The following is a 288,358-nucleotide window of genomic DNA, read 5'->3' as shown; positions in this document are numbered from 1 at the left end:
ATCGTAATACATACGAGTATAACTCTATAAGTTTATGCGGCGCATGTCAGTGAAGCTCCCAATCGGCATAATTTTGTTCATCTACTTATATCGCATGATATAAGGCCTATGGCTAATGACCTAATGGTTTGACGTAAGGCCGCAGACCCGGAGATCCTGGTTTCTATTCTCAGGTCGGGCCAATAAAAAGTTACTGGGTTTTTCTGTCAGAAAATTCTCAGTAGCAGCCTGGAGTCTGGAAGTTGAAAGTGTGAACACTCCCGTGCCTCGAAAAGCACGTAAAGCAGTTGGTGAGGTGCCTGAACTCTTTCCGGTCGTGTCGGATTGCCGTCCCATCGGATTATGAGAGTCAGGGAATAGAGAGTGCATCTGTGCTTGCGCACACACTTGTGCACTATAATATCTCCTGCGTAGTTGGCTAATCTCTCTTGGGATTGGCTGCCGTGGCCGAAATCGGTCTGGAGGACATTATTATTATTATATCGCATGATATATCTTCAACAATGAAAGTTATATTTTAGCCAACTTACTCAAATTCTAAATGAAATCTTATTTATGAATCAGTCAGTCTATTGGTGAAAACCTTATAAAATCGGTTCGGTAGCTTTTGAGTTTATCGCGTTTAGACAGACAGACGTGGTGGGGGGCACTTTGTTTTATACTGTATAGTATCCGTGTATCACTTCTAACGCATAAAACATAACCTAAATTGTATTTGTTATCAATAAAATTATTTGCTTTATGGTTATTGCAAAGTGATTAAGATAGCAGAATTATTAATTAATAATTTATTACAATTCTTATCAAAACGCTTTTTAACTAACGTTATTTTTTATAACACATATTCTATACTCATAAAATGTTGTGTTCCGAGTGAATAACAAAGCGAAGCCAAAACTACTGGGTCCGGAAAGTTAGTAGTATTGACATTGAGATTTGAAAAACAACTAGATTTGCATATTAGATTTACTTTACGGGTAGATAAAGTAAGTTCATTAGAATAATATATAAGTACCTTCCACATTGAATTAGGTTCTGAAAGAATGTTGCTAGGTGCTATCAATTATTCAATGACAGCTAAAAGTGAATATATATGTACAATTATGGATTCAACATTTTCTTAGACATGTAGCAATCTATTATATTTTTACTCAGCGTCCCCAGTGCCTCTTACAAGTTATATTTTAATTTCAAAAGATCATATTTGAATAAATTATATATATATATCTATTTATATTATAATTTATTTTTACTGTTAAATTTTTACTTTTTCAAATTAATTAGCCCTGCACGAACTATTTCATTAGTTTGCTTCTTATGTTACTTAAATTTTTTTTTAATTTCTTTGCTAATAGGTACTACGGAGCAGCGCTATATGTATCTTTTTCTAATTCGACCTATGTGTGTTTCAGTTTTGTTATTTCAAATGAATACCGTCGGGTGTTTGTTAAATTATTATAATACTGTATTTGTAGAAGAAAGTATTGAATATTGACATTGAACAAATTCAACGTCGCTAAGAGATTTCACTTTTATTTTCACAGCTATTTCAACACTGTCATATAAACATGAGGTTACATGACAATGTATGTTTTCTTTAAGTGTATCCTTATCCCAATTTAATTTTTATATGAAATGAATTCGAAATGGTGTGCGTGTATTATTTTGCTGAATAAAATTAAAATATGGACTTTGTTGTGAATATCTATATATATATATATATATATATAACTATCGTGTGAATGTCTCACTGCTGGGCTAAAGGCCTCCTCTCCCTTTTTGAGGAGATGGTTACGGAGCTTATTCCACTACGCTGCTCCAGTGCGGGTTGGTGGAATACAAATAGGGCTGAATTTCAGCGAAATTAGACACATGCAGGTTTCCTCACGATGTTTTCCTTCACCGTAAAGCACGAGATAAATTTTAATCACAAATTAAGCACATGAAAATTCAGTGGTGCTTGCCCGGGTTTGAACGCACGATCATCGGTTAAGATTCACGCGTTCTTACCACTGGGCAATCTCGGCTTTGTCATTATTATATTTTATAGTAAAGATTATATTTTATTAAAATTTATAATGGTATCATATTTGTTTTAGTACTTTATAAAAAGTTTACTTGGCTTTCATTACCATTGAGCCTTGGTGCAGTGCCTTGCGATATTCTCTAAAACTCAGTGTGTCCATAAACACAAGTTGTGAATCGAATGAAACCATACTGGTATAATTAACAATAATCTGTAGAGTCGGCTCGAGTTAACTATCAAGTCGAACTATTTTAGTACAAACTAAGAGCGAACTTATTAAGTTAGTTACTAATTTTAGTAAAACGAATTTATGTGGTGAAATTATTCGACTAGAATTATTCATAAATGCGCATCGGAAGTATCAGCCACATAATATCTTAAATCCATGGTTGGCAGCGCATTGGCGTCGTAAATGATGGCTTACAGATCTAGCAGTGAATTTGTCTATTTAGATAATATCAGATAGCATCGCTTGTTACGTCTTTGCTATAATAGAGATAATAAACATATCTGTTAAGAATTGATTGATCTCATTATACTCATATGAAATATGTAAAATGTAAAAAGTAAAAATGCAAAATCGTTTCTGAAATATTAAAAATTTCAATAAAATATTTAATTAAAATGCATCTGAAATCTCCGTTTAAAGTGTGTTAAGCATTCTTGATGTATTTCAAATGCTTTAATACTTTTGATATGAAATTAATTTCGCTATTTTATTAATCACAGTTGAATGTGAGCGTGTTTTATACCGCCCATAAACATTGACACTGTATATTTTTTTTTTTTTTATAGAATAGGAAGGCGGACGAGCATATGGGCCACCTGATGGTAAGTGGTCACCAACGCTCTTAGACATTGGCATTGTAAGAAATGTCAACCATCGCTTACATATCCAATGCGCCACCAACCTTGGGAACTAAGATTTTATGTCCCTTGTGCCTGTAATTACACTGGCTCACTCACCCTTCAAACCGGAACACAACAATATCAAGTATTGCTGTTTTGCGGTAGAATATCTGATGAGTGGGTGGTACCTACCCAGACGAGCTTGCACAAAGCTCTACCACCAGTATATTAACTTACATTGCCAATGTGCCACTAACCCTGGGAACCGTATAGTGTCCCTTGTGTCTATAATAGTCATTTAAATTTATTGTGTGTAACTTTATTTCTACATGAATTTTGTCATCAAGTGTGTAGTTACGAGATTGTACATCGTGAAGGCATTGTCTCGAACAACCGTGACATAGTTTTGCATCGTGATTGCGACTCATCTACCATATCTAGTAAATGATCGTAATTTGTCGTAATTGCCTATGTCTACGCCCTATTGACCTTGAAAAGTATGGAACGAGGGGTCAATAAATCCGATTCTAAGTCAAAGTACTTGTAAAAACCTAATTGTATAAATTATGTTAATTGGGCTTACAAACCGTTCACGTCGTAATACTAATTGTTTGTTTGTATGTCATCATTAATTAAACATTTATTTATGGACGGATTGGATGGAACTTTCACTTTTTGTAAGCAGCTAAAGAGTTGTTTTATTATGCTTATAATCGGATGTTCTTTGAAGATCGAATCAACGTCTCGTATTATTATGATATTAATCAAATCAAACCAAATCAAAGTATTCGTAATTAAACTAAACTTACACTTTTGAATCTTTAACATTTAATATATACTAAATATATTATCATTAATATTACCGAGAAGAACCGACAAGAAAATTTCTAGTTACTTTTTTCCACCAATTTAAATGGGTATGTAAATTAAATACAATTGAATTATTATTTTTCTTGCATAAAAATCAACGAAACATTTTTTTTCATACGATTTGTTTTTTATTTTTTTTATATATTATTTTTTATTAATATATAAAAAAAAGGTTTGACAAAGGTTATACATATTGTAGGTATGCAATGTCGCATATATTTTTAGTTATAGCTTAATATGCCGTAGTCGGAGAGTAAATAATGACGATGCTGTCGAAACAAACTCTTCCAAAACTATAACACACAGAAAAGACGTTTTAAAAAATATATCTAATAAGTATGTCTTTATATTGTCTCTATATCTTTTAACTTTTATAAATAACGACAATTTTAATTTAACTGTCGCAGAGTATGGATCCTTACCAACACTTTTTTATGTAAATAAATATTGTTTTTTACTATTTATAATTCGAACCAGATTAAGAAATATTACGAGTAAATAAAGATACGAGTAAATAAATTAGTTAATAATACGTGAGATATTATATATATTAATATTTATTTGTACGATGTGTTAGCAATTTAGCACAGTACCGGTGAGTAGATTGGATGACGAATGTTTGTATCTCATTGGTTGAAAAATAGCCCAGGTAACTATAGGTATACTATTTTTTTATATTTGCTAGGAAGGCAAATGACTACTCCACCTGATGCGACGATGACGACGGTCATTACAGTTGGGAAGAATGTTCTGCACTAGCCGCCCCCGTATTTGCCGGCTCGTAAGATGCCTCGTTTGGAGGTTAAATACAAACATTGTTTGCATTCGTACAATATATACAAACAATGTGACTATGATAGTTATTACAAAATGTTTAGTTACATATTGTTGAAAACTAACATTAAAGATCAAAGACAAATTAACCTATTTACTTTTGCACGAATCGTAAAGTCTGTAAGATGTCATTTATATGTGTCTGATGTAAACACATTGAAACATAAAACAAATAAAAACTTTGAACTTTACGTTCTCCCGTTGACATTCTAGGCCAAATTATATACCTTATATGTGCTTAAGACGTAACAACTTACGTCTTATGCAACAAAAGCTTTATTTACGTCAATATGTTGCACAAAAGTATTTACGAATGGGCTAACTAGTAACAGTCTATGCTAATTACTTAAATTTAACAGCTTACTAACCAAAGCCCACGCAATCTCACTCCGTCAATGCCAATATTATTGTTAAGTTTGTACGCGCAAAAGCTACTACTCATACGTAGGTACATCCTAGTTTCGCAATCAAATTGGTAGGCTCCATTCTTCTCGGCTAAACCATTCGGCACTCCCAATTTTTAATAATAACATATAAAATATTCGAAAATACTCGAAAATTTCTCTAGTCTTCATTGTGATTTATAAAACGTAGATCTTTATTGCGTTTTTTCATACGATTTATAAATTGATGTCTGCGATAAAACAAAATAGAACACGTCCATGTCATGATCATTTGTTATTGAATGAAAAGGCAGATGCCAAAGCTTCAAAACAATCAAAATGAATGAAATGAAATAAAAAAGAACAATATAAATGGATTGAATAAATGAATATAAACAAGGTTTAGAACATGCGTCATGTATAAAATATTTATTTATCTATATTATTATTTTATTATTATTTATAAATACAATGCATGTAAAGAGAATAAAGTCATATCGATAAAAAAATGTAGAATGTATTTTAAATCAAATATTGTTTGTTTCTTTCTTTTCGATAAAACATGCCATTGGTATAACGACAAAAACTTATAATGTTTAAAATTATTTAAATATATTTAAAAAATCAAAATTAAACAACAAATTATCGTTTCACAAATTTTAATTCTTCTAAGAAATATCAAGAAAATAAATAACAAACTTTTTGGAAACAAAGATAATTATATTAGTTAATTATCTAAACCTTTTTCGGCTTTACTTATATAAACGTTGCTTAGCGGCTGTTTAGTTATACATTGATTTCGCTCTTTCTGTCATTATTGATTTGACATTCGAAAGAAGAAGACATAGCATTGCTTAACTATTCACCTCTAAAGAATATATAGATGATTTTTTACCTTTTACATTATTCTAACGTTTTAAGCAAAATGATACATTGGTCAAGTTAAGAACTAATCGATAAAAATAAATATTTACTTATTTAAAATGAAAATATAAAAATTTAACTGAAGCCGAGATGGCCCAGTGGTAAGAACGCGTGAATCTTAACCGATGATCGTGGGTCCGGGCAAGCACCACTGAATTTTCATGTGCTTAATTTGCGATTATAATTCATCTCGTGCTTTATGGTGAAGGAAAACAAAGTGAGGAAAACCTGCATGTGTCTAATTTCACTAAAATTCTGCCAAATTTTTATTCTACCAACCCGCATTGGAGCAGCGTGGTGGAATAAGTTCCAAACCTTCTCCTCAAAATGGGAGGGCTTAGCCCAGCAGTGGGACATTCACAGGCTGTTACTTATTAAATTTTTTTTCAAAATTGAATTGAATTATATAAAAAATAAATAAAATCCACTTGTAACAATCATTGTGTCAATCGAAATTATAAAAATAATTTTATAAACGCATTATGAATATTATAACATATTTTTAATTAATATTGAAAAACGAAATTTGTACTATTTTTTTTGTTTTTTTTTTTTTTTTTAAATATCTATCTACTAAGTTTTTATTTATTTTAATAACAAATTTTCTACTAAACTAAAATAAATACAAGACATTTGTGAGAGATTATTTGACTGTATACACTTGCTTAGACGCATTTTTGCGGTAGTAGATGTTTACTAATAATATTTTATATTAAATATTTACGTCGCGTAACAATTTTTAATATATATCAAAATGATAAAGGGTCATAGCGTTTGATCTTTTTCATATTGTTTTACAGATGACTAGTTTGAAAAAAAAAGTTACTTAAATAAAAGTTAATACATAATTTAATAAATAAAACTTAAAATAAATTTTTATTGAATCTGGAATTGTTGTTTCAGTATTATATTAAATTTAATCATTTACAATGTAGATTCCATTTATTTATTTCATGATTTGAATCGTACGATTTAAATTAAACGAAGTTAAAAATCCTTTTGACAATCGTTATCGGTTATATTATGTGTAAGTTTAAGAACTAAGAAAGATATTTACACTAAGAATTGCAAGTTAATGTTGTTTTAACATTATTCGTTGAAATAATTTAATGGAGAAGTATAATTTTCGCCGACTGCTTTCTGTAAAGTAACCGACATAAAGGTTTCGGCAAGTGTACATACATCATTAAAAAGATAACATTGAAAATTTACAAAACATATCACATTCTCACTTTATATAGTTGTGCTAATTACATTAAATGGCAAAGCAGTCTTATAACTAAAATTAATAACAATATAAAATTATATATTTATATATAACGCTAAAATATAACAGGTTATTGAGATAGTAAATGTCGACAGTCATCAACGAATGGAGCCGCTCGATCATGTTGTTTACACTCGTGTTACAGAAAAACACAAAAACTGAACACATGTAAAACATAGGGAACCTCATAATAACCTAAGAATGGTCTATAATAGAGAACGGTCCCCTCATTGACAGGCTGACAGAACACCATTCTGACCAGCCTAGGAATGCAGAATCTCAAAAAGATAAAAAAAAGTTCATTCAAACATTTTTTGCTGAGATGCCACCTGGAATTGAAAATATGCACACAAAAACCAAACTATAAACCGATAGGAATATACATTAAAGACACAGACAATCTATGAAAATTATAAGACAACATAAAATAAATGAAGACGTGGTTAACAAGCCGGGAAGTGCCAGTCACGTTGCCAGTCAATGCCTCAATATAAATCTGCTTCATGAAATTAAATCTTTCTTGCCATAATTAAGAAATGTTTGTAGATTTTTTATATGCCATATGTTTAGATTATTTATTTGTGAGAGAATATTTTTTTATTCTGTGTAATAAATATAAACACACTAGTCAGCATTAAAATTTCAGATAGCTCATTTAAACGTATCTATTAAAAAATTAAGTTAAAATTAATTAATATATATAAATCAATGTGCGCTGCCGTTTACTTATTTACTAATAAAATTTAGTAATGACGTAATACTATACACTATGATACAAACTATCACAATTCATTAAAGCTGAGTGATATTGCAGAACTAACTTACCGATACACTTCAAAGAGATTTTAATTCCTGGATTATTTGGAACGAATTAATATTTCTGGACTAACATTTAGGTGATTCGTCAATTTACAAATGTACATAAAAAAAACCTTTTTCACAGAAATGAAACGTATATACGTCAAATAAATATACTTAAAAACTATTATAGATAATACAAATATAATTTGTATTGTCAAATGATAAAATATAATTAATCAAATATATTTAAATACACGGTTTTTCGGTTTTCGATAAATATGATATGTTAGCAACTATCTACTGATTTAAAAATAATTGATTAGTTTTTTTTTTGTCAATGTGTTGTGAGAATATCGAATATCCATTACGATATTAACTTTCACGAAATATTTTTTTTTTTATAAAAATATGATAAAAAGATAAATTCCAGTCACAACAAAAGTCATTCACAAAAAAAAAAAAACTACTAAATAATAAGCGTTTTACTTACGAATTCATAACATCGTATAAGTAATACGACGTAATAAAACTAATGGCTTTTTTAAAAGAAAAAGATTCATCGTGTAATGTATTTCTACTTAGTTGCAATTAAAACGATTGAATTCTTAAAGCGTTCAAGAAGCATTTAAAGCAAATAACGTACTTCTTTGTCGTTAATCACTTCGAATTCCTCATTTATACTAGTATATATATATATTTAACACGTCTATAAAATATATATCAAAAGCGAAATTTTTGTCACGTATTCCGTATATATAATATTTTTAAATCTAAAATTTTCTAAATAAAATAAGGCATGAAAGTGGACCTTATTATTTTAACGATAAAAGCTCTATTGGTTAAAGCTAATCTGGAAAAACATACTTGGAACTCACCGCGACACACGCTCGTGATACGTCAGAAAATGACATGTATCATTGATTATAATAATTATGTCATTTAAAGGATACACGTATTAAAATAGCGCACCATAAGACGGTTGTCAATACTTCATGAGTGAAATACGAAGTAAGTTTTTACAGAATAGAACTGGTGACATTTTTATTAATTCACTATTTCTTTACAAATGATATAAAAGCGTATCACACAGGTTTAATGGAATATTATAATCTAATTTATAAAACAGTAATGTCATTTTGACATTTTATCTATGTATAATATTGTCAATATAGACGATAAAATATTATCCGTTTATTTGTGCTTGAATCACAAAGTAACCAGAGAGAGGCTTTCATCGCTATAGCGATGGTGGCGAATTGAATGATTCTCAAGGACACAAGTACACATTTTGGAAATGTTGCCTCATTGGGCAATCGCTGAGGATTGACTGAGGGATAAGTGGCTTAATGTTTGAAAGGATCATTATCATAAGCTGGTTACGTGTCTCAGTCAGTCGAGTATTTTGTTACTTTGGTTTTGTCATATTCATGACAAATGTAATATAATCGAAATGGATTTACACACTACGCTTACGAGTGTCCGATTCAATAGCATTTATGCTTAACCTTTGGATTCATAGAGTAATTTGTAGAATACTTTATTGTCTTCTTTTATACCCTAATTATATAAATACATTATCTTCAGTATATTGTATAACAATTCTTGGGGTGTTCAATTTCAATTGCTATCAAATCCGCTTTATCCACCATTTTTATTTTTATCATTATTTGTATGAACTTATTTATGTTTGTTATATATTATGGATATATTATTTTATATAAATGAATCTATTTTATTTTATACATCGTAAGCTATTATGTATAATTTTTGGTCAAATTGATATCACCGAAGCCGGCAATATAATAAATCAGTTTGGAGAACTTATTTCCTCGGAGATGACTTGTAGTATATCATTTAAACGACATCGTGTGTATTGTAGCTATTTTAAATATATATAATTAAATATATTTAGCTTTATTATTATACAAGCATTAGGTTTGTAACTTAATTCACTAATGTAAGCCACACTGTAATACTCGCGTCATATCAGTGTTATAATTTTTTGTCCTATTTTTTTTATAATAAACGTATTTGAAGTCATTTTTTTGATAATAATATTTTCCAAATATCAATTTTTCAGATATCGAAATTTGTTATATTTAACTTCATTTTGTACGTTCGTAGGTATTATACGAGGGTGGGTTAAAAATGTCACAGCCTAATATGGAGATAATGATCAATTTGATCCGAATTTGATATATACATTATTATTTTATATCACATCTTGAAATATGATTGGAATCTATTATCGTTCCATTTTCTACCCAAATTCAATTGAAGAAACTTTTACAAATTTTCGACCCACGCTCGTATTTTATGTTATCATAATCATGTTTTATGTTAACCTCAGAATAGAAGGTACTGTAGAAATAGATTTACGCAAACCGTTTTACTTCGCTTATACTACACTAAATTTCCCTTTCTATTACATAATTTTATCTATACAATAAATTTATAGTTTCAAAAATACTCCCTATTCTAAGGCAACTTATATAAAAGGAAATATTTGGTTAATGTACTCTTATACTCCATGAAATTATAATCCAACTAAATTTGAAGTAGGACCAGTCCTTTATTAACTGTTTGCGAATGATCTCTAGTCTCATCGAGGCAATTGTTATTCACTCTCTGAAACTCTAATGGAAATCTCACTTGTAACTACTACATCAACACAACATATAAGTTTGCTATAACAGCGTTAGTCGGTCGGCATTACATGAAATCATCATTATTAATGTGTCTATTGTTTACTATACATATTAAGGTTATTTTAAGTTTCATACGAAGCACCATTTTGATCTATTTAGGAGTTTCCAACAGATTCTCGTCAGAATTTACAATTTCAACATCTGGTAGCTTCACTTTCAATTGAATCCCGTAATATGACAATTCAAAAGTGAATATGAGTGCCTATTTAAATTTGTCATATTTAAATTTTCATTGTTTTTTTAACGTGGAACTACTGCAATGACTATTAAATGTTAAGAGTTTTATTATTTTAATGTGTTGCAGAATTTATTCAATGTTTCAAATAATAGGAAAGAAGATCTTTGTCTGTCTGTAGAATATTTACTAGCTTTATATTATGGCCTATTCTATGAACCATTTCTATTTTGCACTATTTTTCTAAATATTCTTTTCAACAATAGAGCACGTTATTTATTCATGCCACCATCTAACGCCCTTATAAACAGGTATATAATGTTATGATGAAGCTTTAGTTTTTAGCAGAAGAACCGGCCAGTACATTGTGACGAAGAGAAGGAATAGCGCTGGAAATACAACCCTGGATAACTTGTCGATTTCTCGCCACAGTACTCTTTCTTGTCCTGTATCAGCGTCTACCCAGGCAACCTGAAATGAGAATTATTTTAAAATAAGCCAAGATTAGAAGTTATTACTTATAAATAAACATGTGTATCCTAATTAAATTTTATGATTATATTTCATCTTAATCAACGATAACCTACTTCGCGATTCACGAACTCGCACACAAGTTCGAAAATTTACTAATTTTTATAAATTTAATTAAAACTTTGTTAATGTTTTAAAATAAGGATGAAGATTTAATTGGTTCTGATTGGACGATTTGTTATTAATTCTGCTGTTACATGTTTACAAATGTTTGTTTTTGTGTGTGTCTTTGCTCATTGTTATTGTTTTTACTTGGTTTCTTTATTTTTATATTATGCACAATATTTTCTCTGATTAACTTAAGGTTGAATGAGAGATAATCTTTGCATTGTTGTACCTCTTACCCATTTTATATATAATTATATTCGAAATCTATGCAGTCAGCTGGTGCATACGAAAACTGCAAAATGGTATTATGCCAGTTGGTTTTTTTTTTATAGTATAGATAGGCGGACGAGCATATGAGTCACCTGATGGTAAGTCGTTACCAACGCCCATAGACATTGGCATTGTAAGAAATGTTAACCATCTCTTACCTCGCCAATGCGCTACCAAACTTAGGAACAAAGATGTTAGTTTATCGTACCTGTTATTACTCACTCACCCTTCAAACCGGAACGCAACAACCAAGTACTGCTGTTTTGTGGTTGAATATCTGATGAGTGGGTGGTACCTACCCAGACGGGCTTGCACAAATCCCTACCATCCGTATATAATAAAAAAAATATCCTTAGTGTTTAAAAACTTGTGCACGATTTCGCTGGAGATTGAAATTTTCGTTTCCCCTGTGAATTCTTTTGTAGATTAATCTTTAAGTTTGTTATTAAAATTCTATTATTATTTATATATTATAAAATATTTCGGCTTAAGCTAAAAAGGTTAGGTTATATGCAAATAACTGTATCCATAAATGTGCATAATTTGAGTGCTTTATGGAATGATTCTATCATTTTAATTATAAACATTCTCAAAGTAGAAATTTCCTTCGAGGTTCATGTAGTTCGCTTCAGAATAAAACCAACAACAAGAAAGAAAAGTGATGTAATAAGAATTTGTTAAACTTCCATTAATATAACACCGCAGTAAGCGTATACGTTTTAGATTTATTGTGTTCTCTGCTTTATGAAGTTTTTTAGGTATGATATTTCGTATAGATATTGAGGCAAGAAGGCGGGGCTTGGTTTGCTTTGCTCGTCTAGTAGCTAATTAGCTTATACACTTATTAGGTTTTGCCCGCGGCTACACCTGCATATTGGTATGTTTGAGGTTCAAGATTGCTTCTTACCAAATTTTAACAAAATTATTTGGAAAGACATACAAAGTTACTTTCACATTTATAATATTAGTATAGATAAAGGTCTATTCCGAAAAACTGAATTCAAATCCCGCGTCGGTGTTAAAAAATAGTTTTTGGATTTATTGTCATGAATGACACTCCTGTTCTTTAGAAGCCACTTTATCCTGCACCGGAACTTCTTCGGTCCATTTCATATCACCACCCCATTGTATAATAAGAGTAAGAGAATACAGAAGAAGAAGACAACGCCAATTTATTATGATGATTTCTAATTGCTATCATTATCATCATCAACGTAAACAATGCTCACAAGAGAAGCACACGTACATATATGCGTAGTAGAAATACATATTTTTTGTATATTTATCTTAAGAACGGTTATGAAAATATTTTTCATACGTTTTTCATCATGTTTTATAAATATTTCATTGAAACGAGTACGTGATAAAATCACTAATCTAAAATAAAGTACATACTTTTTATATCTTTTAAATTTCTAAGTATCAGCAAACACGCTCAATATAAACAGCCGTATGAAAAAATAATGGAAACGTTCCTAAATTAAAATTATTATTTATTTACCCTGAAACACGATACAGATTTGTTTATTGAAATGGATTTTAGAAAATATTTTCTCTATGATTGAACAATAAAAATATCAAAAAGTACAATTATCATATACTAGGTTCCGCCCGCGGCTTCACCCGCGTGTGAGAGTGGGTGTGTTACGTATCCTACTTTCTGTACTCGTGACAACGTGTATTCAAAATTTCGTATGATGATGATTTTCTTATGATGATTAAATAAGGCTCATTTTCGCATTTATAATATAGTAACGATTAAAGTAAAATAAATCCGTAATTGTCGCCCTGCTTTGCAAACTCATTCCACGCTGCTCCAATGCGGGTTATTTGGGATACATATTTGACATATAACACATGCAGATTTTCTCGTGATGTATTTTTAAGGTCCAGCCAAGCATGGAATTAATTATATACAAAAATTGACATCGATACATTAATACCGCTTGCTGGCGATTCAAACTCACAATCTTCAGCCAATACACACGTATGCTATACTAAAAAATAAAATATAGCAATATTTTATTTATAATATACTGTGGCATTGTAACCTTTTGCAAATTGTTTAGTATGTATACATCTTAATAATGTAGGTAATATATTCAAATAATATATATATTAATTGTTCGTTCGTCTTTTTAGCGTTCTAAAGCCTTTCATTCGATTAGGAGGAAACGTTGAGTTACGGTGACAGAAATATTTGGAAACGATACAGCCAATATAGTAGGTAAGTGGCGCACGAATCAATTCAATTAAGTTGAAGATTATATGTACAAGTCTCGGGCCTGCCCTGACAGCCTATTAGGTATATTGTAAACTATGTTGCTATTTTCTAAAAAAATTGCTCCATATATATACATGAACTTTTAGTGTGTTGAAGTTTGGAATATAGTAACAGTCTGTGAATGTCACACTGCTGAACTAAGGCCTCCTCTCCCTTTTTGAGGAGAAGGTTTGGAGCTTATTCCACCAATGCGGGTGCCTGGAATACACATGTGGCAGAATTTCAGTGAAATTCGACACATACAGGTTTCCTTACGATGTCTTCCTTCACCGTCAAGCACGAGATGAATTATAATAAGAAATTAAGCACTTGAAAATTCAATGGTGCTTGCCCGGGTTTGAAAACACAATCATCGGTTAATATTCACGCGTTCTTACATCTGGGCCATTTCGGCTTTTTTTTGGAATATTTTCTTATAACATTGTACAATATTATAAGAAAATATTATATAGTACTTTTAGTTTTTCAGATTGTGATAAAACTTTTGTGATTTATATTGCGTACCTTCACCAAACTTCCTGGGATGTTATTTTCACATCCTAATGTTTTTATTTATGTATTTTTTAAATGCCTTACAATAAATAAATAAATTTATTACAGCAATAATGAAACTCACATAAGGGTCTGCTCTTAGGGTAAAAATAACTGTGCTAGGAGGTTACGATATTCATAACAAGTGCAACAAAATCTAAGAGGTATATATATATACATATTCTACATATACATATTCTACTTTTTAAATTAATTAATAATACTTTATATAATTTAATTACTTTTTAAATAACTTGTTCTTGTTAGGTTCTCCATGTTTCAATACAATAGTTGAATTTTGTTAATGTTTATATATTATATTATGCGGTATGTTTCCCAAAATAAATAAATTAAAAAATAATTATAAACGTAAGCAGCTTGGACTTAAATGTAAAAAATATATAAGTTTTGATGCGTGTGTGAATGTTTGTGTATGTGTATAAATATGTGTGAATTATGGCCCGAGGTTAGGTTAGGTTAGGTTAGGTTTGATTAAAAAAATATATTATTATTATTAAATATATAGAAATTATCAATTGTGAATCTAAGTTATTTAAGGTTTTTACATTTGATAAGAGAACGTTGGATTCAAATAGTGATACAGTAACTGCACTGATTGCATCTTAGCAATATAATCTCATTTAAGATATTGCTGGGGCTGCCAGAGCTACTCATAGTTTATAAGCTAATAAACTATTACTTACTAATAATAAACTATTAAATCTACTAACAGCTTTAGCTGGCTCTAACTAGCAGCGAGCTAATATTCGTTTTGGGAATGTCAAATCTATGAAACATATAACTTAATTTTCTGACTCTGTTCGCAACTTTATCAACACGACGGTACCAAGATAACTTCAGGTCTATAATAATACCTTAATACTTTCTATATAGAGCCTTATTAATGGTTAAGTAGCTACTAGTTTTTTTCTATAACATCTAAGTTTACTTTATATATTCGTGTGAACATTGCCTAATATAAATACCAATTGTACTTAATAGTGCTAATAGCTTAGATAACGCGCTAGGTCAAATGACCTCCGACTGTCCTTGGGGGCTAGTTTACCTCGGTTAGAGACTATTAATATCCCAGACTACTAGCCTATATTACAAAAGTTTTTACGACTGATAATCAACCGTTATTTTACTGGTTAATACTAATTCGATGAAATATAAAACATCATTTCATGATTTAACAATTAAAATTTAAATAAAGAACTTATCATGTGTTATTTTTACACGAAGTTTGACGCTTTCTGAGTCCAGAGGGTGGATCTAACAGTTATCTGTCCGATAGCTGGTTGGAATCACTACGGGTACGCGACCCCGGACTGCTCTAGCTACTAGTGTCACATTCCTGTATCTTCCGTGATCACAGTATCCTCACCCCTCTCCTTGATACGCTGTTTCCCAAAATTATCCCAGCGTCACGCCAAAGAAGAAGGAAAACTAATATTAAACCCGGAGCGGTGCCTCCGTTTAGGCGTAAGCCAGTCACCTGCGGCCAAACCAGCACCACACGTATTGACTCGTCATTCCTGCGGATCCTGCTGGGGAGGAGGAGAGGATGGCATGGGTACTGGGCAAGCCCGTGTTGCCATAAAGTCGCCAGGCCCAGGCGTAGCAGCATCCACGGAGAGGACACTTCGCTCACCTGTCTTGCAGGTGGAAAACAACACGGAGAGTGGCAGTCACCGGTTATAAGTCAGCACGAATAGGCGTAAGTGCGGACGCCAGGGGCCACTCTTGACAGTAGGAGGATCCATCGTAGATCCATTGATCAGTTACCGCCTGCTTTAAGTCGGGCAGCCCCCGATCAATAAGGTACTGATCCGCCTCAGCGTTAACTTGTTCCGCCTGGGTGAACGGAACACAAGCCTTACAGCTAGACGTTGACGCTGTGACATTAACCACCTGCTCAAAGGAACATAAATCCCAAAACCCACACCAACGCTGCTTACATGCGCTTTGCGACATGGAATGTCCGAACGATGAGGACAGGCTTCCCGAACACCTACGGAAGCTCCGATTGCGCCCAAGAACTGCGCAAAACTTACAGTATCGACGTGGAGCTTACAAGGCTCAATATTGATATTGTAGCCTTACAAGAGACCAGAACTGAAGACGAAGGGTCTTTGCGTGAAGCTAACTACACTTTTTACTGGAAGGGCAAGAGTTCCTTGGAAACACGAGAGCATGGTGTAGGTTTTGCGGTTCGAAACCATCTCATCAACGCCATAGAAACACCTGTAGGCGTTTCCGAGCGAATTATGGTCTTGCGTCTAAACACAAAAAGCGGCTTTGTCACGCTAATTTCCGCTTACGCACCGACGCTTAGTTCAAAACCCGAGACCAAGGATCAATTCTACGGCCAGCTCGATGAGACAGTGCGCAGGGTAAATCCAACTGACAGACTGCATATTTTGGGTGACTTTAATGCCCGCGTCGGTCAGGGCACATCAGCCTGGCCTGAATGCCTCGGTGCACACGGCATAGGGAAGCTTAACGACAACGGACAACGACTGTTGGAGTTTTGCTCAAGGCACCAGCTGTGTGTTACCAACACCTTTTTTAAAGGCAAAATGATGCGGAAAGTCTCGTGGATGCACCCTCGATCTAAACACTGGCACCAATTAGACCTTGCTCTTACAAGAAGGAGGGATCTACGGGAAACGCTCCACACGCGGGCGTTTCACAGTGCCGATTGTGACACCGATCACAGCCTCGTTGCTACTAAAGTCCGACTTGTCCCTAGAAGAGTCCATTCTTCCAAGCCACCCGGTCGTAAAAAGATAAATCTTTTCAAGACTCGTGACATGGAAGTAGTGGAGTCATTTGGGGAAGTCGTCCGCGAAGAAGTTGCAACTTGGGATAGTACGGCATCAGCGCGAGTCGAATGGGAAAAAGTCAAGTCTCTTCTCACTGACACTGCAGGCAAGATTTTTGGCTATCAAAAGGCAAAATCTTACGACTGGTTTCAAGAAAACGAGGAGCACTTACTTCCCTTGATTGACTCGAAACGCCAAGCCGCTTTAAATTTTCGCCTTAACCCTTGCGATGCGACGCGTAAAGATCTCACGAAGGCAAAAGCCTCACTCCAGCGTAGCACGCGCTTCTTTGTAAATGCGTATTGGACAGAGCTTTGCCAAAGCATCCAAGCGTGCGCAAACGCGGGGGATATTGGCGGGGTGTACGCGGGCATCAAAAGAGCTCTTGGACCTACTCCAAAAAAGACGGCACCTCTCAAGGAAACCGACGGTTCTGTTATAACAGACAGCACCCGTCAGATGGCAAGATGGGTAGAATACTACAAGGGGCTCTACTCGTGCCCAGTGGATATTCAGCCAGAAGCAATGGAGCTTGTCCCGAATCTGGCAACTTGGCACGAGCTAGACGTTGCACCCACAGTAGAGGAACTTTATCTGGCCGTCAAGAAGCTCAAATGCGGAAAGAGCCCCGGAAAAGACGATGTTGTCACCGAAGTCGTCAAGCTTGAGTGCCTCTTGCCCATCCTTAATAACCACCTGGCTAAGTGCTGGGAAGAAAACTACGTCCCTCAGGATATGCGAGATGCTAACATCGTCACTCTTTATAAAGGCAAAGGCGATCGTGGCGACTGCAACTGTTACCGCGGTATATCTCTTCTTAGCATCGTCGGTAAAGCCTTTGCCAGGGCCATTTTAGGCAAACTACAAAGGCTCGCCGACCGCGTATACCCTGAAGCACAATGTGGTTTTAGGTCCCAACGGTCAACTGTCGACATGATATTTTCACTCAGACAGCTACAAGAAAAGTGTAGGGAGCAACATACCCCCCTAGTCATTGCATTTGTAGACCTAAATAAGGCTTTTGACTCCGTGAGCAGAGAGGGGTTGTACTCGGTTCTTGTCAGAATTGGATGCCCCCCAAAACTCCTAAGGATAGTGCAATCGTTCCACGAAGGTATGGAAGTCACCGTCCTGTACAATGGCAACGCATCCACGCCATTCGACGTACGCCGTGGTGTTCGTCAAGGTTGTGCACTGGCCCCCACCTTGTTCGGAATATTCTTCTCGGTGCTTCTGAAGGTTGCTTTTGGAGATGAACAGCAAGGCGTCCACTTACACACGCGAACCGATGGTAGGCTGTACAACATCTCAATGCTCAAGTCCAAACGCTACAGGGAGGACCTATTTGTAGATAGTCTCCTCTTCGCTGACGACGCTGCCTTCGTTGCTCATGACCAAGCTCAACTCCAGAGTCTAATGGACAAATTTGCCAGAGCGTGCGACCTCTTCTCAATGTCCATAAACTGCAAGAAGACCGTTATTTTAGCGCAAGGATGTTTAGAGCAACCAGTCATCTTGCTTAACGGCGCACCTTTACAGGTGGTTAACAAATTTTGCTACCTTGGGTCGCATTTGTCAAGCAATCTCTCGCTTGATGCAGAGATCGACTTCCGCATCGGCAAAGCAGCCTCTATGTTCGGGAGGCTCTGTTCAAGGGCTTGGGATAACAGACACCTTACGGTAAAAACGAAAATGCTTGTTTACCAATCATGTGTCCTAAGCACACTCTTGTATGGAGCAGAAACGTGGACAACGTACGCAAAACAAGAACGCCGACTAAACACATTTCACTTGCGCTGTCTTCGGAACATTCTGGGCATCACATGGCAGGATCGCGTGACAAACGAGTCTGTTCTAGGCAAGGCACAGCTGCCTAGCATCATGGCCATTCTAAAAAAAAAACGGTTACGGTGGCTGGGACACGTGCATCGAATGGAGCAGACCCGTCTTCCAAGGCAAATACTACTGGGAGAGGTTGTGGATGCAAAGAGGTCTGTTGGGCGGCCTATGCTCCGTTACAAAGATAGCGCTAAGCGTGATATGGTTGCGTTTAACATCCCTAGCAATCGATGGGAGGAACTGGCAGAGGACCGTGCCAAGTGGCGACGCCTTATTCACGAAGGTCAATCAAAGCATGACAATGACTGGTTTAAACTACTAAAAGAAAAACGCACTAGGCGTTATGAGCGGGCTTCAAACCCCCGCCCATCTGGGGGCGCATACACTTGTCGGAAGTGCGGCCGGAGGATCCTCTCTCGCATTGGTCTTTTCAGTCATGAACGCAAGTGCCTTCGCGATGCCGCTTAAATCATCTGTCAAAGATGCAGAGGCCTATATATATATATTGACGCTTTCTTGTAAGTTTCTTCCTCCGATCATCAATTAAAACAGGTAGCATAAGGATTGCTTACGAAAATAGTTTTAAGAAGTCGTAATAATTAATTAAATTATTTCTTAAAGTCCTGCTACGCAGCTGCAAGCCCTCCAGTGTTGTATGTCCATGGGCGGTGGTAGTCGCTTTCCATCTGATAAGCCGTTATCCGCCGTTTCCCATATTTACATTAAAAACAACAGAAACGCATATTGGCCATTATGTAGTTTTAACTATAAAAATCAAACTTTTTTCAATAGAATTGGCACATGGAAGTATATTTTTTAAAAAAAATATTGTATATAAATACTGTATATAAGCATTCATTTATCGATTTATTGTTGTTGTTGCATTAGCTATAGGCGAACTACAGCTAATGCAACAAAATCGTCGTACAATATCGTCTGTGTGTTTTTGCAAGCGTTTATGAAATTATATCGTAATATTTCGAAAGCGATCGAAATGATTTACATAGTATAATAGTTGAATATTTATCGACATAAGACATTTATGTTTGAGTATGTGAATAATGTTTCTTGTCATTATTGAAATATTTTCGATATTTTATTGTTGGTTATGACATTACATTAGTTTTTATAGTTTTTAAAGCCAGTGTAACTAGGGGAACAAGAGATATTTATCTAACATTTTAGTCCCTAAGGTGGTGATGCATTGGCGTTGCGAGTAACGTTTAATATTTCTTACAGCGCCAGTATCTGTGGGTTATCGTGACTACTCAACATTACGTGACCCATTTGCTCGTCCGCCTACCTATATTATAAAAAAAAAGTTATCTGGCAAAGCTAAGAAATGAAATGATCTTTTATTACTCTTCTATAACAACAGTGAATGAACTTATTAGTTAATTCATTGTTGTTGTTCAAAATATATTAAAAATGTTAATTTAAGTTAATCTTAAATCTTCCGTTTAGGAAGATAATGAAAACTGACATCCCAATAAAAATGTCACAATAAATATGAATGATATAATGGCATTAACAAAGGAATAATTTAATTTTCAGGATAGAGGCTTTATATACAATATAAGAAGGAATTATCATTAACATGAATAATTAATCGAAAGAAAGCGAGGATGAGGATGAATACGAAACGTCTGTAGTTGAAGAAATTTATGATTCGGTGGTAGCGCTTTATGATTCATAAGTACTTGTAAAAGTCTGTTCGAATAAAAATAATTTGTTTTTAAAAGTTTATTATAAAATTTATAATATTAAGTACCTAGTTATGAAAAATTATATTTGTTTATTTATTTATCTGCTGACCGTCCACTACTACAAACGCAAAAACGTCTCCAAGCTGATTTAACTGTACTTAGAAGTCACAATGCAATTTAAGCTCCCGTGGAATTCTCATTATTATGTCTAATTATATCACTCGCTTTCGCAAGATGTCCTGTTAGAAAAGTTAAACAATTAACTAAATTTGAACCGCCCGACTAGTATAAGTAATTGTAACTCATCTTTAAATGTCATCTACGAGAACATTGTCAGAAACATATATTTTGTATCCTAATATATTTTTTAGTAAGTACTACGAAATATAATTTATTTAATTTTTGTATCAGATATTTCGTTTTTAAATATAAATTATATTGTTTAATCTAAAAATAAAGGTTAGGTGTGTTACTATTCTTAATATTGTCATGAAATAAGTACAAGCACAAGGGACATATCATCTTAGTTTCCAAGGTTGGTGGCGCATTGGTGACACGAGGGATGATTAATATTAATTACAGCGTCAATGTCTATAGGTAGTGATTACTTAGTATCAGGTGGCCCATTGGCCTATCTGCTTACATTTAGTAATATTACTAGAAGCCATTGTATCTAAATGAAATGAAATTTCGTTAAAAATGTTCTTTTTCAATAAAATTAAATTGGTATAAAAATAATATAATGTATGCCACGTTAGTCAATTGGCTAGGTTATGAGGACAAGATACGGAGCTAGTAAACCTAATATAAGTGAAATAGAAGTGTAAAAAAAAAGGTAACAGCCTGTTAATATCTAAGGCCCCTCTTCTCTCATCTCTTTTTGAGAAGGTTTGGAGCTCAATGTCATAATGCTGTTCGAATGCGGGTTGGTGAATTCTCATGTAGCAGCTCACAAAGCTTTCCTAATTACCGAGCACTTGATAAATTATAAATTAAATTAAGCGCATGAAATCAGTGACGCTTGCGGGGGTTTGAACTCTAAATCATCTATTAAAAACCACTGAGCTATCTCGGATATTAATAATACTTTGTAAGTCTATTGTCATTTTCGGAAGAATATAAAATTATATTCCTATACTATCTTATTATATGTTCTCTACAAAGCTATTCAAAGCGCTTAAACATTATTTCATCCCACCTGTAATATGCTTTGTCTTCTCTCAACGCCAACTAAGTGTGTGGGAGCGCCTGGGACGGGATGCACTGCGGGTGTTGACGCGGGGGGAGATGTGGGTGATGTGAGATCCACCTTCCTACATCGAACCGCACTCCCCTCCCACGCGGCGACGGTGCCGCAAGATCCTTTCTCGCCATTAAGACGCTTATTGAAATAACGAAACATTTTAAAGTCATAGCTATAATAACATACTCGTACTCTTATCTCTTATCTCTCTCTTATCTTTTGATAAATGTGAGATTTTTATGCCGTCCGATATGACGTATGTACAGTACTAAATGAAATACATTATTTCATTTAGTACTGTACCGACGTCGTAATAAAAATAATATATAAAGATAAAATATTTCATTAGTACTGTACTGGGAATGAAATACATTTATAATATATATATAATATTACGTTATGAATATAATGTGTGAAATTTAAAAAAAAAAAACAAATTTAATTTAAAAATAACTTACAAAATCATATCTTTGAAAATACGGGCAAATAATTTTAAAAAAGTACGCAAATATAAAATAAAATATTTAATATGGAGTTTTTCATTGACCTTACCACTGGTATTATTCTTGGCATCGATTCCTGTGTTTTCGATTTATTCATCTGATATTGTTTATCCAACACCTTAACAACTACAAATTCTCCGAGGGCGGCGAAAACAAACATCATACAGCCTGCCATCCAAAGGTCAAGAGCCTGCAAAATATATAACACTTATTGAATTTTTTATTTCAACCAAATTAAATGGGTTAATTGATTTTGTTTCATTTAAGTTTTCTTTTATCGTTTCACTTCAGATCACATTATATCATATCACATTTAAAATCTCGCGAATTTTTAAAACCAAGAGCAGTCAGGACAAAAATGTTTTATGAACGGCTATTTATATATAATTAATTAAATAAAGAAATTATTATTATTAAGTTGTAAGTTTAAGTTGGAGACTAATTTCTAAAGTTAGTTGTTATTGCTATTATTAAAATTATTGCTATCTGATTTTGTTTATTGTAATAAACTATATATTTCTTTTAGTAATAGTTAGTATTTTGGTCGTAAATTATTTTCGTATATACCTTTACGTAAGCAACTGGTGGTATATCGGCTCTAAGCCCTGTGAACATAGTCACAAGTGTCAACATGCATGTGACCAGTAAGGTGACTCGACCAGGAATAGCATCCAAGTCCAGCCAGAAACTGAACCAGGATAACATGACAACAAGTGAAGATGGTGCGAAGGTTTGGATCAGGTGGTGACCAATTTGTCGTTCGAATCTGAAGTATACTACTAATCTTGAATAGTTTCCTGTTTATTAGAAAATATTTAACATTAATTATTATCGAGAGGGATAAAAATATTTTACAGCATTTTGAGTAAAATATTTTGAGCAATATCTTACATTCTATGGACAAAATAAAACACTTACTATAAAATGGCAAACTGCCTATTAAATTAAATGAAATTTAAACTATCTCAATTTTTAATCAAAAATAATAATACAGAGGAAAATTTCAATTATATTCATCACAAGATCTAAACTGAAATTGCAAAAAAAAATATCATTTAATATAATAAAAATAACATCTCATTTATATAAATAGCTTTTTGTGATGCATATGAAAAATAAACTGTATAATGAGAAAAATGACAACTTTTTTAAGACTAGGAATACCAGGTAGTATAAACAAATTAAACGAACCATCTTTATCTATCATGTATCCATTAGTTTCTTCCAATCGTAAAGGTTCGCCAATGTGATATTGCAGCAACTTTAGTTCAGGATTAATAGTAACACCTGCGTCGCTCCATTTAAACCTCACCTTCTGGTTGCTATACGAAACTGTGAAACAATAATTTATTATAATAATTTTACGTATCTTTGTGTATATTGGTTGTTAACCAATTAATATAGGTTAAAATAAATACGGTATTCTTATATAAAGTAGTTATAGAACATTCTCCGCAAAAAGTGGAGAGGAGGCCTTTAGCTCAGCAGTGGGACATTCACAGGCTGTTACGGATATTAATTGATTTTTCCTAGTTTACTATGACAGTGTGACTCTTACATTTGGTAGGGACCATATCAGATCAGACATTCTACCGCCAAACGGTAATGAGTATAGTGTTCCGGTATGAAGGGTGAGTGAGATATACTGACTTAAAGGACATAACATCTTAGTTCACAAGGTGGTGACCACTTACTATCAGATAGTCAAAAATATTTATAACAATGATATTGGCTTTTCAAAGTAGATTTGCTACTGTTTTTATTAAAAAAATAAGGTTAAAACAAATACAGTATTTTGAATACACGTGACTAAAAACTATTAAGTGGGTTCGACGACTCAGCATACTTTACTTAATTAGTCAAACAAAAACTACTAACAACTTTCGATGTAAATTGGACAGGACTGTATGTCCATGGGATAGAGTTGAAATTCCATTTGACAGGCGATGATTGCGTGCATTCTGGCCGCGTATCTCACCGTCTGATTTCTGTATAAGGTTACCGACGAGAATTTGTGCGTCAATTCGGCTATTTCTGAAAACGTAAGTCAAAAGAATCGGTTAATTTAAATAATTTCGAATGAAAAAGCAATATTCCATATATACTTTTGCATTTTGTGACTTAACATAAGCCAATAATTGTTCAAAAACAGGAATTTTGTTAAAATACCATAAAAACTGTACTTTTGCATAGTGAATCAATACGTGTTTAAGTTTTGCGAGTACTTTGACTTTAAAACAAATCAAGTGCTTATGAAAAATGAAATTTCTTGGAAACATATTCAATACCATTGAAATTAGTGATAAAGGTCGTTCATCCAAACTGAGTGTATTTAAAACATAAGTGGACTAGTTCAGGTTGATAAATATAGTGCTAATATAATTATAATTTTATCTCACTGACGTAATAAAGTATCAAAATGGGTTTTTGCATGATATGATTGTAAAATATATAAATGATAACTTTATAAACAGTCGATAAAAAGTTGTTAAAAATGAAATATTTAAACATAGTGAACGTGGAATGTTAGCTTAAGTGCTCCTCCATTTATGTGAGTTATCAAAAATAAAAATGGAGCAAATATCGTACCAGCTGATTGGTGACAAAAGTGGCAAGCTCCTCCTAAAATAAAATATTTGCTGAAATTATTAGCTTTCGGAAGAATGCTAAATAGAACGTTTACTCAGCTTAGTTGAACAGATTAGCACAGACAGCCTATTTATTGCCTGTTTTATGCAGAGTTCGGTAAAATATCAATGGAGTTATTAAAAATACGAATTCTGATATTGGAGCTTATAATGGAGCGAAAATAAAAAAAATGAGCTTTGGGATAGGAACAACATATCATTATATATTAAAGGTTTGAAAGATGCGAAGGTACATGTTTTAAATTGCATAGTTTTAAAGATATTTTTATAAAAGAAATCTTTCTATTCTTAGTTTCTATTGAAATCCTCTTAATGCAAGCATAACTCGCATTTGATCGGCTTTAAACCTATATAAATAAACCTTTTTCGAATTAAACTGAAAGATATAAAACCTTTAAAAATACCGACGATAAAAGTTCGAATTTGTTTGTACTTAAAATATAATACAAATACTATACCGAATTTTTTTACGACCTAATTTTTCAAATATAATAATCTAACCTTGGGTGGGTAATTTTATTACTTAATATTCAAACAGTTATGTAATGTAAATTTTCTTGATAGTTTTTCAGCATTCTGCAATAGAAATAAAATTATGGTGATATACAAATAAATAAATCTTAGTTTACCTGTTACTTTGGAATTTAGAAAATAAGGGTCAGGATGCCAGAGATTGTCGAAGAATTCTGGAGGCAACGTCACATGGTCATCTCCTTCTTCGAATATATCTTCTGGTAGCTGCAATCTAGTTTCTCGCCAAGTTTGTCTTATAAACATATCGACTCTAAAATCAAATAATAAAATAGCTATGATGTTTCACCAATTTCTGGTAGTAGGGCTTTGCGCAGGCCCGTCTGGGTAGGAACCACCCATTCATCAAATATTTTGCCGCAAAACAGTAATACTTAATATTGTTGTGTTCCGGTTTAAAGGGTGAGTGAGCCAGTGTAACTACAGGCACGAGAAACATTTCAGTTCCCAAGGTTGGTGGTGCCTATGAGCGGTGGTGACCACTTAACATCAGGTGGCCCATTTGCTCGTCCGCCAACTATAACATAAAATAAAAAATAAAAAAACTTTTTACTAAATTCAAAACTTTTTTTATATTAGTATTAGTAAGCAAAGAAGCCAAGTTTTGCTTATCACAAAAATATATTCATTTGCTGAACTTGAACAGGAGATTTTTTTACCGGTACTCAATAGTTATTCTAAGACAACAGCACAACTTTATATTTCTGTGTTCCGGCTTGAATATTGAGTCCGTGTTTTTACAACGAGTAACATTGTTATGTCACTCGTTGTGTAACATCTTAGGTTCTATGCTTGGCGGTGCATTAGTGGTGTAAGAAGTTGTGTGTATGTGTTCTTAGTGTTAGTATATATGGCGAAAATGATCGCCAATCATCAAAACTGATCTCCTTCATAAAAAAAGCAATACCTGAAGTCCATGTCTTCAACATTAATAGAATTGACATCCACGACATATATGCTGAATTCAACGACGACTGGTTGACCTTTCCGAGAAGGTGGCCGGATTTCTGAAAGAAAGTATATAATTTGAGCTTTCGATTAAAACCAAATTTGATATGGAACCAAAAATAAAATTTTAAAATGAAGGTGAGGTAAAGAAGATATTCTTGGAGTGCTTTTATTAATTGTTATTGACGTTTGCAATTATGAAAACCGACATTCAGTTAAGGAGAGTACTTACGACGAATAACAAAAGGATGAGGAAAAGGGTTATAAAGACTATTTCATTTATAATTTTATGGAGTGATTTTTTTCATACTTTGCCCATAGCCAGCCACCAAGTTACGGCTTACTTAAGTTAGATATTTATTTATATATTTATAAGACATAATAACTCAGAGGACTTAAATATGTATATCAAAATTAAAAATATATATTTATTGGCAATCTTATATGTATGTTTTTATAAGCTATTTAAGCTTTAGGTGTGTCTCTAACTTACTTTGATATTCAAAAGCCTGATTATTGAGTTTTGTATTTTATAAGATCTTATTAACTTCCCTTTCGGAAGTTAATACTTTGACTTTGGCGTATATTATATATACACATAATATTAATGAAATAAATAAGATATTTGGAAACGGTCTCTTTCTACAGAATACATTACAAATGTGTTTTATTACACTAAAGATTAAAAATATATAGATAAAGTTTCATTTTTTTTTAAATTATATTAATCACTTGATAGTAAGTGGTCACCACTGCCTATAGGCATAATGGAAAATAAGATGTTTTGTACTGTCGTTACACAGACTAACTCAATCTTAAAGCTAAGTTAATACTTACGTATTGCTCGAATATGTTATGATAAGTAAGATGCCTAGTTAGACGGGCTTGCTTATGACAATTTTACAACGCTATTTGCGTTAAATTTTCAGACAACCTATGAGTTGAGTTTGAAGTTGAATATATCGGTTAGAAGGTGTGCAAAATATTTTTTATATGTTAACGCATGAAATAGCTTTAAATACATCTATTAGCTCAAACGCCCAAAGTACTGTAAGGTATAACTGTAAATTTTAATTTCCTTTATTTTCGTTACTGAGTTTATTTACAGAAGTGAATTTGAAATTTGAAATGCATCTGCGCGACTTTAGGGATTAAAGGTATGCGATGTAATTGACGGTTTAAAACTTTTGCGATATATAATATGCATTTCATGTTATACTAGCTACTCGTAGTTCGATAACATTTCTGGGCTTTAAATATATCATCACAATTATCGACAACATTCATATTTTACAGGTATACGTTGCGGGCATTAACATTGGAATTTCAAAGACCTTTTTATTTTTAAAGTTTAATTCTAGTATTGTCTTTATTAATGGTGTACTTTAAAGATATCCATCAACAAATATCAATCAAAAATAATGTTTTGTTGTTGTATAATCAATTAAAAAAATATATTTTTAATATATTATTATGAAGAGTCATTTTAAGTATTTAAACAAAATGTGTGTTCAGTTAATATATTATATAGTAATATATTTTAAGCTTAGTATTACATGATCGTGCTTTTCAACTTGAAATATCCATACTGAAAAATTAAAGTGGTTATAGGTTAAAATGAAAAATGCAATTTCATGCAAAAATGTCAGATCCGAATTTTTTATGGCAGAACGGGGAACTGCACTACACTTTAATAACAAAAAAAGGTGTAGAGAGAATCTTAATAGGATCAAAAATTTTTCGAGTTTATGAAATTAGCAATACCATACATATTTTGAAATTTGATAATATAAAGCCGTACGTCAGAACTTCGATAATTATCTGTGTTAGCACTAATGATTGATTATGTTTACCTTTAACATAGTTCTCGGGCAAAACAACTCGTGGTTTCAGCGTATGATTCCGCTTCGATGTTACGTCATTACACAACCTGGAAGAACAAGTTTTATATTTAGTGAACCAACTGACAATCAGACTCGCTAACTCGCTTGCTTCTAATCATGTATAACTCGGCGGTAGTGAGTAAAAATGCCAAGTGCAAAAATGGTGCCCTTACCAGAAAACTCATTTATAATGTCTATTTCGTAAATATTAAGAACTCTAGCGTAAGAAAAGGACTATTCCTAAGGTCTAGTAATTGTGTCTTCTTCTTTCGAATGTCTAATTCATGATGACAGAAAGAGAGAAATCAGTGTTTACGTAAACATACGCTAAACAATCTTTCTAAACATTTGTACTGTTAGTAATAATTACCAATTAAAATTATGATAGCCATATTTTCATTTTTAACAAAAAAAACAGAATATCCCAAACAACTGTGTTATATTGAGGAAAAAAATATACAATAACATATTTTAATATAGTTTATTTAGTTTGTATAAAAGCAAATAAAATGAAGGAATTTCTCGTCTGATCCTAATATATTATTTCTGAATTCTTAGAAATCCCCTTTCCTTTATTTTATTTATAAATTTAATAACAAAGTTGCCTCGCATCCTTTATACTATTTACCAAAATTTGATAGATATCAAAAATTATCCCGTTTAGCGGTTACAATTTCATAATATAAAAATTACCGATTCGACTCGTATTTATAATGCTTACATATTGTATTCTTTTTAATATGGAATATTATATAGAATGAAATGAATTGACAATTTATCTTCGATCTTCAATTTTGTTAATCAAAGAAACGGCTCTTATAAAGGTGATTATTAGATCCTTACATATGAAATTAGCGTTTTGTCGTACTGACCACTTTGATCTAAAATATCTCCTCTTTGGTTAAGAATTCCAAATTCAAATTTATAAATTTATTTAACTGGTACATTAATCCTGCAGCTATCTCTGAAGTGCTTTGTGATGGATCCGCTTCCACAATAGCCTTTAATTCTTCATTTTCCATTTTGGTCTCCGGCCGTCCACGGGGTTGGTTCTGAAGGTCGAAATTTCCAGAACGAAAACGTTGAAACAAAAAACGTACCATGATTTCATTTGCGACACCAGCGCCGTACACATCATTAATCCTTCAAGCTGTTTCTGCAGCACTGGTGCCACGGTATAACTCGTACTCGTAAATAAACCGATATTTCATGTTTTCCATTGTGAGGTAATAAGCGACGCCAAAGAAAAAAATAATGAGGAAAAAACAAATGATTGACTGTTTTCAAAACTTAAACGTACCAGCTAAATGAATTTATAAATTTGAATCTGAAATTCTTAACCAAAGAGGAGATATTTCAGATCAAAGTGGTCAGTACGACAAAACGCTAATTTCATATGTAAGGACCTAATATATTGGCTTACTATAATAATTATTATTATTTCAGTTAAGTTAAAAAAATTATATTATAACTGTAAGAAATATTAAGCATAACCTACATCGTCAACGCACCGCCAGCCTTGAAAATTAAGATGGTATGCACCTTGTACCTGTTTTAAACTGGAATACTATAATACTGATTAAATTAAAGGTCTAATAAAGCAAATTTCCTTTATAAGACCCAACGGGCTTAAATTTTATTTAATATGAAATACGGGACCGCGTGCTTGACCAACCTTGCAATCGTTAGCAAATGTTCATATATAATACAGGATTAAATATATATTTTAATATTTTGTTTTATATATGCTTTATATAATTTTGTATACATTTTGCAGATATTGACTTTATATAATATTATGATAGCTTGAACCTTCCCACTTGGCAGCTTAAGCGTATGACGTCAATGAATTTGTTATTTCGCCAACATAGCGTGAGTTTTTAATACAGTGCCCATGAATATATTTATTTTATAAACTAATTATTCAAATAGAAACACATTTTGAAACATATTTCATCAAATTTCAAAATCAAATAACATTTGCAGGTCGCCTTGGTGGATATCATTCACTCATTTGTTATTCTACTGCCTTAAAATAATTGTTAGTATTAATTTTTTATATGGTAAATAATGAGTGTTATTATTGTCACAAGGGATTACATTTTATAACTCATTATTGAAGGCAAATTAAGTTTGAGAGGAGAGGTATGTACTTCTCACCTGCGGCGAAAGGAGGACACGAGGCGGTGCAACAAAAGGCACCGTCCTCGCAAGCGAGGACAGCGCCCGCACCTAAGCGGGCGAAAACAACGGCGGCAGTACACGTATCACGTATCACGTTCGTATCACGAAAGGGAAAGTGGTCCCTGACTCCCGGACCACTCCCACGTCGGACGAAGGAGGCCGTCAGGCATTTGAGGAAGCTAATACTCAATAAAAAAGAGTACACAGAGTATTAGCTTTCTACAGTCGAACTTGAATCACTCCGCTGGGGCGCAAGACCTACTGCTGTAGGCCATGGCGGAGTGGTAGATAGACCTGGCGGTGGTCTGCGAGCCCTACTTCGTTCCTCCCCTAGCTCATTGGGTAGGAGACTTGGACGGAACGGTGGCGGTCCTCTCGAGAAGCGAAACGGGTCCTCTTCTCTCACTCATCGAGAGGGGCTTGGGCTACGTTGTGGCAGGATGGGGGGAGTACGCAGTCGTCGGAAAGTACTTCTCCCACAACCGCAGCCTCGCTGAGTTCGATCTCGGCTCGGTCGGAGCTGCGGTAGCCCGGCAGTTCTCGGCGACTTAAACGCGAGGTCGCGTCCAAGTGTGGGTGCTAATCTCCGGCCTGTCCCTATGGCCGAGCCTCATTCGGGATCCATGGGGGTGACCATACCGTGGGGTTCGTGGAAAATTCCGCACCCAAGTCGCCCCGTGACGGAGATGCTGCCGCCGGAGCTCCTCCTGCGCCTTTCCCCACCCTGGCGAGCTTGTCCCTCCGCCTATGGCACCTCACTTCGTGATAGAGGACGCAGTGGCTTGACCACTGATCACGGAGTGAGAAATGGAGATGTCTGTCGGCCGCTTGAGGGCCAAAAATACGGCGCTGGATCCGGACGGTGTTCGGTGAAGCCTTGGATTTCCAAGGCTTCGGAAAATGCCCGTTGCTCAGGGGAAATTGATGCTGTTTGGTGTCGAAGAAGGGTAGACCACCGGGCTCCTCCTTAGCATACTGGCCGATAGTGCTGCTGAACGAGACGGGCAAATTGTTTGTGAAGAATCTCGTCTCGTTCGACACCTCGACGAGTTCGGTCTGGGTCTCGCAGAAGATCAGTTTGGGTTCAGAGCAGGTCGTTCGACGATTGACGACCCGAACGCCCGGAAGACTCGGACCACGGCGGTGGCCCAGGGGAAAGTGGTCCTGGCGGTGTCGCTAGACGTGGCAAACGCCTTTAACAGTCTCCCGTTCGAGACGATCAGGGAGGCACTCCTATACCATGGGATGCCGAACTATCTGAGGAGACTGTTGGAGGCGTACCTCCAGGACTGAGAGGTCGACAAGTTGGTCCAGCGTCGGGTAGGCTGCGTAGATCCACAGGAGTCAGTTCTCGGCCCAATTATGTGGAACGTCGGCTTCAAAAGGTCTGGACGACTCTCACCGTGGACCGAATGGAAATGGACGGTGATCGAGGTACAGGCCCAGATTAAATACCTGTGCCTCATTCTGGACGGGCGATGGAGCTTTGAGCAGCATTTCGTGCAACTCGGGCCGATGCTCGTCTATGCCGCCGCCACAATTGGCCACCTCCTACCCAACGTGGGAGGACCGGGATCGCTATGCCGGCGCCTCTATGCCGGTGTAGTGAGGGCGATGGCACTATAGGGTGCCCCGATATGGGTGGACGCACTCACTGCACAAAACCGGGCCCTCTTGCGGAAGCCGCAGAGGATCATAGTGGTGAGGGCGATCAGTGGGTATCGTACGGTATCCTGGACAGCGGTGACCCTCCTCGCGGATGATCCACCCTGGGAACTCCAGGCGGAGATGTACCAATTCCGGGCCGAGGCGAGGGAACACGGCAACCGTCTAGGGTCGGCGGAGTTCGGGCGCATCAGGGCTCTGGCCTAGCAGGCCCTGATCATCCGATGGGAGGAGGGCCTGAGGTCCCCCAGGACCTCAGGTCCTGGACCTGAGACCCGCTCCGCCGGAAAAGACCGGGTAGAAGATAAAGACGTTATGCGCACCTTCTCCCCCCGCCACAATAGGCGCCGCCGGGATTAGGGGGGTTCACAGTACCTTGGGGAGTGTCCCCAATCCCCTAGAGAATGGAGGCCCGCATAGGCGGACCGGCCGTCAGAGCGTCATGGTAGCATGCGAAAGCGATCCCGTGGCGCTCCTCGTTAAGAGAGCAAGGGTATCGCTGGTTTTTTAGTGTGTATTCCGATGTTCGGTTCGCACTTGGCGCCTTGGACACCGGGGAGCCCCACATACACCCCCCCCCCACTGTTCCCGTGGAGGAAACGTGTAACACGTTTTTCCAGCGTTAAAAAAAAAAAATTATGTACTTCTTGCAGTAGCTGTATATGGTATGTGTGAAGGTGTGCCAAAAATAGCATATTTCCTCGTTTACCTTTCTAAAATAAAAAAGAACGATTAATCAATATAATTATGATCGACTTGTAGTTAATATCCGCCATTTAAAATATTGAACAGAAATTCGCAATTGTGGTTATTTTTTAAAGTCAATTTTACACGGGCTTTTTTTACATTCGATTCAATTAAATTTTCAGTTTATTGAATTAATATATTACTACAAATTTTGGAGGAGTGAAGTTATAAGAATACAATATTATAAGTAGAATATATATTTGGTCTCTTTAGCAACTATCACCGTCATTTTGACATCGTTTCTGTTTTTAAGTTTAAAATTCACTCTTAATGAGCCTAAAGTAGTGTAAATTCAAAAATCCTAAACAATATAAAAATGTGGTTGCCAACGTATTAGTATTACTTTTAACTAGCGTGTTTTAAATGCACTAGTTTCCCTTGTCATAGGCTGTCTACTTTCATTGTTGGCATTAAATATTTTATAAACACTATATAAAATATTTAATATACGAATGAATTACTTTCTTTGTTTATTAAAATAACTCTTATAATAAAATAAGTTTAATTTTTTTAATAATTTAAAGTTATTTGTATATATTATTTGAGAAGTACAAAAATGCTGGAGCTGAAATAATATGCTTATTATGAAGAGTATGAATATTTTACTGGTGGTAGGGCTTTGTGCAAGCTCGTCTGGGTAGGTACCACCAACTCATCAGATATTCTACCGCATAACAGCAGTACTTGGTGTTGTGTTCCGGTTTGAAAGATGATTGAGCCAGTGTAATTACAGGCACAAGGGACATAACATCTTAGTTCCCATGGTCTTTGGCGCATAAGCGATGTAAGCGATGGTTAACATTTCTTACAATGCCAATGTCTATAGGCGTTTGGTGACCACTTACCATCAGGTGGCCCATATGCTCGTCCGCCTACCTATACTATAAAAAAATGCTGTTAATCGGCCAAAAGATTCGTATTCTTGTTCCTGATTGGCGAACCCAATAACAACTTTTTTATAATTATACAAGTTTTATTTTTAAAATTGCTTGTGAATAGCAAACGCAGATAAGAATCGTCATATAAGGGCTCAGGTTTTTCAATGCACGAAAAGGTTGCAGTCAAACGTAAATCTGACCGTTACCGATTATATATAATTAAAAAGTTATTTAATTTAATAACAAATAATTAAAATGTTTAAATTGATTTTGGACTCCAGTATATTCACAATATATATCTTATTTTTTTTTTTAACCAATTCAATTAAATTTAATATACGTTATATTTAAACATATTATATATTTTCAGTCACTGATTACCTGAAATTAAATTTAAAGCGGAATTAATTGATTATAACAAAGGCATTCATTGTATTTTTACGGGCTTTTCGAACGCAAGATCATCACGACTATCTCTTTCTAAAAGAATTTAGAATAAATTTAAAACGGTTCGGCGTCATTTTGATTTTGATGCTTTTCAAAAGCCCTGTTCTATTTCAAAGTGAAACTTAGTTCAGTTTGTATTTATTTTACATTGCATATCACAAATGACGGTTGAATTATCCAGGCCAAGGCAGCGTCATCGATTGCTATATTAAATACACGCAACCGCTATATTTAGAAATAAGGTTTTTTTTTTTTATTTTTTAATGTTTTTATTACTTGTGAGGATTTTCGGAATGCGATTCACGAGCGATACTTTTGAATTGTGCATGTTGTTATTAAACTCAATAATGGCTATTTGCGATCACTACCTAAAGTTTTGCTGGTCATATCTATCCACTCACTGAAATAGTATGATAGAATAAATTCAAGGATTACGGATTACAAGAATATTTGTAGTAATATTACTCTTATTTATAATATCCTAATAATAATATCCTGGGACTTTATTCACACACGGCCATCTGATCCCAAATTAAGCAGAGCTTGTGCCATGGAAACCAGACAACTGATATATTACATATACTACTTTTCTTTTGTAAATACTTACTTATATAGATAATTACACCCAGACTCAGGACAAACAGATATGTTCATGCACACAAATGTCTGTCCTGGGTGGGAATCGAACCCACAACCTTCGGCGTGAAAGGCAGGTACCTACCAACCACGCCAAACGGCTCGTCTAATATTTATTCCTTCCTAATGAGAAATAAAAATAATATGGTACGAAAATCTAAGCCACTCCACCCAAATATAACCTTATAACAGCTGCATTTGAATTACCTTATCTGGACCCCATGAGTAACTTAATGTTTTTTTATTTTTTATTTAATCTCATAAGTATCCAAACGTGTTATCTAACTGTTTGTGCCTATGGTTCTTTCTATTTAGAATAAGCCTAGAATTTTGGTTCTAAAAGTGCTCAACTTAAAATTAAACATATAGAAAATTATGAAACTGTTGTACATTTTTACAGGGATATATTACATTCGGTTTGTGACCGCAATCATACATTTTTTATTCTTTTGACGTTTCTGCAAAGTTGCACCTGTCATGACCGAAACCGAAATTTAAATTGTAAAATACAGTTTTTGTAAAAATATAGCGTCTCCGTGATATTTCATCCTGAATTATTAATTAACAGCAGAAGTTTAAAATAATTAGGACATTTCCTTAAAATGCAGAAAAGTTATTTTCTTGAAAGCGGATTATTTATGAAGCTATTTGTATGAAGAATATAGTTAATTTTTCTTGAGATTCATTTTGAATTATTTATACAAGATAACGATATAAGATTTTTTTTTAATATAACCGTACCTTTAATGTTTATGAGTATTTAATTCACTGTATTTAGTATGCAGTGGGTGGTATCTACCTAGATGAGCTCGCGCAAAGCTCTAACACCAGTGACAAAGCTCCACCATTAGTGACAAAGCCGTACCACCAGTATTGCACCAGTTTTCACGTCTTAACTAATCATCACGATTTTTTTATACACGTTATCAAGGGTACAGAAAATTGGTGGTAGAGCTTTGTCACTGGTGGTAGAGCTTTGTCATTGATGGTAGAGCTTTGTCACTGGTGGTAAAGATTTGTACAAGCTCATCTGAGTAGGAACCACCCACTCATCAGATATTATACCGCAAAACAGCAGTACTTGGTACAAGGGACATAACATATTAGTTCCCAAGGTTGGTGGCGCATTGGTGATGTAAGCGATGGTTAACATTTCTTACAATGCCAATATCTATGGTCGTTGGTGACCACTTACCATCAGGTGGCCCATATACTTGTCCGCCTTCCTATTCTATAAAAAAAATTACATAAGTCCTTTCCGATACCAGGAAATTAAAATATTACAATCTCGCAGACTGAGGCGAACAAACTTTATCGACACAAAAATTCGATAACTTTTTTTCTAGCCCGATCAAAGGTTATGGCTGTAATGGCTAGCTATACAGTATAGCCACTATTCTGAAGATTGCGGATAAACATTTTTAAATAAAAATAACATTAAGAAGGGACTAAGCTGTATACATTTTTTTATTTTATTTAAATAAATGTAAATATTTAATCTTGTCTCCAGAACCATTATTTAATCTAACCACATAAAGATACAAAATCCATTCATGAATAATGTTTTTAACTAAAATAGAAAAAACTATTCAGTTCAAGGGCTGTTATCTTATCTCTGGCTTATCATAGTGATTTATTGGCATTATTTCACCTTCACCCTAACTTGTCGCTCTTTCAAAGTTGAAACTAATTTACTTAAATGCTAATTGTTACTACTACTAAGAGGCTTAAAATTTCAAAGACATTTAAAATTAAAGTAATTTGGTTACATTTAAGTTATAATTCAAGAAATAAGATTCTGATTAAATATTATGTATGTCATGGGACAATAATGTTTCATATGAATCCGGACAACTTTACTACAGAAATTATTAAGAAAGATTAAAGGTCTGACTTTCTTGGATATAGCAAAAAATATATAATTAGAAACATGCTTCATTCGTATTGGAGGCAGAGCCTTGCGGAAGCCCGTTAGGATACGTAACGACATACCGCCATATAGCGATGGTGCATACCACGTTTTTTACTACATACAATTTGATTTGCTGTATTCCGGCTTAATGGGTAAGTGAGCCAGTGCATATACTATATGCAATTCGAGTCGAGTGCAATTTATATATATATATATATATATATATATATATATATATATATATATATATGTATATATTTGTATATGTATTTATATTATCTACTAGGGCATAAGAGCCGGGATGGCCCAGTGGTAAGAACGCGTGAATCTTAACCGATGATCGTGGGTTCAAACCCGGGAAAGCGCCACTGAATTTTTATGTGTTTCTTCAAATTCTTCAAATTTGTAATTATAATTCATCTCGTGCTTGCTTCGGTGAAGGAAAAGATCGTGAGGAAACCTGCATGTGTCTAATTTTACTGAAAATCTGCCACATGTGTATTCCACCAACCCGCATTGGAGCAGCGTGGTGGAATAAGCTCCAAATCTTCTCCTCAAAAAGAGGAGAGGAGGCCTTTAGCCCAGCAGTGGGACATTCACAGGCTGTTACGGTGCTAGGGCATAATGTACCTTATTCACAGGGGGCGACTTTACGACAAGACTTTGAAGTTATAGTTGGCTGTTTAAGTAGTTGGAAGTTTCAATCAATCAATAAACAGCCAATCGTTGTCCACTGCTGAACATAGGCCTCTCCCAAGGTGCGCCAAAGCTCCCTGTCCTCCAGGTTGCCAAATGCTGCCCATCCCAAGCAAATTCTTCGATCGGCTTTCTTCTCGAAGTTGTTCCTACCGACTTGTATTATCTGTCCTAGGTAGGTATATTCACACTAACAACTTCGAGAGGTTTCCCCTCGACGTATATCGGTCCCGGCACGACATGCCTATTAAACATGACCTTGGTTTTGTCCAAGTTTATACTGAGACTGACACACCGGGAAGACTCGCCTAGGCTACGCAGCATTTCGGTGAGTTGTTCCAGCGACTCTGCTATGATGACGATATCGTCGGCAAATCGAAGGTGTGAGATGTACTCGCCATTTACATTGACTCCATACCCAGTCCAATCCAGCGTCTTGAAAACGTCTACCAACGCGTTGGTAAACAGTTTCGGGGATATTACATCCCCCTGTCTCACCCCTCTGCGCGTTGGATCACCTTCATCTTACCGTCCTGGATGTGGACAGTCATTGTAGCGGCGTTGTACAGACATCTCAGTACCTCGATATATCTCCAATCGATATGACATCTCTGCAATGAGTCGAGCACTGCCCAGGTTTCGATGGTGTCGAAGGCTTTCTCGTAGTCCACAAATGCCATACACAGCGGCTTCGGGTCTTGCCATGTTGGATGACGGAATTAAAGAGGCTTGCTAGCTCTTTCAGGACCGGAGTCCCGCCTGCCTTAAGCAACTCTGTTGTGATTCCGTCATCTCCCGGAGCTTTGTTGTTTTTAAGCTGTTCTAGAGCCGCCCTAATCTCACCTTGGTCAACGACCGGGAGCTCCTCGGAGTAATGGCGCATAAGAGGGGCGCGCTGGTCATCAATACTGATTTCCACGGGTTTATCCGATCTTGAAGAGAACAACTGCCCAGAAAAACCTCTCTACTTCTCCGACAATCGCAGGCCTAGAGGTAACGACCCCACCATTTTCAGTTTTAAGTTTTGTCAGACGCGGCCTCCCAAACTTGCGAGCGAACACTTTCGATCCCCGATTTTGCTCAATCGCAGCCTTGATGGCACGGGTATTGGAGCGTCGGAGATCACGTCGCGGCAGCGTTTTTATTGTTCGATTTAAGGCCTTATCTGACAAAAACGATGGTAGTTCTCGTCGTTTTCTCATGAGCTCGAGTGTCTCAGCAGAGAGTTTTGGTGCGTTGTCTCTTCTCTGTGGCGGAAAACACTTGCGGGATGTGTTTTGCAGTATTTTGACCAGCGTGTCGGTTTTTTCATCAATGCTGCTTACGGTTTCCAACGCGGTGAATTGATTTTGAAGTTCCATTTGGAACTTTTCGGAGCCTTGAGCAGCTTGGAGCATGGTAGGTCGGAGAGTAGACCTCATCATTCTCGATCTTTCGGCTTTGAAGTCGATAATTAGAGTAATATGTTTGTATGTAATTAGATAAATATGTGCTTTTTATTCGAAATGATAAAATCTATCTCGTTCCTTGTCACGTTATCTGGGCTTCGTCATGTCCACCTCCTCTGAGGCTTCTTTTGAAAGAAAGAATTCATCAAAAAGAGCCCCTGCGCTTCGAGAAAGTTTACCAGCATTTGCCCCCTGTGATTTCTGCAGCCCAAGCCGTAAGGTCCGACTTTCGATTCACCGCTATCTTGTACTCCCACTTTAGCATTAAAGTCTCCCATAACAACATTGTAGTGGGCCTTCGAGGTGTCGTTGAGGGCCTTTGCGATGTCCTCGTACATCGCTTCGACCACATCATCAGAGTATGTCGAAGTTGGCGCATATACCTGTACGACCTTCAGGGAGTTCCTGTCGGAAAGTTTTAGGACAAGGTACGCTACCCGGTTCGACACACTACTGATTTCCACAATGCTGCTAATGAGATCCTTTTTGACTAGAAAACCGACACCTCCCTGGGAGAGGTTATCACCTTCGCGGAAGTTGAGTAAGTTACCGGACTCTACAGTTATCGTGTCCTTCCCCTGTCTTCGGACTTCAGATAACCCCAGTATATGCCAGTTTATATGACTTAACTCTACTTCTAATTCGGCGAGGTGATGGTCCAGCCTCATCGAGCGTCCATTGTACGTTGCCATGTGAAGTCGTTTTATACGGTAGCCTGCCGTGAACCGGTGATTCTTAGCTTCCCCTGCCCTGCTGATACCGCGGCCGCAACCTTGGTCGGGCCTAGCGGGCTTGCCGGTAACTGGGGGCCTTTTTTGGGCGCATCTGCCATTAAGGAGGGTTTGACCATACTCGCCGCGCTGGGCAGGCGTGTTGGTGAGCGCAGTAGGGGGGTAAGATGTTTATGGGGGGGACGCTGCTGCCCATCCCCCCTTTTCCCCGTCCCTCAGTCTCTTACGACACCCACGGGATGAGATTGGGGGAGTACTATTCTAAGCCGGTACTCCACGGCATCGACATGTGTCGATTTACAAACAAATTATAATTTGAGCCAACGATTTTGGAAGGCAGATGCCCCTTAAGATGAGGCAGGACCCTGCTCTTCCTCAAGCTCAAGCTTTTAAACTACACTTTTTACTGAAATACTGTTCCGGGATTTTCAATATAATAAATATTTTTCAATTTTGATACATAAGTTCATGGATAGTTTTCAACTGCGTCAGACGACAAATTGTCTATTTGTAATTTACTTGTATATTTCATATTTCTTTAAGGAAATGAAATGATAACATTTGTGATTAAGATTGTATCTTCTTTATTCTTTTGACAACAAACATCTGTTTCAAACAATTTGAGAAATGGTTCGCTTTCATTTCAATTTGTCCCTTTTATGTTAGATTCTTTTGACTACGAGGAAAATAATAACAAAACTGACTTCTATTGATATACAATTACGGTCAATACAATACAATATTAGAAGATTTGAATTGAATATTGAGAGCTAGATAGTCTCGGTTGTAAACATCATTATGTATTTTGATTACTTTCTGCAAACCAATTTATTTATATTTCAATACATAATATTTCAGTAACAAATAAATAATATACATGAATATGTTCTAATTTTTTAGTTTCTCTAATCATCATTAACAAGGCCTTACGAGGCCAAATCTTTTGATAGTAATGGTATATTTATCTCACAAATCAATTCACCTCATGCTCTATGGTGAAAGAAAAATCGTGAGGAAACTGAACATGTCAGATGCTAATCTTCCGCATTTGTATTCCACCAAACGGCATTGGAGCAGCGTGGTGGAATAAACTTCAAAATTTCTCCTTAAAAAGGAATAGACCTTAGCCCAGCAGTGGGACATTAAAAGCGGTTACATTTTTACTTTTTTAATTATCTCACACAAGTAATCAAAAGGTCATAATTATGTATTTGAACGAAGATGGTCGAATACATTGATTCCGTGGATCTAAACAAAATACCGCAATTAGTAACCCACGATCACAGTTATTATAAATACGTTTTACCCCATATACAACATGGATGAAGAAAAACAAAGCTCAACGTACTATATTTTCCCAGTGGTGGGATATTTACTGGACTGTTACTTCTTTATTGTTACTTGTTAATGGAGTAGCAGCCTTGTATTTTCAAAGTTCAGGGTCAACTTATCGTTCCATCTTATAAAGGCGATTATAGTAGCGTTAGCGCTTGTACCTTAATAAATGACCGCTGATTGCTATCTAATGCATGTACGCCGACCTCCAGACAGATAGACAAACGAACTGTATTGTTTTATATATTTGTACCAATAATCGTATTTTATTTAGGAAATTAATATAAACATTTTTTGAACGAAATAATTGTTATTGTATAAATGTAAAAATATATTCCCAATAATTTCAGAGAAAAAAAGTTAAAATTAAAATTAAAATGGAAGCTTTTTGATTAAAGTATAATTAATTATTATTTATACACATAATATCATTAAACACTTATACAGAAAATCGTATAGATAAATATATTTTTAGATATGATGTCGGTGGGACATAGTGCTGTGTTCCTTTTACTAATCTTCCCTTTAATTACCAATCCTAATGGAAAATCGAAAATGAATTGTCACATTGCCTAAATAATCTCAAGCTTTTAGGCCCAAAGCACGTAACTTCGTAGTTTCCAAGGTCGGTGTCGCATTGGTGAGTGATTACTATTTCTAACCGCACCCACGTCCATGGGCAGTGGGTACCACTTACTATCAGACGTTCCATTTGTCATTCCTCCAACCTACAATAACTAAAATAATATTTGAACTGGCAAGTGGCTACTGGCGGTAGGGCTTTGTGCAAACTCGTCTGGGTAGGTAACACCCACTCATCTACCGCAAAACAGCAGTAATTGGTATTGTTGTGTTTCGGTTTGAAGGGTGAGTGAGCCAGTGTAAATACAGGCGCAAGGGACATAACATCTTAGTTTCCAAGGTTGGTGGCGCATTGGTGATGTAAGCGATGGTTGACATTTCTTACAATGCCAATGTCTAACGGCGTTAGTGACCACTTACCACCAGATGGCCCATATGCTCGTCCACCTTCCTATTCTATAAAAAAAAGTTGACATTACAATTAGTTTTCTGTTGTAGTAAGGTAACTATGTAGTTAGGTATGTATCATCAAATCATAGAACGACACCAGCAATCGCATTACAAATCAGTTTCGTATTAGAGAGCGGAACAAGCATTGTAACTTTGGTTAAAATTATAATACTTGATAACGTAGCCAGTCATGTTCCTTAGCGCTAACTGTTGGCGAAAGTACGTCACTTACATTAAAAATATTTAGAACATATACATTTGAAACTAACCATATTAAGAAGAAAAACGTTGTCGGCCAGATGCAAGGAAACATTTTCTATGGCGGCAGGCTGTGAAACGAAGCGTAGCAGGTCATTCCAACGCCTATGGTATATCTGAAAATAATGTCTTTGATCATTATTGCACACAAGATTTGCTCGCGATTTGCGTCTCATATATGAATATTAAGGATTATTCAGCATCATCCTTAGGAATGCACTTTATCAATATTAAATTAACATAATTATTCAATATCTATAATCTATTAAATATGTTTTTGTTTTAAAATATAACATATATAAGGCGGACGAGCATATGGGCCACCTGATGGTAAGTGGTCACTAACGCCTATAGACATTGGCATTGTAAGAAATGTTAACCATCGCTTACATCACCAATGCGCCACCAACATTGGGAACTAAGATGTTATGCCTCTTGTGCCTGTAATTACACTGGCTCACTCACCCTTTAAACCGGAACACAACAATACCAAGTACAGCTGTTTTGCGGTAGAATATCTGATGAGTCGGTGGTACCCAGACGAGCTTGCACAAAGCTCTACCACCAGTAAAAAAAATTATGTATTATACTGTAATATCTTTTTATTTTCACACAGTAAAATCTTACTATAATATTATCTAAATGAAAAAGCATATATTGCTTGCTTGCATGCTTGTGACTGAAATACGTTAAAAATTTGTCACATAAGTAATTTATGCCTTGAAATAGTGCCTATATGTACTTATTATTTATCTGTCTCGTTCTTCTAGTGGCTATAAAGCTGGACATCCCGAGGTCGTGGGTTCAAAACCCAAGTCGGGTCGATAAAAAAGTGATTGAGTTCTTTGATTGAGACCGAAATTGGTCAGGAGGTCATCATCGAGGTCATAATAAGTGATTATTATTTGTTATTAACGAGGGATTTAGTTTCCAGTAATAAATATATAAACATACCATATTAATTCAAATTGTCGACTATTTCATGAACTTTGTTTAGGATGTAGAGAAATAAACGATCAAGCAGACGGTAGTCTTTGTGTTTCTTTACAGTTTTATTATTATAGTTAATATCGCATATTATATTATCATCTTTCTAACATTTCATCTTCTGCGGTGAGTTTTGAATTTCGACTTACAAAATTGTTTCACATATCTCTCCATTTCAAACCAAACCATTTCCGTTCTATGTATGAACATAAACAATTTTAATACTGACAATCGTTTTCACCGCATTGCCGATAAAAACGTATTCGATTCACATACGAAAATAGCTTTTGTTAAAGCCATACAGAACCATAAGCTATTTGTAATTTAAAAAAATGTTATCATCATTGCGTTTTCGGTTCCGTTTTCAATTTAGAAAATAATTTCGTACCAATAAATGTCTTTGAGGATTGATGAGGTTAAGCTGATTGAATGAGTGAAAGTGTCATAAAGGAGTGAACAGGTGAATACATCAGTAGCCAAAATTATAGGATGAATAGGAATATATATTAAGTATTGAGTTATAGTGTGAGAGAGGGCATTAGGTACCTTATGTCCTTTTCTATACTTCCGACAATGTATATGTAAAATTTAATGATGATCGATTGAGTAGTTAAGATGTAACAATAAAATAAAAAAACAAACAAACTCACGTTCGCATTTATGATATAGAAATATTGATTAATCAAGATTATCATATTTATCTAAAAAAATATTTTATCTTTGAAATAAACAGCAAAATAAAAATAACAGGTCTATCTATAAAAATATTATGAACTATACATTTTTAATCACGTATATTGAAGCATAGGGGATTTTATAGGACCCTAGATTTTACTTTACGTTTTAATGTCGCATGTGTGTCAGAACGTAATGTCGTTATCGTATCGTACAGTCGTTACTTTCATTCGTCTCGCATATCTTGAGAACAAAATATACGTAACAAAATAAAAACAACACATAACATAACAACTAATGGTTTTAAATAGGATTGAAAAAAATGAAGGAATTCTGGGTAGTCCATAGCACAGCCTGACCACAAATCTAATTCATACATTTTTTGAATTCTATACTCAAAAAAGTGAACAAAAGAATGAATAAAATAAAGTAACTCCTGTTTATTGTTATCCAATGGCTGAATTTCTTGTCTCTTTCACATGACACGTTTAGTTATAGGCCATGAAATGTCCATCGATTTGAAGAAATCGATCGTAGCATAAAATATTCACAACTCGTTTCATACCGCTTCTACCTAGAAAATTTTGCATCACATGATATATGTATTGTGAACTGTTTGAATATAAGTGCTTATTAATTATTTTTTTAATTAACAGATAAAAATATATCTAAATTATTATTGTTTTTCGAAAGCTAAAACAAACATTGTTCAGAATAATACAGGTAGAAAATATATTTATACATATATTATATAGGATATGCGAATAAATGAAAAAATTTTTGGAATTCTCGGCATAACACCGTTATAGCATTCTCGCCATAGAAGCGGTTTTGGTTAAAATATTTTAATTATTTTTAGCTTTTTAGCCAACTTCAAAATTAATGAGGCAATAAACTGCCTTTTTATTTGGTCCATTATAGCTGCGCTAACGTAAAATAGATTTTGACGACTAATTTTTGTAATTGAAAAGGATTAATGCACTATCCGTGACGGATAATTTAGTCTAAAGATATATATGTTAAGCCAGTGAACGTCACTATGTGAGCGTTGAAATTAGTAATTGTATAAATCATTTCCAATATTAAGGCTCAATACTCAAATAGAGTTAATTCATTACACTTCTATGGCTTAGTTCGTCCAAAATGAAGATGTGCATAAATGTAAGATGACGAGTCAATTAGACGCGATCAAGCGCGCCACGTCCCCTAAGGACGTCGTTTGGTGATAACGTATCATGTTGACTGTTATGTAAGTTAGTTTATCACGTTACTTGCGTTTGGAGGAATTCGTATTAGATCCTACATATTTAAGGGTATACGTTATAAGCATGACTTACTCTAGGGATATATATTTATGTGTTTCTTTTTTTTTTTTTTTATAGAATAGGAAGGCGGACGAGCATATGGGCCACCTGATGGTAAGTGGTCACCAACGCTCTTAGACATTGGCATTGTAAGAAATGTCAACCATCGCTTACATATCCAATGCGCCACCAACCTTGGGAACTAAGATTTTATGTCCCTTGTGCCTGTAATTACACTGGCTCACTCACCCTTCAAACCGGAACACAACAATATCAAGTATTGCTGTTTTGCGGTAGAATATCTGATGAGTGGGTGGTACCTACCCAGACGAGCTTGCACAAAGCCCTACCACCAGTAAATTAAGTAAGTTAAATTAAGTAAGTAAGTTTCTACTGAACAAAGGTCTCTGTATACTCTTAAATGACTTAAAGCTCATACATATATATCACGGCCACGGCGGCCAATCTCAAGAGAGATTAGCCAACTGCGCAGGAGATATTAAAGTGCACAAGTGTGTGCGCAAACACAGGTGCACTCTCTATTCCCTAACTTTTATAATCCGACGGGGGACGGCAGTTCAACACGACCGGAAAGAGTTCAGGCGTAGGACCAACGGCTTTACGTGCTTTCTGAGGCACGGAAGTGTATACACTTCCAACATCCAGGCTCCGGACTGCCACTGGGGATTTTTTAAGAGAAAAGACCCAATAACTTTTTTATTGGGCCGACCTGCGAATTTAGCCCAGGACCTTCGGGTGTGCGGCCTTACATCTATTCACTAGACAGTAGACGAGGCAGTCAAGCTTATATACACTGTTATAGTGTAGGTTAATAGATACACGTGACAGAATGATATCTTCTACTTAGATTTTGTATAATTTGCAGGTGCAGGTTACGAGTCATTAAAAGTAATCCCGCATTTCCCTGTGATGCGTTTATAATAACGTCTCCCACATATAGCTATTTGAGAGATTGACGTCCCTCACAGCATACTATAAGCTGACAGTTATAAAACATATAAATAAAAGATAATTGATGGTATATTTAATAAAAGGAAATTAACCAAATTAAATATTAATTACTCAGCTTTGTTATATTTTGGATCTAATGACTATTTTTTAAGCACACATATATATAGAATCGGATCAATTACAATTATTTCTCAAATTAGTTCCCGCAAGGGTTAAGGATGAGAAAATGTGACAAATTTTATTATATTTGGTTGTGTAGTTAAGACATTACAGCGTAACAAACCGACAAACTCACTTGCCCATTTATAATGTTAAGTCAGGAGAAGAAGCTTAAAATATATTAAATTTACACATATATATTATACACGGCTAAGTTACGCTTATTTTATTTTATTACAAATGTAAATTTGTACAAATCGCTCGTTTGTCTTATCGTTTCACGCCTCAGCCATATCAATCCACATCCTAGAGCGTGATCAAGCATCTCACACCCACGTACAAGGAAGTACGACCGAAAGAATAACGCTCAATTATGCAATAAGTCTATTGTACCACTTTACGTGCCTCGTCATTAGGACGTCCGGAATTTATCCCTGCGTGACTACATACATTATATTGATTATCTTAACGCTACCGATATCATTTGCGATGTAAATAAATTAAATATATACATGATGCTATACGTTTGCTTTCTAAACGGAGCAGTTTTATTTTATAATATTATTAATAATTCGCTAAGAATTCCTAAGTAGTTTTATTATGCAGATTAAATTTTTTTATTTTTATTTATTACGAATTTTTATTTTTATCGATATATTATATTTTCATTAAGTGTTTGAATTTAAAAAATATATTACTGCGCTTAACACGTCATTATGGACGTTATTATAAAGATATTAATTCGTTTTTAATTTAACAAATACATTAATTATGTTCAAACATAAAAGTGACGCTAAGCGAAGCAAGCTAAAAGCCTTTAAATAAGACCATCTTGCTAATATTAGGTATATTGTTCATAAGAAGATGAATACATGTACGTTATTAATACCGCACGAACAAATTCTCAACTTAACATAGAACTTGATCGTGAATGTTAGAAAGTCGTATGATACTACAGCCGAGATGGCCTAGTGGTTAGAACGCGTGAATCTTAACCGATGATCGTGGGTTCAAACCCGGGCAAGCAACACTGAATTTTCATGTGCTTAATTTGTGTTTATAATTCATCTCGTGCTTGACGGTGAAGGAAAACATCGTGAGGAAACCTGCATTTCACTGAAATTCTGCCACATGTGTATTCCACCAACCCGCATTGGAGCAGCGTGGTTTAATAAGCTCCAAACATTTTCCTCAAAAAAAGGAGAGGCCAGCACATTAGCCCAGCAGTGGGACATTCACAGGCTGTTACTGATACTGCAGTACAATATTATTATTAATAATATTATTAATTATGATGACTGTAGTATCACATGACTTTCTTTATTCAAAGTATCAATAATAGCGTAGCGTAACACCGTAAGTTGAAATTTATCATGAGCATGAGAGATAGTTTCTTGTCGGTTCTTCTCGGTAGAATTCACAATCCGAAACGGTGCTAGTTTTTGACGATTCATAAGGACTCCTAAAAGTCTGTTGGAAGAAGTATATTTTGATTTGATTTGAATGAGTTAAGTTTGACGATTTATTCTCAATGCAACTGTTAAATGTGTGTGATTACTATGGTTAAGTAGAACAGCAGAGTGAATTTTTTAACAATAAGTACGAAAGAGATGAATATATGATATTCATCTCTTTCGAATTATTATAACAAGAATAATGCACATTTTATATACGTGGCTTTTATGTATGGTTTCATATAAATTACTCTTTAATAATTATCTTTTCAGGAAGATAATCTTAAAGATAATCGTGACAGAGACCTACTAATAATTACTGAGTACCCCAAATATAACAACATTCATTTAAGGATTTGACTAACAAAATTACACCTTATTCTTAATTAATTTGACAAAGTGTTTTACAGATCTAGTAGCTTGTAACTTTGTTAGTAAAATTATTAAATAAGTTCTTCTGACCCAATTCGGAAATGGCGGCAATTCTCAACGAAGAATAGTCGACTGCGTCGGGGATATTATAGTTGTCAGGGGTCGCGATAACAAAAGCGCAATCTGTATTCTCAAAATCATAATAAAAAAATAGTAACTATTTCAGCTAACAAAAAATACGGACAGCGTATCAGCTCTTACATGATTACTCGCTTAATAAATTATTTATATAACGGAACAAGACGAGAAATTAAAGAATATTAAATATAAGTTAAAAAAAAAAAGAAATGAAAAAACGTTAACCTTGTATTATTTAGAATAATTATTGCATATACATTTATATGGTATGTAAATCCTGAGACTTAAAGCCACTCAAGATAAACTTTCAATGTGTTTATTAGTAAAAAAAACTCCTCATGGATTCTGATAATTTATCGAATTTTACTATATATTGAATTGTCTTTTGCGAATCATGTATTTAAAATAATAGAAGCCGTTTGTTTCCCGACGATTCGTTAAATGGAAAAATAGGAACGCTTAACACAAAAAAAAAACCGTAATCGGTATTTACTACACCAAGAATAATCTAAATACACATGACACTAAATATGTTAAGTATATAATACTTTAACATAAAATTTCATTTAACATAAGTATTTCAATGAAGAACCTTTATCATAATTCGATATTGTGAATTTTTCATTTCATCGTGGATTTGAAGTATTTATTAATTCGATTATTTCATAATATTTACAATATTATAAAATATATCAGTGATATGAATAATATATAAATAAAATAAATTTAAATAATTAATTAGCTTAGGATTGCAATTTAAATTATTAAACAACACCAAAGTTTTTTTTTAATATTTTCACAGAAGAACGCACGCAATTAATTTTAAATGCAAGCAGTGACATATTCAATATTATAACTACAAACAAAGTTTTATTTACCAAACAATTAAATGGTCAACATTCAAATATCGAACTCACCATCAAATCATGTCTGTAATCCTAGAACACAACACTGCACTGCCACTCACTGATTATTTAAAGTTTTTTTACAAAAAAACATTAGAGTAAAAAGCGGCCAGGACGGATCCCGCGGTAGTTTTAACTGTAAAGCCGTTGCAGAAGTCGGTTTGCGTGCTAGCCCGTAGACACCCACCGCCTTTCCAGCTGCGCCAAACCATTAATTAAACATGATATTAAATACAATCGATAGCCCATTTACATTTCAATATATATTTTTTAAATTCGTTAATATTTAACTTTTCTTTAAATTTAACCATGGTAACGAGTCAATGTTAATTAACTACAAAAATATTGAAATAAGTAAACTGTCGCTCATCAATTATTAACACAAATGAAAGTCTGTTAGTCTCACGAGAAATGATAAAGTTTTCCTACGTTAGATCTGTTATCTTCTCTGAGTATTTAATTTATTTTACAACGTCTTAATAAATGTTTTTATTATATTATTATTCGTGTGAGTTACTTTATACTCATTGATATTGGACATTGGGAAAGGTTTTTTCAATTCTCTGACAATGTCATTTATTTAAGTTTTATATATATAAAAAAAGATTCTTATATTTCCATATGACTCTTATATCCTTGTTACATCTTTTATTTTTTAATTTTAATTCCTATTTTTTATTTCATGGAACTGTTTGTGTGTTATCTTGGGTCATAAGAATTAAATAAAACAAAAAATGCATAAAGTTTACTACTTTCATATGAAATAGGTTATATAACTGAAAAAAACTTTGCATTTTCGAAGTCAGTACAAAAGCTTAATAAATATAAATATATCAACGACAAATCGTTAACGATACAAAATGTTGACGAACAGCGCATAACGTTTTGATACCGATGTGACATACGCTGCGGCACTCGTGGCGCTGTTACGTGACGTTACGGTGACGACATTGACCGCCGACCTTGGGACATGGGCATGGGGTATGGTGTTTACTTATTTTAATTATAATTCTAATTTTGACAGTTTTCAGGTGAAATTTCATTTTAACCATGAAATTTCAAATAGTTTTGGGGTGGCAAAGCAAACTTTTAGTTTTAATAACGTAATAATCAATTTCAAAAGCTTATCGGGGAGTGGCTGGTGCCTCCAGAGATCGTATTCGATCCCTTGAGTTATTATGACTATTAGTTAAAACTCTACCATTTGTCAGCGGAAACAATGATGGTAATACAATAAAACAAAGAAAATGAAAAGGAACTAAAAAAAACAATGTCAATACAAATATTTCTGTTTTGTTTTGGAGGTCCACTTTAGTTTGCATACTAACCATTTTTTATTAAATTTTTACTACACACACATAGGTATTCTGAAAATATTATAGCTACAGTCAATTACGTTCATATTTTGTTCGTATCATGAATTAATTATTTATTTCAAGCCATCATCTGTATATCAACAGCATTGAGATAATTTATCAATTCATCTTAATACAGTTCACTTTCAGAATTTCCTTTGCAAGAACAATTTTTGAAATTATTTCTGATAACCAACGTGTTTTATTATTTCTTTCCTGAAATTACTTTTCCACTATTCTCCATTGCAAGAATATTCTCCATTAATCGTCAACCAGACAACCTCATCGCATACAATTTATAAAAGTCATGAAATTTCTTTTAACTTATCTGAAAAAAGTATAACATTACAAAATCTTAGCGGATAGTGGCCATTTTTAAAAGTAAAGTAACTCACCCAAGTTAACCGAAATTTTCCTTTGTAGACAACAACTTAAAATTATCTAAGATTTATATTTTTTTATGATGCGAAAGTTTCTTGTCAATCGGATCAGTAAATTTGGGTGAATTTTCAAAACAGATTACTTATTAAAGAAAAGATTACTCGGTGTTAGGTGCGAGCCCGTCTTGGTTGGTACTTAGTATTGTTGTGGCACATTGGCGATGTAAGTAATATTTCTTACAATGCTAATGTTTATGGGCGGTAGTGACCACTTACCATCAAGTGGCCCGTTTGTCCGACCACCTGCCTGTAACATAAAAAAAATTACAGATATAAAATTATAAATATTCTGTGAACCAATATGGATGTACATGTATGTATGTATATGTACATGTATGTATATATATAGATGAGATGGCCCAGTGGTAAGAACGCGTAAATCTTAACCGATGATCGTGGGTTCAAAACCGGGCAAGCACCACTGAATTTTCATGTACTTAATTTGTGATTATAATTCATCTCATGCTTGACGGTGAAGGAAAACATCGTGAGGAAACCTGCATGTATACAATTTCACTAAAATTCTGTCACATGTGTATTCCACCAACCCGCACTGGAGCAGCGTAGTGGAATAAGCTCCAAACCATCTCCTCAAAAAGGGAGAGGAGGCCATTAGCCCAGCTGTGGGACATTCACAGGCTGTTACGGTAATATCGATGTCCTTATGAATGACTTTATTACATAAAACAACCTTTATTATATCTCCATAATACTTCAAAGCTTTAACTAAACAAGTTAGTTGAGTTAGTTTTATTTTGTATTAAATTATAATGGCATAATATTGGTTTTAACTCATCGATTAGATTTTATCTATATCATTGTCCATAGTTTACCAAATGTTAACATGTCATATAATATTGGATAAGTGATCATTGATTAAGCAAAAAATAGGTATAAGGTCACAGAACTATATATAATATCAAATTCGAGAAAATGTGTGTTTAAATATATGCTCATTTTCGTACATACTATGGTGAGGTAAATATAGGTGGAGTGGAAGTAAATATATTTATTTCCAATGAATCAGCACTTCCAATGTTGGTCTTTTCTATGAGTATTTTTCATTTATTTATTTAAAATTTAACGTTACTTGGTCTCCTTAAGTCTTAGTAAAAGGCGGTTTGAAAATATGGAAATAATAGTTAAAGCCAATATATATTTCCCACTTCAAAATAATAAATATGTTTATATTAAATAGTGATAAGTGATTCTTGAATTAAGGATGTCCAAGTTAGATTTATGGAAGTCTTTATATTTATTTTTATATTAAATATATGCGCTTTTACGATGATACTACTCGAAGCAGTGGCAAAGGACCTTAGAAAAAAAAGAAAAAAAATCCTTAAGAGACTTCGTTAAATATCAGCTAATTAGGTTATCAAAATATATTCAGCTAATAAATATTAAGTTTTCCGTTAGTCACGATTAAGAGCATCGACCTTTCGTTTCATGTTTTAGTCGTATAACAAAACTATTTACAATCAATAAAACTTACTGAAACGCAATCCCAAGTCGTACTTATAAGCGATACTTGGTTTAGGTGATTGTTAAACTACCAAAATTTTGCAAGTAAAATTTGTATTGTATAAATGAGACGTAGCGTTTTAGCATTTAAAGCACAAAATTGAATAAAATTGAATCTCGTCAAAATATTTACTTTAGGAATTCTCGTTCGTAAGGTGAGAACCGATGAAAATGTGTAGTTAAAATAACCATTGTGAAAATATTGCGGTATTTATATTGTATACATATAGCCACCACAATTCAGTTTGAAAGGTTTTTTAAAAACATAATACGTGCCTTTTAAAGAAATTCACCTTGAACTTACAAAGATATGGAAAATAATTTTATTTTCAATCTATTTTACAAGCCAATGCCAATCTTTTAAAAGCCTTGTTTAATACGAAGGTAGAAATATTCTAAAACAAAAAATCCAGATGCAATCAACTTTTTATTACTTCTTTAGATAACATAAGTCGTCAAAAAAAAGTCGTCAAATAAAATTTTTATTTGACGACTTTTTTGTTATCAGATTTCAAAACAGGAATATTTTTATACTCAATTCCCATCGCATTGGAAGGCAAGATCGTATATAGGGATTTTATGAAAACCTAAGAAGTGATTTAAAATATATTTTTCTTTCTTTCTGTTTTCAAGCATTACTTAAAATCGTAGAGATTCTGATGTACTTTTATGGGTAATTTGCTTCCATCAGCTTCTTTCGCCATTCATTCTCGCACGTAGTAATAATTAGGGTATTATTTTTCACATTATAAATAATATTTCTGTTGTTTTAAGGTACGAATCTTATGCTGCCTGTCTGCTGGTAACAGTGCTGCCTCTTTGGAACAGTAATAGTTGTACCTAATTATGGCGACCATAGTTCCACGTAATCTGTCAACCAGGTCACTGTTACGATAGTCATGACAAATAATAATAATAACAATCTTAGTCCAAAGATTATAGAGCCCTTAGTGCGCGAGTTCAACTAGAACATGGCCTGTTTTTTAATTATATATTGTTAACAGAAGAATGAAAATAAACACGTGTCAATTCTTCAATACTTTTATCATTTAGACTTTGTGGTCACCAACGCCCATAGACATTGGCATTGTAAGAAATGTTAACCATCGCCAATGCGCCACCAACCTTGGGAACGAAGATATTATGCACCTTGTGCCTGTAATTACACTGGCTTACTCACCCTTCAAACCGGAACAAAACAATAACAAGTACTGCTGTTTTGCGGTACAATATCGGATGAGTGGGTGGTACCAACCCAGACGTTTGCACAAAGCCTACTACCAGTGAAAGTAATACGTATAACCCTATTGGTTTATGTGGCATACGTCAGTAAAGCACCCAGTCCAACATCTTCAACATTTATTATCATATTTCGGCTAATTTTTAAAATCTTAATAATCTATACACCCACACACCTTTGCTTTATATAAATCCTTAGGAAACACTGCATTAATTGGTTAAAACTGTATAAAAATTAGTTTGGTAGTTGTCAAGTATATCGCACTTATGGGAACTTTGTTTTATAATAATTATGTAGGTGAGAACACATTACATTTTAATTTTAATTAAAATTGGCTGGAACTCGAATGACACATAAAAAGAAAATAAAATAACGTGGATTGACACGATCCACAAAACGTTCAAGTCTGATAGCTTATAAGGACTGTGAAAATGTCGTCTCAAGTGGCACAACCACATTGCCAGCATGTGGTTATGTACACGGAAATGATTATACTTAAGTAATGAAGAGTTATCTTTAGTAAAAATGGCTTGAATGTTTATCACAAAAACACTGATAAAACTGACTTATACCCGAATATCGAGAGGACTAACAAAACGAAAATGCTTGTGTGGGTAGGGTACCATCCAATTATAAGTTATACTACTACAAAATCAATAATTTATCACGCTAATCCCACTCTTTCATTCTTTTATCTAATTCACTCTAACTATTGGATACTTATGAGTGATTTTTTTCTATTGTTCTTAAAATATTAAGATTAAGATGTAAACATGTATTACACAAGATGAGTTAGCCTGTAAGTGATAGTATACAGTTATAAATAATTAGTCATATCGTGTTTATTATGCTTTTTTTAAGTTTTTTGTATCATTGGCTTGTAATTTAAAAAAAAATGTAGAATCTTAATGAATGTAAGTTGATTGGCTGATACTAATTATAATGACAACCCATGAGAGCAATTGGTTTGTCTGTCAGCTCAAAATAAACGAAAAGACTGTCGTTTAAGAAAAATGTAGCATAGTTTCTTTTGAAATATTTACATGTCTTAGATACTGGTGATTTTTTTTCAATTTTTTCCTCTTCGTATTTTTATAGATAGTTGTTAAATTCCAAATAATACTGTTCTTATGAATGCTAAAATAAAACATATTTTCATTATCAGCTTAATATTATTCGATTCATGACAAATTATAAAGTCTGTTATAAAAGGCTGACACATCTGTTTTAAATTATTAATTCTAATAACTCCAATGCGGTTCGACCTTGGTGTGGATCGATAGTCACCACCATCTCGAAAACAGTGACCTTGTTTATATAACGTTCAGTTATTTCATTGCTTTTAAATTTCCGTTTATCATGAAATGTTTCAAATAGCCTATACAAATTGATAGCTTAAATTAAATAACTTTGAGGTATTTGATCATTTTAGACGAACATTAATAATGTAACGCTTTAATATACTCGTAATATATACTTGTTGTATAGATTTAATTCATTTAATATTATGAATAAATAAACAACTCCTTTCTTTGTCGCACTACCAAAAAATGGAATTCCTTACCAGCTCACGTGTTCCCCTCCTCTTACAACCCTTTCCTTTCAACGAGTTCCTTCAAACGAGGCGTGAAGAGGCATCTTGCGGGCCGGCAAGGCGGGGACGGCTAGTACAGAACATTCTTCCCGAATGTACTGGCCGTCGTCGCGTTTGGACTCTACTACCACTTACCATCAGGTGGAGTAGAGTTATTTGCCATCCCGGGGCATATAAAAAAAATATATAAAAAAAAATGTTACGTATGTGAAATAGCCGAGATGGCTTCGTGGTGAAAACGCGTGAATCTTAACCGATGATCGTGGGTTCAAACCCGGGCAAGCACTACTGAATTTTCATGTGCTTAATTTGTGTTTATAATTCATCTCATACTTGACGGTGATGGAAAATAATAACATCCTCCAGACCGACTTCGGCCACGGTGGCCAATAACTGGTGGTCGTCTTTGTGATTTAGATTTAATTTATTTTTTACAATTCTCACTGTTTTTTATCAGAATATGAATTTCTATTATATAAATTTCCTCTGCGATCTTTAAGAGACTATAATGTGACTTAGAATCAGGGTATAAATATATTTTATCAAAATATAAAGTTTTATTAAAACTGATGCATAATAGATAAACAAAAACTTAACATCATTTTTGTGGATTAATTTAACTTTTCCTATAATATTCAAGTTTTTTTTTTAAACTTTCTTACAAGTACGTCATTTGATTACATCACAATCAAGTAGCTAAACAAAGAAGTGTTTAAGTCAGCGTAAATCGCTTGACAATGCAATGTCCCTGAACTTGCGCTACCTTTGTCCGTTGCATTTTGTGCTGGAATTGTAGCGACGGGAAGCGTTAGATTGGTCAAACGTCTTTGAAAAGGCGACACGCTTATTATGCTTGCTACCTTAGGGCTGCGAGACCGTTCCTTTAACTATATCATAAATAAATGTCAGATATGGAAATAATCTTTTTTTTTATAGAATAGGAAGGTGGAAGAGCATATGGGCCACCTGGGCAAGGGCGTTTGGTGACCACTTACCATCAGGTGGCCATTGGCCACAAGGAGACATTGGCATTGTAAGAAATGTCAACCATCGCTTATAGCCAATGCGCCACCAACCTTGGGAACTAAGATTTTATGTCCCTTGTGCCTGTAATTACACTGGCTCACTCACCCTTCAAACCGGAACACAACAATATCAAGTATTGCTGTTTTGCGGTAGAATATCTGATGAGTGGGTGGTACCTACCCAGACGAGCTTGCACAAAGCCCTACCACCAGTAAAATCTACGAAAAAAATATATTTAGTCGTGACTCGCATTATTTAACAAGGATTCATTAATTTTCCACATAATTAAAGATGTATCATAGAATGAAACATATAGATAAAATTTATTAAAGGATTTACCACAAATATAGATCATTATATGAAACTAATAACTTTGTCATTTAAAACCTCTTTTTTTCTCGTTGGAAAAACGCATTTACGCGTTTCCCCGGTTTTCAGTACGAAATTGAACAAACTCAAGATAACAGGGAATTTTTTATGGGAAAACGGAGACCTTCTTAAAGTTGTTTTTGAATATACTCGTCAAGGCGTAAAGTGAGGGGGTATGTGGACCACGGTAGCATGCGAAAGCGATCCCGTGGCGCTCCTCGTTAAGACGGAAAGGGTAGCGATGGTTTTTTAGTGGGTATTCCGATGTTCGGGGCGCACTCAGAGCCTTGGACACCGGCGAGCCCCACATACCCCCCACTGTTCTCGTGGGAGAAACGTGTAACGCGTTTTTCCAGCGTTAAAAAAATAAAAAGGGGTATGTGGAGCTTGCATAATATTTCCAAAAAAAACATTGGGTACGTGGCGCCGGAATATTTCCAAAAAAAACAGCGCTTAAACCCTGTTGTTTTTGTTATTTTTAGTTTTTGCCATTTAAAACCCCGTATTTATGTTATAATTTAGAACAGAGAAAATAAATGTAAACAAAAGTGGAATATAAATGTAGGTACTTCAATAAACAGTGTTAAGCTTAAAGCTCCAAGTTTCCGACTTCGCAAAGTTAATAAATCATTCCCGGAGCAGGTACAAGATATTCGTTTCTATAATATTAAGTTTAAATCATTTGTTAATAAACATTAATAAATAATACATAATACTCAACACAGGATTATATAAATGACAAAAAAGCGTGTTAGTGGACTTTCAGGCGTTCGTTCGAGTCGTCTTTTTTTATTACTTACATCTAATTGAATACTTTTATTTCTAAAGAGGAACACAATATAATAAATAATATTGTAATTTTCTTAAAAAACTTAATGATACTAAGTGACAACCCTATCTGTCATAGATTAAGATTTATTAGATAGGGTAGTTCATGATTTGCGTTATAATGTATGGCGATTGACTATCGTTTCGAAGTAATATGTACGTATATAAAATATCTCACACTTAGCACAAAATGCCGCATAACCTCAACGAGTTCTGTCTTATTGGTTTCAGTACGAAATTAGACAAACTCAAGATAACAGGAAACTTTTTTATGGGAAAACGAAGACTTTCTAAAAGTTGTTTTTGAATATACTCGTCAAGGCGTGGCGTGACATTAAGCAAAACGAATAGTGGACTTAATTAATGTAACTAGTACACAATTACAAAGTATATTGGAGCGTTTTTAAGGATGAAATTAGATATAAGAGTTTTTGGAAAGGAACCGGAGTTGCAGACAAATCTTGTGAAATTTGTTGACAGAAGTGTCAGTATCCTGATTTCAATATTGTTCGAAATATAATGGCAGTTAAATCAGTCTTTGAGAGAGTCTTTGGAGACGGATGAGTTGAAAAAAATGGCAGGAAGATAGTGCTGTGGGGTTACGTAATGAATTAGGAGCTCTGAGGGCTAATTTTGGGAGATGCCTAAGTCTAGCGGAGGATCGCGGCAAACAAATTGTATTCTAATTTTATGAATATTAATATATCATCTTTCTTTAATTTTACCCGTACGGTTCATAAAAAATATTGTATTTATTAATATCATTACAATACCCCTACGGTCATATCAATCTTTGTCATTATCATACATTTAAGTATTTACCTATGTAAACTGAAGTTCCCGTAGTGGTCGAATTTAACCATAATCATTTTTAAAAATTTGAAGACAACAAATATGGAATTGAATGTTGCGTATATTATTTTTCTACTTTTATTTCCAATATAAAAAAAATAATAGCCCTAGATCTAGTTATTGACCAGATCTAAACTAAAATAAAAACCAACCAATAAAAAATAAAAATTATAATCGATTGACAAACACAATAAAAAAGGTACGTAACTGGCTTGCCTTACCTATTAAATAAATATTAAATGTGTTTATATACCATATACGATGATATTCCCAAACGTCTTTGGGATTAGTCAAACGTGGCTCTAATAAGGATACGCCGTTGTACTCAGGCTATTAGCCTACAATTACTTTAACTGTTAATTGGCTTGACTGCAAGACTGTGCGTCATTCTTACTATTGTTGTTTGATTTATTGATCTTAAGAGATGAACCGAAAAAGAAAGCTTAAAAGTTAAAGTATAAAAATGTAATGAGTTTTTATTTATATGTTCTTAAACATTGTCAAATATTTCTTTTTTTATAGTGATTTAAAAAACTATACAATCTACTTGTATTGTTACATCACTGGGTTTTCGCTAGCCCAATTTGTTTTTATAAATCTTAAGCTAAGCGTCGAAATAAATACCGGGGATAACCATCGGATAAAATTCTAACATACGTATAATCACCAACCCACATTAGAGCAGAGTGGTGAAGTGAAATCTAAACCACGTTTTTAATATGAGGATACGTTTATCCAGAAGTAAGACACTTCTGTTACTTGGCACATATATTTATACAGACATTAATTGATGAATGGTAATATTGTTTGTATTTAAATCAGGAAAAATATTTATATTTCGAATATTTCGAATATTTTATATTTCGAATATTATATTCCGACTAATATATAATGTTGTTTACGCTTCAAGTGAAATATCTCGATAACAAAGTCTCGTACAATTACTAGTTATAACACATCGTACAAATCCGTTCAGTCTATCAATAGAATTAAAGTAATTTGATTAGGACAATGTGAAGAGAAACCTTTCAGTATTTTACTGGGGTTTGTTCAATCAACATGGCCGACGGTAAGTCATTTTTTTATTAACTGTAGCAGTTTTATTAATTTGAGAGAAACTGACTTTAGCTTGACAAAAAAAATCCTTCATTAAATCAAAGTTTAACGATTTAGACACAAGATATTATTGAATTAAAATATACATTTGTGTCCGAAATACTACATGAACATGCAGTAGCATATTAATTAGGTTAGCGATTTGAGGTTTGTAGGCTAATTAATTTGAAATACTGGAAATGGTTGAAATACATTTATTAACAAAAAAAGATAAAAGAGCTTTAATTTTTGTTAATAATGTAGGTAGGCGGGCAAACAAATGGGCCACCTGATGGTAAGTGGTCACCAACGCCCATAGACATTGGCTTTTTAAGAAATGTTAACCATCGCTTATATCGCCAATGCGCCACCAACCTTGTGAACTAAGATGTTATGTCCCTTGTGCCTGTAATTACACCGGCTCACTCACCCTTCAAATTAGAACACAACAATACCAAGTACTGCTACTTTGCGATAGAATATCTGATGCTGCCTGAACAAAGCCCTACCACCAGTAGGTAATTTGTATTTAAAAATAAAAACTGAAAAATAAGGTATTTTAGGGTTTTTTGCAGGTTCCTTAATGAATCATTTATTAAGAAAATAAATGCTATATACAATAATTATACATATAAATTGTACTTCGAATGTATATCAGTTATAAAAAAAACGACAAGTCATTATGAAGATATTTGAGGATTTGAAAGAATTAAAATATTTCTCAATAAGAAATTGATATGGGTGATATGGGAAAACATAAGGGTTATTATTACACTTAGTCTTAACAAATAAGGGCTTTAAGCGTTATGTGTATTTGTTTAGAATAAAGAATCACTCATACACATTTAATATATCCACAGGGAATTTAACTAATAATCTATGAATGGATAACAAGACAGTAATTAAATATTCTTACAAGAGTTATGAAACTTTTTCCAAAAACGTGTCTTTGTAATATTATTTTATACTTTCAAATTAAAAAGCAGAATATCTTAATTTAGAAATAATTGATTGAGTAAAAGAAATTAAATCTGTGATGATAATTAACTCTTTCATTTATGTCATTGACAGAATTATTTACAACATTGTCTTCAATCTGCTTATAATTCAAAATGAGAATTTGGTTTGTGTTAACAGAGACAGTTTTATTTCCCTAATTCGTTATGGTAACAAGACTATAAAATTGACTTACCAGCACATCTAAAATTTCAAATCGCAGCTTCAGAAACATATTAACAACCAAACTTTTGGAACGTGATTATTTGCGAATAAGTAAAAGCTTTTTTGGGGTAAATTAGGGAATGAAAGTTTGTAGGGATGTAGTTCTTATTTAAAGAACTTTTTAGCATAGTGGTAAAGTTTATTTTTATTAATAAATATCAACTGTATGGGAGTTTTTTTAGATATTAATACCCCAATAGAATGGCTGTTCCTAATTTCCTAATTGATGTCAAACATGCTTAGCTTTTTGTTTATCAATTAAATTCAGTTGTATACGGGAAAAAAAAAATATTCTTATACAATGGTTAAATGTACCCCCAATTACCGGAGAACACAGTATGCAAAAATAGAAATAGATTAATATTAATGAAATCGAATAGAAGGTACAACATTTCGTTTTAGGAAAAAAATGTGTCTTAGTCCATGTCCACTGTTGGTATTGCGTTAAATAATCATGTCATTCGAGCTATTGTTGAATGTTTTCCGAGATTCATTCTACTCTTACTATATTTAAAAATTCGACCTTTCGAGGTGGAGTTTTCAATGTGATGGTTTAAAGTAGATTACCCAAAAACTAACAATTTAGAAAAGTCGTATGTTTCCTAGGATATGATAAATAACATCAGCCACACGACTAGTTAATTAAGAAAGTTAAATTTGATCGATAGTATTGTATTGTTATATCCATAGCAGAATCCAAAACATTTGTGGACATCATGCTCTGGAAATCATTATGGGGTTTAATAAAATTTGCATTTTGCGTCGTGCTCTATCATAAAGGAAAACGTTACCAAAGACATTAATATTTTTGGAACGTTATTTTACATGCGTGTATGTTTTAACTATTAGCTGTGAAGTTGTACCCTTTCATCGAAATTAAATTAATGCAAATATAGATTGTTTAATATAATAAATCGTCTTTTCGTTTAAAAAATCATTTAAAAAACCGTCAAATATCTAAACCGTCAAACCGTCTAATATATATGCAGCCGTTCCAGGGTGAATGTGCATCAAAAATAATTTCGGTTAAATTGACGTCATCCTCACAATAGATATTATTAATCTTTGTCCTGCTAAATAGATTAACCAACATGAAAATTTACCAAATTTTCATGATATGCATAAATTGACTTCATGTTTAATATATATTGTACATACATGTTAAAACAGATGTGTCAATGATGCCATTTATTTTCGGCATTTTCTTTTCAGTTATCGATGCTGGGATCGCAAAAACAGGCGCGTACAAGTATGAAGATGGTACGCGGTATGTTGGGGAGTGGAGTTCTAAGGGTCAAAAACATGGCATGGGCCACCTCGTGTTACCTGACGGGACGAGATTTGATGGTGCCATGGTTAGTGGTCTCTGCTCGGGTCTTGGAGTAATGGCTTTTCCAGATGGGGCCAAGTAAGTTATTTAATTTATTTATTTTGACAGTAGAGTTTGTATAACATATACTCCTCAGCTATATTTTGTAATCGGATTTAGTGACCTTTTTTAAAAATTGAACGTATATCCTGTGAATATTCCACTGCTGGGTCCAGACCTCCTCTCCTTTTTTGAGGAGAAGGTTTGGAGCTTATTCCACCACGCTGCTCCAATGAGGGTTGGTGGAATACACATGTGACAGAATTTCAGTGAAGTTTGACACATGCAGGTTTCCTCACGATGTTTTCCTTCACCGTCAAGCACGAGACGAATTATAAACAAAAATTAAGCACATGAAAATTCAGTCATGCTTGCCAGGGTTTGAACCCAGATAAATTCATATTCATACTTTTTGAGCTAAACGCCTGCATAATTAAGGTATGCAATATCGCGTCAAAACAAATTAATTACAAAAATCTTTTACTTCGGAATCAATTTTTCTTATAAATATAATTAAAATACAAGTTCAAAAGGTTTATAAAATAAAATTAAACTTATATTTATTGTTTGTAATAAAGTAAAAATTAATCTCTCGTGCTACTTGTGATTGTTGCTTTACGGAGGGTTTATTACTAGGGGATTAATTGCAATATTACATCCCAGGATGTAACTTAGGTACATATTCTAAGCTGTAAATAAGTTTTCGAACTATTAATAGATCAAGTTATATTACACTTCCTAAGCCACGCACAGCCTAGCGTCGCGTCGCTTGATCTATATAATGTAGCTTATATCACGGGATATTATATTATTTCCTTAGTGAAATACCGGTTAAGTCCAAATAATGATCTAAAAATTAATAAATGAATGGCTCATAAGCTTATAATACATGGGGTCACCCAGGGACCTACTTTTTTTCTTTTTTTTTAACGCTGGAAAAACACATTATTCCCCCACGGGAACAGTAGGGGGGTATGTGGGACTCGCCGTTGTCCAAGGCGCCGAGTGCGCCCCGTACATCTGGATACCCACTAAAAAACCAGCGGTACCCTTTCCGTCTTAACGAGGAGCGCCACGGGATCGCTTTCGCATGCTACCGTGGTGCTCTGACGGCTGGCCCGCCTATGCGGGCCTCCATTCTCTAGGGAGGGTTCATAGTACCCTGGGAACCCCCCCTAGTCCCGGCGGCGCCTATTGTGGCGGGGGGAGAAGGTACGCATAGCGCCTTTTTCTTCTCCCCGGTCTTTTCCGGCGGATCGGGTCTGCTGCGGCATCTTCTACCCGCGCCCGCTCCGCAGCCTCCTTCTGTGACATCACACTATCGCAGAAGGAGATCATCTCCGACCAGAACCCCTCGCTTCCGAGCATCGCGTCGATGATGCTCGGCAAGGAGAGATCTCCTCCAACGACCGCCGCCAGGGAATGCCTTTGGGGCCCCCACGCGGCACACTCCGTCAGGGTGTGATGCGTCGTGTCGAATGGCACACCACACTCGTGGCAGGAGGGTGACACTTCCCGCCGCGCTATCTCGTGCAGATTACTTACCGAAACAGCCATGTCCGGTAAGCACCTGCGTCAGCCTGAGCCGAGAGCGTGCCTCGTTTCCTTTTGACCCAGTGACTCAAGTGGGGACGTACCGCCTCCACTGTCGCCAGGCCCGCCGTGGGGGACCCCAGGTCCTCCTCCCATCGGGTGATCAGGGCCTGCTGGGCGAGAGCCCTGATCCGCCCGACCTCTGCCGACCCTGGACGGTCGCCGCGTTCCCTCGCCTCGGCCCGGAAACGGTACACCTCCGCGAGCACCTCCGCCTGGAGTTCCCAGGGCGGGTCGCCCGCGAGGAGGGTCGCCGCTGTCCAGGACACCGTCCGATATCCCGTGATTGCCCTCACCGCTATGACCTTCTGCGGCTTCCGCAGGAGAGCCCGGTTTTGTGCGGTGAGTGCGTCCACCCATATCGGGGCACCGTACAGTGCCATGGACCTCACTACACCGGCATAGAGGCGCCGGCATAGCGATCCCGGTCCTCCCACGTTGGGTAAGAGGCGGCCTAAGGCGGCGGCGGTATTGACGAGCTTCGAGCCGAGTTATGCTGCCCGAATCTCCATCGCCCGTCCAGGATCAGGCCCAGGTATTTCATCTGGGCCTGCACCATGATCACCGTCCCGTGGACGGTGATATTCGCCCCGCGTGGGGGGCCTCTCCGTGGACCGTGGAAGAGGAGAGCCTCCGTTTTGGAGATGAAGACCCTCAGGCCCAGCATTTCCACTCGGTCCACGGTGAGAGTCGTCCCGACCTCGGCCAGGCGGGCCGCCTCCCGAAAGTCCCGCCCCGTCGCGGTGATGAGGGTGTCGTCTGCGTAACACAACACCCCCATACCGGGAAGGACGGGGGCTCTCAAGAGACCCAGGGACCTACTGGAATGTTATATTGGAATAGAGTTTAAATCCTCCAAATTGTCCGATTTCGAGATAAAAAAAAACGCACCAAACTATTAAATTTTCTTTTGCTTCTTTTTTTAATTGGTTAAAAATTAAAAAAATTTGAGTAAAAATATAATTTAAAAAAACGTAGAATTATAAGATATAGTTAGATTTACAGCATTTATAGGCTGTAATTCAAACAATTTAAGCTTATTAAATGCGACACATTTACACGTTAAAACTCATGTTACAAATTTTCTATATAAAACTTTTCCCAAATTAAAAAATAAAATAAAAAAAACTTTAACCCAGGTCCAACTCTACGATATAAAAAAAGTAAAAACCTTAAATTTTAATTTGTATACGTGTAAAAAATATAATAACGAATTTATGACGAGAAGTCTTACGGTTTGTTATTGCTGAAAATAGAAGAATATTAGTGATTGTAGCAACAACTAAATTTATATTATTATAAACGTGCGCTGAATTGTTTTGCTATTTTAGTTAAGAAAGTAAATGAATGATAAATTTATATTATAAACCGAGTCTTACCGTCCATTCGCCGACATATATGTATATACATCAATGTAGAAGCATTACACGAACTTGATTACTGTCAACAAAAATAAATACCCGAGAACTATCGGCGAAAATAACGGCAGTTAAATAAGCTATTTTATTTGTCTAATTTTGGATTGAAATTATTAAGATGTCCCTGGCTGTAATTGGCTTACTAACCAACACAGCAATATAATAATCCTGATATCTCGAAACGGTTAAGTGAAATTATCTTTAAAACTGTATTTTTTGGCCTTACCGGGTCTGATTTGCGATTTATATTAATATTACCCTCATTATATAAATATAATGAGGATAACACTAAAAAATAATAAAGATTAAGTAGGTATTTTTATTAAAAGCAAGATAAATTTAAGTAAATGTTTTGATTAAGCGTTTCGTTAAAATGTTATCTCACTTAAATCTTCGTAAGAGACAATTTGTTTTTTATTAATTTTCAACGAAAACATTCAACATATTTTATACAAGCTGACCCTGAAACTTCTTATCGAATTAGTATTTATTTATTTTACATAAATATATATACATATATTACATATATATATTTACATAAATATATATATTAAAAAAAAAAGCCGAGATGGCCCAGTGGTTCAAACGCGTGAATCTTAACCGATGATCGTGGGTTCAAACCCGGGCAAGCACCACTGAATTTTCATGTGCTTAATTTGTGTTTATAATTCATCTCGTGCTTGACGGTGAAGGAAAACATCGTGAAGAATCCTGCATGTGTCTAATTTCATTGAAATCCTGCCACATGTGTATTCTACCGACCCGCATTGGAGCAGCGTGGTGGAATAAGCTCCAAACCTTCTCCTCAAAAGGGAGAGGAGGCCTTAGCCCAGTAGTGGGACATTAACAGGCTGTTACTGTTACTGTACATAAATAATGATAACAATATACTATATAATTCAATGTTGTTCCGTTTGTGTAATGTTTTATTTTCAAATGTGGTGTAAATAAAGAGTAGGTATTTGACTTTAAAATTCAGCAAAAATATAAATATTGCTCAACAGTAATTCGAAACCAACATAGTCAAAATCTTGTTACATATAAATATAATTAATATAGATAATAAATGCTCTCGCACGAGCATGTTATGGTTATATGTAACGAAGGTCTAAACTACAAATTTATTGTTAATACTTTTGTATTATTGTGGATCATTTACGTTTGAGTGTATATAAGGTTGCCAATTAAAGTTCAAAAATAAGCCGCTTGTAGCTAAAATTAATTCGAAATATGATTTTTTTGGTTAAGAAAATTTAGTTTGATTTTATTATTTTACTTCATATATATAAAGCATTTTATCATATGATTTATAAATAGCACATTAGTTATTTGTGTTTGGTTAATTCCACGGGCGTATTGGCTCTTGATTCCTAATTGGCAAAAGCTAATCTGGATTTGAGGCTTTAACCGCTTTGAGGCTTGCTTCAATATACGATGTGTATTTCCCATCCGGTAATTGCAATTATAATGTACTTGTTTATGGCCTATCAGACCAAGAATTGAGTCTTTTTGATTGTGTAAGTAACCAGTAAATAAAGAATTATTTAATTTATTTGGTTACTTAAACCATTCAATAACTATGATCTATCAATTCACGACTTAACTCTTTATATTTTTACAGAATAATAAAAAAATGTCATGCTTTATTACTCAGAACAAATTAGTGATTTAATACACTGAAGTTGCAAGGCATTGGATTTACTTTCCATTAACAAAAGTAAAGCAGTTGCTAAAGAGTCACTTCAATACAAATTTATAAGACTTTTTCTCGAGCTACTTACTTAAGTAGTGCATAATTTCTATTCTCGTTAATTTTTCCCCGTGAGCTAACACCATTCGTTGTTTTTTTTTACAACAAAATAACAAGTTTGATTACCTTTGTTGTTGTTTTAAGTCAGTCTATTATTCCTTTTTTTAAATGTAGCAGTCAATACCATTCACACTCTTATCAAGGTTGTCTGGATATGAATGAAGGAATGTTTTGGATATTGTATTTTCTTTTACATAATTTGTGCATATAAATCCGTAAACAGCTATAAGATAGCTCTCTTTGTGGTAGGGCCTTATATCAATGGATGAAGCTTTTGGTAAAGCGATGGGTTAAGCTTGCCCTAATGTTGCTTGAAAGCGATAAGATCACCTTATATTTTAGTATATCTTATTTTGTTTTATTAGGTTTCACAGTTTTAACCTGACGTACAAAAATACTACGTTATTCTACGAAACAGAAATAATTTATATTGTGTACATATTTTATTGAGCCACTTTATTCACAAGCACCTGGATTGGCCGCACTTTGGTGAAATACAAAGCGTGGTCAACTTTAACTTCATGGTCTAAACCCGCCTCGAAATTATTTAAGTCGATATATTTAATCTTTTTTTTTTTTTGTTTTCTGACTCAATATTTTTTTACCAAAAGTTTAATGGCTTTTGCTATTTATTATTACAGATACGAAGGTGAGTTTATGCAGGGCTGGTTCCATGGCCATGGCGTGTTCTGGCGAGCAGATGGTATGAAATTTGAAGGGGAATTCCGAGGAGGACGTGTATGGGGTCTAGGTTGGTTTTTGGTGTATTTAAATAAATCTTCAAGATCGAAATATACTCATTCTATTAAAGAGATTTGATGTATATAGCCGTTATAACTAACAAAAAGTCGTTAATCTAGTGGCTAGTTTATAATTCTGCAGATCACGAGTTTCTAGGTTCAACCCACCCGAGCCATATTATTATGGCACGGGTGGGTTGAACGTCACGACTTCTCAATAGCAGATCGATGTTTAACAGTTAGCAGTGTTAACACTCTCGAAATGTACTTAAAACTGTTGGGTCCTACGCTTGAATTCTTTCCTTGTACGAGATTGTTCTCCCATTGGATTTTAAGTATCTCCAGTTAGCTATTCTCCGTTGAGAATTGCTGAAATCAAGAGGACGATAAAAAGGAACATTTAATATTTATTTTTTAACATTTGGGAATTATTTAGTCCTATGAAACCGTATCGGTTATATGAATTCTTAATGTTATTCTTTATGGTTATTAAATATTTCTTATATGAGCACTATAATGTTTATAATATAGGTTTAATTATTTGCATAGCATTAAATCATAATATTTAAATTAAGTATTATAAGTACCGCTGGAAAATATTGACAATTTCATCGAATTTTATACTTGTAATAAAACACATTTAATAATAATAATTATTTATTTATTCAAGTAACAAGACTCATATACAAAATTACAAATAAAATAAAATAAACATTACTATCTACTACTTATATAATTTACTGGTCCAACTGAAACTTTACAACAGCGGTTTATAAATATACAGTCTAATCTGTTAGCAATCATATTTAGAATTTAAGTAATTTAAATTTAAGCTTTCAAAATAAAAATAGAAAATGTTTAACATTCACAAAAAATAAACATGAAATATTTTACTGCCTAGTTATTAATAATCTACAAAGTAATTATATTGAAAATGTTAATTTTAGATAAAATTTATTAACTATTTTATGAGATTTGACTTATGAGATCATTCATATGGATAATTAAAATAAACTCATTTTTGGAATACAAGAATAGAATATACATGAAGTATATTTAAAACCTTTGAAATAATATGTAACTGCCTCTTTGATCTAGTGATTGACAAGTATGTAGACCCCAAGGTACTAGTTTCAAACCCCGAGTAGAGCCAATGATGAGAGTAAAAAAAAAGAAAAATTTACCTAAAAAAGGGTCTGTGCTTAGTAATTTATTAGTAGTAAGGTTTTGTGCAAGCTCGTCTGGGTAATTACCTACCACTCATAACATATTGTTGTTAGTATTATTGAAAGGTTGAGTGAGCCAGTTTAACTATAGGGACAACGGACATCTTAGTTCCCAAGGTTGGTGGCGCATATGCGATGTAAGGGACGGTTAATATTACAGCGCCAATGTCTATGGGTGGTGCTGAATCCTTACAATTAGGTGGTCCATTTGCCTTTCCGTATACCTATATTATAAAAAAAAATCGCTTGACACTATTAAATATTTATTACTAACATATGTTTAGTATTTTAAAGTGGGAAATAAATAGGCAATTTTTTTATTTCTATATCCGTGGGGGAAATTATTAGGCTTTTTTACCTTTACTGTTACAAGAGAGTTATATTTTATAACGCTTTTATTTCCGAATTTATTGTCAAAAATCAACTGAACTCAAATTTTAAAATACTCTCGTGAAACGGAAGCTAATAATAACTAGTCCGTTATATCCAATATATTTATTTTTTAAAAAAAAATTATGCTACTTTCCTTACCTTTTGTTGCTACTTTCGTTATTCGGGTTGCCGTGGACAACTGTCTCTCCTGATTAAACTAGCGAATGCCGTTTAAAACTTACTTCCTGTTTGACAGTCGTCACTAATAGTGACACAGGCTTGGCGGATTAACTGTCGTTACATGACCTTAACTTTGGCTTGGTTTGCTTTGGCTTGGCTCAACACGTGGCGTGTCGTTACACTTGATTGTTTTTCTTTTTAACTAATGCTTAAGAAAAAGTCTGTACTCTTTTATTTGGGGTATATTTAAGAAAAAGTTTGATTAATAGTAATATCAGTAATATTTATATTTTCACTTGAGACGTCTTCATTGAGAGTAAGGGTAATGAGACGTTAATTTCAAAGTGCATGGAACTTATATCTGAGATAAAATAACGAAATACAAAGTGCCTGATTCACATCAGACGAGTGAAAATAATTTTTACTGTGAAATAAATTAGGACTCGAGAGAAATAGAGTTTTTAAATTTTCTGAGATGACTAAGGCGGGAGATGAGACGTCTGTATAGAGTGGCGGTGATTCACTGGATATATTATAATTCTAATGATCTTGGTGAATGACATTATTTATCTTCATTCTTTTAAAACTAATTTTTAATATTATATTCAAGTACATAGTATAATATTATGATGTTTTGATCACGAACAGACTAATATATTACATCGCATGTTAAATAAAAATATGTTTAAATAAACGAAGTTTCATTTTCATATAAAATTAATTTAAATAAAAAAATACAGATTAGGACTATCTCGTAGTAGTACTTTATATTTCGACAAAAAATTTTTGACATTGTGAAAATAATTACATTTCAAACAAGCAAGAAGTTATCTTAAGCAATTTTAAACACGATGGAGTCAATGTCTTGGACCGCTAACCATTACATACGTACCTACATGAGCATTGACAATATACAAAATCATATTTTATAAAATTAACAAAATATTAAACTGTAACTTCTTTATTGGAGAAAAAGGCTTGAAGCAGTTTTATTAAGGTTTTTTTTTATAGTGTAAGTAGGCGAACGAGCAAATGGGGCACCTGATGGTAAGTGGTCACCAATATCCATAGACATTGGAATTGTATGAAATGTTAACCATCACATACATCGCCAATGCGCTATCAACCTTAAGAACTAAGATGTAATATCCCTTGTGCCTGTAATTACACTGGCTAACTCACCCTTCAAACCGGAACACAAAAATACCAAGTACTGAATTGTTTTTCTGTAGAATATCTGATGAGTGGGTGGTCCCAGTGGTGGATCTACCCAGACGAGCTTGCACAAAGCCTACCAGTAAAAAAGAAGATAGTTTTGTCGATTAAGGTAAAGGTCACGTCTCTTTGATGATACTATAGTATGATAATGTGCGTCTAAGGATTATGTAATTTGATAAAAAATTAAAAATCTTAAATTTATACAATACCATATGACACATATATTACATTATACATAAATTAAACTTATCATTTGGCAAGTTTTAATAGTAAAACAATTGCGAATCGAGCTATTGTCAAATATTTTTTTATAAAACGCTATATTTGCAGAATAAGATGTCTGTCACCTGAATTATTTCTGAATTTTTTATGTTATTTTTACATTTTTTTGTCTTCTTTTTGATAATTTGTCGTACGTTTTTCGTAAAACATAAGAGAATTGTGAAATTTATACAATTAAAATTCAACTTTATATTTAGAATAATAATAATAATGTTCTTTAGACCGACTTCGGTCACGGTAATTCGGTCAAGAGAGATTAGCCAACTACGCAGGAGATATTATAGTGCACAAGTGTTTGTAAACACAGGTGCACTCTCTATTCCCTAACTCTCATAATCCGATGGCAAACCGACACGACCGGAAAGAGTTCAGGCGCAGGACCAACGGCTTTTTATTTTATTTTATAGGAAGCCAACACAATGTACAATGTTTTTACATATCTGTCCCAGAAAATAACAATTCAAAATAATGACACTTAATAACACTATACATCGCAATTATAGGCTAACTCATCATGCAATTTCACATTTTCAGCTTCGTTCACTCCAACGTAACATTTTTAAAGATATCGCGTAAACAACACGTATACAAATAAATTAAAGAAGAATAAAGAAATTATATTATATATATATATATATATATATATATATATATATATATATACACATATATACAAACACACACACAATTAATGAATCATTCGTGGCAGTACTTTGACATTTACATTTAAATATCAACAACAATAAATCTAAATCCGCCTCTTTATAAACATTATTATACGTTTTAAGGGCCCTGCTTAAAGGCGCTGTTATGCCTATGTTTATTCTTGAAAACCGATATTTAAAAGTCGGTATGTTCACAAATCTTGAACTCTGTCTCGGTATAACTAATTTTATTTCACTGACAAGATCGGGGCAGTCTATTCTGCCTGATATGATTTTATGTAGAAAACACAAATCCATCACATCTCTGCGACTTGCAAGTGTACTCATGTTGTAATGTTTTAACATATCAGAGTATTTTTTCAAATAATTTTTATTCTTGTCCTTATAAGACAATAATTTTAAAAACTTTTTCTGTACTCTTTCCAACCTGTCTTTATGAATTTGATAAAACGGATTTCATGCAACAGAGCAGTATTCTAACTTACTTCTTACGAATGATTTATACAAAGTAACCATTGAATTTGATTTCTTAAAACTTTTTGTGTTTCTTTTAATAAACCCTAGCGCAATCAATGACTTACTTATAATGTGATCAATATGCGGAATAAAATTCATTTTTGAATCAATTATTATTCCTAAATCTTTTTTTTTTTTTATATTTGCCGGGAGGGCAAATGACTCTACTCCACCTGATGGTAAGTGGTAGTAGAGTCCAAACGCGACGACGGCCAGTACAGATGGGAAAAACGTTCTGCTCTAGCCGCCTTCGCCTTGCCTCGTTTGAAGGAACCCGGGTTGTAAGAGGAGGGGAATACGTGAGCTGGTAAGGAATTCCATTTTTTGGAAGTGCAACAAAGAAAGGAGTTGCCAAATTTCTTTGTTCGCGATGGAATTGATGTCAGAGTTAGGCGGTGACATCGAGAACCAGCTCGCGTGGACTTAAGAAGGAAGGGGGAAGCAGGAATTTGGTTTACTTTCTTTAGAATGCAATTATTTATGTTATAATTAATTTCTGACATTTTTTTACTAAACGTAATACTGTGACGGGTCTGCGGCTTTACATCAAGCCACTAGACCAACAAGTCAGTCACTTTAAATAATATGGTATAATAAAAAAAAACAGTCCTGATTTTATTATTATTATGTGTTACAGGTTTAGTTACATTTAGTGATGGGAGTAACGGGTTCCCAAGAAACGAAGGTTACTTCCAAGACTGTAAGATGGTGCGTCGCAAACGTTGTCCAGAAGTTGTTCAGAGAGCCCAGAAGGTCGCTTACATGGCTCGGGCTCAGTGTCAACAAATGTAACCTTATTATATCAATACATCTGCTGTATGTGCGTTTTTTAATCATTTGTAATCAACGTTGATAATAAAATAATAATATTATATTATTTCATTTTTTAGATTGATTGAAATGTAAATTGTACAAAAATATTATAATATTATATTAAATAAAAAATACTGTTACAAGCCGGGTGAGTTAAAGTTACTTTTATATTTTGATGTTTATGTATGTAACACCTAAGTAATTGAATCCAGTTTTGCGAACGAAAAAAATAAATAAAAATAATTACAAACTTATAAAAACCTCAACTAATTTAGAACGAGACAAGGAGTTGAGACTTTAGTCCCAGTGGATACATAATCATTAGTGAAATAAGTGGGAAAAAAATGCTATCTCTTTCTTATGTGTTGAATGAAAAAGTACACATTAAGAAACGGACATATATTTATTTAACAAATACAATATAATATGATCTTAAATCGAATGTTATACTAATTGAATAAATTATGAAGACATTAATTATAATTATGTATTTAATTGCATTTTAATTTCCTCGCACGAATCGTTTCCTCGTCGTCCAAACATTGGCCGTATCTCACTTCCATACATTTACTTCCCTGAAATCAAATTAAGAAATATAAGAAATCGTTAACAAAATATTGACTTAGTATTACATTTTACTTGTTGTTTTTAAGCCGACAAAATATTTGATATAAAGTTTCTTGAATTGTTATGATCTGAATTACTCCACTTAGAAATAATAAGATGAGAATTTATCGGAAAATTACCATAATAAATATATTCAATGGACTATAAAATTTCTAAAACGAATTTCACGTCAAAGTAACGTTACTTTGAAAAAACTCAACAAACTAAACCTACGGCTTCTTATTGTTATCATAAAATATGAAGAAACATTTTGGTATTTTAATAATAACTTGTTTTTAGATTATTTATTAGTTGTAGTAGAGTAGTAGGTAGACTGGTAAACCTATAATTGTAAGTAGACATCACCGCACAAATACATTAGCACTGTAAAAAATCTATCCCTTACATCGTCAATGCGCTACCAACCTTTGGGACTAAGGTGTTATGTCTCTTGTGCATTTCGTTAAACTGGCTCGTTCATCATTTAACCCGGAACACTACAACTAAGTATTGCTGTTTGGCAGTAGATTATGTGATGAGAGGGTAGTGCCTAATAAGACAGGTATGCACAAATATAGTTAATTAGTTATAAGCCGACAAATTTAATTGGTCACATAAAAATCTCTTACGGTACTGTGATTATAATTGAACAGGTAATATGTGCAGCATTAAAGAGACGCTAGCGATAAAACGCAGCCGTCGGTACTCGTTCCATAAATGCAGCTTAGTGACCGTGTCAAGTCAAGATGGGTATTTTATTACGAACCACTGCGGATGTTTGAAAGTAAAACTCAATGATGTAACGGAACTTGCTGTACCAGTTACATATACACTTTCACTCGGAACTTGAGTTACGTAAAATGACCACATAGTTATTACAAGTCTCATGTTTCTGATTACTGTATCTCCGATACGGCAGTGATTAATGATAATGAAAATAAATACTATTGAATTTCTTTCTTTATTATAATTAACTTAAGATAAATAATAACAACTTTATTGAAATATATTATTGCTTTTCGTTAAGCTTAGTAGGTATTTTATATCAAATAAATATTTTTCATGGATATAGTTTTATGTACCTTATATTCTTTCCTGTACCCCAGATAACGTGTATGTAAAAAACAAACAAATAAACGAAGTCACTTTCGCGTTTTGTCCCATAATATTAGTTGTAATTGACAGAATAGAAATTGAAGACTGCAATTTATCACAAATGGAATATCATTTTTAATAGTATCGTTATTCATATCTAAGTTACGAGTAACAAAATAAATACAGTTGACAAAGGTTTGGTGAAAGTTTGCTTCGACTTTGTTCCTTAACGGACAGTTTTCGTTTACTCCTCCGAAGTGAGTTGTTCGAGGTGAAAAGACTTCCGCTTGGGTTCAAAGACGTCTGTGCCTGATTAAACTTTAAATATTGGAAGTCTTAATTTTACTTCACTGCTATGAAATAAGTTTCTTTGACTACAGCAACAAATTTCATAGACGATTTTTGATTTTATAATAAGAATAGTTGCAGCCCGTAACTTCACGCGCCTGTGGACCCTGTGACTTTTCTGTAGCCCTGAGAACACGTATGCAAATTTAGTGTCTTAGGCCAATTCTATCAATTAAAAGCAACAATTGTCCGAAAATATCTCGCCAAGTTTTACCTGTTCCTACCAGCCTTGAGATATTCACTTATTTGTTGTCAGAATATTGTTTGAAAACAATAATTTTTACCTTAGCAAGATAAGCTTTCATATAGAAGTTTCCAAAGAGCACAATAAAGGAGATCATGTAGATTATGAGAACGTAGTGCATCCACAGTGGGAATTCGCATCCGGTCCTAATACCATTGATACCAAGAATCAATGCGCAGGTAAACTGGATCTGGAAAATGAAATGGATAGATATTAAAATATGTACATACGACCATTTACAAGTAACAGATTGTATATGTCCCACAGCTGGCCTCTATTCCTTTCGAGGAGAGGGTTTGGAACTAATTGTCCCAGGCAGTTTGGATGCGAGATGAGTCACTCCTCAGTTAAGATTCACGTGTTCTTGTCCCTAGGCTATCTCAGCTCTTATACATAATAATAAATTTATAATTACAAAATGTGTATGCAGACTCAGACAAAATATATGAAACATCATGGTATGAATTTATGCCTACTCCAGAACTATGGGTTTAAACTTTTTTAAAACTGGAAATATTATGATTGCGGTTTGCTAAATTGTTTCTTTTTGCTATAGGTCTGGCTGGGTTTATAAATAGATTCCACTGAAGGAAACATTATAACACAATACGAGCCGAGACGACCATTGGATAGAACACCGATCTTTCGAATCCGAGAACTATTTATAATTCTTCTATAACTCACACAAAAGCAAGGTGGTAAAGTAATAAAAATACAAAACCGACTCCTTTGAAAGAGAAAGAGAAGAAGGTTTTTGAGTTCAGTTGACAATAATGAGCTTTTAATTTTTAATAACGCTAACAAACAAAGTATCATACCAATTGCAATATGGTCAAGTATTTCTTCCACCACAGGAACTGGCTAACGGATGGACCAAAGACCGAAAGCCCGTAGTAGGTGTACATAAGCACGTGAATGCCACTATTTACCATTGCTGGGAGGAAAGCTGAAATAAATTATATTCATTTAGCTTTTTCACGTAATATTTTCCAGAGCCGATACGCCGATTCATAACAACTGCTAACACATATACAAATACACACACATTTAAGAAAAACATATTTGCATTGCTGTTATTGAAAAGGAAATTATAACTGTATTTAAAGTTCATGATTGGTACACCATGAACTTTAAATAAATCGTGATGAACATGACTTTTTAAAAATAAAATCTTCAAAGTAAGCAATGAAAATAGTTATCTGTGCAAATATAAGATCATTTGAAATTTGCCAATTAGGCTGACAAAGTTTAAAAAAAGAATTTAGTAAAGGTAACAGAGCTTACTAGATCCACTGGGCACCCATTTGATTCCAATCCACCAAAACCCGAACATGGTTGAGTGGTGATAAACATGTAAGAAGGTAAGCTGTTCTTCTTTTTTCCTTAATATAAAGAAGAATGTGTCACAGAACTCCAGCAGCTTCGAGAAATAATACCACCATACTGCGTTTGCTATCTGCAAATAAAAAAAACAAAAATATATTTCTGAAACAACTGTAAAAATAAGTTGCTTATTTAAATAAAATCAATCATGTATGAACTAACTGTATAAAATAAAAAATGCGAATAATTTGTAAAGGTAGTTTAATTGTTTATTCATTTATGACTGACATCCCTTAAAACATTACAACTCTGGTAACATTTTCACTTCGTATGTTATATTTGTAATAAATCAACATAATTTTGTTTTATTTTAGTAGACTCTTACAAGTAACTCCAAATATTCGGTTTAAGTTAAAATGTGAAGCCACTGATTTGGAATGTGAAAATCAAGAAGAACAAATAAAAACCTCTGCACAATATACTATAATTATTAACTATTTCTCCGTTACTTTTTTTGCCTTAAGTTACCTTTATAACAAAAAATGTCCATAACAAATCTTTATCCAGACATAGTTGCTTTCGTAATTTTAATATTAGTTTATAAAACTTGCATCGACTTCAAAAATGTTTCTACTAAAGATAAAAAAAAATCTTTGCGTGATTTACAATTCATACACAATTTATCGCTTCAATATTTTACTCGTATCTTATAAGTGTATTATTATTATATTATATTATATTATTTTATATTATATAAGTGTGCAACTGGATGCGGAAGGCGGAGAACAGGGAGCTTTGGCGCACCTTGGGAGATGCCTATGTTCAGCAGTGAACAACGATTGGCTGTTGATTGATATAAGTGTATTATTATTATTATATTATACATTATACACCATTATATACATACATTCTACAATTAATCTTTCATAGATAAATGAATTAGAACGCTAGTCGGATATTTTCAAGTTGTAGGCTTTAAACAGACTTGATTAATAACCATGAGGTCTTAATATAATATTGATATTATCAATAATGAATGATTGGCCGGCTCTTTTGTATTGAATCTCACAATTCATATATTAAATTATAAATCAGCGGACATGGATTTTATCTTAATAATTGTTTCATAATGGTTCCGTATTTACTTTACTTATTCAATTAATTAAGCTTATATTTTGATTTATTTATTACTATTAGATGTTGTATAAAATATAATATTTTTTCAAGCAAACATATTTTTTCAAATCGGATTGTTAGTTAGATCGGATGTTGAGATTAGCGCGTTCAAACAAACAAAGAAGAGAATTACCCATTTTTCGATAGTAAAAGTTAAATTTGCTAAAACCAATAATGGAATAGCAAGTTATATTTATAATTTACTTGTAATGAGAATGAAATAGAAAGAAAAGAAAAAAACGAATGAATTTATTTTGTAAGTAAATCTTTTTTGTTTTTATTTTAAGAAAGTAAGAAAATTTGCCTTCATTAATTCTTTTAAGCTACGCTTCTAAGTTGACGTAAAGCAGCCATTCATTGCAGATAATTCCTCTGCAACATTGACTTCAGTGATAGGAGCTTAGTCCATTAATCTACAATGTTGGAATACTTTATTTCAAGTTCAATCTAAATCTTTGAATTTCTCTAACCTGTTTTCCGTTTTAGCAATTCATCTATAAGACGTTTACTGTTTTTCATTGGTTTATTTGGATTAAATCTTAAAGTTGCACGTGAGAAGTGAAATATTACACAGATAACTATTTTACTTTTTATTTTATTTTGTATGGATATTTTTTAACGTGATATACTTGTCATGCAATCATTTTATCAATTGTTCTCCTTTGTTATTAGAAATTGTTAGTAAATTTGGAAAAAAATTATTATTTCATATTTTTCTTTAATGGTACTCATCAAAATGCAACCCTTAGTGGCATGTATTTCACACTCGAGATTGTATAGATGCTAAATTAAATTAATATTCATTGAATTTTATACAAGATACATAAGTTATAACCCATTTTCCCTATTACTATATAAAATAAATGTACATTTGACTTACTTGCAATTCATCAGGATCGTTTTTCTGTCGGCACGGCTCACATATGTAACTGTATCTCAGCCTAAATGAAGCTGTAAGCAGTCTAACAGCAATATACGCATTCAGCGCTGCCATCGCTAAGTTGTAAGGTACTAATAACCATGTGAGTTTGAACGGTCGTCTGTTTTTCATGATCTTTGGTCCTATCCATACTATGAATAGATATATTAACGTGTATATAACAGTGGGTATGGGTGAATCCACTAGCGGCCATCCTTCTGTTCTTTTATCTATAAATATATATATATATATATAAATTAAAATCGATTTTTGACTTCATGTTTGAATTATTAGCAAGTTATATTTATAAAATATTTGATTTAGTCAATATTATAATTTATATTCAATGTCAATAATACAGAGAGGACAATAGTGTCAACGTCTTGGTACAATGCCACAGGACAATTTAGACGGCGTGTTTTTTCTATAAATTTGTTATGCTTATTTTGTTTTTTTATTTTAATTTTAGTTAAAGAATATATTAATAAAAAATATTGTACATTGAATAAAGCTGCTGAATGTACAACTGAATGTACAAATTGCTGGAACTAAATTTTCGAAATGTCAAAATAAATAGTCGTGTTTTAGTCGCTTTGTTTGTAAATTTTTATATTTTCTCTAAGTAAATTTGATTAATGTATCTGTTACACAAACGCAGCTCATAACAAAGTGCATCTTACCGGAAAGCGACAGTGTCCATAAATAATAGTCGTACGTGTCTTTTAGGACACTTTGCGTGGAATTCACTATTGTGGCCATTCTAAATTGTCGTCACACGATCTGAAACAACGCAGGAAATTATTTCACAACGTAAACATAATTATACTGATGTTTGTATTTTGGAGTTCCATCCGAAACTTTGTGTACGTGGAACTTGTACTTGAAAACACAGTCTTTCGTCCATCCCTCGAGACAACCGTAATGGTAGTTGAGTCTAAACTTAAGTTATATGATTTTACAAACTTCCATGAAATGAAATTTTATTGGTAGCGATGGGAATTAAATTTTATGGGCAAATGCGTTTCAAATGCAGTTTATAAAAATGTATTTTATTATATGTAACGTTTCTGACGCAAATATATGGAAAATAGTTTGCAATTTTTTTGTACGGACATGTAGTCTTTTTTTTCAAAGATTGTTGTGAAGAATATTAAAATACATTTTTATATTGATTAATATATAATAAATAATATATATTTCTAGTTATTAATTAATGTAAAATAATTTATATTCTTTTGTCAAAGTTAAACACATGTGGCAGAATTTCAAATTGTCCATCAACCTTTCTTGAAACAGCATGGTGGAATAAGCTTCAGACCTCAAAAAGGAGTTTTTTGATTTCTGAAGCTTATAATCACCTTAGCCCAGTAGTGGGACATTCGCAAGCTGGTACTGGTATTGGTTACAAAGTTAACGTCAAAGCGTTTAATTATTGTCACAGTTAGGACATAATAACTTGTATTATCTAGGATTGAACATGTTATAACGTGTTTATTCATAAGAAACCCTTATTGCACTGTACAAGGAATATACTTTTTTGAAATTGTCATTTAAATAACCTAACTTTGATAAATCACTATATAAGTTTTAATCATTTATTTTAATATAATTTATTTTAAATCTAAAACGGTGAGAAACAGACGCCATGTTTGTTTTCTTGGCACGTTAGATAAACTATATTACTGCTACAATTCAGACGAATCTAATATTAGCTTACAATTCAAAGCTATCGAGCCGATTTAGTTACTAGAATGTGACAAATAAATAGACTGTGTATTTATATAATATGTATGTAAATTACCACAACGTGTGAAACAAGTAAAGATAACAACATAATATGTACATATACATTCAAAAAATATAATCCTTCAAAATAAAAGTATGTTTTGAAGAATCACTACCTAATAATAAACGTCAACTGGATTAAGACATTTATATACATGGAGCAAATTCTTTATCTAAACGAGATCAAGTCGAATTTAAAAACACATATTGTATTTGGCATAATATGGGTATAAAAAATTCATTAAGCTACGTTCATACAATATGTGAAAATCGTCGAAATGGTCATATTTATTGTATATGTATCTAATAGCTAAATTAAAGGCTACATATTCCATTTTATTAGGCGCAAAACCGGATAAAAAAACAGTAACAGTTTAGACTTTATGAACGCATAGGTTGACGAAATACGTTGGTTTTGCACCTGATATTTTCAGTCGCATTTGCCAACTCATTGAATTGTTAGCGTAATGAAAGAGAGTGCATTTGTGTTGTACTGGGCAAGCTTCCCTTGAAAATGGCTTCCGTAAGACATCATGAAGACGAAAGTCTTCAACCAATGCGTCTTACCTGCCATGACATACGGTGTCGAAACGTGGACACTAACTGCGGGACTAGTCCGCAAATTCAAAGTCGCTCAGCGTGCTATGGAGCGAGCTAGGCTCGGAGTATCTTTGAAGGATAAGATCAGAAATGAGATTATCCGGAAAAGAACCGGAGTCACCGACATAGCTTGCAAAATTAGCAGGCTGAAGTGGCAGTGGGCTGATCACGTATGTCGTAGGACCGATGACCGTTGGAGCAGACGAGTCCTAGAGTGAAGACCGCGAATCGGCAAGCGCAGCGTAGGGCGCCCTCCAGCCAAGTGGACCGACGACCTTAAGAAGGTGGCGGGCACCAACTGGATGCGGAAGGCAGAGGACAGGGAGCTTTGGCGCACCTTGGGAGAGGCTTATGTTCAGCAGTGGACAACGATTGGCTGTTGATTGATTGATTGAAGACATTATTTTACTACGTGTTATTTACATATTATCACTGACTGCCTCGTTGGTTTGATAGTGGTTAGATATTTAGGATTTACACCCCAGGTTAGGCTAATAAAAAGTTGTTAGATGCTCGAAGTCTGAAAGTGTGTACGCTCCCGTGCCTTGGACGCACGTTAAGCTGTTGAAACACGTTTTATCGGATTGCCGTCCCATCGGATAATGAGAGTGCATCAGTGTTTGCACACATACTTTTGCACTGTAATATGTCCTGCGCAAATGGCTAGTCTCCCTTGAGATTGGCCACCGTGGCGGAAACGGTTCAGGAAGACATAATTATATCAACTCAAGTTGTAAGTGTTTAGGTTGTACATTTTATTTAATTTAAGCTGTACAAACAATAAGCTTATATAAGTATAGGCGCAAAGGACGTTCAATCGAATTATTCAATACGAGACACATCGTGGGATTGGTGGTGATGGACAGCATAAATAATGAACATCAAATCAACCTCAACTTCTCTCAAAATCAATATCAACTTAATTCAAAAAGGCTTCGTCGAGCACTTACTCGTCGTTATTTTACAAAATTAAATTAATTTTCAAGTTACCAATGGTTTTAAATATAGATTCGCCTTAAAATTAACTAACCGTCAATAAAACTCTTTTAATTATCAAATAATTTTCAGTATAATAAATCTAAATTAAATTCAAGGACACCATTAGTCTTAAGCGTAAAAGCGTATTCACGATGTTTTGCTTTTCACATTTAAAAGCTTCTTTTAATTACAGATATGAATAGATCTGACTACGTCACATTATTGTATATTAAGATTAAGTTATATTCACTTTTCAATGTATAAAATTCATACATTAAATATAAATAAGTTAGATGACGTGGTATATAGAATACATAAATGTAAAGCCGATAGTCGCCATATACAGGTAAATACGTTCTTAAAATGTGTTTACAATTCATTTCTTGTTCAATGATGATTGAGGCATGCAAAGCAGCATCGCGCGTCTCACAGAAAGCAGCAAAAATTATAAAATAAATTGCTATAATAATATTTGAAATATGTTAATCATTTAAAAATGTGATCAATTCGTTGATACATATATATATATATATATATATATATATATATATATATATATATATATATTCAGGCATGTCAAGGTTTAAATGAGATATCAAAAAGGAAATTACTTCATAAATATTAAGAACATCACGTGAATAATTTATATCAAGATAATGTTTTATGTAATCGATTTTTTCTAGTCATTCTATGTTACATTAAAATACGACCGACATTATTTTACGATACAGCGAACGAAGCGACGAACTTATCTAGACAGCGTTTGACCTGATTCGCAAACAGCCTTATTGAGTCCACATTGAGTTTGTTAAATTGATGTGTCAGAGATAAAACATTATAAACGGCCTTACTTATAAACGTTGCCTATCGGTCGGTTAGTTAAACAATGTTGTGTCTTCTTCTTTCGAATGTCAATACAATAATGACAGAAAGAGCGAAATTAGCGATGAGCGGTGTTTAGTTAAATACTGATTTCTCTCTTTCTATCATCACTCATTATTGATTTGATATATATTTTTTAATATTTACTGGAAAAGCTAATGTAAAACAAGCGTGACGAGGGGCAGTACAATCGAAAGGAATGATCTATATTAGCCGCCCAGCCTTGCCGACCCGCAAGATGCCTCTTCACGCCTCGCTTGAAGGAACCCAAGTTATACGAGCTGGTAAAGAATTACATTTTTTTTTTCATTACACCCTAAGCAAAGTAAGCAAGTAAAGTCCTAATTGATATCACGGTATATTTTAAGGTTACGTTACACAAGCAGTAAAATACATTTTAGTTCATAGATACTAAGGTTTGACAAGGTGCTACGAAAACCAGCTATGAAGCTTAGTATAATAATTGTATTTGCATATGCGCGAGGATTAACTACAACATTTGAAATTTAAATACAGGATATTAAGGGACAGTAACATTGATGAAATAGTCTGTAGTGCTGGCACAGATAAAAAAATAAAAATGTGAACGGTCACGATCATGACGAGCAATGATGGGAAGTGGTCATCATCACCCATAGAAATTGGCGTCGTTAGAAATATTAACCATTTCTTAAATCACCAATGCACCAATAAATTTGGGAACTAAGATATAATATATTTGTCTCTTGTTCTGTAGTTACACTGGCTCACTCACCCTTTCGGAACACAACAATACCAATATTATACGAACGGTAACACCATTATATATTATTGGTAGAATATGTTATGAGTAGTTAGTATCTACACGAGCTTGCACAAAGCCCTACTACGGAGTAAAATCGGATATTGTTTACAAAAAAAAGCTTTCAACTGCGTATGCTGGGCATTGAACCAGTACAGCATAGAATTCAATAGTCAACATTAGCATGTCTTTAAAATAATTAACCTTCGAACTAACCTACAAACTGGAAAACTTTCTCCGTCCATTTTAAGTAAATTACTTAAAATATCGTTAATTGTTCACTCGAATAATTAGGCTCAAGTACTTTCATTTTAATAGTCTGGAAAGGTATTACCCACTCATTAGATATTTTGCCGCTAAACAGCAATACTTAGTATTGTTGCATTCCGGCTTAAAGGGTGAGTTAGCCAGTGTAGCTATAGGCATAAGGGACATAACATCTTCGTTCCCAAGGTTGGTGGCAATGCGCTGATGTAAAGGAAAGAGTTTAGGCGTAGGATCAACAGCTTTACCTACTTTCCGAGGGTATACTACACTTCCAACTTCAAATAAAAAATAAGAAAACTTGAAATTTCATACTGTACATACCCAGTTTAAAAAAGGAACATTTTTAAAAACAACATTTAATTTATTCCATCACTTAATTAAAACACATAGTTTTACATACTAATTCAAATTTACATGTAAAAAAAATGACGTAAAATTACTCGATTGTTAAATATTTGTAAGAGACTACTCGAATAAAAGACATATATATATACATATATATATATATATATATATATATATATATATATATATATATATATGTAGTTGTTGTAGTTATAGTGTCCGAATAAAATTTTGATATATTAGAGATCGTAATTAGAAAGTAGCAGATTATGCTGTGCATTTGAGATCTAGAAATGTTATATTTAATGCTGAATCACGGAGAAAACCTTTCAGCAAATGACAAAGCGCAAAGTCAATTTAAACTGCATGAAGGACTTATAATATTACGAAAGTATAACTTGAATGGTATTTTGAACACTATATTTAAAAAAAAATGTTAAAACTTGTTATGTATTATGTAATGTTAAGAGGATGGCTCTTAATCCTTTGAGAGCTCTGATTTTCAAATCTAAAATCTGCCTTTATTGGAATAATCAAGCGTATGAATATTACCTACCGAGCTGAGATTTACAAGCAAATGGAATAGTTTTTGCATCTATATAGGAAAAATTAAGTCTTTGATCACAATTGATAAAAAAATAAAAATAACAGAAAATAAAAATAAAATTATCCGTATATATAATTTTCTATTCTTGTAAAATAATATAAGCAACTTTGAATCATAATTAAAGAGTATAAAATTTCAATTTATAACCGGTCCCAAATATAGTCGTAACAAACTCGGTAGTTACTGAGTGATAAAACTATATGTGCTTGTCATTACCTCAACAAAGGCCTTTATTTTCTATGTATAATTTATTTTCCTAAATTTAGTATAATATATAAGTTCATAATCATTAAATGCAAATGACATATTGAGATATTCCGGGCTTTGTACAAGCTCGTCTGGGTAAGTACCACCCACTCATCAGATATTCTACCGCAAAACAGCAGTACTTGGTATTGTTATGTCCCTGTTGGAAGGGTGAGTGTGCCAGTGTAATTGCAGGCACAAGGGACATAACATCTTATTTCCCAAGGTTGGTGGCGCATTGGCGATGTTAGCGATGGTTTACATTTCTTACAATGCCAATGTATGTGGGCGTTGGTGACCACTTACCATCAGGTGACACATATGCTCGTCCGCCTACCTATAAAAAAAATATGAAGAAACACCAATTTTAATTTGTATACTGCTTTCTTACATATATTTTAAGCCTTTTATTGTAAAATGGGATGAAATGAATGAATTGAAATGAACGATGTTTGATGTGAAAAGTATCCATTACATTGATGTATTCGTAAAGTGCGCAAAGGAAAACGAAAAGTACGTATTTTCATTTTAACAATGGAATGTTTTATAAGATCGCAAAAACCTTTTTAATATTATTATAAACGTTGATTTAGTATATATTTTAGCTCTATTCTTGTAATTTTTTAATATTAGAATTAATAAATGATTGAAGGAATGATCAATATATAGGTTACTTTTGACGAAAATAACATAGGTTAGAATCCCAGCCGCGATAATAATGTAAGTACCAAATTATACATTGTATGAATCGGTCTCGGTCTTGTGTTTATTGGTATGAAAACATATACATGCATATATACACATATTATGTATTTCTATAAATATAGATAATTTAATCAATAACTTTACGTGCTTTCCAAGGTATGGGAGTGTTAACAATATCTACTTCAACATCATGCTGTTTGGTTTAGCATTTTTTTACGGTAAAACACAATGACTATTTATTGAATCGACCAGAGGTTTCAACCCAGGACCAAGGGATCAGCAGTTTTATAAAGAAACCACTAGACCAACGATAATAATAAAAGTTTGCGTAAATATTCATAGAAAGTAACTTGAGTCTTCCGTATCTATACAATTCGATCAATGTCTGTCATCCTTATAAGAATAACAAAACAAGTACCATTTGACCATTGTTAGATATTCAATGGTCATTCAAAATGTGAAAGTATAGAAACAAAAATATAGTATACAATGTGTTGGAAAGAGAAAGCTAAATGTAAAGTGGATCTTAGAGTAAATGTAATTGTTATTATAACTACGGACGACGTTTAGACTCTATTGCTTAAAGATTATATACTTGAATTATGTATGGTGAGAGGCTTAAAGAATTCATCAGATACTATTCTACCGTTGTTACATAGGCCTGTTTGCTTGTGATGGATGGGGATTGAGAGCTTTATCTGTGGCCAGCTGACTCACTAGTTGATGAATGTACTTGAATCGCTTGATGCGGATTTGTAGTTACATTTTGCTGTGATCCAGTTGGTACGGTGACTCGTATAATTACAACGCACAAGAGATATTGTATATCAGTTTGCACGGCAGTGCATATTAAATATTATGTTTAACACTTCTCACAATTCCAATGTTTATAGGTGAATTTATTTTTATAGGTAATACAAATAGTATAAGAAAGTAAATGAAAAAGATAAGTGAAATAAAAAAAATTAAGAAAGAGAGAGAGAGAGAAAGACTATAAAATTATAATAAATAAATAATAAAAAGATATTTTAATTTTTTTTTTATTTAGAAGAGTGTTTCTTGAATATAAGTAATATTTTAATTGAAAAGTGTTGTATTATTAGAATGCACAAAATAATCTTTAAGTTAAGTTAAGTTCACTTTGTCATCAATTTGTTACTTAAGCTTTAACTAAACAAAGTCGTAACTTTTGTAATGTTTTCTATATATTTAGAAAGCCTTAAGTGTGCCTTTTAGTTAAAACACATTTTATTGACTATTTAAGTTCAACAATGTTATGTTCGAATAAATTTATGTTGTTGTTAGTTTTTTTATTTGTGAGCAGTAGTAAATGCTGTAAAATAAATTTTCTAATGCATAACTTGTTATGTCTATTATCATCACGATTCGATTAGGTGGCATGATTTTTACAAAGTCTTTCGTGAGCATATTAAGACAATTGAATGCTGCTATGTAGCATCTCGTAATAAACGTTATTTTGAACTGCTATTTATTTCTATTACACGATTAAAAGTCAAAAGTTTCTTTAAATTGATTTGAATATAAGTCACGCTCCTTTTATTACTCCTTAATGTATTTAAATATGCTTCATTACCCGTTGAAAGCAAAGAAAATTGAATTTCGTTTATAATACAAATATATAATATTTTCACCTGATTTGCTAATGAATAATACATTCTATTTTGTTTTTAAGATGTCATTTATGATTGAATGATAAAAATAAAATGAAATGTAACGTTATTCGACATTCTATTTTATGATTCAATCCGAGTGTTGACATGTCGTAATTGTTTTCATGGTTTTGTAAAGGTAATTTTTAGAATGAATCGAATTATCTAGTCCATTATGTTTCAACAGAAGAGGAAATAAGCCGAATTAAAATTAATTACATTCTTTAGACTTTTTTTATATACATGTAATCAGATATTGATTAAAATATTTGGATGTTTTTACCCGATGCAATAATTTATATTTTACATACGATCGAAATATTGTACACGCGATTGCTCAAATCAACGCTGACCAAGTTTCGTTTTGATAAAATGCCTTTTGTATTGATGATGAATCTTGATTGGAGTTGATTCAATTCAATCAGACATACGTTGGTCAGTATTTTTAATACCAATAAATGATGATTGATTTCTCTTAATATATTTTACAAGTAATTTTAATTTAGTATTGAAAAATAATTAAACTATCTTATATGAAATGAACACGGATTAAATACTTCGTGCATATGAAAATACATTTTATTGTGATCTGAATTTAAAGGTAATCATGGGCACTCATTACTACTGACATATCGTTATAAGCATATCTAGTTAAATTAAACTCAATGTAGTGAATATTAAAAAGTTTTTTTTTGGTTACCTTTATTAGGAACGATTTCTAACAAGACCATACTTTTATACATTAAAATAAAACTTAAGTTACAGCATGCTATTTTCCAAATGCTGGGTCTGCTCTCCATTTGACGAAAACCTTAAGAACGAATTCAACCACACTACTCCGATACAAATTGGTGTCATCCTACATGTGGCAGATTTTTATCCAACAAACGTAAGTTTCCTCACTCTCAAATTAGGCAAATAACATTCAGTGTTGCTTGCCCGAGTTGTAACTAAACAATTAACAATCTTGGTTTAAGATTAAAGGGTTAAAGCGAGTTGCGAGAGAATTAAGAAAAACCTGCAATGTCAATAAATGTGTATTATTGATAATGTATAAATAAGGCCGAGTGGCCTAGTGGTAAGAACGCGTGAATCTTAACGGATAATCGTGGGTTCAAACCCGGACAAGGCCCACTAAATTTTCATGTGCTAAATTCGTGTTTATAATTCATCTCGTGCTTGACGGTGAAGGAAAACATCGTGAGGAAACCTGCATGTGTACAATTTCACTAAAATTGTGTCACATGTGTATTCCACCAACCCGCACTGGAGCAGCATGGTGGAATAAGCTCCAAACCTTCTCCTCAAAAAGGGAGAGGAGGCTGTAGCCCAGCAATGGGACATTCACAGGCTGTTACTGACTACTGAGTATAACTAAATTATATCAATATATCGAAGTTCCTTTCGACAACCAACAAGATACCGTTTTCCAACAAATTATTTATTATTTCTTGAAATGTTTTGCATTCTATTTTCCGACACACAATATATCTTACATGACAGTTTTATAATATTATTATCTTACCGCATAAAGAGGGTATAAACGAATAGCGTGGCAAACTCTTCCTATTTATTATGACAGTACTCGTTACACTTAAAAGGAAACGTTGTGTGATTGATGAAAAATTTAACCTTTATCTTTAGAAATATGGCTAGCAATTAGTTCGACGAGATAAGTGTCACTCTTATAATGTGACAGGTGACAAAGGACCATGTCCTTTTTTCGGATTATTTTGTATTATCAGAATCTATTCAATTGTAATAATTCTTGTTCATTTATTTCGAAAGACAAGATCAATGTGCTAAAGAAGAATCATACCTATCAGCAGCACATAAAAGAAAACTATATAAAGCGTATATTAGCGTCAAACTCATTCTGAGTTTGACGCTAAATTATATTTTCAATCGAAAAAATAACAATATGAGGATTTATACACAAAAAAGACGAGATGACCAAATGGATATAACATGTGAATCTAATCTGACGTTGACATCGAAAGCCAGGGTTCATTTTTCAGATTGAGTTTCAGTATATAATTTGTACTAATAATTCATAGCATGCTTGGTGGTGAAGGAAAGCACCGAAAGATGTCAAAGACGTTTTTGAGCAGTAAGGTTGAATAAACCCCAAGTCTCAAAAGAAGAGGAGCAGTCATCATCATCATCCAGCTGTTTGTGTGACAAATATGCTTTTTATGAAATATAATTTTTATTTTCTTAGTAATACTATCATATGTAATATACAGAATATTACTTTAAAAATATATTTGAATGACAATTTTTCAAGTATTTCAAATACCAATCACCTTATTAATTTAAAATTTAGACTTGGTGTGATTTGAATATGTTTAGCCACTTTTTTATTTTTCTACCCATATATTTTGATACCCAATACAGACTTCTAAATACCGTAACCGTAATACCGTAACAGCCTGTGAATGTCCCACTGCTGGGCTAAAGGCCTCCTCTCCTCTTTTTGAGGAGAAGGTTTGGAGCTTATTCCACCACGCTGCTCCAATGCGGGTTGGTAGAATTCACATGTGGCAGAACTTCAGTGAAATTAGACACATGCAGGTTTCCTCACGATGTTTTCCTTCACCGTAAAGCACGAGATGAATTATAATCACAAATTAAGCACATGAAAATTCAGTGGTGCTTGCCCGGGTTTGAACCAACGATCATCGGTTAAGATTCACGCGTTCTTACCACAGGGCCATCTCGGCTTTTTTTTTTTTTTTTTTTTTTTTTTTTTTTTTTTTTTTTTTTTTTTTTTTTTTTTTTTTTTTTTTTTTTTTCTAAATGTGAAGTAAAAATTATCTCGATTTTATTCTAAAATGTTTAAAAATCTTACCTATATAATCTGTTCCTGTCATACACGTAGCACTACACGCACACAGTCATAAACACACACAGGCGCGGCGACCGACGCGCGCGAGCTTTGCCCGTTAACTGTAACTTAACGTGCTCACGCGCAGCCTCATCGCTTACCACGACTTTTCACACTTATTACGTCACGCTTAGAATTGCTTTCTCATTGTTACGCGCTAATAACAAATCAAAAAGCATTTCAATATTTATTAATATTTTTATTTTTATTTATTTTTTTCACTATTTACTTAATATTTTTAAGGACATATTTTTTGCTGTAATTTAAGGAGATTTTCTTTCGTTTTATTGAGGTAATATTTCGTGTCAGTCATTTAGACATAATATAATAATAATGTCCTCCAGACCGATTTCGGCCACGGCGGCCAATCTCAAGAGAGATTAGCCAACTACGCAGGAGATATTATAGTGCACAAGTGTGTGCGCAAACACAGGTGCACTCTCTATTCCCTAACTCTCACAATCCGATGGGACGGCAATCCGACACGACCGGAAAGAGTTCAGGCGCAGGACCACTTCCTACACCAAGGAGTGTACACACTTCCAACTTCCAGACTCCGGGCTGCTACTGAGAATTTTTCTGACAGAAAAACCCGATAACTTTTTATTGGCCCGACCTGGGAATTAAACCCAGGACCTCCGGGTCTGCGGCCTTATATCAAGCCACTAGACCAACGAGGCAGTAGACATAACATAATATGATTAACACTACAGACAATGCCAGTCCTGTAATTAAAATTATGCAAATTGTATATAGGTTGTTTGTTGTACGTTATTACCATCGTCATTGTAATGTACAAATATTTAATATTATATCTATGCAATATATAATAATAATACCGGCTCGTCCATAATATATTTATTTATTTATTTATTTATTTATTTATTAGGGAAACATACAGCATATCGTATATTACAACTTAATATAATAATCATATTTTAACACTTATGCCAGTTAAGTTTCCACTACTGTTTTAACAGGGAAGTGGACTAATTATGATGTTACATAAAATATAACTATTTATGACAAAGTAAAATTTTAACGTAAATATGGTTATGGTTAATTACTAATAAGTATTTTTCACAAGATTATAAAATTTACTTAAACTATTTTTAAACAGATCAATGTGGTTGTATTTTCTATTATGACTATTACAAGATCTTAGAATAAAAGAATTTTTGAAATAATTAGTTTTATAAATGGGTATTGAAAAAGTATCCTGAGAGCGAGCGTTAAAACGAGGACACTTAAATAAAATCTCACTGAGCAGATATGGAGAATCAATTAAATTATTTAATATTTTGTAAAGAAACATTTGGTCTCTTTGTTCTCTACGTTCTTCAGGTGGCATAAAAACAGAGTCAGGAAAAGTAAATTTGTATCGCAACCTCCTGATAAATTTGTTTTGTATATTTTCAATTAAGTTGACATATTTTGCATATTGTGGATTCCAAACAGTTGACGCATACTCTAAATGTGATCTAACGAAAGCATTGTACAAAATTACAAAGGTATGAATATTTTTAAAGTCTGCCCCTTGCCGAAAGATAAATCCAAGCATTTTATACGACTTCATCACTATTTCCTCAATATGCTTATCGAATATAAGTTTGTTGTCTAGTTGTACCCCAAGGTCTCTCACCTCGGTTACCCTTTTTAATTTAGTATTAAATATGGAATAGTCAAAAATTATTTGTTCTTTTTTTTCTCGAAAATGTAATTACACAGCACTTGTCAACATTAAGCTGCAAATTATTAGCAATGCAATATTGTCCTAATTTATTTAAATCCTCTTGTAAATGAAAACAGTCTTGATTATTTTTTATTATCTTAAAAATTTTAGTGTCATCAGCGTATAATAAAACTTGAGAATTTTTGAAACAATTAGTTACGTCATTAATAAAAATGTTAAAAAGTAAAGGGCCAAGGTGAGAACCTTGTGGTACACCCGATGTTACAAGAATAAAACTAGACGTATATCCTTTAATAGCAACGGCTTGAGATCTTTCGCGGAGATAAGATGTAAGCCAACGTAGAAGGTCACCATGTATACCGATGTTGTTAAGTTTTTGTAATAACAAATTGTGCGATATCTTATCAAATGCTTTCGAGTAATCAGTGTATACGACATCTACCTGGAAACCAACTTCCATAGCACTTAATACTGTATGCAAGAACTCACACAGATTGGACTCAGTGGATCGCTTATTAATAAAACCATGTTGGTTACAGGTAAGTAGAGGTCTTAATAATGGAAATATCGTATCATAGACAATCTTTTCAAAAAGTTTTGGAATAACTGACAATTTAGAAATACCGCGATAGTTTTTTATATCGTTTTTATTTCCAGACTTATAAATCGGCGTAATTAAAGATTTTTTCCAAATAGTTGGTAATAATCCGTTGTCCAATGATTTTTTGAAAAGCATTGTTAAAGGCACACATAACACTTTACTGCAGTTTTTTAAGAAAATGGGATGTATTCCATCTGGACCATAACCCTTGGATGTATCTATGTTCGATAAATATCGTTCTACTTTTTTGTCAACAATCTCGATAGAACTGATGATAGTCTGATTTGCGCTAGTAGAATAGTGATCCATTGTTTGATTTCCACTATTATCCTCAAAAACTGAATGAAAATAAGAATTAAACATATTTGCTATATCGTGTCCATTGTATCCAACTTGAGAGTTAAAATACATTACATTAGGTACAGATGTATGACCTTTTTTAGTCTTTATATAGGACCAAAACTGTTTTGAGCTAAAACGAATATTATTCTCTGCTCGTTCCAGAAACTCATTATAACACGTTCCTTCTAAGTTTTTTGATTGTAGACGTAATTCAGAGAACTTGTTATAATCGTTTTGTTGGCCATAAATTTTCCATTTTTTGTGGAATTTTAATTTTTTATTAATTAATTTTATCAAGGGTCGCGTACACCAGCGTGGATATTTATTGATCTCATTTATACACTTAGACGGGACAAATGTCTCTATAATGTGATTTACGATAAGATAGAACGTATCAACTGCCTGACTAATATCTTTGTTTTTAAATTCGTGTTGCCAGTTAACTTTAGCTAATTCAAAATTAATTTTATCATAATCAGCGCTGTGAAAGCGACGTACAACACGAATAGCTGGATTTAAATTTCGCTCAATGTATAAATAAATAATATGTATAAGTACATAGTAACTGATGTAAATTATTGATTGCTCGTTTGTCTGAAATAATAGCATAGAATAGCTTTTAAGGCCGTTCTGAGGTTCTGTGTTCATGCTTTAGGTCAGGCCAACAAAAAGTTATTATCCAGTCGAAAAATTTTCAGTTGAAGTCTCGAGTCCAACAGCTTACAGTGACTACACTCCCGTGCCTCAAAAAACACCTACGAAAACGCCTACCATTGACTTGTGTCTGAACCCTCCCGTCCCGAGATTGTGTGCTTGTGTTTGCTCATATATTTGTGCACTATTAAATGTCCCACGCATCTGGCAAGCCTCGCTTGAAATCGGTAACGAGGGCATATATTGATTATAAATATAATGTATGATACGAACATTTGTAATTGATCTTTGACTTTTTGGAAACGTTACAAACGACTATTTATGTTGATGTAACAAATATACTTTTTTTATTATTTATGGCCGAATTAAAAATTATGTGTTCGTCTTCCATTTTTAATGTCGAATTTCAAGTTCAACAGTAAACTCGTGATGTAATTTCGAGTTTAAATTAATTCACGTTTTATAAAAAAGAAAAAAAATTACCAATGAAATATATTATAGTTGTGACTGATCAAATTAGTCTATTTTAATTATTCTAATAAAATAGGAAACATATTTCATTTGATAGTAATATGTAAATCAACGTTAATCGCTTCGTAATTAGCGAATAATAAATCACAGAACCGCGATATATACTAAATTGCAAATTAATAGGCATATCAGATAATCCTACTTAACACATAACGCTCTGTTAAAAACGATTGTTATGTTATATATTACGTCGATTTTTGTATATATATTACTATTATATGCACTTATAAAAAAAAAAATCAAATACTGTACATTAAGAATTTTATTATTTGTTCGTATAATTTTATGTTATCAAGCTAATATAATGTTGTAATGTATGTTTTATATTATAATATGACGTAATTAATTAGTTTCTTATGTTTTAAATTACTATTAAAATAATAATTTCTCGGAGTAATTTAATGGTACATGCACAGCCTTTTTTCGAATGATAGTGAAAGTTTAAAACGGGTATACCATTTGAAGCTAAGCATTTGAAAATCAATAAAATTTAATTTTATAATTTCTTTGAGTTAAATCTATTGGTTGAAACTTTACCCTACCCTAAACCTCTAACCTTCACCCTTTGTGGACACAATATATTTTATGAATGTTTAAGTAATATGAAGATGCTTATTATTTTACATCTACTAAACAAGCTGATTTATTTATTAAAGATCTCCAACAAAGGATACACACTTAAAAGTACATTAAATCGTGGATTAATGTTTTAAAATATGTATGCTCCTTCAATTATAGGAGACCATATCAAGCAAACAAAATAATTAACGCATAGTGGTACTCCATAAATTAATATAAGAACTACAAAAAGGTAAGCAATGGTATTTAAGACTATGTTATGCACTATATTTGAACATTAACTAAGTTTCGTCACATACGATACGCTTCGGATCCAATACTCCTTTTCAGTTGATAAGAAGAACCAGCAGATATCTTGCGTTTGGTTTCTAAGCGAATAGTGTTTGCCGCATGCGATGGCGAAGATGCAATAGGTTTGTCACGGTAGTATGAGCAAGCGATCCCGTGACGCTCCTCGTTAAGACGGAAGCGGTAATGTGGTTTTTTAGTGGGTATTCCGATGTTCGGGGCGCACTCGGCGAATTGGACATCGGCGAGCTCCTCATACTCCCTAATTGTTCCCGCGAGGGAAACGCGTAGCGCGTTATTCCAGCGTTAAAAAAGGTGCAATAGGTTTTGGTGCTTATACCACCACACTGAATCAATATTGAATATACTCGTGGGAGAATTTCATCTGACATGTTATGTAGATTTCCGCATGATGTTTTGTTTCACCACCTAGCACGAGATGTAATTTACATACAAATTAAGCAGAAAAAGTTGATTCTTTGCCAGGTTTTTACCTAAAATCTTCAATTATGATTCACGTTTTCTAGACACTAGAGCATCTTTTTTTTTAGTTCATGAAGAAAATGTATGGCAATATTACAGTTTTTGTACGGGTGTAGCTCACCAACGTTATGTACGGTAATGAGCCTTTGATGTATCTACATAGAACAAGTAACGGCATCAGTGAATCGGACACCAAGCGTGTGCTGCAAGGTGTTATGATTTTGTTTTACTATATCAATATTGTTATTTCCATTTGCATTAAGTAACTACCAAGTTAATAGATGCTGCTTATAATGGCGCCTAATAGGCAATGATCGTCAGATGCATAATGACTGCACTCACATTGGCTCACTCAACGTTCAAACTGGACACAACAACACGATGTATTATTGGTTAGCGGTGATATGATAGTAACTACCCAGACGGCCTTGCATAAATGAAATTAAGCTCCTCACATTTCCCAAACTCCTCCTCCTCCCATTTAAGTATGCCGGTATGATATAATACCTTTATTATTATTTAATACCATGTAGACCTAAGGACCTAAGGTCCTCCAGACCGATTTCGGCCACGGCGGCCAATCTCAAGAGAGATTATCCAGATCTATAATATTATAGTGCACAAGTGTGTGCGCAAACACAGGTGCACTCTTTCATAATCCCTATCTTTCATAATCCGATGGAACGGCAATCCGACACAACCGGAATGAGTTCAGCCGCACGACCAACGACTTTACGTGCTTTTCAAGGCACGGGAGTGTTCACACTTCCAACTTTCAGACCCCGGGCTGCTACTGAGAATTTTCTGACAAAAAAACTGGACCTCCGGGTCAGCGGCCTTATATCTAGGCACTAAACCAACAAGGCCGTCAAATGTAAACCTATTTACATGCTTAAAATGGTCGTATTTGATTTACAAAGTTCTAGTAAGGCTTCAATCATCCTGTCAATATTGAATTTTCGTAATTTGAAACATCCGACGAAAAATACTTATTGATCTTTGCCTTTTGGCAAATATTTAGTTTCTTCAAGGTGTATTTTATTGGAAAAATGTGTTACTAAATTGCGTTTTGAACTCGATTATGCCTTTAAAGAATTCATTAATAAGAAAATGAAATGAATGAAAATCATTGAACTGATTTTGTGTAAATACCTTTTTTTATATAGACGCGAACACTATGAGAAGCAGTGTCTACTTCCATCTACTTCAATTATTGTAATGTATATTTAGTAGGTAAATTATTCACTTCAATACTTCTATAAATTTTTCATTGTAAATATTTAAAGTGAATTTAGCAAATATTAGGGATATATAATATTTAGAACTTAAGCCATTAGTACGATGGTAATAAATTTAAAAAATACTTCCGATGAATACTAAAAAAATGTCTAGGTTTTTAAGGAATTGGAGAGGTAAATAGGATTATATCAGATTCCTATTTACCTCTCCAATAAAACGTACAGATTGTGTCCGATTTGGACGACAATAGCCCAAAAGGTCAAGATCGAACGTGCGCCTTTTATATCGCTAGGCAGCCCGTATGCGCTATTGTCGCTTCATATTCAATACTGGTAACTTCACGACAATCATTTCTATATCTTTCCAAAAACATTTTCACATACTTGATTCCATAAATCAAATAATAGCTCGTTGATATTTTATTTACATGAAATCCTTCTCACGTTGATTTCCATGTGTTTCCTTATAAAATGTTGTTATATATATTATAGATGTTTTCTTATACTACTAAGTATCAGGAATCTTTCAATCAAAATTCAAGTATTATGTGCCATAACGAAATTTGAACTGTACTGTCAGTGGCCATTGTTTTGACCATATGAAGATAATAATAGACGTATTAATTTTGGAAGTCTGTTACTTCCAAAATTAATACATCTATTATTATCTTATGTTGCTCGCATTTCTTGTATATAAACATTTAATAATTAACTTTGGACTTACTACGATTGAAATATTATTATAGTAGGTAATAATTATTAAAAACTATTGTGCATTTAAATTAATGTTAAGTAGTATATCAGTTGTCTGATTTCCATAGCACAAGCTTTGTACAATCTTAATTTGGGATCAGATGACCGTGTGAAATATGTGAAAAATGTCCCAGGATATTATTATTATTATTATAGTCAATGAAGCAAAATATACTTTATTGGATGGTTGGCGTGGTAGGTAGATACTTGCCTTTCACGCCGAAGGTTGTGGGTTCAATTCCCACCCAAACAGACATTTGTGTGCATGAACATGTCTGTTTGTCCCGAATCTGGGTGTAATTATCTAAATAAGTATGTATTTACAACCAGAACGTAATTTCATTATAGGAACAAATGCTAAAATACAAGAATAAAACAATATAGAAAGAACTTTAAAAATTTAAAAAAAAAAACAGGAAATTCTTATGCTCGTTGTATTTTATGTTTGTTGTATATTTTATTTTATCAATTAGGAAGACAACGATATACATTCAGAAAAAGCATTTTTTATTGCATATATAAAAATATTTTAATAAAATTGATATATAATTTTTCTATATTTATAGGCTAACTTAAGAATCAAAAAATAAAAAATAAGCCTAATTGACGAAAAAAAAAGTAACAAAAATATTTTAATTTAAATATAAACTAATGCATATATATATATCTAGTAAAATCAATATATCGTACGCCAGATGCGAAAATTTAAAAATTGTGCACATTGTAAAATTTCCCAAGACTCACTTGTCAACACATCACTCGTACGGCTATTCTGTAAAAACAAACTCAAAACTCACTGTCAGTAGAACATGATCGCACAATGTCAGAAAGTGATATGCGACATTGACTTTAATGGTTATAGCATTTAAGGATATATGCATCAAAATAGCGTATCACCGTGAGTCGGCTTTCAACACCAGCGAGATACGAACTGAATTCTTACAGAATAGGCCTTAGGCATGACTTGTTAAACGCTTGTTCCGATTTTGTAACCAGTCGAGAGTCGAAAGCAAGTGCCATTTGACTTTCACTATCTGCTTGGTTAGGTACTAAGAATCACACTTTTATATATATTTTTCAATTTTCACTATTATCGTCTATATCATTGAGGCGAAAATGGCGTATAGGCTTGAAATGGTATGAACACTTTGGCTTGGACACGAGAAGGTCGTCTGAGCGATGACGCCATGCTCATTAATAAGAAATTTGGAACCGGAAACTTATGTTATGTTCCGACAACGATTAGGCTTATTACAGGCAAGCATATAATTATATTTCGTCTAATGCAATTCTTTGTTTTCAATTTATATTCAATTTCTTTGTCGTTAACAACTTTTATCCTATTGTTATATAGTTAACCCTATAAACCAGGCCTTAGAGTTGATTTACACACAATTCTTTTTTATTTTATTATTTTCAACATCTTCCTGGAGATCCATATCAAACAGATACAAGTCAAATACCATTGATTTTCTGAATCCTTTTGCATTTCATTTAATAACATATATAATACATGAAAAAATACCGAGAAAATTACAGTGCAAATATCTAAAACAATAGATTATATAAGGCAAATGTATAAAGTAGAAGGTTTATCGGCTTAATTGAATAATTCAAAGATTCCTTTTAATGGAATATACGTTTGTTACAATCCTGGACAGTCTGTATGGTTGATCGCGCTAATCTCAGTTTTATAGCCTATATGACTTATAGCATGAAGTAGAAGACTATAAGGTGGGTTGCAGGAACCATAACAGTCTACCAGTATGATAATTGGTATGAAACAGATATGTATGGTTCATATTTAAAGAGTATGAAACCGAAGCAAACTTGTTTTGTAGAATGCCTGTTTACAACTATTTATAAAAAGTATCTTATATTTATATAAATGAAATCTTCCTTAAATCATTTTTATTGACATTTTATGAATTATTATTATTTTGTTATATAAATATAACTTTGTAATTGTTATACTATTACGAATGTATATTTCTTTTATCTTAATTTTAAATGTGAAAGGCAGCCTAGTGACATTATTAATTTATAGTTTTGGTTCTTGAGATCTAGGAGTAGAAATCGTCATCCATTACCTAATAGTTTTCACCGATAAAAACGTAAAATTTCGCATTATAATAGAATGTATAAAATATGTAAATCACGTTTAAGGAACTCCTGTCACAATGAAAAGGTTACTGCAATTGGCATCATAGCCTATTTTAACTTTACGCTGGCTCACTCACCCTTCAAACCAGACAACAACAATACTAAGTGTTGCTGTTAGGCGGTAGAAGCTCTAGAAATTGTATGTGTAGGTGGTATTGACCCAGGCTTGCGCTAGAAGAGTTAGAGAATATATGATTTAAGACTGTTAAAGAAATAAAAAAAGCGTTTCATTTTATAAATTCACAAATTGTTAAGATTATTTCCATGATAAGCTCAATCATTATTAAAATAATAATAACCACAGAATAAAAAAACGTCATTAAAACAAAATTAAATTTATCATTAATTCAATGAATACTTTCTAGTAATCATTTAATTACAACTTAATCTTATATTTTTGTAAATCTACAGTACATTAAGCAGTCACGTAAAATTGAATTTTAATGCGTAACGTAACAAAGGCTGATATCGCTTAAACATATCCAACTTTTTAAAAAAAATGAGCGATGGTAATCACAAAGACGTTGATTTATTTTTGCCGTAAAATTCACTTTCGATGATTTTTGGATATTAAGGAACAGCACTAATGTCATCAAAACAATTTGATTAATATGGAACTTTTGACATTATGATTGAATAATAATATAAATATAATAAAAATAATATTATTCTGAGACACATTCACACACGGCCATCTGATCCCAAACTAAGTATTGCTTGTACTATGGAAACCAGACAACTGATATACTACATATGCTACTTTTCTTTTGTAAGTATATACTTATATAGATAATTACACCCAGACTCATTACTCCCATGTTCATACACACAAATGTCTGTCCTGGGTGGGAATCGAACTCACAACCTTCGGAGTGAAAGGCAAGTATCTACCTACCACGCCAACCATCCAATAAAGTATATTTTGCTTCATTGACTATAATAATAATAATATCCTGGGACATTTTTCACACATTTCACACGGTCATCTGATCCCAAATTAAGATTGTACAAAGCTTGTGCTATGGAAACCAGACAACTGATATACTACTTAACATTAATTTAACGGCCCGTCAGATATAAGATATTAAATTATTCATTGATTTATCAAGCGTGCCAATAAAGAAAGGCTTGTAAATCCATTCTATTTCTGATTTAGCACAGTATTAAAATTTTGTTGAATAAACAAATTATATCAGCTACAGTCGTTGCGTAATGCGCCAGTAAAATATTATTATGTTATGCAAGTATCTAAACAAAAAAAAAACAAGTATTAATTATATAATATATGGACAGTTTTTTTTAGTATGCGTGATTTTAAAAAATTGTATTTTTTTAGCACATATGTTTTATGCAACATTATTAACATTAATTAAATCAGTGGTCTAAATTTTCATAGAAACACAGAAATCACGCAAAAAATTGTGTGTTTATCGTATATTACGAATTAAATGCGTCCGATCCTGATATTTTCTTCCACTGAGATACGTACTATTATGCCTTGATTTTAGGGTAAAATAAAAATATAATATTGAAAACGCATATATTTATGAATAAGATAAAGTATTAATCACAAATGTTCTCGTAATTTTTCATTATAAGCACTTATCAAAATGTGATCAATAATTGAACATCCTCCGAGTTACAAAACGACAAAAACGGACTTATATTTCATCATTTTTGGCATTAATTTGAGATCCAAATAATATTATAAGTAAATGATAAAAAAACTGCATAACAACAAATATGATACTATGAGCTTTGTCCATCATTATTTGGAAATATTTAACAGTCAATTGTGTCTTCTTTGGTGGACGGTCACTCAACGGAACGGGGTGGAAAATGTAAAGTCGTACACATTTTTATAAAAGCATTGAATTTTATTCCAAGCTACCTAACTAAAATTCTATTTACTAATTTTTCAAAACTTCTCTGGCTTTCATTATATCCATATTTTCTTTTAGATTTTGGATTTTATTATGTTACTATTTTGTAACAATACAATTGCTTTTTTGCTTGTCTGAAGTGCTGTTTTTAACACCAGTTTTTATTAGGGCAGTATCGTAGTTTCGAACTAATCTTTTCCTATTTGTTTTTTTCTTGTAGATTCATTTTTTTGTAGATAGTGTAGTATTTTGATTACTTAAAACTTGTTTTTCTTTCTGTTTTCACCACTTCTTTCGCTTCTTTTCTATTTCATCTTCCGTTAGCTCATTTATTTTCTTACTCTCGCAGTAAGTACTATTTCAATATCTACAACAATAATATGTTAGTATGTGTCTTAATAAACATTAATTAAGGTTTTATTTTATAAAGTTTAAATTGATTTATAAAATTTCTAATTTAATTAAATTAAATAATTAATTTAATACGGCTCCACTTTTAATATCCAACTGAATATATCTTTAATGACCAATATTATTATTTATTACTATTATTAAATTTAAATTATTAATTTTTATTATTATTAGTCAAATTTAAAATAGTCCCTCCTGATTCCCACCCGATGCAAAGCTGCCCATAATGCTGGCCGCATTTCCGCGCTGTATGGCAATGGACAACCTTTGTGCCAAGTGGGACCCGGAGCGACTGTCAAATCCCCTCTCTCTAAGGCGACATTCTCGACTTGCACATACCCCCCCCCACACTGTTCCCGTGGGGGAAACGTGTAACGCGTTTGTCTAGCGTTAAAAAAAGGGTTGTTAGTCTTAAAATATAAACCGGAATCACAGTAATATTTTGGTATATTTATTGAAAAAATGATGTAGCTCAGTTGAATTTTCCAGTGGGTGGTTTCTTATAATAATAATTAAACTTTTCAATTAATTAACACAATACTCGTATAGATACTACAAATTTACGTAATCTTTTATTTAAAACACCCAAAAGCACAATAGTGCAAACTTTAAAAAATGCCCATATACAATATTATTTTTGTTAAGAATAAATGTTTAATTTATTTATTTAAATTTATCATACACTGCCTAATGTAATTTACTGGTGGTAAGGCTTTGGTAAGGTTTGCGTAGGTACCACCCACTCATCAGATTTTCTACTTAGTATTGTTGTTTTCCAGTTTGAAGGGTGAGTGAGCCAGTACAATTACAGACACAGGGGACATAATATATTTTATACTAGCTGTTGCCCGCGGCTTCGCTCGCGCTTAAGTATAAGGTAAAAAAAATTGTTTGGAAGTCTATGATTTTAAAGTAAAAAGTATGAAATGTAATTTTGGTTAGAAAAAAGTAAGTTTAAGGGTTTTTTTATTTAATTTTTAGATTGATGATTATTCATTTATTATTATCAGTGAACTTACTGTGAATCCCTGTAGTTACACTTAATATATTTTATAGTGACTTAAATGGCTTGAAGAAAAAAATATTTTATACAAATCTTCCGATCTACGATATTATATGATTATGTTGCTTAAATACCCCGGCATCTATCCATTTAGGCCGTTGGATATAGTTAATACCTACTGTAATTGAGCCCGCGTAACAATATATATATATTTGAGTTTGATATATATATATATATATATATATATATATATATATATATATATATATATATCAAACTCAGGTTAAACAAAACTATTTAACTCAGTGTAAACTTTATTTATAATTAATAATCGAAGCATCTCTTTGCAAATGGTGGTAGGGCTATGTGCAAGCCCGTCTGGGTAGATACCACCCATTCATCAGATATTCTACAGCTAAACAGCAATACATTTTCGTTCCCCTTTGAAGGATGAATAAGCCAGTGTAACTACAAGCACAAAGGACGTGACATCTTCGTGCCCATTCATTGGTGGCGCATTCGCGACGTAAGGAATGGTTAATATTTCGTACATCGTCAATGTCTAAGGACGGTGGTCATCTTAACATCAGCTAGCCCATATTATGCTCGTCCGCCTACATTTTAAGTACGTATGCATTTATTTTTTCTCAGAACCTTTAATATTAAATATGATTCTTCTTACTGTAAAAGCATAATTCTTAACTATTTATTGCAAACTTTATTAAATTCTGCAACTAACCTAACTAAAAATAAAGTAAAAAGTAATAATAATGTATATCTGAACAAGCAGATAGACAGACAAAAAAATAAAAAAAAGATTGTTTAGGTTTTGGTAATTCGCAAATAGCCAACCTACCTTTTAAAGAGGCAGTTATTTTGAAATCACAGACAGACACTTAAATTGTATTTATATGTATTGATAAAGAAATATATATTTATTATTTTGAATACAAAACCGCATGGCATTCAAAATGTACAACGCCGCTCCGGACTGACTTCAAATTTGTATAAACAGATCATAAATTCATAAGAAAATTTAAATATTGCAAATAAAAATCGCTCAGTCACGTAATAGCTTTCAACAAAAACGACCGTTAGACTTTTACTATGTTCTATTTTTACCACTTTCCTTATATTGCAAAAAACGTAATTACTTTAAGCGCTTATTATTTTAAGTTGTTACTTGTATGAGCCAAGACGGATCCGAGGTTAGAAGACGAGAATAATAACCCATGATTCCGAGTTCAAACCCAGGCAAGCACCATTGAATTTCTTCTCCAAAGATTTTTCACAAAAAGAAGGCCTTTGTCCAGCAGTGGGACATTTACAGGCTGTTACTTTACTTATATGCAATGTGTATGTGTAACGACGATAATGACGAAATATATTTATTTTGATCACGCCATTATCAATGAATATTAGGTAACTGCTCTGGAAATATTACAGTACACAAATATGTGCGTATGATGGTCACAGTAGTATTTTAATTCGTATACTCAAAAGTGGAATCGGACGGGCTTTGACACCCGTGTTTACGATCTAAAAAGAAATGAGGGGCCAAATTTTTTAGTCATGTGCTTAATCTTGACTTACTATCAATCTTCATTATATTTCTCTTTCTGCCATCATTAATTTCACGTTTGAAAGAAGAAGACAAAACAATGTTTATCCATTACGAAAAGATTTATAGGTAAAGCATATTTGCAGCACGCGATGACATTTGGTTTATAATGGAATTTAATATTAAAAAGAAAAAAATAATATTCAATAATATTATAATGATCGAAAAATAGCACCTTAAAATAGAGAATACAAAAGATTATTTTATTATTTTTGACCAGAGTTCTCCACACTAGAGAATCTGTATTATTTTTTATCCACAGGTTTGCCCGCTTGATAATCAATTGTTTTAATAAAGCATTCTTGGTGCTTTTTATAAGGCAAGATGTGATTGTATAACTTTAAAATTAGAATTTTTGGAATTTCAAACAAATGAACGAAATTTTCAAGTCCATATAATCCTTTGTTATTATTTATATATGTAAAAACTGCTGTTGTTTAAGTTTTATTACATGTACATGTATCGATTTGTATTCTTGTACTTTATATTAAATTCTTTATAATTTTCAATGTTCTCAGATCAATAAATATATTTCAATGAGTAAGTAAAGTTGACTGTTAATGTTAAATTCCCACTTCTGGGAAAAGGTCTACACGACTCTTCAGAAGATTCAAAACTTATTTCACATAGATACTTCAATGGAAGTTGATACATACTCCTGATGATGGATATTCCTCCAACGCCAAGTACTAGATTAATTATTTATGTTAGGCTCAAAGAACGAACAATGCGTTGTGGTCACTGTAAAATATTCACATCTCAAAATTCGTGTTGTTTCTCTTATATAACCGTCCATGACGTGTTTTTGCAAATATAGAAACACCACATAACAAAATTGCTATCGTGATTATCACATTCGACGACATCGCATTGTGGTGATGAAGAAAATCCAAGCCCGACTTGAACACACAATCTTCAGTTTAAATTCACACGTTCAAATCAATAAAGGATCTCGGTACTCATTGTTAGTAGATTTTTTTCTAAAATTCATTTATCAATCATTCAACATATTTAGGATTGGCGGTAAACATCAAACTTTCACGTTTATAACATGAACAAAAAAAAAATCTACTTACATTCTCAGCTTCTATTTGATCTAGAAAGTGATCAAAGTCTTTTGAATTATTATTATATTAGAAAAAAATAGCACTAAAACAAATTACAATTCGTAAAAAAGTATGTTTGTAACATAAAATATATTCAAAATTATGTATAATTACTGTTCATTTTAAATGAGATTGAAATGATATTTGTAATTATTAACACTTTACTCAGTAAATATATCAATGAGCAATGATGACCACTTACCGTGAGGTGGTACATTAATATTCATATTTTGTGAATAAAGCAAATAACATTAGAAAGCGAAATGAAAATGAAAATACATAGTAACATGGTACATTGTCGTTTATGTCATAGTGTGCATAAATACTATGTAAATACTGTGTAAACAATAGTTTTACATAATGCGCTAAAGCCTCTTAAGTATCTACACAACACTTACTAATGAAACTTATTTACAATACGTACACTACAAATATCAAAAGCATTCAACTCAACATCCTATACTGTAATTGTTTATATTACATAACGCCAATGTGAACAAAACATTTGAACATCAAGTATCAAACTTGTTTTATTTTGGTAGGAGTAGCATGGTTTATTTAATCTGTAAATAAACTATGTAACTATCGACTAATAAATATATAATAGTATATAAATATAGGCAACTCTACTATTTTAATAGTACGATACATTTCTGATTCTATTCCGATCGATTTCGACCGAGCCACAGCTGGATTGTGTTAGTAGAATATGAAAAGGGGTTAAGCGTTACCGATTACGTTTCGATTCGATTGCGATAAATTGTCAATTTGCTAATTTATTAAATGATTATGAATGAATTGAAATTTAAAGAATGCCCGATTGATCATCAGGGGAAAAGCATGTTCGAGTTTTCTGTAGAAAAAATCGATATTTAACAAATGGCGACCGCTATCAATAATGTTTCTAATACTGTAAATTATCTCTATACTCTGATTTACTGTTAGAAGTGGGATCTCATTTGCTTTGAAGAATTATGGTGAGATGTGTTTTTTAAATATAAGCTACGTAGAAAAAGGTTTTTTTTTTGTTTTTGTGTGGAGCATCTAGTGGCGCGTCAATTGACCGTCTCGTAAGCAATGCCGTCAAACACCTTTCCGCCAAAGCCGACTCCCAGTAAGTTCGTAGTGCGTATGTTATTAACAAAAGTTTATGTTTTATTTTATTCCATATTTATCTATTACATTTATTTAATTATCAATTTCGATGTTTCAAATCTACCGGGCGTCCCTTGACTACCACATTTTTTTAAAGTATTTGTTTATAAAAGATGCCACTTTACGTGAGGCCTCTGAACCGTTAATACCTATTACGAGCATAAAACGATGAACGATAGTAACTATATTTTTTCTGATACACCGTTAGTTATATAAATTCGTAAGATTGTTATGTAATTTTTCCGCTGCTAATAAATTGCTTGCCAGTAGATATGATTAAATCTTTAACTTTCACTTTGTATAAAGGTGTATTTGAATGACAGTTACCGGTTGATACGGTGAAATCTTTTGAATAAAATACATTTGCCTACTGAAGACGTGTAGACTTAATAAATTACTAAAATTTTTTTTATATAAAATTTAAGTTCTAGTTTTAGATGTCGGTACTTAAACCGTACCGTAACAGCCTGTAAATGTCCCACTGCTGGGCTAAAGGCCTCCTCTCCTCTTTTTGAGGAGAAGGTTTGGAGCTTATTCCACCACGCTGCTCCAATGCGGGTTGGTAGAATTCACATGTGGCAGAATTTCAGTGAAATTAGACACATGCAGGTTTCCTCACGATGTTTTCCTTCACCGTAAAGCACGAGATGAATTATAATCACAAATTAAGCACATGAAAATTCAGTGGTGCTTGCCCGGGTTTGAACCCACGATCATCGGTTAAGATTCACGCGTTCTTACCACAGGGCCAACTCGGCTTTTTTTTACTGTCGGTACTTACTACAAAATTTATGTATGAAGCCTAGATGTTTTCATAAAGAAAAACGTTAAACATACATATTAAAATATATATGCGTCAAACATCCTTAATTTCATTCTCATCTCATCATTCTCAACCTTAATTTAAAGTCGGTTAATACACACGTAATATATTACACAAAATAACAACTTTCAAATAGGAAGTTATTTAACAAAGCATCGAAAGTATCCTATTTTATCGTTAAACTATTAAAATATTAAGAATATAAAAAAAAAATGTTTTTGAATATTTACTTATAAACATAATTGAATTGAAATATGTAGTCACGTAGCAGACATTTATTGAATGTAGTCATTACACTGATTGCCCAGACTTGAAGCAAAAGGGAACCATTTAATCATCGGCTTTAATAAAGTTCGCCAAATAAATGAACGATTTGACAAAATCAAAGGGACCTTTACCTTTTTTACTTTTCTCTCAATTTAGCTTATTACAAGAAAAACATATTGGATTTATAATTGGTCTTTCGTCGAATGAAGATTATGGCGACAAATCAAAAAGACGAGCCGGTTGGCGTGGTTGGTATATACTTGTCTTCCACGCCGAAGGTTGTGGGTTCGATTCCCACCAAGGACAGAAATTTGTGTCTGTTTGTCTTGAGTCTGGGTGTAATTATCTATATACACATAGCTAACTATATAGAAAAAAGTTAATAAGTAAAAATACCCTAGTTTTATACAATATTTATTGATGGTAGGGCTTTGTGCAAGCTCATCTGGGTAGGTAACACCCACTCATTAGATATTCTACTGCAAAACAGTGAGTGAGCCAGTGTAATTACAGGCACAATGGACATAACATCTGAGTTCCCAAGGTTGGTGGCGCATTGGTGATGTAAGTGATGGTTAACATTTCTAACAATGCCAATATCTATGAGCGTTGGTGACCACTTACCATCAGGTGGTCCATATTATGCTCGTCCGCCTAAAAATAGAAAGTAGAAAATAAAAATATTTAAATAAAGAACAAAAAACAAAAACAGAAACAAAAGGTAGTAAATAATTAGATTTTTACACAAATTAACATTGAATAATATACGAAAGTGTTTAACTAAAAAAAAAACATCAACTATTAAAATAAGCCACAGAAAAAAATATTTAAAAAATAACATTTTGTTATAGTTATTTTAACGTGTTTGTATTTATCATAACAAACTTCTTCTCCTTCCTTTACTTACGTTATTCATATTGTATTGGAAAACCAAATTCTATACAATTGTTCTGTTCTGAACGACTGAGATAAGACCGTAATAGTTTGCGTAAAATTAGCGCCTGCCACAAAATGTGTGCAATAAAACGCAACTAAATAATTGCTTTTATGGTACGTGATTATAACAACTATAGCCTAATTCCAATCCATGAAAGAGTAAGGACCTTAAATTTACAAATTCTATACGTTTTTCTAATAACTTTGCCTTATTATGCACTACAAACTGTTCTTGATTAAAATATCTTTTACTTTTAATACTTTATTGTACATCATAACACAAAGAGAAAAATACAAAACATGTATACTGCATAAATAAATGTACAATTATGGCGACCTTATACCTTCATAGCGATCTCTTCCAGGCAACCAACGGTGTAAGTAATTACAGATAGGATATGAGGTAGGTGGTGGTATGAATAAAATAATATTAATATTTAATTAAAACAAAACCAATTAACAAATGTAAATATAAAATACACATATTATACATACATATATAACATAAAACATTTTATATATATAATATAAAATACTTACATTATATCTTTATTTATAATTCAACATTATTACACTTAACCACTTATATCCCCTTTTAATTTGACTTCCAACGTCCCGATAACAACTTTATTTTCCAATTAAAACGCCATTTTTTACTAAACGCGAATCCACAATGAATATTATAAATGTCGAAGTTGTTTATTTACCTTCTCTTGTTTTTATAAGTCTATTCCATTTAATATATATTTATTTATTTTTTATGACTATATAAATTACCGTAATGCTTCTATACTAAATTAATTAATTGAAATTGGAATTATTCAGATAATCGCAGTCCACTTCTGGACATTCCAAGGCGACAAATCTCCCATTTCTTCGTTTTATAGTCGCATACTGCCTCGTCCTACCACCTTTTTCAAGACATCAGTCCACCTATCTGGGCGTCTATAGTCGCGGTCACCACTCTATGAGACTCATGCTGAGAGAATTTGACCAGTTCACCAGTTAGTGTACGTTGCGCCATCGTATGCCATAAATCAGTTTTTTATATAAACTTTATATTATACCGCAAAGGTAGCCAAATTCTATTATCTATTCTATCTCGGTCTACTAGAAATAACGTAGTGAATAATATTCGGTATAAATAATAAAAAAGTCAACGACACTTGCTAATTTCAAATGAATAAAATTACAATAAACGTGATATTCAAAACGATATGTCAATACTGAATGTAACAATTTACATTATTCCAACTAGGCTTAAAGTCTTATTGAGCAGCCGGCTGTTACTTCGGCCAATGTTTGAGGAAATACCGCCAATACTTTAGCCACTCAATCTGATGTAGTAGTATTGTTCTTTTGTAAATATTGTATTTGTTTTCTACGGAAACAAAGACAATATTTACATATATATAATATAAACCATATTATGAATAATATTAGATTATCAAATTTGTCAATCGTTGTATAGCGAGTGAAGTTATATAAAATTTCTCTCTTTATCTCATTAAAATTTGGAATTCAATAGAAAAAGACAAATTATTTTAAAATTATAAAACAATTTCGAACACGATTTTTAAAAATATTCTCAATTTACTTTTTACTAAGGGAACGTAATCATTTATTTTTAACACAACTTAAAAAAGGTAGCGAGAAGTCGGACTTTGATTTTTTGAGAAGACTTTGAACAATTTTAAACTGACAGCTGGTTACGACTATTGTCATTTGACTATTCACATGTACATTTTTACTATTCATATGTCACAAGTACATTGTAAGACTTAAAAAACTCGAATAATATATGTGCATAATACTAATATATTATGTGTTAAAATGACAGATTTTGAAGAATTAACATCACAAACTAAATTTTACACCAGGGAAGCCGTGTGTTTGCTAGTTAGTTATAAAAATTTGTTAGCGATTATCTGTGGACAATAGCACTGGCAGCATACACATCGTAGCCGTCACGGGTTTCTTTTCCTTTTTTTTAAATTCCTTTACGCGCGGTTACCGTGGTAATTGTTATCTGTCAATGTGAGATGTGATCTGTAAATGATTTTTATCGCATAATTAGCTAATTTGTATTGTTCTTTGTCTTGATAAAATATATATCAGTGATAATGTGATTAATTGCTTATTTTTAATTGATATTTTACTTCTGCCCTGAATAAATAATAATAGGACCAGCACCTGGAATTACTTATAATCGTAATCTTAATCTCGTAGTAGTGTAATTGTGTCATATATAATATATTAATTCAGTTTTAAGATTTATTAAAACATATAATATTTCTCAAAATGCTTTCTCGTATAATTATATATTTAATGAAATACTTATTTAAACATTTTTATTCTGTACCATTGAACATAATACATAACATATAGTTTGTTCCGGTTTCTGTAAACCGCGACTATAACCAGTAACAGCCTGTTAATGTCCCATTACTGGGCTAAGGCCTCCTTTCCCTTTTTGAGGAGAAGGTTTAGAGCTTATTCCACCACGCTGCTCCAATGCGGTTTCATATGCGGACATAATTTCAATGAAATTAGACACATGCAGATTTCCTCACGATGTTTTGTTTCACCAAGCTCGAGATGAATTATAATCACAAATTAAGCACATGAAAATTCAGTGGTCATCGGTTAAAATTCTAAACACTAGGCCATCTCGGTGACTATAGCCACATAAAACATATTTTTAAGAGTCGTTTGCATAATTATTATTTATCAATATAACTATAGCATGTTTATAACTGTAGCATATCACAATCTGTATGGTTATTTATTTCTTATATAAGTTCATATGTATAAATATAAGAATATGTATGTTGGTATATCACATATTTGTATTAAGTTTATAAGCTTTCAATAAATTTTAAGTATAAGTTGTTCGCACACTATGCCCGATTAATGATTCTGGCTAAAAAAAAACAAACATTTCTCTTTACAAAGGTTGCCTGGATCACTATGTGTGATAAGGCCGCCTTTGCATACTATTGTAGTCCTTGTTATTATATGTTTGTAAATTGAGTGCAATAAAGAATTAATAAATTAATTAATTAATAAAACTTATAGCCTATATAAGTGAAGTGTGTGATAAACGTTATTGGGTAATAATTATATACACAAAAAAAAAACCGTTCCCTACATCGCCAATACGCTACCAACCTTTGAAACTAAGATGTAATGTCCCTTGTATTTTAATTACAATGTCTCACGCATTCTTCAAAACGGAATACAAAAATAGTAAGTTTAGCTGGTTGGCTGAATATGTGATGATTGCGTATAATATAAATAATAATATTATAATTATACTATAATTACTGGTGGTACTATAATAATATTATAATTACTGGTGGTAGGGCTTTGTGCAAGCTCGTCTGGGTAGGTACCACCCACTCATCAGATATTCTACCGCAAAACAGCAATACTTGATATTGTTGTGTTCCGGTTTGAAGGGTGAGTGAGCCAGTGTAATTACAGGCACAAGGGACATAAAATCTTAGTTCCCAAGGTTGGTGGCGCATTGGATATGTAAGCGATGGTTGACATTTCTTACAATGCTAATGTCTAAGAGCGTTGGTGACCACTTACCATCAGGTGGCCCATATGCTCGTCCGCCTTCCTATTCTATAAAAAATAATATCCTGGGACATTTTGCACACACGGCCGTCTGATCCCAAATTAAGCTTGTACAGAGCTTGTAATATGGAAACCAGACAACTGATATACTTCTTCTTCTTCTTCTTCGTCGTGAAACTCTTATCAGAACGGTCATGGTCGCCATGAAGTATTATGAATTATTTGGCGCAGATGTTACTCGCCTCACGAGCCTTCGCCATAAGTCCCTGTTAGTGGTGAGCCTGGTACATTCATGCAAAGGACCGCCAACAGTTGTTTTTATTTGGTCGGTCCATCGCATGGGCGTCCTTCCACGTGGTCTGATACCATCCACCTTGCCTTGAATAACAAGGCGCTCAATGGAGTCATTTCCTTGCCGGGAGACGTCCAAAAAATGTTAGTATGCGCTTTCGAACCAGCGCCGAAAGACGCTGTTTGATGCCGAGTTCTTGAAGAATGGAGATATTGGTGCGAAATTCGGTCCACGAAACTCTTAGCATTCGTCTCCAGCACCACATCTCCAGAGCATCGATCTTCTTTTTTTCGACCTGCCGCAAAGTCCACGTCTCCGCAGCGTATACAAATGTGGGGAAAACAAGCGTTTGTACGAGCCGGATCTTGGTTGCTTTGGTAATGTTTCTGTTCCTCCATATTTTCTTCAGCCTATTATTCTTATTTCGATATTAAAGCTCCCAGATATATTTAGGATTGGACGACCTCACAGTTCGCAATCTGAGTGATCTCGGGCGAGTTGTTTTCCTCCGGTCTATAATCATCATCTTCGTTTTACTGTGGTTAAGCTTTAATACGAATTCTTGGCATACGCGCTCCATTTTAAGAAGCAATTCTTCCATATGAACTGCGTCAGACGCAAACAGGGCCGTGTCGTCTGCATAGCGCAAATTCGTAATCTTGCGCCCACCAACTGCAACACCGTCACTCCAGTCCTCAAGCGCAATGCGCATTACCAGTTCTGTGTAAGCACTGAACAAGAGCGGTGATATTATGCATCCCTGGCGGACTCCAGCGCTGGGATGAAAGTGTTCAGATAAAACATCATCCATCCGCACGGATGCAGTCCCATCATCGTAAAGACGTCTAAGAAGATGAACTAAGTGTTTCGGTGTACCCATGTCCAGCAACACCCTCCACAGTTTGGGCCATTTTACTGAGTCAAATGCCTTTGAGAAGTCAACAAAGCAAATATAAGTAGGCTTATTAAACTCTCGTGCCTTCTCTATTATCTGGCGAACAATGAGGATCTGTTCACGTGTAGCCCTTCCTTTTACAAAACCGGCTTGTTCTGGTGCAATTTCCTTGGACAGAAAGTTCTTCAGTCGTTCATTGAGTATGTGTAGTAAAATTTTACTAGCATTAGATATGAGGGCTATAAGGCGGTAGTTGCCACACTTCTTAGTTGAACCCTTCTTGTGCAAAGGAATGCAAACCGTGTGAGACCATTCTGTAGGCCATGTTCCTGAATGCCATATCTTGTTGCATATGTTGTGGAAGATATTGACACCTATGTCACCTAAGGCTCTTATTGTTTCGATCGGTATAGCATCTTTTCCTGTGGCTCTCCCCTTCTTTAGATGCATAATGGCGGCTTTTACTTCCGATCGAAGAATGTCTGGCTTTTGGTTTTCATTTCCGGGCTTTGTGTCAGGAAAGTTTTTCGACTGGTTGTCCTGGAATAAGGACTGGCAGTATCTCTTCCAAACGTCAGTTATATGGTTTAGCTCATTGACCACTCTACCATCACTATCTTCAATGGCCCAGGTCTTGGAAGGAAGTGTCTTTGTGATGGATCGAATTTTATGATAGAGATCTCCGGACTCATGTCTATTTGCATGAGCATCGATTTCCTCACATATTTAGCAGAGATAGGCATTATAATCCTTCCTGCAACCTGCCTGAATTTGTGCTGACAGTTTGTTTAAGTCACCACTGCACCTGTTGACTTTAGTGTGCGTCTCCGTTCGACTAGTTCTAAGGTATTATCTGACATCCAGTGTTGGCGCTTGCATGTTGCAGCTGATGATCCCGAGACCGAAGAAGACTCTATTATTAGTTTTTTGGTTCGGTCCCACAACCTCTCAGGCGTCTCCTCTGTAAAGTCTGCATTCGCCCATTCTACCCAGTTCTGTTTTGCAGCAGCGTAAAATTTTGAGTTGTCCTGAGCTTCAATTCTTCTCTGTTTTTGGTGACTTCGAGCCGCTTTTAACTTTAATTTAAATTTTGAAATTAGAAGTTGGTGGTCAGATCCACAATCTGCCCCGGGTAATGTGTTTCTAATTGATGTTTTCCATCGCGATCTAATTAGGATATAATCTATTTGATTGCGATATTTACCATCTGGTGATGTCCAAGTGTTGTCCAAATGCCTGCGAGGATGATGCTGGAAAAGGCTATTGGCTATCACCAGGTCATTTTCATTTGCAAACTGTATGAGACGTTCTCTCTTTTGTTGCGTGTTCCAAGTCCAAATTTGCCCACGCAATGTCCAGGCTGGTGAAAATTTTCTCCAATTTTGGCATTGAAGTCGCCCAGTATTATTAGAGTTTCTCTATTAGGTACTTTAGCGATGGAAGTTTCTATTTCAGAATAGAATCTCTTAATGTCCTCTTCACTTGCAGTGCTAGTGGGGGCATATATCTGCATGATGTTCAGATTCACTGGTGATGCTTTAAGTTTGACGCTTAATATTCTGTCATTCACTGCTTCAAAGCCAATCACACAGTTCCTCTTGTGGACAGGTACTAATAGAGCTACTCCATTCTGGCTGCTGGTGTCATTTCCAGAAAAGTATACGGCATGGGAATCAGTGACGAAATAGCCGTTGCCTTTCCAGTGGGTTTCACTGAGTCCACAGATGTTAAGACTGCATCTGACTATCTCCTTTTCCAAGATAGTAAATTTCTCAGGGCTGAATAGTCCGCGCACATTCCATGTCCCTATTGTATGGATTTGGCGTAGTTTGTAATACGTTCCAGTCGCTGAATTTCCATGGGGAGCCTGGTTCCCTGCTGCCCCGTGGCCGGTAACATATTTCACACCGCCTGCCCCGGACGCAGAACGGCGCCGGTTCCTACGCGGGTTGCATAGCAATCGTATTCTCTCTGTTCGTAGTTTCATGTTGACTTTCTTGGGTAGGATAGTTGCAGTAGTTTCCCCTTGCCTTCTGCACCAATCCTTTTGAAGATTATTTGTATCCCCAGGCTGTTGAAGCCTCTTCTGTCAGGTTACCCTGCCAGGTCTTAGTGGTTATACCGCCACAGCTCGGTCGCCAGAGCCTCGTCAGTTATCTAGCAGGGGGCACCACGGGCAGGCGAGGTTGGCGTTTGGGGTCGATTAGATTGTATTATCGTTCTCCCCCTTACCCCCTTTAACTTTAACTGATATACTACATATACTATTTTTTCTTTTGTAAATACATACTTATATAGATAATTACATCAGGACAAACAGACATGTTCATACACTCAGATATTTGTCCTTTTTTTTTTTATATGACCCGGTATGGCAAATGACTCTACTCCACCTGATGGTAAGTGGTAGTAGAGTCCAAACGCGACGACGGCCAGTACAGTCGGGAAGAATGTTCTGTACTAGCCGTCCCCGCCTTGCCGGCCCGCAAGATGCCTCTTCACGCCTCGTTTGAAGGAACCCGGGTTGTAAGAGGAGGGGAATACGTGAGCTGGTAAGGAATTCCATTTTTTGGTAGTGCGACAAAGAAAGGAGTTGCCAAATTTCTTTGTGCGCGATGGAATTGATGTCACAGTTAGGCGGTGACATCGAGAACCAGCTCGCGTGGACTTAAGAAAGAAGAGGGAAGCAGGAATTAGAGAGAATAATTCCTCAGAGCACTCGCCGTGATACAGACGATAGAAAGCGCTCAGTGCTGCTATCTCGCGACGCAATTGTAAAGGTTCAAGGGTGTTTGTGCACTTTACGTTGCCAATAATGCGTACTGCACGTCGCTGCAACCGGTCCAAGGCCTCCATTAGGTACTTAGCGGAGCCATCCCAAAGGTGCGAGCAATATTCAACGCAAGACCGTACCTTTTTTTTTTTTTTGTTTTTTTTTTTTTATAGAATAGGAAGGCGGACGAGCATATGGGCCACCTGATGGTAAGTGGTCACCAACGCTCTTAGACATTGGCATTGTAAGAAATGTCAACCATCGCTTACATATCCAATGCGCCACCAACCTTGGGAACTAAGATTTTATGTCCCTTGTGCCTGTAATTACACTGGCTCACTCACCCTTCAAACCGGAACACAACAATATCAGTTTTGCGGTAGAATATCTGATGAGTGGGTGGTACCTACCCAGACGAGCTTGCACAAAGCCCTACCACCAGTAAAAAACCCTGTGTTTTGTATAACAGGCACAGTTGTTGTGGCGTGAAAAAACGCCGCACGTGTTCAGAACTCCGAGTTTTCGTGAAGCTGTTTTTATAATAGCCTCGATGTAATCCCTTGGACTAAGGTCGCAGCGAACGTCCATCCCCAGCATGGCGATTTTGCTTTGTATCATCAGCGGTGTGCCACAGAGGGAGGGATGAGGGTAAAATGGTGACTTTTTCGCTGTGAGAGCGCACACCTGTGTTTTCTTGGCATTAAACTCAACAAGATTATCAGAACCCCATTTGGCGATGAGCTCTAATGTCCTATCGAGTTCAATAACAAAATTCTCCCGCCTCTCCTCAGTTTCCGCCCACCCAGCCACTGCGCGTCCGTGGTATCCACCATGCACTGTACTATCATCTGCATAGCAATGTATGTTCCCAAGAGAGAGCATATCATTGATATGCAAAAGAAAGAGTGTGGGAGATAGCACAGATCCCTGGGGGACGCCAGCATTCACTACATAGAATTGTGAAGCGCAACCATCTACTAAAACACGAAGGCTACGCTTGTGTAGGAAGCTGGCAATCCAGGTGCATAGCTGAGCAGGCAGACCATATGCCGGTAGCTTGGAGAGAAGACTTCTGTGCCAGACCCTGTCGAAAGCCTTGGAGATATCGAGGCTGACAGCCAACGATTCTCCATGCTTGTCGATAGCTTCACCCCAGAGGTGCGTTACGTACGCTAGAAGATCACCTGTGGACCGTTTTGGTCGAAACCCGTACTGACGATCATTAATTAGACAGTGATCTTCTAGGTAATGGATCAGTTGGTTGTTTAAAATCCGTTCCATCACCTTACAAAGTACTGAGGTGATAGCTATTGGCCGATAATTTGCCGGGTCAGACCGATCCCCTTTTTTGGGAACCGCTTGCACATAAGCTCTTCTCCAAGCCTCCGGCACACATCCCGAAGAGAGAGAAAGTTGGAACAGGCGCGTTAACACAGGAGACAGCTCCGCCGCGCACTTCTTCAGCACAATGGCTGGTATTCCATCGGGACCGCTAGCTTTCCGTATATCGAGTGATTGCAGCTCCGCACGCACATCACGTTGCCTGATTTTGATGTCAGGCATCGTGTGGCCACATGAAGGTATTGTTGGTGACTGCGCACTACAATCATCGATCACAGAATTGTCGGCAAAGAGTTTAGCCAGGAGGTCGGCTTTCTCCTGCGGACTGTGAGCTAGCGATCCGTCCGGATTTATGAGCGGTGGCAGCGAAGGTTGGCAGAAATTGTTTTGCACAGACTTGGTCAGACGCCAGAAGCTACGGGAGCCCCTAGGATGCGAAATAAGGTCATGACCAATCTGTACAATGCGCTGTGCATCCGCTCTCGTGTATGCCTTCCTACAGGACTTGGAATTTTTATTGTAGTTTGCTTTCAGTGAGTCAATGTTAGATGCCCCGCTAATGCAGCCGTTGATCCACGCGCGATATGCCGCCTGCTTAGATGATACAGCGTCGGCACATTCACGCGTGAACCAACGGTTACGCGTACCCCTATTGATGAGATCTGAGCTAGGAATGTAGTATTCCATTCCTAACATGATCTCATCAGCAACAGCAGCGGCACTAGCTGTCGGGTCATTCCCACTGAAGCAACGTTCCTTCCAAGGGACTGACGCATAGTAATCGCGCATATCGTCCCAATCTGCCGACTTATAGTGCCAAACGCGACGTTTGCATACCGCTGATGGCGGCAGCTTGGCCTGTGGCACTTTGGTAGATATAAGGCCGTGATCTGAAGATCCAAGAGGAGCCTGAACCACAACCTGATATTCCACCGGGTGAGAAGTCAGCAGAAGATCCAGTAGAGAAGGCGCTTGCCCATCAATGTTTGTGATCCTGGTGGGCTGATCAACCAGTTGGGTCAAGTCGTGTGTGAGAGCAAAAGCATGAGCAGTTCTTCCAGCATGGTCAGTTTTGAGGGATTTCAACCATGATTCATGGTGAGCATTAAAATCCCCCAAAAACACCAATTCCGCGTTAGGAAACTGCTCTTGCGCAGCATCTGCCACCCGACTAAGATGGTCGAATAATCGGCTTGTCTCCAAGTCACCATTGTGGGATCTGTAGAGGCACACGTAGACTCGACTCTGACGAACCAGGTCCACACGTACCACCAACATGGAGAAGGAGGGGTCCTCCAAGCAGCGCAATCGGTGACAACAAACATCCGCCCTGACGAACAAGCATAGTCCTGGGTGGGAATCGAACCCACAACCTTCGACGTGAAAGGCAAGCATCCACCAACCACGCCAACCGGCTCGTCAGGTAAATGTATAACTACTTATGTTAATAGAGTTGCTTGAAAATAAAACATGTACGAATAAATAGATATCAAAAACAGTATACTTTATTAAAAACGAAATACTCGTAAAAACTCGTATGTGTGACAGTGTGTGTTATCAATGTGTTTGTATATGTGTAAAAAATTGATAACATTATAACATTACGTTTAGGTGGTAAAATATGCCATGAATTTATTTATTTATGCTTATATCACGAATTTGTCACATCTAAGTTAGCACGTGTCAAACGGTAATTTCGTATCGGTATTTTCTTTAGTTTTAACAGTTTATTGAAACATTCAGCGGTGAACGAATACATCTTAAGAAACCTGCATGATTCGGATCTTTATATATATATAAAGATTTTCTTATATATTATAGTAATTTAAATAACATATGAACGTTAATATTATATATAATCGTTTTATTAACATATTATTGTTTTATTAATGAAATTTCCATTTAAGGAAATTTCCAATCCAAATTTACATCTTATTCGTGATGCCTTGTTTTTACGCTAATGACGCAATTAGTTCTATTTTAAATACAGTTATTTCAACGTGCGTGAAGCCACAAGAAACATATAGTAATGAAAACACAAACTACGTTCCAAAACAGCGTACCCGCTTTATATAATACTTATATACAACTATTATTATACATATATATTTGTTGATATCCTGTCGGCTAGCCTAGCTAACTAGTTAGCTTATGCTACAGATCTCGAGGTTCCGGGTTCGGATTCTCCTTTGTCCCATCCGACTACGAGACTGAGGGAATAGGGAGTGCTATGTTTTGTATTATAATATATCCTGCGCGGATAGCTAGCCTATATAGTAGCCGCACAGACCGCAATTTGTTCCGGTCAGGAGGACATTATTATCTATTTGTTAATGCTACTTACAATGTTATATCTTAGTAGCTTACCACTTGTTACTAATCGTTCTGGTATGTAGGGCAACATCTTTTTAAGGATTTTCCGTCAAATTTGAAACAATTATAAATAATTTTAGTAATTAAAAACGTTATAATTTCTTCGATCGCCCTTGAGTATAATTTAATGTCATCGAACTGAGTTATTTCAATCTCTATCTAGATTTTGTAACATTTTGATGTATCAAGGTAAACTTCGATAAAAGTGACGAACAAACAAATATATCAGATTTCGCAATCTACGTCCGCAGACTAATCTGTCGTACTTGTTTCGTACCTTGAAATCTGTAACAATACGAGATTAGATTTTCAAATTAAGTTGCCATGGAAACAGTGTATGTAAATTTTAATACAAAAAGACCTGCTAGACAATATTCTAGAAAAGACTGAGTGTCTAAACTTAGTATTATTACTTAGAATTCAGTTATCCCTACTAACGACTCTTCACAAAAGTAAACTTATTAAAACTTTGTACATTTATAAAAGTCAAGTCATCACAAAAAAAGTCACTAAAGCATGCAATGTAGTTATATTACTACAACTTATAATAAGATATTATAACTTATAAAGTACTTATTTGTAAATAAAATAAAATGTAAATAATATATATAAATTAATTGTTATATTGTACCACAAGTTTCACTAGCTCTCACTTATTTTACCAAATACCACAATAGTACTGAGTATTTGCAGAAAAATGTTTGGTGACTGGGTGGTACCTACCCAGACGGATTTGCATAAAGCCCTACAACTGTCGTTATTGGTATTATATATTTTTTTGTAAAGTTGAAACCGTTTTTTTGTAATTTTGTATATGAGTCTTATTACTTGGATAAATAAATTATTATTAATATTATTATTATAAATGTTTATATGTTGAATATCTGAAAACATTAACTAAAAATAACATGGTCGTTGCGATGTTAACAAAACTCTGATTGAACATTTACAATGTATATCCACTTCTACATTACCAATTCCAATTACTAGCTCATTAACTGGTTTTAATTTAAACAGTATTTTTTGTAGCCATTTTACGAATGACATGTATTTATAAATATTGTCAGTGTATTTATTAATGAACGTATACCTCCTGGATACTTATTTTTTTTTAATATGTGATCTACCTAGACAATGTCTGGGAACGTAAAATGCTTTAGAAATAAGTTTTTTGTTTACATTTTTTTCGTTTCTTGGAGCACAGAAATTTATACTTGTATTAAAATATTATTAAAAAATAACTTCATTACATCCTAATGAAACTTGTCACCCAAGGCTTTGTTAACGCAATAGCTATGCAACAAAAAATAACAATAAAAAAACCTATACCTTTTGTAATTATTTAGTGTTTTAATATATTTTACTGATTAGCAAACAATAGAAAATACTTTCTCTGTTACGCAGTTAGGTGCTTAGGGTTAATAATTCTCTTCTAAACGATGTACATAAAGACGGTCGAAAATTCTAAAAGATTTAAAAATGTGCGAATTTCTTAATATATAGTTTGTGTAGCTTAAAACGACTAAATTACTCTCCTTGGGTGTGAAATAATCGCCTATGGTAATAGAAATGAATAAGAAAATGATTTCATCGCATTTCTTTCGCCATTTTCATTTCAGATCCGACGTATTTCTTTTTTTCTATACATACCTATTTCAAAAAGTTATTATTCCATACCGCAGTACTTTCTCGTACCTCAATTAAATGCTGTATGTTTAACTAAATCAAAGCGCTACTTATCAATAAAGCAATTGTGTACGAATAAACTCGCTTATCTCGGAAAACTATTACCGTAGTACAATACGAGATAGTTACATGCGTCATTAGATGAATATAAGAATCATAAAATTTAAAGGATACAAGCATTAAAATAGCGTATCACCATCGTATTAGTTTACAATATTTTCACTAAAGCGATTCGAAGTGAATTCTTACAAAATAGCAATGTGACCCACATCCACACACCCCAACGTTTTTTTATTTTTGGTAATCATGGTACTTATATTTTCTCTACTTGCCTTTCAAAGTCATAAATATATACTTGTTAATTACTTACTCCTATTCTATACCCCTGAAAATGTGAATGAAAATTTCACGATCGTCAATTTAGTACGTTAAATCGTAACAAGCAAGTAAACAAATTCACTTTCGGATTAATAATATTAGATAGGATTTTAATTAACTATTTTTATATTTATTTAATCTTTATTGCAAACAATTTACAAACGTATAATAACAAGTACTCAATTAGTATGCAAAGGCGGCCTTATCACTTACAGTGATCTCTTCCAGGCATCCTCTGTAAAAAAAATATTTATATATTTTTTTGCCAGGAGCATTAATCGGGCATAGTGTGCGAACAACTTATATTCAAAATTTATTGAAATACATATACATACATATAAACTTATAAAAGAAATAAATAACCATATACATATAATACTACAACGTGCTATAGTTATATTGATAAATAATAATTATACAAACGACTCTTAAAGATATGTACGGATTCAGCTTGACGAATTTCTGGAGGCAGGGAATTCCATAGTTTGACTGCTTTTACCGTAAAGGAATTGCTGTATATTTTAGTACAACTCAGAGGGGATCAGTAATTTATTGTCTTGCTCAGAGCGCAAATTGATTGCCAGGGAAGGTAAACAGCTCTTTTAGGTAGGTTGGAGTTTGAGGATGGTAGAGTATGGTATAAAGCAAAGAAAGCACATGCATATTTCGACGCAACCGTATTAGCAGTCACTTTTGTGTTTTACGATGCTGGGTAATATGATCATATTTACGTAATCCAAATATGAAGCGAATACACATGTTCTGTAAGCGCTCTAGTTTATTTAGCAGTTCCTCAGAAATATCTAAATAGACCGAGTCGGCATAGTCCAATAGGGATAATAGCAAAGAGTGGCTAAGGCGAGTTTGGTTTTATACGGCAAAAACTTTTGCCAACGCCTGAGAGAGCCAATGGCGGCGAAAATTTTCCGACTCACCTCTGCTACTTGAGGAACCCAAAAGAGCGACTATATTATTATTTTTTATTTTTTATAGAATAGGAAGGCGGACGAGCATATGGACCACCTGATGGTAAGTAGTCACCAACGCCCATAGACATTGGCATTGTAAGAAATGTCAACCATCGCTTACATATCCAATGCACCACCAACCTTGGGAACTAAGATTTTATGTCCCTTGTGCCTGTAATTACACTGGCTCACTCACCCTTCAAACCGGAACACAACAATACCAAGTACTGCTGTTTTGCGGTAGAATATCTGATGAGTGCGTGGTACCTACCCAGACGAGCTTGCACAAAGCCCTACCACCAGTAAATTATATATTAGCCCCAAATTTTTAATCGTTGAGAGTAGTGGAAGCGCAGTGCCTTTAAGAAAGATGGGAGGGATTCAGGACTGGTTTATTTTGTCCCATTGCTGGGAGCTGCCGATAATAGCCGCCTGCGATTTGCTCGAATTTTTTAAAAGTCCATATGAACGACACTATACTGCAATTTTTTCGACTTCGGAATTTAATGTTTGGATAGCATTAGCGAGGTTTTTAATTGATGTAGTTACCTATAACTGTAGATCATCGGCATAAAGAGGATAATAACAGGAAAGAAGTGATGAGACAGAATTAATAAAAATAGCAAATAGCAACGGTGACAGAACGCTACCTTGCGGTACCCCAGATTGAAGAAAACAAGAAGAAGATAAAATATTGATAAGAAGATATTTTTAAGAACTATATTTTTTTATAAATATATTTTATCGAAAATTAATTTATCCAGAATGTCTTTGAAATAATCCAACGTCAGAGCCACTAACAACCTACATACTTGATTTCTTAGTAATGTATTAAAGATAATTGAGTATTAAAAGTTTTAATGTAAAACGTGGGGCTTGACGGTAACAGAGGATATAGAACTGAAAATCTAAATTAGGAAGATTACAATAATTACTTCTATATTTTCTTAACTTTAAATATATTTAAACGGAACAATAAAATGTCCTAGAGGTTACGTGAAATCAACTAGTCATTATAATACTAAGTACTAATCTTCGTTCTTCTATTCAATGATTACCTTTGCTTTAGATTTACTGGTGGTAGAGCTTTGTGCAAGCTCGTCTGGGTAGGTACCACCCACTCATCAGATATTCTACCGCAAAACAGGAGTACTTGTTATTGTTGTGTTCTGGTTTGAAGGGTGAGTGAGCCAGTGTAATTACAGGCACAAGAGACATAAAATCTTAGTTCCCAAGGTTGGTGGCGCATTGCCTGTATAAGCGATGGTTGACATTTCTTACAATGCCAATGTCTAAGGGCGTGTGGTGACGTGGCGTGGAATTCCCATCAGGTGGCCCATATGCTCGTCCGCCTTCCTATTCTATATATATAAAAAAGATGCTTATAAACATACTACGAACCAGCAATATACTAAGTTCTGAAAATTTCTTCGCAAGAGAGGAAATGGCCTTCAATGTGATTATTTTACTTTATCCTGTATAATAAAACGTCTCAATTACGGTAATCCCATCAGGTTCTCAAGTCTTGGTGTAAGAATAAAAATATGTTATAATAGTGGAATTTTAATTGATAAATTATGTTACTACAAAATTAGTAGCAAGAATGATAGCTTGAATGCTAGCTATATGATAAGTCACAGACGATTTGCAAGGGTTGATACCAATGTCTTTACTTGCTTTCAGTATAAGCTCCGATGTTTGCAAGCCTAGTTATAAGATCAAAGGCTCCTTTTGTTTCAGTTGTATTTTTTATGTTATAGGCAAGCGGGCGATCAACTGGACACCTGATGGTAAGTGGTCACCACCGCCCATAGACATTGGCGATGTAAGAAATAATAATCATTCCTTACATCGCCAAATCACCACCTACCTTGGGAACCCACCCAGACTGGCCTGCACAAAGACCTACCACCACGTCTTATTTACCTTAAATATGTAGAGATGGCCTAGTTCACACTCAAATATGTGGAACGATTTGTTTTATATTCATAATTTATTTTTTAATTAATATGTTTAAAATTATAATTAAGAAATCAACATTGTGTCCAATATTGAACATTCAATACAATTATAACTTCAAACACAATTTATTCGATTACTACAAAACCAATATCGTTATGTCAGCAAGCAATTATTAAATGAATTAATATTGTCATTTCTTGCATTGACACTTTATAATGATAGCTTGCTAATGCGTTTAATTTAATTCACAGTCGTAATTAATATTATATCTGCAATCCACGATTACAATTGCCCTGGACAATGCTCGCAAGTACCATTCGCTGGATGGATTGATCGGCATTTCAATAAGTGAATTAAACTGTTACTCTATGTTTAAGCTAAAATAATCTGTCAATGAAAATTTTTAAATCCAGCAGTTTTGACTTTATTGTGAAATTAGTAATATTTTTTATAACACGCTGTTCAAAATTAATATACTGTAATAAGATTTGTATTTTTATAAAGTAAATAAAAAAAGGTTTTTTTTAATATTTGAAGGGTAGATGCCACCTGATGGTAAATAGTCACCACTGTCCACATTGGCGCTTTATTTTTTTTATTTTATTAAATAGGAAGCCAACGCTGTATACAATTTTGTTTCTTATTCTAGACTACAATCGTAAATAACTTAAATATAAAAATTGCATACCTCGCTTATAGGCTAACTTAACATGCGTTCCTACGCATAAAAAAAGTACATTCTTTGTTATAAAATTTAAAAAAAGAACTAAATTACGTAAGCACAAAAAAAGAGCTTTATAAAAACAAAACATGCAAAAATTATAACAAAAAAAAGAAGTAAACGTCGTTATAAAAAATTGACAATAAAATTAATTCATTATATATTTATATTGCCATAGCGCCACTAACCTTAGAAATTAAGATGTTATGTCTCCCAAGACAATTTTAATAATTAAAAATCCAAGAAATATATTACGTTTTGTAAATACAAATAAATCAGTCTGTACAGTTTGCATAGTTTAGATTTTTCGGTAGAAACTGCAAAATCAATGTAAGCAGAAGACTACGATTTTTTTTATATAAATTGGAATTATGTCGTCACGTTGATCTGCTATAAGAGTGACTAAATAAAATGAGCTCGCTCTGAATTCTATGGCAATAAATAATGATCCCGGCAAGAACCATTAACTTTCGTGATACCTGCACGTGTTAGACAAAATTCTGACACGTGAGTATTCGCTATACTATATTAAAGCAGCGTAGTGGAATACGATCCAAGCATTCTTTTCAAGAGTAGAGGAATCGTTTGCCCAGCAGTAGGCTGTTCATATGCTTTTTACTTTTAACTCATTCATTTTGTGCTGCATTTCCTGATCAATTGATTTTAATCAATTGATGTCACACATTTGTTTTAAGTGGATAAAGTCCGATTTAATTAATTTGTACCTATTGCAAAATTTACAGTGGGAAGCTAGCAAAACTCCTGTCAGTTCTATCATTGTTGACCTACACAATGGAATTTGTTGAACATGCATACAAATATAACCCGTATTGCAATAACGTAAAGATTACAATTGTAGAATTCATCTTGAAACTTTTGAACTGTTAGTTTGGAATATTAAAGGGATGTCCCTTTATATTTGAATCTAATTGCTTAACTTCGTGGTTCACTCAACTGAAATATACATTTTAACCGCAGAGTTGTGTCAAATTGAATTAGATTGGTTAAAATAATTTTAATTATTAAAATCGAAGTCAAGCGAATATAAATTTAACACTTTCTACTTCTACTATAATATTTTTATAATAACAAGTATAAATCTGTCGGTTATCCGATTACACAGTATTTAAACTCATTTAAAATAACTCTTTTGTGAGACACTGTATACGCTTTTAAATCAGGATCCCGAAAAAGTTCTAAAACTTTCCTTTATAAAATGTAAGTTTTTAAAAATCGTTAATTAATGTTTATTTTTTATGCGATATTTTAAAATGTAGGACCTTTTTAGACGGTAACAAGTGAGTATCAAAAAGATTACTCCTACGCCGTGAAATGAAGTAAAATGATTTTTAGTTTGATAAACCGTTTACATTTTTCTACAACCAATATGTAAGGCATCTGATTTGAATAATTTTTTTTACTTTGATTTTATATTCTGTTATAAATCTATTCTTTCAAACATTGACTCATTCAAACATGTTATTTAAAATTAAATTGTACTAAGTGTTAGAAATGCAGAACAGAATAAAAATGAGGCTACTCTCGGAAAAAAACTACAATTAACTGAGGTTACCAAGATATAATGAAAATGAACTACGAGGGTAATTGGAAAACACGTTCGAAGCAAACGGTGTACTAAAATGAATCATAATTTACTCGACTCGGGTCAAGGTAACATATTGACGTAAATAGCTTTTTAACTAGAAAATAACTAATCTTCAGGTATCATGGAGCCAAGATAGTGCAGTAGTTAGTTTCCTACCGGGGGTCTCAGTTTCAGATCTGGGCAAGTAACTGAGTTTTCATTTGTTTAGTTAGTGTTTATTATTTATGCAGTGGTCGATAACATCATGAGTTAATCCTATTCGTGTTGGATGATTTTCTGCTACGTTTGCATCCAATACGCATTAGAGCAGCTTTTGACATGAAATTGCAGAGCAGTCCGACATTTATAATTTGTTAATTGACTTGGAAAATACGTTTAATTATATAACAGATTATCATTATTTAATATAATTTGAATATGGATTCTGTATAAATATGAATACTTTTTTTCAATCTTAGTATACGGTTATACATTATAAATCAATGTTATTTTCAATTCTTAAAATAGGTGAGCTAATTGGGTCATTTCATCGTAAGTGCACCACCTATAAATATTGGCACTATATGAAATACTAACCATCTAATTGATGGTCGCCATTGCCAATGTGCCACCAACTTTGGCAACTTAGACATTACTTTCATTGTGTATGTACGCTGGCTATTCACCGTTCAAGCTGGGACACCACAACACAGGTACTGCTGTTTGGCGGTTGAATATATGATAAATGGATTGATTAGTGGAAGTGATTAGTGGATAGTGGATAGTAGCGGGCTTGCATCAAGCGAAGTAAAAGGTCTACTTGACCGTTATATATACAGATTAGTATGAAGAAATTTGAGCGTACTTATAAGATGATATGGTTGTGTCTTTGCCGATAAAGATATGTTCTTGCATTCTGTATTTAACTTATATATTTAATATAAAATCCATCATGTTAAAATAAATAAGGTAATTTAAGTTTATGTAGGTGAAGAAATTAATACAGGTGGACATTAGCCCATTACATACGATTTCTAATAAGCTATTTTTTTTTTCAGAAAAGCTATGTCGGCGCGGACATTTACGAAAACCGCTGTTCTACTAATTAAATAACATATTTATTTACCACCTTCGTGCTTTATTATAGTTTAGATAATATAGTATGATATATTTATTATACTATAGATATACGCCGAAATGGCCCAGTGGTAAGAACGCGTGAATCTTAACCGATGATCATGGGTTCAAACCCGGGCAAGCACCACTAAATTTTCATGTGCTTAATTTGTGATTATAATTAATTTAGTGCTATACGGTGAAGGAAAATATCATGAGGAAACCTGCATGTGTCCAATTTTCACTGAAATTCTGCGACATGTATATTTCACCAACCCGCATTGGAGCAGCGTGGTGGAATAAGCTTCATACCTTCTCCTCAAAAAGTGAGAGGAGGCCTTAGCCCAGCAGTGGGACATTCACAGGCTGTTACTGTAATATAGTATGTTATATTTAGAAGTTACAAGCAGAGAGATATCCGATATCCGTAAAGTGATTGCTTATATTATGATTTTATTTCTCCAGGGGAAACTTTTATCTTACTCGTGCCAGGTCATGGCAAAGTGCTAGGACCATTATTTTAATACTTAAAGCACACACTTCTCAGTTTATGTATCTATAAAATAAACCCTTGTGACTTGTTGTATTTCAAGAAACTTTCAACAACTAGGATTACTTCTTCCATTGAAATTGCGACTTTCCACAAGACAGAATAATATATTACACAAATATTTTTTGGTTTGTATTTTATGTAATTTCTTAACTTGATCATATGTATAATTCCTTAAATATTATGAATACATAATTAACAAGTGTAAGAACCTTATATTAATATGTATGTTAGTATTCAACAGGTATCATATCCTACTGATATAAAGATTTGTTTTTTTCAGGACTCAATGAAGTTATTAAAATTTGTTTTTCCATAACTAGCTTATAATGTTGTTCAAGAAAAAACTCGTTGCCAAAGCTGTAGATTAATACTGCGCGTAAAGTTTGTAAATGACGAAATTATACTATACACAGAAAAGACTGCTACAGAATGACACTAATGAGTATTGAAGGTTTGGTTACCTTATGTCGAATTGACCAGCCGTGGAGAGACCGAGTTTAAATAATTTTTCGTATTAATCTAGAACGAAGATTATTTCATATGAAACATACCTCATATTGGCACCGGTAAGACCGACTCGTATGCCGTGACGGCAAACGGCATGATGATCTCTTATCTTATGCTTTAATGCTCCCTACTTGGCGGCGTTCTTTACTGTCTTGTGTGACACGAAACTATAATGTGATTTATTCCACTCCATATTGATATGTTAACATCTTAACGCTATATACACGGTAGGGGCCAACAGAGTTCGAGCGTCAGGTGATATCAGCGTAAGATTTGTTATTGTAAATACGTTGATGTGTGTGTGAGATCAGTACGTTAGCGCACATACTTACACATCAATTCTCGTGAGTACATTGGCACTAACACCATTTTTTATTGGTTTTCGTTATGAATAAATTATTTCAAATTTCAATAACCATCAACTTCATGTCTGCCTGACGTTTCTTGAATCTTACTTTCTTAATAATGAGGGTGATAAAAAGAATCTGCCACGCTTTGACGTTTACAAAATGTAGACACATTGTTTCTTTTACAAATAAATTACCGTCTTTCAGCCATTCTATTTTTGTAACAATGTACTTTGTGACAGGCGAATAAAAAGACAGTAATATAGAAATAATCTACTATTGTTATAAATATGGAATTATATTTGATTGTATTATTGTATTTTAATGTCTATCATTAAATTCAAGTATCTTTTGAATACAATTTTTTTTAACAAAATATATGTATAACCTGGTAATATATTTAAATAAGTGAAGAATAATAAATATTATATTTTGACGGTAAAAAATATTTTACAACACGAGGGACATGTTAGTTTCCCATTGATGGCGCATTGGGGATGTAAGACCACTCCTATTAATATTTCTTACAGTGCCAATATCTAGGGGTGGCGGTGAACACTTACCATCAGGCGGCCCAATTGCCCGTCCGCCTAGCAATGTCATAAAAACTATACGTTGTTTATATATTTTTATACTTATACAATTAAAACAACAACCTTAATAATAATAAAAAATAATAAATTTTATTTTATTTCTTCATAGAAAGTTTACAATTTGACATATAACATTTATTTATCAAATTTTTAAACACCAATTCATTTATAAACGTCACTTAGCAACTGTTTAGTTAAACATAGATTTGTCTCATTCTGTCATTATTGATTTGACATTCGAAAGAAGAAGACACAGTATTGTTTAATTAATTAAACAACGCTATCATCAGCATCAGCTACACAACGTTTATAAGTATGGTGTTGTAAAATATACAGTAAGGTACTTGTAAAGTATACGGGGTCTAGCAGCTCGACTTGATCACGCGTCGGCCATCGTTGTGGGGATGAGCCTTGCCGATCTTATTGGCTGGCCAGGCTGGTGTTACCTTACTTCTGCTTGGACTCACGGTTGTAGCGGATATCTCATAAATAATATTTTAGTTGCTCAGTTTGGATTCCTTTGTTCTATTTTTGCGTGTAAATTATACATTCTGAAATACGTTAACTTTATTGTTGTATAGTTGTTTTTATTTATCTTTTTAAAAAACCTATACCAATAAATATATCCTTCCGTTTTAAAGTCGGATAAGAATATATCTCTAAAAACATCCAATGAGGAAAAATTCGTACAAAGTATTATAAGTACAGCTTAAAACGTCATATTTTTTTGTAATTTTCTTTGATAAAACTTAATATGACCAAAACGTGATGTTTGCAACAAGAGCGTAATTATGAAACATGCAACGTGTTTAATTTTGATAATATTCAAAGCATTTCATTGTAAAGAATACTATCTACACGTTTCCACGTTGTGTTAAGGTTTTATTCTGATTTATATTTTGAGTCATTTTTTTAATATAAAACGATTTTAGCCGCGGCGGCTATTCTCAACTGAGCGGGAGATATCTTAGAGCATAAGTACACCACATCCCCTTACTCCCATAGTGGGATGAGACAGCAATCCAACACAGAGAGAGATCGGTGTACGACTGTATTATGTACTTCCATTGCGATGGAATATTGCAAAGATTTCAACTCGGAGCTGTGAAATATTCTTGATATAAATTCAATAACTTTTAGTGTTATAGGTTGGGATTCGATCCCTCAATCGCAACCAACTAGCCACTATAAAGAAGTGATTTGAATTTTATGGTCTCTTTAATTAATATAGTCACTAACTTCCAAACCAGACTTGGCCTATACAACGTTAGTAGTTATGGACAGCGAAGGTCTTTTGAACTTAGTAGGTCGTCTTATTAGTTATTCTTACATTAACACTGTATTTTGGAATCTAGTTATAAGTCGTTGCACTATAAATTGTTTATAGCTTTACTTAATGCATAATCTGTTTTGTTTAAGCATATTTGTACAATTGTTTTAACTAATTTGCATATTTCTACAAATATATAGTTATTTTTTGTTTGTCTGAAAACGGTTAAATTCAAAGATAATGACATCCTGTCATAAAGCCAAATGCCAATAATCTCATTTTTGAGATATAATACGATAAAATAAAAATTTAGCATACATAGAAACATTGAGTGAAATCAGCGTGATGATCTCAATTTTGTAATATTTAGATCATATATTATAGAATATATTGGCATATTTTTTAGAATTATGTTATCGTACATGACATAACTGTCATAATTTTGCCATCACAGAAAAGGGCATATATGATTAATATAATGAATTATATACCTTCCTTAACTAGATGTTAATATTATGTGCAAACCCGAAAAAATAGGGTTTATTTGATCTATAAAGAAAATTTAATGTAATCTTTTCATAGAGCATATATATATATATATATATATATATATATATATATATATATATATATATATATATATATATATATATATATATATGCTATATATATATATATATATATATATATATATATATATATATATATATAAATTACGTCATTCATATTGAATTATCATTTTAATTCCATATTAATAATATTAATAAAAATAAATAATAAAAAATAACCTCCACCTACAATTTGATCAAATAAATGCTTAAAACTTTGTGTCATAAGTATTATCTTATTAATTGTAAGAAGACAATGAGTAGGTTTTTTAAGATAATAGCTTTAAGTAGGTTATATTGTAATGTTATTTTGAATTAAAATAACTATTTTGTGACATTTATGTCTATAGAAATAAGAATGATTTTCGTGCTAAACAAAAGTACAAGACTCGATTGATCATACTGCACTTATTTGTGTCCTTTAAAAAAATGTTAACAGATTAACTTAATATTTTAGACTTTAAGTCGTAGTGATTAGGTACAAAATTATTTGCAAGGTTGAGTTTTGATACAACTCAAGCGCATGTCAGTATTTCGTTTGTCAAGTCAGTCAGCTCTCAAATGTAGTGACATTCGCACTGTTTATATTTTTTAATAATTCCCGCGCATAAATAACAAGTGTTTTTTTTTCGAAGGTACGTAATTTTTTTTAAGTTTCTGTTCATTTAAATATATATTGTTTTTTTTTTTTGTGATAACACGATACAATGAAAACTGTTCGAACGTGTTTTATTGATATTTTATTTAAATAACACGATTATTTTTCATATAATTTTAAATACTTATTAAAAGGTTTGTTGAGCCCCGTTACTGGGTACTTTACTTTTATACATTTAATATCAAGAGTATCATCCACGTGCTGTCGAAATTTATTGCTTTGGAACGAAGTAATTTTAAGTGTTAAACTCCGTTACCGAAGAACTTTCGTTTCAAATATTTTTATCATTGGAATGAATTAATTAAATCTTCAACTTAAAGATTATTTGAGACGTTGCTCAGTAAACATTATATTTGAATATTTCAATTTATTCGTTGTTATATAGCTAAAATAACGTAATTACGGACAATCGATAAAAGAAAATTCTTTATATAATAAATTATTAATTTAGCTTCATAAAATCTTTCCTTATTCTATTCATAAATTATTCAATTATCTAGAAGTGATATGTACACTGGAAATTGACATGCATATTAAATATACCTACTATTATTGTTTTATAAGTTAATTTTTTCAATGCTTTATATGTATGTTGTAAGTATGTTTTAACAAATAAATAAATAAATCTTGAGTTTTTTTATTGTTATTGTTTAATTATAGCCGACTTTAAAAAGGGAAGAGGATGTCAGCGCTTAACTGTATTTCGTGTGTATATTACGTGATATTTTCACTGATTTAGATGATTTTTTATTGCATTAGCCAACATATTTTATTCATAAAGAGGCACTGCGATTGCGACCTAGCCCTTGAAAATAAAACTTATAAGACTATCGAGCGGATTCAATGGATTTTTATAAATATATAAATTGAATATAAAATCAATTTAAAGTATGGTCACAAATATTTTGTAATGCCATTAATTTAAAAAATAAAGCTGTATAAATAAATAAAGTAAGTATATATTGATAACGCGAACAATAAAAAAATAATCTCCTTTATAAATCTCCTAAATAGGGTCAAATGTGGAAATCGTTACTTATGAAGCTAGGAATATTGAAAATGCTTTCTAATTTTCTTTTTGTAAATTTAAGTAAGTGTTTGATTTATAAAGAATAAAAGTTTGCATGAAAGTTATTTGTTTTTTAAGTTATAAATATGGATATTGGTGACTGTGTTCTGTTTATAAATAAAAAACCGTAGCATGAGTATTTTAATCTTTTTTATCATACTCTTCGTTATTAATAAAATTTGAAAGATTATATGGAATTTATGTCACTTTTTCTCGTGAAGAACATGAAAGTTCCGTGATATCTTTAACCTTTGTGTGAATTCTTTGCCTTGACCAAAGGGTAAAACATACATCCCATCACGGTTTATTGTTATATAAATTCTTAAACAAAAGGTAATCATATCCAATCAAATCTATATGTATTTAAAATCTACTTTATTCCAGTAGGCTCTTGCACTTTTGGATCGTCATTTTGTAAGATTAAATGAAATTTAAAGCTACCACCAGTTTGAAATGTAGATTCTACGTAAAGAACCGGAAAGATACTCATTACTTACTCATTGACAATACAACACGATTGAAATATTATTTATCCATTATGGAAATCAGCGAATACTATCTAGACACTTTTTTATTATGAATGTAATTTTATCGAGTACGACGACTTATAAATCAAAGTTTTCTTGATATGTGATTTAATTTTTTTTTAATTGGCAAAGGTAAAAGTATTTTAGGAATTCTATTATAGAAGCGAACACCATGCCCAATGAATTATGAATTGATTTTGCGTAAACAAAACCATGGTGCTATAAGTTTTTCTTTATTTCTCTTGTTTATACAATGTTTGCCATTGTTTCTAACAAAATATTAAATATTTTTTTGAATATATATATAGAAAACATAAAATTTACAATGTATATTATGTAAGAACACATTTGCTAAATTACTGTAAGTATTATCTTTAACTATCCTGTTAGTTTTTCTTAGCTTCACCATCTCAGTTTTCATATGTGGCTTATGAATAGCATGTGCCTTGTCTTTGGTATAAATAACTCTATATTAAGTTCTAAATTGAAAAATTTGACATACACAATGTTATATGTATTTTTAAACTGTTAGGATAACTTTTATTTTCAAACATTTAATTTAAAATGTCAATTTTCTTTATAAACTTTTGGTATAAGCAAATATTCTATGAGAAAACTCCTATTATATCACACACACACACACACGCACAAACCCCACTTACAGTGTTAATTGTTTTGATGCGTATTAACTATAAATCCTTTAATTACTATCAAAGCCAATATCGCATATCTATCGCACTTTCTGTCATCTTACAATCGTGTTTGGTTGTAAGTTTCAAATTTGATAATCTTATGTTGCGTTACAAAATGAACTATATAACTTTTCTTTAATACAGTCAGGTCAGATCAGAACAATTTAATACTTGCCTTGAAAAAGATTAAGGTTTGTTTTGAGTTCCGGTTTATAATGCACGAGAACAGTGTGTGGTTAAGCTTGCTTAATAATAAACCACTACAAGACCACCACACGGAAGCTTACAATACGAAAATGATGTGAAAATTTTATTCAGACGTGAGTATAATATTAAAGACGAAAATCGTGTTTTATAACATTTATAGAAAGAACGAATCGAGAAAAAAACAACGAGCATTCCATTCGATTTTATACAATTGTACACATCAACTTAATAATTAAAAGTCTATTTGGAAAGATATGAAATGACTTAAAAAAGAATGAATGATTTTGTCGCGTAAATTTTTTTTTCTTAAAAAATTTTCATTACCAATTTACAATAAGTTAGTTTCAATGACGATACCATTTAAGGCAAGGAAAATAAGATTTATCAATATCATAATTACTTTATTACTTTTCATCAAAATGTACTCCATTTTGCTGTAACTGGTCTAACCTTGCTGTAACTGGTCGACTCTATACGTATATATTAATATTACAAAGAAGTAAGTTTTGTTCATAAGTCGGAGAGAAAATTTTCGCTCCAGATGCTTTGGAAGCAAACGTTGCCAAAACTATAACGTATAAAAACTTTGTATAAGCGATTTATAGGTAACAAACAGAAAATTGGCGAGGAATATGCCTATATTTTATAGATAACTTATAGTGATTATTTTTATGTTAAAAAAAGGAAAAACTAATAACTGTAGTAGTAGTACTAATCCTTATCTAAAACATAGCACAGGATAAATTCACCGTTCAAAGTCGAGACCGGCTATTATTTTGAATTTTATTTTAAATGAAACTTCATAGAGATTTCTACTGAGCAGCTAAATATTACCATTATATCATAAATTTTATTATTTTTTAAGCGAAATTGTTTTCATTGGACTATTGAAATGAAATAAAGGAAGGTTATTATTTATTTAGGGAGAAGAGAGATCTTTCAGTTGTGAATTTTTTTTTATATTTGTGTTATAAAAAAATAATAAAGTTTGCTTCTTAACTTTAGATAATTGACTTTTTAAGATGTTTTTAACTGCTATCTATTTTGCTCCAAAACAAATATAAAGGTTTTACTAATTGAATTATTAATTCCAGTTCCTTGCTTAATATTAATCAATCATTACAATTTGTACTCTCTGCCAGTAGTATTAAAGTTCTATTTAATAATATTCATTATTATCTCAGGTAACATCAGGCTTAGGATTTTAAACGTCATTTACCTAAGACTCTATCGATAACATTGGTACCAGATGCTGGCAACAGAGATATCTGGCTGCTCCAAGTAATACGCAGATACAATGTTTTCAGAAAACGCTCGTATTGATTACAACGTGAAATTGTATGGCTATATATAATCATGGCCCAGTGACTAGATTACGTGATTCTCAATCGAAGACTGCGAGTTCAAATGAGCATTAATAGGGAAGCCTACAAGTGCCGGATGATAATTTGCCATATGTGTGTCCACCAAACCGCTAAGGAACGTATGAAACCGTACGCAACGTTATGAAATAAGCTCCAAGCCTTCTCCTCAAAAGGAAAAGGGTCTCAGTCTAGCAGTGTGACATTTACAGGCTGTTATTGACGTATACTTTTTTATTATTTATAAATATATATCATTGTAAAGTATATATAAATCCAAATTTTACAGCTTCATACTGTTAAACTTCTCCCTATTCCCGAGGCAACATATGTCAGTAAATCAATGCTATCACCACAATGAATACATGTGAGCTCCTCAATAACAACACAAAAACAATTGAAAACAAAAACCCTTTTGAGTTCTTCTCGCGTTTAGGGTTTAGTGTTCCGAACAAGTGTTCAAGAAATTTGACCTTGTTCGACCTCATTTAATTTTACTTTACCTTGGTGAGAACGATAAGTTTTATTGGTTCTTGTTGCAATTACAAACGACAATCATTAGGCCTTGAACAGAAGATCTCGCAGACTTGATTATATTGTTTTTTATTTAAGGACATTTTATACCAAAAATATTAATCTTTTAGTTTTAAATAATAAACAAACCCACTGTGAAATAAATTCAACGAAATGATTCACAAGCAAAGTCAGTAACAAAAGTCTAAGTTGAATAACGTAATACTAAATATTTTTTTTCCTTATATAAAATAATATTTTCTTACTTAATTTTCAAATTCAATCCCAATAAATTCAAATTAGTAATAAAATTCGTAAGGAACTTGTTATTTCGGAATCGTTCACGAAAATTGACTTGTCCAAAAGCATTGTATAAAATGCAATCAAGTTTTCAGGGCGTTGACCCCATGCATATGTGTAGCAAAAATATTTAAAAGATGCTGTACTTTAATAATAATTATTAATTGTATTATCATGCAATTATAACTGGCATTCCTTGTGTAGATGGTTGATATTATGAATGGATATATAAGGTAAATTTTAACCAAATATCGCGGATTCAAACTCGAGCAAGCACTAAAGAATTTTCACGTAATTTATAATATAACAAGAAACTCACTCGTAATACGAGGTAATCAGCACGAGTGTCCAAGCTCTACTAAATATTTAAAACGTATACACATTACGGATAAAAATGATGTTATTTAAAATTTAAATACCTACCAAAATTAGTAGTATTATAATTAGTTTTGAAAATTAAAATGATTCAGGGTATAAAATTATTAAAATGCTTATTGGTATGTAAATAAAATAAATAACTAACGTGAGGAAATTATTCGTTACTAATTAGCCAACATTTAAATAATGTACAAAAACTTCACAAGTTCATCGTTTTTCCTCATAAATATTTCGTACGTGTAACTTGTTTCAATAAACTTAACTTATTATCAAAGTAAGATTACATTTCGAATGCATGTAATATTTCCTTCGTATTCTTATTTGCTCTTTAACTCGAGATATCGACAAGATAGTGAAGTATTCACCGTTTCTGATCTCAGATTCAATTGATTCAAGATAACTCCCAAGGCTATTTGAATAGTACTTGTATAAACTATTTCAATGTAACTTCCGATGGTGTTTTAACCGATTTAATAGAAATCTTCCCTATATAACTTAAAATAATTATTTGTATGTAATATGCTCGAGCTTAAAACCTTATAAATTAGCACTTTAGATCGATATATATTAAATTATTAAAATAATTACAAGGAGAACAATAAATAAAATTCCTCGTAAAAAAATCTCAAACTATCGAATTGCTGTAAAATGTAACGAAATGTCCACTATTGTCACGAACTTCTATTAAACAATATGAACTTTTATATAAAAGTTTTTAAAACAAAATAAACAAGTTTTTAATTAGCTAAAGTTTTATGCTGAATGCGATGTACATATACTACTCCTGTTTATTTCCATCGAAAATAAAACTTAATAAAAACTTCTAGCAGATACATGACTTTTATTAACAAAAGATAATATAAAATACTTTTAATTTCAAAGTATTCCCGTTAACATTTTAAAGATAATATATAAATTGAGAATTTGTTTTTTTTTAGTTAATTTAACATTCGTATTTCAGATATTTCGGCAAAATGGCGGCAAAAGAAAAACAGCCGATGGATAACTTCAATTCAACGTAAGTATTGAGAATGTATGCGCATGGAGTAAATAATATTTGGAAATGGCACTAATAAAGTTTATATATAAGCATATAATTGACGCCTTGTTGGTCAAGTGACAAATCAAAACCGATTGAACAACCAAATATGCTTATAAAGAGGACCATCCCTCAGTCTAGCCTCAGACACAAGTCTAATATCAAGTATCGGTTCGAGCCAATTAAAAATTGCTACATTTTTCTGTCAAGTTCCGTAACAGCCCAGAGATAAGAAAAATGACTTCTTTCACTATATATCAATTTCATTTAATTTATTCACTTCATAAAAAACAAGATGTTACATTTTTTACACATAAGTATTTAAAAATAAACTCATTTGAATTTTACCGTATATACGTGTCAATGATTGGGTGGATAAAATTACATTAAATACTAAACTTATATACAAACAACGTAACATACAGTTTAAGCTGAGAGCGGGTAGTTTAACAAATAAATGGGTTAATCGAACGCAAACTGAAGTATAAGTAATAAGCTACACAATTTTTGGCATACTCACAGTTTTTAGTACTTTCGTTAGTAAATTCGGTGCAATTTCTAAGAACAGATGGTGGACTTAAAGCAGCTGCCTTACAAAGTTACGCTCTTAGCATGATTGTGTTTGTAAAAAAAAAACAATAATATGATTAACACGTTGCCTGTCCGTGCATTATATATAATGCATTTTGGCTACTGCTGTGACGCCCGTGCTTTAATTTCGATAATGCACGAGCCTATTCTTTTTGAATGGGGTTTTGTAGACTGGACGTGAGAGCTACGTCTATAATATTTTGCAGACGTATGAGCAGTGAATTGGGAATAATAAAACACCAATGTCCCGCCAATTTTTTTTTATTGGTTGGTAGCATGAACTGGTTTATTGAAAAGCATTATTATTTGAATAAAGTCCACTGGCAATTAGTGAGATTCGTTATAACATTGTAAGCAAAATGGTTTTTTACATGGAATGCACTAAGTTGTAACTTGTGAAGTCTTCTTCCTTGCATCAGTAGCTGTGAATCCCGATTCTTTCAGCTTTTTGTAGCAACTGGCACAACGTTTTTGCCAAATTTTTCCATTAGCTTTCTTGGGTATTTTCGTTAACTTGTGACTTGTAGGACGCAAAGAACTCGCAGAACTGGAACTTGAACAGTTCTCAGTTTTAACCTTAAGTAATTTCTTTACATCATTTGCATTTCGTGGTTGTGACACGTCGACAACATAAGCACATCCCGTTTATCATGCCATTTTAGGATGGTCGCAAAGTTGTTCTGCTGCACAGAAATTTGACCTTTTTCTAAACGTTGCTGAACCACTTCTTGGGGCAGTTCTCGACGGTTTTTGCGTATTGTTCCACACAAATCAGTACCTTGTTCTTTTAGGTACCTTGCCAAAGGTATGCTAGTGTAGTAATTGTCCGTTATCATGATTCTTCCTTCTTTAAGCAAATCTGTGCACAAACTAACAACAACTGACCCCGGTTTATCTAATCCAGTTATTTGGTCGTCTTGACCAGAATAAACGCGGTAACTCCAGGTATAACCACTATCAGTACATAATTTATAAATTTTTATGCCGTACTTATGAGATTTCTGTGGGTTGTAAGTTCGAAATTTAATTCTTCCCCTAAAACCAACCATCGACTCGTCGACTACTATACGTTCTCCGGGGGTAAATATTTTTCGCCAGTTTTTTGTTAGTTTGTCGATGAGTGGCTGTATTTTATATAAACGGTCGCCTTCATTACGTGGGGCTTCGTTATCTACAAAATGCCAGCATTTTAATATCAGCGCGAATTTATTGTAGGACATATTTATCTCGTGAAGAAGTGGATGATAGTATAATTTGTCCTTTTTCCAGTAGTTTTCGAGCATTGGAAAATTGATGATTCCCGTCAGTAAATAAACACCTAAAAACTTTCTCATTTCATCTCCTGTTATTGGTTTCCATCTCCTTAGACGACTGTTGGGCCTCAAATCATTCACTGTGGTTTGCAAAGCATATCTATTGGTTTCGACTACCATAAATTCAATTATGTCTTCATCGAAAATGTGGGTGAAAATCGTCCATAAGTCAGATTGATCAGAAAATAACCGTTCCTGGCGTTTGCCTTCATCATAACCAGTAAAAACTTGCCGTGGCAAACTCCTTATCTCACTCTGCCATTCAGTACTAAGTTGGGGGATATGTGGAGTAGAAAAAATGGAATCAGCAGGAGACATATGCAAATCATCAGCAGCAGACATTTGTAAAGCATCAGCAGGCAAACCAGAACTACCAGCATTTACTTCATTCGGCTGAGAAAGAGACCTAGCAGGGTGGCATTCAAGCTCGTCATTATCAGAAGCAGAAGCGGTTATGTTACCCGATTGTGCAATAGCGGCGTTTACATTCGGTGTATTAGTAATATCAATAAATTGTTGAATACTAATCAGATCCTCGTCCACCGAAAGCATAGGGATATCTTGTGCATTATATACGTATGTACCTGATTCTAAATCGTCTTCATCGTGTGAGTCCAAATCTTCTAGTTGGCGCGAGAATTCGTCTTCGCCATCACTATCTTCCAAAATACGTCGCATTTGTTCATCAGATAGAAGTTTTAGAGGCATTTTCACTTCAAAACAATAACAAGAACCAACGAAAAATTCGAATGATGTTTACTAACGAAAAGATACGTTTAAGCGGTAAAACTGACATTTATGACATATAACAATGAAAAGTTTGAATGACATTGACAATGATATGAACGAAAAGCAATAATAAGTTCATAAAAATGTATTAATTTAAATTCGTAACGTCCGTGCATTTTATGTAATCCATAATGTTCTTGCTACTACGTCTGTGCATTATTTGTAATGCACGGTATTCTAGCTGTCACGTCCGTGCATTAAAAATAATGCAATGCTGAAATTCAGTAAATTCGAAAGTTTTATTGATAATAATTTGTAAATTCTTTGTAAGTACATAAAGTACATAAAATGAAACAGTTTGGCCGAAAACAAAAATTGGACGTCACGACAACCGTGCCCAAAGTACTCTGGACAGGCAACGTGTTAATATAAAAAATGCAAAGCAAATAAAAGGTAACTGTTCAAATTAATACAAATAATTGATCATCAAGCTTATAAGACAATCATACTACGTTTTCATGTGCGATGCGTGTGTGTAATTATATCGCTCTCTCTCTCTCTCTCTCTTTGCGCGCGCATGTTTGTGTGAATGTGTTGTCTGTGTTCTCTCATATCTGAAATATAAAGAACAAAATCGACTTTAAAACAACGCCAAAGCATAACTATTTAATTATGATGGTTCAATTAAATTCAATCTATTGGAAGAACATTTCTATAAGATTCATAATGATTTATGAAATACTTGTTGACTATTGTCTATTTAATAGTCTCTTCATTAAATGGATCGTCGAAAATGATAAAAATAAAATACACAAGGGAGATAACTTCATAGTTCCCAAGTTTGGATGCGTATCCGAGATGGCACAGTGATAAGAACGCGTGAATCTTAACCGATGATCGTGGGTTCAAACCGGGGCAAGCACCACTGAATTTTCATGTGCTTAATATGTATAATTCATCTCGTGCTTTACGGTGAAGTAAAACATCGTGAGGAAACTTGAATGTGTCTAATTTCACTGAAATTCTGCCACATGTGTATTCCACCAACCCGCATTGGAGCAGCGTGGTGGAATAAGCTCCAAACCTTCTCCTCAAAAAGAGGAGAGGAGGCCTTTAGCCCAGTAGTGGGACACAGGCTGTTACGGTATTGACAATGTAAGGAATTATTAATAGTTCATACAGTGGAAATGTCGGTGGTACCATTGCCAGTCTGCCTACCAATTTTAAATTAAAAAATAACTTATGTCACCTCTTGTAGGTATGTATGAAACATAAAATATTCGATATTCAATATAAAACCTTTATAAGCGGTTTTTTATCATCATGTTACAGGATTAGGTTAGAGAGTTACCATTATTTAAACTCAGCAGTTACTCATTTTATCAAATAAAATTGATAATCATACATACATATATATATGTAATCGGATTTAATAATGTACTCTTTGTGTTTAGGAAGTTTGTGTTTTTCAAGCGTTTTTTGACAACAAATACCGACCTCATACGCTGCAGTAATTATTCGCAACATGAATTTTTCTACCCTGTCCGTCTTCCTTTTTTATATAAAGAAAAAACTTGTTATCAATGTACTTTTATAACAGCATGTAGCTCACAAGCATTTAATTTTTTTTATGTAAAAACTTTTGAACTTTATCTAGGAACCTTTTGTAAACGCGTATAGTGTCAATGAAAGCTTCAATAGCTCTACTATATATTGTCGACCCCAATTGTGCCACAAGTTTTACGCTTGATTGGAAGAGAAAATAGGTCGCGTAGGTTTGAATAAGGTTACTAGTTTTAAAATGATAAAAAGGAATGAACATATGGAAAAAATGTAGTATGTTCAAGTCTCAAGAATTAAGCCCTATCCATTATGCTATTATTATTGTTGTCAAAGAAGCTCTGCCTGTTTGTCTGTTATTCTTTCACGGCTAAACCACTGAACCGATTTGATATTGATAAGATTTGGTGTAAAGCAAGCCAAGGAGAAATAAAGGCTTCTATACCTTACCCCCTAAGGCTAAGCAGTAGTCGAAAACTAGTAGGTATTTAATGTTGTTCTTTTCCTATGAACTTATTTTTATTATATACTCTGTTTAGTACTATTTTATACTAAGCATATCATATAATTGACCGCTATGGGTATTTGGTCGATATGTGATTTTTTTATAATTTCGCCTTCCAGACAAGCTAAGGCTCACATTATCAAATATATAACTACGCAAATATTAGATGCAAAAGCGTGTGATCATAAATACAACATTTTCTAGTCCCTCACTCTCATCATACGATGGGATAGTAATCCTACACGTCCGGAAAGATATCTGGCGCAGAATTATACATTTTAAGATCTCAATGTTACCGATTGTGTATATTTCGATGGAGAAAACTCATACACATTTATTAACCTAACGTGTGATCGGTTCCTGGCCTTTATAACCTGCAGCCGTACAAACTCGTCAATAGAAATGTTTTAGGTTTAAAAAAATAACAAAAAAGGGGTTTTAATTTCTAACTATACTTATACTTTCAAGGTGACTGCGTATTTATGATTGATAGATTTGTGATAGATCAAAATTAAAATCATAGATCGTATAATATGCAAATCTCTAGTGATTATAATAACCTCGTGCTTGTTAATAGAACCTAGATTGTTGTTAAATAATTTGAGGTCAGTAATTAATATATTCAGTATCTTTATCAAAAGTTACCAGTCTTGGTATTTTGCATAATTAAAATTTATAACCGTCTTAGTCATACTTTAACTTTAAATTTTAGCAAATGATAAATATATATATGAACAACGTTTATCTTGAATAGTAATGTCATAATTGGTAGAGATCTAATATTCATTATGCATTCGTGAAAAAATGGCGTTTTGGAAGTTAGTGAAGTTGTTATTCAAGCTTTGGAAGTAAAATTTAAGTGGTTTATAAGTATAGTATATATAACAACGCGCTACGACCTTAAAAAAGAGTCGTAACTATAAACGTCAACCATCACGAACTAAACGGATGCACTCATCATTTGTATATAATATAAAAAAAAAATATTTTCTTATATTTCAAATAATTAGGCAGACTAGCAAATGGGCCACCTGATGCTATAGGGGTCACCACCTGCCATAGACAGTGGTACTGCTATCCCTTCCATCGTTAATGACCACGTCACCAACCTTGAGAACCAAGATGTTAAGTCCTTCATGTCTGTACTAAGTGAGCATAATAGGCTAGATTGAACACTTTCTGGTCGTGTCGGATTTACCATCGCATTGAATTATAATTGAATAGAAAGTGCTTACATATACTTCTCCGCAATAATAATATTTCCTGCGCAATTGCCATATGGCCGAGATCAGTCAGAAGGACATCATAATTGTATTACTAAATATTACTCGACCTAGAGTAAATAGTATTTTTTTAAAGAATAGGTAGGCAGACGAGCATAGGGCCACCTGATGGTAAATGTTCATCAACGCCCAAAAACATTGGCATTTTAAGAAATGTTAACCATCGCATACATCGCCAATGCATCACTAGCCTTGGAAACTAAGATTTTATATCCCTAACGCCCGTAATTACACTGGCTCACTCACCCTCTCTTTAAACCGGAATACAATGATACCAAGTACGGCTGTTTTGCGGTAGAATATGTAGGTATGAGTGGGTGGTACCTACCCAGGCGAATTTGCACAAAGCCCTAACACCAGTAAATTTATTAATGTATTAATTACTTTAATTAAAATTGTGAAACTCAACACAAACTATAACTGATCCTTAATTATATTAAAATAAGACAATGAGACACAATTGTTAGTTGAATTTCATTGAATAAAACTTATAATAATATTATAAGGAAAATGAGAAGGTTATTTAAAGTTGCAATATATATTCAGGAAGTAAAATCAGAAGAGCATAATTTTAAAAATCCTGGAAGGAATATAATTGCATTTGATTCGTGTAACCTACGCCAAAATCATCGAATTAGCTGTATGTCGGAAACATTCTTTATCAATCAACAGCCAATCGTTGTCCACTGCTGAACATAGGCCTCTCCCAAGGTGCGCCAAAGCTCCCTGTCCTCCACCTTCCGCATCCAGTTGGTGCCCGCCACCTTCTTAAGGTCGTCGGTCCACCTGGCTGGAGGGCGCCCTACGCTGCGCTTGCCGATTCGCGGTCTCCACTCTAGGACTCGTCTGCTCCAACGGCCATCGGTCCTACGACATACGTGACCAGCCCACTGCCACTTCAGCCTGCTAATTTTGCAAGCTATGTCGGTGACTCCGGTTCTTTTCCGGATAATCTCATTTCTGATCTTATCCTTCAAAGATACTCCGAGCATAGCTCGCTCCATAGCACGCTGAGCGACTTTGAATTTGTGGACTAGTCCCGCAGTTAGTGTCCACGTTTCGGCACCGTATGTCATGGCAGATAAGACGCATTGGTTGAAGACTTTCGTCTTCAAACATTGCGGTATAGACGACTTGAGGACTTGACGAAGGTTGCCAAATGCTGCCCATCCCAAGCGAATTCTTCGATCGGCTTCCTTCTCAAAGTTGTTCCTACCGACTTGTATTATCTGTCCTAGGTAGGTATATTCACTAACAACTTCGAGAGGTTTCCCCTCGACGTATATCGGTCCCGGCACGACATGCCTATTGAACATGACCTTGGTCTTGTCCAAGTTCATACCGAGACCGACACGCCGGGAAGACTCGCCTAGGCTACGCAGCATTTCGGTGAGTTGTTCCAGCGACTCTGCTATGATGACGATATCGTCGGCAAATCGAAGGTGTGAGATGTACTCGCCGTTTACATTGACTCCATACCTAGTCCAATCCAGCGTTTTGAAAACGTCTTCCAACGCGTTGGTGAACAGTTTCGGGGATATTACATCCCCCTGTCTCACCCCTCTGCGCAGTTGGATCGCCTTCGTCTTACAGTCCTGGATGTGGACAGTCATTGTAGCGGCGTTGTACAGACATCTCAGTACCTCAATATATCTCCAAGGCTCTAGCCTGATCGAAAGCCGGCTTGCTCTGGGGGCTGGAACTCGTCAAGTCGTCTGGCGAGACGGTTCGTGACGACTCTTGAGAACAGCTTATACACGTGACTCAGGAGGGAGATTGGTCTGTAGTTTTTCAAGAGGGTTTTATCACCTTTCTTGAAAAACAGTACCACCTCACTCCCGCTCCACGTTTCCGGGGTCTTGCCATGTTGGATGACGGAATTAAAGAGGCGTGCTAGCTCTTTTAGGACCGGAGTCCCGCCTGCCTTAAGCAACTCTGTTGTGATTCCGTCATCTCCCGGAGCTTTGTTGTTTTTAAGCTGTTCTAGAGCCGCCCTAATCTCTCCTTGGTCAACGACCGGGAGCTCCTCGGAGTAATGGCGCATAAGAGGGGCGCGCTGGTCATCAATACTGATTCCCACGGGTTTATCCGATCTTGAAGAGAACAACTGCCCATAAAACCTCTCTACTTCTCCGACAATCTCAGGCCTAGAGGTAACGACCCCACCATTTTCAGTTTTAAGTTTTGTCAGACGCGGCCTCCCAAACTTGCGAGCGAACACTTTCGATCCCCGATTTTGCTCAATCGCAGCCTTGATGGCACGGGTATTGGAGCGTCGGAGATCGCGTCGCGTCAGCGTTTTTATTGTTCGGTTTAAGGCCTTATCTGACAAAAACGATGGTAGTTCTCGTCGTTTTCTCATGAGCTCGAGTGTCTCAGCAGAGAGTTTTGGTGCGTTGTCTCTTATCTGTGGCGGAAAACACTTGCGGGATGTGTTTTGCAGTATTTTGACCAGCGTGTCGGTTCTCTCATCAATGCTGCTTATGGTTTCCAACGCGGTGAATTGATTTTGAAGTTCCATTTGGAACTTTTCGGAGCCTTGAGCAGCTTGGAGCATGGTAGGTCGGAGAGTAGACCTCATCATTCTCGATCTTTCGGCTTTTAAGTTGATATTTAGAGTGCCTCGAACCAAGCGGTGATCACTTCCGGTATTAAACCTGTTGATCACTGAAACATCTCTAAATATGTGCCTTTTATTCGAAATGATAAAGTCTATCTCGTTCCTTGTCACGTTATCGGGGCTTCGCCAGGTCCACCTCCTCTGAGGCTTCTTTTGAAAGAAAGAATTCATCAAAAAAAGCCCCTGCGCTTCGAGAAAGTTTACCAGCATTTGCCCCCTGTGATTTCTGCAGCCCAAGCCGTAAGGTCCGACTTTCGATTCACCGCTATCTTGTACTCCCACTTTAGCATTAAAGTCTCCCATAACAACATTGTAGTGGGCCTTCGAGGTGTCGTTGAGGGCCTTTGCGATGTCCTCGTACATCGCTTCGACCACATCATCAGAGTATGTCGAAGTTGGCGCATATACCTGTACGACCTTCAGGGAGTACCTGTCGGAAAGTTTTAGGACAAGGTACGCTACCCGGTTCGACACACTACTGATTTCCACAATGCTGCTAATGAGATCCTTTTTGACTAAAAAACCGACACCACCCTGGGAGAGGTTATCACCTTCGCGGAAGTAGAGTAAGTTACCGGACTCTAGAGTTATCGTGTCCTCCCCCTGTCTTCGGACTTCAGATAACCCCAGTATATGCCAGTTTATATGACTTAACTCTACTTCTAATTCGGCGAGGTGATGGTCCAGCCTCATCGAGCGTCCATTATATGTTGCCATGTTCAGTCGTTTTATACGGTAGCCTGCCGTGAACCGGTGATTCTTAGCACCCCCTGCCCTGCCGATACCGCGACCGCTACCTTGGTCGGGCCTAGCGGGCTTGCCGGTAACTGGGGGCCTTTTTTTGGGCGCATCTGCCATTAAGGGAGGGGTTTGCCCATACTCGCCGCGCTGGGCAGGCGTGTTGGCGAGCGCAGTAGGGGGGTAAGATGTTTATGGGAGGGGGGACGCTGCTGCCCATCCCCCCTTTTCCCCGTCCCTTAGTCGCCTCTTACGACACCCACGGGATGAGATTGGGGGAGTACTATTCTAAGCCGGTACTCCACGGCAATTCTTTATATTAAGTGTGAATGTATTGTTTTTAACGGGCCGGTTGGCGTGGTTGGTAGATACTTGCCTTTCGACGAAGGTTGTAGGGTCGATTCCCACCCATGACAGACATTTTTGTGCATAAGCATGTTTGTTCTGTATTAATATTTACAAAAGAAAAGTAGTATATGTAGTATAATAGTTGTCTAGTTTTATAGTACAAGCTCTGCTTAATTTGGGATCAGATGGCCGAGTGTGAAGAATGTCCCAGGACATTATATTATATTATATATTGTTACATGTATGGTGACGTGTGGTGACTTCTGATAGTCCTTAATAAATAAATAAATAATTTTACGCGGTCATGATTTGTACATTATAATATAACACATTATATTCATTATAGTTTTTTACAAGCTTTTATTTAACTTAATCTAATAGTAAGTATAAAAAAATAACTTGTACATCTCACGGCTTCTCTCGTTTTGAAAGGATCACAGCTTATTTTATCACGCAGTCGGTGGGTGGACACATACTCATCCATCACGGCCATCAGCCGGACACGAATTATAAACATAATAAGCATGAAAATTCAGTGGTTTGTCCGGGTTTGAACCCACTATATTCGATTAAGAGGTAACAGATAGTGAACTTGTTAGTAAATTTAATTTCAATTGAATTTGAAACCAAATGCAGACAACCGATTGACTCAAAAATTTCCAAACACTATTTGTGCTAATAGTATGTAGTAAACATATGAAAAAAATATAACATTACTCTCAATAAAAACATTTTTCACTTCCATTTAACTTGTTTATATTGTAGGAGATAGCCTACATTTTATAACTAAGAAAGGTTGTAAATCTAATTTGAACTTCTTATACTGGTATTAAACGAAAATGGCGTGCTTAATTTTGTAAATAAAAAGGTGTGTTAACTTGCTCGCGCGTAGGTACTTGTCTGTCTTATCGCACATTAACGAAATGTCCTCAATGTTATATAATGTAAGAATAGTAAATTGAACCTTAGACATACAGTTACAATATACACTTGTTCGTTAGTTTTCGTCGACGCTTAGGCGTATGACCGCGTTTAAATTACATACATCCTCTTACAACCCGGGTTCCTTCAAACGAGGCGTGAAGAGGCATCTTGCGGGCCGGCAAGGCGGGGACGGCTAGTACAGAACATTCTTCCCGACTGTACTGGCCGTCGTCGCGTTTCGACTCTACTACCACTTACCATCAGGTGGAGTAGAGTCATTTGCCATACCGGAGAATATAAAAAAAAAAAGAAAAAAACGTCTTTCATCTCCCCGACTTCAACAGCGTCCTAAGCCGAGGTCCGGCCTCACAGGAGGTACCCTTAGAACGTCCGTTCCCCCTGAGCTTCTTTTGTGGGCTTCCAAGATCCGGTTTGAGTGCAACACGCCCTTTCCGCCCGGTGACGCTGTAGAGGCCACGTCTAGGGCCAACAGCAATGCACATTCCGAACAAAAACGAAAATGACTAACTTTACTTACGACCGATTGAGTATATGAGTATTCGATTTTAACATTACCTTTTATAATAATTTTTATAAAAATCTGAAAACGTAGATGAGAGAAATATTATCGAATCGTATTATAGACAAATTTAGTTATAACGTGGGTTTTAATTAAAAACAAGACATTAAAATATACTAAGGAAGCGAAGCCACGAATTCGCGGAATTAAGAAATAATTAAATACTCGGAACTTGAATATAACATAATTCTTCTATAATAAAAATGATGAAAATAAAATCAATACGTTATTTATATATTATAAAATAATAAAATTTTCAAAATAACAAATCTTCAGCAATAATTATATTTGCAGTGTCGGTCACTGACAATTTTTCTAATTTCCTTTTGCTGACCGCTTATATATACATTTATACATTTTTTTTAATTTATATTTTATTTTTAATTATGTAAAAACATTTTTATAAAATACAAAATAAAAAATAATAAGAAATATTTATTAAAATAACGATTTGCGTTTTATCTTAATCAAAATATTTATCAGGGGCTTATATATATATATATAATTTTGTATTTTATAAAACCATACATATATGGTTTTTTTTTTAATTTATATTTTATTTTTGAGGAGAAGGTTTGGAGCTTCTTTCACCATGCTGCTCCAATGCGGGTTGGAGCAGCGGAGAAACCTTCTCCTCAAAAAGAGGTGCGGAGGCCTTTAGCCCAGCAGTGGGACACTCACAGGCTGTTACGGTACGGTATTTTATTTTTAATTATGTACAAACATTCTTATAAAATACAAAATTAAAATATCATTTCTTAACTTATTAATATTACAGATTATATTTTTTCTAACCTAACCTTAAGTTAGGTTTGGAGATTGTTGAATATATTAAAAATTAATAAGAAATATTTATTAAAATAACGATTTGCGTTCTTAATCAAAATATTTATCAGGGGCTTAAAATAGTTTTCGTTATTAGCAGATAAAAGACCATTCGAAAGTGTAGCAATATCAGATCTCAAGGGCTTCATCGCAAGCTGACTAGTTTGTTTGTGTTTTTCATCTCACTTCACAAACTATTGCAGAAGTATTGCGGTTCTTTCCTTTATAACGATTAAGTTAAGCAAACTAAGATACTTGGTTTATATTAAAGCGAAAAAAAACTACGTTCTCTTTAATAAACATAGCATATACATTGTGTCAGTAATGATGTATGTAAGTATATCATAAATGATTATTTTCTATTTACTTCTCGATATTTTTTTATGCAGTTATGTTAGTATTCTATTTTTTTATGTTTGTTTGTATTCATATCAGATAGCTTTTTTTTGTAAGAAATTTATTGTTAGAAACTTTTCAATTTCCACAATATGATTTTGCACTTGATATATTATATATTTGAGCAAAGCTTTATTGATATTCGCAATTGATAAAAATGACATACAAATTCAATGTTTTTATTATGTAACTAACAACATTTTATCTATTGATTTCACATATTCGCAGTGATATTATTAATATGGCTCTTGAAATTTTGACAATTGACGAAAGATATCTTCTTGTATTTCTTGTAACATTAGTCATTTGTTTTGTTAAATAATATGATTGCTTAGTTCCATTTAAAAATAAATCCTGAATATAAAGAAATAATGTTTGTTTTGTGTATTATTTATGCAATTTGAAAGTTTCTTGCATTATTATAATTGTATTATAGAAATGCAATACGTACCGTGTCGTGTCGCCCGAATCGTATCGCTGGCGATATAAAACTGTATGAAAAATATTTTAAAATTATTGTTTTTAAATTTTTATATGTTTCGAAATGTAATATCATAATAAACAATAAAAGTAACATATATTTGTACAATTTAAGTAAATTTTGTAAATCGTTGAGATTAATATTTTGATATTCATTTGATTCATCAATAGTACTGGTGTGTGGTGGTGAGCGAAATCATTGTGTGGTCATTTGTACAAGCCCGTCTGTGTAAGTACCCCCATCACATATTCTACCGCCATACAGCAATACCTACTTTGAAGTGAGAATGAAACGACATACACAAATAACATAACATTTTAGTTCTCAAGATTGTGGCGTATTGACGATGCAAGGAATGGTTAACATTTCTTACAATGCCAATGTCAATGCACGTTGGAAACCACATACTATCTGGTGGCCCATTTGCCCGTCCAGTTATGTATTTTATATAAAAAAGGAAATGTGTACATAAGTGTGCACATCGATATGAAACTTACGGGCAGTTATTTACTACATATACCTCACTTAATTTATTATTTACTGTTTTATAATTGACTATAATGAGAATATATGGAGTAAAGCGATGTTTTAAGTTTATCTATTCTTAAATATTATAGTTTGACAGTTTGTAGCCTACATTAAGCCTAATTTTATTTTATAACAATGATGTTTCTAGCATATTATGTACTTCATAATATAATAATCAAAAAAAATTAATTATATATATTTTTTTTATATTTGGAAATAAGTTTTTAAATTATAATATGAACGGCATTGCAAGAAACTTATAAGTCACAGCTCTCATATGGAACAAACCCATTTTAAAGTGGATTTAAAAAAAGTCGATGAAACTTATACATCGGGCGCTTATTTTTTATGCTTTCTTAAGTATATTCCAAATTGTATTACGGTTATTTAATTAATATATAATTTGTTATTAATTAAAGACCATTAAATGATATTAAACACCAACGTGCATGTTTTTCGAACAATAATTTGTACTTTTTATGGTAAAATATATTAATCGTAAACAGTATTGATTTGGTCAAAAGCCGGGATGGCCTAGTGGTTAGAACGCTTGAATCTTATCCGATGATCGTGGGTTCAAACCCGGGCAAGCACTACTGAATTTTCATGTGCTTAGTTTGTGTTTTATTCATCTCGTGCTTGACGGAGAAGGAAAAAACCTGCATGTGTCTGATTTCATTGAAATTCTGCCACATGTGTATTCTACCAACCCGCATTGGAGAAGCATGGTGGAATAAGCTCCAAACTTTCTCCTCAAAAGGGAGAGGAAGCCTTAGCCCAGCAGTGGGACATTAACAAGCTGTTACTACTTACTACTACTAAACAGTATTACCTCGTATCTTAGCGCTCTAAGAATTATTAACAATCCCTTACATCGCCACCAACGTTGAACTAAGAAGTTTTTTGCCCTTCTGTCTGGAATAACATTGGCTCATTTACTCTTCAAACACAACAATACGTAGTAAATGAGTGGGTGGTAGCGACTGTGTCCGGCTTACAAAAGCTCTCCTATCAGCATCATGCTTATTCATGAAATGAATTAACAACATTATTCCTATTTTGATGCTGACTCTGATCTCCATAATTAGTTCAGTAACAGCTATGACCTTACCACTCGATATCGGACAATCTCAGGCGATAGGCATATCCAGGAAATTGTTTTTTTAAATGATGTAAGTTATTTTTATTATTATTTTTTAACATTATAGTTAAATTTTTGCCACGAAAGTTGCCTGGAAAGGCCTGAAAAGTAAATAATTGATTATCTGTGTAGTAAATTTATGTACATAAAATAACTATTTGTACTTAACAGCTATAATTTATAATACAAAAAAAATTGTAACGATAAAATAGTTTTTTATTATAATTTTTAATATATAATAAAGTTTAAATTTTATAAATTAAAATGCTCACAATTGGCGACAACGTGTAATATACATGCAATAAGTGAAAGGAATAATAATTTCTTGTCTTTATTTTATCTTGAATTTTAAAAGGTTTCTGTCAATTATAAAACATTTATTAAATTAGGTTTACAATCGTGGGAATATCAAAGAAAACTCACATAAAATACTGTCGAAATAATGAGAGAAATTAATTAATAAATATTTATAGACTTTTAAAGAAAATGTAGCTTAACTTGATTAATATAATTTATTGAATGTAAATTTTATTCAAATGAACAATAGCAATGAAAGTCGAAGTTAGTCTTAAGTTAGGTCAATATAAGTAAAACCGTAAGATCTGTTTCAAGAAACAATGCTACAAATTCCAATTAATTCCTCAACTAAACATTAAGTGCGTAAACATGTTTCAACAATTTAAATTTGGAACGTAACCGAACAATTGGAACTATTTCTTTGGTCCAAATTGACATAGTTTTTGTTACAATATTTATTATGATCAAAATGGGTTATAAAATAAATTTTATCGAAGTATACAACGAAGATGTAAGGGAGCACAACTACATGTAACTGCTTTCAGCCAACCTCACCCGCACGTGGTGTATCCTGCCGACCAACAAACAATTCTCTGGCGACCGACTAATGGCGGTATAACCATTCGATAAAGGCGTAGCTAAATTCCGCAGACCGGTGACGGGCAGCAGCGTCACCTGTACGACGAGCTATATTCTGCGATCACCAACCTGCCTGCCCAGCAAAACGATTGAAAAGTTTTTCTTACACTTGAATATATACTGTATATGATTATAATTTGACTCAATTTCCATTAAACATGGTCGCATTTATGATTGAAATATAAGTTCCAAAAGTAAAGCCTACTTGAATGGAGATTAAAGTAGGCGCCACCAAGCACTTTTAATAGACATTTTTGTCAAGCCATTTTTACGTACAATCAATTTTTCGAATAGGGATCGGAAAATAACTGTGGATCGTGTGATTATTATAACAGGTTTTACCTTTTTAAATTCTGAAAATTCTCATAGTTTTAATTCCTAAATATTTAGCTTTCATCAAGTAAACTATTTGTTACTTTTTAATCCAATACAACGAACGTAATCAACGTCGACCTTAATCCAGTTTTCTATTGACCTTGACTAATTCTATAGTATGTTCTGATTGACATCGCTGGACCGGAACTGTGTTTTATGGATACATTTGTCAATGTGAAAATCCACTTATTTTCTATTGACGTTCCGCTTGACTTAACATTGATCAAACTTACCATTGGAGTTGTTAGGAAATTAATTTAAACGATATTAATCAATTATTATCGCTTTTATAACCTTGGGAATGAGGAAAGAATACGTAAATAAAATTTATATTTAGAATTGTTTTCTCCTCTAGATAAATAGTCGTTAGATTTTGTAATATCAGATTATTTAATATAATAATACTTCATTCTCACATCATTCATTTTGATAAGGATTATTTTTGATCTTATTATTACTATGTGACAAATAAGTTGAAATAAAGTTATAGTATTTTTTTTTCTGAAAGGAAATGTTATCTTGCCCATTCATGAGATATGATATATTATGATGAAGTGGACTTTAGTCTATATATTATCCCATCAAAAACATAGATGTGAAATGAGAGCCAAGTTCAATATTATTATATATGCCTTGGTTGTTGAATTTAACGACAAAGGAGTGATATCTAAATTGGTGCCAAGTTCAATGGTCAGTCCTGAAATTTATTTGTAACAACATAAAATATTTTATGACAACTTAAAATATCATTTCTTCTTATAACTTAAGATAATATATTGAAGCTTAAGGTCTAACTTGGCTAGTTCTCGTATACGAATAATAAAAAAATAAATATAAATATTATTTTATTTTAGTAGTAAGTATATTACGATATAAAAATGTTAAGAATAAAAAAAGCAACTACTAAAAAAATAAATAAAAAACAATATTCAATATTTTCTTATTCGAGCCTTCATATTTCGATTAAGAATTAATATTTTTATATCACAAATCGTTCCCACATAAAAAGAAAAATTCATTTATTCATACGATACATACGTTTATTAGGTGAATGACCTTTATATGAGTTGATTTTCAACTGTTATTTAGCAAAATAAGTTGCGATGGGCAGATGGGTTAAGCACGAAAGTTATTCTGCAAGGGTTTTACTTTTTCATCATAATATTATGTCATATTTTATACTATATTTAATATATACTATACTTTTACATAAAGCTTACATTCATTTATAACATAAATTATTAATTCCCAAGTCTGTTGGCGTATTTGCGATGTTATAGTTAGTATTACTTTAAGCGTCAATGTCTACCTATAAATAAGAAATAATATATGTTTTTAAAAAATATAAAAAAATATATAAAACGTTATTTAATTTCAGATCAAACTTGACGAGCAACACTGGCTTTCAATCGACTTTGAGCATAGATTCAAAAGATATAATCAATAATGAGAAGGCATACAACCCTTTTGAGCACAGACAAGTGGAACATCCAAATTCGTAAGTATTTTTATATTATACACACGCGGGCCGTTTCGCCGAACTAATATCGGGGATCAAACATTTCCCGAGTAGCAACACATGCCATTATACACAAACACATTATACAAAACTGTAAAAGGAATGTGTTATAAATGCATAATTATTTACACACACATAGAAATACTTTAATAATAATACTCGTAAATATATATTCGAGATGTTCAAAATTTGCTTTATTTATTAAAATGCAAAATAAAATAAATCGAAAGAGAAAAATTAACAATTTTGTGGTTGCTAAAGTATTTTTATCGATCTTACAAAAGTTTTAATATAATTTGCGATATACATATGCGAAATAGTAATATCGATTCAATGATTTCCTTAATAGCTTTAAGTTGTGCCAACCAGGGGACATATTATTTCGACAATGTCAGTATTGGAAACAGAAATGAGATTTTCGAAATGAATAAGGTTGAAAGAACAAAATCAATTTTAAAGAAAACCATAATAATTGGAATTTTATAATTTGTAATGAAAAAGGACTATTATTTGAACTTTTTACAGCTTCATGTTATTACATTTGAATAATTTACAAACATAATTTATATAGCACAAACGTAAACAAATATTTTACATTTATAGAACGAGGCTTAGGAGATATATGGTCGTAAATGGGGTTAAAGAGCTTAGGATAGTTGAAAAGGATAATATTGAGATTTTATAACGATATTATCGATTCTTTCTTGACGTAGAAATTGGTGGAAATTATGACTTAATAAGAAATACGTAGTAATACACTAATTCACAGTGTTTTTATTATATATATTTTTTAATTAATTTATTTCTTTCTCCATAGACGTCATATGAGTAGCCTTTCTTTATATATCGTTTATGGCTCAGTTACATACTCATGACTAATTAAATTATTTATTATATGTTAAAAACTTTTGAATAATACTGTTTATTATAATAAATTGTCTGACATATACCAATTTAGGTTACATCAACATATGAAATCGTTTCATTTTGCTCCTTTACACGTATCACTTTAAAAACCATAATAGAATAATATCAAACCTGATCATTATAATCTATAATTCAGTAGAGCCTTCTGTCACAACAAACCCGACACTCACCGCAGTCCAGGATCCTGAAATGTCAGAGTATTACTGAAGTCAGTTATCAAAATTTCACATAAGAAATTCGAAAAGAGCATATTGTTATGGAATAGGGGGTAGCTCAGGTTCTTCTTATTCATTCAAATCCACCTACTCACGACATAGAAAATAAGAGCTCACATTTTGAACTTTGGAAGGCCTGTACGAAGAGAAAAATAATGAAAAAGCGCTCCAACCATAATCAACACTATTTACTAAATCACATCACAACAATCGCACACTATTTATTGAATAAATACTTTTTAATTATCAGATCAACATTTTGATGGCTTTATTTACAAAAGCAATTCGTGTTCATTTTAATAGCGAACGTTTTATGAAAATAATCACGAATTTTATATAACTCGTCGATACTACTGTAAAACAATAGCGCCTGAGCTTAATAATTAGCAATTTGATTATTGCGAATAATAGCATTTTCATATATTTTTGTAGTTATTAACTTAAACGTTAATTAGATGCCTAAAATATGATATTATAAAGAAATTTATATTTTTAATAACTTCCTAACCTAGTAGTTAACTTAATGAAGAATAACTACTAATAATGCAAAGCAACTTATGCTTTGTTGTAATAGAAAATGGCTAATCGCAGTATTATCTTCACATATTACAACTTAGGCTCCGTTAACACGGTTTCATTGTGAACAAGGCAATACAAATAAAAAATACATATCATTGTGTACAACTAAGTAACAAATATAAAGCTTGGATAATTCTAGTTTATTTCACTTTTTAGTGTAACAATATCAAACAAATTATATAAGATTAATGTTAAAAAATATTATATCCTAGGACCGTCATTCGCATAAAAATTTACGTAAAACAACACGATAGATAAGATACACAAATGACATGAGCAACACGTCTGTTGGGATGATTTGATAAAATTTATTTACTACGCTAATAATGTTATTTTATTAATTTAAACTACAGAAAACATAACAATAATAAAATCTATTTAGAGAATACACTACTACTACGCTTGATATTTAGAGAATACCTCAATAATGGAGGAGGAACTAAGAAACAATAAAATGCATATATAGTATATATGTATATATCCACAGATAAATGCAACTATTACTTTCAGCAGCTTTTATCTTCCTTTCCCTAATCTCTGTTCCCTATCAAGCCTCAAAAAATAAATAAGTATATCTCATACCGTAACCGTAACAGCCTGTGAATGTCCCACTGCTGGGCTAAAGGCCTCCTCTCCTTTTTTTGAGGAGAAGGTTTGGAGCTTATTCCACCACGCTGCTCCAATGCGGGTTGGTTGAATACACATGTGGCAGAATTTTAGAGAAATTAGACACATGCATGTTTCCTCATACCAAGGACGCTCCAATACCCGTGCCATCAAGGCTGCGATTGAGCAAAATCGGGGATCGAAAGTGTTCGCTCGCAAGTTTGGGAGGCCGCGTCTGACAAAACTTAAAACTGAAAATGGTCGGGTCGTTACCTCTAGGCCTGAGATTGTCGGAGAAGTAGAGAGGTTTTATGGGCAGTTGTTCTCTTCAAGATCGGATAAACCCGTGGGAATCAGTATTGATGACCAGCGCGCCCCTCTTATGCGCCATTACTCCGAGGAGCTCCCGGTCGTTGACCAAGGAGAGATTAGGGCGGCTCTAAAACAACAAAGCTTAAAAACAACAAAGCTCCGGGAGATGACGGAATCACAACAGAGTTGCTTAAGGCAGGCGGGACTCCGGTCCTGAAAGAGCTAGCAAGCCTATTTAATTCATACTGTTCGGCAGATTGTGCAGAAGACCAAAGAGTACAATCAGCCGCTGTGTATGACATTTGTGGACTACGAGAAAGCCTTCGACTCCATCGAAACCTGGGCAGTGCTCGACTCATTGCAGAGATGTCATATCGATTGGAGATATATCGAGGTACTGAGATGTCTGTACAACGCCGCTACAATGACTGTCCACATCCAGGACTGTAAGACGAAGGCGATCCAACTGCGCAGAGGGGTGAGACAGGGGGATGTAATATCCCCGAAACTGTTCACCAACGCGTTGGAAGACGTTTTCAAAACGCTGGATTGGACTAGGTATGGAGTCAATGTAAACGGCGAGTACATCTCACACCTTCGATTTGCCGACGATATCGTCATCATAGCAGAGTCGCTGGAACAACTCACCGAAATGCTGCGTAGCCTAGGCGAGTCTTCCCGGTGTGTCGGTCTCGGTTCTAAACTTGGACAAGACCAAGGTCATGTTCAATAGGCATGTCGCGCCGGGACCGATATACGTCGAGGGGAAACCTCTCGAAGTTGTTAGTGAATATACCTACCTAGGACAGATAATACAAGTCGGTAGGAACAACTTCGAGAAGGAAGCCGATCGAAGAATTCGCTTGGGATGGGCAGCATTTGGCAACCTTCGTCAAGTCCTCAAGTCGTCTATACCGCAATGTTTGAAGACGAAAGTCTTCAACCAATGCGTCTTATCTGCCATGACATACGGTGCCGAAACGTGGACACTAACTGCGGGACTAGTCCACAAATTCAAAGTCGCTCAGCGTGCTATGGAGCGAGCTATGCTCGGAGTATCTTTGAAGGATAAGATCAGAAATGAGATTATCCGGAAAAGAACCGGAGTCACCGACATAGCTTGCAAAATTAGCAGGCTGAAGTGGCAGTGGGCTGGTCACGTATGTCGTAGGACCGATGGCCGTTGGAGCAGACGTGTCCTAGAGTGGAGACCGCGAATCGGCAAGCGCAGCGTAGGACGCCCTCCAGCCAGGTGGACCGACGACCTTAAGAAGGTGGCGGGCACCAACTGGATGCGGAAGGCGGAGGACAGGGAGCTTTGGCGCACCTTGGGAGAGGCCTATGTTTAGCAGTGGACAACGATTGGCTGTTGATTGATTGATTGATGTTTCCTCATGATGTTTTCCTTCACCGTAAAATCACGAGATGAATTATAATCACAAATTAAGCACATGAAAATTCAGTGATGCTTGCCCGGGTTTGAACCCATGATCATCGGTTAAGATTCACGCGTTCTTACCACTGGGCCATCTCGGTACTTATGGCCACTGGTATATCTCATAAATAAAATAAATTATAGCGATTCGCCTTATATACCAATTGGTCATATTCGATATAAAGTATTCGTTACCACACAGTTGCAATAATAATTAAACATAAAGTACGTAGATATTTTTATAACTACTATTATTCAAACGGCACGTTTTACAAATAAGACTCGTGAAAACACGTGCACTTGTTTGCGTCTTAAGATAATAAGAATTTTAACTTAATGTAATATTGCAACGTTTATGCAACATTAAAACATCTAAAATGTATTTGAGCGTTTGTATAATATATATTTATTTTAACATGTACGTCAAATACATTTTATTTATTATTATTATTAATCTATGTACAGTATTTTTATCCATATATACTATAACTAAAATTAAAATAAAAAACTATTATATTTGACAATTATAAATTATAACAATTGTATTTCATATCTCTTCGATCATCATTTGAGCGTTCAATTTATGGAATTTATTTTTATTTTCATACATATTATATTTCCTATACGAGTATATTAAGCTATAAGTAATGTCCGACAAAACCTTCGGCTTCGACATCGTACGAAATGGGCCAAAGTTTCGGCCAAACCGCAGGATTCTAGTAAATGCCAAAATTCAAGATACTGTTACGATTGCACGCCAGCGCTATCTAAGAGGCGATGCGGCGAATATTAGCGAAAATTATTTAGTGATATTATTTTTGACAAGTTTCAAGATGATTTTAATCAGTTAAGGTGCTTATATACCGTATCCCTAAACTTATTTATTAAAAAAATATTATTTTATTCACCTATTAAACCTTGGGCCTCGGCTTCGGCCAGAAATCGAACTTCGGTCGGACACTAGCTCTAAGTCATATTGAGATAGACAAGGAATGTAATGGCATTTTTATCGCCTGCAGAAGACATGACCAACCCGTTGTTGTTTTAATTTAATACTAGCTGCTATTTAGTATTCTATTCTAGAATTTTCAACATGTTTATAAGAAATAACTTTAACCAATTCAAAGAAAAGATTCAATCAACAGCTTGATAAACAATGCTTGGATTCAATAATGAACGACTGACCATATGAGTTAAGGAAAAGAAAAAATATATTTCGGTTCATTGAAGAAAATACATATTTATAATATAGTTTCTTGTTTAATTTACAATTTTTTATCTCACAGAACAATTGGATCAATGCTACATCTTCTGAAGGCTTGTTTGGGTTCTGGAATTCTGGCTATGCCATCAGCTTTTAAAAATGCCGGTCTCGCTGTTGGAGTTCTGGGAACGTTAATCGCTGGTCTAATTTGCACACACGCGGTTCATTTGGTAGTAAGTATTCATGATATGTATGGTATTGTTATTAATTAATTCAAATGAGCAGTCAAAGAATACTATCATAATTGTATTCTGTTCCGCTTGAATTTTCAACCATTTAATGCAATCAACTTTAAATAATAATATAAAGAGAATTAAAGTAATATAACCGGTACTAATCACATTATCTGGACGAATTTGAAAAATTTTGCAATGGATCAGCAAAGGCAAGGTCATTCAGCTCGTCAATGTGTTAGTATCAATCTATCTATATATAAATAAATATAAAATGTATGTTCGTTTTTGTAAAACTCGAAAATTAGTCGATCGATTGACTTTGAATTTTGACACAACATTATACTTCCGTTATAATGCCGTGGAGTACCGGCTTAGAATAGTACTCCCCAATCTCATCCCGTGGGTGTCGTAAGAGGCGACTGAGGGACGGGGAAAAGGGGGGATGGGCAGCAGCGTCCCCCCTCCCATAAACATCTTACCCCCTACTGCGCTCGCCAACACGCCTGCCCAGCGCGGCGAGTATGGGCAAACCCCTCCCTAAATGGCAGATGCGCCCAAAAAAAAGGCCCCCAGTTACCGGCAAGCCCGCTAGGCCCGACCAAGGTAGCGGTCGCGGTATCGGCAGGGCAGGGGGTGCTAAGAATCACCGGTTCACGGCAGGCTACCGTATAAAACGACTGAAAATGGCAACGTATAATGGACGCTCGATGAGGCTGGACCATCACCTCGCCGAATTAGAAGTAGAGTTAAGTCATATAAACTGGCATATACTGGGGTTATCTGAAGTCCGAAGACAGGGGGAGGACACGATAACTCTAGAGTCCGGTAACTTACTCTACTTCCGCGAAGGTGATAACCTCTCCCAGGGTGGTGTCGGTTTTCTAGTCAAAAAGGATCTCATTAGCAGCATTGTGGAAATCAGTAGTGTGTCGAACCGGGTAGCGTACCTTGTCCTAAAACTTTCCGACAGGTACTCCCTGAAGGTTGTACAGGTATATGCGCCAACTTCGACATACTCTGATGATGTGGTCGAAGCGATGTACGAGGACATCGCAAAGGCCCTCAACGACACCTCGAGGGCCCACTACAATGTTGTTATGGGAGACTTTAATGCTAAAGTGGGAGTACAAGATAGCGGTGAATCGAAAGTCGGACCTTACGGCTTGGGCTGCAGAAATCACAGGGGGCAAATGCTGGTAAACTTTCTCGAAGCGCAGGGGCTTTTTTTGATGAATTCTTTCTTTCAAAAGAAGCCTCAGAGGAGGTGGACCTGGCGAAGCCCCGATAACGTGACAAGGAACGAGATAGACTTTATCATCTCGAATAAAAGGCACATATTTAGAGATGTTTCAGTGATCAACAGGTTTAATACCGGAAGTGATCACCGCTTGGTTCGAGGCACTCTAAATATCAACTTAAAAGCCGAAAGATCGAGAATGATGAGGTCTACTCTCCGACCTACCATGCTCCAAGCTGCTCAAGGCTCCGAAAAGTTCCAAATGGAACTTCAAAATCAATTCACCGCGTTGGAAACCATAAGCAGCATTGATGAGAGAACCGACACGCTGGTCAAAATACTGCAAAACACATCCCGCAAGTGTTTTCCGCCACAGAGAAGAGACAACGCACCAAAACTCTCTGCTGAGACACTCGAGCTCATGAGAAAACGACGAGAACTACCATCGTTTTTGTCAGATAAGGCCTTAAACCGAACAATAAAAACGCTGACGCGACGCGATCTCCGACGCTCCAATACCCGTGCCATCAAGGCTGCGATTGAGCAAAATCGGGGATCGAAAGTGTTCGCTCGCAAGTTTGGGAGGCCGCGTCTGACAAAACTTAAAACTGAAAATGGTGGGGTCGTTACCTCTAGGCCTGAGATTATCGGAGAAGTAGAGAGGTTTTATGGGCAGTTGTTCTCTTCAAGATCGGATAAACCCATGGGAATCAGTATTGATGACCAGCGCGCCCCTCTTATGCGCCATTACTCCGAGGAGCTCCCGGTCGTTGACCAAGGAGAGATTAGGGCGGCTCTAGAACAGCTTAAAAACAACAAATCTCCGGGAGATGACGGAATCACAACAGAGTTGCTTAAGGCAGGCGGGACTCCGGTCCTGAAAGAGCTAGCAAGCCTCTTTAATTCCGTCATCCAACATGGCAAGACCCCGGAAACGTGGAGCGGGAGTGAGGTGGTACTGTTTTTCAAGAAAGGTGATAAAACCCTCTTGAAAAACTACAGACCAATCTCCCTCCTGAGTCACGTGTATAAGCTGTTCTCAAGAGTCGTCACGAACCGTCTCGCCAGACGACTTGACGAGTTCCAGCCCCCAGAGCAAGCCGGCTTTCGATCAGGCTACAGCACCGTGGACCACATCCATACTGTTCGGCAGATTGTGCAGAAGACCGAAGAGTACAATCAGCCGCTGTGTATGGCATTTGTGGACTACGAGAAAGCCTTCGACTCCATCGAAACCTGGGCAGTGCTCGACTCATTGCAGAGATGTCATATCGATTGGAGATATATCGAGGTACTGAGATGTCTGTACAACGCCGCTACAATGACTGTCCACATCCAGGACTGTAAGACGAAGGCGATCCAATTGCGCAGAGGGGTGAGACAGGGGGATGTAATATCCCCGAAACTGTTCACCAACGCGTTGGAAGACGTTTTCAAAACGCTGGATTGGACTAGGTATGGAGTCAATGTAAACGGCGAGTACATCTCACACCTTCGATTTGCCGACGATATCGTCATCATAGCAGAGTCGCTGGAACAACTCACCGAAATGCTGCGTAGCCTAGGCGAGTCTTCCCGGTGTGTCGGTCTCGGCATGAACTTGGACAAGACCAAGGTCATGTTCAATAGGCATGTCGTGCCGGGACCGATATACGTCGAGGGGAAACCTCTCGAAGTTGTTAGTGAATATACCTACCTAGGACAGATAATACAAGTCGGTAGGAACAACTTCGAGAAGGAAGCCGATCGAAGAATTCGCTTGGGATGGGCAGCATTTGGCAACCTTCGTCAAGTCCTCAAGTCGTCTATACCGCAATGTTTGAAGACGAAAGTCTTCAACCAATGCGTCTTACCTGCCATGACATACGGTGCCGAAACGTGGACACTAACTGCGGGACTAGTCCACAAATTCAAAGTCGCTCAGCGTGCTATGGAGCGAGCTATGCTCGGAGTATCTTTGAAGGATAAGATCAGAAATGAGATTATCCGGAAAAGAACCGGAGTCACCGACATAGCTTGCAAAATTAGCAGGCTGAAGTGGCAGTGGGCTGGTCACGTATGTCGTAGGACCGATGGCCGTTGGAGCAGACGAGTCCTAGAGTGGAGACCGCGAATCGGCAAGCGCAGCGTAGGGCGCCCTCCAGCCAGGTGGACCGACGACCTTAAGAAGGTGGCGGGCACCAACTGGATGCGGAAGGCGGAGGACAGGGAGCTTTGGCGCACCTTGGGAGAGGCCTATGTTCAGCAGTGGACAACGATTGGCTGTTGATTGATGATTGATTGATTATACTTCAATATGCACTTGGCTTTTTAGTAAATAAAATACATCAGGTCCCGTAAAACTACATAACGCTTTTAAATTTTTCCTCTAACGAACATATTTTGAGATGGAGTTTCAACAATAAATAATTAAAAATATGATGAATACAATATCAAATTAGCAGATATGTCAGTAACATTATACCGTAAATTGTGGGCACAATTGGAAATAACATCGAATAACATCAAAGCAAAATTTGACAAAGAACAGCTGAGTGAGAAATCATACAAAAGAAATTACTTACATATATTATGAGAGTTGAGCATCAAACCGGTCTAAGAATTGAAATATTTTCAAGACAATTTTTCGAAAGTGGTAATGGCATTATAAAAACCAATTTAAAAACATTATTTAAATAGCCTTGTTGTGTGAAGCCACACATGCAATTGGAACAAATGCCTCTCTCATGGCAATAACTCGTTAATGTTCCAATGCCAGTAAGCCGTCTGATTTCGATTTTTATGCGTAAAACGGACTAATACAAAAATATAGTCTTTCCGGGAGTGTTTTTATATAAGCTTTTTTACTCCGGGCTGCTGCGGAGAATTTCCAGATAGCAAACCCAATAACTTAAGTTCACAGTTTGCTGTGAATCCAGATATTGAAGCCTTAGAACACTTGTAGAACAACGAGGCAATTTATACATATATTATACATTATACAACTTAAAAGGAAGGAAACTTAAAAGGAAAATTGTACTACTAATGACACGATATGAATATCGGCTAATACAAAATTAATATTTTTAGGTTAAAACTTCTCAAGAAGTTTGTGTCGTGGCAAAGAAGCCTTCAATGAGTTTTGCTGAAACTTGCGGTGCAGCCTTTACTTACGGACCCAAGAGGGTTCAGAGATGGGGAGGATTTGTAAAGTAAGCCTTATAAATATACTCTTTATTATATTATCGAATCAAATAGTACCTATATTGCCTTAAAGTCCGGTTTCGACTTCATTTTTTGATAATTATTTAATTTGATGAAACTTCGAGAAACCCAAATGAGTAAAGATAAAAATATAGAAAAAAATAAGTGCGTTTTTTTTTGTTAAATATTAGGCGACTGAGATTCGCTTAGATCTATGAAAAATCTGATCTTTTTTTGATAAAATTTAAATCAAATTCCTTATAATTTAAAAGTTCATATTATCTTTTATTGCAGGACATTTATAGATTATTCCATGACTATTACATATGTAAGCGTACTCTGCGTGTACGTTGTCTTCATAGGATCATCTATTAAGGAGGTATTATTGAACTGACAATATATTGTTATCATTTACTGAGAATAAATATTATACCTCCAAAACAAAACAAATTCTAGAACACAATATTTATCATAAAGGATTAAACAAAAGACTTTTTCAAATGCTGCGATTCATATCTGAAAAACTGTTTGTTTGGAACTGCTGAAGGGGGAATGTAGAATCTTAGTATGAATGTCTGTGTTCTTTGATGTTAGGAACATAGAAATTGTATTCTTATTTTAATAATAATAATAATAATGTCCTCCAGACCGATTTCGGCCACGGCGGCCAATCTCAAGAGTGAGTATGGCTACTACGCAGAAGATAAGATAGTGCACAAGTGTGTGCGCAAACACAGGTGCACTCTCTATTCCCTAACTCTCATAATCCGATAGGACGGCAATTCGACACGACCGGAAAGAGTTCAGGCGCAGGACCAACAGGCTTTACTTGCTTTCCGAGGCACGGGAGTGTACACAATTCCAACTTCCAGACTCCGGGCTGCTATTGAGAGTTTTCTGACAGAAAAATCCAATAACTGTTTTTATTGGCCCGACCTGGGATTTGAACCCAGGACCTCCGGGTCTGCGGCCTTACATCAAGCCACTACACCAACGAGTTTTAATAAAACTATTTTAATAAAAGCATAAAGGACAGATAGTTGTAATAACATATTTTTATTAATTTCAGGTAATGGATGTGTATTATCCACAATACGACATCTCTATACGGATGTATTGTATTCTAACGTTGGTACCACTTATACTAATATGTCAGATTCGAAACCTAAAGTACTTGGTACCCTTTTCAGCCATTGCAAACTTTCTTATTGTAGTTGTGTTCGCTGTGACGTTGTATTACACGTTTGTCGATTTGCCACCTTTAAGCGAGCGAGATATGGTTGCTAACATTTCACAATGGCCGCTTTTCTTGAGGTAAATAGCATGTTTTTAACAAATGATCAAGTCGATTTTTTTCTTTACATTTAAAAAAAAGGATTATGTCAATATATTTTTTATAATAGATGTCGGTAGACGGGCAGATATATCTGTCATCTGATGGTAAATGGTCACCACCTCTCATATACGTTTAGATCTAAGATGTTATGTTTGTGCCAATAGTCACGGATCTACTACTAAGTATTGCTGTTTGGCAATAGAATATAAGATGGGTGGGTAGTATACCACAAAGTAGAAATAATATTAAATATTATATCATATTTTATACACTTATATTTTAGCACAGTGATATTTGCAATGGAAGGTATAGGCGTAGTTATGCCAGTTGAAAACGAGATGGCCAAACCTCAGCATTTCCTGGGCTGCCCCGGAGTGCTGAATGTTTCAATGGTGATCGTTATTACTCTCTATGGAATTGTCGGATTTTTTGGATATGTGCAATTTGGTGATGCTGTCAAAGGAAGCATTACGCTGAACTTACCTGAAGATCAATGGTATGGATTTATTCATGTACTAGCAGCTCGTCGAAATAAAATTTAAATAAAATGTTTTGCTGCCTCCGTAAACATATGTGTAATCTCCGCTTAGATTGATAAGAGATTTGATTGGTTTATATTTTTATCCAAGATTTTATTGAAATTAATAGTATCCTTTTTTATTCGCACAACTAGGTAATATTATTTTCAATCAGTTTTTACACGTGTATTTTATACTATAGAAAGTCAACAGTGACTTTAATGAGGAAAATCCTTGCACGAGTTGATTAAAGTAAAAAACTAATTATAAAACTCATAATAAATATTTATTTGCAGGATCGCCCAAAGTGCTAAGCTTTTAATGGCATTGGTCATGTATTTTTCCTTCGCCCTACAGTTCTATGTTCCCATGGAAATGATAACGCGAGTTTTGCTAACTAGATTTTCCAAGTTCGAAAATGTTATACAAATCAGCGTAAGAACAGTTCTTGTAACAATATCTGGTGAGTATTCAAAGAAAAAATCACGTATGACGTAAACATAGGTAAATTAAGAGTAAATTAGCGGGCTGTAAGTGTCCCATTACTGCGATAAGATCTCTCCTTTTGAGGAGACGTCTTTTCAACCACGCTGCTCCAATGTGGGTTGGTTGATTTTCTCACGGTGTTTTTATCACCAAGCACGAGATAAATACAAATAAAGTAGATGAAAATTCATAAATGGTTGCGCCGGTTTGTTCGTGTATTCTTTGGTTAAGATTGATATAATATCAAAATAAAGAAATGTATGTACCAAAATTCAACAGTAAAATTTGAATTGACTCGTTATACTACAAGAAACAGTTCTATTTACATATAAAACAGAATGCTGAAACTGACAACGATATTTTTTTATTAATATTTATCAAAATAATATGATCATCATCTGAATTTCTGTGAATTCGATGCTCGTTCAATTTTGTTTTCTATTGTATTAATAAATATTTATATAGTCCTATCCACTATTTCACATAACATTGGTTTCATTTGTTACAGTTGCATTTGCTGTGGCTTTCCCTAATTTGGAGCTGGTCATCAGTTTGGTTGGTGCAATATTTTTTTCTACTCTAGGTCTTCTGATTCCCGCTACAATAAACACTGTTTACCTTTGGGACAAGGATTTGGGAAAATGTAACTATGTCCTCATCAAAAACGGTATCATCATCATAATTTCAATTGTAGCTCTTGTGTCTGGTTCATATGTTTCTATCATCGGTATGATTGAAGATTTCTCTGGCAGCACTCATGAGAATTCAACTTTAACTTATTAAGTAATAATGTTTCTGTTATTGAATTTTGATATTTTAATAAGTAATTAACCAGTAGATGATACAGCTATTTAATTTTAAAATTTATTGCTGTTGAATTTATTTATTAAGTATTTATTTTAAACATAAAATGTACAGTAGTCTTAAGCTTAGATTTAAATGTTGTGTAATAAAAATCATAAGTTTATTTGTAAAGCACTTTTTGTTTTACAAATGAAGCTAATAAAGACAATTACTGTAATTTAATTGGTATTAAAAAAACTGTGTGGATTGTAAATAATAGTATTTATACGTAATACTAAATGAAATTATTTTGAAACTGAAAATATAATGTGTTTTATTTATAAATAATACAAAACGAGATTTTGAAAAGATGTCTACGAACTATTTAATAATAATTTTAGAATTTTTCTAATCAAATTAATATGTGAATTTGATAGAATATTATATAATAATAATATTCGTTAGGTATTTGTTTTATACCAAGATTAACCGCCGTCGTAGAATTTTTTGTGTCGATGCTTGCACCACTAGATTGGACTCCTCTACCTCGTCTGAAATAATAATTGACATCCAGCCTACGAGGTCGATGTGTCTGCAACGACATTCGCCTTACTTTCACTCCTATCATTATTTTCAAGGCCCATCGCTCGAAGTAGACTAGAAATGATATTTACTTTTTAATTATTTAATCTTAAACAGCTTAAGACTAATTTGTATCAACTTACAACTTTAACTTTGTAACTTGTTTTATTTCTGTAGTATTTTCGAAAGGGAAAAATGGAAATACTAAGCACTTTGTAAGATTTGCGAACTGGGAATCTTAATGGATATTTATCTTATATCTCGGTGTTCAATTAAATTTAACCTTACTAAATCCGTAAACAACGGGTAATGAATGTAGATGCAAGATATCGCGGACTATTATATCTTAAATATTGTATATATTGCGTTGAGCTGTTGCCCATATGCATGCCTTATTTTTATTTATTTGGGGCAACCAACAGTAGATGCATTAAATAGACAGTTAAATAGAAGTTCAAAAACTAAAGGCAAACTATAAAAGATTTTTTGACAAACGTTGTACTAATTATAGGTTATCACATTATTCGTAAAAGCACCACATCACAAATAGTCATTAAATAAAGTTAATCGTTAACAATTACAAGTCCATAAAAATACAAATACATTAACATCATTGAAATTATTAAAAATATTGTGAAATTATTATTAAATTTACGAGAGCAAGACAGACTTTTTTTAAAAAGATATAATATTTGAATTTTAATATGTGTGTGCATATATATAAGTATATTTCAAAATTGACACGACCAAACACAGTTTTATGCTCTAGTCGAACGTTCTTTCCTTTTTTACAAATCGTTTCCCAAGACATATGATCCCAAAGCATGGAATGACTATGAATATATTCTATATATATATATATAAACTTACATATAATTTTAGAGAAAAGTTTTTAGAGAACAAAAAACAATTTTAGAGAACAAGAAAAATGTCTAAATTCTATATAAGTGGTGAATAATAACTCAAATTGGATCGATTGCAAGATAGTTCAAATGGGCAACTATTTAGGTAATTCAAAATGTTGCGTTTGAACTAAGATTTAAGGCTATTATGGAAAATATCCAAATCAGCTACTAGTTTTGAAATGCCATTGTATAAACCTGATAAACGGGGTACAATTAATTTTTTCCCTAATTGCATCCTGTGTGTAAAAGATTACCTATTCGTCTTGTATTGCTACGAGGTGAATAAATTGTCAATGTGGCCAAAAACTCGGGACTATCAATATTATTATTTAAAATATTGTATAAAAAAGTAAGAAACAAAAGTGTCCTCCGAGATTCAAGAATTATCGTCACGTCATGTACTTCATTAACTTCAGCCAATTCAATGTCATTTATATAATATTTTGATGACATTACTTTTTTTTTGCGGGTGAATTTTATGTGGTAGCATTTATCGATATTTAGTCATTTTATTGACTCTACATCGTTTAATCAGCCTAACGAGGTCATCTTGTAATAATTGTACATCGGAAATCTGTTTAACAGTACGGATCAATTTCAGATTATCTGCGAATACACTAACAGTGGAGTTTTTGAAAATATATTTATAGTTGTTAAGCAAGACAGTTAAATATTGAGTATGTAGTTATGTTAGCTCAAAGCATGAAGACAATAATAGTAAATGCTTAATCAGCGGAATGTAAGTCATTGTGTCATTCCATGGTTTGGGATCATATGTCTTGGGAAACGATTTGTAAAAAAGGAAAGAACGTTCGACTAGAGCATAAAACTGTGTTTGGTCGTGTCAATTTTGAAATATATTTATATATATACACACATATATTAAAATTCAAATATTATATCTTTTTAAAAAAAGTCTGTCTTGCTCTCGTAAACTTGTCTATGTATACACATCGGTTTGATTGCTATGAGATAATAAACGATCAGAGTTACTTTCACATTTGTAATATTAGTAAGTAAAGACAATCACATTGAATTATTTTTGGAAACTTTTTAAAATTATCCTTATAATACTTACGTACCTATATCATATATCATTTTACTGGTAGTAGGGCTTTGGGCAAGCTCGTCTGGGTAGTTACCACCCACTCATCAGATATTCTTCCGCAAAACAGCAGTACTTGATATTGTTGTGTTCCGGTTTGAAGGGTAAGTGAGCCAGTGTAATTACAGACACAAGGGATATAGCATCTTAGTTTGCAAGGTTGGTGGCACATTAGCGATGTAAGCGATGGTTAACATTTCTTACAATGCCAATGTTTATGGGCGTTGGTGGCCACTTACCATCAGGCCCTATGCTCGTCCACCTATCTATACTACAAAAAAAACAATACTTCTAAAATTTAAATTTTGACGCTTCCTGACGATAAAAGCATGTAGGCATATTAAATTACGTTAATCCAAATTATAGATAAAATACACAAAACGCACAGAAAACAGGTCTGTATAGAGAGGATAATAAAAAAATACTCACGTGTTTCAGTTACTCGTATATTATTACAATTATCCCTTAATTCAAAATAATTTGATAGTTAAACTTTCTGTATAACTCGTTTTCAAGTCATAAAATGTACAACGTAAAAGAAAGTGCACACGCAAAATAAAATAATATTAATGGATCACTTTTCCTATTTGTTTTTCGACATCCTAACAATGTTGATATTGAATAGTTTATTTTACTTTATAATATAAACACAAAATTAAATAAAACGAATATTTTTCTATGATATGACACATATATTAAAATATTTGCAGACATTATTTAATACAGATATATTGTGTTTTAAATTCACGCGTTTTTATTCGGCAAGCGCTATTTCTTATTTACAAAAACTGTACGATTCAATTTGGTTACACGTATTTGTTTAACTGCGCTTTTCTCACCTAAACGAACTTGTACCGGTCCGTTAGGAAAGAACCTGCTAGAGATAGTAACCTCACCTTTGCCACAGAACATTTCGATAGAACTCGCGTCAATGTAAATTTTAATTTTCAAGTTTCTTTGTGGTTGCCATACTGTGCGGCGAAGTCCATCATTTCCACCACGGTCAAGACTTATTGTTCCATTCTGAGAGTCATACTTAATATGAACTCTTGATTTTGAGGAATTTTGTGATTCGATATATAAGTCCAAACCATTTGAACTTCTTGCGATAATGCTAATTTCAGCGGCGTTATCATCAAGTGGAATCGTAGTACCACCTGCAGACTTTCCTATGTGAATTGTTTCGCCACGGATAGCTTTTATTTCACGAACAGGTTTTTGAATTATACGACCTTCTTTTGAAAGAGACAACACTCTTGGTATTGTCATCTGTCCATTAAAACCGTCAAGTTGTTCAGGATAATTTTGGTCCCACATATCGAACCAAGCGATTACTATTCTACGTCCTAAGTCATCGATAACAGTCTGAGTTGCGTAAAAATCATGTCCGTGGTCCAATTCTTGGAACTTAGCCATTGGCTTGAAAGTATTTGTTGAATAATCAAAATCTCCAACTATGTATCCAGTTTGATAAAGGTTTCTGTATTTGTCACCTTCAGGTTTCACTCCTTGAGGTGAAAATAGTAAAATAAAATGTCCGTCTAGCTCAAAGAAATCTGGACATTCCCACATATACCCGAGATAACCATCGGATTCATCAATAATCGATACCTCATTCCATGTAATTTTATCCTTCGAAGTGTACAAAAGAACACGACCAAGAGTAGTATTGTTAAAAGAATTACCTAGTACCATGTAGTAAGTATCAAGATGTTTCCATACTTTTGGGTCTCTAATATCAGGTTGATGTTCTGCGCCAATTAAAACTGGATTATTTGGGTATTTAGTTACAGTAATTCCATCTGTGCTAGTAGCTAGGCACTGGTGCTCCTCATGGTCAGGTGATTGTCCAGGATGATTTACATGTCCTGTGTAGAATAAATACATTGTTTCATTTTCAACAATAGCACTGCCAGAAAATACTCCAGATCGATCGTAGTCTTGGTCAGGATCCATAGCTATAGGAAGATGTTCCCAGTGGAAAAGATCATTGCTCTTTGCATGTCCCCAATGAATACTCCCTGGGGCCAAACTACTATCAGGGTTGTGTTGATAAAATAGATGGTATTCATTTTTAAATTGACAAAAACCGTTCGGGTCATTCATCCATCCCCGAGGAGGTGCCAAATGATATCGTGGATAGTATCGATCATTGACTTCAGCGCGAAATCTTGAAAAAAACAGAAAAACAGTTAGAGCAGCGTAAAACACCCGCATAGTTTCTGTTGAAGATAAGATAGTTATATATAAATGAATATTATGAAAGTTGGATTATAAATGATTTTTCCGCTCATCTGCATGTTTTATATAGATGTTGGGTCGTCCTTCATATTTATTATAATACCTATTATCTTTTGTTGAAAACATATTTTTGTTATGCAAATCAGTAATGCATTGCAAAATGTATTCATAAATTGCAAATATCGATGAATTTTTAATAATTTATTATATCAATAACAAACTAAAGGAAACGAAGAAAACTAAAGGAAGGTTTGTTACATTTATTTGCATTAAAAGTATGTTTTTGCAGATGGTCTGGTATATAAATATATTAAAGCCATGCAATTATTATTTTAGAATAATATCATACATTACAAGTAATTAAATAATTCATTAAACTATTCCTGAAAAATGAAGTATAATTAGTATGTCAAAACAATAAATTAAATTTCGGTACAATAATGAAAAAAAAATTGTGTTGTTATTAAAAGCTTTCAATAGTCAAAAAATAATGGAAATAAATTTTTGAACAAACAATTCGCGTTTTTTTTGTGTTGGCGCACTGACTACAATCTTTCAATAACCTCAAAGCGATGTTAATTTTAAAATCGAGTTTAACTAATGTTATATCATCAGCAAAAAAAAACACCTTGATGGTTCGTAATATTAGAAAAAACATTAATTCATAAGGCCCTAAAACGCTACCTCGAGGGACCCGAGAATTGCTGTGTAAATTTGGTAATTTTTAAGTTTTATGTGCGTTTCGTGTGCAATTATTTTAATATCTACATTTCTAACTGAGAGCCGATATATTTCACGATTATTTCATCAACAATATATGCGATTTACAAAGTCGAATGCTTTGACATATTATCTATAAAAATACTCACTATCGGCATATTTATTTTAATGTATTCTGTTATATATAGTTTTTATGAGGGAGAATACCGCTAAAGTAGACTTATTATTTTGAAAACAATTTAGTTCTTCTTTTATTAAATATATTATTTCTATATATATAACATACATACATAAATTTACATTTTACACATATTTTTACGAAGATATTCCTATCTCAATGCACTACATAAAATAAATTATTAGTTCACTGTTTCATCAATCATAGCAGCTCACATATTTTAAGATTTTCTATTTTTAAAAATTAAAATGGGATAGTTCATTTTATTAACGGTAACACTATTATGCAAATCAATAAGTATTATATTTGTTTCATTTTTATTTTAATATTGTACCCACTGTTTTCAATATGTATGTTACTTAACATTGGCATAGGACACATCTTTTCTAGTCACGGTCTGTTAAGCGTACGAAAATCACAGCAAGGAGCATGCAATAACGCGGAGCACGCGCCATCTGGATTCAAAATCCTAGATTAGCACTTCAGTACCGTCGCTCGTGTTAGCGCATATAATTTTTCTACTCCATTTTGATTCTCCTATATTGTTCGCTATTCCCAATTCCAAATGTTATATGTTTCGTCATTCTTCTCCATCGTCCGTTTGTAAGTAGCTGTGATGTCACTTCCGGATAACTCCGCTGGACCAATTGTGATATTGTCTGAATATATACAAGTTTGTTGTGTCGAAATCGCAGTTTTACTTCTACATCCAAATTCAAGCAGTTATCATCAAGATAAATCAAGCCACCATAGTCCTCATATAATAAGTAAATAAATTGCAGTTTAAAATAAAATTATTACTTTAAGATACGTCAACTGATTCAAAATAAACGCTCTTTTATAAGATTAGTCACGACTATTAAGTGATAGTATTAAATGTAAATAATGAGATTGTACTTCAAAATATTTAAATATGTGAATGAGAAAAAAATATGATGATGTTCTCCTAACCGATATATAAATATATATATCCATATATACATACACACACACACATATATATATATATATATAAGTCAATTTGAGTCGTAAAATATTGCTAGTCGTATAATAATTTCTGATGCTACTGAATTATAATGGTAATGAATACGTTCTTAATATTATTTTCTATCAAATAGAACCATTATATATTGTTTATATTGATTCGGCATCGAAACTTTTTAAGCCTATTTGACGATTTGTGCGCAATATATTCTGCCTCACTGCTTAAAGCGTAAGTATTGTGCTAGTGTTAAGAATGTTAGTCTATTAAGTACGAAAATGACAACTACAAAGGAGGATTTAATGTCACGGAGCTCACGCCATTAAAATTAAGAAAGAACTTAAATTGACACTTCTGCATCGCTGTCAACGCATACAATTTTCCACAATTTCTATTACTCCATATTATTTTCTATATTCACGATTCAAATGTAATATTATTTAAATACACATAAGTTTGTTACGTCAAGAGAGTTTTACTTCTACGTACAAATTCACGCAATCATCATCAAGATACATCAAGCCACATGTGTAGAACATTAACGCCATAGTCTACAGCTAGTCTAAAGGTATCTATAATAATGTTATAAATGCGATACTAACTGTCTGTATATTACGTTTTCACGGCTAGAACACAAACTTGAACCCCGAGAAAGGACATAGGAATCATTTTTATAACAACCTTTCCCCCCAACACCAACATCTCCTTACCTAACATGCGAGCTAAGCCGCGGGCAAACACTAGTATATATTGTATGGTATATAAAAATATAAATGACAAGTATAAATAATTAATACGTATTTTTTATTTGTAACATGGTAAATAGACATTGGTGCTGTAAGAAATATCAACTATTCCTAACATCGCCTATGTGCCTCCAATATATAAAACTAGGAAGTTATACTTAAGTTACGTTAAGTCAGTAAAGACCTACTCTTGTATTTAAATTTTCTCATTCACCATTTAAACTGGAGCTCATCATAAGTAGAAAAAAGAAGAGAGAAAAAATACAAAAAAGACGAACAAATATTAGCTAGGAATTTATTAATGCTACAACTAGATGGCGTTAGTTGTACTTTAAATCGCGCTATCGTTTACTTCCAACGTATTCGTATATTGCTCCAATTTCTAGTTAAATTATACGTGCAGGATTACCCTCATTTACCAAAATCCATAATTAAGCATTTAAATTTTTGAGAGTCTATTACGCTCTGTACAAAGACTTCTGTATATTGTTTAAAATCGGGTAGATGTATTAATTTACATTACTTGAAAATATTGATTATTAAAATATTTTTTTAATATATACAAAGTTGGTTTTGGTGAAATGTTTGTAATGGGACTTAACTAGTATGTAAGGTACCCGACTCAGCTTAGTTTAGATGCTAGCTTATATTTTTAAGTTTATTTTTTATTATGTTATCGTGTAGTCTTCACAGACGTGTTGTCCGTGCCTTTGTTGAAAATTCCTATCGTTTCAAAATTCATTAGTTTTATATGTCTGTGTGCTTTCATTTCTATTTAGTATCACAATTAAAATTCTTAAATTGAATTTTTGTTTAATTTATTTTTTGTCTACGTCTTGTTTTGGGTCAGTTGTTTTCTTAATTGTTGTCAATTTATCGTAGTGGGATCTGAATTCTTCCGCTAGTCTGGATGGTGTTCAGTAAGCATGTCCATGATGAGGTGGTCTTTATTATGGATCGCCAATCTAAGGTTATAAGTCCAGAATATCCTTGGTAATCGCCATTTATAGCTAGTTTTTGTGGCAATTTACTATAATGTAGTTAGTATACGAAGTTTTTTTGTTTTACGCTTTATTGCAACCACTGCATGGGACACAGTAACAGCTTGTGAATGTCCCACTGCTGGGCTAAGGCCTCCTCTCTCTTTTTGAGGAGAATAAGTATGGAGCTTATTCCACCACTGGTGGAATAAGCTTGTTCCATTACTGGTGGTAGGGCTTTGTGCAAGCTCGTCTAGGTAGGTACCACCCACTCATCAGATATTCTACCGCAAAACAGCAATACTTGATATTGTTGTGTTCCGGTTTGAAGGGTGAGTGAGCCAGTGTAATTACAGGCACAAGGGACATAAAATCTTAGTTCCCAAGGTTGGTGACGCATTGGCTGTAAGCGATGGTTGACATTTCTTACAATGCCAATGTCTAAGGGCGTTTGGTGACAACTTACCATCAGGTGGCCCATATGCTTGTCCACCTTCCTATTCTATATAAAAAAAACCACGCTGCTCCACCACGTTATCGTTATAAAATACGTTCGGCGGTTATCTAGTTTACGTTCAGACAGACAGACGCGGCGGGGCGACTTTGTTTTTAATATATGGTTATATTTTTGTGAACTAGTCATGTAGATTATAGAATGCTCAATATTACTAAGCATAAACTGTCATTGTTATTTTCAGAAAACCCAAATATTAATTCCTTATAAGTTATGTTTATCATATTTTTTTTTTGTTTCTTGTACAATTTATTTCGACATTAATTAGTTAAAACACTTATCACAACATGAATTTCATCTAAGAAGTTTCTCTTGATTGAAAAGAAAAACATTAATTTCAACTGGTTTATAGTTGATGTAGAAAAATGTTTTTCTCAAAATCCGTTTTTAATGAAGGTATTCTGTAGGACGAGAAAAATACTATATTTCAAATCTTACGGTTTCTTCGAAGTAGTGAACGAATGCTGGATATTTTTTGTAACTATTTATTTATATTTGTTTTCCAAGTTAAAAAGTTTAAGCAGTAAATTGTTGCAGCAAGTAGTATATATATATATATATATATATATATATATACTACTTATATATATAAAGTAAAAAAGTAACAGCCAGTAAATGTCCCACTGCTGGGCTAAGGCCTCCTCTCCCTATTTGAGGAGAAGGTTTGGAGCTTATTCCAACACGCTGCTCCAATGCGGGTTGGTGGAATACACATGTGGCAGAGTTTCGATGAAATTAGACACATGCAGGTTTCCTCACGATGTTTTCCTTCACCGAAAAGCACGAGATGAATTATAAACAGAAATTAAGCACATGAAAATTCAGAGGTGCTTGCCCGGGTTTGAACCCACGTTCATCGGTTAAGATTCACGCGTTCTTACCACTGGGCCATCTCGACTTCGAAACTTTTAAATAAACATATTATATTATACGTTTGCGTAAGCACAGGCATACTTTCTATTTCTTAAATTTTATAATGCAATAGGAATATATTACGATACGACCGAAGAAAGACCAGGCGCAAGGCCAACAGCTAATTTATCAGGGTTTTCCTTATAATATAAGCTTATGCGGGCAAACATACAGAATTATCGGCAAAACGAAAATATTATATTTATTCAAGTAGTCACATAGTAAAATTGCAGTACAAACATTTAAGAGGATTCAATTAAATATAAAACTACAACCGATATAGAATATACATTCCAAAGAGAAGAACCGGCAGGAAATCATTAGTAATTAAATTATTATACCAATTAATTAAAAAGTTTTGTTAATTAATTCCGAATGAAAATTTGCCACTTCACGTTTCAGTTTTATAAACCATACAGATTTTTCTCTATAATTATTATAGATATAAAATTATTGTCACATTTTCATAAAACATAATCGCCTTTTCACACAAATTCTTCCACAAAAACAAAGCCGGTGTACGCTATTGTGAATTAAGCCACGCCGTTAACACGTGTTCGAAGTAGACGATGTCTCTTAGTGATTTAACATAGGCATTGTCTTTAGATAACAGAACGTCTGTTTTGATACAAAAACAATGTTTTGCATTGTTTTCAACTAAGGAAATCGTGTCAGTTATTCGAATCACAAATGTGTTGTTATACCAATATTGTAAAGATCGATCGATAGTTGGTTGATTTGCTTGTTTGTTCAACGTGTTCAAGCTAATTAATATTGTCACTTAATGATCAAGTCACCTATATAATACGACAAAGGTGTAATATTTAATTTAAATTATCTATAAATACATTAATTGTATATTGATTTTATAAACCATGAATAAACTTCTAACACATTTTCTCAATTAAAACTATCAAAATTAAAACAAACAACACTTAACCGATAAATAATTGTATTTATTAATTACCAATCAGTTAGTAGTCTCGTTACGTGTATTACTTGAGAATATTGTCACATTACCAAATGAGGCATTTAGCTTTACGACTCAATGCTACAAACGCTTAAAAACATTGTTTTCGAAAGTGACTTACGCCTTTTTTTCTCAATAAAATATTTATTTAAAATATCAATATCATCTACGATCTAGATCATTCACTTGGTAGTAGTACTTTTCATCATCAGATGAACCTCATGCAATCTTAAGTAAGCCGTACAGAAATCAGATTCCACTTAGGTATTTCATCGAAAAATTCATGGTGCTATCCGCTGTAGTTTCGACGGTTGATATGCCAGTCAGTTAGTTAATTATTCTTTTATATACATATATACTGACATATAACAATAAATGACAATAAATGACACTATAAGTTACCAAATAGCAAATGACTATCGAGAATTACGCACTGAAAAGTCACGTTTATCCTTCTTGTACATAAATGCCCGCAGTATTAAAAAAAAAGGAAAACTAGACGAATTAAAATGCATTTTAAAATCCATACCATCGACCATTCATATCATCCTTCTCTCTGAAACTTGGATAGCATCCGAAGATCAAGCGAAACAAATACAGATAGAAAACTATACACATTACTATAATTTCAGAACAGACGTTAGGGGAGGTGGAGTGTCGGCTTACGTACATAATTATCTACAGCATAGATTAATAGATTCAATTTACCAGGGTGGAAACAACTACCTATGGGTACACATTGAACAATGCGCGGTAGATATTGGGTTAGTTTACAAGCCTGGTGATACAAATTTTGAACAATTTCTTAAAGACTATGATAGCCAATTACAACTATGTAGAAGATCGATAGTATTTGGTGATTTTAATATCAATTTATTGGAAAAAGACAAACGAATAACCAAATATAAACAAATAATACAAGAATCGGGGCATAGGCTGCTGAACAAAATTAATGAATTACACTGCACAAGAGACTCAACTACAAAAAAATCAATTATAGACCACGTAAGTACAAATTTAAGCACGAATAATTTCACTGTTGCTATTATTAACTCATCATTATCAGATCACAAAAACATATATGTTCAATTGAATAAATTCAAAGCTCCAAAAAGAATACGAACCACTTATGAAGCTATAGATTACACAAAGTTGTACAGTTCCCTAGAGTCCTCGCAATTGATTAACTCAATTGAGAACTATACAGAGCTTGAAAATATAATAAAACAATATGTTATGGACTGTAAAGAAAGAAAAACCAAAATTTTAAACCACATAAGAGATGATTGGATAAGCAAAGATATCGTCGATGGAATAAGTCAGAGGAACTTTTTATGGATGCAATATAAAAACAATCCCGACAATGAGTATGTAAAAAATTAATTTTATTCAAAGAGAAATGAAATAGGTACGTTGATACAAAATACAAAATATACATACTATTACAAACTATTTACAAACAACGCAAAGAATCCTAATAAAATTTGGACCTTAGTTAATAAATTATGTAGTAATAAAATAAGTCAAAGTTGTGCTCCCTCTAAAATAATAGTAGAATCAAAAGTAATTTCTGATATAAACGATATTTGTAACGTATTTAACAAATATTTCGCAACAATAGGTTTCCTCTTAGCAAAAAGAATACCAACACGACACCACAGCATCCTACACACAATTAATACAATCAATGAACATGAACTTGTAACATTCAAACCGTGTAGCTTTTGTGAGATTGAAAGACTGATAGGGGATCTTGATTCGAATGCAAGTAGTGGTATAGATAAGATTAGCACAAAAGTATTGAAATGTTTATGTAATTTAATATCAAAATGTCTAGCACGCTGTTTTAACAAGCTTATGTCCGAGGGACTATTCCCAGACTCATTAAAGGTCGCAAAAATAACACCTATACACAAATCTGGATCTTTAACAAACCCAGAAAATTATCGTCCAATATCTGTGCTACCTGTTCTCTCAAAAATCTTAGAAAAATTAATTCACAACCGCTTAATAACGTATTTGGACTCTTTTGATTTCATTACTGAACGACAATACGGCTTTAGAGCTGGAAGTAACACCACTGCTGCAACTGTAGATCTAGTAACAAAAATAAGACAGAACCTAGATAGAAAGAACATAGCTCTGGGCGTATTTATCGACTTAAAAAAAAGCCTTTGATACCGTAAGTCATAAAATCTTATTACATAAACTTCAAAACATAGGTATCAAAGGTACTGTACTAGAAATGTTAAAATCGTACCTAACAAACAGATTGCAAATCGTCAAAATTGGTGATATACAAAGTAGTGCTTTGCCTGTCACCTGTGGTGTTCCACAGGGCTCAATTTTGGGACCACTTCTCTTTTTAATTTATGTAAACGATATTGCAACTTTGAAACTAAATGGTCACCTGACTTTGTATGCAGATGACACCTGTTTATTCTATTTCGGTAATAACATAAATGATATAATTTCTCAAGCTCAACATGATTTAGATGTTTTGCATAAATGGTTCAATCAAAATCTTTTAACTATTAACGTTTCCAAAACTTGTTACATTGTATTCAAAACTAAAAATAAAAGGATTGCACCGCATGTTCCATTAACTATTGACAATTTTCCAATTGAGCAGAAAAACTGTGAAAAATATTTAGGGTTACGAATAGACAATCACTTAACTTTCAAATATCAAGTAGATTACATTAATAAAAAACTTTCCTCTTTAATTGGGTCATTAACAAATATTTCAAAATGCTTACCTAAAAAAATAAAGTATAACATCTACAATTCGCTAGTAAAATCGCTTTTATTGTATTTAATAGAAATATGGGGTAATACTGGAAAAACAAAACTGCAAGAACTACAAAGAAAACAAAATAAAATTATTAAAATACTTTTTAGATATCCACCTTTGACATCAACAACTAAACTTTACAAAGAAACAAATATTATGAACTTACGACAACTTTATGTATATAATTCTTGTATTCTCATTAGAAAAATTATTAATAAATCGATACATTCAGAATTGTCATTTATAAAACAAAGCAATAAACGTAGCACCCGTAGACCAAGCTTATTAGTACTCCCAAAAATTAGAACCAAATTTGCAAAAAAAAATATAACTTTCGATGGAGCACAACTATATAACAAATTACCATCTTATATAAAAAATGTAAGCTCAGTTAACGGGTTCAAGTCTCAACTCTCAAAATATATTTTAGAGAATACCCACTTTTGTATCGATTAAAATACACACATCTATTTTACTATATTACATTCCGTTAACTAAGTATCTATAAGGCGAATATATTTTTTGTCATCTTTACATTTATCATACTGTTCTCATGTAAGTGAATCGGTCTTTTTGAGAATAAATTCTTAAACCTCATATACTGGCAAATGTCACTGCTGTTAAGCATAGACGTAGAAGTGTGAAAAGAAGTGGAAGTGCTAAATTATTAAGATGTATTTATTTCATTTGCAGCGAAACTTACTATGATTTATTTATTTAATAGTATGTTATAACAACGCACAAAGTAAAAAAATAAGTTTCTTTCATGAAGACTCACATAAAAGAAGTTGTAAATAAGGATAAACTTGTTTGTAGTTTGACATTGTTAGTTACATAAATCGTGCTGTACAAAAAAGATTGCAATTTCTTTATTTTATTTCAATAAAAAAGGTATATATATGTTTGTCCTTGGGTAATAACTGCAAGTAAAAATTAATGTGTTTTTAAATATCAACACTTTTAAACATGGCTAAATCAAATGATTTATCGACAAAGTAACTTTACTTGCTCTAGTCACAGCTTGCGAATGTCCCACTCCTGGGCTTCTCTCCCTTTTTTGAGCAGAAGGTTTGGAGCTTATTCCACCACACTGCTCCAATGCGGTTTGGTGGAATACGGGTGTAGCAGAATTTCAGTGAAATTAGACATTAGATATGTTTTACTTCACCACCAAGCACGAGGTGAATTATAATTACAAATTAAGCACATGAAAATTCAGTGGTGTTTGCCCGGGTTTAAACCTTTAAATGTCTGTTGGATGTTCTGCACTTTAAAGGATTTAATACTACTTAATTACATCTCAATAGGACTAATTTAATGAACCTTCGCCTTTATTTATAATTAGGTCTTCGCTGGAGTTGAACAAATAATTTTATCTATCTTAAGTATATATTCAGGGTAGTTGACTATCCTGGGTCACGTGATGATTCCACGTGACCCAGGGTAGTCAATTTTCCTTGGCTGAGTCTCAACTCTGGGTAACATAACTGATTACGTTGGTGTTACTAGAGTGAAAAACATCAGTGAATTCTGAAATAAAAATGATTAACAGTATTAACTATTAGTCAGGCTGTTGAAATAATTAAATATAACTCATGTATTAATTTAATTATTATATACTTCTGTATTTATTTATTTATTTATTTATTGACACTTTATTGCACCCAAACTTAAAACTAAAAATTACAATTTTTAAACAAAAAAGTTACATGAGGTGCAACAGGCAGCCTTATCGCTAAGCAGCGATCGAAAAAATGGGAAATGAAAGAAAAGAAATGGGATATGTATTGTGCATTCTTGACAATTTTTACTGTTATATAATTAAATATATCGGCGGGCGATGAATGAATGAATGAATACGGGCGTAATTGCAAAACATTCCAGGAGATGCATTTTTGTTTCATTAATGGACTAGCGTTTTTGTACGAATTACGTATGGCAGAGGGTCACTTTACTCGGGAAAATCTGGACATCGCGTTTCAGAAATTGACGTATTTAGCACACCGCCATCTATGAGCTAATGGCCGCAATATATATTATAACAACAAAAACGTACGTAAACTTCATTTTATTTTAAGTATTAATAAAATTTTGTTGTTAAAAAGACTAAACATGAAATACTTCAGTTATTTCTATTGGTTATTTTAACCGTTTTAAAGGCAGTTATTTTGAAATCACAGACATGCAGTTTATATTTATAAGATTTATAGATAATCAACGAAATGGTAATAGCGGTTTCTATAAATGTGTATTATTTTTATGAAAGTAGAAGAAAGAATGAAAGAAATGATGTATTTAGGATAAATTTTGTCTCTTATATCCTTTTTCTATGTTAATATAAGACGATATACTTCGCCGTGAGAATGGAGTGTGAGATTGTGTGTATGTATGTCGTGTATGTGTAGAGCGCCAATTGCTCGTTATTCGTCCGACCACGTCCATCAACATTTGGACTCAAATCAAAATATTCATTACACTGTTCATTGTGGGATTTTAAGATTATAAATTTTTACCTGGTGCGTATCACCCACTCATTAGATATTCTGCCACTAAGCATGAATACTAAGTGTTGTTGTATTCTGGTTTGAAAGGTGAGTGAGCCAATGTACACAACAACTACAGGCACAATTGACATAACATCTCAGTTCCCAAGGTTGGTGGCACCTTGGTGAGGATTATTTCTTACCTCGCCAATGTCTATGGGTGGTGGTTTCCACTTACCACCAAGTGGCCCATTTGCTCATCCGCCTGCCCTTAATGTAAAAAAATGTATATATTAATATTATCACTGTAAATTATCTGCGGTCTCATTAGATCACCATCGGATTATGAGAGTGATGAAATAAAGAGTGTACCTGCGCCTTGGACACCGGCGAGCCTCACATACCCCCCACTGTTCCCGTGGGGGAAACGCGTATCGCGTTTTTCCAGCGTTAAAAAAAGTTGTTTGAAAATACTCACACATACAAACGTATTTATTTTTGGTTTGTAAATGACTTTGTAAGTTAAAGTTTATAGGTTAGGTAGATATTTCGTTTCGTTGCCGCATATATATTTTTTTTTATGGTTTTGTTAAATAAATCGTATTCGGTTAGTTTGACAAGTGAAGCCTTTGATAAATACAAATAAAAATTAAAAATTGTGTGTAAAGCGTGACCGCGTGGAGTAATGGCAAGATTGCTAGCAGCATTTCCCCTATGAATTTAAATTTCGATCCTTTTGGCGAAATACCACATAGTCGGTTAGTTGATAATAAGTACTTATTAAAAACAGATTTACGTTTTAGTTTTCAAAGGACTGAATTTTCTGTGAAGATATCGTTTGCAGTCAGAATAAATAAAGTTCAGGGAAAGACATTCAAGTATGTCGGAATTGATTTAAGGGTGAAACCGCGGGCACAGCTAGTAGTACAAATATATCCATAAAGCACTCGTCCTGCATATTTTTTCATTCGTTTAGTGTGAGTAGTACCTCACCGTACATTCGTCCTACATTACGTAGCGTGACCGAAATTGGTCCGGAGAAGATAATAATAATTATTATTACAACATTCTATTCATTCAATGCATCAAATCAACAACCTAACCCGTCGATACAAACTTATTGGGTGTATTTTGTTTCAAATTTATGTGACAATATACATTAATTTTAGTCCGCCTGTTTGGTTTTATCCCTATTCTGCATTCTTGAAAACGTATATGCAAAATTTAATTATTATCGGTTGAGTAGTTAACACTTATAAGCATAACATATAAACAAAAAACTAACTAGTATTCATAATATAAGTAAGGATTGACAATATTTTCTTAAATGCCATTGGATGACCGTTTAGTGCAAATAGTAGTTAACAAATGTTAAATGTTATTTGCTAAAAATAACCTTAATATATCCATTAATATATATATATATTCAAGTAACAAGACTCATTTACAAAATAACAAAAAAGATTTTTTTGTTATTTTGTAAACTACTTATATAATTTACCGGTACAGCTGAAATTTTACAACAGCGATTTATAAATATACAGTCTAGTCTGTTAGCCATTATGATTAGAATTTTGTTGGAGCTGGCCCGCACCCTGTGAACCAAAGATGTACTCCTTTTTCAAACTATATGATCGATATAGTTTGAAAAAGGAGTACATCTTTGGTTCGTTATTTATATCTTTGGTTAACTCGCCCGAGATCACTCAAATTGCGAACTGTGAGGTCGCCCAATCCTATATATATCTGGGAGCTTTAATATTGAATAATGGCCGATGCGTAGATGAGGTCAAGCGACGTATGGCAATTACGAGAACTGCAATGGAGAGGTTGAAGAAAATATGGAGGAACAGAAACATTACCAAAGCAACCAAGATCCGGCTCGTACAAACGCTTGTTTTCCCCATATTTCTATACGCTGCGGAGACGTGGACTTTGCGGCAGGTCGAAAAGAAGGAGATCGATGCTCTGGAAATGTGGTGCTGGAGACGAATGTTAAGAGTTTCGTGGACCGAATTTCGTACCAATATCTCCATTCTTCCAGAAGTCGGCATCAAACAGCGTCTTTCGGCGCTGGTTCGAAAGCGCATACTAACATTTTTTGGACACGTCTCCCGGCAAAGAAATGACTCCATTGAGCGCCTTGTTATTCAAGGCAAGGTGGATGGCATCATACCACGTGGAAGGACGCCCATGCGATGGTCGGACCAAATAAAAACAACTGTTGGCGGTCCTTTGCATGAATGCACGAGGCTTACCACTGACAGGGGCATATGGCGCAGGTTCGTGAGGCGAATAACATCTGTGCCGAATAATTTATAATACTTCATGGCGACCACGACGGCTCTGACAAGAGTGTCAAGACGAAGACGAAGAAGATGATGATGATGAGATATAACGGTCTATCCAATTTTACATTATTAATTTGACTGCTATACCTATGTTTTAAAATTCTAGTAACCTCTGATGATATTTGTATCTGATCCAGCTTTGTCTAAAGGATAACATAGGCAGCCTCAATATAAATCAAATGCCTCCGACAGATCGAGAAAACATGTATAAATAGGCGTTTTACGGTCTGTATAATATTTTACACTTTGCTTTAAACTTAAAATTGCAGTTTCAGTCGAAAGACCAGATCGAGAACCAAACTGATTGAGAAAATTATTAAAAAAATTATGTAAATACAATATTTCTTTATGTATAAATAAAAAATGTAAATATAGATTAATAGTTCATACCGTAGGGTAGATTTTGTTTAATATTCAAAAATTGCTTGTTGAAAAATAAGCACCTCTTACGTCCATCGCACGTATTAAAAACAAATGTTACGTATTCCAAAAATGGTAAAATATGAGGATCACGGAGGAATTCCGAGAATCGTCTATGATAAGAACGAAGGCAGTCAGGCAGTCTCGTTGGAATCGCCAACTAATTTAAACTATTTTTTATATAGCGTTGAATAATATATACATATAGAATAATAACTACTTAATCGTCCCGGCTTTGCATTGTTAGATAAAAGAAAAATGTATTTCAAACAGGATTTGCGTCAAAATCCGTTCTCAGCGTGAGGAGCTTACGTCGGGGAAGGAGTAACTGTGACAAATTTCAAGTCAATCGAGTGGGCAGCTTAGGAGATCTCGTGAAAAGTTGAATGTCGATTATATAAACATATATAGATAATTTAAAAGTAAGAATATGAGTATCCTATTCATGATTTAGGAGCTGTTAGGATGATTTGAAATATTCGAAGATATGATCGTATTTAAGTAAACCAAATATCAAACATAGGAACTAAAAAATGCATAGTAATTATTTTTTTCGTTTTAGAATTAAAAATAAATAATTTCGATATCCTACATATACAGAATAATATACTTTACTTTACTTTATACTTTATTGTACATCACAAAGAGAAAAATACAAAACATGGATACAGCCTAAATAAAAGTACAATTATTGCGACCTTACCGCTACAAAGCGATCTCTTCCAGGCAACTAACGATGTAAGTAATAACTGATAGGATATGAGGTAGGTGGTGCTGTAATAATAAATAAAATAATATTAATCTTTAATTAAATATGCCGAAATAGTTATGAATTAATAATAATTTGCCTTATAATATATATGATAGTGTCAAGGCACTAGTTTACATAATACACAATCAGAATAGCATATATATAATATTTAGCATATATATAATATATATATATAATATTCCATGGAATCCTAATTTTTTCTTAACTGAGATACTAGTTTGCAAGTCTGTTACTAAATAAATATTTAGAGCGACTTAGAAACACGAATTAAGCGATCAACCGTAGACCTTGTTTTTAATACATAAATAAATTTTATCTCTGTTATCACGAATAATACCTAAGAAATTGACTGTAACACTGATGATAAATAACTAGAAAGTGCTTGTATAATAATGTATTTGCACGCATGCGTCCGCTTCCTTCCAACAACGCCACAAAGCTCTACAAGGCAGTTGCTCTTAGGCTGTCGAGTCCCGCGTTCCCTCTAACGTACAACAGATTACAAAAGTTTGAAACTCCGGCAACGGAATGAAAGGTTTAAGAGTAACGTTTAAAATAAGTGCAGTGTATTAATAATTTTAAATAGGGCTTAATAATTTTGTGAATATATTTGTGTCAAAATGAAAGTATTGTGTTAAAATAGTTAGTGCGTTAGTGTTAAATATTAAAAACAATGAATAATATATATTATTAAATATTAAAAACATTATGTACTTAATTAACATAAATGTGCTTGAAAAATTAGTTTAAGTTGAGTGTAGAATTTGATGTGTAAGAATTAAGTGTTTATTTTTAAAGGTAAGGAAATATTTAATAAAACAAATCACTTTACAGTACTTTTTGCATAGTTCTATGTTTAACTTTCTTAACTAAAGTGTTTATTTTTTCAATAGTAATTATTAAATCATGCCTTGTGATTAATGGCGAAATAATTCAATAACTTTATTAACTTAATAAATTAAAAAAATGGTGCATGTTAAGTATTGCAACCTATATTTTTTGTAGATGATTGAATATTAAAAAAATCATATTATTTTTTCTATTAAAATAAGTAAATTTAGATGTATAATATATGACTTAGTTATATATATTTTAAGTATACTGCGCGATATTCTATTCGTGCTAGCTGTGAGAGTATCTTAAAGACAAGAATGTCACTTTTAGTTTAAAAGAATAATTATTTATGCTTAGCAAATCAGTCGCAAACATACAATTAACATCATACAAGCTACCTCAAGTTACAATGTTTCGCAGTCACAATAGTGCATTTTAAGCTTCTATTGTGACTGTAGTATTGTGTGTACTTACTTAGAGTTCGCCAACGTCACCGAGCCGTTATCATGATGGCTGATGAAATTCTGTTCAAACGACGGGTAGAATTAAAGAGTGTAATTGCCGTTAACATACAAATAGTCGCCACCGCTCTTACACGTTGTAAGAAATATAAACAATCACTAGTTCCCAGGCTATAATGATTTTTTTATCTCTCGTGTCTGTAAGTTATACTGGCTAACTCACTTTCCAAAACAGGACGTGGGACCAAATATAGCTGAGACAAATTATTATAACTTAAAACTATACATTAATAGTCAGAATTTTATATAACTCGAAATGATTAATTTATACACATTATATAAAAAAATATATATATAATAAATAATAGCTGTCCGCTATTATTTATTATATATATATTTATTTATTATATAATCGAGACCGCTAGCGGAAAGCTAGCGGTCCCGATGGAATACCAGCCATAGTGCTGAAGAAGTGCGCAGCGGAGCTGTCTCCTGTGTTAATGCGCCTGTTCCAACTTTCTCTCACTTCGGGATGTGTGCCGGAGGCTTGGAGAAGAGCTAATATGCAAGCGGTTCCCAAAAAAGGGGATCGGTCTGACCCGGCAAATTATCGGCCAATAGCTATCACCTCAGTACTTTGTAAGGTGATGGAACGGATTTTAAACAACCAACTGATCCATTACCTAGAAGATCACTGTCTAATTAATGATCGTCAGTACGGGTTTCGACCAAAACGGTCCACAGGTGATCTTCTAGCGTACGTTACACACCTCTGGGGTAAAGCTATCGACAAGCATGGAGAATCGTTGGCTGTCAGCCTCGATATCTCCAAGGCTTTCGACAGGGTCTGGCACAGAAGTCTTCTCTCCAAGCTGCCGGTATATGGTCTGCCTGCTCAGCTATGCACCTGGATTGCCAGCTTCCTACACAAGCGTAGCCTTCGTGTTTTAGTTGATGGTTGCGCTTCACAATTCTATGTAGTGAATGCTGGGGTCCCCCAGGGATCTGTGCTATCTCCCACACTCTTTCTTTTGCATATCAATGATGTGCTCTCTCTTGGGAACATACATTGCTATGCAGACGATAGTACAGTGCATGGTGGATACCACGGACGCGCAGTGGCTGGGCGAGCGGATATTGAGGAGAGGCGGAGGGATCTTGTCATTGAACTCGATAGGACGTTAGAGCTCATCGCCAAATGGGGCTCTGATAATCTTGTTGAGTTTAATGCCAAGAAAACACAGGTATGCGCTCTCACGGCGAAAAAGTCAACATTTTCCCCTCTTCCCTCCCTCTGTGGTACTCCGCTGGTGATGCAAAGCAAAATCGCCATGCTGGGGATTGACGTTATTTATAGCAGGAATTATTCTCTCTAATTCCTGCTTCCCCCTTCCTTCTTAAGTCCACGCGAGCTGATTCTCGATGTCACCGCCTAACTGTGACATCAATTCCATCGCGAACAAAGAAATTTAGCAACTCCTTTCTTTGTCGTACTTCCAAAAAATGGAATTCCTTACCAGCTCACGTGTTCCCCTCCTCTTACAACCCGGGTTCCTTCAAACGAGGCGTGAAGAGGCATATTGCGGGCTGGCAAGGCAAAGGCTGCTAGTGCAGAACGTTTTTCCCGTCTGTACTGGCCGTCGTCGCGCTTGGACTCTACTACCACTTACCATCAGGTGGAGTAGAATCATTTGCCCTCTCGGCGAATATAAAAAAAATATATATAAGCAAACGTTATTCTGACGTAATCCTTTCAGGTGTCGCTGATAAAAGAATTCAAATAGAATTCAGTTTTATTTATTGCATAAAATAATTATTAAAAATTTGATCAGAAAAATAATGTAACTTTAAACAGATTTTATTTTGAATATTGTCGCAGTAAATTCAATATTTGAGCAATAATATAAACATCAAATATCTTTAAAAGTTTCAAACAATAAAAAATAGTCTGCTATAAATGAAATATAAAAATCTTGATAAATAATGGTAATATATTTTCCAATACCTAGTGGAATATAAATTTTCGAAACGCAATCACAATACTATACAAGTAAATATAATTCCAAATATTTCTCCTTTTATTTATTATGTTTTGATTTACTCCGGATGGAAAGTCGACAAACTCCAGCAAGTGCAAATAATGAAAACATAGAAAAGTAAGTTAAAAAATACAAGTATTTACATATTACATGCATTACAGAAATATTATTGTGAAATCATATGCTAAGCGTATATCCAAAATCAACTCGACTTCGTACGGGTAAAATAAGGATTTTATACCGTATATTTTTTAATCAATAAAATATAAAAATTAGAGAGAGAACTAAATAAAGGATGAACGCACTTTTTTGATAAAAATACAGCAATCAATAAATATAGATTACATTTTAAGATACATTTTGAGTTGAAATATTTCGCAAAGAACATAGTTCCTGACGGTGGTCCCCCGACCGCATAAGTTTATCTTTTACTTACTACCATTTTTATGGTAATCAAATTTGTTCTACAATAATGAATTAATTGCAAAATCTTACCTTTCAGTTTCAAAAGGACACAATTTCCTTTGAAGGTATCGTTTGCAGTTACAATAAATAAAGCATAGGGACTATGAAAGTCCTGTTAGATTCCTGCTGCGTGCGAAGCGTGCACATAACAAATTCTAAAAAATTCATCTGTATTATTACGGGCATACATTACATTATCCAATTTAATTTATTTAAGAAGTTGATCAATACTATTATTTCCTTTAAGTTACTACTTAGTGAATCTATATGGTTCAGGTTATATATTGCCTATCAGACATGGCATGTTACTTATATAAATGAATATTTACTGACTATAGCAACACGATTTGCCACGGGAAATTGCCCGTTATTTTTAGAATTTGTTATGTGCACGCTTCGCACGCAGCAGGAATCTAACAGGACTTTCATAGTCCCTATGCTTTATTTATTATTTTTATTTTATATTTTTGAGTATTCGTTTTGTTAAAAACTGTCTTTAACAAAACGAATACTCAAAAATATAAATGTTATTAATTATTTTTGATTTACATAATTATACATTATTTAAGGTTATTTATATCATATATATACATATATAAGAGTATGTATGTCGTTATATTACAAATTTTATTATGAATTTCTATGTATTTAATAAATTTTAATTATACGTTGATTATAAGTGCACACTACGCGCGATTATCGTTCCTACCTAAAAAAATATATAAAGGTTGCCTGGAAGAGATCACTGTAAGTGATAAGGTCGCCTTTGCATACTTTATACATTACCTATCCTTTTATATAATGTTTATAAATTGTGTGCAATAAAGTGTGTGTACTTAATAAATAAATATTGTTATTAAACTCCATTTGTTCTATCCAAGTAGTAAGGGGGCGTATCTCTGTTTATGGTGTTATAAACATTACCTACGTTATATTTAATGTTTGTTTCTTTTTTTATCTAAAGTTTTTTACCGTAAAATTTTAATTATAGCAATAAATATTTTAGACACTGTCTCTACACCGTCAAAGTGCAGCAATCTCTAGTATCTGAGAACTGAACTGAACAGAAAAAAACCATGGGGACGAGAATCAATAAACTCTTTGAAGGCGGTTTGGACTGCCGCATCGGAGTTTAATTTTTTTCCTTGTAAGAAGTTGTCCAAATTCCGGAAAAATTGGTAATCTGTTGGAGCAAGGTCCGGGGAGTACGGTGGATGTCGCAGATATTCCAATTGTAGCTCATCTAACTTAGTGGTTCTTTGTTATGCAGAGTGTGGTCTTGCGTTGTCGTGAAGCAGCAGTGGCCTAGAGCGATTGACCAACTTCGGTTGTTTAGCAGCTAGTTCTCCCTTTATGGTTTGCAGTTGCTGATAATAAATATCTGCCGTAATCGTTTGGCCAGATTTTAAAAAGCTGTAGTGAACAACACCGGCGCTAGTCCATTAAACACACTCATGTAACTTTTTCTGAGTCAATTTTCGTTTAGGGCAGGATTTGACTGGGTCTCCAGGGTTCAGCCATTGCGACGAGCGCTTCCGATTATCATACAGTATCCACTTTTCATCACAAGTAATGATTCGATTTAATATCCCTTCATTATTGTGTCGGTTCAGCAAAGTAACACAACAGTCGACGCGTAGTTGCAAGTTCGATTCACTCAATTCATGAGGTATCCATCGTTCAAGCTTTTTTACTTTCCCGATTCGCTTCAATTGGATTAATACAGTTTTATCACTTACCCTGAAGCCTGCAGCTATCTCTGAAGTGCTTTGTGATGGATCCGCTTCTACAATAGCTTTTAATTTTTCATTTTCCACTTTGATCTCCGGCCGTCCACGGGGTTTGTTCTGAAGGTCGAAATTTCCAGAACAAAAACGTTGAAACCAAAAATGTGACAAGCTTTCTTTTGCGACATCAGTGCCGTACACAACATTAATCCTTTGAGCTGTTTCTGCACCACTGGTGCCACGGTAGAACTCGTACTCGTAAATATACCGATATATCATGTTTTCCATTGTGCGGTAATAAGCGACGCCAAAGAAAAAAATAATGAGGATAAATGATAAACAAATGAATGACTGTTTCAAATTCAAATGTACCAGCTAAATGAATTTATAAATTTGAATTTGGAATTCTTAACCAAAGAGGAGATATTTCAGATCAAAGTGGTCACTACGACAAAATGCTAATTTCATATGTAAGAAATGTATATAATATATGTAATGTGAGCAATTTTAGGAAAAATAAATAAATATAAAAGTAAATATTTTATTTTAAACAACATATTATACTTGAACCTGTAGTCCAATCTATGATTAGCTGCTTTATATTCATTAAATAAAGGCTTCAATAATATCTTGGTACAGATGTCTATATTAAAACAACTTTAACTATTCATAAGTTGTTCTGAATAAATTCTATAAAAGTTTATCCAATCAATGAATACATTTTGCATTGTCTTTTAAAATAGCCTTTTCCATTTATCACAATCTTCTTTCTAAAACTGATATTTTACGTTTGTTCGCACAAGTTCAAGTGAGTTGTTAAAGATGATAAAACTCCTAATGTTGTGTGAAAAAGTCATCGCTTAACTTTACTTTGAAAGTATGAAAGCTTTAATTCCACTTCAGTGTTACGAGATGAGTAAAGCATATTGTTCCATCAATATATTTTCGCTAGCTATAAGGCTATTTTGTGCATTGTATGCTGCAAATGTTTTTGTTTTAATTTTTGCGCTTGTATGTGGCCAATGTAATGTGACCAGTTTTAGCAAAAAAACAAAAATTAAAGTAAATATTTTATTTAAAAGAATATATTAAACTATATAATGAACCAAGATAATCCAATGGGTAGAAAACGTCAATCTTATCCGAAGATTGCGCTTTTGTTCATGTGCTTAATGCTTTAAGTTTTATGTGTTGAATGACAATCTGCCACATTTATGTCCACAACGTGAAGCAGCAGCAGCAGCAGAAGCAGCGTGGTGGATATTATTAGTTGCGTGATGCTCAGCTGCTGTGTTGCATCCTCGTCTATCGCATTGAAAAGAACGGGAAATGTGTCTCTGTCACAAATTAGTGCTTACTCTAATTTATAATTTTAAACCGTAGCAACTGTTGTTCATGACCACTTTTTCTGAAGCTAGCATACACCATTATATTTGTTATAAAATTATTTTTATTTCGATATAAAAATCAATCGGTAAGCAGATGAGTACAAATAGCTAAATAAACTCACCTGTTTACACGTGTCAACCTGGGATTTATTTTTGATAATAATAAAATTAAGTAGGGAATGATTAATTTAAGATAGTCATGACCATATTTTATTGGGCAACCTAATCATGACATGTTTATTTAATTGTAAAATTTAAGAAAAAAACTATTTTCATCAGTAAGCAGATGGGTGAAGATCAACCCTAGTTTGGATCTTAGATCCTCGCGATGGTAAACTGTCGAAAGATTGTGAACCGTAACATACTGCTTATAATTTAACGCATTATTTTTCCGTCATCGCTTTAAAGTTAATTATTAAGACGAGCCAGTTGGCATGGTTGGTGGATGCTTGCCTTTCACGCCGAAGGTTGTGGGTTCGATTCCCACCTAGAACAGATATTTGTGTGCATGAACATGTCTGTTTGTCCTGAGTCTGGGTGTAATTATCTATGTAAGTATATATTTACAAAAGAAAAATAGTTTACGTAGTATATCAGTTGTCTGGTTTCCATAGTACAAGCTCTGTACAAGCTTAATTTGGGAAAAATGTCCCAGGATATTTTTATTATTATCATTATAAATATCAAAGCCCTTTATTTATTTACTGAACGTGATAAACTTTTAGCCTAAATGAGTATCTTGTAAAATCGACCATGAGATAAGTTCTTAAAATTTTGTGAATTATTATATAGTAACAAAATAAATTCAAAGCAATAAATTTCAGTGAGATGTCGATATCAATTTTATGATTATTGAGCAGCTGAAAGGTACTGCTCCTTTTTATCTTTATAATATATTTAACCCAATTGATAAAATATACCTTATGATATGAAATATAATAACTATATACTTTGTATACACTTTATGATTTACATATAATCATTTTATAAATTTACACCTGTTTACACCTAGCTGACAAGACCTAGATACAAAATCAAATAAAAGATTGTCAATTTTTCTTAATCTATACAAGACTATGTAGATAGACTAAGATTTTTTTTTTTATAGAATAGGAAGGTGGACGAGCATATGGGCCACCTGATGGTAAGTGGTCACCAAACGCCCTTAGACATTGGCATTGTAAGAAATGTCAACCATCGCTTATAGCCAATGCGCCACCGACCTTGGGAACTAAGATTTTATGTCCCTTGTGCCTGTAATTACACTGGCTCACTCACCCTTCAAACCGGAACACAACAATATCAAGTACTGCTGTTTTGCGGTAGAATATCTGATGAGTGGGTGGTACCTACCCAGACGAGCTTGCACAAAGCCCTACCACCAGTAAAGAATGCGTGGAACTAGTATTTGTTGATATTTATGCAGGACATAATTAATATTGTTTTAATTGTATATAGTTTATATGATATATAATTTGATTTGAATTAATAATAAGTGAATTGCCGATCCTACTAGATAGAGTCTATATTTCAAACTGAAATGTCAGTGTACTATTGTACACTGTAGTGACATTGTACTATTGTACACTAGTGTGAAATAAGCACGCCGGGCCTGAGAAGAACCGGCGACAGAAACTCAGTGTGAGTTTTTTTTATCTCATATTTTAACATTATTAGTAATATACAATAACAGTTTTTGTTTTTATTTGAAATGGCTTGGCAGCGATCGTTTCATTTTCAAGGTGTGCAATCTAAAAAGTCATTGGTCACCTGAAAGCAAACCTAAAATATAATAGAAATAAAAAGTTTTCGTTTGAATTCAAGCGACAACCGCAGAATAATGTATCTCAAGCAATGTCGCAGCAAAGATGTTTTCGATTATACTGCGGAATTGGATTTAAATATAATTAGAAATGTCGTCTTTCGTTAAACATTCCAATGTTAATGTTTTATAGTTTATTTACGTGATTTATTGATATAGTCTAATTACTTCATTAGTCAAAAAAAAACCACTGAATTTCTTTCTTTTCTTCTCAGAGCTGGGTGTTTCTTTTCCGAACCGGTGGTAATTGTAATTTGACTAGTAAGTTAAATTTGATAAGTGAGTGTCCATTACACTATGTTGAATAAAGTCTTTTGATTTTGATCCTGTGTTCAAGCCCGAGTCGAGCTAATAACAGTTAGTAGGTGTTTCAATTTGATTTGCTTGTATTGTCTCGTCTCAAAAATTAAATCTCGTCAGCAATGGACTACACTCTACATACTTTGCCGGAAACAGCTTCTTTAGCTTCAAAAACCATATAGCATCAAAAGAGTAAATGGTAGACGAAAAAGTTACGGGAAACGCTAAAATTAATTACAAAGAATAAGCTATAGTCTTCGGTCTCATATTGATATTTTAAAAATTCAACAGTGTACCTACTTGGCGCAATATTCGCATTATGCAACAAAGTTTCATTGAATATGAATAACTTTAAAACTACATGGAAAAGTTAATGCCTTACCGAATAGAATATGATAGAAGTGTATGATTTTTATTAAAAGTATCTAGTCATGAGGGAAGTCTTTCTAAACGTTACCCATTTTTTCTTTAACTCATTTATTTGAATTTTCTAAACAAACTTAATGACCCTAGCTAATCAACATCACGCAAGTACTCTGTAAGTCATTATTAAATGCTCTGGTACTGGTAACTAATCTACTATTTCGTTAACGGTACTATTATCGGAGATACTAGTATCGTGTTTATATTATTGTGAAAATCGTTTTAATTTTAATATGATAAATACAGCTTAGTGTGATTAGCCAGAAGTAAGTTCAGGTCTGAAACAAATAAGTACCTACTTAAGTACCCAAAGAATATTGTTCATGTAAATCAGAATATTGATTTATAATATACATCAAATCATTACATATTTGTCTAATATTTACAAAAAGTAAATAAACTTATAATACTTGAGCGATATCGCTCAATAATATATATTAGGAATTATTGTTATGCTCTAAACATCAAATATGAATTTAAGAGCAATTTTAATGACAAATGGTTATGTAGAGGTTATGTTTTGGTATATTATAAACATATATGAAAAAATCTATGCTATAGGCTAAAATATACCACGTAACATGATAATTGCAAACCTTGCAGCTTTCACTCCTTTGATCCGCAGAGATCGTAAAATCAAGATTTTATAGAAACTCGTCTGGGTACCACCCACTTATCAGATATTCTACCACAAAAAAGCAGTACTTGGTATTGTTGTGTTCCGGTTTGAAGGGTGAGTGAGCCAGTGTAATTACATGCACAAGGGACATAACATCTTAGTTCCCAAGATTGGTGGCGCATTGGTGATGTAAGCGATGGTTAACATTTTTTGCAATGCTAATGTCTATGGGCGTTGATAACCACTTACCATCAGGTGGCATATGCTCGTCCGCCTTCCTATTCTATAAAAAAATCATAAATGTATCTATTTTCAGTAGATTCACCGATTTGTCCGATTGTACTTTGACAAAAGCAGTTTCAGTTATCATCTTAGATTCGTTACAAATAAATATAGATCCACAAGAAATCACCACAGGAGTTTTAAACTATTTTTTCATAAACACTACTAACGCAGTATGAATATCGACGCCGATAAATCCAATGTTGTATCGTCTGCCGTCACATTTCGTTTCGACCGATGGTGTTGGTTTTGTAAGTTTGATTTCCTATTATTTTTCACTTTCTATACAATATTTTATGGGCTGAAATAATATCTAAATAAAAAAAACATACATTTTAATTATCATGTGACGAGCATAACTATTCGAGAAAAAATATTTAAACACAATTTAAATTTTATGCATATTCCTTATTACAGACATTGACACTGAGATATAATATTTACTTTTACTTACAGTGTTAATGCGTCATCCACTTAGGAAACGCGAGCAATTGTGTCGGCAATACTTCCCAGGGAAACGGCGTGGAGGGCCGTAGCCTCCTTCTGTGAGACCGTCATGGTCCAGAAGGAGACGGCGGAGCGGGAACGGGAAAGGGCCGATCTTGCTCGGTGGAGACGACGACGGCGTTGTCACGGCCCTCCCATAGCTCAGACGCCCGGGGCTTAAAAAATAAGGCGTAACTCTGGGCCCGTGGATGCGCGAGGTGGGGGCCTCACGTGTCCTATTTCAGACGGCCCTTTGGAGGACGGCAGCCGGGATGGCCTCGTGCTGCCGTAGGCACTAGCTTAGTTATTTTGTTTATTTATTATTTATTAGTTTTTGACAAAGCTGTAAGGAATAAATTACACATTACAAAGGAAGACAAAATTTGTTATCCTAAAATTTTAATTGTGATGCTGCCTGGAACAAATACATGATCAATCAAAGTACCAACCTTAAAATAACGTAAAATATCTGTGGAATTTTAATATAAGAATCCCAAGAAGGATTTATTGACTTTGTTGATTAGAAAAGTTGACATTCAATTATTATTATTTTCACATTAATAGCTTGTCTATTATATATGTAATATGGTTAGGTGTTATCAAAGAAGCCTCAAGAAGGTACTTAGCGGAGCCATCCCAAAGGTGCGAGCAATATTCCACGCAAGACCGTACCTGTGTTTTGTACAGCAGGCACAGTTGTTGTGGCGTGAAAAAGCGCCGCACCTTGTTCAGAACTCCGAGTTTCCGTGAAGCTGTTCTTATAACAGCCTCGATGTAATCCCTTGGACTAAGGTCGCAGCGAACGTCAATCCCCAGCACGGTGATTTTGCTTTGCATCACCAGCGGAGTACCACAGAGGGAGCGCATACCTGTGTTTTCTTGGCATTAAACTCAACAAGATTATCAGAGCCCCATTTGGCGATGAGCTCTAACGTCCTATCGAGTTCAATGACAAGATCCCTCCGCCTCTCCTCAATTTCCGCTCGCCCAGCCACTGCGCGTCCGTGGTATCCACCATGCACTGTACTATCGTCTGCATAGCAATGTATGTTCCCAAGAGAGAGCATATCATTGATATGCAAAAGAAAGAATGTGGGAGATAGCACAGATCCCTGGGGGACCCCAACATTCACTACATAAAATTGTGAAGCGCAACCATCAACTAAAACACGAAGGCTACGCTTGTATTTACAAAAGAAAAGTTGTAAATGTAGTATATCAGTTGTCTAGTTTCCATAGCAAAAGCTCGGCTTAATTTAGGATCAGATGGCCGTGTGTGAATGATGTCCCAGTATATTATTATTATTATATATAACCTATGTCTTCGACCTCTTGATCAATTTTCATATTTATTTACTGTAACTATATGTGATTCCTCATTTAATATTGTAAGTATGAAACTGTGTTTGTCGGTTTTTTCTATGTTTTTTCTTCCACTCAAATAAAGCAAATAGAGGGAGCCTGTGTAACTATAGGCATAAGGGACATAGTTCCCAGGATCGGTGCCGCTTTGATGATGTAAAGAATAGTTAAAATATCTTATAACGAAAATTCCTACGGGTGGTTGTGACCACATATTTTGTTTGCCTGTGATGACCACATACTTCCTTTTTTATAAAACAAAATGGCGTATACACAACTATGTAAATGTAATGTAAATTGAATTAATAGTTACTATGTAGAAAATTATTTTACATAGTCTATTAGTCCAATTATTCAATGATACGCAAGGTTTCTTTCAAACTAAATCTTATGATGTACGTTTTTTATTACTGTAGAAATTTGGTTGTGAATAATAATTCCCGACCGTCTCGAGACCAACTGCAAATAATTTGTTTCAATTTATTCAACTACGTATTTAAAATAATCTAATTAGTTATTTTTGTAGTTACTACTACTAGTACTGTAGTTAAACCTAAATAACTAATTCTGTCGAATTATTACCATAAATATATATTTTATTATGTTTTAATAATTGAAGCATATAAAATTTGTGATATGTATTATTTATTATCAATGCATAGTATTTTCAAATTTGATCTCATAACTAACAAAGGAATCTTAGTATGAATATGTAAGATAACTGTTAATAGTGAATACTGTGTTATCTACAGAACATTAGGAGAACATCGTCGTATAATGGAGATATCCTATAATAATACTGTGTTGCAACGTCGTTCTTAGTTAATAAGGATTTTGATAGAAGCTTAACGCTGGTTTACACGGATTCCATCCACATTTAGTCCGATATTTGTTGTTCATACCATCGTTACTTCATCACTACATATTATGAAACAAATTCCCTCGCCACGTTTGTCTGTCTGCTGTCTGAACGCGATACACTCAAAACTACCGAGCGGCATCATCACCAATGTATGGAGTACATTCAATTCATGAGGAAGGTTCAGATGTATAATCATTCATTAAGTTAATTGTTAATATTGAAGATTATTCATTTAGTTAATTGTTAATATTGAAGATTTCAGAAGAAATCGTGCCGATTGGGAGCTTTACTGACATGTACCGTGTCTACTATATGTATTACGATGTAAACATTTCATGTTCACCTTTATTCTAACCGTGCCAGGACGGATAGCCAGTTTTTATTAATGACAAGCCCATTACAAATATTTGCTAATAGGCTTCAACATACAATTTATTTGTAATTTCACAAATCGATCCGGCAAGTCTTAACGGTGCATTTAATAGCTTTAAGCTATCATTATCCAACCCAATATACAGTAACAGCCTGTGCATGGCCCACTGCTGGGCTACGGCCTCCTCTCCCTTTTTGAGGAGAAGGTTTGGAGCTTATTCCACCACGCTGCTCCAATGTGGGTTGGTGGAATACACATGTGGCAGAATTTCAGTGAAATTTGACACATGCAGGTTTCCTCACGATGTTTTTCTTCACCGTCAAGCACGAGATGAATTATAATAACAAATAAAGCACATGAAAATTCAGTGGTGCTTGCCCGGACTTGAATCCACGATCATCGGTTAAGATTCACGCGTTCTTACCACTGGACCAGCTTCCAGGACAGAACTTAATTTTTTTACACTTTAATATAATTTAATAAAACGCATACATTGCGCATACATTAGTTACTAATCACTTACTTTAGAAAAAGTACTTTTTTTTTCTCTGTAAAAACAAGAGGGGATATATGGGTCTCGCAGGCGCTGAAGGCGCCGGAATCCCCACTAAAATCCCATATACCCACTCCGTCTTGTCGGAAGACGTCATGCGATCGCTTGCACATACAACCATGCCGCGCCTAATAAGTTCTACGTCACATACTATGTTATACTTTGGAAATGTTAGGTATAAGTAAATACATAATATTTTAACTGGCCGTAAAGTAAAAGTTTGATTACAAAGAAATTAGTTTCACTCCGATATAAATATATTTAATAGTTCTGTTTTTCTAAAACGTAATTCACGCTGATCTTCCAGTGATTGCTTCACAAGTGAGTCTTTAAATATATTTATAAAAAAAATTAAATATAAAATGAAAAAGAAAATATAAATATTAAATTATTTTACTTAAGAAAATGAGTTGTAATATATATTTTATATTAGTAAGATATTATATGACTGGTTGGTCTAGTGCCTAGCCTATACCTGCTCCGAAGTCCTGGGTCCATGCCCTGAGTCAGACCAGAATAAAACGTTATTGAATTATTCCGTCGACGAATTATAAGTAGGAACCAGAAGTTTGAAGATAGCAGTGGTAAATTACCTTCCTAGTACTGATTTTGAGAAGTTTATCTATTTTAGATATTGTACAGTTTTTTCAGACGCAAAACTTCGCAAAACCTTTCATATTATATGTTGGATAAGCAATCATTAGGATTTCTATTAAATATCCAAATAGGTTATTAAATTCAACCCTTATTTGCGTTCGTATTATTGGTATTCACGCTTCAACAATGAAACCTATCATTGTGAAAGACGAAAGTAATTATTAATAAATACGCTCTATGTATCCGGGTAGGTACTAATTTGGATACTGTAAAGAAGATGCTCTGAGTAATCGACTTTAATATACTTATATAAATCCATTCATTATTTATATTTATTACATTATTATAAAAACCCATTCCATTCGATTTTTATTTAGGCTATAAAAAGACATAACAGTACGATTCTTATAACGGAACGAAGTTATCATGAAGATCCTTTGGTGTTTAGTGATAGGGCATTGTGTCCGTCTGGGTGCCACCCAGTCATAATTTATTCTACCGCTAAACTACTATTACCGTACTACTTAGTTTTTTTTTGGTTTGAAGAGTAATTATGCCAGTGTAATTTCAGGAAAAAGGCACAAAAAACATAGTTCTTGGCTTTCATTACTTGGCATATGTAAATGTATAATAATATAATATGTGCTATTATAGTCACTTTCCATCAGGTGAGTCTACTGGTAGTTTGTCTTACATAAAAAATAACTTATAAATATGGAAGTGTATCTCATCCAAATTTCTGCTAAGGAGTAAAATATTATGGTTAGTTACTTGTCTATTTATCAGTGAAACTTTTAATTTGAGTACCACAATGAGAAGTGGGACTAGATGTTTTATATACAGACCGTAGACACATCATACTTGTACATTTTTGTGAGGCATGATTGTTACCAAAGCGCAAGATTTAAAAAAAACGAAACACGGCAAGTGAAGCTGTAATACAAGCGTGTAAAGCTTTTCACGCTTGTATTTTATAATTTACTATTAATTATCAAGCATTTACTTATAATATAAAAAGGGCTTAAAATTATATATTTTAATAAATTAATGCAAATAAAATAATTCCTTTTTCAATGTTTTGATTAAGATACTTTTAAATATTTGCAAATACGTAAAAGAAGCTCTGTGATGTTGGACACGTAAGTATGTAAATGTGTTTAGTTGCCATTTCTATGAATCGCTTAATAGTCGCGATGCAAATTCCGCTATGTGGTTTTTCTGTGTTTGCCATCGTTATGGGGCCGTCATATTTGCTTTTATAAAAGCCATAACATGAATTGCACGATGTGGATATTTTACACTGACCAAGGCGTTTTTTTGCTTATTAACGCAATATGCTCAGGCAGCTTACTCACTCAATCACTTTCAACAAAATACCGGAACCAACAAAAGTTGAAAGATTATTAAATCAAACTATATTAAATCTATAAATTGCGTTTGAAATTGAATCACCGACAAACATGTAAACATTAAACGCTTTACTTATAAACGTTGTGTAGCGATGTTTATTAAACAATGCTATGTCATCTTCTATCAAATGTGAAATTAATAATTACAGAAAGCGAGAAATTATTAGGTTTAAAGAATATTAATTCCCATAAAGACTTACATGAGATTAACGTTAAACTTAAAATTAGTTATTACATTCGCCGTTCGTTGTTACATTAGTCGTCGTTTTATTAATTCATATTCATTTAACACATTGTGACCTCTTGCTTAGAAGCGAATGATCTTTTGTACGATACGCGGCTAGTCGTGTTAAGTGAGTTTACATTCCTTAAATTGGAGGGTATTTTGTTAAAAAGTTGCACTCCTTCAAATGTGATCATTTTTTGCCGTAGTTTGTTCTGGTCTTTAGTTGGACAATGAGAGTCGCTCGACGCTTGTTGCTTTTAGACCGTTGTTTTATTTTACTAAAAGTTAGTTTGTTACGGACACTTTTTTTAAAAGATTTTTTGATAAAGATGCAAATATTTTAAATATATAATTGTCAAATATTTATTATTTCTGGTTTTGGTATAGATTTTAATAGTTGGAGTAAAATATGGGTAAATAAAGAGCATTTTGATAATTTTGTTTTATGCAACTTGAACATTTTGTTTTGCTTTGGCAGCTAGTTTTGTTTTGGCAGCACTGCCCCCTAATTCAATTGGGTACGAAAGATGTGGTTTAACCAGGGTGTTATGAATCATGTGTCGTAACCGACACGGACTTCATGTTTCGGGAAGAGCCAAGGAGTGATGAAAGCTTACTTATAACGTACTCAATATGAAAGTTCCAGGTTAATTTGTTGTCTATTCGCAGGCCTAAATATTTTTCTGTATTTTTATTCCGTATTTTTTACAATGGTATATTGTCAATTTTGAGTTGATTATGCAACATATTTATCATATTTTTTGTTTTAAAAATCATATAACACGTCTTAGAAATATTTATAGTAAGCAGATTATATTGAAACCATGAGAACAAACAGTCTAAGTCTTCTTGAGCTTGCAACATTAAGTCACTTATCGTTGATCCAAAGTAAAATAAGCAGGTATTGTCTGCATATAAAGTGATATATGACCATGTAATCCTATTTATCTTTGTTATTAATTTATTCCAAAAAGAGTACAAATCCTATTGTATAAATAAATAACCGCCAAGCAACGTTTAATTCGTCAAAATCGAGATCTTGGTCGTTGACACCGTTTTGAACAAACAACGATATCAATTCCAAACTAATGTTGTATTACGCGTAAAAGGGACATAATTATAATAATCTTATTCTAATAATTTTGGAACGATTTATTTATCATAAATATAATAATTAAAATTAGAACATTTTATTTAATTTATAAAAATAATTATTTATTTATTAAGGATTTCCAAAAAAGGCTACACTTACGAGTACATTACATCGTGGAATAATGCTGGGAGACCACGTCAAGCACAAACTAATAACTAAACAGAATTCAACAAAATAAAAAAAAATGTTACATAGTGGTACTCAATAAATTAACATACGAACTAAAAATAGGTAAACATTGGCTATTGAGTATGTTGTGCAAATGTAAGTTAAGTACATAATTATCACAAAACAAAATATCAAATTTATTTAAATTGTAAAAAAAAAAAAATTAAAATAACGAAAACAATAAATAGTGTAACTAAGTGTATTTATTTTCTGGTTAATTTATTGATCTCGTAAAATAGGCCCATTTTACAGATTTAAATTGACACAATTTTTGATTATGCATCCGATTATGAGAACAAAATTGCATTTTTCTTTTGAGTAAACCATTTGACTATGCTTATATGTAATATGTATGTAGTATTCTTATGTTTGTCTATTCTATAAATTGTCAATAACTAAGTTTATTTGTCAAGTATATTTGAAATTTTAAAGAAATCAATTTTTTTAAAACTCCACATATTTATAATTTTAAAAACGTATAAAACTTGGCTGTCGATTTGCGGATCGTTTGGACGAAGTTGATGATTTATTTGCGTCACATTGCTCGTCACAATGCTATATGACTGTTGTTATTAATTTTGGCGTCATTGGTTATTACAGGGAATGATCAAACAATATTCAAGATTGAAAATCCCTAGGTACCTTATAGAATTTAAAATTCAAAATTCTGGACACTTCGGTGTACCTGTACATTATAAGCCATAATATAATAATTTGGATATTGCTATTTTTATAGTAAACAAGTAACATTACTTGTGTTTTAAAAATAAATTGTAATTTGAAATGAAAATTCCAATAAAAATATTTTCTTTTTTAGATTTCAAAAATGGAATCCAACATAACTCTGTTCAACGCTAGTTCGCTAATAAGGAAAGCTACATCGAGCGTTTCGAATGTCACCGTTCAGAACGTCAGTATCGTCAGCAACGCATATGAGTGGCGTTTCGTCCTACCACCATACTTCCTGATCTTCATGCTCTCGATATCCGGAAACTGCCTCGTGATAGCAACACTGGCGAGCAATAGACGAATGAGGACAGTCACGAACGTGTATTTATTAAATTTGGTAAGTATCGAGCGTCGAGATAATAGTATGTACTCGTTTTAAAGAAAGCTGAGATAGCCCAGAGGTAAAAACGCGTGAATCTAAACCAATGATCGTGGGTTCAAACCCGGGCAAGCACCGCTGAATTTTAATGTGCTAAATTTGTGATTATAATTAATCTCGTTAACGGTGAAGGAAAATATCGTGAAACACCCTGTATGTGTCTAATTTTAGTGAAATTCTACTACATGTGTATTCCATGAACCCGTATTGGACAGTATAGCTTGGTGGAATAAGCTCCAATCCTTCTCCTCAAAAAGGGAGAGGAGGCCTTAGCCCAGCAGTGGGACATTCACAGGCTGTTAATTTAATAATATATATATATATATATTTAAATTACGTTGTAAACAAAACTTACGTTTTATATCAGCCTATTTCCATAGAATCTACATTTCTAACTCAGTTCCGTTTAGTTACGTTTTAAAATCTTGCAGAACGATGATTTAAAAGTCACTTATAAAACCCTATATGAATAAAGTTTATTATGATTTTATGTTTCAAAACACTTTTTAGGCGACAGAAATATCAACAAGTTTAATGTTTGTATGGAAAGGCGAGAAATCACTATGAGCATTCGCTACTAATGTAAAGATGGAACTCGATAGTTAGCATTCCATTATCCATATAATAAATATAGTAAAAGTGTAGAAGTCTTTCCAAGATAAATCTTGCTGGTAGCTACAGATTAAATGGAATGTAATAAGCCGAGAAAACACGTCTGTACAGTTTTCTCCGCAACGTTCAATGTCTTCGGAATAAATTATATAGAATAAACGTAGAGTTCGATTTAATTTTCGTAAAATCGTATCAAATATAAATTTAGTTATTCCTATTATTTTTTTATCTTCTTTAAAAGAAAAAGCTTCACGTTGCTAAAATAAAATCTTTTTCTAAATTTGTTAATGTGATTTTTTTTAATGATAAAATCGTTTTTAAACAACTTTCAAGGTTTGTCTAAGAGCACAATCTAAGATCAATTATTGTCTTGTCGCAATATTTGATTAAATTTTCTTAGCTATAATTGGTTCTCTTTTATATTTGGCCTTTGCGACGTTTAAACAACAATAACTTGGACAAAGACCTTACCTAAAAGTTTGTTGTGATTTTGGTCCATAAAATATCTTGAACAATATTTGTAATAATACTTGTAACGTTTAATTTTAGAAGCTATTCTTTGGTATTATGTTTATATATTCTATTATGCACTTATCCCGGTTTTATCTATTTTATTTAAGCTTAAGCTTTATAGGTCTTGGTTGTATAAAATATTGTAAGAAAATATAGTAAAATATAGTATAGTGTTGAGTATTATGCTTTATTTATAAATGTTTTCTTACAACAGATTTATATAATTATTATTATATAATTGGCAAATTTAAAAAAAATCTGGTGAATTTTAAAATAGAAACGAATACTCAAGCAGTGATTATCACTGATTCTATCAAAATGATCAATGTTATTGTGAAAATACATAATATTTTAAATATATTGTGACACAAATGAAAGTATTCCTAACCCGTTGAAAACATCCCATGAGGAGTCTCGAGTTCCAAGGTTATAGACCAGACAGCTGTGAAAACAGACTCAATATCTGCAGCGTTACCCAAAACTAACACGCCATAACACATCATACTATAAAAATAAATAAAATATATTATTCGTGTAATATCAAAATGTATTAACCATATTTCAGAGTCATGTATGTTTATATGTACATTTTTATTTCCAATTCCTAAAACAGATATAGGTAAGATAATTTTAAGAGGTCATTCTGACTTGATTAAAATACAGGATAAATTAATTTCTGTAATCAATTAAGAATACTTAATTGCAGTATATGGTGTAATTCGTGATTCTTTAGTGACGACGCAGAAATATATGGACATAATATAGAGGATACTATGTCCGCATTTTTCTGCACATTTCTAGGAAGTTGATTTGAATTTATTATTGTTATATAACGTATTTCTTCGTAGAAGTAGTGCACATTCATGTTGTTCATTTAACTTTCTTATCCTCGCTTAGTTTTTAATATGTATTCATTTCGGTTTATAACAAGTCACATGAACATTTACTTTTATTTATTTTACCATTACAGCGTTTTGTTATTTGTCCATTTACGCTTAAAACTTAAACGTGAAATGAATTTAGACTCTTAAAAAGTGCGTTAAGTCATTAAAAATGAAAAAGTAATTAACATAAAACTCAAACCCTTTAACCATATGAAAACTATCCTGTCTTTGTTCTGTAACTAACAAATGAAATTATATCAGCTACCCAAGAAACAACCAGAATACTTAGAACAATTTGTTATGGCTAGAATATATTATACGGATATTCCGTATAAATATATTTTAATCATTGGAGCAGCGTGGTGGAATAAGCTCCAAAACCTTCTCCTCAAAAGGGAGAGGAGGCCTTAGCCCAGCAGTGGGACATTAACAGGCTGTTACTGTAGTAATATGAAAATCAACTTTGTAAATTTCAATTATAATGATTTGACCGTTTCTGTTAAAGTTGTCGCGCTATTTAAAACTGCTAACTCTTTAAATGCATTTACTAATTTTATATATCTATTAACAATGAGATTAATTGCATATATACAGCATAATAAGGGCCTTGACAGTGTCTGAAAGTTGAGTTAGTAAACGTTTTAAAATTTATTGCATTTATCACAGAATCACAAATACCCTCGTGACCAATTATCTGAGATTAGCTAACTGCGCAGAACATTTTATATGTGAGGGCAAGCCGATACGACCGGAAAGAGCTTAGGTGTTGGATGAACTGTTTTACGTACTTTCCAAGGTATGGGTGTGAACACTTCCAACTTCCAGACCCCGAGTTGCTACTGAGAATTTTTCGGCGGATTATCCCAATAACTGTTTATCGGTCCAAACCTGAGGCTTGAACCCAGGACCTCGGGATCTGTGGCCTTATACAAGATGGGCACAAGTCTGACGAAGCTGCCATATAATAACAAACAGTCAAACAAATCTAGAAAAATGTATGTTCCGTTTGATAAGGGATTTTCATCTCACAGAAAAATATTTCTGGATGAATGAAGACGTTACTCAAATACAGATATTATATTATAGACACAAAACACTTTCTCGTTATCTTTCTATCGCCTTATTTTTTACGAACCCTAGTAAACCAATTGGAAAACAATCAATTTAACTTATATATACAATTATAGATATATAAGATATAGATTAACGAGTATTCGGTCTAGTGGTACATATGAGATTGCAGATTCCGATTATTTTATTATATTATTTTTTCCATTATTTATTTTTCTGTAAAAGAATTCTTAGTAGCTATCCGAAGTAAGGAATTTGTCAGTGTAACACTTCCGAGCCTTGAAAAGCACGTAAAGCCGCTTATTACCTTTTTAGTTGCGCTAGATTGTGCCGTCCCGTCGGACTATGAGAGTGGAACTATCTAAGTGTATTTGTGTTTGCGCACACACATTGTGTACTCATATATTTTATATACGTTATATTATGTTTTCATAAGGGGTTGAGATTACCTGCCACGACCAAAAAAATATTGGGAGAATATTTATTATTATTAATACACATTCGATAAATTCGAATTTTACTCAAAATTTACCATATTCAAGTTAATTTCTTGTAAAAGATAATTTTGTCACAATTTCAAATTTTAATTTTTTTTTTACTTTCAGGCAATATCAGATTTCCTGCTGGGTGTGTTCTGCCTTCCTTTCACACTCGTGGGGCAGATATATAGGCGGTTTCTATTTGGTGCTGCACTTTGCAAGCTAATACCTTTCCTACAAGGTAAGTCTTGTCTATAAATTTGTAGATATACATATTATATAGTTTAATTTAATTCGTTTCATGACATGCACTTCGTGCTTATTAATTCACCTTAATAATTTTCAAAACCAACGTGATATTTAGAAATAATCCTAATTACTCGTAATTATATTCAAACTCACGCTATGCGTTTAGTTTACTTTAGTACATTACTTTAGTACATCATAATTCAGAATCCTAATCAACTAAAACTCAAATGCCATGTATGTGATATTTTGCTACCAAGAATATACGTATCGTATTACACATAATTATTTAAACCTTTAAATGGGAGATACAGATACTTTAAATGTTATGATATGTTACTTATATAAGTCAACAACTAAAAACTAAGTGAAGTATACAATCAACAATCCAATTTTACACACATTATAGCGATTAATATAATATAATATGATAATAGCGAAGAGGGTAACCATAGTCGCTTGCCATTTTGCTTTGTTGAAATATATGCGTCGTCTACCTATTGGGATGTTCACATAAATATTTCTTTGTTTTGTACTATTTAATGGGCGATTTTTCCCGTAAACGGTATTTAGTTTATATGTATAATTTAATTTCAATTCCCCTTATTAAAGGACATGTTATAAAATATATAACCGAATCAGGTCGAAGTGCCCTCATTTGTTCAATTGTAATATAGTTTAGAAGATATACATATATACCTAGTCTAAAATCATAACCTTCCAATTGGCTTTGCAATATTCAGCTAAAAGAGTTGTTGTCTCAGAGATGGTAAAAAATGATTATCATTCGGGATGTTTTACACGACTGCACAAAAATTATTTAGATGTTCCCCCAAAGCACCCACCACGTCACCACACCACATTTGAAGGCCATGGTGAAATAAAGAAACTCATATGCGTTCATATATAAATCCTGAAAACAATTACCTTCCTTTTTGTCGTTAGAATCCTTACATTATCCCGAGCGACATTGACCCAATAAACAACAACAACAAAAAATTATTTATTCGTATTTTATTATTTTTAAGGTAAAAAAAAAAAAAACGTTTATGAAATATGAACACTTAGGATTGCATATCATCGTCACGGTGGCATGCGCAAGCGATCCCGTAGCGCTTCTCGTTAAGACGGAAAGGTTTTTTAGTGAGTATTCCGATGTTTGGGGCGCACTCGGTGCCTTGGACACCGGTGAGCCCCACGTACCCGCCGCTGTTCCCGTGGGGGGAACCGTAATGGGTTTTTCCAGCGTTAAAAAAGGGTGGTATATCAATATACCTAAAACAATACTATCAATAGTCAATATCATATAGGTAGTCAATTTTGACAAAATCAGCGATAATCATGTCACGTTGAGTGAAGATGAAGTTATAACTACCAAGTTTCTAACTCCGCAAAAAAAAACACAGCCTTCGTGGAATAATATAAATGATAAAAGTCTATTTTAGTTCTCTTTTAGTGAAGGAGATATAAAATTAAAGTTGAAATAATATGTACTGTAAATTATGTATAATAGCTATATATGTACTTAGCTAATTTAGTTTAGTAGTATTGGACAGGTGACAATTTCACGTATCTAATTTTATGTTCGGACTATAAAAAAATTGTAATAATCGAAAGATTTTTAGACATGGAACTGCTTATTTTGTTCTTATTATTCTGTATTTTGTACGCACGTCAACAATATTATTATTTAACTGCTCGTTACATCTGTAATCCATTTTGTTATTATAAAAAATAATACAAAATACGATGTAAAACATCGAATGTCACTTGTACGACTTTTTGATATTTTAGTTATAAAATATAATATAATAATAAAAATAAAATATTAAAATGTGTGTACATATTTAGAAAAAAAACCCTAAAACTCTTTTTTAAGATATCAGTTTATCTCAAAAAAAAAAACATATCAAAGAATACAGAAAATATATAAGAATAGTATATTCTTGTAATTTAGATGTCACGCTTGAGGCTTAGGGTCGAGCGAATTTATTTACAAAGAAATTGTTAAAATACTACAATATACGGATAATAGATTTTTCTTGTTTAGAATACGTCAAAGGCATAATTACTATCAGCGTACAGCTTTTAATTATAAATATTATATTAGGTACCTTAAGTTTCTGAGATGTTAGTCAAAGTTTGATTAACGAAGCTAACTTTAATTGAACACTGGTTGGTCGCCTGTTATGTAATCGGTTGCTATCGAACAAATATCATTCAGTCAATTTATTTAATGCGACTTTGATCAGTGCATGAAATACTGGAAGATAGAGAATTCAAATCTAAAGGAGACCTTTGTTTTATAAAGCGCATGAACAAAGCATTTTGGGTAATTTTGTTTCAATAGGTCGTTGACCTTTATAATCTTGAATTCCCTCTGATAATGTTTTACAATATGCCATAAGTGCAAGCAAATCAATACAAATAAAAATGTTTAAATTATTAACAGGAATTAAATGTTTAAATTATATAAAGGAAAAAATCAGAATAATTTTTTTTTTATCATTTTATTATAATTTTTCAATTAATTCAATCTGTTAAGAACACTTACTTATAATGTCTGTAATGTAAGAATCAGCAATCGAAATTGATGACAGACGGTTTTTATGTAGATTTTAAGGTGAATATATATCGAGTGGAATACCACCCTTAATTATTATTTTTAATCCAAACATGTCAGTTTTTTGTAGTTGTAACTAAGAGTGTAGTCGACTTAGGTATAACATAATATAAAAATTCGTAATGTAATAACGTTATTGTATATGAGAACTAGCCAAATCAGACCTTAGGCTTAAATATATTATCTTAAGTTATAAGAAGAAACGACATTTTAAGTTGTTATAAAATATTTATGTTGTTATAAATAAATTTAAGGACTGACCATTGAACTTGGCTCTCATTTCATAGTACCGGTGATCAAACGGATATCCACCGGGGTGGAGGGGTTTCTGTAAATGTCTTTACTAATATTTTCAGAACTGATCATACTGAATAATAATAATATTGACATTGTATCAGCAAATATTTGTACAAATCCTGATGCGATTGAATGAATTCAGCATATTACTAAAAAAAAACGTCAGGTAACTCAGTCCAAGTTACCTGACGTTTTTTTTTTAATATTACAAATTCATGAATTTTTTTGTAATCTAAATACATTTATTGATTGAGGAAACCTTTTTTCATCCAACACATTTCATTTCACCTGTATTTTTTTTTTATTTCATATAGATAGGCAGACTAGGTAATCGGCTATCATATAGTAAGCTGTCACTACTGCTCATAGACATTGGTACTGTTGTAATAAATATTAACCCAATTCGTTAATCACCACCAATCTGAATTTAAGATCTCCCTTGTCCCTGTAGTTACACTTGTTCACTCACGCTTCAAACAGGTACAAAAGTACACTGGTACATAGGTACTGTGTAACACTGACATGTATGATGAGTGGAAGTTAATTACCCAAATGGGCTTGCTCTAAGCATACCACCAAGTAAAAAGATAGAATGCATGAATCTTAATTGAGGTAGTGGGTTTTAAATCTGAGCGGTAATATTTATATCTTTTTATTTACTTATTCCATTTTTATTATGGAATTGTTTTAGAACTGTTCTGTTTATAAATGTTATTTCATTTTGATAATATAATATAAACGAGCGATATTACCGCTGTCTTTCTAGTTCAATATTCCCCGAATCTTTAAATATTGTAGATTCATAGATAATTTTAGTTAATAAACTGACTATAGTGCAATTATAATTACCTTATAAGTGAAACGACGCCTGGTTTTATTTTAACTCTACTAACATGATTATTTGTTAAACAAAGCGGTTTCCGATTTAGTTTTAAAATTGACCTAGATTGAGCTGTTGTTCTTTTAAAAAACATATTTATTTTAATTTAAGGATTTCCTTGTCTAAGCCTTAGAATAGCCTACATACATTAAACTGTGACGTACAGCCTAGTTAATCATTGTAATAAGCTGAATCAATTTAAATCTCATTATTAAATTACATATATGTATGCTTTTCTTTTATAAGATTAAAAAAAACTCATATTGATATTTAATTATTTACAATACTCTATGAGCAGATGGAAAAGAATTAATCGAGCAGATCAGGAAAAATCTTCGTGATAATTTATTTCTTTTTCTTTAAAATGTTAGATGATCTTTATCAATTTTGACATCTTCTTTGGCCATTAGTTTTTTTCTATTATAATATAATTATTTACACATTATGAAGCAATCGAAACATGAGAGTATCATAGAATAATTTAAGGAGTATAAATATTTTTAAATATTTGTATTCAATCTACATTCCTGCTTATAAAATTACATATAAAACAAATTGTACTTTCTAATGAGAAATTAGAGTGACATGGAATGTAATTGAGAGTGTATGTGGGAGGCCCATTAGCATAAGCATGACCTGGAGAATGAAATGAACGTAGGTAATAAAACCAAATCTTGTATTAAAAGTAATAAATGTTTTATCGAATGTATAGACATTTATTTTAATTTATTTTAAAAGGGACAACAGTCCCCAAAATAATATAGAAGTGACTGAGGACTATGAAAAATATTTGATTTCTTCATTTGACGGTAAAAAGTAAAACGCTTTTAGTAGTTTTTTTTTTCATTTAATTTCATTTCGGTAAAGCGGTAGAATGCAGCTTTGTATTTCAAATAAAATAATTGAAATCAGAACTGGAATGCATGAATCCAGCTCCAAAGTATGAATTGTACAGCGCAAGTTGATTCATTTTTTTATTAAACGCGACGGCAACAGATAACTGGAATTGTGTAAATGGCCAAAATAACATTCCAGCACTGGCAGTAATGTCATGCAGAAATTGTAATAGTATTTTTTTTTACTTAGTGGAGAAAAGTATATTTGTAAAATATAATAGTTTTTGTTACTTCGTATAGTAAGAAAGTTTTATGTTTTAGTATGTAGAAGTAAAATACTATCCAGTCGAAAATATAGAAGGTGGATTACCAGGGTGGCGGCGAAAATGACGATACGTTATATAAGAAAACTCTTGTAATGCTCGTTACAACGGTTACAATACCAATGCCCGATATATTTAAACTGGCGGTATTTATACAAAAACATCTTGACCTAATTTAATACTAAATTTACAAACTTAAAAGATAATATTAAACATTGTTTATCTTAATTATTCTAATGATTATTTACGGACAAATATTATTTAATAATACAGGATTATGTAACATTAAATATTAAAGATTAATATATTACACCGGAAGTTGATAAGCAGCAGATAACCTAGCCAGATCAGTAAAATAAGATTCTAGTAGCTTAATCCTTACATTATACATAATAAAACAAAATTATTATAGCATTGATTAATCGACATAATTTGAGAAAATATAAATAAACAATAAGCACTATTTATTAATTGCGCCGGAAGCTGACAAGCAGAAGGCGCCATGAATAAATAGAATAATATAAAATGCTCCAAGTATAAACAAATATGAATCAACTATTTATTTGATTATGAAATTACTAATTAAATTGTTAAACAGAAGTTTTTTAATCTATACTTATAAATAATCATCAAGATGTACCCGAACTAGCCGTATATGTAGGACCGGAAGTATTAATTGATAACAAAAATATTCACAGTAATACTTTGTGTTGTTGTATTCCAGCTTAAGAGGTGAGTGAGCCAGTGTTAGTACAGTTCTGTTAAATGTCTCATTTTTAAAAATAGTCTTTTAATTAAATTATAAAATTAAAAAACCTTAAACAAAAAATTTAAAAAACCCCGACTAAAAAAATCAAAATAAAAGTCTGAATAGGTAAACTGTTCACTGAATTCAGTAAATTCATCCTCTTCATAAATCAAATCCTTTGATTTGATATGTTTTGCTTACTATCGTCTATTCAACCTCTCTTCCACCCCCCATAACTATTAAATAGCTAATTAAAATTTAATAAAATATAATAAGAGCGGCTCAAGCCGCTCGGCCAAGCATCACTGAATTTTCATATGCGTAATTTATGTGTATAATTCATCTCGTATTTGACGGTGAAGCAAATCATTGTGAACAAACCTGCATGTGTCTAATTTAACTAAAATCCACAATTGTATTCCATCAACCTGCATTGGAGCAGCATGGTAGAATAAGCTCCAAACCTTCTCCTCAAAAAAAGAGCCTCCTATCTTTAGTCCAGCATTGGGGAATGTACTGTATTATTCTCAACCAGTTTCACTTACGGATTTGAACCTATGATCATCGATTAATATTCACGCGCTCTAAACACTGGATCATCTAGGCTTCATAATAAGAGAATAATAAAATAATGTTTCTATAATTTGCCGCAGAATATGGTCAGTGATTGTCGTCGTAGCTAGGAATGAAGTGCTTATATGTTAGCTAGTAATGAAGTGCTTAATGATACTTTTTAAAACAAAATAACAATATGATTATTATTATTATATTTATTTTACATTTTCTCTCGTATGAGGTAACAAAAACCTAAACACACGGGCCGTAGTCAAGCGCGAGTAGGTTCTAGGTGATTGTATAAGAAGATGAGATGGATGAAGTCGTAAGGAACTTGAGAGTGAGGCGGCATGTGTTCAGGTTGATTGCCTTTTGGAGTAAAGTATGAGTGTGTTGAAGAACCTGTAACATATCAAGGCTACGTTGTAGGATTTTAGGTACGACTCCAGTTGATGATATGACAATGGGAACAATATGGATGGTGTTTGCTCGCCACTGACGTTTCTATTCAATTGTTAGATCTTGGTATTTACTGAGCTTTTCCGAAATTGTCGACTGTATGTTATGTGTGTTAGGAATAGCTATATCAATAAGATAAATAGTTTTGTTAATTTTGTCATGAAATGTGATATCGGGTCTATTGAAATCTGTGATTATAGTTCTGTCCCAGTATATCCTGTAACTATTATTTTCTAGTATAGTGTTGGGTTTGTATTTATAATATGGAGTCTTCTTTTTTATAAAATTATGTTTATGTGCGAGATGTTGATGTATGATGGCGGTCACTTGGTCGTGTCGATGTTTATAGTCAGTTTGCGCAAGGGCTCTGCAGGCGGATGTAATATGTTGAATGGTTTCAGCATTAGAATGACTGTGCCGGCATGTATCTGATTGGATATTGAGTGTGCGTACTACCAGAAACACATATTATGTGTTCTGGGTGTCGATGGTCCTGAATTGCCAACATAAAGGCTTCAGTTTCAGGAAATAATTCACCACGCCTCAGCCAAGCGTTTGACGCTGCTTTGTCAATATATGATTGCTGTAACTCTGGCGATGTCTTCCATGAAGGGATTTCTGGTAACATGAGGCAGTTTTTTCATTAATGTCGGTAATACATTCATTTCTTTGTAGGTTTTGATCTTTAAGGTTTAGAGGGGTGAAGTGTTTGTCTGCGAGTGTTACTGTTTTATGCAGTGGAGAGTATTCCGAGCGTTGATGAAAATAGTGTCTAAGAGATATGATTTGTTTGTTGTATGTAGGTTGACTACATCTATTAAGCCTCGTCCACCTTCACCTCTGGGAAGGGTCATTCTCTGTACGTTATTATTATTATTTTTAAATAACTTTATTGCAAACTCACAAGTAAAAACTAAAAAGAAAAAAAACGCTTAAGAATATATATAGCATGATTGTGATACTGAGACGTGGTTAAATAATATACTCGTATATAAATTACAGTTAACACTCATATACGTGTTTTCAACAAACTGCCAGTAGCGTCACATAAAAGTCACTTGTTAAGCGATCATTCGAGACCGCTTATAAAAGGCAAATTAAATTTATGTTCTTAATTTAAAATATAACTTCATAGTAACCACGAACAGAATTTTAATAATTGTATCTTCTAATTTTATCTGAGGTTGATATAATTTTGTTTTTTTTTTTTTATATAAATATTTCAGTTAATTTAACTTTTTTTTTGTATTTGACAACATTTATTTTGTTACTTTTATTATGCTAATAAGGATAAACTAACTACTAAGTGTATTTGAGGAAAGATAAGATATTCTCGATTGTTTTGCTTGGTAATGTGAAATAGTTGGAAAAATCGGGTGTAGTAAGACAACACCTACCTACTCGTCGAGGCATAGGAATGTAACACTACCAACTACCAAACTCTTAATGCGACCGAGAAATTCTTGACAGAAAAACAATTAACTTTTATCTCATTAGACACGTAATGGTCAATTTCAAGGTCACAAATATTGAACTTCATAATATCTTTTGTATTAATCGTCGGAAATTAGACGGTCATTTATGCTACTGCCATAAGTCAAGACGGCCTAGTGGTTAGAACGCATGATTCTTAAACGATGATCGCATGTTCAAACCCGGGCAAGCACTTCCAAGTTTCATGTGCTTAATTTGTTTTTATAATTCATTTCGTACTTGACGGTAAAGGAAAACATAATGAGGAAACCTGCATTTGTCTTTTTTCACTGAAATTCTGCCACGTGTGTATTCCACGCATTGGAGCAGCGTAGTAGAATAAGCTCTAAACCTTTTCCTCAAAAGGGAGAGGAGGCCCAGCAGTGGGACATTCACAGGCTGTTACTTTACTTTACTTATACCACTGCATTATAAGTGATCAATTTTCCACACAGATATTAGTACTGTAAGAAATATTGAGTGTTTCTTAAAACGTTAACTATGATATAATATCATAAGATGTCTCTGGCACCGTTAATTACAAGGCTTACCCATCCTTGAAATCGGAACCGGCTATATCAGCGGCTGTATAATAATGAGAATTAGCTTCCGGGAACAGGGAGAAGTAATGACTAATTAGAGCACCTTCTGGGTGCAGCTCTTATAATTAGTCTTATGCCATATTATTATTATCATAATAATATTCAAATGTATTGAGTAATTAAACAGCAGTATATATGAAAAAAATATATAAATTCTGGTTTAAGTAAACGTCAGGTATTTATTTGCAATTAATTTAATTAAAATAAATTAATAATTTTAAATACATAGTTTCTTCCATTTCATAGCTTTTTTTTTTTCTCGCAGTGGAAACCTTCAGAAAGGTACCCGGGTCCTATGGGGGTGGAACCGGGTTATGTGGGATTCTTACCCACTAAAACCACTGCGATGGCCGTCCTCAGCACGGATCGGAGAGGCTGCGGGATCGTGTTGATATAACGCATCCGCGGCCTCTCCCGTGCTTTGCTCCACTCGTGGCTCGGCAGAGATCTCTTCAGGGGGCGAATCTCGCCCCCCGCACTCCTCGCTAGTGCGTACGGCAGCGCGAAGCCATCCCAGCTGCCGTCCTCCACAGGGCCATCTGAAATAGGACACGCGAGGCCCCCACCTCACGCATCCACGGCCCTAGGGTTACGCCCTTTATTTTAAGCTCCGGGCGTCAGGTCTATGGGAGGGCCGAGACGACGCCGTCGTCGTCAGGATCGGCCCTTTCCCGTCCCCGCTCCGTTGTTTCCTTCTGGACTACGAAGGTCTCACAGAAGGAGGCTACGGCCCTCCACGCCGATTCCCTGCGAAGCATCGCCGACACAATTGCTCGCAGGGACAGGTCTTGTCCGACTTCACGGACCAGGATCTCTCCCTCCGCACTCCACGCAGGTCACACCTCTAACGTATGCTAAGCGGTGTCCCAGTCCACGCCACAGTGGTGACACATCGCCGTCGATTCGCGGCCGATCTTTCTCAGGTATTCTCCAAAACAACCGTGACTGGTCATTAACTGCATAATCCGTTTCATAGCTGTCAAAAGTTTAATGATGATTTTCATGATAATCAAAGATATATATATAGTAGATTAAATAGAAGAAGTTCTCAATCCGGTTCGCGAATTTTTTTATATAATTGATCAAATATTAAGTATCTCACATAATAGATTATTTTTAATAATTAAATACCTAGCGTCGTATATTAGAGATAATTAGACTTAATTATACTGACAACCTTTATCAGGGGTAAATCCGTCAAAATTCAAACTGACAATTAAGAAGCAACTTACAGGTAAATAGGTAACAAAGAACAAAGCAGTGTGGTGGTAGCGAGTAGTAGACGCGTTTGAACTTGTTACCGAATTGCGCACAAACCCGCATAAACTTTAAGGTTGCATAATTCGAAATTCAAATGCTATTGTAATTAACAACATACGTAAGGTCACACTCCTCATTTATTATCGTTTTTGGTGCGTCGATTTCTGCTATTATTTCGTATTTTTACCGGCGATACCCAGAAATTATTCTTCTTCTTCTTCTGCTTAGCGTTTTAACGGCCTAGTAACGCCAAGGTCCGCTTTCCTGCATCTATGCCTCCACTCCACCTACCCGATCTAAAGCGTCCTCCTTAGTGAGATCGTAACGCCACACATCTACATCCACCGCAGCATCTCATCATCAGCATCAGATACCCAGAAATTATTATTAGATTATATTATAATGATTAAATAATACAATAATGTTTCATTTTAAATATAAATCAATATGTATTTACATTAACATACAGGCTAAAAACGACGAATATATAATAATGACTTGCATAATATACTTTCGATCGTAAGTGTAAGGAGGGAATTGTAAAATCATGATAGAAATGGAATGACGATTATTATTTGTAAATCTTCGTAATTTTAGCGATATCGTTATTTTTAAGATATATTATAATAAAACTTAAGTCAGTTATTGAATTCACTCATTGCACAAATACACTTATCTATAAACCGCGCGGTCGCGCGGCACTTGTCCACATAATTTTAACGCTAACATTACATAAAATCAATTATAAAATCGTATTTTTTTTATCATTTAGAGAAGTAACTAACGATAAGTAAATTTTTTTGCAGCGGTGTCAGTCTCCGTGGATGTCTGGACTTTGGTAGCGATTTCATTGGAGAGATACTTCGCAATATGCAGACCATTGAAGTCAAGGAAATGGCAGACACAATGTCATGCGTACAAGATGATAGCAATGGTTTGGGTTTTCTCCGTTGCTTTGAACTCACCGATTCTGATTGTTTCAACTCTACAGCCTATGAAAGGAAACGGTACGTATCTAAATAATCTGAATGGACTTCATTAAATTATTCTTAAAAAGTCTGATTAAAAAAAATATTCAAATAAGTTTTGGCATATTTATTTTGTTGCTCACTCATCAGATATTCTACCGCAAAACAGCGGTACTTGGTATTGTTGTGTTCCAGTTTGAAGGGTGAGTGTACCAGTTAAATTACAGACACAAGGGACATAACATCTTAGTTTCCAAGGTTGGTGGCGCATTGGCTATTTAAGCGATGGTTAACATTTCTTACAATGCCAATGTAAGAAATGTTAACCACTATGGTCGTTGCTAAAAAAAACATTGTTGAAGACTTCAAAACTTTGTCTTATTACTAGCAGATTGAGATTATAGAGAAATAAAATCACATACAACTTTATACATAAGATAACTTGCAAAGAAATAGGCAAGACAACTTGTCCTTCTTCTAATTCTTTTATTACTCTGGAGAGATAGCGGGATACCGACAAAAATTTGATGTTTGCTTAAAGTACTCTTTAACTTTACTTTTGAAAGTAGAAGAATAATTTCTGAGTTTAAAACCTTTGTACAGAACGAAGTATAAAACAAATATCTCAAATTTTGAATAACAGTACGGCCCTTAAGTATCGAACGAGCCTATCAGGCTTGATAAGAAACGGGCGGACCAAACAATTATTCTTTAAAGTTTCGAAGCCACATTGCATGGTTGAGAATAGAATGCCGGCTTAGAATATTAATATTTTACTTTATCTAAAAAATCCTATTAAATTTAGAAATAAACAGTTCAATAATGACTAAATAATAAGATGCAATTGTCGTGCTTAAAGTTGTGTAAGCGACGGAGATTGATTGCTAGCAGAAATTGTTCAGGCTAAATCCTAGTCAAGGCATAAAATTATGTTTCTATAGCTATAAGTCTTTTTTTTCTATAAAAAATAATAAACATTTCAAAGGCCAACATTTTATTTGTGTGTCGTACAATTGAACAAGATTCGTACCTTTAACGAGCAAACGATATTTTCAAATGATTTAAAGTTATTTTTGCTGTTTAATGTTGAAACATTTAAGTTCAAATAAAATATAATACTTTAGAATATTAATATCCAACATAATGTAATGTAATTCAAAAATATGAAGAAATTTACATAAAAATTAAATCATATTCTTTATGATTGCTATAAGTTTCAGAATATATTTTTAATAAACATAAATGTCTCCTTTACCATGCTTGAAAATATTATATATTTTTTCATTTTTTCTTTGTAATCCTAGCGAGATCAAAGCCTCATATCATTATAATATCAAAATATTTATATTGTTGTCTTTTTTAAAAATATTTTTTGTAGACTGTTTTTTTAAGTTATTATTAAGTTATTATGAAACAGTAAAAAATACTGTTATTATTTTACAAACTTTGATGCTTAAATTGTGATGTTTTATATCTTACGGGTGTTTCGTGATGGCTGATATAAATCGAATCTCTTATTTTTTGATGACGCTGTTTATTTAAAAATATACTTATCTTATTCATATTTATATAATTGTATATTCAGTAGTTTTTAAATATATTTATTCCTATTTATGTATTATTATGTATTAATGAAAAATGAGGAGTAACTTTTGATCTGCAGTATGAATAAGTAGCACATTATATAGTTCATTAAAAAGGTTGTCTAAATAATTAACTTGGTTCTTAATTACAAATTGCAATGCCGCTTAATGTTTGCACTTTATTAAGAGATGTGCTCATTTGATAAAAAATATACTAAGCTAATAAGTCAATGTATAATGCTTTCTCAGTCAGCAAATAAAATACTAAAGATTTTAAAAAGTAAAATACTTTTAAAAAAACAGTAAAATACTTTTTAAAATCTTATATAAATGCAGTAAAATAAATTTCCTGTGTACATATTGTTTAAAAATGATGTAAAAGAAACGTATTCTAGGGCTCCAATCAAAATTCAATTAAATCTCCTTTTTTAAAAACAAAGCTTTTATATATAAAAATTATAATCTATGCACGACCGTTGCACAGTTCCTTCGTTTAAAACCAATCATGGACTTAGACCAACCATGTTTACCATAAAAATGCATTACCATCGGAAACGAAATAAAAAAATACAATTTTAACTCAGAATAAAAGAAGTGCTTGCAATATTTCAAGATTAAAAACTTGTATAATATGCTGATTTATAACAATAAGAAACAAGTTCAATGCTTAGCCTTATAGCAGACTGTTATCTCAAGTTTATTCGACGACATAGTAGAAAGCTAATACACTATTAAATACAGAGAAAAATATTTTTGTTTTTATCTTTTTGTCAAATTTAAACGAATAAATTGCCGTGGAGTACCGGCTTAGAATAGTACTCCCCCAATCTCATCCCGTGGGTGTCGTAAGAGGCGACTGAGGGACGGGGAAAAGGGGGGATGGGCAGCAGCGTCCCCTCTCCCATAAACATCTTACCCCCCTACTGCGCTCGCCAACACGCCTGCCCAGCGCGGCGAGTATGGGCAAACCCCTCCCTTAATGGCAGATGCGCCCAAAAAAAGGCCCCCAGTTACCGGCAAGCCCGCTAGGCCCGACCAAGGTAGCGGTCGCGGTATCGGCAGGGCAGGGGGTGCTAAGAATCACCGGTTCACGGCAGGCTACCGTATAAAACGACTGCACATGGCAACGTATAATGGACGCTCGATGAGGCTGGACCATCACCTCGCCGAATTAGAAGTAGAGTTAAGTCATATAAACTGGCATATACTGGGGTTATCTGAAGTCCGAAGACAGGGGGAGGACACGATAACTCTAGAGTCCGGTAACTTACTCTACTTCCGCGAAGGTGATAACCTCTCCCAGGGTGGTGTCGGTTTTCTAGTCAAAAAGGATCTCATTAGCAGCATTGTGGAAATCAGTAGTGTGTCGAACCGGGTAGCGTACCTTGTCCTAAAACTTTCCGACAGGTACTCCCTGAAGGTCGTACAGGTATATGCGCCAACTTCACCGCTGTGAAGTGATCACCGCTTGGTTCGAGGCACTCTAAATATCAACTTAAAAGCCGAAAGATCGAGAATGATGAGGTCTACTCTCCGACCTACCATGCTCCAAGCTGCTCAAGGCTCCGAAAAGTTCCAAATGGAACTTCAAAATCAATTCACCGCGTTGGAAATCATAAACAGCATTGATGAGAGAACCGACACGCTGGTCAAAATACTGCAAAACACATCCCGCAAGTGTTTTCCGCCACAGAGAAGAGACAACGCACCAAAACTCTCTGCTGAGACACTCGAGCTCATGAGAAAACGACGAGAACTACCATCGTTTTTGTTAGATAAGGCCTTAATCCGAACAATAAAAACGCTGACGCGACGCGATCTCCGGCGCTCCAATACCCGTGCCATCAAGGCTGCGATTGAGCAAAATCGGGGATCGAAAGTGTTCGCTCGCAAGTTTGGGAGGCCGCGTCTGACAAAACTTAAAACTGAAAATGGTGGGGTCGTTACCTCTAGGCCTGAGATTGTCGGAGAAGTAGAGAGGTTTTATGGGCAGTTGTTCTCTTCAAGATCGGATAAACCCGTGGGAATCAGTATTGATGACCAGCGCGCCCCTCTTATGCGCCATTACTCCGAGGAGCTCCCGGTCGTTGACCAAGGAGAGATTAGGGCGGCTCTAGAACAGCTTAAAAACAACAAAGCTCCGGGAGATGACGGAATCACAACAGAGTTGCTTAAGGCAGGCGGGACTCCGGTCCTGAAAGAGCTAGCAAGCCTCTTTAATTCCGTCATCCAACATGGCAAGACCCCGGAAACGTGGAGCGGGAGTGAGGTGGTACTGTTTTTCAAGAAAGGTGATAAAACCCTTGAAAAACTACAGACCAATCTCCCTCCTGAGTCACGTGTATAAGCTGTTCTCAAGAGTCGTCACGAACCGTCTCGCCAGACGACTTGACGAGTTCCAGCCCCCAGAGCAAGCCGGCTTTCGATCAGGCTACAGCACCGTGGACCACATCCATACTGTTCGGCAGATTGTGCAGAAGACCGAAGAGTACAATCAGCCGCTGTGTATGGCATTTGTGGACTACGAGAAAGCCTTCGACTCCATCGAAACTTGGGCAGTGCTCGACTCATTGCAGAGATGTCATATCGATTGGAGATATATCGAGGTACTGAGATGTCTGTACAACGCCGCTACAATGACTGTCCACATCCAGGACTGTAAGACGAAGGCGATCCAACTACGCAGAGGGGTGGACAGGGGGATGTAATATCCCCGAAACTTTTCACCAACGCGTTGCAAGACGTTTTCAAAACGCTGGATTAAACTAGGTATGGAGTCAATGTAAACGGCGAGTACACCTCACACCTTCGATTTGCCGACGATATCGTCATCATAGCAGAGTCGCTGGAACAACTCACCGAAATGCTGCGTAGCCTAGGCGAGTCTTCCCGGTGTGTCGGTCTCGGTATGAACTTGGACAAGACCAAGGTCATGTTCAATAGGCATGTCGTGCCGGGACCGATATACGTCGAGGGGAAACCTCTCGAAGTTGTTAGTGAATATACCTACCTAGGACAGATAATACAAGTCGGTAGGAACAACTTCGAGAAGGAAGCCGATCGAAGAATTCGCTTGGGATGGGCAGCATTTGGCAACCTTCGTCAAGTCCTCAAGTCATCTATACCGCAATGTTTGAAGACGAAAGTCTTCAACCAATGCGTCTTACCTGCCATGACATACGGTGCCGAAACGTGGACACTAACTGCGGGACTAGTCCACAAATTCAAAGTCGCTCAGCGTGCTATGGAGCGAGCTATGCTCGGAGTATCTTTGAAGGATAAGATCAGAAATGAGATTATCCGGAAAAGAACCGGAGTCACCGACATAGCTTGCAAAATTAGCAGGCTGAAGTGGCAGTGAGCTGGTCACGTATGTCGTAGGACCGATGGCCATTGAAGCAGACGAGTCCTAGAGTGGAGACCGCGAATCGGCAAGCGCAGCGTAGGGCGCCCTCCAGCCAGGTGGACCGACGACCTTAAGAAGGTGCCGGGCACCAACTGGATGCGGAAGGCGGAGGACAGTGAGCTTTGGCGCACCTTGGGAGAGGCCTATGTTCAGCAGTGGACAACGATTGGCTGTTGATTGATTGATTGAAACGAATAAATAAAATTAGTTAGACATATTTGCTACACTGTTATATAACTTTACTTGATTAAGTTGTTGCTAATCGTACGACTTGCGGGTATATTCTTCCAGTTTCTTTATCCAGTTTCTTTAGTTACACTGGCTCGCTCACCCTTATAACAGGAACATAACAATACAAAATTTTGTGGTTTGGCGGTAGAATATCTGATGAGTGGGTGGTATCTACCCAAATGAGCTTGTGAAAAGCCCTACCACCGAGTAGAAAATTAAGTATAAAGTCAAGATATATCTTTGTACAGCTAACGTCCGCGTAACTTGGGCAAAGTAAACTAACAGCCTGTGAATGTCCCGCTGCTGGGCTAAGGCCTATTCTCCTTTTTTGAGGAGAAAGTTTGGATCTTATACCACCACGCAGTTCCAATGTGGGTTAATGAAATACACATGTGGCAGAATTTCAGTGAAATAAGACACATTAAGGTTTCCTCCTGATGTTTTCCTTCACCGTCAAGCCTCGCATTATAAACACAAATTAAGCACATGAAAATTCAGTAGTGCTTGCCCGGGTTTGAACCCACGATCATCGGTTAAGAATCACGCGTTCTAACCACTAGGCCATCTCGGCTCTAGTTGGTCAAAGCTATGAGTATAATATCCATCATCTGCCTCAGTTACAGCCGCGGGCGGGCCTTAGCCTGGTCCAGTAAAACTCTCCAGTCCGATCTTTTCGTGATATAATGTATGCATAATATTACATAATTATAATGAGCTGTTTACCTATGAATTTTTTTAAGCGGAGGTACTTAAGTTTTTATATACGTGAGCCCACGACATGCTTATATTTGCAAACTGTCTACACACTTTGTTTTCTCGGAAGTACTGAAATAATCCCCGTCCCTCAGTTGACGTTTCGCCATTGACGTAAACAAGGTAGCACATTCTTTTTTGCCGTGAAACAACTGAGAATTTCTAAAATTATATCATACTTAATGTACATTTCTTTTGAATAAGGAAGAAAAATTTTATAATTTAAAATCAATGCATATTACAATTTCAATAAAAAAAAACTGGTCTTATATGGGTAGGGATTTGGTGATAATGTAGGCATAATTTATACTTTGAATATAAATTACTATTTTATTTATTTGAGACATGAAAGCAGACGGGCTAATTTTTAAATATATAGGTTAGCTCTTGACTGTTATCACACCTGATGGAAAGTTTTTTTTTTTTTATAGAATAGGAAGGCGGACGAGCATATGCCACCTGATGGTAAGTGGTCACCAACGCCGATAGACATTAGCATTGCAAGAAATGTTAACCATCGCTTACATCACCAATGCACCACCAACCTTAGGAACTAAGATTTTATGTCCCTTGTGTCCGTAATTACACTGGCTCACTCACCCTTCAAACCGGAACACAACAGTAACAAGTACTGCTGTTTTGCGGTAGAATATCTAATGAGTGGGTGGTACTTACCCAGACGAGCTTGCACAAAGCTCTACCACAAGTAGAATATCTGATGAGTGGGTGGTACCTACAGTGGGTTATCATACAGTCTAAGGTGGAGCGCGCTTGCCTAGAAGATGCCTATTTACTCTTGACTTGAAGGTACCCATATTGTAGGTGGTGGGAAAAACGGTGGTCGGGTTGGTATTTCAGACCTTAACGGTGCGTATCAGAAACGAGGAAGCAAGTTGTTAATAATTTCCTGTGATTATCCAACGTGTGGTTACTGCTGGCCATTTACATTAATTTGATGTTTTGTGTTATTTTAAGTAAAAACTAGATTACTTACTAAAAAATAAAATTAACGATAAGTGTGCTCGTCGCCTAGTGTAACTGATCATGCCTGATATTGTTTACATAACATATTGTTTTACTAGAGTGCGTCTTTGTGTAGAAACTAAACTAAAGAAAATTGAACAATACGGTATCCGGATATTGGTTAACCTATTTATGTCGCAGATTTCAATTGAAACGCCCACGGTTGTTCATTATCCTGGATAAAAGATCATTTTAAATATGACACAAATAAAATAAATAATAAATAGCTATTTACGTTATGACCTTTAGTTTATACAAATGAAAAGTAACTTGTAATTATAGAATTTTTCAGTTTTTATTGTACTCTATATATATAACTTACTGATTTACTTACGTGGTGGTAGGTCTTTGAGATTGCCCATTTGGGAATAGCCACCCACCCACTCATCAGATATTCTACCGCCAAACAGCAATATTAGTATTGTTCTGTTCAGAGTCAGTGTAATAACGCCAATTCTCCAAGTTTGGTGACGCATTAGCGATGTACGAGATGGTTAATATTTCTTAAAATGGCAATATTTATGGACAGTGTCCACTTACTATTGTTGTGGCCTGTACACTACTGCCGTTTTTATATAAAAAAAAATCATATCATTATATTATCAACTGCATTTGGTCAACCTATAATGTCTTTGTATTTCCATAATTTCCATAATGAATTGGTTTCCCGGACAGCTTGAGCCGATTTAGTAGGCGGCATAAAGAGAGGTCTGTAATACCATTCTTCAAGTACATTTGTACAAAGTTTAATTTAATATCCATATAGATACAAAATATTAAATTTGTCGCGTTACAAAATTGGATTTCTGGGCTACCCAAATTTTGTTGTTATTAAACGTTCTACTAGATTTATTTATCAAGTTCTTTCTTCAATAAAGATTGAAGTTCCAATAATCCTATTCGGTTCTTCGTTCGAAGTTATTTCTGTAAGTTTTGTTAACTTGTGAGGATCGTTTTTAGGTTTTAAATGTCACAATGCATTGTTTTTTAATAGACAATTAGTCTGCAACTTAATTAAACAATTGCAGTGTAAGACATCATTTCAGCCAGTCGGACTGACGACGTGTGTCGGGAACTGGCTTGATGCGTAAGGTGGACCCGTGTTTAGGTGTATCTTAGGCTCTCCCAAATCCGCTGACCAATCGTAGTCTATTTCTGGACCTATATCCAGTATACTAGTATACAGTATACTATATTGGTTTAATGCTGACAACGATTACTAAACTCAATTATTTTTTTACATTTATGCACAAGATAGCTTAATTTTACAAACGGACGATACTAAATTTTTGAGAACTTAAAACAAGTTTTGAAGAAGATTTCAGAAGAACTTCGTTCCAATTTGCTGGACTTTCATTATAAATTTTCGTCGACGAAATAAAATAAAAACTGAACTGAATCATATTCGGCAATTTATCATTCGTTCAGTGAAATGTCTGACCTTTGAAGCGCTTTTTGTGCATGCGCTTTTGTTACATGAGTCATGTAACAAAAGAGAGTTCGATAGTATTGTTATTAATATTGAAGACTACCAATTTACCAAACCACTAGAGTTAATATATTGTATTCTTTGGTAGTAAGTACATTTTGCAAGCACGTCTGAGTATGTGCGGCCCACTATTACATATTGTAATATGTGTTACATAACATCTTAGTTCCGAAGGTTGGTGGTTAATATTTCTTACAGCGCTAATGTATGTGGGCGGGGGTAATCACCATGTACAATCAGGTGGCTCATTTGTCCATCCGCCCACTTATAAATTAAAAATATCACGATATATATATAAAGATTTATTCTATGCCATTAATAATTAAAATTTAGATTGACAAATTTAATTGAGGTAAATATATTACATTAGTAGCGAATATATTTAGAAAACGAAACATACTTAGTTATGAGGTTTTTAGATTTATTTAATATTTTTTTCACAATCTAAAATCTATTTGTTCGATTGAAAAAATCCTATGTTTACGAATCCCGAAGTATAAAAAACTGTCGTATAGTAACTGTCGTGTAGTATAAGTATAAAAAACTACATATAGAGAGATATATCATAGAGAATGTAGATAATTTATTTTTAGTGAAATTTTTAGTATTAATTGTATTTTAAAAATCATTCGTTTGGACGTGACAACGAATTAATATAGGTTATTTTCTTAGATTATTTGAAATTAAATCGGAAGCAATAAAAAACTATCGTTATACCGTAACCGCCTGTGAATATCCCACTGCTGGGCTATAGACCTCCTCTCCCTTTTTGAGGAGAAGGTTTGGAGCTTATTCCACCACGCTGCTCCAATGCGGTTGGTGGAATACACATGTGGCAGAATTTCAGTGAAATTAGAAACATACAGGTTTCCTTACGATGTTTTCCTTCACCGTAAAGCACGGGATGAGTTATAATCACAAATTAAGCACATGAAAAATCAGTGGTGCTTGAACCGGGCTTGTATCGTTATAACTATACTATTACGATCCTTACATGATAAAGATGCAAGGACGAAGTTTGTTTATAGCGGTTACACAACGATTCTCACGGATATAATTAGATACATTAAGCTATTTTTTGTACTTTTATTCAGTTCAAGTTATAAGTTTGTTATCACACTGTAGACTTAATAATGTAATACATTACATTATTTCATAACATTTTCACTGGTGGTTAGTCTGTATGGATATTACTCATTATTTCGAACAAACATCGTTACTGTTTATTGTGGTTAAGTAAAAACGATGATTTACTATGATGTGCCTGCATTAGGATTATAGCACCGTAATGCTCGTAGTTAGCAAGACTTCGACAGATTTGTCTGTGTCAGTTACTATATTCAAAGATAATACTTCGTCTGCAGGTCTAATATTAAGACATAGTACATAATTATCGCATGCAAAACGTTAATTTCATAGCTTTTAATAGGAAATCCAAAATCTTGTTACAATTCACAAAGAAGAAAGAAAAGACAATCAAAGCTGTAATAGATTATGCAGTGTTGTCGGGTGCAATGTAAGTCCCGTGAATAGTAATTTTAATATACTTTACTATTATTTACCACCATTAATGGTTTCTGTTACAATTACATCACCAGTAAAAATACCTGTTTTCACAGCTTACAAATGCAGAGAAGTTTGGTCCGGCCTAGAACTGGAGAGGGTGTTTAATCTGGGCCTTGATGCTGCTTTACTGCTGATCCCGTTTTTCATTATGTCCTTCGCCTATTCTCTCATCGTCAAGAAATTGTGGCGAGGGATGAGACATGAAATACAACACAACTTCAACTGGCAAAAACATTGTGAGTATTTTTTTACTTTTAAATATAACCATAATAACTCGCTCAGAGACAAATTTATTTTGATGCTTGAATCTGGGTCTTTACTGTAACGACAATATTCTTTGTACACTTATACTAAGTATAAAAACCTACATTTAAACACGTTAATAATCTCACGTCAAAGTTATGTCATGGCTTAGTAAGAGTTCCAATTTTTGTATTAGGTCCAAATACGTTACAATATTTTTAACATGAAACGTTTTGGCGCGCCGTGGTAAGACTGACTCGTATGCCGTGACAGCAAAGCCATATTTTTTATCTTTTCATTAAGCTACCACACGTCATGACTTGCCTCGGAATTTTAAAAATGATATCCATATATTTTGATTCTGATTTATGACACATAAAGGACATGGCCATTTTTTGTATGAAGGTTTGCATAGGTTTCGAATTTAATTCACACCAATGAATTGTGATGTTTAGCTGAGCTGCACTGAGGGATTTAAAATTAGGATATTGGGATGTTAAATTACTAAACAAAAAAACCCAAAAAACTCGGCATTACAACAGAATAAACGTAAACATTTCCATTAAATCCTTTAATCAGATTGTTGCCAATAAGTACAGATATATTAAGATTTTGAATAATAAAATATATATATATATTTATATATATATATATATATATATATATATATATATATATATATAAAGAAATATATATTTTTTACAGATATATATCTTTTATAAAGCAACGTAATCGAGTGATGAATGGTATCAGTCCGTAGAGATAAGCGGGGATTAAAAAATATTAGAAACAGTAACAGTAACAGCCTGTTAATGTCCCACTGCTGGGCTAAGGCCTCCTCTCCCTTTTGAGAGGCCTTTTTTTTATTAGAAACGAATCGCAAAAAACAAACAGTACGCAACGTAAAATCTGCAATGACTTTACATTGTCATTTGGCAGAGTCGCGCTCGCGGCAAAAGTGGACGCGTTCCCTTTTAAGTAATATAAAAATATTGTTTTTGTGTAATATAAAAAAAATTATCTTACGCATCACATTTATGAAAGGATAATTTTCTTAAATGCAAAAAATACCAATGAAGACATTTTCGTATAAATAAAATGTTCTTAATAATTGTCCATAGTCGAGCATAGACGAGCCGGTTGGCGAAGTTGGTAGAACACTTGCCTTTCACGCCGAAGGTTGTGGGTTCGATTCCCACCCAGGACAGACATTTGTGTGCATGAACATGTATGTTTGTCCTGAGTCTGGGTGTAATTATCTATATAAGTATGTATTTACAAAAAAAAGTAGTATATGTAGTTGTCTGGTTTCCATAGCACAAGCTTTGTACAAGCTTAATTTGGGATCAGATGGCCGTGTGTGAAAAATGTCCCAGGATATTATTATTATTATTATTATAGTACTTGTCTATGCCCATCTATGCAAGTAGTATGTATAGTCTTGGACATCCATCATGATATTAATCTTTCTCTGTGCTCCATTATGGTGGACTACATTTTGAAATAAAAACTCCCAAGTTCATAGAGTTTAAAAACTACTTAGTAATTTAATTTTTATTTTATAATATATTTAATAATGTACTTTTTAGCTACCTTATTTAAGTCAAGCACGAGATGAATTATAACCACAAATTAATCACATGAAAATTCAGTGGTGCTTGTCCGGGCTTGAACCTACGATCATCGGTTAAGATTCACGCGTTCTTACCACTGGGCCATCTCATACTTTATTTATATTTCCTATAGATGAAAGGACTTTAATCGAGAGTTTTAAATTTAGATTTTCCATTCAATAGATGTAAAAAATACTGCACGACTGCTTGGATGACAAAGGCTATTGATATAGATATTGAGATTGATATTATTCCGCAAAACAACCTGACAAACAAGTATAAATCATAAATGAAATTATTGTTTTTATTTATGATATATTCAGTGACATTTTTTTTTCTATGTTGTATGGGCCACCTACGCCCATAGACAATATCATTGTAAGAAATGTTAAACATCAGCTACATCGCCAATGCGACACCTTGGGAACTAAGATATTATGTCCCTTGTTCCTGTAATTACTCTGGCTCACTCACCCTTCAAACCGGAACCCAACGATACAAAGTACTGCTGTTTTGCGGTAGAATATCTGATAAGTGGGTACCCACCCATCACTTACCCAGACGGACTTGCGCAAATCTATAACACCATAAAGTGGTAATTATTATTATTTAATTTATTTGGTGATGTATACTGACTTGACTTTTAATGGTAATGGCAATTATGAATGATAATTTTTAAATTAAAGTATGATATAAATATTACATAAATTATCCGCACACTATGCCCGATTAATGATCCTGACAAAAAAAAAACAAATATTTCTCTACAGAGGTTGCCTGGAAGAGATCTGTAAGTGATAAGGCCGCCTTTGCATACTAAATGGTAGTACATTTAGTTGTATTATATGTTTGTAAATTGTGTACAATAAAGAATTAATAAATAAATAAATAGTCGCCCCAAATCTGTAATTCTATAATAATATTGCATATCATTTATGTGACTAAACATGTATGTGTATGTTAAAATGTACTATGTCATATTTTATGCAAATAAACTATTATTATTATCACGAAGCACTTTGACGCTTCAAGCGTTTGTAGGCAGCTTATTAAGGAATGTAGTTGTGCGTAGTGCTAAATGAAAAGATTAATATATCATACAAACTGTTAGCATATAATATTGATAAAATGAAATAACAATATTATTATTACTTTTAAAATTCAGATATTTTATTAAATAAAATTGTGAATTGAGACTAAATAACCGATGTTCATCAGTATTTATTCTATCATTTAATGGCAATTCTTTGTAACTCTCCTCTTTTCAAGTGTAAGTAAGTGATTCATTCAGTGATTTAAAGACAAGTCTGTGCGACATTGTTTTCAAGAATTTATTAAATTGAAATCTAGATAAATAATATATATTCTTTATGAGGTGATTATGTAAGGTGAACAGGAAAAACGATCGCTCAGTGTGAGTTGCGTTACAGACAACTTAAGCTTCACTCACCTGATACTCCTTCGATCCGATAATGTATTAACCGAACAAACGCTAATAAAAATGGTGCAAGCAATATATTATTACAATGTACTTTGAGGAAATAAATATTAAAAAATCAAATTCAATATTCATATTCAATTTCTAGATAAAAATAACATTTTATATGTTAGAGTATCAATTGAATATCAGCACGATATGGTTCAGTGGTTAAAACACATAAATCTTGACCGATGATTGCCCTTAAGTCCGCGTAAATTGTATTTTTAATTCATCTCGTTCTCGACGTTGTATAATAACGTCGTGAGAAAATCTGCATGAAAAACTACCACATGTGTATGTGTGTGTGTGTCCACCGACTCATAATGGAGCAGTATTTGAATAAGTTCCAAGCCTTTCCCTAAAAGAACAGAGAAGTTACTTCACTTTTTTCATTTCATTTAATTAAACGTGACTTCAGACCAATACTGACATTTACATACCCAGTAACTCACGAATTTCAGCCTTATATAGCTACAAATGGGGCAATTTATTAAAATATATAATAATAATGGATCAGCTATAATAATGGAAAGCGATGCATAATTAACAAGTATTTTAACTGAATAGAAATAAAATAAAAATTACCATTTAAATTAAAACAATCACATACTTTTTATTTGTTAACTGTAATAAAAAACTGTAAAAAGGATATTTTCCATTTATTGAAGTCCCGTTCCTATATTTAAAGAATCGTGATTAATATGTATACATTAGTAACCGATCTTTTTTTGAGTTGGTATTACGAGGGATTTCGTCGCTTTCGAAAGTTACAAAAGTTTTATCCAGGGTGGCGATTTACGATTTGCTTACGATACGTGACGCTTTCGAATTTGGAATAGGCAAACAAATTTTTTTTTATGGACATAGTTACCGTAGATATAATGGCATTATTTTGCTTACCGCGATTCTTAAGGGATATACGTGTGTCCATAAATACAAGTGCAAATCTAATATGATCAGAAATAGTTCAGGCGCAGGGCCAACTGCTTTACGAGTTTCCCTAGATAGTGCATACTTCCAACTTCCAGACTCCGAGGTGATACTTATATTTTTTCGACAGAATAAACGAATATTTTTTTATATGCCCGCCTCTATTAGTTTGAATTAGATTTTGGGATCTGCGGCCTTATTAACCAACGAGAATATCATTATCGGATAGATATAAATACAAATACAAGAAGAACAAAAGTTTTAGGTGTCTCATATCGCGTTGCCTATAATAATTCTATTGAAATATCAGAGAACCATTAAATAACATTATGTATAGAGGCTAGCTTTTCCATGGGATAAATGACAGTTATGACTCATTTCTTATGAGGTACCTACATTAAGGTAGAAGCGAATATTATATTACTGGTAATTTAATACGATGCCATTTGTAGGTATACTCTTTGCTTTTGTTTTCTTTTTATATTTACTACATATGTTGACACATTGTATGTTACACTTATATTACACAAAATAATCCACCAGCGTGGTACTAAAGTGAAATAATAATCTTTTTAGATAATATTATAACTGGTATATTGTTAGTTACTTTTCTATGGACTTAGCCCGATAACAAGAATAAAACAATCGATTCTATGCTACCAGCTTAAAATGTAAAATAGTATAATGCTTGTACACTTAACTAGCAATCATCATATTATTAAAATAACTTTTATGACTAATTGATTGAGAATATTTTAGTTTAATCTTACATTTAATTTATTTATTTACAAAATATAAATAAACATTACAGGTTGAACCTAAAGCTTTTACTTACTTAATGAATACACTTGTGTTGACGAGCGCAAGTGTATTTGTCAGGAACGCACAACGATATTAGCTGAGCTGCACTGAGGGATTTAAAATTAGGATAGATTGCCGCCCTAAAACAACGTCGTTTAAACGATAGTCGTACTTGACTGGTGTGTTTGCACGTGTGAATGATATTATAGAGCACTTTTCATCATAAAAAATAAGCCTATTCCGCTTATTCCATTCTCCAACATTTTGGATGTATTTTTGTAACAACAACCAATCCAATAGCGTTTTGATTTTTAAGAATAATTTCAAATCATCTGCAAATAATAAACTATGAGCTGCATTAACAGCATCAGGCAAATCGTTAATAAAAATCAGAAACTCAAGAGTCCCTAAATTGGAACCTTGACTTATTCCGGAAAACGTAAAATACGGTTTAGAGAGTCGTCCATTAAACTGCACATACTGCCACCGGTTACGGAGGAGGAGAAAAATTGTAACAAGGCAGGAGTAAATCCGCTGGCTGCAAATTTACGCAGCAATAACTCGTTCTCGTCGTATGAGTAAAGTGTTAATAAGTTACTCATAGTCGAACGACCAGCTCTGAATCCGTGCTGGGCATCAGACAGTTGGATCTCAACCTGTACACGTATCAAGCGATGCAAGATACTTTCGAACAACTTGCCAAATACTGATAGTACAGCTACCGGCCTATAATCACTTACGTTTGTTCCGAAATTATTCTTAGGTACCGGAACCACACGTTTGATTTTCCACACATCTGGGTACCAACAGGTTGTGAGACATAAATTAAAGATGTACAACAAAGGGGAAGCAAACACTGACCGACAATATTTAATGATGTAAGGTGGAATGCCGTCTGGACCAGTGGACCTTTTTGGTTTGAGTTTTTCAAGAGATAGCTCCACATCGGCCAGACTCAAAGACCTTATATGGATCGTCGTTTAGATTGAAAGACACGGCTTACAGAAGAGTGAAATGGCAGAAAATGTCGCATCATGCTTACCCGTCTCTATGCTTTCTCTTATTACTGTCTCTTTCTATTTTATTTGGTTGATGTTTTAACAAAAATGAAATTAGTTAAAAAATTATAAAAACGTATATTCAAGCTTATAAAAATACTCAAAATAAATGAAAAGAAAGTCATGGATAAATGTATAATGTTTTTAAAGTTTTATAAAATTGAATAATATTCAATAATTTATATTTCTGGCGGCAATAATGGATACTACGTTGTAATGGCACGATCTTTCTTAATAACTGTATATCGTATGTCATTGATGGCGCTCACTTTTTTACGTATATGTTCTATTAAAGTTCATTAATATAAAATAACTATGTAAAGTAAATCTAAGCTTCCAAGAGATTAAATGAATTAACAAAATACTAAAACAGTTTGCCAATTTTACTGTACGTTATTATTATATTGTTATAAATCAAGATAGAGTAATAGGTTTTTAAAAATAGATAAATCAAAATAACTATACAATAATAAAGTAAACGTAGACCGACACGTACAATTTACACACACAAATAGCTCGGCAGGGCCAGTCCCCAGTAACGATCATCAGGTGATCAAGTCGCGCCGCTAGGCCACGCCCCGTCGGAAGACATTCCTAACAATATTAATTATTTCGAAGATTAATGCAGATATTTAACTTTTAAAAGAAAAATATCTTTTTGATTTTTTTCATTAACTCATTTTGGTATTTGATTTTCAGTTTTTCGAATGTCTAATTTGACTCTTTGTTCTAAATTATCGTTTACATGATTTTATTTTATAATATCTAAAACACGAAATATATATTCCAAAAGTTATTGGAAAATATTATGCCAATATTTACCAAGCTTTAAACATTTAATTTAAAGTATACATTTTTGATGTTAATATATTTTTAAAATATTAATTTTACTGAGACAACATTCGAAATAGAATACGTTGGAATTTAAATAATTATTTTAGAATTGTATAAACTATATACTCGTTACATTCAAAACCTTTATGTATATAATAATTAGGTGTTTACATTAAAGACTTAACTAAATATATACAAATCAAAGTTAATAGTCTCAGTGTACCATGACTGCGTGGAATGGTCGCAAAAATACATGCAGCATTTTTTGTTTAAGAACGCGCTTTCAGTCAGCTAAAATTCAGATTTCCGCGTGTACCTAACACGCCTTTTCGACACGGGAACTCTTTTTTAGGCTTTTTCTATGTCAAAGTTCCGTTCGTTTACGATAAAAAAGCATGCGCAAATTTAACTTGTTATACTAAAGAATTTGGTATAGTTATTTTAACTGTAATGTAAAAATTATTACAAAGCGCAGTCAAAAAAAAAAACGTTTACCTCTCGTACCAACAACGCCGTAGCGACTGATTTAAGAAACAAATATGGGTAGTATGTGATAGGATATGTTGTTTTTAGCGGAAAGAAAATGCAGTAAGCACCAAAAGATTTTTATTGTTATAAAAATAAAACGAAAGGGTTTTATAAAAACTCGAGAGAGGCAGCCCACGATTATTGTAAATATAATTCATTATCCAGTTTTTGTTTAAGTTATTTAAGCAAAAACAACAATAGCATTACGAGTATATATTACAATTAGAAGACAACGTGTTTTTTTATTGATTTAATTTTATTCTTTTATGTTAATCTAAATTCTCAAAATGTAGTTATGAAAACAATATTTTACTTTTAACATTGAAATGAATATTCCCATGCAAAATCAAATAAAAAATTAACAATTTAGCTTTATACCCAATAGCAAAATCTCGATCGATCAATTTCGATTATCTTTGCGAAAAACAAACCACGCTGCCACTATTGCAGTAAAGCTATTCATAATATTCATATAAGTATCTTTAGAAATTTTATTGCTGTATTACTCAAACAGTGTAAGCATTTCAAATATATATAAAGGTACTGTAAAATATTAAATACTTATTTAAGTTATATACTAATTAATATTGTTGAAAAAAAATGTTTTTTTTTTTACATTATAATGTAATTTTTGGGATTTTAAGAAAATTCGGAATACTTAAAAGTGAATTAATTATTTTAACAAACAAAAATCACAGATTACAATAACCAGATGATACCTTATAATTTAAATATGTTGTATGTATAATTCAATTAGGCGCGTACGTTATTATGTACGTTAAAATTGATTCTTAAGGATTTTCGTCACAAACCGATATCTTCGTTGGCGAAACCTCAATTTTCTTATTTTATTTATTTTCTTTGAGATCGTTCCAATGTAATGAAATAAAACTGTTCCATAACATTAACTGGATTTAAAATGGATTTCATCAATAATAATCTTAGGAACGATTAATTCTCAATATATTCATATAATAAATATATGGTAAAATCAATACACTCACATAACCTAAGAGCAAGCGATACAGACTTGTGGTATGTTAGCAAACTTAAACAGCCGAAGGTGAAATGGGCATTCATAGTTCCCGTTGATGGTTCCTTTGGGCCGGTGTCCAGAAGTCAAAAATTTATTTCAGTGTTTTATAAAATTTAAAAACTTCGAAATTTTTATAATAAAATGCGTTATTTCATTAAAGTTGAAATTTATAATGTGAGCCGACTAAGCTAAGTCAGACATTATTATTTTAAAACTTAGGATTGGTTTTTAAGGATTTTTAATTACATATATATTGAAAAAATTGAATGCTAAATAGTATATTATTTATATTGTTAATGAAAGCCGATCGCTGGGTCTCAGTGTAAAATTTTTATTATATTTATTAAAATTATTCTGTATTATTATATTTTTTTTTTATAGAATAGGAAGGTGGACGAGCATTTGGGCCACCTGATGTTAAGTGGACACCAAACGCCCTTAGACATTGGCATTGTAAGAAATGTCAAACATCGCTTATAGCCGATGCACCACCAACCTTGGGAACTAAGATTTTATGTCCCTTGTGCCTATAATTACACTGGCTCACTCACCCTTCAAACCGAAACACAACAATATCAAGTATTGCTGTTTTGCGGTAGAATATCTGATGAGTGGGTGGTACCTATCCAGACGAGCTTGCACAAAGCCCTACCACCAGTAAATATAATATAATGTTAACTTAAATAAATTCGCTTACTTTCTTTCACAGGTTCTTCTCAAGTCAGGGTATTTCTATATCGAATCAGTTCTAGTTTCAATTATATGTTAAAAATTTTTTGATTTGTAAGTTAATTGAAAGCTTGTAAAAACAATTATATTTACTTTACTTCACTTCACTACAAGAAAATACTAGAAAAACAATGAAATTTATGCAAAGTAATATTATGAGAGTACGTAAAGTTAGATCTGACAAATATAATGATAAAGTTAGATGTGCAAAAACTATGGGGAGTTTCTGAACATGTTATTCTGTCAGTTGAAAGATAAATTAATTGGACGCAAAACTACGTCAGAATAATTTTAAATACATTACGAACTTCCGGAATTGGAAAATGGATTTATAATTTAAATAACATTTGTGTGCTTTTAATGTTATATGTTGCTGTGTCCGTTTTCGACTTTCATGTAAACGGTCACGTCTTAAATTTAGAACACTTGAGGAAAATTCCACTAATTTATAACGGTTCAGAATAAAAGTCAAAATACTTTATTCATCATGGAAGCCTTACTTATTAAGAATCAATTCGGAAACTACCATTGGTCAACCAAAAAATTGGTTAATTTTGTAATAATATAGTATGACCACAATGTTATCTGGCTCTTATAAATATGCGACAGTGATGTCTACAGTCAATAAATATGATTTATTATTATATAGCTTTTCTTCGCGGTTTCACCCACGTAGTTCACGTTCCCGTGGTTTCCGGTGATAAAATATAGCCTATGTTACTAGTTTATAATGTAGCTTACCAGTGGCAAAAGAATTTTTAAAATCAGTTTAATGGTTTAGGCGTGAAACCGTAGTATACACAAACAAACAAACTCATATTTGGATTGTGTGATGATATGTCAAATGTTGTTTTTTTTTTTAATTTAAATCTAGTAGCTTCTTCCTGTGACTACTTTACGATACTTTCCTAATTGTATTCTGATCGCGATCGTATTTGAAAACGACACTTCCGAATCTCTATAATTAAAAAAATATCTTTTTATTTAAGTTAACAGTTACCGTTAGTTGTCCGTCTGTCTGTCTGTCTGTCCGTCAAGACCATTTTTCTTAGAAATTAATACCAATACTGAGGTCTGCGGATCTTTGGAGCTCTGAAAAAATCAAACTTTTAAGTCTACCGTCTGGCCGTTTATGTCGCATCCATACAAAGGGAATCAAAACCTAGAATCATGACATTTGGCAAGGAGCGATATCTAGTAGTACAGGTATATGATAAAATCTAAAAACGTAAGTTAGTTATTTAATAAAAATGTTATTAAAAAAATTAAGGAAATTAATTTTTTACGAACAAATTAAAGGAAAACCTATGAAAAGTCTAAGTCCTAAAATAACCTGGTAAGTCTTACAGTATTGTGTGGTGGCACGGAACCCTCAGCCGGTTTTTTCTTACCTTATTATACAACGATTGTCACTAAATCAATCAAAATGTTCAACACTAGTTTCCGCCCGCAGCTTCGGCGAGGAGATGTTACCCTATGTCCTTTTCTGCACCTATACAAATTTCACGATGATCGGAGTAGCTTAGGCGTGAAAGCGTAAATTACAATCATATAATAATACCAGTAAACAAGAAAATACCGTTTAATATGCATGATGTTTTGAATATTTTATACATAACAATATAAAATTCAAGTTGGCTGTGTTGTAACGAAATAAAAACGTCAAAACATAAAATTTTATTTTATTGTATTACTCAAAGACGAAAAACAGACAGGGCTACATCCTTGTCTAGATGCTTATCAACAGAGATTAAATCACAAAACAATACTGTCAGCTATTATATATATGTGTAAGGAAAACACAGATTGTAAATCAATTGAAATTGCCCAGTTTCAAGGTAGCAGGTTCATCACAAGGTTCTAAGTTCGGTTCGCTTAGGTTCGGTTGGTCCTGCTCGTGATTAAGTTTATTTTTTGTTGTTTCGATTATGAGAGTCCACCAGTCCTTGTATATATATCCCCCGTGTTATAACAGATAACGTACCTCAAGACTGAAACGTATTTTTAATTGATCAAAATGCAACCACGAAAAAGATTGTTATTAATTAAGTTCACAGTCGTGTATAAGAATTTAAGGAGAGAAATGAAATATCAATTAAAAGAAGTAATTAATCACAAAATTACGAATTTAACGACATTTTATCAATACACTAAAGGAACAATTCAGATTAGCTAGTAATGCGATAAAAATCATATTGACATCTTAATCTGCCCTCTTAATATTACCCCCCTCAATAAACGTTATAGACCTAGGGGAAATAGTGACACAAAATTTCAGGTCATTTGAACCAGTATGGGAACTCTTCAGGGGTCTACTTACGTAATGACGAAAAGAAAAATGATGGTCATAGCACTGATACAGGCGCCCCAATCGCGTGGGCGTTAATCGAACGTCGGATAAATTACGAGTGTCGGATAAATGACCTGGAAATTTGTGTCACCATCTCCCGGTTTTTTTTTTAAATATAGAATAGGAAGGCGGACGAGCATATGGGCCACCTGATGGTAAGTGGTCACCAAAGCCCATAAACATCGCTCAGACAGCCAATACGCCACCAACTTTGGGAAGTATGATGTTATGTTCCTTTTGCCTGTAATTACACTGGTTCACTCACCCTTCAGACCGGAACACAACAATACCAAGTACTGGTGCTTTGTGGTAGAATATCTGATAAGTGGGTGGTACCTATCCAGACGAGCTTGCACAAAGCCCTACCACCAGTAAATATAATATAATGTTAACTTAAATAAATTCGCTTACTTTCTTTCACAGGTTCTTCTCAAGTCAGGGTATTTCTATATCGAATCAGTTCTAGTTTCAATTATATGTTAAAAATTTTTTGATTTGTAAGTTAATTGAAAGCTTGTAAAAACAATTATATTTACTTTACTTCACTTCACTACAAGAAAATACTAAAAAAACAATGAAATTTATGCAAAGTAATATTATAAGAGTACGTAAAGTTAGATCTGACAAATATAATGATAAAGTTAGATGTGCAAAAACTATGGGGAGTTTCTGAACATGTTATTCTGTCAGTTGAAAGATAAATTAATTGGACGCAAAACTACGTCAGAATAATTTTAAATACATTACGAATTTCCGGAATTGGAAAATGGATTTATAATTTAAATAACATTTGTGTGCTTTTAATGTTATATGTTGCTGTGTCCGTTTTCGACTTTCATGTAAACGGTCACATCTTAAATTGGGTGGTACCTGACCAGACAAGCTTGCACAAAGCCCTACCACCAGTACGTATCTATTACGTATAAGATAAACAAAATATACGTGATAGGTACGATGTCGGATGTGTGCTGCCGGACGCATTGCCCACAGACCGGTAACAATACAATAATAATGCAGCATTAAAATATTGACAGAGAGAACTATTTGACAATTATGAACTGGCAACACTCCACCACTACCACTAATTTGTGATTATAATTCATCTCGTGCTTTACGGTGAAGGAAAACATCGTGAGGAAACCTGCATGTGTCTAATTTCTCTGAAATTCTGCCACATGTGAATTCTACCAACCCGCATTGGAGCAGCGTGGTGGAATAAGCTCCAAACCTTCTCCTCAAAAAGAGGAGAGGAGGTCGTTAGCCCAGCAGTGGGACATTCACAGGCTGTTACGGAACACTCCACCGGGCCACGGTACCGGGCAAATCCATCCATCAAAGTTCTAACTGCCAACTGTGTTATGTCATACTCGTCGTTGACTGACGTTTTGGTGCGCTGGTATTTGATATTTTGATATAGTATTTTGACGCTCATTGCCAACCTTTTTTTTAGATGATTATTTAATATCATCTAATGATGAAATGTACTAAATTTCATTTTATGTTTAATAAAATGAATAATAAAAGTTAAAACTCATATATGTAACAGGTTATTTATTAATTGTCATTTTACCAAGTAAAATCCGAGGATACGAAATCACCCGGGATGAATATTATAATATTAATATTATATTGATTTGATTGATTGATTGAGGTTACATAATACGGTTACGACCATAAGTTTAAATAGAAAATTGTAAAATCCTTCCGAAAATGAAATTAAAAAAAAACGTTTTTTAATCAACATAATTATAAACCTTAACTTCAAAGCCATATGCAACTATATTTGAGTTTTTTCTTTTATTCTTCTGAGGTACGAGAGTTAAAACACTGGCAACTTCCAAAGTCAGAGCTTTTACTCAAAATTTCTCGGCAGAAAGCTCCAATAACGTTTATTGGCTTGACCGAGTTACCTAACTCACGAGGCAATTATAATATTAAACAAGGAAACCGCGAAGTCGATTAAGCCTTAATTTTGCACAGTACACCAATTTAACTGAGAATTCCCTTGACATAACGTTTCAGTAGATTTCAGTAGGTGTAAATTTTAAATTATGCTGGTGTCTAAACAATGAGAATATTTCGAAGATTTCCCCTGAGTGAGAAGAAAATGATTACAGTAAATATTAGTAAAAAGGATTCACTTCTTGACAGATTCTAATATACTCGTCCTCTATGTAATATATATTGAAAAGCGACCATGTGTTCTTAACACTGTTCCAGAAATAAGTTATTCGTAACGTTACTTTATGAAAACGTTATTGTCACTTTTTGGAAAATTTAGCGAGTGGTGAAACACTCCCTAGCTTTAAACAAGATGTACTTTAAATAAAATATGTATCAAACATCTACCGTCGTTTACTCCTACAAAAATTTGTCGCTGCTGCTTTAAGTCGCACCGTATCCCGCGCTAAATCTTCCGTACCTGAAATATTACAAAACAGTTATCCCTGGGACATATTTTACAGCAAATTGAACAAGGGTCAAAGTTTATGTTTGCAATTTTGCCAAAGACTACAGCAATTTACTTTTTATAATTAGTATAAACAAACATGTAGGCTTATTTATTTTAGTTGATAACTCTTTCCGTGCATTCAGTACAACCATAGTTACCAATACGCTTTCTAATTACTATAAAATATCTTATTTTTGTAGTTAGTGGCGTTTTTTTTTAATAACAAAGCTTTAAAAACAAACAACGAACTAAAAGTAAGAAGTTGCAACTTTGTATGTGTTTTCTTTTTGTCATTACAGTATCGCCATCGACGATGCTACTAACAAAATTAATTTAAACAATGGTTAGTTTAATAGCTATTTAAATTAAACGAAGAACTTAAATACTCAACAGTCAATCTTGAAATTTTGAAATAAATAACTAATCATAAAACAATTAAAATACTACACATTAATTGGTTCCAATAAATTTATTTTAATTTATATATTCATTAGTTATAATTAATGTGTAACAACATTTTTCGGTACTGTTTTCAGAGTTATTTCAGAAGATTAAATAGAGAATAAGATAAAATAATAATCTTTCCAGACTTAGCTAATTAAAAACAATTTGTACACGACTTATTGCAATAAGTACTGTAGATATAGCTAAACTAATAAGGTCGTGAGATGCTTACCAAAATTATTATGAAAAAGAATGTAAAGTCCTTAATAATAAAAACTTAACTTTTGTTAATGTGCTTAAATAAAAGTCACTTTTGGCCCACAAAAATATAAGCATGATGACATTACTGGTGGTAGAACTTTGTGCAAGCTCGACTACAGAGTGGTTCCAATCATCAGATATTCTACCGTAAAACAGCAGTACTTGATATTGTTGTGTTCCGGTTTGATGGGTGAGTGAGCCAGTGTAATTACAGGCACAAGGGACATAACAACTTGTTCCCAAGGTTGTTGGCGCATTGGTGATGTAAGCGATGATTAACATTTCTTACAATGCCAATGTCAATCAGTTGGCCCATATGATCGTCCACCTTTCTATTCTATAAAAAAAACCATCGATCAAAATTCTAACTATTGACTATAGACTATTGATTAACACCCCGTGTTAGTGTCTGAAAAATGATCAAATAATAGGTACTATTGTTTATCAGTCAGGTAAAAACGGAGTTCTTTTAAATATTACACGAATACACACTTCACGTATGTCTATATTTTTTGTATTTTTTAAATTTAATTATAAATCATAACGGACGCGTCAATTCAATGACCAAGGGAATCCTAGGATATACAAAATATGTCGAGTTTTTTTTCATAAATAACCGGATTAAATGATAACAACAACACAATCATTAACCACTGGGCTGGAGCGATAATTATTTTAGTATCATATTTGTTATATATTACTAATAAAAAAGTATCATGTAAACGCTTGGATTTATCCCATTTTGGGTCAGGGCATTGAGTTTGATAAATGCAATCAAAAATATTTGAGTCTATTTCGAACGTTTAAGTCTTCTTAGGAATGCTTTACCGGTTATTTACTTTCCCGCTATCATTATAGGTGTTGATGCTTTATGTACTGATAGGAAGATATTAGTCGGCTCTTATGGAGATTAGTGGATCTATTCAATTTTGTCCAAAACCACACGGCATTTTTCAAGATAACATCTTAATTATACCCATGTAAAATTGTTGCTAACTTGATATTAAACGATCAAAAACTGATTATTGCAACTTCACAAGGGATACCGTAATATTAAAAAAAAATAACTGTTTTGTTTGTCTTAGTTAAACCATGAAGTTGAATAGCTTAAAACTTTTCAAATTAATATAAGCTTTCTGATTAGATTAGAAAGGATAGTATGCTTAAAACGAATGCTTATTTGCTAGACCGAGTAAATTGAGCACGTGAATCTCAACTAGGGCATACAGCACTCATTATCATGTGTTTAATTTGTGAATATAATTCATTTCTTGGTGAAGGAAAACATCATAAAGATTAAGTAAATCAAAAATCACAGTTTGTGCAACATCTTAGATTTATATAACACTATAAAGATCAGGATTATATTTAAAGGAAAAGTTTTGTTAATTATTCCGTCAAAAAGGATACGTACCTACTGAATGTAAAACAAAACTGAAGTCAAATTTAGCATAATTACGGCTTGAGTTTAATTTTTTATGTTTATTTTAACGAAATATATTTTTAACAAAATATATTTTTTATGCCAGTTTTGTTTCTTCCTTTATAGCTGGAATAGTTTGCGTCTATGCCATGTGGCGCCAGTTTTTTCGAATATAACTACCATTGTAACTTACTATTATTAAAGTCTAAAGTTAGTAAGTAGTAAGTCTAGTCTAAAGTTAGAATAAAATCCTCTATTTTACTTTTAAATGTCTCACTGCTTTGGCATTTTAATAATAATATTTTGCCAATGTACTCTAGTGCAGCTTTGTAGATAGACATTGATGTGGCAGAATTTCATCGCACCATCCAATAAATTGGCATTATATAACATTTACCATGGGAACTAAGATGCCATGACTCATTAATAAAACTGACCTACTCACCCTTTCAAAGCAGAAGACTGCAAAATAGTAATTCTTTATAGTCCAGTTTGGTGATACAATTATTGTCAAAGGTTAAAGAGACTTGCATAAAACTATACTACTAACTAAAGCCATGTTGCAATTGAAAAACAGTTTGTTAATATATATTTTTTTATTTATAGTATCAAGGGACGGATCTTGCAAAGCCAATCACTTACCGCCAACGACGCCTATCCTGCAAGGAAATGGAACAGAAATGTGCTGCAGGAATGGGTGCACTGCAAAAAAACAAACCAAGGTATGTTAAAATATAAACTGATACGTACATGATTACATGACACGATTAATTATAAAATCTAATTTTATGTGTGAAATTTCATAGTGGCACTTAATTTTCTGCAAAGCTGGTTTATAGGAGGCAATTACGAGATAATATATGCCCCGATATAGTTATGTGCCTAAACTACTTTGTTTCTCAAAACTGTAGGAAACTTTGAGAAACAAAGTAAAACTCAATTGTTTCAACACAGGCATGATTAAGGTTATTGTCAAAAGTAAATGATGTAGTTGTGATAAAAATATTATAAAAAGTACTGGTAATATAGAAAACCTAGAGATTTCTATATTATAATTACGACATACGTTGTTTTTTTTTAAATTAATAGTAAAGCAAAGATGGCTTGAAAAACATTCTTAACAAAGATAAAAACTAAGAAGAAAATTATCTTAGGAGAAAGTTATCAAGACGTATTCCTTCGGACGACAGAACAATATTGAAAAGAACGCTATCAGGATGAACTCTATGTAGAAGAATTATATTTAGAAGAAAAATGACAAGAAAATGTTAAAGAGGAGAAGAATTGTCAAAAAAGGTCACTGTACAGAAGAATGCAAGCCATAAGATAGCAAACGACAAAAGAACTGTCTTAAAGAACGCTAAAAAGAAACACATTGTCGAAATGAATGCTGCCGAAAAAATGGCAAGCAAGACGAACTATTTCCAGAAAAATATTAATATATTTTAATAATTATTATTTATTATTAAAATATTCCAAAATAGCCTACAGGAGGTCTATATATTTTTTTTATAATTTAGTACATTTTCACAGAAAATATGTGTAAGTTAACTCTAATGTCCTCAGAGTTTAGCTTTGTTGGCCATTAAAGTATGTATATTTCCCATATAAAAGCCTTAATGGGAAAAAAATCAACAACGAAGTGAATTGCATAATTAAAATGGTGATTAAAAGCGTCTGAGCACAAATGTAATTAGTTAAGGCATTCATTAAAGTTCGTTGCTTATCTGCTTCATCTCAACATACTACCACCCTTCAAGGTTCACCCTTTCAGTGGATATCACCGTCAACGAATATTGTCTTCTATTGAACTAATATGGCAAAATTTTCAAACTGAGTTTTCACTCCATTTTGTTAAAGATTCGTGCACTTGAATTATTAGTTTGATGAACCACCTATTGTCTCTTGGCATAGACTCAATGCTTAGTGCTACAAAGGTTACTCTTTGTTCAAAAACCGATAACAAACTAATATTATAACTCAAGTAAACACTCGTGACTGTCTGATATTTAAAATAATAAAATTAATAATTAACAATAACAAATTTTAAAACTTCATCTTTCGACTATCTTGCTCAAGATGTTCTGTCTATTCTGATTTAGTTATTTTGAAATTACTCAATTTATATTAATCGAAGAATCGCAATAAAGCAAAGTTCCAAATTTGAAACTTCTATATATTTTTCTTTTTAATTACGAGAACTACTACTTGTTAATATGCTTATATGCCTCCAGATTATATGTACGCAGTATTTCAATATGAAGTTGTGATGTTTAATGTAAGCCGATTAATTTTAGACACTCTGACCGACCTTTCCTAATTACTAAAGCACTCAAAGCGCAATACAGCGGATAGGTTTATAAAATATTATATATATATACATATTTTTCAATAATTTTATTATATTAGAAATTTTTCAATAATTATATTAGTTTAGTATATACTATATGTATATCATCAAGACTTTTTTTTGCTTAAACAATTATATACGATGGTAGGGCTTTGTACAAGCTTGTCTGGGTAGGTATCACCCACTCATCAGACATTCTACCGCATAACAGCAGTACTTGGTATTGTTGTGTTTTGGTATGAAGGGTGAGTGAGCCAGTGTAATTACAGGATATAACATCTTAGTTCCCAAGGTTGGTGGTGTATTTTCGATGTAAGCGATGGTTAATAATTCTTAAAATTCAAAGGGCGGTGGTGACTACTTACCATCAGGCGGAAAGTTTACTCGTCCCTCTACCATTTTATATAATAAAAAATGTGATTTATATATCAGTTAATAACATTAATTAATATAAACTAACAACTCTCCGCGGTTTATCTGCGTTAAACCTCACTGCTCTACTTACGTGGATTTGGAAAAGAGTAGGACAAATATATTCTGAGCTTAGCGCGTTTGATCAAACACTTTATATTTAATAATTTCCAAAACGTCAAATACCAATAAATAATATAAATGATGTGCCGTCAGCACATCGCCTTTTTAGTTGTACTCCATATTTGGCATGACGAAATCATAACAATTTATTATTAGAATATTGTAATACATTAATCAATCAGCCAGTACAGGGTACTCAAACAATTGTGACGTGGCGTAAATAAATATATATTATTCCTTCGGTCTTTGAGTATTGGTTAGACTTATACCTGGATCCGTCTCTCATTAATATACGCCTCAGTATCTCAAGATAGCCTACACGCAAAAATGACATTGGAAGGTCTCTTTCGGACTATCAACGTAGTTCGATTTTATCTGTATACATACTCGTATACAACAGATAATGTCTATATATCTGTTGCAATAAATAATTGGTACGTACATGCGTTTTCCGTAGAGAAGGTTTTAGTTATATCAACGTTATTGTAATGGAGCTGAAGCACATCGATTGTTTAACTGATCGTAAATAAAATCGGTAAACAAAGGTATTTGAGAACGGAGAATATTTTATTATCTCCTTTGTTTTTAGATGTCATTACACGACGTTTTACTTTCGCTTTGTACGGTTTATTTTGTTTCACACATAACTAAATATCATTGCACGTTCAATTCCATATACCGAAGTAAACAAATACATACAGACAATTATTTCCTCCGGTCACGGCGGCCAATCTCAAGGACTGGAAGTTTATAGAATTTGTACTACTCAACTTAAGAGCGTGGCTGAAGCTTACTCACCCGCACGTCGTTGTGTTTGACATATTTCACTTTTTTTTTCTAAAGATTGTTTTATAGTAATTTTAACTATAATATGATAATTAATGCAAATCGCTGTTAATAGCATCGACTGATTTAACAAACATATACATCTTTAAGGCATAGGTTACATGCGAGAGGCGATGTTGTTGATGTTGATGAATTACATAAAATGCTGAATATAATAACGTTAAATTAAGCATTATAATCTTTTATTAGGTAAAATTGCCTCTAAAAGGTCAATAAAATTTGCGTGTTATTGCATTACGTTTATGTTTGTGTCACGGTCACGTAATAAAAACAAGTTTTATCAATAAAATCTTGATTAATCCTTAAATAAATTGGCTTATTTGTTATGATTGCTTATAATAACGCAATTACGTGAAAATTGCGTAAAAACATTTCCATTGAGATACGTTTTTTTGATAACAATAGCCTGTTTATTGTAGGACAAACTTCGTTCCTATAAAAGAAAATGTTTTTTTTTACAGATATACATGATAATTTTATCCAAAACATGCAGATCTCATCGCTAAGCACAATGTAAATTGTACACTATAATATAAAAAAATTATAAAAAGACAGCGGTGCTTTTATAAATAAAAATTGTCACTCAGCTTGTAACTTTCGGTTAAGAGGAGAAGGTTAACCTTCTCCTCAAAAGGGAGAGGAGGCCTTAGCCCAGCAGTGGGACATTAACAGGCTGTTACTGTACTGTACTGTTGTAACCTTCTTCACACCACCACTGGTTAAGTTTCTGGGCCTAAGACATGATATATTTAAAAAAACAAACGAATTGTTTGTTTTTTTTTTAATATATATTTTTTAATATTTTTAAATAACAACAACAACACAATCCGACAGATAATCATACGTTCTGCTTTTCGAAAATGCTGTTTATTTTATTTTATATGTAAAAATCTAATAAAGGATTGTCAGGCTTTAACGAAATTAGTTTAATATAATTATTTTATTAATATTTGTATATGAATTTATGGCTGCAACCTACCCATGGTTCAGAATAATTTATTAAGTATGGACGACAAGAAAAAGTCATTGAAATATAATAAAGACGGTCGTTGTAGATTTAATCAGCTAGTATAATACATAATATATAATATAATGCTACCCACATTGCTTCTCAGCTCTTCATCCATTGTAGATGTAGGAAATAATGACATTAAAAAAGCACACGTGAACGGATTACTATTCGGTACGCAGTGAAGTCGGACTTAGATTGACTCTACTTGTATCCGCTCTGTCTCCGGAAAATAAACTAAATGGTAAGCGCTTCATGTCCAATTTACTAGCTTCGCGTAACCAATCTTGACAGCGAGCTGTCAAAAACTATGTTGCTAACGCCTCATCCGAAAACGACCAAATCAAATATACTTGACGTTCTGTTCTTCGCTATTCGATATATAAATAAACATGGAAGAAATATAAAATTTTAATGGCTTTAGGTGCGCCCTTGAACTATATTAATAAGTTATAGTATTACGATTAGATATTTTGTAGGAATAAACTCGAAATTCATAGCAGGACACAATCGTGACATATCAGAAGTTTATGCAATATTAACTATAGTAATTATATAATAACGTTTCCGAGAATACATATGACTAAATTAAAATGTAATCTTATTCCAATTGATTTGCTATACACTGGAATCATTTTTGATTAATATATCTTTTCTTCAAATACAACACAATTTCACTTAACTACTTATATATATTCACTTAATTTCACTCCCAAAGTTATAACAATTCAATATTCAAAATGTCATTTTTTTTCACAAATCTATAACCAAGATCCAGAATCAATATAACGTAAAATTAAATTTCAGGGTTGTTTTTTGTCTTTACTCTATATTCGAACCGAATAGGCTAGGTATCGTTATGTCGAATTTCAACATTTCACACGTGCAATGTGGATTAAATTCTTATAGTAGTGGAATGTACCATGTTACACGTAACAATATTTTTTTTTTATAGAATAGGAAGGTGGACGAGCTGGTGGGCCACCTGATGGTAAGTGGTCACCAAACGCCCTTAGACATTGGCATTGTAAGAAATGTCAACCATCGCTTATAGCCAATGCGCAACCAACCTTGGGAACTAAGATTTTATGTCCCTTGTGCCTGTAATTACACTGGCTCACTCACCCTTCAAACCGGAACACAACAATATCAAGTATTGCTGTTTTGCGGTAGAATATCTGATGAGTGGGTGGTACCTACCCAGACGGGCTTGCACAAAGCCCTACCACCAGTAAATATATATATGTTGAAATCAAACGTGAAATTTTCCCAAAAATTCTTAAATTATTTTCTTGCTGTAAATCTATGTTTCTTATATCTATGTATATATAAAATGTATGTTTACTTGAGATTATTATTAATACTCCGACATCATTTGACCGATCACAGTACATATAATTAAAATTATGTTTAATCAAATTAAATTGATATCACAAATAAAGAGATTGATCAAAATGTACCTTATGTTTTCTAATGTCTAGTTATTTAGAATTTTATAAAAAAAATAATTAAGCATATTATATTATAGCAATATCAAGATATAACCATGTAAAACGTTTCTTACTTTTCCTTTTTAATGTGAAAAATATATTATTAATTGAGCGCACAAGCCACAAATTTTTAAGTACCTTTTTACGACATACACATTAAAATACTTAGTGCCACTTTATGACTTTAATTAAGATTTATACTCATTTTCCATAAATAACTTGATTATACGTAAAAGGACGTCAAACGTCAATATCACTAGGGGGACATTGACGTTTGACCTCAGACACTTTGCCATTTAATGAATGTAATACTTATATTTAAAAAAATGAAACAAGTTCCTTCAAACCAAAATATAATCGTTGTAACACAATTTAAATTATTAGTGAATCATAAGCCAATGTTGGTCTAGCAACTAGATATAAAGCGGTTAATCTTAGTAAAAGTTAAGGTTCTCGGTAAGATCCCGAGGTTCTGGGTTCAAACACCAAGTAGGGCCAGTAAAAAATATTGGGTTTTTCTGAAAAATAATCTTAATAGCAGTCTGAAAGATGGAATTATGTTACCTCCCGTATCTCGGAAAGCACGTAAAGCCGTTGGCCATGCGCCTGAACTCTTTCCGTTCGTGTCGGATTGCCGGTCCCATCAGGTTATGAGTGAGGAAACAGAGAGTGTGTTTGTGCACACACTTGCTCATAACTCATAACTCCAGCGTTTTTGTTTAATATCTCTTGGGATTGGCCGCTGGATCGCCGGATTGGCCGATTGGTCAAGAGGACATCGTCATCAATAAATGATTTGTTTAAGTAAGTCGTTGATGTAAATTGTCGTTTCACTCGGAATTTTATTTTATTTTTACAAACAAAGAGATAGATATTGCAGTAGCGAACAGGAATAACATAACTATATATTAACGATATTTCACAATTAATATAACAAAAAATAGAATGTTACGAACATCTGCTAAATATATTTTAGCAACGAGAATAGACCAATCGCAACCCGGTATTCGAAGCTGTGCGTTCACATAGTGAAGGATAAGTTGAGCATTTTTTTAAAATGACAAGACTGTGTACAACGAACGCTAAAGAAATATCATAGCTTTGCTTCCACACTGACAAAAGTATTGTTTTTAAATTCGAGTATATGAGACTAAGATATGATGTTATACAATTACACAACATAACAGCTGTAACTAATACGAATTATGATCTCCAATCGATTAAACTACGTCATACGTCTTGATAGTCTGTTTCGAATGACGAAACCTATTATGGTTTTAACGTATTATTGATTTGAATATAATTCAAATCCAAAATGAAATTATTATAACTACATTATAACATTCCACTTATTAGGTATATTTGGAACGAGTGATATACTTTTAAGGGGTTGCCTGAACGTCTGAGTTTTATTACTGAGAAATCTGTGAATTATAGCTCGTAGGTGATGCTTTTGCTACGACAACGCTACGACTGATAGAATTGTAACTACGGCTACGATAAAACTATAGCATTTGATATCTATTAAAAGAATCTTTTGATTTTTATGCACTATAGAGATTCTTTCCCATTTTAATTCGATTCTATTAATACAAGAAAAAATAGACAATCCTTAGTGGATTTTATTCTTATTTTTAATAAATTTGATAGATAGATGACCCAGTGGTAAGAACGCGTGAATCTTAACCGATGAACGTGGGTTCAAACCCGGGCAAGCACCTCTGAATTTAAATGTGCTTAATTTCTGTTTATAATTCATCTCGTGCTTTTTCGGTGAAGGAAAACATCGTGAGGAAACCTGCATGTGTCTAATTTCATCGAAATTCTGCCACATGTGTATTCCACCAACCCGCACTGGAGCAGCGTGGTGTAATAAGCTCCAAACCTTCTCCTCAAAAAGGGAGAGGAGGCCTTAGCCCAGCAGTGGGACATTTACAGGCTGTTACTGTACTGTATGTTAAAAGGTGATCACAAGAATCAAACCGAAATTAGATTGATATATTCTGATATAGTTCTTTTAATCTCTAAAGCAAACACGCAGATTCCAGAGGCCTTTTCAACATTCACGAATACCTATTTCTAAATCGTGCTTGCCTTGCTCCACTGTGCGTGCAGATATCCATGAGGCAAAATGTTATCTCACATTTGGTTTTCGGTGAGTTCTTCTATAACGAGCATGAAATGAATATCTAAAACATAAATTAAGTACATGATAACTTAATGGTGCTTGCCCGAATTCGAACCCCCAATCTTTGGTTAAGATACATATATTCTATCTACTATATCACTAAGTTATACAGATATTTTCATAATATCAAATCGAGTTCTATTCTTCAATTTTTCTTTAGGATTTGCTATTTTCAGTTAATCATTAAATTTTTCACAACCTGTAAAAACTTTACTACTTTTTTATATAAGTGGATATTTAAAACCCATTTAATTATTCCACACAAAATATCTTAGCATTTTAACTTTACATAAAATACAAAAACAAACTAAAACTAATACAATAAAGCTCAATTTCACGTAAAAAGATAAAATACCTTTACTTAGAAACAAATGAAGTGTATATGATTGATTATGTGTGTGTGCATTTGATAAATTCTTGAATGTAATATGTTACCAACAAAATTCGTTAAAGCTCATCCTTGCATATATCGCACCTGTCACGCTACATTCACTCGAATTACATTTGATTTTTGATGAATAAAACACTTCCGAGACGGCCTAGTGATTAGAACGCGTGAATCTTAACCGATGATCATGGGTTCACCATCAACCCGGCCAAGCACCACTGAATATTCATGTGCTTAATTTGTGTTTATAATTCATCTTGTGCTTGACGGCAAAGGAAAACATCGTGAGAAAACCTGCATGTGTCCAATTTCATTGAAAATTATTCTACATGTGTATTCTACCAACCCGCATTGGAGCAGCGTGCTGGAATAAGCTCAAAACCTTCTCCTCAAAATGGAGAGGAGGCCTTAGCCCAGCAGTGGGACATTAACAGGCTGTTATTGTCTGTCTGTCTTAAAAATGACACCAAAATTTTTTACCGCTGAACATATGTTGCTACTAAAGACAATAATTCCGAGTTATATTTTATGTACATTGTACATACGTGTCGTAAAAATTTAGCTTACATAAGCAGATTTCTTAAGTAAAAAGTGGTGTATTACCACTACCACAGGAGACTAGCCAACTGCGCAGGACATATTGTAGTGCATAAGTAAAAACACAAGTGCACTCCACAATTCGACACGAGAAAGAGTTCCAGAAAAAGCAGATACACCCAATAACTTTTTATCAGCCAAACCAGGGGTTTTACCCAAGATCCCGTGTTCTGCGGCCGCTAGGCTACTAGACCAACGAGTTAGAAAATGAGTAGAGATAAACAAGTCTTAGATTTACATATACCGTGCAATTTTTTAATAGTTCTACTACGTTATGTAAAAAGTATATATACAGTTATATATCGCTATTTATAATATAAATTTATATCTATGTGAATATAACTAGCTAAGTAACTTATTATATTCATTTTAATTTTACTTCCAAAGTTCGCCATCAAGCAAAACGCTATTTTGTCACGATTCTATAAGAGTAAATACCATAGATCGATCAATTATGTCATGTTGGTACAAGGTCTAAGATGTTTTTTATCGTTTACTCTGTAGCAAATATATTAAAAGCACGACAGCATAATAATATGTACACACAGTATTCAGAAAAACTGTAATCGATATATTTATCATAAAATTATGTATTTTATTTGTTATTTACAACGCTTAAAAAAAATAATAACAGATATAAAATTCGAATTAATTACGAACTTATAGCCTGAAGGCATTATATACTAATCAATATATATACTAACAAAATAATCATAATAAAATACATATTACGAAAATTTAAACTTACACTTAGGGCCGGAGTATGAGACGAAACAAAATAACATCGAAAAAAAAAAAAAATTTTAAGCAAATTGAAATCTTTATTTAAAATAGATAGGCAACTGGTAAATTGATCACTCGGCGCCGAGTGGCCACGATCGCCCATTAACCGGAACACAACAATACTAAGAGTTTAGTGCTGTTTGTGATAGAATATTCGATGAGTGGATTTATTTTCTACATTAATTATATATTTTATAATATCAATTCTCAACATGGCTTAATAGGTCTTGTTATATATTTGGTTTGTTGTTTAACATAAAAACAATAAACAGCTTAGATTAGATTTTAAGGGAAATAATTTTGCCAATGAATGATTGCGAGTAAGTATAAGGACAATAATTTAATATAAAAGTATAAAAAACAAATGTTAATTATAATAATTATTAAAGTTAAATGGAATGTCTCATTTTACAAAACAAATAAGATAACATTTAACAACTTACTATGGGATACCTTGTAACAATATTTAAAATAAACATATCAGATCAATTGAATTAATGAAAATGATTTGATATTCCTTGAAGTAAAACAAACAGATTTATTTAAAATATTTTTACAAAAGATAAGAATGGTTCATTTTAAAGAAAGAGATCAAAATTCGTTGGATATGAATACAGTTTTCTGTTTATTTCCAGAAATTTAATATTCCAGATTAAAACTAAACTGTGAACGTTGTGATACACACCTAATTATTATTAAACCTTTCCTCATACACTTTTAAATGGTCTTTTCATTTTGGTAGACGAAAAAACGGATAATATTGTTAATTTTTATTTTCCTCAATATCGTAATGTTTTCCGAAATAAGTAAATGTGAAATATTTCATTGAATTTTGATATCAAATTTGTATTCGATTCAGTTTAGATATGAAAAATTCGTGCTTCAATAGAAATTGATTAGATTGGGGTAAGATGGGTCGTTTGTCCTGAATATCGAAACACAATATATTATGTGGGGCATGTTATAAGGATAAAAGATATTCCCAAGCAAGTCCCGTGGAGATCAAAGTCTGAGGAATGATTCAGAATATGATACAAAATATTGAAATGTTTCGAGACGAATCACGAATTTTATTAACACAATTCTCTTTAAGACATATCTGTGTATTGGTGTAATTTCAGGCAGATTAACTACAATATTAGTTGTTTAGTGACTTATATTGCTCAATAACACACCTCCACGTACGTATGCTATATGTACGAAGTACGAACACTTATGTCAAATAATGGGTAATAGTTCAGACAGATTCACTTCAAAGTTAGAATATTGGGTTGTATCAATGAAAAGTATTCCGTTTTTCTGTTAATAAATTCATCGTAGTATAAAATAGAGCGACAAATATACCGCTTCGCTTTAAGTTGTACGTTACATATTCAAACAACTTTATTTTAGAACAAAAAAATATTTACTGTTAAAAGAGGTCCTATAGTCTTCTGTACTTAGGTATTATACGCTTATAGATAGCATCATGTAAAGATAAATTTCCCAAAAGACCGATTCTATTATTAATATTTTCTTCGCTGACATCACTTTTACATGCAAAATGTAGCAGATTATCACCTGATGCTTAAGAAATATGAACCACATACTAAACACAAGCTCGAAATCGAAATACGAGTTATCTTTTCTATTATAATTTATTACATTTTCAAGGTGTGGGCAAAGCAGAATACATAATAAATGCCGACTTATTTCAGGTCAAAAGGCGTTTATTATGCGATGTTCCTTCAAATATATGTTCTTTATAGTATTGTTTATTTATAGACCTTATAATAATTAGTTATTCTTAGGCTGATACTATCTACTGTTTGCTAGAATTAAACGCTTTCTTATTACTGTTTCTGCAATATAAGATTAAAACTTTTGACGTTGAAAATGTAAAACGCTTTGTTGAAGTAATAACCATCTCTTGATTTCATACTGCAAAATCTCGGAACGAATCTTTATTAAAACTGGAACTGCGTTTAAGATTATGTGTATTCTGGTATTTGTAGATAACATGTACTTTTTTAATGTTGCAACGTTGCAATGTTACGAATAATGTTACATTTTCGATGACATAAAGAAATATATTTGAGTTGTTCTTATTCATTTTTGGTTAAAAAACAAAGATGCGAATCAGACTGAAGTGGAAAGGGTTCCTTCCGTTACCTTTGTTAATTTAGACAAGGGAAAAGGTTTTTGCATTTATACTACTCGATTAGTATTCGTGATATCTTTTGTCTAATTTTAGTAACAATTTATTAATGCTAAAATTATTATTTTGTACTCATTTCCACACCACAAATCGAATGGAAAGGAAATACTTTTTCACAGTAAGTCAGATCTTGACTCTGCTGTAACTTTTGAACTATTTATCTGATTCAGAAATAATTTCTACCAAAAAATTTAGCAGGAAATTTTTATGCTTTATAATTTTCATACTAAGAACTTAACGTCGATAATGCTGAAGAAAAGATATTTTCGAAAAACTGGTCTGCAGTACCATTTTTTCAAAATGGCGGTTGCTCAAGGTCGCAAACTAAATATTAATCAAGACTTGAAACTATATTAATCTACCAAAATTGAGCGTGAACCTTTTGTTGTAAATGCTCCTTTTTATGTCTTTAATAACTGGACAAAGTACACAAAAGCAAAAGTAACAGAAAAAAATAATTTGTTTAAAATATTTTCTGGTAAAAATAAAAAAATCCACTCACTAAGCTAGCTACTCAGCAGCTACTTCAATGATGAATAATTTTAAATAAAGCTTCGCCTTTCCAACTTCATTAGATTTAAATGCCAATTAACGACCACAATGATTTTAAATCGTCTATTTGTATTTCTATCTTTCAGAACAGTAAAAATAAAAGGTTTAATCTGAGTTTTCATTATTATATCTTTTGTATTCCACAGTCATTCTACCGCCAAACAGCAGTACTAAGTATAGTTATGCTTCGAATGTAATAATTCTTTGTAACATTGGTCATATACCCCTTGTATATGACCAATGTTACAAAGACCCATTTCCAAGGTGTATTGGCATTTATTTATTTATTTGTAAAAGAACACTTACAATATACAAACAAAGCTTCTATAAATGTACTTATAAAACATAAATAACATAATTAATATACATTTCAATTACAAGTGTACATAGCACTTCCAGATTCGTGAATTAAAAGTAACGAAAATTCATAGTAAATGATGCCAGAATTTGTATGAACTATGGTCCCACGTCAAATAGCGACTGTAACATCGTTGGATAGGTATTTTTAAGCTGAAGAAAAATTACTATAGCGCTAAGTTCCAAATCTTAGTCAGTTGAGAGTTATGCATTGCTAAACACATCAAACGCTGGTCTGAGGATGAACCCATCCAAAACGAAGATCATGGTATTATCTAAACATAGCTTCAATGACATTGGTATTATTGTAGCAGGCCAAAAAATTGTGAGGGTGTGCAAGTACAAATATCTGGGGACATGGCTTAATGACACCTGGAGCTGTGAACAGGAGGTAAAGACTCGCATAGAAATAGCTCTAAGTGCCTTCTGCACGTTTAAAAAAAGTAATCTGCAATCGCAGACTTAAGATCCTTGTGCGCATACGACTCCTACTTTTTTACATCTGGCCTATACTTCTTTACGGATGCGAGGCGTGGACAATTAAAGAAGACCTCAAAAAACGTATAGAAGCTTTCGAGATGTGGGCATATAGACGTATGTTGGCCATTAGTTGGACTCAAAAGGTCTCGAACGTGGAAGTTCTGCAACGCGTCAACCAAAAACGGCAACTTTTGGAGACTGTCAAGAAGAGAAAAGTTGCATATCTTGGACACGTGCTTAGGCATGAAAGATATAAACTTTTGCAACTTATTATGATGGGAAAAGTTGCCGGAAGGAGAGCTGTTGGGCGCAGAAAAAAGTCTTGGCTATGCAACATCCGAGAATACTATTCGATCTGTGAATCAATACCAATATATTTACTTGGTAAGGCTTTGTGTAAGCTCATCTGGGAAAGTGCCACCCACTCATCATTTTGACACTACCACTACCATTGAACAGCACTACTTAGTTTAGTATTATTGCGGTTCGGTGTGAAGAGAGAGTAAGGCAGTCATTAATTGTAAATTTATTGTTGAAAATTATCTCTATTTTTGATTTGTCATTATGTCTTCTCGTCTCATCTTATTTAATAAGCAGTTCGTTTTAGAAATATTCAGGTATTTTAAGTCATTTTTAACTATCTGATTGGTATTAAATCTAGGCTATCGATCTCAACTGCATTTGCTTGTTAATTTACTATATTTGAGTATTTGTTATAATAAATTTAAGCGAATCATTATTGTCAACGAAACCTTTTACCGATTATGTCTTTAAAACATTTCAACAAAACAGTTGTGAAGGTCATATAGGAAATTTTAGTGAAAGCAATTAAATCATAAATATGAACATTATGATAAATTATAGTTAGTAAAAAAACTTCAATTGTTTATTATTCATTATTAAATAAATAATGTTTTATTATGGTTTAATAATCGTTATGAAGTATGACGAAAATTTGTCGTCTCGACTAAGTCTATAGTATATTTTCCTTTTAAGAATAACTATCAATATAACTAATTATGTTATATTTGTATATTGATTAAGATTTATTTAGACTTAAATTGCGTTTATTATTCAGAATATTTATGAGGAAACCACCATGAGTCGGACAAATTCCTTTACACAGTAGTGGGACATTTAAAGATATTACTTTTTAACTTTTTTTTATTTTGGTTACATAATACAGTGCACATGTGGACATAGTTAGTGAATATATATCTATGTCTAACTTTAATATAATGATGTTAATAATAATTAATTATTATAATTGTATGTATATGTATTTCAAGGGTTTTTAATAAAAAAATTTTTACAGGACAACGAAGAGAAACTGGATTCAGAAAAAAAATCGCATAACTGCTGCGTGCACACCGAATTTGAATTCAGACATGTTGTGAGATCAACACACATAGACAAAAGCATCGAAGCGAAGCGAAAGGTGATTTTTTTGACTTTTTTATTCAAACCAAACCTATTCTATTTTCATTATTTTTCAATTTTGTACTGTACACTATTTAAAAAAGTCATTTTCAACGGGTTCCTTCAAACGAGGCGTGAAGAGGCATCTTGCGGGCCGGCAAGGCGAAGGCGGCTAGTGCAGAACGTTTTTCCCGTCTGTACTGGCCGTCGTCGCGTTTGGACTCTACTACCACTTACCATCAGGTGGAGTAGAGTCATTTGCCCTCCCGGCGAATATAAAAAAAGTCATTTTTTTTGTTATCTACGTGGTTTCTACCGTAGACATTTGTGCCGTAACAAAATTTAAATATTTATAACATCACTGTCACCAACCTTGGGAACTAAGATGTTATGTCCCTTGTGCCTGAAGTTACACTGGCTTACTCAACCTTCCAATCGGAACATAACAAAACTACTACGGCGGTAGAATATGTGATAAGCATGGTACATATAAATGGAACATATGACATCTTGCACTGGCTCCTTCGTCACATCATTGGCCACCACTATAATATTTTTTCTTTTTTATTGATAAAGGCAGGCGGACGAGCAAATGGGGTACCAGATGGCAAATGGTCACTACCGCCCATAGACATTAGCGATGTAAGAAATAATAACCATTCCTTACCTCGCCAATGTGCCACCAACCTTGAGAACTAAGATTTTTTGCCCTTGTGGCTGTTTTACTGCCTCGCTCAGCCTTCAAATCGAAATGCAACAATGGGCTACCACTCAACCCAGGTTGCTCTACAACCAAGTATATAAAAGTTAGTAAGGACTTGTCTGAAAATTGTCATGGAAATTGATATTTGTATAGACATTGTTCGAAGAGTGAACGTAAAAGAGAAATAAAGTGACTTCTATTATCAACGGAATAAGCCAGCAGGCATATTTATGTCAAAAGAGAGTAAACTTTAGTGTAGAATTTATTTGCACTGCAAATAAAAGGAGTTTACGTTGTCACCACTTTTGCAACAGACAGCAGAAGTACTAACACGTAAAACAAACAGACATATTCCGGAAAGTTTGCGTGTATATTTGGGAAAATATTTTTGAAATTAGGTCAATTTAATACGTAATCTATACGTTTTAAATAATATTGATGAACATATTATAATATATATTGGTTGACCCGTATGGTTAGAATAATTGGACATTATGCGAGCAGATATTTGTGATAGAGCTGTTATCATACGGGTGTCGCACCTGGGTTCGTTTAGCAACTGTATTAATGTGTCTCCGACATATATGTATATATACTTATTTACTTACAATACTTGCTCCTGCTTTACTCATGGGCAACTATATGTAGCCTTTTTTATAGTGTAGGTTGGCGGACGAGCATATGGGCCACCTGATGGTAAGTGATCACCAACGCCCATAGACATTGGCATTGTAATAAATGTCAACCATCGCTTACATAGCCAATGCGCCACCTACCTTGGGAACTAAGGTATTATGTCCCTTGTGGCTTTAATTACACTAACGAGTTAACCAACATTTACCAGCATAAGCTGAATCCTATTTAATATAATTGATCTTACAGATCTGAGTTCAACTTACATTGGATGATCAGCTGTTATTTTATAGCAATTTTATGGAATAAATGTTTGATGTAATTCTTTAAATTGACATACCTTTATTATTTATAAACCGATTGAAATAAAACAAACACCAAATTTTAAGTGAAGTAAGTCACAGTAAATTAGCGAAAACCGGACTCAAATCCGTTAAGCGGTTTTAAAGATTAGCGTTCACAAACGCACAGACAAAGAGACAAAAAATAACAATCATTGTTAGGTTCTATTGTTAAAGTTAGTTACTGTTGATAAAGGCCCCCGGTAATAGTTTTACTCATATATCTTTCATGTACAGACAGCGATCAATTACAGATTTATTGTATGTATAGAAGATACATTCTAAGCTCAAGACATTTCAAAACGCTTGGACTGATAGTTTTCATTTCGACTCCAAATCCATTTTTTTATAAAAACCATACATTAAGTTTATTCCTACCACCAGGAATCATTTAGTGTATGCATTTTTGCCCGATATATATTCCAATACTTTCATTCACTTATGCAAGCCTCCTCTACGGCAGCTCAAGTATACACTGCGGAATTTTATTGAAAATGCATTTACATTGCCCTAAAAACGATTTACTAGTTTATTCACACGGATATGGCTTGGGATAATTATTTTATTTTACTATTGACTAAATATGTATATTAAGCTATATCTCAAACACATACAACATATTAACAGACTTTGTAACTTGTTGTATTATTATTATTGTTATTTGTTCTGAAACTATAAAATAGTATAAAAGTTTTATATCACTTGAATTAATATTTTTTAACTGAGTCGTTAAAAAACTAACAAACCTTTTGAATGATACCACTTAAGTACATATTACCATTACGTTTATTTAAAACAAGAACATTATGAACAACAACAAACGACTAAATTAAATGTCGTATATTTTAAACTACATAATCAAAAGACAGATACTTTTCACAGTTACAGGGTATTAAGAATGGAACCCAAAATAAATACGCTCAAAGGAGAACAGTTCAACGTTATAAACAAAATTTATTTGCATAAAACGCTTTTGATGTAGAATAAAATTACCGTCTTTCATGTTTTTCTAAGCTGTTTGAGAGCCTTAAGTCCCTTATTAACTCTATAACAGCATCATTACAAAATCACAACACGGTTTCAAATTAATTTAACTCTTTATACTTTAGACTTGTAATTTGATATGGACATGCGTGACCAGATACATACTATATATATATACTGATTTCAGCGCATTTGGCAAAGTAAGCCATCTAATACTTCTTAATAAATTACGTCAATATGTCCTAGGAACTACTCTACTTAGATGGTTTCAGTCATATTTGACACAAAGATCTCTTATAGTTGCCGTCAATGGTTGAATCTTAGATATGTCAAATGATAACGTGAGGTTCCACAGGGTCATCAGTTGGGTCCTCTTTTGTTTCTTGTTTTTATAAACAATATTACTGAGAATATAAAATATTGTAAGTGTTCATTATTTGCGGATGATCTCAAAATATATAAAACAGTAAAATCCAATTCTATTATTTATTAAAATACGACCTCAATAATATTATTGTATGGTGTCATCTCAACAATCGGACTTTTACCGTAGGCAAATGTTTTTGTATAAAATTTACCCGAAAGAAAACGCTTGTATCTAGTTAGTCAATTTAAAAAAGGAAATATTACAAGAATTATCGCAATTAATAGACTTAGGAGACATTATTGACATAATTGTTAAATTTATGTAGAAAAATATTTTACTTTTATAAATATTCCATTAATCTATGCATATGTTAGAACAGTAAAAGAAAAAAAATAGTAAATTCAATAGATACTTTTTTCGTCAAACAAACGTACAAACTTTCACCAAATGCTCGGATGAAGTTCTCTTTATTTAAGAAAAAAATTGATTCACTGTTACAAATTAAAGTATATAGTCCATCCTTACAATATCCTCCAGACCGATTTCGGCTATGGCGGCCAATCTTAAGAGAGACTAGCCAACTGCGCAGAACTATAATATATAGTGCACAAGTGTGTGTCCAAACACAGGTGTACTATCTATTCGCCAACTCTCATAATTCGATAGGAATGCAATCTGACAGGACCGAAAAGAGCTCAGGCGCAGGACTAACGGCTTTACGTGCTTTCCGAGGTACGGGATCGTACACACTTCCAACGTCCAGACTCCGGGCTGCTACTGAGAATTTTCGACAAAAAACTCAATTACTTTTTATTGGATTTGTCCTAGGTTCAACTCCCAGGTCATGACCTGGGAGTTGAACCTAGGTCCTCCGGATCTGCGGCCTTACATGTAGCCTTTAGACCAACGAGGCAATCACGTCCACCTTTATATATTTAGCCACGAGGTCATATAAGAATGATTACTATTTCTTATATTTCTGAAACTAGCTGACCATAATCTTTAGAATAGCTCTAAGAGCAATTATTATTCTTCATAAATAAACAAAATAAACAAATATTGTTTCTTAGTATAATAATCAATAACTATTTTTAGGTGTGGGTAGAATCCACTTAAGTAAAGTTGAATGGTGCCCGCCTACTCATTATATAATATAAAAGATAAAATATATTTTAAAGTATTAAACGTCTTTGCAAGAACAAACGAGAGATCAATCACATAGTGACCGAATTCTGTACTTCTATAGTCATTTATTCATCGATACAAGAAACACCATAGGCTTATTCACAAAATTAACAAAAAAATGCGATAATATGAGTAGTAGGCTAGTAAAATGTGACATAGGCATTTACAACGACACAGTTTTATGACACTACACTTACAAAATAAACAATACAATTATAAGGCTGACATTATACTCAACTTAATGTTTTTATAGTATAGGTAGGCGGACGAGCATATGGGCCACCTGATGGTAGGTGGTCACCAATGCCCATAGACATTGGCATTGTAAGAAATGTTAACCATTGCTTATGCGCCACCAACCTTGGGAACTAAGATGTTATGTCCCTTGTGCCTGTAATTACACTGGCTCACTCATCCTCCAAACCGGAACACAACAATACCAAATACTGCTATTTTGCGGTAGAATATCTAATGAGTGGGTGGTACCTACCCAGACTAGATCAATTAATAAAGCTAGAAAGACATAACATAAATAAATAAAAATATAACAATCAAATCTAAGACCTTAAGATTTCATCTGGTTTGGGTGTGGACTTATATTATTTTGCTTTCTTAGTGTTTTTAAATGAATTGTAATTAATCTATTTATATTTTTATAATAAAAGCTTAAATTATTATAGTGTGTTTTCTCAGTCTAATAATTTTATTTTCTTACACAGGTCATTCGAATGCTGTTCGTGATCATTTTAGAGTTTTTCGTGTGCTGGACACCACTGCACGTCATTAATACGGTAAGTTATGATTTTCATTATATAACAATATTTCATAATTAAAACTTGATAAAATTGAACATTCTAGTTATTATTAAATAAAATCGATGGCAGCATTTAGAACTATTTTTAAGGATATTTAAAGAAATCTAAGCGACATAAAAACAATATTTAACATTTCTAGGCTAAAATTTTGTAGATGTCTTCATTTACTTTGCATATAATATTAGCTTCATCTACGTTAAACTCTCATCTTAGTTAAACTCATTTAATTTCCTAAATCACACAAATGTTTTGTTTTAATAATAATGCATATGCAATAATACTGTTTTATTTATTATTTATTCATAATAATTATATATTTTTGTTTATGGACAAAAAATCAAAACTATTTTTAAGTAAATTATACTTTAGATTAAATATCAAAGAAAATCATTTTTTTATTATTTAATATAAATAAAGTATAATGCTAACATACAGATAAAAAATGAATATCACTGTTTCTTAAAAGTATAATCACCCTTGAAATTTACAGAATATAAGACTATTTTTAAGCCGTTAAGCAGTTAAGTGTTTTATTGGTATCGAGCTGTGCCCACGGTTCCACCCGTGTATAACTTAAAGAAATCACTAAAAACGGACTTATAGTATTTCAGTAATAACAACATTTTTAGTTTCATTTTGGTGGGATATTAGTATTTATTGGTTTTCGCCGCATTCAGATTTAGATAGGGCAACATACAATTGCCCATGAGAAAAACAGAATTCCCTTAAATCTGTTCCGACATATTTTATTGTCTATTTCTGTGCTTTATTTATTATGACTGCAAACGATACCTTCATAAGAAGTTGTATTCTTTTAAAACTGAAAGGTAAATCTGTATTTAAAAAATAAGTACTTATGATTAACTAACTAATAAAAAAACGAGTAATTATAAATTTAAGAAAACAATGAGAAGAAAATCTACGCAAATAATGGATTATTTTTGAAGTAATTTAATTACCATAAAAAAAGTTATAGTAATTCATCCTTAAATGATACATACATATATGATATCGTGGACGCTTTTTTATCTTTTAAGAAAAACAATTCTGGCATACGTGATTGTTGCTTAACTTTACCCGTTTAGGCAGCGCACGCAATGGAAGCTCTCAAAAAGAATAAAGAGAGAAGAACTAAGTCTCAATCTTAAAACAATAAATATATTGAATTGATCAATAAATAATTTCCATATGCTTTCCCACGATTAAAGGTACATTTATGCAATTTTTTACTGAAAAACAACTGTGGAAGCAGAAAAAGCAGTTACTTTCGCATTTACAATGTTAGAATTTAATTTATTGAAGACTACTTAAATTTGCATACTTGATTAAACGTGTAGGTATTTTATACGGAAAAAGCGTGTGTAACTTATCCGTATAAAGCGCCACTATTGTTGGATTGTTTAATGCATTTCAGCATCAAATTTAATATATAATATATATAATTTTACATTTTTTGCGATCGAGGAGGAGGCAAACTGAAAGAAAGTTACTTAGTTCATTTTACTATTATAATGTGGCGTCCCGCCAATTATAAATAAAAATTCAAATGAATTAATAATAAAATAAATAAAATAAAAATATATTTCAACAAACAAAGTACGATTATATTTGTAGTAGATAAATACGAAGCGATCATACGACCGCGCGCCCCGCTCATTCGCCACCACTGTCCTCCTACCCGACAGCTAGCGATCGGCGACACGAGGCGCGGGGGGAAGATCAGTCAGATCTCGACATCGACGCGCACTACTTTGACTATTATTTTTTACGCTCTCACCCGCTTACGCTTCACTTACTCTCACTACTGTTATCTGTTTATGTAGACTTTGACTGTGCTGTGCTGTGCTGTAAGTGCGAACAATAAACTGTAGACTGTTCGTTGTTTTTTTTGTTGTTTACGTACCAAGTACTAACCACGCACCGACAACTACGACAATAATATTAGAAGGTTATGATTTTGTCGGAATACTGGCTAACTATAATGAAGGCAAGTAGCTGTTGGTCCTGCGCCAGTGACTCTCTCCAGTCGTGTTGGATTGCCGTTCCATCGGATTATGAGTGTATAAGAATATAGAGCGCGCCTGTGTTTGTACACTCGAGCACTATATTTACTGTGCAGTGGGCTATTCATCAGGTTTATTACCACTTAGCAACAGGTGGCCCATTTGCCCGCACCATATATATATATATATATATATATATATATATATAATATTTACATATGTAATGAAAATCTAGCATCGAATCTTAAATATGATTCTTAAAACCATGATATCCAACTTTTAACATGGTTCACGTTTATAAAGTAGAATTAGTTACTTGAATCATAGCGAATCTATTAAATAGTATTTTTTTTCTTATAAAATTAGACTATAAGAAATAAATTCTCCCATTTATCAAAGTATACCGTCTATATTGAAAAACGTCCAACTGACGGCAAAGTCACCAGATGCTGTCCTAGCTTAATGCTATTGCAGACCACTTTTACTTAAGAAGTTTTTACCCGCAAATCTTCATTAGTATTGTGTAAGTGTTTTAATATTGTGCCATCTGGCTATAGTTAAAGCTCTAAAATTGATTCGATTTAATTAAATATATTTATGAAACCAACTTTACACTTGAAATTATTTAGCATGCATACATGCATCTTGTATACCGAATGAGTAGGTACCACTATTATTCTTTTTTTAAATATAGTTAAAAAATATAACGTTATATTTTTGAATATTTTAATTAAATTTCGAGTAAGCGAATTCCTTTGAATCCTATTAATAATAATAATATTCATTATTCACATAAAAAGTAACAAATTATAATGAAGTCCCTGATTTCTGAGCTAGGTTCAAAGACCTGTATTACAGAAATCAGTGTCCTCTCTCATATTTTAGTGTCATATCATTTTATGTAAATAAAAAATAATTGATAAATGAATATTTCTTACTGTATACTAGAAGGGAGTGTCAGAAGATTTGCGTGGAGTGTGTAGGTATGTATGAGTTTTCGTGTGTGTCCGTGTGTGTGTATATGTGTGTATGTGTATTTTGTTTCACAAGAGATTATAACAATAAGACAGATAAAAATTTTATGTTCCAGAAAATTTATTAGTCTGTTATTTAGTAGTTTTTCTAATATTTTGGAAAGAGATGACAGAACTGATGTAGGTATATAATTCGAAACTTGGTCTCCTGGTCGAATACCCCTGAATAATGCAAAAGTTAAAGAGCTTAGAAATAGCTGGAACTATTACATGCTTAGATAATTTTAGAAGCTGAGCTGGTACTAAGTCCCAGCCTTTAGCACAATTATTTTTGAGGTTCATTATTAACAGTTCTATCTCAGCCCCATCCGATGGTAGAAGTATTATGGAATTACACTCTGGAGGAAATGTGAAATTGTATGAAGTTCATGTTCATACGCAATTGCAGTTTCGGCAAGCTGCTTACCTATACTAGAAAAGTAATTATTTACAGTCTATGCTATTATTTATATTATTGTTAGGACTTAAAAGATTTTCAGCTGATGTTTTCTGTTTTGTGTAATCTATAATTGATTTGATTACATTCCAAGATTCTTTATTAGTTTTTGCATTACGTAAAAGCGTTTTTTTAAAGATTCTTTTAAGTTTTCTCAACAGAGAGTTACAAAAGTTCCGGTATCGCTTATATGTAACCTCGAGCATTACGTTATTTGGTTAATTTTTGTGTTTTTTGTGTAGTTTATCTCCATTGAGGATACAACGTAGAAGTCCAGGGGTTATCCATGGTTTAAGTGTTCTTTTTTTACTAGGTATACGGCCAATTTCAGAATTCTGTTTAACAGAACCAGAAAGTATATCAACAAACCTTGATGCTGCTTCATTAGCATCGCAAGATGGAGTAATAAAAGAGAAGTCTTCTGTCTTTAAGTACTAAATGCAAGCATCAAAATTAATTATTTTGTAAGAGATTGGTTTATTAGACTTACAAGGAGTGATTGCTGAGGAGGTCATTGCTGAGCAGTACTGAGGCATGGTCCGTTATGGTAGAATCAACTACAAAAACTGATGCTTGAAATACAGTTTTTAGCATAATATGTTCTAGACAGTTGTGCAACCTAGTAGGATATGTGTGCGCAGGCAGTTAGCAGCAGTAGGTCCCAGATCAGCGGTTACATTTAGGTATGCTGCACAGTTCCAGTATCAAGTTATTTCTCGGGCTAATAGGACAAATAATATTATCAATAGTGTTAAAAAACTGTGTGAGCATTGTATGAATCATTGTTTTGCTGTTGTTAACTGTTTGAATCTTAATAATTATTATTTGTAATTTACAAAATTGCTTGTTTACTGTAATACATGAATTAGTTTTGAGTGGAAACTTGATTGGTGTGATCGAGTTAATTTGTTGTGTAGTATATGTGGCGTGTACTGTTTGTTTCCCAGATATAATAAAAAAAAAAAAAATTAAGTGAAAAGTTGCCTCCTATTGCTTTGGGTTCCATTATAGAACATTTTATGTCTTTTTTCACGTATGTGACAACACGATCGTTTTGATTAAGGCAATTACTCGAGTAATAATAATCATAGTTATCAATAGTAGGAATAGGTTTGTGACTATTTAACCAGCATTCCGTTAATATTATAATGTTACCCTCAAACTTGAAACGCGTCAAATGAAGTGTTAAATAATCGATTTTTTTATATATACTACAAATATTTTGACAAAATATCTTAAGATAACCAGCAGAACCTATATTTAATAAGTTGCAAGTTTGTGTATCACATAAAAACGCAGATGCTACAGTAATATTATCTATATCCGTTGAAATAATATCATTTGGATCAATCATTGCAAATGACAAGTATTACTTTGGTACAAAATAGAGTGTTAAAGAATGCCTGCTTTGTAAGAACTAGGAATGCTAATTGTAATAAATCTGTATTGAGATGGCTATTTGTGAAACAAATTATTGTGTATATGTGTATAAAAGTTAGTCGAGGTACATGTGAGTGAAATATGTGTACTAATACTTTGTGGAACAGTATATATAAAATAAAAACAGAGGGGTTGTTACAGTAACATAATTTGAACAAATGTGGAACGCTTCACGATTTTGCGTGTCATTCTTGCGCAGGGGCCATGCTAATCTTCACTGTATCGTTCCAATTTTAGTATATGTACTGCCGAAGCGAGTACAAAATGTGACTTTAATTAGGATCCATGTTATACTAATCATTTTATATATTATTTTATTTTTATTATATATTACTGTCTTGTGTTAATAAAATATATTTTTTGATATACCTGATGGTAATAATAGCCACCGTTCATAGATATTGGCGCTGTATGAAATATTAACCATCCCTTACATCATCAATGCACCACCAACCTTGGAAACAAAGATGTCATGTCTCTCGTGCCTGTAGTTACACTGGCTCATTCGCTCTCCAAACCGGAACTGACCAGTAATATTGTTGTGTTCCGGTTTAAAGGGTGTGATGCAGTTTTGCGGTAGAATATTTGATAAATAAGTAGTACCTACCCTGACGAGCTTGCACGAAATCCTATCATCAATAATAATAATAGACCATCATCATCCAGAATCATCCAGACCGATGTCGGTCACGGTGGTCAATCTCAAGAGAGATTAGCCAACTACGCAGGAGATATTATAGTGCACAAGTGTGAACGAAAACACAGGTGCACACTCTATTCCCTGACTCTCATAATCCGATGGGATGGGCAATCCAACAAAAAACTTTTATTTTGTGCATGTCATCACATTTAAACCGACTTAAAAAACATTTATATTATATTTGTGTATGTTCACCGATTCGATGATCAATGAATGTGATGAAGCTTAAATTGTTCGGCTTAAAAATTTCAATTTAATTCTATAACGATGCACTACACGAGACCAACTAATAGTCGTTCGATAGCCAATCCATTAAAATAAAACTATTTTTAGCACTTTCGATTTTAAAGAGAATAAATCCTCGTATAATTATAACACACACATAGGACTATGTGTGTGTTATAATTATGTGCTTTGAATTTCCTTTTTATTCAAATATATTAAAATATCTTTTATAGCTCCATTATATTTTTATAATTGTATTTACCTATCCTGCGATACCATTACAGCTAAATAAAGTGAAATGACACCATACCATAATTTATTTAATAAGCCGCTGCCTAAACACTTCAAACATAACCATATACAAAACAGCATTACCTTTAATATTACGTAACCTAAAGAAAAAAAGATTATTAATATTTGAAGTTTTTACATAAAAACTTTTGAAATTGAGCGAAGTTACGCAGGATTCAGAATTAGTACTAACGAGCTCACTAATTTTTGCCACGACTTTCTTATTGGTAGTTCAACTTAATGTTGGATAGAATTTGATTTTTCTTGATTAAAAGTACAACTCATTGACCCTTAGTATTAACTATCAATGTATACATACTATATGATTCTATATTGGTGGAACATTTTTTTTTTATTTCGATCAGTTTTACTCTTCAGTACATTCGGTCTGTGGTTTTTATTTCGGAACTGGTTTCATATATATATGAAACCAGTTCCTTTATTATATATATATATATATATATATATATATATATATATATATATATATAATAGGTAGGCGGACGAGCAAATGACCTGATGGTAAGTGGTCACCAATGCCGTCGACGAGCCGGTTGGCGTGGTTGTTAGATACTTGCCTTTCACTGGCTCACTCACCCTTCCCACCCTTCAAACCGGAACACAACAACACCAAGTACTACTGTTTTGCGGTAAAATATCTGATAGTGGTACCAACCCAGACGAGCTAGCACAAAGACCTATCACCAGTAATATATTTGATATAATAAGCAAGTCTAAACATGGAATAAAAAAATTGATCTTTAATTTAAATCATTTGATTAATAAAGATACTATTTCACAGATTTATCTCTTCTATCCCGAAGAACTATACCAATATATTGGGTCAAAAGGAATCGTCTCCCTGCAGCTCCTCGCTTATTGCTCATCCTGCTGCAACCCAATCACATATTGCTTCATGAATAGAAAATTTCGTCAAGCCTTCATTTGTCTTTTCAAGAATTGCAAGTTACTACGGTAAGTATCATTATTTAAAGAATAAAACACCACAAACTTGGGATTAAATATATTATATAAATATATACATAAAATCAACATTACATTATATCTAATTGAACATTTTTCAGTAACTAAGAAATATTTACAAAAATACTCAAAACTATCATTCACTGTGTCATTCGCAGTTTGAACAATATTTATAATTATGGTTAATTATGAACCGATACATAGAGTGCATTTTTAAGAGTCCAATAGCTGAGTCCACGAAGCCAATCAAATATTAGTATCGTTGATTGGCTATTGGCCTTGTGTAAATGCACCATTACATATGAAATATTTTTGTACATTCCCCTCGATTTGTGACTAATACTAAACACGTTAATTGAATTGACATTTTATCCGTAAGTGATTCATTGAGAAAATAAATATCTTAAAATCTTTCTTTTTTTATTATTTGCGTCCACGCAATTGCGGCAGTGCTTAGGTTTATTATTATATAGGTGTTTAGGTTACGTTATATATTCTCTTCTGGAAACGTTTCCTCTAGAAATAGCGACCAACACGATAATTGCTGATTTTAAATCTTTCTTAAACCACAACCACTTACATACATACACATGTGTCCAAGCTCTTCTCGATAAGCACGGCCTTGACCTGAGCTGTAGCCTAATTCAACCCGAGCTATGTACTTTAACTGTGGCCCTGTACTGTAACTGACAGGCTTAGATGGGTCCTTTTGAATGATGTCGATGAACTGGTTATCTGATAACATTAAAGCCACGATTATATCAAATAGTAGTGCTAAAAACTGTAATACGCTGCTTGAACTTGCCGCGCTCGTACATTTGCGCTTGGTTTAATCTAATACGTTCACTGTAAAGACGAACACGCTGTATGTACTGCTGAGTAATCACCAAAAAAATACAAAGCACAATGGTAAATTTGATTCCGATTACATCGTGCTGTGCGCGATTACAGCTTCATATTATGAACTACCGAATAATGGTTTATATATACTTTTAATAAGTGGTAAAATAATTTTGATAGGTGCTATACTTCTAAAGTATAAGTAGGAAGGGTTTTTTATAAGTGACCTAACATACTGACGAAATAAAGCTTTCGTGAAAATCATTTTTGTTACGATTGCTTTTTTCAATGATAACTTGTAGCCAACTGCGCAGAAGATATTATTGTGTCTTATACATAATTTTTCACCGTTAACATTTATGTGATTCATTATACATTGCAATATCGATGATCTTTATAAATTAAGGTTTATTGTCAACACGAAACCAATAAATACAGTAGTCGACACGACTATGGCTAACTATTTTACAAAACAGGCAGTCATAGGGACTGCCGATAGAAGTGAAAACTTGAAACTGTTAATTAATATATTTGTCATCTATTGGCACTCTAAAATTCTATTCTTTTTTATTATAAAGCTTTTTACTCATCGAAATACACAGTATGTCACAAGCTTGATACAAAATAATAATATGGCTTAATGTAAATAAATAATAGTTAAAATACACTTATATTATTTGTATATACTGTTAGTATGTTACTATTAGTTTACATGAATGTTAATCATTATACTCATTAATTTCTACAATACTTAGATTATTTGTACTTTCAACGATGTCCTTATATCAACATTAGTATGTCAGTGACGCAAAGCCACAAGTTAGTTCGATAAACCAGCGCAACGCGCCTAAAGAAGTTTTCACTTTCAAAAGAAATATTTAGAAAACTTCAATTAAAAACCCACTTTTCGCTGATAGCTGCGCAAATATGTTAATAGTAATAGAAGAATTAAAATTTCCAGAATTATTTCACCGGGATTGTCAAAAATTATATAAATTAAATGTTATCAGTATTTCAGGTGCTGCTTTCCACAGAGATCAGAAAGTGGGAAACAGGTGACACCGCCGCCGTCGAGCCAGGAGGTTACGGCGTGTGTAATAAGGGGCAGCCACACAGGACGCACAGGTAAACTGATTTTCGTTACCCTTTTAGGTTAGTACCGTCTAATACTTTACTTGAACCAAATAGAAATACCTAGTTATGTTACAATGAATGTAAGTCATGATACTTGACTTTTGATGACTTTTATTTCATGTCTCACATCCAAAATGCAGCAAAGACCGCCAAAATGCTGCATTTTAGTTTGAAGAAAGAGAGAACCAGTGTAACTACGTGCACATTAGGGGTCTAACATCTTTGACACTATGGCATATTCCTTGCAGTGCCATAACTATCACTGCTTTTATTGGAGCACTATTTTTTAAATTTTTTTTTACAATAATAGGCCAGCGTTTGACCGTTGACTTGCCTGATGTTAAGCATCCACACGGTCAAGGATATAGCACGCTTGCCTATAAGAAACCTGTTTTAAGTCATGGACACATTTCATACTCAAAATGAAATGTGAATACACTTACACTACACATAACTGCTACTTTAGCTTCGTGATATTTATACAACACTATACCAATAATAATGTCTATTGAAAAATTCATAAAACTTTTTACATTTTTCTTCTTTCAAGTTTCAAGCTCAGTGAAATCCCTATCAATTGGCTTTGGAAGAAGCTATTATTATATTTCCATTTATATATTTTTAACAAGAAATATAAATTCTTCTATTTGGAGCGCTTTTCTCTTGCTTTTTGAATAATTTTATTGTTTGAAGATTATGTTCTACATAAAGGCTATCTATTTATAGTCTAGTAGGGCTTTCTGCAGGCCCATCTGGGTAGGTACCACCCACTCATTCGGTCTAAAGGATCAGTGTGTGGGTGTAAGTATAGGCAGAAATAACATAGCATCTTAGTTCCGAAGGTTGGCGCATTGGCGATGTAAGGAATGGTTAATATTTCTTAAATCGCCAATGTGTATGGGTTCGCGTACCTAAAAATAAAATTTAAAAATTGCCACATCCAACAACCGCATTGCAGTATGTTCCAGATTCTATCAATAAGAGTAGGCATTAGCTCAGCAATAGGATACATAACGTGTACTTATTCATTTTTACAAAAGTGCTATATTTCTTCATAGAACTGGATGGACTAGAAGGCGAGGATTGTGTTTAGCAGCGGAAGCGGCGCGCACCCCGCACTGCCCGCAGTCGTCGTCTCAAGACCCATCACTCAAGTAAGACTAACACCTTGTTTTTATATATTTGCCGGGAAGGTAAATTACTCTACTCCATGTGATGATAAGTGGTAGTAGAGTCCAAGCGCGATGACGGCCAGTACAGTCGGGAAAAATGTTCTGCACTAGCCGTTCCGCCTTGCCGGCCCGCAAGATGCCTCTTCACGCCTCGTTTGTTACTCACAAAATACAAAATGTGTATCGTCAACTATTTACTTGCATAAAATCTTTTTAGTTATTAAATATACGTCACAGTATACCATTCTCGAATAAGCTAGGTTGTGAATTAGAACCTTAGTAAAAATTTAAGTACGGAATACCTAAGTTTAAATTATTATGATTCAAAAATGATAATTACAATACAAAAATGATAATTACGACTTTCTTCGTTTAATTAAACATTTTTTATTTATTATATTTGCTTTTCTTATCTGTATTCTGTTTGTTTGATTGTTTATCTATACGTTAAAATAGGTTGAGATGCCTTGTTTAAAAAGAATTTATGGAAAAATTTATCAAATAGATCATTAGTGAAGATGGATGGTAGTCAACCGTATTATATACCAGTGTTATAAGTTCAAAAGTTTTTTTAACTTATAAAATATTCACGTTATTATCGATAAAGTTTAAAGTTATTGAAAATAAATAATTTATTTTGTAATATTTAATAATTTTATTGTTATCGCAAAATAAGTTTTTTGTTTCGATCCATTGTACACAAAAGAGTAAAAAATATTTTTTATTTAGGATATAAGAAAAAAAAAATCAATAAGTAGTAGTAAGCTAGCACAGTGTGATACACCTTTAGAGGCTTATAACGAACTACACTTAACTTACATTAATAGAAATAGATAGAAATAACAAAATTATAATAAAATTGTTACTTCTAACTCCAAGAGATTTATTTGTTTGTAAGTGGTTTGTTACATTTTCACGTCTTTACTATCAAATCGATCATCATGAAATTTACATGCACATTGTCAGAGGTTTGTTGATTGTTAAGGACATAAGGTAGTAGGACGTAATAGCTAGTTTTCTATATATTGATACAAAGAGCGACATTTGACAATGGCAAAACATTTTTGAAACGTCAGACGCGTATCATTTAAACAGAAAATCACCCTGGCAATCTCTACAAGCTTAGTTGTATAAGAACAAACGTGAACAAAGAATAACCATCGCAAATATTGTTTGTAAACAAGACTAGACTGTATACGAGGTGAGAATACCGAATATCTACGGAATCCGTCAACTCCAGGTCATAATTGTTTTCAACCTATGCATTTGTAAATGGATTTTCAGCGTACATCTCGATTGAAGCAATCAAATATCTTGTCACCAGACGAAATGCAAATATGTACAACTCCGAATAGCCGCTGACGTGCATCTTGCATGTATTTTAAGATTGGTAAGACTTGATTCGAATTCAGCGTAATATATATGAATCTATTTGCCCACGACTTTGCCCATTTCTGAAGAAGTGGCCAGATGTAAGGTGAACTATGCTCTTGCAAGTACTCTTGACAACGTGTAAATTTCATGTTTAGAAACTTGCCTTCGTATTTATAATATTACTTATGATACTTACATACAAATGTCCTTATTAAATTTTAACGCCTAATTAATCGTTGCAAAAAATATTTAAGTTTTTAATGATTTTTGATTAAATTTCTCATTCACTAATACAATCTAGTAATAAATGTAGTTTCGAAAACTCTTTTGGACGTCTGCCAGAGTTTATATCAACAAAAAATTCCAGAATATTCTGTACTACGAGCAAAATCTGACAGGTAAAGAATTATTTCAAGAATTAAATTTTAGCTTTGAATTAAGCACAATAGAATGCAGACAGTATTGTAGTAGTAAGACAGCAGATCTCAGTGTTCTGAGTTTAATTTCCGGGTTAGATAATAAATCGGATTTGCTGTTCTATCGGATTATAAGAGCAGGAATGTATGCACGTATATTTACGCAAACATTTATGCACTATATATGTATACCGCAGCGCGTCATTGGTTATTTTTTTTATATATAACTTGTTTCTCTATTTCTATAAATCTCTAATCAGTCAGGACTCAAGAAAACATCATTATCATAATATAATTATGGTTATTGTAAATATATATTTACAGTAATTATTATTATAACATTATTTATCATGATGTTGTCCTAACCGACTTCGGCTACGGCGGCCACTCTCGAGGCAGACTAGCCAACTGCGCAGGAAATATTATAGTACATAAGTGTGTGTGCAAACACAGGTGCACGCTGTCTTTCCTCACTCATAATCTGATGGAATGGCAATAGGACACGAGCTGGAAAATTTCAGACGCAGGACTAACGGCTTCACGCGCTTTCCGAGGCACAGGAGTGTACACATTTCCAACTTCCAGATTTCGGGCTGCTACAGAGAATCTTCGACCTGGGGATTGAAGCCAGGACCTAGGGTTCTTTGGCCGTTTCATTTTCGATTCATTATAAAATAGAAATTAAGTTCCAAATGTGTAACTACTAAAGGAGTTGTCTTCGTCAATTTTTAATAAAATTTTCTTGTACAGGTCATCGAGACAGGCGAGGAGGGGAGTCAATTCCTATATCGAATATCGTGGCCCAGAACAGGGCAATCGAAGAGCACTGTGCCAACAAAGCCTCTCTATGAATAAGACTTTGGTGAAAGTGAAAATTTTACAAGATTTGTGAAAAATATGTTCTGTGTTAATATCGACTACCTTTCTGTGTAACTTGGTTTAAGCCGTAAACGTGTTTTTAAAAAACTTATTAAATATTAGTAAAATGTGTATTGAATAATGTGTATTTGATAATAATAATTTTATTAAAATGTTTGTAAATATTGATCTAATTGATATGAAATGAATATGTACAAGAATATTTGACCATTACTGTATTTGTTTTCGTTTAGACGCTTTCTTCGTGTTTATACGTAGTTAAAAAAATCAGTTTCAAGCGCACTGGATAGAATCCTATAAAAATTGAAAAGATGATAGAATCGACGAGAAAACGAAGGACGGTAAAGTTTATTTTAAATTAAAAATAAAGCAGACGGGAAATTGGGCCATCTTTTTTTACAAATTGACCTGTTGCTGTTGGCCCAAATGGCCTCGACAACGTCACCGGGTGGGGGGCGAGTCTTTTAGATACTCAACCAGATGTTGGGAGCCCACTTAAGGGCTTAGAATACGTGTGTTCTAAGGGCGACTCCTGTGAGGCCGAAGCTCGGCTTAGGACACCGACCCCGCCGGCGGGGTCGGTGTGTGTTTACTTTGTAACCTATTGGGCAATAATTACGTCTTTAGGACGCCTATGGATCGAGAAGGAAGACCACTGAGGGCTATACTTGCAATTGGACCATCTGATCGTTATTTATTTATATAGTCTGAAAATAATTATAACTCTTTTATAAAGACAGTTTAACCACTTCTTACATTTATTGTCACTTTCGTACGTGACGTTAATGTTATAGGAAAAACAAACTAAATTCACTGAACGTAAGTGAGAAAAAATCGAGGGTTACACGCATTACTTATTCTATTAAAAATTGAAAATAAATTAGAATTATAATCGATTTATGAATCGATTGTTATAAAATTTGTTGCTTAAAGATGATGTATTATTTTAATACAATAATTGTGACGATGTGAGTTGTAGATTTTAATCATTAAATTTAAATAACGACACTCAAACTATTATCAGTGTTGGATAACGATTTGCGAGTACCGCATTATTATTATGTATCGTTATTAAATAATAAAGCTGGTAATATCGCTAATTGAAACATATGTGTACTTTTTAATTAAACATTTTCAAATAAATATATTTACGCAATTTCAAAAAATTACCGTTTTTTTTATTTTTTCGAATATTACCTGAAGATAACCGAAAATTGAGGATACGGCGATTTTGAAGTCTAAACTCTCTAACATACGTACATATACGAAAATTGTTTTCATAAATATTTGAACTTTTCAATTTGTTTCAAAACAATTTAAAAAAATGTAAAAAGTTTTAAAAAACAATTTTTTGTAATTGAACTTCAATTTTAAATTTTTGTAAGCTGAGATAGCTTTAGATAAATCTTTCTACGAGCAAACACTATTTAGAATATTTTCAGCCATACCATGGAGAGCGTGGTAAATTGAAGCCAAATTAATTCGTATGGTAACGCTATACTCAAGCTTGCAGTTTTAAAAAATAAATCTTTACATTACAAAGAGTTATATATACAGCGTCACCGTATGGGGGGGGCGATTATGAAACTTTGCCGTTAAATTGATTAACTCGGAAACTGAACGACGTCTTTCTTGAGGCTATCTATCTGAGGCGTTCAATAGAAAGCAGTAATCATTTTAAAAAATACCTGACAAAACATTACCGACGTATTGTACTGTTCTGTATATGTTGCTTCTCAGAAGTGGTTATAATTAAAAATAAGCGCAGAACCCATTAGAGTCGTCTGCTCTGCTTTAACTATTTGAAACTACCAAGGCATAGAAGTTAAGCTGAAAGTTAAGCAGAGAAGCTGTTAAATAATTACAGACTCAAGTTTATAAGTATTTTATTTGAACAAAATGAAGTTAACAAATAACTATAATTAAAAATGTTAGTCAAGCAGTATTTAATCAAACGGACATAGTTTTTACTTACAATGTGTTCCCTTCGAAAGTTGGCGGCAGACTGAGCTCTGTGCTCAATTCCAATAATGCCAACTCCTACAGAATATTCCCCCTAGAACCAACTTCGAATTACCCTAAATATCGATTAAAAATCCCTAATTTTTTGTTGTACACTCGTTTTGAGAGGTAATTTCAAATACAAATTAAAAATACATTCATACAAGTATAAAATTGCTGTTGTATTTATGCGAGTGCATTTTACACATTTACATAGATTAATTAATGACGTAATCATATTAATGATGATAACAATGAAATTAAACGATTTTTATTTTTCATTCAGTGACCAGAAATTGAAGCCTGGGCCTCATACGTGTTGTATAAGCACGCTGAATAATAGCTCAACGGGGGATATTATTTCAATCTCAATATATTATAGTTTACACTAGAGTAAACAGATGGCCTTACTATTTCTTTACATTTTAATATATTTAGGAACGCTATTATTAACTTAACATAATTCTAAAATCACATAAGTTTTATCTAAATCATTTTATAATTAAATAAAATATCAGCCAAATACAAAAATCAATTTCGCACGCCATGAAGTAGTCAAATTCATGAGTTAATTACTCATATTTGAATTTTGAAGCTGTTTATTATTGAACATAAAACCTCTCTTTATTTTGATAATGATTACTGGAATTTGTAAATTAAATTATGATAATTATTTTCTAATAAATCCACAGTAAATAATATCTCTGCGGCGAAATATTATATATTATATACCGTGTTCTGTATACACATGATTTCGTGAATATTGCATAGTTTTCACATAACTTTAAACTACTAGTATTGCTTGCTATAACGTTCAATAATCAATACAAATAAATAAAATTGAAGTGTTTGTCTGTGATTTCAAAATAACATTAATTAACATTTTGCGATATACCACAGCCAAAACATTTTTTTTTCGTCTGTCTGTTTGTCCAGGCTAATAAACGGGTAATAAATATTACAAATTGAAATAACAAAATTATTGTATGATGTATTTCGAGATTTCCTTTAGACTTTATTTCATCAAAATATTTAAAATTGTACATATTTTATTCTTTATTATTATTATAGTATATGTGGCGGTCATTAGCCCATAGACGGCGGTGTGCTAAGTACGTCAATTTCTGAATCGCGGTATCCTGACTTTCCGGAGTAGCCGCTACACGTATTAGGATTCGCGTTTCGTTCTGATTGCTTTGGATGTTTTCACAAAATTCATTATTACTTTGATAATATTAAATAATTTTTGGCTTTAGGTTGCAATTATAACGTCAATTGTAATATTTTTCTATTATTCTTTAGTTATTATTTTTGTTTTTAATTTTATAAATTAATACTTTTAAGATTACCTATTGCTTAGATGAATTTTAAGTGAAGTTTGACACAATACATTCGTGAAAACCGCACTCAAATCAATTAAGCCGTTTCCAAACTTAGCATGCATAAACGCACAGACAAACTGACCAAAATTCTAACTATAATTGTTTTGGGTTCTATTGCTTTAATAAAATAATTTAATAATATATTTAATAATATACGTCGAGGGGAAACCTCTCGAAGTTGTTAGTGAATATACCTACCTAGGACAGATAATACAAGTCGGTAGGAACAACTTCGAGAAGGAAGCCGATCGAAGAATTCGCTTGGGATGGGCAGCATTTGGCAACCTTCGTCAAGTCCTCAAGTCGTCTATACCGCAATGTTTGAAGACGAAAGTCTTCAACCAATGCGTCTTACCTGCCATGACATACGGTGCCGAAACGTGGACACTAACTGCGGGACTAGTCCACAAATTCAAAGTCGCTCAGCGTGCTATGGAGCGAGCTATGCTCGGAGTATCTTTGAAGGATAAGATCAGATGAGATTATCCGGAAAAGAACCGGAGTCACCGACATAGCTTGCAAAATTAGCAGGCTGAAGTGGCAGTGGGCTGGTCACGTATGTCGTAGGACCGATGGCCGTTGGAGCAGACGATTCCTAGAGTGGAGACCGCGAATCGGGAAGCGCAGCGTAGGGCGCCCTCCAGCCAGGTGGACCGACGACCTTAAGAAGGTGACGGGCACCAACTGGATGCGGAAGGCGGAGGACAGGGAGCTTTGGCGCACCTTGGGAGAGGCCTATGTTCAGCAGTGGACAACGATTGGCTGTTGATTGATTGATTTTTAATAAAGGCCTTATAAAAACTTATAAGGTTTTACTTATATGTCTTCCATATACAGACAGCGATCAGTTAAACTTTTATTATATGTATAGATTAGGTGTCGCATATCACTTTTTTGAATTTCATGATATTTTTCTACGTTTCAACTTAGAAATCTTATATTCGCTATTTCGTTAAAAACTTAAATCTGGCACATTCTCCTAATTGAAACATTATAACGTTGCAACAGATGTAGAAAATGCTGATGAAGCGCCAGAGCAATCATAACACGTAGGTTTCTCGCTTTCTTGTGGCTACAGGACTGCTGTAACATGGACTTAATAGAATTCAATATTATTACGTCTTATAAGGTCAACGATAACTTCGTTTTTCCTGGTTCAAAAATAAAAAAATATTTTATAATATAGAAAGTCATAAGCATTAAGCTTGATATTATGTTTCAAAAATATTGTAATATTGTATGTAATATATTATTATACTTAATATATTTAAAATACTATAAAATATTTTTTCTTTTTAATATAAATTTCAGGTTTCGGAAACAGTCGTATTACTTAATCAAACATAAATGTGAGCATACAAAGTGATTTTGTGTATATGAAGGCTGCACAACTCAATGTTACAATTTTTCGACAGCTCTATGTAAGTTGTCCTATTTATTTCAATAATTGAAGATTAATAAAATTTAATTTGCATCCTTTGAGCCTCAATGCCATACCAGTATAAGTAGAATTTTGATAATTTACATTTTAGTGAATAGATTAACGTGGTAGTAGCGCACTGTACCAGCCCAGGTAGGTATCACAATCACCAAGTTACCATATATACCACCACCGACACCACACGAACGTTGTATTGTTGTTTTCTGGTTTGAAGGTTAAGTGATCTAGTGTTATTACAGGTACATGAGACACAACATCTTAGTTACCAAGGTTGGTGGTGCATTGGCGATGTAAGGAGGAGGTAAAATTACTTCTGGTGCCTGCTGGTTAAAACGAAGTGTTCCATTTGACTTTAACTTATAAGGAATATAAAACAATGGAAATTGATTTTACTTAACACAGTAACAGCCTGTTAATATCCCACTGCTGAAATAAGGTCTCCTCTTCCTTTTAAGGAGAAGGTTTGGAGCATATTCCACCACGCTGCTCCAATGCGGGTTAGTAGAATACACATGTGGCAGAATTTCAATGAAATCAGACACATGCAGGTTTCCTCACGACGTTTTCCTTTTTTTTTTTTATATTTGCCGGGAGTGCAAATGACTCTACTCCACCTGATGGTAAGTGGTAGTAGAGTCCAAACGCGACAACGGCCAGTACAGACGGGTAAAACGTTCTGCACTAGCCGCCTTCGCCTTGCCGGCCCGCAAGATGCCTCTTCACGCCTCGTTTTAAGGAACCCGGGTTGTAAGAGGAGGGGAACACGTGAGCTGGTAAGGAATTCCATTTTTTGGAAGTGCGACAAAGAAAGGAGTTGCCAAATTTCTTTGTTCGCGATGGAATTGATGTCACAGTTAGGCGGTGACATCGAGAACCAGCTCGCGTGGACTTAAGAAAGAAGGG

The 288,358-nt window shown here is 33.5% G+C and overlaps 6 protein-coding genes, 1 long non-coding RNA gene and 1 other non-coding gene across 10 annotated transcripts in view; 3 read left to right on the top strand and 5 right to left on the bottom strand.

The window, feature by feature from the left end:
• LOC126768170 (uncharacterized) overlaps positions 1-60,380 on the bottom strand; it is a 259,312-nt gene extending 198,932 nt beyond the window's left edge. The window contains exon 1 of the long non-coding RNA XR_007669214.1: positions 60,324-60,380. This is a non-coding gene — a long non-coding RNA (uncharacterized LOC126768170). The remainder of the gene's footprint in view (positions 1-60,323) is intronic.
• On the bottom strand, positions 8,448-49,762 carry LOC126768143 (glycine receptor subunit alpha-4). 2 transcript variants are annotated; one of them, XM_050486075.1, is made up of 12 exons: positions 49,638-49,762; positions 42,671-42,775; positions 28,661-28,737; positions 26,767-26,866; positions 25,958-26,112; positions 25,270-25,302; positions 24,559-24,714; positions 23,872-24,012; positions 23,248-23,477; positions 22,730-22,870; positions 22,133-22,315; positions 8,448-11,308 (listed from the first exon to the last, which is right to left on the bottom strand). In XM_050486075.1, the coding sequence occupies exons 2-12, from the start codon at positions 42,712-42,714 to the stop codon at positions 11,159-11,161; spliced, it is 1,410 nt and encodes a 469-aa protein (XP_050342032.1). In that variant the 5' UTR covers positions 42,715-42,775; positions 49,638-49,762; the 3' UTR covers positions 8,448-11,158. The 2 variants fall into 2 exon arrangements, with proteins under 2 accessions (XP_050342032.1, XP_050342033.1); XM_050486076.1 differs by lacking the exon at positions 25,270-25,302.
• LOC126768164 (MORN repeat-containing protein 4 homolog) lies at positions 59,860-73,866 on the top strand. The gene is made up of 4 exons (XM_050486107.1): positions 59,860-59,922; positions 62,382-62,577; positions 68,001-68,110; positions 73,196-73,866. The coding sequence occupies exons 1-4, from the start codon at positions 59,913-59,915 to the stop codon at positions 73,348-73,350; spliced, it is 471 nt and encodes a 156-aa protein (XP_050342064.1). The 5' UTR covers positions 59,860-59,912; the 3' UTR covers positions 73,351-73,866.
• LOC126768156 (elongation of very long chain fatty acids protein 4-like) lies at positions 73,755-90,893 on the bottom strand. Its single transcript, XM_050486099.1, has 7 exons — positions 90,800-90,893; positions 79,763-79,862; positions 79,044-79,312; positions 76,949-77,120; positions 76,483-76,610; positions 75,705-75,854; positions 73,755-73,946 (listed from the first exon to the last, which is right to left on the bottom strand). Exons 2-7 carry the CDS (start codon positions 79,839-79,841, stop codon positions 73,863-73,865), a joined length of 882 nt encoding a protein of 293 aa, XP_050342056.1. The 5' UTR covers positions 79,842-79,862; positions 90,800-90,893; the 3' UTR covers positions 73,755-73,862.
• Positions 90,894-133,469: 42,576 nt separating this feature from the next.
• On the top strand, positions 133,470-170,323 carry LOC126768142 (proton-coupled amino acid transporter-like protein pathetic). Of its 2 annotated transcripts, none has more exons than XM_050486073.1 (10): positions 133,470-133,553; positions 139,585-139,641; positions 156,914-157,033; positions 162,415-162,565; positions 166,875-166,996; positions 167,283-167,367; positions 168,058-168,302; positions 168,608-168,820; positions 169,139-169,305; positions 169,837-170,322. In XM_050486073.1, exons 2-10 carry the CDS (start codon positions 139,598-139,600, stop codon positions 170,109-170,111), a joined length of 1,422 nt encoding a protein of 473 aa, XP_050342030.1. In that variant the 5' UTR covers positions 133,470-133,553; positions 139,585-139,597; the 3' UTR covers positions 170,112-170,322. The 2 variants fall into 2 exon arrangements, with proteins under 2 accessions (XP_050342030.1, XP_050342031.1); XM_050486074.1 differs by lacking the exon at positions 133,470-133,553 and adding an exon at positions 136,179-136,184 and having other exon boundaries at positions 169,837-170,323.
• Positions 170,324-173,128: 2,805 nt separating this feature from the next.
• LOC126768140 (sucrose-6-phosphate hydrolase-like) lies at positions 173,129-174,984 on the bottom strand. Its single transcript, XM_050486070.1, has one exon. It carries the CDS (start codon positions 174,918-174,920, stop codon positions 173,472-173,474), a length of 1,449 nt encoding a protein of 482 aa, XP_050342027.1. The 5' UTR covers positions 174,921-174,984; the 3' UTR covers positions 173,129-173,471.
• A 33,157-nt stretch (positions 174,985-208,141) lies between these two features.
• LOC126781923 (cholecystokinin receptor-like) lies at positions 208,142-282,674 on the top strand. Its single transcript, XM_050507045.1, has 11 exons — positions 208,142-208,381; positions 212,109-212,223; positions 223,091-223,291; positions 233,357-233,539; positions 250,092-250,207; positions 264,584-264,694; positions 269,608-269,679; positions 276,635-276,807; positions 278,675-278,781; positions 279,849-279,944; positions 282,503-282,674. Exons 1-10 carry the CDS (start codon positions 208,142-208,144, stop codon positions 279,881-279,883), a joined length of 1,353 nt encoding a protein of 450 aa, XP_050363002.1. The 3' UTR covers positions 279,884-279,944; positions 282,503-282,674.
• Positions 274,771-274,877, bottom strand: LOC126768275 (U6 spliceosomal RNA). Its single transcript, XR_007669229.1, has one exon. It is a non-coding gene; the product is annotated as a U6 spliceosomal RNA (small nuclear RNA).
• Positions 282,675-288,358: the final 5,684 nt, after the last annotated feature.

Source organism: Nymphalis io, chromosome 4 (genome assembly GCF_905147045.1).
Source record: "Nymphalis io chromosome 4, ilAglIoxx1.1, whole genome shotgun sequence".
Taxonomy (NCBI): Eukaryota; Metazoa; Arthropoda; class Insecta; order Lepidoptera; family Nymphalidae; genus Nymphalis; species Nymphalis io.
Note: the sequence above shows the minus strand (reverse complement) of the source record. Positions and strands in the feature narration are given on the sequence as shown.

What these genes read in the sequence shown, in the direction of transcription:
- LOC126768156 (XM_050486099.1), bottom strand. Translation starts at nt 79,841, where the DNA reads ATGGCCACAATAGTGAATTCCACGCAAAGTGTCCTAAAAGACACGTAC. An exon ending in ATGGGTGCCCAGTGGATCTA is followed by an intron (nt 76,611 to 76,948) that starts GTAAGCTCTGTT and finishes AATTTATTTCAG; the next exon opens with CTTTCCTCCCAGCAATGGTA. An exon ending in TGAAAGCTTATCTTGCTAAG is followed by an intron (nt 73,947 to 75,704) that starts GTAAAAATTATT and finishes ATTTGATTTCAG; the next exon opens with GGAAGTAAATGTATGGAAGT.
- LOC126768143 (XM_050486075.1), bottom strand. Translation starts at nt 42,714, where the DNA reads ATGTTTCCTTGCATCTGGCCGACAACGTTTTTCTTCTTAATATG. An exon ending in ACGTTTTTCTTCTTAATATG is followed by an intron (nt 28,738 to 42,670) that starts GTTAGTTTCAAA and finishes TTGTTCTTCCAG; the next exon opens with GTTGTGTAATGACGTAACAT. An exon ending in ATACATGATAGATAAAGATG is followed by an intron (nt 23,478 to 23,871) that starts GTTCGTTTAATT and finishes TCTAATAAACAG; the next exon opens with GAAACTATTCAAGATTAGTA.
- LOC126768142 (XM_050486074.1), top strand. Translation starts at nt 139,598, where the DNA reads ATGGCGGCAAAAGAAAAACAGCCGATGGATAACTTCAATTCAAC. An exon ending in CACACGCGGTTCATTTGGTA is followed by an intron (nt 162,566 to 166,874) that starts GTAAGTATTCAT and finishes TAATATTTTTAG; the next exon opens with GTTAAAACTTCTCAAGAAGT. An exon ending in AACTTACCTGAAGATCAATG is followed by an intron (nt 168,821 to 169,138) that starts GTATGGATTTAT and finishes ATTTATTTGCAG; the next exon opens with GATCGCCCAAAGTGCTAAGC.
- LOC126781923 (XM_050507045.1), top strand. Translation starts at nt 208,142, where the DNA reads ATGGAATCCAACATAACTCTGTTCAACGCTAGTTCGCTAATAAGGAAA. An exon ending in CTTCAACTGGCAAAAACATT is followed by an intron (nt 233,540 to 250,091) that starts GTGAGTATTTTT and finishes TTTTATTTATAG; the next exon opens with TATCAAGGGACGGATCTTGC. An exon ending in AAGAATTGCAAGTTACTACG is followed by an intron (nt 276,808 to 278,674) that starts GTAAGTATCATT and finishes TCAGTATTTCAG; the next exon opens with GTGCTGCTTTCCACAGAGAT.
- LOC126768164 (XM_050486107.1), top strand. An exon ending in GCTTTTCCAGATGGGGCCAA is followed by an intron (nt 62,578 to 68,000) that starts GTAAGTTATTTA and finishes TTATTATTACAG; the next exon opens with ATACGAAGGTGAGTTTATGC. An exon ending in AGGACGTGTATGGGGTCTAG is followed by an intron (nt 68,111 to 73,195) that starts GTTGGTTTTTGG and finishes TATGTGTTACAG; the next exon opens with GTTTAGTTACATTTAGTGAT.
- LOC126768140 (XM_050486070.1), bottom strand. Translation starts at nt 174,920, where the DNA reads ATGCGGGTGTTTTACGCTGCTCTAACTGTTTTTCTGTTTTTTTCAAGA.